This window comes from Megalops cyprinoides, chromosome 16, assembly GCF_013368585.1.
Source record: "Megalops cyprinoides isolate fMegCyp1 chromosome 16, fMegCyp1.pri, whole genome shotgun sequence".
Taxonomy (NCBI): Eukaryota; Metazoa; Chordata; class Actinopteri; order Elopiformes; family Megalopidae; genus Megalops; species Megalops cyprinoides.
The window spans coordinates 20,743,462-21,031,819 of NC_050598.1; the positions used below are offsets into that span (position 1 = coordinate 20,743,462).

Sequence of the window (288,358 nt, forward strand, 5' to 3'; positions counted from 1 at the left end):
GCTATTGAGTACAGTTCTCAGCCTGATTTTGTTGTGTTTTCGTATTGATTGTTGCTGTAACATACATTTTAAATCCATCTGACGCCTCGGTGATTACACTGTGTTTAATATTTTGTGAAACACAAGGGGCACTTCACCACTTCTCATGCTTTTTTAAATGCCACTCATTTTACCTTCCCAGCAGATTCTGTAACTGTATATATAAAATAGGAGGGTGCAATAAATTCTCCTCATGAAGTCTGAGCTGTTATTTGCTGATAGTGTAAAATGGCAGTATCAGAGATCATGTAAACGTGGGACACACCAGCTTTCCCTGTCAATATTGTTATTGGACGTTTTCAAATGAATATGGTGCCAGCGGAATCTTGCCCTATCATAAATTGGGGAGGCACGGCGTAATCACGTAGGCTGCTACTGCAGATTCTCCATGCTTGAAACCCAATACGGTCCGAGGGGTGGGGTCAGGGCTGACAGATCTGTCCTGAGCTGCTCTTCCCCTGACAGCCTGCTGGCTCCGCACACCCAGGCCGGTACCACTCTACGCAAAGAACGAACACGTCTTCATCGGCGTGAGAGGGAGAGCCTTTCCCTCATTAATCTGTGTCGGTTCAGGAGTCAGCAGACCCTGCCGCTGGCCGGTGCAGACCCCCTCTTTGAGGCCCTCTCGCTGGCTCTAGTAGTGGGATCTCCACTCCAGAAATCTGCACGAAATCCTGTGATCTGATGCCACATCCGTGCTCCATCCCTGATGCGTTTTGCTCTCTATCAGGGTCCAGGCAACAGCTTCAAATCCTGTACTTCAGATGGAATACTGCTGGCAGTACTTCCGACTGCTGATAACTCTGACAAACTAATGCTCTTTATGCATACCTGTACCATTCTGTAGCTTACAAAAGCACTGATTGAAATGACTACGGCCCTTTTTGTTTCAGAAAAAATGATACAGGCTGGCACCATCTATTTAGCTTTGCTTTCTTCAAAATAGACTGGAACGCTGGTATCTGGGTGTGTGATCAATTCTTCATATGACTACATATGTAAGTAAGATGTTAAGCACACCACTTGCTTGTTTTGCACAAAGCACGCAGTGTCACTATGCAGCTTTGTCCAGCAGTTTCCATGTGTTCATTTACCCCATGAACAATGGTGATATTATGTTAGCACACAAATGAATGTTAAAAGAAATATGACGATGATGATGATGATGATGATGAATACGCTTTAATGCCAAGACCATCAGTAAGACTGGTCTTGAGGCTTGGAATATTTTACTAGGCTCTTATCTAGAGTCCTGTGGCATGTGACATACCTCAATGAGTGCATGTTATAAAGAGTTTATTAGAAATATATTTTAAGCAAGCAGTGTGCATGTATTTAATTGGACATGTGGGATTTTCCATCCTGAAACCGCTGAATAAATTATTTGTATCAACATGTGTTTTAAAAAGTATTTTAATTTAAGGCTCTTGCAGATAAGTAATGAAAATGAGATCTTGATTAAATCGTTTTCCAGTATTTAAAGTGTCAAGATGGTTTGACAAATTGGTTTTACAATTTCATGTTCTTGCAGAAAAATACAGTTAATTCACAATGTGAATTTACAAGATGTATTATTGCTGTCTCATAAAAACATATCTTGGTCTCTTAATGATAGTGCTTTTCTGGAAAACTGCACAAATTTTTGGACCAATTCCATGATGCAACTTGGCTTGAGCGTAGAATCCTGATGTTGTTTTGCGGTTTGTTCAAAACAATGAACATAGATCACTATGTTGCATTTATGGCTGAACAAAAACTCCACGTGTTTTGAGTATGTAATCATATAAATGTAATTATGCATTTTTATACATTAAACAGCAAATCACATCCATGCAACATTGTTCAGGTGAGGGTTACATTTTCAAGAGCCATAATGCAACAGCTGTGTGTGTACAGCATACCCTGAGACAGTCCAGTTCCTTTTGCTGTAATACAGTGTGAGAGAAAAAACCCCATAAGTGGAAAGAGGAATCACACAGGCATTACATCACAAGCGGTTCCCATCAGTAGCTCTGTCTTATCCAGTCAGACACTGATAAAGCCTAATCTTAGTGACTCTGAGTGGAAGAGCTGTTATTCTGTGTGCGGGCGGCTGCTGTCGCTTCACCTGACCCATTTCCTGGGCTCTGTTTGGATTGAGTTTCTCTCTCAGCCCTCCAGATAAGTGTGGGGGGCTAATTGCCTCATTTTGTGACCAGGCTAAATGACTAATAGAGATGGGATAGCCTGTGGAGTCTGCACCATAACATTGGCAGCCGAGTCTGTGCAGCGCACACGCACGCACACACACACGCACACACACACTTGCACTCATGCTAATACCCACACACACGCACATACACACATCCATGCTGGTACACTTATGAAACCTAGAGATATTTTTCATAGTATCTTATCACATGAATACTCCTGGCTATCAGGCAGGTCTGTGTGGCTGACATACTGAGCCGTGCCTCACACCCCTTCCCCTCCCCCCTGCACTCCTCTCAGTGTCATTTTGGTGTGAGTTCAGACCTTCCAGTGACTACAACCTCCTGTCAACAGCCAAACAATACAAGGTCAGGACAGATAAGCCTGTCCCGTTAGCCAGCCGGGCTTGGCGGAGTGGTTGAAGAGGCTGTTATTTCAGGAAGCCCTGAATGACGGATGAAGTGAACTGCGTTTCTGGTTCAGTGGAACCCCCGGCTGCTGGATCTGGGGCTGGACTGCAGGGAAACTCGGGGTCCCACTGCAACCCCTGATTCACCTTGGTGAGGCCCGCCGGCGCTGGCGGCAGAGCTTCAGAAACACTGTCAGCCCGGCCCCTCTGTCAGCTGCGCTGAGGTGAAACATGGAAAGAGCATTAAGCCCTGTATTGATTCCAAGCTGCCCTGCCCAAGAGTCTGGCAAAAACTCCTAAGGCCTCAGTGGCCAGGAGTCAGGTGTGGGCCTGCGTCAGCGCAATGCTCCTCATGCGTCCAACTTGAACCCGCCTGTTCCAAGAGCTGTGTTACGAGAATTTTTATAAGTAACAAATTATTAAAATTGATTTTTGTTTCAATGCAAACACTCAGGGGCTCAGGGGGTGTATCTGACAGTGAACTCAATCACACACCCTCCCCCCCCCGTAAAAAAGAGCCTTTACAGTATTGGGTGAGACACTTTAATTCAACAGTAATTCCTCCAGACAAGCTCAGACTGCGGCAGATAATTGCTTCCTTTGCTTTTTCATGCAGTCCAAAATACCTACCCTATCACACTTTCTGCACAATCCCCTTGCCCAGTCAATGGAAAGCAAGGGGATACAGAGCCAAGATCGCCAAAACCCCACTCTGAGGGTAGTACAGTATGTCCTATGGCTACTGTATTTGGCCAGGTGGAACAAATAAAGCAGATTGCTCCAGCCTTAGCAGAACGCATGCACTCGCATTTAAAGACACTGGGTCCCCTTTTATAGGGTATATTTAGAGCACGCAAGTAGAACTGGCAAAGCTTTAATGTTTAATGGAATCCTGTCAAATTTCTGTTTCCACACAGCTCCCTTAACACTAGCACTATTGTTAGGCAACTGTGCTTGACTGTAATCTTCATTTACTTCAATCCAATATAAAAAAAAACAACATTGCAAAAAGCGGTGAGATCTGTACACAGTATCTCAAATTAGGACAGCAGATTTCATTCATTTCGGTTCAAGTGCGGCCCTCCAGTGAAACACAATTGTGGTTTCGCGGACTGGAATTCGTCCCTTTTCATTTCATTCATCAAGGTCCCGTTTGCTCAACTTGGACCCTTCCTGTCATCCATTTTCCCCTTCTTTGTACAGTCGTGCTGCAGTAAACATAATATGGGGTCTGATTTACTGTGGGCCCTGGTGCCCGCGTCAGACCGCAGTCCCATTCGCTCGCTGAGGCATCGGGTTCCCACTGCCAGCCAGTACAGGACATTGTTTTCCTTGGGCCTCTGCCATTCTAGGCATTTTCGAACCTTTCTAAGCAAACAGCACCACAGCTGCTAAATTCTCCACTCAATGGGAAAGCGCTTGGCATTCGACCTTCACCTTCGAAGTTCCTCCTCATAATATGGTGTACTTCCAATTCTCCCATGTTGACAAAAGTCTGGGAATGAAGAGGGGTCATTGTTTGGGATTGTTGAGTCTTCGTGCGACTTTACTCTCACTGAACTCTGCAGCTTTCTCAACCCCTGTGCTCCCCACCCCAACACCCCCGTAACCAACCGCCCCCCCACCCCCACCTTCATGGCTATTCTCTGTGAGACAAAAATCACTTTGTCAGGTCCGGTTAATTAAATTGCCTCGCTGAGATTTTGAACTTGTCCGTTTTTCATTGGCCAGCCACTGCATTCTTCAAAACATCGAGTTCTTTGAATTAAATCCGTGAAACTTTCGGGATGTTATGAAGGTCCCTCTTGTGTTTCAGCAGGCTGGCTTTTAGCCCCCCCCCATGAGAAAAAATAGAAACAGAAGGAAAAAAAATGGAGCCGCGACTAGCGAAGAAAAGAAAAAATGACAGATTCAGTCAAGCTTTGATAATTAATACCAATCTCAGCGCTGGACGCTCTCTCTAAGGTGAAAGATAGGAGCGGAATGGCACTGACAGCTCGGCTGGGCTGGGCCGCCATGACGTCTGATGCCCGAATGAGATGGAAGGCGGCCAACGCAGGGCCGAGTTCATTCAGCGTGGCCTCGGCCCGTTGAAGAATGAAAGCTGCAACATCTGAGCGCCACTCAACCACTAATGGCAGCTCGCATTTGAACGGCCTTGTCGGAATTAAACGGTTTGTCGGTTTCTGCCCATTTTCTCCACAGAGGCCTGGGATAAATGCTTGTAGGACATCCATATGTAAATATCTCAGAGCTATAGCTCTCCGCGAGCCCTGCATTACGGAAAGGGCAATGCAGATGGCTTGCATGTGCTGCCCTCAATCAAGGGCCCTGATCTCAGAGGTTAGCGTTAATTACAGATTATTGCTGAACCGTAAATGAAGCCGGGGCTGTGAGGCTGGCCGGGGACTTGGAGCAATTAGCAATGGCCCTGCTCAATGTTTACATTTGTCCGTGAGCCATGCCCAATTAGGAGCTTTGCTGTGAAACTTGATTTTGATTTGAGTTTTGTTTTTGGTTCTTTGAAGGTTAAAGGTGGTATAGGTGTGTGTGTGTGTTGAGGGGGAAAGGGTTGTTCTAGACCCCCTCTTGACTGTTCCTCTCATTCCTCCGACTACAGCTCTCCTTGAATATTAAAAGCCACCTTGTCTATCAAGTACAGGACACAAGGCCGCAAAAGCAGAAATCTGCTCCTGGCCGGCTGCACTGGCATTACAGCTAGAGAGACTGCAGGAGGCAGCGGGAGGAGGGAGCTCAAAAGTGCATCGCAGTGCAGTAGGAAGGCACAACTGGGCTGGACCGATATCAATCTACAATACTCCGCAGGACTACTCAAAATGAAAATGCTGCCTGCAGAAAAAATATAAAGAGAAAGAGAGAGAAAAGCTAGCAGCAGACCTGCCAGCAGGACTCTTTGTGTTAGCGTACATGATAGCTCCCGAGTAAATTGGATCATCAATCATCTGACATTACAGGAGAAAAAAAAAAACTCCTGCACTGCAAAGTCAGAGTTGGACCCACATATGGAACTATTTAAAGGCTAATCCTGATAGAAGTGTAGGGAGCGGAAGGGCACCACAAAGCGCCCCCCTCCAACCCCCAACACACATGCACACACAAACGTAGACACACACAGACGACCACTCGCATACCCCCAACTCCCTCACTGTAGAGCCCTCTGACGGCAACAGCATCCATCAGAGAGGGCAGGTAATTGTGGACTTCCTACATCAAGAAAGAGCATCCTGGTCTTTGCTGTTATTACTGCAATTAATCTATCCAGTATTGCTCCTGTTGTTCAGATAGGTGAAGGTCACAGCCAAACCAGCCATGTCCCATTCCCACATGCAAATGCCATGAGCAGCATTACTCCGGCTGGGACGTTTAGCCCTCTACATTCTTGTGCTTCGCAGACTACGAGAGAGGGAACTCTGCGATAAGGCCGCACTAACGCGTGGGACGTGCCTTCAGAACATCAAACAGGACAGACTGGCGACTTCAGAGCGGGGTCGAAGGTCAGCTCCATGAATTAAATTGCCTCAGGTTGCACACAGCCAGTGAAGTCTGGAGGGCTCCTGCGTGACTTCCCTAGGAATGTTTTGCTTGCACAGCCTCTTTACATACAGAAAATGAAAAGAACCGTGGCAACATCTGGCGCTATTTTTTCATGTATTTGTTCCGTACAACCAAAGCAGACAGAAATCCAAAAGTGTTCTTTTTTTTTTTACTCCTGCTCCCACCGCGCTCTTGGTGGCCTCTCCTGCCTCTCTGCCGCTTGAGGAGTCGGGGGGCAGAAATCGAGGCAAATGCGCCCCGGCCCCCTCGCTGGAGCCGTGACAGCGGGAGCCCCGGGGGGTGGGGGTGGCGGGGGGGGGGAAGCGGAGCTGAGCTGGGCTGGCTGGTGGTTGCGGGCCGTCCCTGGCCTCCCCTCCTTCTCCCCCCGGACCGCTGCGCTCTCTCTTTATGAGCTGAAACAATGTGCTTGCAATTAGCGGCTCTCTCCGGCGCTGGTGGTGTGAGCTCACTGCTCGGTGGGCGCATATGGCCCCGGGTCTGGCACGTCTCACGCAGGAAGCCCGGACTCGCCGCTCGCTCCGCTGACCGCGGCTCGCCCCGCCGGACGCTGCAGGGGTAACCCCCCCGCCCCCTCCGTCACCATAGTAGCTATGTCACTAAGGGGGCAAACAGGGGTGCCAGCCAACACTGCTAAAGGAGAGGGGGGGAAGTGATATTAGCAGCTTCCGATTTGTGTTTTGTTTGTTTAACGCTGTGGCTAAGCACCTGGGAACTGACTGGAATCCCGAGGGCAGGGCAGTGATTAGCAGCTTTCAGACTGATTTGAAAAAAAAAAGAAGAAAATCATTAGCTCTCACTGAACCATGAAACAAAATATCCCTAGCAAGTTACCCTGATAGACATAACCGTGTCAAGAATGTGTTTCCAGAGTGGTACAATTAGATGAGTGTTCCACCTTGAGCTAGAATAGTGAACACAGACATTTCAAATTAGCTGCCCTCTGCAGAACATGTTATCCCAGTTATACGAAACCACAAACCAGAATGACAACGTGCAACACACACAAACTGACAAAGAGAGGAAATAAATGTAGTGAGAAGAATCCTCCGTGCCCTCTCCTGAACCGATTTTTCCCTTCTTTTGTGGCAGAGCATTGAGATGGGCAGATAGATTGACGTAATTGGTGGAAAGTTTGGATTTCTCTTCATGTTAAAGCGTTCCATTAAAAGGAGCTCTCATGTCTAATGGCATACTAATGGCCCTTTTCCTCAGGCAGGTCTTTGGCTGCCCTGTGCTGTGTGCTACAGTGGGCTCCAGGGTGCCTCCACGGTGCCAAGTTTCCCAAGATACTGTCTGTTCAGTTCCCAGGGGTGGGGGGACCTTCTGTGAACTGGAGAATGGAGTTTATACCATAAAGACTACCCTCTCTTTTGATCTCTCTCACACAGATGCAAACACACACATACGCGGACACACACACACATACACACATATGTTCATGCAGACACAGCGCACATTCGTTCACACTCACATAAAAACAGATCTGACACTTCTTCTCTCTCTTTTCCTCTGTCTCTCACGGGCACACAAACGTCACACTTTCACTCACACACCTGCACATAATGAGATGTCCCATATTTGCTCTTTCTGTCTCTTTATTTCTCTCATTCATATATATACACACACATACACAGTCATTGCTCATGCCTGTGAGCCAGGCATGGATGCTGACCACCCCGACCTGGCGGAATAACCTCACAGCAGTGGGCCTGACCCACACGGTCCCTGGCCTCCTGAGACACATGTGGATCTCACCTCTCTTCCTCACCCTGATTCTCCACACTCTGCCGCAGGTGGAGAGTGCCGCATTCTTCATCCCCGCGGTGAGAAAGCAGACCCCCGGAACACCTGATTTATGAAAGCGTAGCGACGTGAGCGGGCCTGGAACAGTCAGGGAAGCACATGACTGCCAGCTTCGCCTCTCTCGCTGCTCCGTGGATCCAAATCCAGCCTCTTCGGCCCTCGCTTACAGTAACTCTTACAAAATTTGAAGTCTTGCGCTGGGAAAGGCGCCAGTGCGTTAACAAAGCTTGAAGGAAGGCTGTATGACCCCTCCGCTTGAGCCGGACACCCTGATGTAATACAAAGAGAGATGGGAAGAAATGAGAAGGTCAGCTCTTACGTCTCCATTCGGTCTTAACTGAAAATAACTTAACTGGATTATCCAGGCAGACAGCAGCTGATTCAGTCCAGCCAGTCTGTTAAACAGGTCTCTTGTCTTTGCGTTATTGGGAAGAGACAGGCCCATTGACGCTTCCTTCAGTGACACGTGTGCAGGCTTTCAAGCTTACTGCAAGTAAGGGAAGTTGGCCAGTAAGCCTCTGATCTCTTTAGAAAGCTTTTATTTTGATTTCCTCCTCTTTGATTGAATTGTACTTGGCGGCGCTCCTAATGACATTTAACTCAAGAACTTTTCTACATTTGTGTAAATAACATCTTCGGAAATGCTGTGTTGGCGTGGCCACACAATGATGGCTGACCCTGTAGCTGGCACACTTAAAGTGTGTTTTCTGGAATAAGTACTGACCTAATTCACTTGACAGATTACCAATAATATTTAATCAATGCTTCCCTGTATTTTTTAGACTGAACCTCCTCCGCAAAAAGGACAAACATAGTTCACCCTACTCTTGAGGATATTCCAAATAATTTAAGTTTTTAGTAAATGTGAATGTGTACATCAGAATTATGAATGAGTGCAATTCAAAACTGAATCCTGTGCCATATATACACTTTTGCCGTTTTGTTTGACTTCTCCTATTTCTGTGAAGTGGACAAACTATATCAATTTATTTGTCAACTAGACTGAGGTTTTACAAGTTAAATTGTTGGTTTAAATGACCTCTGTGGCCTTTTCAATATCATCGATGTACTAAATGAGAAAATCGAATAGAAATTATCTGAATTAAAATGCACATTGTCGCCGACAGAGGGCATTGCAACTGCGAAAAGGTAAGGCTCAGGGCGTTCGTAGAGGGAATTTCTGCATAATACTATGGAAAGTGTGGTGATATCTTAGCAACCTTATGTGAATACCAAGAATTCAGGCGTTTACCATAAAATACATACAATGCATGCAACCGTTTTTTCTTGCATATTCAAAACACATTTACACTTTAATGCATACATTAGTTGCAAAATTCTTGCATTCAATGTAATTATTCATCTTAATTATTTCAATGTGTGATTATATGAACATAGTTTATATCACTAATTAGCTACAGTATTAACGTATAGGTGCAGCCTTATGTAGAAGTTTCCGTATGATCATAGAAAGAAATGAAGACAGTGAATAGGGATTGCAAGTCATAGTCCCAATGGCATTTTTAGGCAACATGCAATGCCTGGAAAAACTGTGATCTCGTTATCTTTGGTGGGAAAGTGTAATTTGTGTGTGATGTGATCTGACTTGCAAGCCTGGAGACATAAAGAGCCTTGCATGAACTATACTATGTAAAAGTTAGTTATACACACGAGTAAAGGTTATGTTGTGCGACCTCGAAAGGCGTGGCACTCAGCTTATTGATGTAATATTGCCATTTATAAGCGACGAAAGTTGGTTTATTTGCCGTTGCACTGGTACATTGTTATAATTTAGTACAAACAGTGAGTATCTATAAAGTAATACCAACAAAAGGTTCTTAATCGGGTGATTTTACAAGATTTTATACGATTTCCCACACATCGCAGTGTTGATATTTGCTTGTTTCCATATGGAAACAGGAGACGTTTGGACAAAGAAAAATTCTCACCGCTCTTCTAAATCAGGAGTTCGGCACTACAGTGAAGCTGCCTGGCCGAACCCGTCAAGTATCGGTATGTGCTACAGACTTGTAGTATACAAACGTCAGATGTACAAAGCGTCATATAAACATGATGTTCCAGATATAGTAGGGGACGCTATCCGTCTTACTAAACCTGCTTCTCTCCCTTTCGTGTTGATTAACGCATATAAATTAAACATTTAGCTATGACACGCAATTGGGGTATAACTACGCCAAATTTTCAATTCTGCTGGAACAAATTTAGAACATGAAATGTGATTATTGCATCTTACACTAACAGTGTAATTCAAGTCTCCGCTTACGTTTAGCTGTTAACTCTCCCTCAACGATTATTTTGGAGACGCCAAGGCTCATCGTTCCAAATTGCCAGAAACAAGGGAGATGTAGGGGAGAATTTCTGCCCCCTGAAATTTAATGACATCAGCAGAGTAAGAACCAGTAGGAAACTGGAGCAGTGATTTTAGGGGTTGGAAGTAGGTATGTGAACTCCAGCCTACACACGCGCTCCGCTGAAGTTTTGAGTATGAGTTCTAGTTGCTCAAAATAGTTATCAATGAGAATGGAGCGTTGGGACGACTAATAGCAGGATTTCACCAAAGGACTGAAGGGGATACTTAATTTTGGAACCGTATTCTGTACCGTTATTGCATGATACATTTGAACTTCCTGCACAGGTTTCAGAATTAAAGAGAGCGGATAGAAGTTTGCGCATGAATGGGGGCAATGGATGCCTGGCGTTAGAGCTAATTTTAAAGCACCACGTTTACATCTCAAAATTATTTCGTTGCCTGTCACCGTCTCTGTCTCGGTTATTTTTTCTCCCGGATTCTCTGTCTCAATGGTGCTGAAACAGCAGAACACGACTGGGACCTTGAATGAACGCAACTTTTCGGCAGTCTTTTATAAAGTTACTCAAGTGCGCGAAACTTATTTTATCTGTTTATACGCTTAAACTGCACCCCGGTCAATTTTCGCCTGTGAGTCATCTAACGGACTTAACGGTACCATCAACTTTCTGCTGGATTTTTCTTTTTAAAAACTAGTTTCGACAGTGTTTCTGCTCTTGCAGTTACAAAGGCTGCCTGCAGCCACTGCGGATAGCATGCTGTCGACTGCGCGAGAGAGGTGGACTCCGAGCCACTGCTGGATCTTGGCTCTGATGTGCGGATTGCTCTGTTCCGTGGCCGTGAACGGATGCCCCCATAAATGCAGTTGCTCCGGATCTCATGTGGATTGCCAGGGTCAAGGCTTCAGGACCGTGCCAAAGGGAATCCCGAGGAACGCAGAGAGATTGTAAGTAGCATGTTCACGCTGGCTAAGCGTCTGTCAAAATAGGTGCGAATTTTGCAGCAATAAATGTTTTTCAATGGCGTCATAACAGACTCTGCGTCCGTTTCAAAGCACTAAAATTTGCTTTAACAGTGTTGTTGAATAATTACAGCAAGTTTTGGCAGGTTGTATCTCTTACGCAGTTTTTTTTAAATACCGTAATTTCAAAAACGGTTTGTGACCTGTGTAACACCAAGGCTATAATGCCCGGCACCTGTCCTAATCTCACGGTAGGTTTCCCAGGTGAACGGCACAGATCGGAAGCATGCGAGACAGGCAGAACTTAAATATTCGTTAAAGCGTTTATGAAACCCCACGAGTCTGTACTACTACATCATAAAATTGCATGCACGATATTCCTGAACATGCGAATTTGTACAACATTGTTTTGACATACACATTTGCCACAAGTGTCGGTTAAGACTAATTCTTTCAGAAAACGGCAGCTTCTTTCAGATGCAATGACTGCTTGAATTTAATGTAACTGAAACTTTGCTCTGCGTGACTGTGTGACAAGCCTCGATGTCAGGGAAGTTGCAGGATAATATTGCTATGTTTTCTATATATCAATATCTCTATATTATTACTCCTTTGTCCCATAAAGGAGCTCTAAGTAAAACCAGATTAATCTCTTCACTGAGGTTTGAGCTTGACCACATTCATTAATAATACAGAAAATGATCTAAAAGCTCTGCATGAATTCTTGATAATCACAGCTTTCCTTTACTACTTTGGGGAATTTTGTGCTTCAGTTTCAAGTAATGAACATGTAAAGAAGAGTTTGAAATTGACCTTGAATTAAAATATCACTGCAGAGAGCTAATTAGACATGTACTGTAGACTGAAGACATGATGGTGGGTTGTGTGTGTGTGTGTGTGTGTGGGGTTGGGGGGGGGTTGAAGTACCCCCACATGCCTGCACACCTCCAGAGCTTTGGAAGACCTTGAATTCTTCAGTGGATTAAGGGTTTTAATTTTAATTGCACCTTCTATTTCTTATAAACCTCTCGTCCTTCAAGAACAACAGTGGAGACAAAGACCATAATTGATAGCCTTTGCACTGTCTATGAGTTGAACGTGTTCGGATGTTCACAGTGCGTAAGGTAGATCACGGCACTGACGCCTGTAAGAACGTGCGGATCCGCTGTTGGAGGGACCTTCAGAAACTTGGCTCCGGCGTAACGGAGGAGCGAGAGGGATGTGGTATCAGCGCCTCTCTTTTGCGGTCCTGCTTTTCCTCTCACGAGAAGAAGTGGACCCTTGATTAATCATAACGTGGCATGTTTGTGTGTACCTTGGCGTTGTCAGAGTGAGAACCGCAGGTCCATTTAGAAGGGGGGGGGGGGGGGGGGGGGCTGCGGCCGAGCTCTGAATTCCCCTATCCTGACAGTCCTATCGGCCTCAGCCAAACTAGCTTATGAGTGAAAGGGCTGTGTGAATTGAGCCTTATATGGCCAGGGAAAGGCCCGTAGAGCGCACTGTTTCACCTGTGGAGATTCCGCTCCTTGACGGAGTTGGAGGTGGTCAAATCCAGCTTAACCAAACTACTGTAGGACACGAGGGGTTAAGTAATTGCAGACGCTCTGAAACAACAAATAAATGGTCATTTTCTTTGGAAACGATATGAGAGCGACCGTGTTCAATTTGGCTGGGCAGCCGGATGACTAGAGGGTCCCGTCGAATTTGGGGAAGGCGATCCCAGGGCATATTCGCCCAAAGTAAAATAAATAAGAACCAGTTTAGGACCCTTTAGGAAAAGTGTTTATATTTTTCCAATTCACTTTGTCTAATTTTCCCTCTGTGGCTTCAAGCGGGGCATGGCTAACAGGAGGCAGCCGTGAGACCCCTGCGTGTTTTACTAAACTTTCTCATGTAGTCCGGGAAAGGGGGAATGCATGTGGGGTAATAGGCAGGAAGAGGAGCTGGGAGGAGCTTGTCTGCTTTGCCCAAGGAGCGTTTACTCAAGGATTACTCAGCTCAGGAGCACTCGAGATCTAATTTGCATTCATTTCAGCTGCCGGTGCGTGAGGCTAAACAGCAGCAACCAAGAGGAACTGGGTCCAATTCTCAGGGCTGCAATTTACACCCTGCCAGTGGTCCCATTACACCCTGGGGTGTTGAATTAGCAGAGAGTGTTGAACCCCCTCAGCCCCACCTTTTTCTCTCTTGTTCACTCTCTCTCTCTAGCACAGATGTGCACGCACACATGCTCACACACATTGCAGTGTTTTATGACAGACTCTTTGCACAGCTGTCCTTAGACTTCATACTCAAAGAATGATGTTGGATGATGCTGCCTGCTAGTGCAATGCACCTCCTCTCCTGACTCTTGTCAAGACACTTTTAGAGGGAGAAAACAGCGCCCCCTGTCGGTGACTGATGTTTTACACTGCAGTGGGAAGCTATGTATAGATCACATACATACTTGCACACTCATGTCATCTTTTCACCTTGAAAGGTTTTGGTTGGAAAATGGTTCATTTTTATTGTGATTTCTATTCACAAAATTGATTCAAAGTTTTCCTCTAGTGGCTATAATATGACATAGCTGTGGGATTATGAGCGCATATGTTCCCGCTCACTGGTGGCTAAACATGGCCCGTGCCCAGGTTAACATTCAGACCAGGTGAGCGTCTCGGCATTCTTGCGCGCCAGGTAGCTGCTGGCCCTTGCTGACAGCATCCATTCAGTAGGCGCTGCTGAAAACCACTGGGAAATATCAGCCACCCACTGCCTCCTCAATAATCTTTCCTGGAAAATGTTTTGAGGTGCTTTACTCCAGCCAGGACATCAAAGGCCAGGCCTGGCAGCCTGGAAGTTTGCTTTCTGTTGAGAATTTGTGGGAAAGGAGTCCAAGTCACGAAGGTCCTTGAAGAGGTTATACCAAAAAAGTGGGGACACAGAAGTTAATAATGGTTCCAAGTGTGTGTCATGTTTTAACGCAAGGCTGGCTTTGATAGTCTGTGAGCATGGGGCCGTTTCAGGTTAAGTAGGATCGTTTCGTGTTGTTGAGATTTTGTCACCAAAGCAACACATCAAACGCTCTGATTCCTCCACCAGACCGTCCTTGCTGCTCTCAGTTCTTGTTGAAATCAGCCGGTCATGACACACTGTTTATCCTTGTCTAACAAATATGGACATGATCTCTGTTTTTTGCCTTTTGTTGCGGTGATGTAAGCAGCACAATAGCTCCAAACACTGCATAGTTACTAGCAACCCAGTAAACAATGAGTCCATGCCAGCAACCGGACCCCGCAAGTTTATCAGGATGCTGCCGCAATTGTGATGTCTAGATCCGTGATCATTTTCCCACTCACAGGCAGGATGCCGGGTGGGCTGTATGTCCGCACCGGTCATAAAAGAAAGGCTGTGTGCTTTTTGATCTCGCTGGGATACCGAGCCACTGCTCTGCGTATCGTGCGTGGCCCCGGAGTTTACGAGCTCATGGTGGCTTGAGACAGGAGCTTTTGGGGTCTGGCAGGCCCTCCTGCCTACCTCGCTCAACATTTCGACGGAAGCTTAGCGCGCGTCGGCACACCTCATCAGCTCTCTCTGTGCATGTTCTTGCTGTTCTCTTCCTCCTCTGGCTGTCTGTTGCTTCTGCCGCGTGCTCCCTCGTCCTCCGGACCCGGCTCATTGAAGATGATGACTCCCTGTGCGGCCTCCACGCCGTTCCGCCTTCACGCGGCCGGCACAGCATCGCCGCGTCTCCGTCCTCGTCGGAGGAGTGAGACAGACGCAGTCAGCTCACCGTTTTATCCGCTAAACCATCCTTGACGGCAAATCCTCTGAAAAGGGATTTCTGCTCAGGCAAAAAGAAATATGTGGTAATGAGGATGGCTTTTGAGCCATTATAAGGGGTAGTTTAGCTTTATGTCGCCTTAACTGTCTGTGTGAGCCCTTTTACCCTGTGTTGCAGCTGAAACATGTGTTCCACATGTTATTTAAGGGGTCCTACCAGACACAGGCAGTCTGGCTCCCGCTACAGTCTTTCGGAGGCAGTGTTTGAAAATAAACAAGCCTGAAAGTAAACAGACACAAAGAAAATATGAAATAATCCATTTTTGTCTGGTCTGTTTAGCTTGAAGTGGGTGTCTCTCAGCTGGGAACTCATCCAGACAGTACAGTAATGAAAATATTTGGAAAACAAAGCTCTGTCCTCTCTCTGTGCTCATAAACAGCGGGGCTCTGCTCCAGATTCACTGTCATCTCCGCTTCAAGTCTGTCCCTCGCCTCGGTCTGCCCGCCTGTCTCTGTCAGCATCCTCCAACCGGAGCTAAGATTGTGATAAATAAGCTGCATTATGTTTGGAGACAAAGAGAGCCCCTCCTCGAACGCCGCGCCGTCGCGGTGCGAGTCCCTCCGCGCTCGAGCGCCGCTCATCAGGGGAAAACAGCACGATTTGTGTTCGTTTGGATAAGGAACTTTGCTTAATGAGATTGCGAAAAACAGAACCCTTTCACAGAATGTTGGCTTGAGGGGCCCGTTTGAGCAACAGCCGCGTGCTGACACTGCAGAGTGAAAGCATTGAGAGTTCCGGACTCTCTGCCGGGGGGCTCTAGGATCCAATCCCAGATGGGGTGGTGTTGCTGTTGTCTCAAGCAAAGCACTTTACCTGAATCGCTCTGCATTTATACGCTTCTAGAATGTGTGCAAGTTGTGAATTGTGGCTATTGCTTAATAGACCACATTTCATGCTAAATTACAGTACCAAAAGTTTGGACACACCTACGCATAGAAAGTTTTCCACATTTTAGAATAAGAGTAAAGCTATCAAAACTATGAAATAACACAAAGGGATAAACAAATCAAAACTATCTTATATTTTAGATTCTTCAAAATGGTCAAAAAAATTTTTTTTAAATTAAATTTTTGGGGGGAAAGAAATTGCAACATAGGCATCAACTTCACTATTTATATTTGTCTAAGAAACAAATTTCAAGCATTTAAGCATAAGTCTTTAGATCAAAAGTCTTTGAATGCATGTTTCCTGTTATTTCAATCGGGTGTGTCCAAACATTTGACTGGTACTGTAAGTCAAGAGAGTTTCTCTGCAGTGGTGAGGCCGCTGATGTGCCACAGGCCGTCAGAGTGGCAGGGCCCCTGCACCAAGAAGCAACACAGCGTCACGGAGCACTTTACCCTCACTGGTGCATGTTGCACACATGCACACTTCACCGGCCTCGCCGGCGTGTGGGAGATGAAAGCGGCGCGGGCGATATTTTATTCCACAGGCGCGTGGTCTGGTAATAAACGCCGTCATTTGATCTCGATGGAGCGCAAATGAAGCAGGGTTCCTTGCAGGAAGTAACACGGCGAGTCGGGGAATAATGGGCGTGATATGCTGGGAAAAAGCAGTGATCCAGGCCAGCTTTTCCCCCCTCTAGATGCAGCCTATATCCAGATAAGAGTCTTGTGAAAACATTGCATCAGTCCTACACCACGGGCTAAGCCTTCTCGCCTGTGGCATGTGCGTTTAATCAGATATGCTCGTTATAAGGGACATCCTGTTTTACAGAAAGAGCAAAGAGGGGGATGGAGAGGAATTACCTGAAATATGTAAGCAGGAAATCAATAGTCAAATATCATAAAGAACAAATAGCCATCTGTTAGGCAAGGTTTAGCTGCTCTGAGAAACGTATAAGACAACATCACTCTTTCAGATGATATGGATAGATCCTAAATTAGTGGTCCAGTCTGAAGAAATATGATCACATCTCCCTTGCTATATTTGAGTCAAGACTGAATGGTTGTTGTCATTTATTCTTCTTAATAATAAAAAAAAATGGTATGGACGGAAACCATTTATTTCTTTTGTAAACGAAAGAGCCTCTTACATACTATAGGGTTTGGAACATAATAGGGCTTCATTCAAGAAGCTGGGCAGCAGGTGAACCGAATGAGTATGTTGAAATATTGCCTCAAGATTAAATCACTCAATGGACCGGATTTCTCAATGGGCAGAAAAAAACCCCTACCTTTCCTAAATAGTCCAAGCTTCAGAGGACAAACTCAATTAAGATTCCAAACACCATTCTGAGGCTTTGAAAAGGAAATGGAGCATACCTATCTGTTCCACAAGACCAGACGTTTTTTCTTTTTTCTTTTTTTTAGCTTGTAAAAAAAAAACCCCAGGAGATTAAAAACAAGAAAAGCATTGTAAAGGGAAGCATCAAGTGGAGGAAACTTTTCCTGAACACAATTCACTTTTTCATGATTTCACCTTGTCAGGGAGCTTTTGCGTCCTGAAGTTCTCCGAGTATATGTTTTAAATGTATGTCCTACAACCTTCATTAGAGCAAGCTAAGGAGAGAGTGCCTGTTTTTGGTGTGCTGTACCTGTGAAGTGCTGCTCTGAGAAATTTGGCCAGAGAGCCAGTGGGAGAGGTCTGTAGGTTTATTTGTTGGGCTAGTTGGTTTAGCAGTTTAAAGTGCTGTTTGCCTTGTGGGAATACAGGCTGCTATGTGAATGGAGACTTAGCCCGGGGAGGGGGGGTTTTGGGGGGGGGGGGGGGGGCATGTTGAGCTTTCATCACCTGCTGTTTGGATTGACATTTTATCCTTTGCATTGGTGAAAACTAAGGCTTCTGGGATAGGCTTCCCCACCCCACCCCTTGCATTGTCACAGCATGGCTTCCACAGTTTGTTATAATTCAGTTGTTTGGATAGCAGATCGTGCTGTGATCCCTGGAGTGCCACGTGTATGTTGTCATTTGGTGTATAAATACAGAAACTGTGCGGGAACCACAAAACGGCGGTTCACAGGTTACTGAAGTGGCCCAGGAAAAACAAAGAAACGTACAGATGGAGTAACCTATGATTGCATTTTCACCCTTTCCTCTTGCACTAATGTGTGCTAAGGTGTTAATGATTCTTCATGTTAACAAAAAATACAATAAAACTTTAAAAACCCTGTCAAAGGTTGCTACATATTGCATTTTTACTCCAGTTTAGCTCCAAGCAATGGCAAAGACCAGCACTGATGCTTGCCTAAGCCAGAAAAAATCACAGCACAAATCAAGAATGCTGGAGTGGTTACCTTATATGCTTGAACTATGGGCCCAGGAGAATTCTGAATTCTGTGGTACTCTTTCATGGAAGCATAATCACAGTTCCCATGTCCTTTACTGGCAGCACTAAACTAAATGGTATTGCCTCCTACAAGCCCTCTGTGCAAGAGACATCCTGATGGACCTGAGTTCAGGATTTTGGGAGAGCAGTTTGCTTCACGTGTACTCACTGTACACATGGTTTTTGAGGTTCACTGCAGAAAATTAGGCAGATGATGGACAAGAGTCTGTCAGGACTGAACTCCAAATAGATTAAGAGAGAGTTGCAGAGAAAGGCGGAGAAGGAGATCAGGAGAGATGGAGGCAGAATGGAGAATAGAGGGGAAGGATAGAGAGCAGCGGGGGGCGAGGGTGACAGAGTCAGAGTCTCAGTGCTTGTCCCCTCACAGTCCACAATATGGCTCCCATTATAGATTTTGATGTGCCTTCTGCAGTGTTGGGGAAGCCTTTTGAAATCCTATATGCCTTTAAATCAGATTTATAAATGTTTATGTACATTATGAGAAACACACACAGAGCCCCGCTGCTGTCAGGAGATCAAACTGTGTGTGTGTGTGTGTGTGTGTGTGTGTGTGTGTGTGTGTGTGTGTCGGGAGTGGAGAGTGAATGTGTGCATGAGTGTATATGTGCACACACATCCACTTGTTATGTAAGCAGGTGTGTGTCTGTGTGTGTGTGTGTGTGTGTGTGTGTGTGTGTGCATATGCGCATGTGTGCGTGTGAGAGCGTGTGTGTATTCTTAAAGCTCCCAAAATGGCAGCACATCAACAAATTGCATCTACAGCCGGAAGGTATCAGAACATATAAGATGCAGTGCAGCACTGCCCCCTCTCTGTATATATTCTGAGAGGCAGTTAAAACAGATACAATGACAATTGAAAAACAAGATAAGCTTTTGGCTCTGAAATAAAAACGTTCCCTTATTTTGCAAAACGAAAAAAAAAAAGTCTAATCAGATGCAATTGAAGTAGGCTCCCACAATCAGAAATGACTGCATAATTGCCCTTTCTCACGCTCCAGCTATGTCCTACATTTTACATGGCCTGTAGCTCCCTCCACAATGTGGAGTGAATTACACGCTGGTGCGGTGCAGCGGGTTCCGGTACCGCGGGCGAGGCGTGTGGATTTACATGGGTGGACACGCACGCAGGTGAAGCCGTGCCCTGTACCTGCAGCGCCAGAGTGTCAGGCGAAATGTGGGACCACTCAGACTGGGCTGGGAGGGCCAGCTCCGAAACAGCCGCCCCCAGCAGCACAGGTGGGGTGGAGGGCGAGGGCTGGGCTGAGCACCCCACACACACACACCCCCCACCCCACCCCAACACAAACTCGGGTAATTCTCCGCATCGTGCTTCTAATGCTGTCCGGCAGAGGCCCACTTCCAGCAGGGATGCAGACTCTGTTTGTGCTGTGGCCAGGGCAAGTTTTTATCAGTCCCGCTGCTTACAGTGCTGGACGGAGAACTGAGGGACAAAGATTGACTTCTGAGTGATGGATAAACCCTTTAACATATTCCTCTTTCCCTCTCTCCCCCTCTTTCTCCATCTCCCTCTCTCTCTACCTCATCCTCCTTTGCTCTCTTTCTTTCATCTCTTTTACAGGGACTTGGACAGGAATAACATCACTCGGATCACCAAAGTGGACTTCTCCGGCATCAAGAACCTACGAGTTCTGTAAGCACACTTGTCTGTCTGTCTCATTAGAACATCTGAATGCAGAACATGACCTGCCAGGGTACTGTCCCATCTCCTTCACTGTAACTGCTGTCATTGTAAACAGTGCGAAGCACTCAAGCAATGCTAACAATGAACTTTTTTTATTGACATTTGGTTGAAGGCGTTTTTGTTAGGAAAATCGAGTGCATTTTTGCCATTGTCCTGTGTGCAGGGAAGTGTGTAAGGCTCCTGGAAAACCCAGTGTTTACTTGTCCCCTTTTCACACGGCTTGAGCGGAAGGAGTGTAGGAAGTGTGTATGATGGTAATCATGACTTTCCTCGCACTGTTTACCTCCCGAATAAGGGGCTCTAAAAGGCTGCCTCCGTGATAAAAATAAACACTTTTAAAGCAAGTGCCCAAAGAGCTTAACTAGCGCCGTCCCTGCTGCACCGCCGTCAGCTGCCTGTTTAATGTGCTTTATGATTAACGCCAGTGAAACCTCCCTACCCAAAACCATCTGTCGGGTCCAGGCGAACTGGAGAGAAAGATCCCCTTGAGCAGACGGGCTTATCAGTGTGGGGGAGGCAGGTCAGGGGATCTCTCCGGAATCCCCCCCCCAACCTTACACTGTGGAATACCCCCCTTGGAGCGCAGCCCGCCTGCCATTAGCTATTTGATCAATCCCATTTGGTCTCCTCCCCCTGGGAGGGGCCATAATGCCGTCCCGATGGAGGCAGCCTAGCCCTGAGACGGTCTGCTGAGTTAAAAGCGAATGAAAGGCTTCTCAAAGCGGCGCCACGTTTGATACTTTCTCCGCCCGTCCTTTTTTCTTTTACATCCCTTGAAGGCATTTTTGGCACTGTTGGCCAGCACCTCATAAAAGAGGTGTGTATGTTTCCCATTTGGTTAATTGAGGGCCTAAAACCATTAGCTAAAGCTGCGCGCTTCATTGTTGTTATTATATTGCTGCATATACTCCCTCCATCTGGTGGATATTGAACATGATTAGTTTTAATGCAATAAATAAACTACCCCCAGGCTGAGCCTTCATTTGTTGGAATCGGACAGATTGTTATTTGCCCTCACATCCATATCAGATTGCAGGTATAGGATGTGGGCTTTACCAACAGAGTTTATTCTGGGATGAACTTTGTGGTCTTAGCCTGGTTGCAGCCCAAGCCAACTGAATATGTGGGCTCTTGGCTTCAGGCTGGGCTGGAACCCTGCAGTGTTCACAGAATGCCTCCAAAAGCCTGTCTCTGTGAAGCCAACAGTGTCATCTCCCCCTGACAAAATAATATGACAAAAAACAAGGATTAATGGCTGTAGAGCAGTCACATATATAAACATTTGCTTTAAAGGCAATTTATAACAGATTCCCTCTCTGCCAAGCTGGATTTCCACATGAGAAGGATGTCGGATATTTTTGTCGCATGTTTTTGTCCAGTTTTTTTTTCCCCTCTTTTTTTTCTTGGCTTCTCTTATCAAGCACTGCGTACATTTGGGCTGCTTCAGGTCCATGTGCTTTTCATATACATCTCTCTGCATTGGCCGTAACGTAAAAAGACAAAAATCCAAACAAAACACATCTATAGATATGTACTCCCTGCTTAATGCATCTGGAATACTTTAGGGGTCTTGAAAGAGGACATGGTGTGGGGAGTGGAGGGCAGGGCAGCAATCAGTGGCAGAGACCTCCCAGTGAGGTGCTGTACAAGGGCATGCAGTGCCATGCAGGGGTAAGGCAGGCATTCAACCTCCAGGCTGCATTCAAGCTTTAATGTTAGGTTAGTACTGCATTAACCTTCAGTAGCAGGCTGCTGAACATTATGTGTCTACCAGGATTAGTCCAGTATTCGCTAATGTCAGTTTTCAATCAGAAGAGGGGCTTTTTTTTTCCAGAGAGTTTCACAACGTTTCAACAGAGCAAGCTCTGATGTGGTTAGGCCTGAGATCACTCCTAGAGCACTGTGGGAAGGCAGAGTCCACCAGCCAATTGTACCTTTTCTGAGTTCTTGCTCATGCCGAGCACACAGTGTGCAGTTCTTGAAAGTTGTAAGCGGGTGCACCGAAAGTGAACCTGACACACCGCACACAGGAACTGGCTGCTGCAGAATGGTCAGAGTCTGGGCTAAGAAACCTTACAGTCGTGAGATCGGGGACTGCAGTGCCACCTCAAGCTGAATACTCAGCCTTCTGCGCAAGATCGCGCCGTGTGTTCTAGCTTTAGACTGTTACAGAAGTGTGTTGATGCTCAAATTGCTGTATTTGTCAGTTAACGAGTCCCCCCCCCTCCCCCTCCCCCTCCCCCTCCCCTCCCCACAGGCATCTGGAGGACAATCAGATCAGCGTAATTGAGAGGGGGGCGTTCCAGGATCTGAAACAGCTGGAGAGACTGTGAGTATCCCTGCATGAACTCCCGCTGGGCGGCCCCATCCCCGGCCCCACCCCTCTCCCCATCCCCGCTCCTCTACCCTCGACCCGCTCTTCCGTGCCGCCCGCGGGCGCCGGCACACCATCACAACTGTCCCGTGTCGCCCCGCCACCATCCCAGCCGGCCCTTTTTCGCTGTTTGTTTGTCCGTGCGCGCGCCTGTTTATGCTCCCCTGCTGGCGTTTGAAATGTTGCATGCGCCGTTCGAACTCCGCCTGCTCCCAGAGCGTAATTTTCCGCTGTTGTCTGCGAGGGAAACCGCGCGCTTGGCTCGCTCGGGAGGCCTGCGGAGGCAGTCTGAGAGAGAGAAGCCCACAGGGAGCAAAGGCACACATGACGCCCGGTGTCCCAGGGCATTTAAAAAGGCCTTACAAGGCCGAGACGGAGTCTCTCCTCCCAGGTGGAAGTGGCTGACATGGCAAAGAGAGGGGAGCCCTTAGGTTGTCAGGTGCTCTGCTCTGGGGTTTGTTTTCCTCCGGGGTGTGAATCTTGGCGCTCCATTGTGAAGCTGCCCAGATGAGCACACAGCGAACCAGGCGGAGCAGGAAGGCAGACTGACACCATGATTCCAAGTTCATGGGTAGTCTGGTCAGCAAGTGCCTGTGTGCGTATGTATGTGTGTGCGTGTGCCTGCGTCTTCATTTGTATGCATCTGCGTGTGTATTTGTGTGTATGTGTATGCAAGTGTGTGTGTGTGTGTGTGTGTGCACATTCTCAGTAGCCCTGCAAATAAACAAGGGACATTCCAGTCAGCCTGCCCCGTGGCCTGTCCTCTCCCAGAGTGACTTCCAGCCCGCTGGTCTCCACCCTGGCAGCGAAAGCACTTCCTGCCACGAGCACTTTCCCATCGCAGACGGGCGTTCACCTGGCTGCCTCTGCACCGAACCCTGCTCGTCACACGCTTCTGGAATTTCACAGCGTTCCATCCCGACCCCCCCCCACCTGCCTCGTCCCCCCCCCGTGAGCCCACCCTGTGTGAACCCTGGTGCTGTGTGTGCACTGACACACTGTCTCTGTTGGCTGGAGGCTGTGTGTGACTTTGAGAGGCAGCTCGCCGTTTGGACAGCAGTAGCATGTCTGTGCAAACATATAGCCCTGGCTTTACGACATCTCTTTTGGGATGTTAGCATAGGGATGCCACCCTAACAAGGAAACCAGGAGGGTGTTGGGCGGGTATTTTTTTTCTGGTCAAGTTCATGTTATTCTGTTTCTTCTTGGCCTTATCGCCATTTCCCATTTAAGGTGGGAGGATTTTAGCATGAGAGCACCCTTGGAATGCATGGGACAGAGGCTCTGAATGAGGGACCTCTGTGCATGGAGGTTAAGTGGTGAGAATCTCAGATAAAGCAGTTTCCATTTTCTTGGGTCATAGGTGTTTTTGGATCAAAGTCTGCATTCAAACACATTTACGAGCCCTTTATTGCCAGCGGGCAGCACACAGCCAGATAGGGATGGAGAAGGCCTCTTGAGAGGATGCACGCATGTGTGTGTGTGTGTGTGTGTGTGTGAGACAGTCTTTGAACCATCACAGTCCAGCTGTCTCTCAGTACCAGTGTGTTTGCTGTTCAGGTCAGGTCAGGAGTGGAAACCTCAGCTGTACGATGTTGTGACAGTCAATGATGTAACCTCTGTGTTTGGGGGCTAAGGATGTGTGTACAGGTAGAGTATATGGATTGGGAGGAGGGGGATCACATGGCACTCCAGACTCCTCCACATACCAAAGGTCTGCTCTCCTAACCCCTTGTCCCCACTGTGCCCTCATTCTTAGATTAAAACCACCCTCATGTGATAAGGCCCGTCTAAGGAAACCCTTCGCTGTCAGTTTTTGAAAGCTCATCAGGGTGATAATGGCTTTTAAAGACATTATGAGCAGATAACCTATGCCACGTTCCCGGGAAGCGTCTCAGTTCATGATAAACCACAGCATAGATGTGAACTCTCGACCCTGACACGGTGCCATTTGCCCGTTCCAGTTTCCCTGTGCCATGGCCAAAGCCACATAGTTGGCCTCTGCGATGTGAAGGGTTGATTTGGCTTCCTTTATCTTGTTTGTTTGTCTACTACCCAGCATCAATCTTTGTGTCCAGCACACACAGATGTACTGACTCACATTTGAAAGTTATTTTACATGCGTGAAGCTGTGTTAAAGTGAAGCAATGGTCATGGATCTCGCTCAATCCTCTCTCTCTCTCTCTCTCTCTCTCTCTCTCTCTCTCTCTCTCTCTCTCTCTCTCTCTCTCTCTGTTTTTCTGCTCCATAGCCGTCTGAACCGGAACAAGCTGCAGGTTCTCCCAGAGCTGCTGTTCCAGTCCACACCCAAGCTGGGCCGCCTGTAAGTACCGCTTCCCTTTGATATCTGACCCCCGGAGAACATCACAGCCAGCTTCCCACTGTTTTCATTTCCATCACTGTCCTGGGAGGAGTTTGCCCAAATATTTTGCTTCCCAAAACGGTTTACAGAGGATGCTCTCAGCACCATGAGATCTGGGATGTCCTTGTTTCTGTGGATGTGAGGTTTTTGTTTGGGTTTGCGGTCCCCACTGAGCGTTGGGTGACACAGACAGACGACGTGCCGCGGTGTATGAGGTGAAGGTGTGTTTTCCTTGGACATTGTGTAATTTTTATTCCCGAATATCGTTTTCCCCGAGCCCTTTGAATCACACGCCAGGTTGTACCATGCTTGTTCCTGCTTGCTGTTGGAGAAGACTGTTTTCTGAATTTATGGCCCACAGAGAAGGAAGCTTGTTCAGGTTAGCTGAGGGTGGAAGCATGGATTAGGTTTAGAAGTGTTGACTTAGCGGATCTCTCAGCAAGATTTAAAATACATGACACAGGGCAGTGTTGGGGTTTTAAACTAGTAACTTTGCATTTTTTTTGGTGAATGTTTCATGAAACAAAGGGAGTTTAACCGCCTGGCTTCAGAACAGCAGTTTCAAATTGTCTGTGTTCCCCTCAGTTTCTAACTCATGCATGGAAGAATTGATTTCCTCATCATTCATACTGAAGCGCATAATTTGCCCCGATGGCTGATTCATCTCCGTTGACAGGGATCGCAGTTCTGTTTACCTAAATGGGACTGCTTTCACATCAGCTGTGGGGAAGAGAGCTGACTTTCATCATCCAGTGTGCGCTATCGGTGGCTGTTCAGAAACACTTGTTGGAAATGACAGCTTCATTTCCTCTCCTCCTCATATGGTTCCATAAAAGCATTATTGGCAGTGCTTTTGTTATTTATCAGGTTATTAAGAATTTTACATCCAGTCAGATTCCAAAGAGGAAGAAACCCCCCATAAATCGTGCTGAATTCTTTGTCCGCTGACGTTCGCCTAATCTAAACTGGACGAGCTTTAATGAAGGTTCTCCAAAACCTTGCCGGGGAGTAAGGGTGGTTTATGGGTGGGTTCGTAACCTTGCCTTGTCACAGTTTGTTATGCGCTGTGATGTTAGTGCGATATGAGTGGCCTCGCCCTTAACCCTGATATAAAAAAAAAACCCAGGTCCAGCCAGCTGGAGTAACCATACGAACCGTGTCAGACACCAACAGGGTTGTTGAGTGTGTGGCTACCCTCGGCTGGCCAGAAACATGGGGAACATTCAGAAAGGGTCAGACAAAGGTAAAAAACAAACTGGGTTTTTTTAGCTGAGCAGATGAATGAGAAAGAAAAAAGAGAAGAAAGGAAAGGCAGGGGACATTGATGTGAGTGTGACAGAGCGTGAATGGATGACTCGCGCAGGCTTAGCTGTGGGATGTGACAGACTAGCACCCTCACTCACATACATAAGTGTGGACAGACAGTGGTTCTTGCAGGCGTGGGTCTTTGCTAAATGATGCCTATAATGTTGTTGCATGTGTGTGAGTTTTTGCTTGTGTGTGTCCGTGTGTGTGCTCAGTGGTCCTGCTGCTGTTCTGCTGGCAGCTCTGGTGGGACGGTGATGAGGCTGTGCTCTCTGAGCTGCTGGGCCGCTTGCTCGGGTGTTTGTGGTCGGAGCTCTCCCTGCAGCCCTGCTCTGCCTGGAAGGAATGTGGTTAGAGTTACAGGCTCTGGACTGCCGCTCTGCTGTAAATCGCCAGCCCTGTGTGGGCCAAGGAGTCTGCTTCTCTCCACACTCCCTATCAATAAAAGGATTTGGACATTCTCTCTCTCTTTCTCTCTCTCTCTCTCTCTCTCTCTCCCTTTCTCTCTCTCTCTCGTCCTCAACCCTTCCTCCTCACAATCTCCCAAGCCATGGGTAATGGAAAACAAATGAAGAATTAGAAGACAAGCATGAAAATGCCAGCTCCTATTTATTAATGGTTGCTGTGAGTGGGCCCCCATATTAACTCCAGGTCCCATTTGTCGTCCGGCCCCCATGCTCCAGAGTGTGCCTGAATGCGGCATATTTCAGTCAGCGATACCCATGGGACCAAGCCTCACCGGGCCATTAAAAGGAGCTCAGGTTGCATGTGATTGGTCCATAACAGGGGAGATGGGGGGCATAATGCACACTGTTGTCTTATCCCCCGAGTCAATTGTGAGCCTTCTCTTTAATCTGGCTGTAATTATCTTTACAGAGCAGTTAGCCTGTCGGAATGTAATGACCGGAGCGGTAATGACTGCACCTCATAGCTAGCGATTGATTCCGCCAGAAGTTGTCCGATGCTCATTCGGTGCAAACGCTGGAGGGGGGCCAGGATTCATTACGGCTGTTTGCTCCTCCGAAGGAAGCTATTGCAAGCCCCACTGTTGTTTTCTTTCCTGTCAGGAACAGCTCCTTTATTTTACTCTCTCCTGGCCCTGGCCGGCTTTGTTTTGTTCTTCATGGCACTTTTTATTTATGAGAAACAGATTCCCCCCCACCCATGCGCCTGTCGGGCCCCCATGTGTGTGCAGCCGTCTCTGCCTGTTAGAATCAGAACCAGGCGAAGATTCACCCGCCTTGCATTCTGGCCTGCAAGTCCAACCCCACTGAACCCCCCCCCCGCCTTTCCATCAGCCACCCTCAGCACGTAAACCTGCACAGCAGCATGTGATGCAGGCGCGTCACGCGTTCCGGCGAATCAGCGTTTCGCCGAGCAGCGAGTGGCCCGCGCGGCTGCATGCTCTCCCTGACCGCAGCTCTCCGCCTGCTCATGATCGCTGACTAATAAGTCAATATGTCCCCGGCGCACAAAACCATCGACCCCTGGCACAGAGCGCAGAGGACAGGCCTGTGATTGTTTTCAGAGAAATAAAAGCCTCGGCGGACGCGGCCAAGTCGCTTCCAAAATAGGGCTGCGTTCAGTGCACTTTCAAGGGCCAGACAGCTTTGTGATTTACTCCAAAGACATATTTAGATAAATACAAGCTACAAAGACTTCGGAGCTGGAAAAATAGCCAAAGGGAAGATGCAAAAAATAAGGCATGAACCCATCTTAAAAATCATGACTCTTTTTTTTTGTTCCTAGAATAGCAAACACACATACTTATATGCAGACGGTGCACTGAAAAGATTCCCTGTGAGGTGGGGGAGGAATTTTGGGACATGCTTTCCTGCTGACTAAGTTCACATAGCAATACCTAATATTCCTTATTACATGCCAACAGGAGATCTGTCAATTAGTGAGTCTCTCCCCTCCTGGGAGTGTGAGCTGGAGGGGGTAGTTACACTTGTCAAACACCGGGAAATTCGGGAAAGAAAGGCCATCGCCGCATTTTTCAGCCCGGCCAAACGGAACGCCTATCTGGGCTGTTGTTTGTGTGTGTCGGTATTGTTTTCTGCTGACAGGAGAGAACAGATAAATAAACACAATTTGCGCTCTCCAAAAGCTTGTCCGACGCGGCATCGCCTCACCTCAGCGTTTATCGACCCGAGGAGAGGACGGTTGGTGTATGCAGATGTTGCCTGGCGGCCACGATTACCGACTCTTAGATGCAGTAACACCTCTCCCTGTGCTTAGTAGCTGAAGGGGAAATGCGCTGGCAGAGGTTAGTGCAACCTTTATAGCGCACAGGATTTAGCATTTATATGTATGCCGTGTGTGCCGAAATAGCGCAATTCATGTGGTAGCAATTTTACCTTCCAAATAAAGGTAAAAAGAACACGCCATTGGAGTAGCTTTTAACCCTCTGCTTCAAGTGTGGTAAATATGTTTTCCATCTCCATATTTTGCAGTTAGCCATGGGCTATGGCTGTGCTGTGGTGCGGGTTGCAGACTGGTGTCATGGTTCCTCACTATTAGAGAAACCAGAATTTATTAGTATTTTTCATTTACATAATTTATACCTGTGTGTTTAGGTTAGTAAAACTAGTATGTGTTGCAAGTACACATATATTCTAACACTTTAGATTAGATACATTTCAACTACAAATAACTCACTGGGTTGTTAAAGCAAAGACAGCCATTTGGATTGCTTTTATTCTCAGTAGTTTTCATTCTGCTTCATATGACCACTTACTTAAGCTTTCAGTGATCCCTCAGTGTGGGCGGCCATCTCCGCTTCGTGTGTCAGAAGAGAGGCAAGGGAAAGCTGCCCTAGCAAGCGTGCGCTCCCTCTCGTATCAATCGATCTGTCTGCAGATCTCCCAGAATCCCCCTCTCCAGGAGTGGGGCGACGAGGCGGAGACCCTGATTTATTCAGCCGGCCGGAGGGCCGCTGGCGCAGCGCTGGAAGGCGGCGGGAGCTCTTTTGCGGTTATTTACAGGGGCGGCAGCGAGCGTAAATCTCCGTCGAAGTGTGGGGCCTGCCGAGACGCAGCTTCCTCGCACCGCATGCCGCCCGCTGCTGCCGCGCCAGAGCCGGCGGCCTGCATGGGAAACATTACCGCCGGCCCTGTCGCTCGCCTGAGTCACCGCCAGCCGTCTCGCTGGGGACACTTCCTGTCTGCAGACATGTGCGGGGAGCGAGAGAGCGCACCGCCGTCTCACGGATCACCAGCAGCCCCGGCGCTGGGGACGGTGATTTATTCTGTTTTGGCAAAGTCTGATTGTTACAAATTAACCCGACAATCGTTATCGCGGTCGTAATTGCATACCCAGATGTCTGTCTGTAATGCTCAGACACACACACACATGTGCACGCGCACACACACAAACACATCTAATAATGGGTTGTAACAGCGCCTTGGCTGGGCGGAGCCCCATAGTGGGGAGGCGGGATGTGAGAACCCGTGTAATTTTGGAGTGAGGAGTTCACAGAGAGAGGGAGCCGCGTTTTATTGTGTGTGGGTCAGCGAGGATGCGTTTTACTGTTTTCCTGGCTGGGAGTGCTGCGCTGTGCAGCCGATCATATCCTGCGGTCTGGGGCTGTCTGTGTGTGCAGGCAGTCCTCTTTTCACTAACACTCTCTCTCGCTCTCTCTCTCTCTCGCCCTCCCCCACTAACACACTCTCTCTCTCGCAATCCCCCTTTCACTAATACTCTCTCTCGTGCTCTCTTCCCTACTCTTTACTCTGTAGGTAGCCAGTTAGCTCATAACAGTCTCATTGCATTGCTATAACATTGTGAAAATGTTATTTTTTGGGCAGCATTGAGGTGAGAGTGGCATTCTTTACAGAGCTAGGGAGATCCTCTCTGTTTAAAGCCCCCCCCCCCCCACCCCACCCCAGGGTATTACACTGCATCACAGTACATTAAAGGTGCCATGTAAATGGAAATGGCTGCAAATGCCTACGATCCATTATCGGATTACTTCCACCACCGAGACAGCACAAGGGCCTCCTCTTGCTATGTGGTGGCATGGCAACGGGTCGCTTAATGAGAAAGGTGAAGTATAAAAACAAGCCTCGTACGCTAAAGGAGAGCCGCGAAAAAAGCCTGCCGCCCCGAATCGGGTGCGAATGATTGTAAGCCTCATAATGAGTTCCCAGCACTTCGGACTCATCCAGACAGAAGTCTGTGTTCCCCGGAGAGCACAGCGGGGTGCCGGCTGGACACTGCCCAAAGCGGTCAGAGCGGAGGCACCCGGGCGAGCGCACCCGGGCGAGCGAACTCCTCTGCCACAGTATCCCGGGTGAACGAGGAGGGCGGGAGGCCTAATGCGCTCTGCTGATTGAGGGCGCCTGTAATTTGGGAAACAGTTCAGGCCATTATGCGCAGGGGTGTTTATCACAGGTGGTTCCCATGGCGACCAGGGGAGATAATAATTGGATTCAAATGGGCTGAACTGCTTGCACATGTTCCAAAAGGGCAGGGCCCATTTCTCTCTCTCTCTCTCCCTCTCTCTCTATCTCTCACCCTCTCTCTCTTTCTCTCTCTCTCTCTCTCTCTCACTCTCTCTCTCTCTCTCTCCCTCTCTCTCTCTCTCTCTCCCTCTCTCTTGCTTTCTCTCTCTCTCTCACTCTGTTCTTTTCTGGTCAGTTAATTGCACAAGGTACCTGATTAGCGCTGAGGGAGGAAGCGGAGCCGTTTCGCTTTACTGTTTTTAATTGATGAGCAGGCCAGCAGGGACGTGGTGGGGGGTACCCCTCAGCCTGAGACGCAGACATCGTTTGGCCGCAGGGGGACGGAGGGTCTGGAGCTGAGGCACTCCAGCGCCCCAGACTGAGAGAGCAGAGAGCACCGCGTCAGCATGAGAATTGACACCAGAGATTAGGGCTGTCCGCAGGCATAAAAGAAGCCAAAAGCAACATTGCTCTTTATAGATCCTGAACATGCATGCTTGACTAGACTTAAACATGTTTTCCATAAATACAGCGTGCATTTAAGCCACTTGAAAACATATATATTTATACACGCATTTACTCGAGGCGTCCAGGCAGGGAGGGCAGGATGGAACATAATATTGAGGTGAAACACAAAACCAGCCCCCCCCGTTCTGTGAGGAGTGCGGCGGAGGCACTGAGGGGCAGTACGGGGATCGCGAATGTTAGCGCTTTGAGTCATGTACAGGGGCTGCCGTGTTGTTTGGATTTGGAATTCCTTCGCCGCGGTTACTGTATGCTGGCGGGTCTATGCCCGGTCCTGCAGGCTGCGACCTTACTGGAACCGGCGGCGGAACGGCCTCCGCTGTTTATTTGCGCAGAGCGTGAACCGAGCGGCGGGAGATCCGAGGAATGCGTTCCGCGGATGAAACGCGCATCCAGGAAGGGAGGGGGGGGTTTAGAAAATAAACAGAGCAACTTTAAACTTTGCCAGCGCTCCTCACCTCTGGGCTTCGCCCCCGCAGCCAGCGCCGATGCCCTTCACACCGGGCTGATAAAGAATTCTGACAAGCCAGCACATTTTGCGGAGCGGCGCTATGTTTACAGGAACATCTGAATGTGCGCTCTGCAAACGGCCTTCCTGGCAGCCCTGTCAGTTTGTCAGGCGCTCGGTATGCACGCGCCCGCGCCCAGACGGATTTCTCCCTCGCGCAGAAGCGTCGGCCGGCCGCTCCGTTCGCAGTCCGCAGGGCTTGTGACTCGCATTCCTGTGGTCGGGACCAGCTCCTGCTCCGGCATTGTTGCATCACCTTGTAAGGGCTCTCTGGCGGCTCCGGGCCAGATGCCACCGCACAGCGGGAAGCGAGGCCGCGCTCCGTTGCTCTGGGTGGTTAGTCACTGACCCGGGTGCCTCAGAGGGCACTGGTGGTCGCGCTCCCATTACAGCATGCTGGGGGGGGGGTTGGGGGGGGTCGCGCGGAGTGAGTGCTGCAGGGCTGGTTGGACTGTGCGCCATGGTCAGTTTACGAGACAGCGGCCTGCTGTTGCGGGCTCCCTCTGTGGACGCCGGGGATTCGCAGCACTTTCATTACCAAAACAATTGTCATTCTGCTAATTACAGAGCTTTTATGAGATCTGAAATAAGCAGCATGCTTCGTGCTCTCTGAACACTATTGGATGGGTGGGAAAGTCGTGGCGTGTAACATAAAACAGATTTCTGTGCTGTTTCTTTGTGTCTGCTTCTCCTTTTCATCACCCCGTGTGTCTTCAAAAGGGGAGTTCATTGATTCCAGCGTCCATTATTCATTACCAGTGATCGCAGAGTTGTTTGTCTATGAACCGGGTGGCTGTTTGGCTGAGCTCGGGTAATTGGCGAGTGGGTTATAATGTATCGAAAGGCAGCGCCGTCCTTTGACAGTGCGCGTGTTGAATATGCATGCCCCCATTTCTATAGAAACGGCCTTCATGAGAACTCTGATGCTTCTTGGAAATAACAAGCTCGGCGTTTGTACGTGGGTAATATTCTGGTGTATGCATGCTGTGCCTCAGAACCCCAGAGGCCTCTGGGGTGGAGAGATGTGTGTGTACGTGCATGTTGGCACATGTGCGGGGATGTGTGTGTGTTACACACACGCATGTGTATGACTCTGAGCACAGAGTGTCTGAGGGGAGGGGGGCGCATGCGTGTGGGTGGGCTCTCTGATCACGCCCACCCGCTGGGTCGATCCTGGCAGCGGTGAGCTTGGCGGTGGTAACGAACCTGGGCAGGCGCGGGCGCTGTCGGAAGCACAGTGCAACTCAGGACAGGCTGGCGACTCAGTAAATACCGAGCCTCCTCTTTGATAGAGCTCTCCCGGTCCAGCCACCCAGGGGGTCCCTCTGATCCAGACTTCATTACTCTCTGCGGAGAGATGGAAGCAGAAGCCACCACAGATACGGGGCTCCCTGTCCATGTCTTCCCTGAGTCTCATCCGGCATCAGAGCTCTTCAGAGTAGCAACGCAGTGATGTAGTGGCTAATGAACTGGGCCTGTAACCAAAAATCTGCAGGTTCAATGCCTGTGTGGGTGCTGTTATTGTACTCTTGGGCGAGGCGCGTAGCCTGAATTGCTTCTCTGTGAATCCAGCTGTACAAGTGGATGATATATAAAATATCACCCGGGAGAAGCAGGGCTGCCAAGCAATTAAATAGTGAATAAATAAGTAAATGAAATACTTTCTCTGTCCTTCCTCCAATGGGGGGGGCACACATTGTGTGCGATTTAGATTCATTGCCAAAAATGTCTGTGGTTCTGTGGGGTCTTGAATGGAGCCCTATTGCTTAATTCCGGCGTCTGACGTCAGACCCTGCTGCCAAAATATGTGAGAAATGTGAGGGGTGACAGAGCCGCACTCCGGAGAGGGGAGGCCGACGGAGCGAGTCCACGGTGTCCGCCGCTTTGATGAATCATCCATCCCAGACCCAGCAGGTTCCGTCCCCTCATGGTCTCTGAGGAAGCAAAGAGGAAAAACACAGGCATAGTTTAGCAGTGGGAAACTTAGCCAACAGAAGCTTAAAGCAACACACAGTCGCCCAGAAAAGAACGCTGTGGAAATAAGCAAAGCGAATAGGAATTATGCGCCTTTGACTCAATCGTGAGGTCATTCTCCGAGCCCTTTGTCATAAAGACCATCCCTGTTTTTAAGGCTAATAGAAAGTGGTTGTATTTCTCTCAATGACGGTTCTTCAAGGATTCATCCAAAAAAGAAGGCATCACAGGTCAGAGGGATAGCCATGACTCCCAAGTAGATCACATCATTCACATCAAAGCCAGCCTCACATCCAGTCTGGTATATGTCTTATTTAAGTCAAAATTCATATTGTGCAAAAGCGGTAATGAAAGAAACATTCCAAGCACTGCTAAGGCTGGAGAGTCAGTCTGCACCTTTAACACCCTGCTTTGGTTTTTAATAGATGGCATTTGGGCACAATCCTAAATGACTGGAGATTTTTTCCGTGTGTATTTGGTTGCAGTGGTGCATGAACTGTGAATGGGCTTACAGTGAGGTAAATTAATTGCTCCATTCAGTTTGCTGTGTACAGTTCCTGAGGGTCATGGTTTTTCACACGGGTTGAAGAAAACTGCGTGCAATGTTCTATGATTTAGAACAGCCCAAACAGTCAAGTGGAGAAAATGAACAAGAATGAGAGAAAGGGAGGACATAACAAGCACAAAAAAGGAAGCAGGCTCACGTGATACAGTATTTTTCAAAAGTGGGTCAGTGCTTTTTCCGAGGGTCCAGCTTCTGCTCCCAGCCTTTGAAGGATGTGCGCCTTCCAGGGAGTCCTGACGTCTGATTTTTATTGGGTGCTGGGCAACATTGAGTAGCTGTCGAGTAAGCTTCGTCTTGCATCTAGCCGTACACCCCCCCACACACACACACACACACACACACACACACACACACACACACACACACACACACACTCCCCCATTTACTGACAGGGTGTCTCTGACCCCGACATCATGCACGTCGGTCGACATCTTGCCGTAAATATTTATAAAGTGAAACAAATCTAGGGGGTAAATCTGTCTGTCTGTTTGTCTATTGCTGAAATCCCTGGGGCGTCAGGCAAAGCTGCTTTTGACATGTGTATTTTGCAAAAAGGCCTGTGCAGTTTCGGCAGGTTTAGGGAGCAGATTTCTCAATGGGCTGAACACATATTTAGCATTTTTGGAACTTTTACAGCTGTAGGAACTGGTCGATTATGAGGCACATACATAAAACATGAAATGTGAAATTTTTTTCAGGTGTTCAGTTTAGCAGCATTTACATTTTTTGACATGTTTACGTTGACATGTAATTTATGTCACATTTCATTTTCAGGATCATGTGACCACTATATACAATTTTTAAACAAATAAACATAATCTTATTCTTCCAAAATAGAAAAAAAAAAAGCCCAGATTGATGGAAGGTGATAATTTTGCTGTGTTGTGTGGGACCTGAGATAAAGGGCTTGTGAATGGAACTGGAACTTCTCAATGGAGCGGGCAATGTCTTGAACACAAAGCCCATATGGGCTTTAACTGCCTTATGGCGAGACGCGTCTGTGCCTCGGATTGGGTAATCACCGCTGACCTTCACCAGCAAATCGTTTCCCCATCATCTGGACCGGCTGACCTCTGCCGAAAACCAAACACGGCCGTCTAATTAAGCGTGTTACATTATTTGTGTTTAGGATTTTTTGTTTTTCTGCGTATCGATAATTGCAGGTGATTAAGTCCAGCCGTGAGCCATTTGGGCTTTATGGAGGCCAGGGCTCAGTCACGGCGCACGTTTATCGGAGTGCCGCCGAGTCTTTGCTGCTTCCTGTGGCCGAGCCTATTAACCCTTTGGGTCCAGAGCAGGCGGTCTAATTGGTGAGTGGCTAAAAATGAAAGCTTAATTACAGTGACCGGAAACCCGCCGATGCATGTGCGTCTGATTTGCTTCCAGGCAGTTCTGAGGCGGAGATTGATTGGCCCTCTCTTAGAAAGTGAAAACTGAGAGTAGGAACCTCAAAAGAGGAGTCGGAGCAGAGTAGCCAGCGACAAGCTTTACGACGTGTCGACGGAGCTGTGGAAAACAGCGGTTTGGGTTTTTCCCGAACCGCGGGCGGAAGGTCTAATCCTGGATTATTTAATCTAAAATATTTTTTACTTGCCTGCATTCTCAGGGGAGGAAACTGGAGGCCTTGCAATCCTGGCATAGCTATCTTCCCAAACCGAGACCGGGAGATCCTGTCCCGGCAGAACGCTAGTGTTCTCCGTTCGTCTTTGTGAGGGGAGGTCCCCGAACGGGCAGGGAGCAAACGGGAAGCGGGTGACAAAAACAGCGTCGGCGAAGGAGATGTGAAAGGGAGAGATCGGCATGCGCCGCGGTGACATCACAGCGTCTGCCGACACAAAAGGCGGGCGGGGGCCGGAGAGGCGTCCTGCTCTGTTGACTCAGAGCCTTTGAAACCACACTGGGCACATGCCAGGCTTAGTGGGGATAAACAAGTCAAATTATATGGTGTAATGCCTTGGATTCTGAACATAGCTGAGCAAAATGCTCTCTGATTCTAATTATGACATTCATTAACGCCGAGATTCCTGGAACAGGGAACGCTGAGCCTTGTGGGGCAGCGTGCGGCTTTCGGTCTCTGGGTCGGGCCCGGGGCTTGAGGCTTCCTCCAGACTCCTCGTGGTTACGGCCACCTCGCTGCAGCCCTCGTGTTGTGTCCAGTAGACGCCTGCATACTCTCCCTGTCGTTTGTAATGTAATGGAGAAGGAAACGGATATTACAGCCTACTATAATACGTGCCAAGACTGTCACTGCCAGTATCACTATAACTTCCCACTGTTTCCATAAAGGTCCACAGAGACTGTTTAACAGCCAAGTGTATGTTTAAAAAAAAAAAAAAAAGAAATATATTGTGCAAGATTAAATATTGCAGTTATGTATGGCTCTGGGAGGCACGTGAGCTGCATATATATTCTCCCTTACAGAGTGCCCTGAGCAACGTTTGGGACAGGAAGTCAACGACAGAGTGTCAAACAAAATGGTGTGTAATAAAAACTGAGCTTTTTCATTTTGAGTGTGAACATGCTAAATGCTTCGTACTTTTGGAGGTCAGAAGTGGAACATCTGCAGTCCGATATTCTGTCAGTTTGTACGCCAGAGTCTGTACTTGGGCTCAAAAACGTAATGCTGTTCTCAAGGCAGGAGTCTTTTTCTCTCAGCTCAGAAGGCCAAATCTTCATGTACAATCAAATTCAAATTAAGTCTGCTCCCTCAAGTGAGAGTTGCCCTTTAAAATGATTTTAAAGAATTTGATTTTTCATTAGAGACCAGGAACTTACATGCTCATACCTCTAAAGCAATGTTACCTTCATTCGTTGTGTGTATGCATGTGTTAGAACGTATGGGGAAAAGGGCAAAACACATTGCAGAGCAAACAACTCAATAAATCAGATGCTTTGTACTTAAAGGACAGGTTGTTTTAGTCGAAACTGTCCGCAGGTTCTGAAAAATCCAGCAGCCCCTCTAAGCCTTTCCATGGCTCCAGGCCACTCTCGCGGCGTTGCCATGGGGATCCGGAGAGAGCGTGCGGTGTCGCTTGTGGAAGCGGGGCTGTCATCCTACTTTACGACAGCGCATTCATTTCATAATTTGCTGTAGCATTCCGGAGGCCGAGGAATGCCTCGTAAATTTGTTTTCTCCTTTATTGTCGAGATTATTTGTTTGGTTTTTCGCGTTTGGCGTCCTTTTAGGGGGGGCGGTGGTGCTTTGAAAGAAATTTTTACGGCCGCCCCTCCCGTAACTGTTTTCTCTCCGAAGTGGAGAAGTCCCCCTGCCGGGGGTAGTAAAAGGGCAGTAAATGACGCACCAGGGTTGGAGGGACATGAATGGTGGGGAGCGGGGTATGTGACAAGTCTTGCTTCATCAGTGTTCTTGCTTTAAGTGTGGAATTCATGAATTAATCATCCACTCATTTACTGGATGGGTTGAGAGGAGAACATCTGCACTGTGCTTTTTATTTGCTTATTTTTTGTTAAACAGAACAAAAGATTTCCTGGGTGGGAATTTGTCGATCTTTTTGAGGCGCTTCATTGGTACATGCAGTGAAATAAAACTGTATGGTCACCAGGCTGCCGTGCAGCCCCCTGTGTGATTGTGGTGATTGTGGTGCACGCAGTTAGAGTGCCCAATAGACGGTTCTGTTTTTATGCGGAGACGGATCACGCTTGTGAACCGACATCACCAGCGGTCCTGTCAGCTCCAAGGCCATTTCTCACCGTAAAGTACCATTTAGCCATGCAGTTAGCACAAGTGGCTACAGCAATAAAATGCTCATCTATGGAAATTGTTTTGTATTTGATAATGGTCTTTGGCTTGCACACACACACTCTCAAGCACACACATACACGGACACACATTGTCACACACACGCTCGCACTCACGCACACACACACATGCTTGCACTCACATTAATCACTAGAAAAATGCCCTAGGTCTCGGTAATAAGCGACGCTGGACTTAAGTAGCACAGCCCTGCCTTTCAGTAAATGAGCCCGCTCAGTCCGGAAGGGCTTTTGAATGTGGAGATGAAAGGCGGTTCTGGGAGGCTGTATTAATGAAATCTGCTGAGTGAAAGCTGAGAAGGCTGGCAGGGCCTCGCCGGGCCTCACCTGGTTACACTCTGTCTTCTGGCCCAAGGTCACTGCGGTGCACACAGGGGCTCCAGATCCTCTTCCTCCCTGGCTCCACAGCCGTGCAGAAATAACCGCTAACACACACACACACACACACACACACACTCACAGATGCTAACGCACACACACTCTTAGAAGAAAACAGACACTCATATACTCACAGATATACTTCATTTATTCACACACACACACACACACACACACACACACACACACACACTCAGAGCCACATACACACTTCAATTTACTGACAGACACAGGGATACACACATTCACTCAAAGGCTGACACAAACACACGCGCACCCCATGTACACTTACACATACACACACACTCACACTCACAGAAGCACACACATGCAGACAGATACATAAATAGTGCCCTAATGAACAAAAGCGCACACACTTTGGCACACTCACATACAGATGCATACAGACACAACTTGACAGACATACGCATTCACTCAGACACACTCAACCACAAACACACAGACATTTACATATATACAGAGAGTGCATGCAAATATTTACACACAGACTCAGACATGCACACACATATGTATCCATCATTGCTGATAAATCACTTTCATTATACATTGTAGTTAAACAGCACTTACAATGGCACATTATAAAGCCACTCATTTAATGTAGTTATAAATAAATCCTATAATCTTAGAAGTGCAATTACCCAGTAAACCTAATTGCTTAAATCACAACTTGTAGTTTGTTGTAGTTACGGTTGTCATTCCCAAGCAGCATATGGCCTTTGCTTCTAAAAAGGTTTTATCACTTTTATTTATACATTTATTTGTACATGTTACTCTGAGCAAAAGAAAACACCCACAGAAAATTAGAGCTTTCAGCTGAAATTGACTTTAGCCTTTCGGTAACACGATTCTCTTTGTAGCTTGTGCTACAAGTCCTGAATTTCTATCTAAAGTGCCATGCCTTTAATTACTGGATATCCACCGGAAGAGGTTGGCAGTCAGTTGCCATGTCCTCGCAGTAACTCTCAGGTAATGTCATCTTTCTTGGCCGGCAACTCCTAACAGCAGACCAGTTTGAGTGTAATGAGAGAACTGCTTCTGATGTGAGAAGCAAAAGCAGAACCTTAAGCTGCCAAGAAAGACATTCATCTCTAATCTTGTTCTGCAGCACTTGTAGGACCAAAAGACCATCAGCTTTCAGAATCTAGCTCCACTAAATTAATTCCAGTGGACAAAAATCCTTGTTTTTTTTCCCAATGTCATGATGCTACTGTAACGTAGAGTGTACTTTGACGGCACATGGCAGATGGGCACACATATTGGAGAGGAACGTGGAGCCGTTGTGGTCTTGGTTGGAGGGTTGTTCACCACAGCTGAGAGGGTACATAGCGGCCTGTCCCTTCCCCCGGGGCTGTGGGCTGTTCCACTTCAAATGCTGGTGAGCTGAAGGCTCAAATGCCGGGGCCAGGGAAGCGGACGGGCGGTCGGACGAGCCCGAGAGGCTCCCCCACACAGAGGGCCGAGGACGGCAGGGCTGTCCAAAACACGCTCCGAAGAGGATTTCCTAGGAGGCCGTGGAGCAGCCAGGCGGAAAGCCTTGAGTACTGTTTTAGCTGCGAGGTCAAGCATGGGCTGCGAGGGATTTGATGTGAGGTGAAATAGGAGGCCCATCAACCTCTCGTGGCACTGACCCAGAGAGCCGTTTGTCTCTGTGGGTGAGAGGAACCGCATATGGGAGTCTTTATTGTGTCTCGTGTGTGTTCTCTGCAGAGGCTGCCGGAGTGTGTGTGGCTGTCCTCCTGTAGTGTAAGTTGTTCTTGTGTTTTTGTTTTTTTTTGCTCTGCATTAGAAGATTGTTTGCATTCCAGTAGGTGACTGTCGCTGGTGTGTATGGGAGCCCCTGTTCTGCGTAAATGCCCTGGTCATTTGACTCTTACATATCTGTGAAGGTGATAGTGTGTGTGCTCTGTCTGTGGCTGCAGCAGTCTGTTTCATTGGGATGATAAGTATGAATGAGACTGCAGTGGTATCTGTGATTGTGAGGAAACCTGTCATGGCTGAGGTTTCTTTTAACAGAACGGTGTGTTTGGCTGTGATGGTGCCGGTCACTGCGGTGCTGTATTTGCAACAGAGGTTATTGCTGCAACAGGGGCCATTGCTGCGGCAGGGGCAGTTACTCCAGCAGAGACTGTTACTGCGGCAGGTAGTGTTGCTATCACAGAGGCCATTACTGCAGCGGGAGCTGTTACTCCAGCAGAGACTGTTACTGCGGCAGGTAGTGTTGCTATCACAGAGGCCATTACTGCAGCGGGAGCTGTTACTCCAGCAGAGACTGTGACTACTGCAGCAGGCCGTGTCACTGCGACAGAGGCTGTTACTGTAGCAATCCAGGCGTCTCACAGAGGGATGGGGGAGCGTGGGATTGCTGCCTCACTTCCCCCATATCCCCACGGACACTCCGTCTCTGCCTCTTGGCTGCGGCAGACCCCATCCCCTTCCCAGCCAAACCCATCTCTGCTGACATTTGTTTCCAATCAAAACTGCAATACCCTTTTTTTCCAGTTCAGAAAACTGTAATAACAGCATTAACCTTCACTACGTTCGCCCTACAGTCTAGGCTCACTCGTAATTCCATACCTAATACCAGCTTTGGTAACCAATTTGGCTTTGCTCTAAGCTGCACTTATTATCCTAGAGGGCCGGTGTGCTCTTTCCCTCTGCTCTGTATCTCTGCTCTAGTTCTTCCATTAATATGACTGACATTAATATCTGTCCACCTGTGCTTAGGAGAGTGCAGTGGACCATGGAGGCGTCTCATTGTAAATGCTCTGTTTGTTCCCAATAGTGCTTCAATTATGTTTTCAGCTATTATTTGAGGGAATCTTTATCTGTAAAGCAAATTTAAGTCAGCTGTAGTTTTGTTATTACTAAACAGCTCAGCATATGCTTAAGATTTGTGTATTTTTTTCTTTGCAAGGCTCTTGAATAAGAAAAGCTGATATATTAATTAAAGTTAAACTTAAACCTAAGCGTAGCGTGTGGCTGGGACACTTGCGGTCAGGCACAGTCATTCAGATGAGTGTAAATTCAACCAGATGAAACGCAACACCCTCAATTAATTTCCTCCTGGAATAAAACTGTCAAAGAGGATTAATCTGACGTTCTATTTAACGGTCCTGGGCAGAAAATATGGTATTTACTCTGTGACTGTGCAGTATTTAAAATCAAAATATCTATTGGACTGTTTTGTTTTAATTCTTGCTGTTATTTATATCTGCTCACCTAAAGGAATATCAGGTTTGCCTGACTGCTGCTTTTGAGTGACCCTGAAAGCCCACATATATGTGTGTGTGTGTGTGTGTGTGTGTGTGTGTGTTTCTCCTCTGTTTTTGGAGAAATAACCGTAACTCATTTTTCTTGCTCGCTGCAAGCAGTAGGCCTCTTTAGCTGTCAGCGTGGTACATAATCACTGAGACCTCTGGGTAGGAAGACTTGGTCTTCGGTGCCCCCCCTCGCCGTTTCACAACCTCCCCTCACCGTGTGGGCTCCTGACTCCCTGACAGCTCGGCCGCCTGGAGCCACTGAAACGTGGAGCCTTGCGGCTTTGAGGAAAGACAAAGTCCTCTGTCTGGAAGCCCCAGACAAGGCTTGGGCTGTGGGCCACCACTCTCTCAGTGTGTTTACTCAACAAGAGGGCCATCTGTCCTCATTTGGCTGCATGCGTGTTTGTGTGTGTGTGTGTGTGCGCGCACTCATGTAAGTGCACAGTGTGTGTATCTGTCTGCATGTGTGTGTGTGTGTCAGTCCACCGTGTGTCTCTATGTGTGTGTGTTGCGTGGCTAGCCCACATGGAGAGTGTTAGTTAACTCTCAAACATCAAGGTCTTCGGGGCGGCTACAGCGGAGCGGCCCTGATTGCCAAATCTTCTCCTCATTCTGCTTTTATTTTCTCTCCCCGCTCTAATCACAGCTCTTCAGAGCACAAAATAGTCGGGTTTGTCCTGAACACGCAAGGCTGCGGTATCGCAGTGGACTCCCGAGCTCTGCCTCCACCGCTCGCATATATCCCTGCTCAGCCCCTGTATGCGCAACACGCCTGCGCATGCAAGCACGACCATCGAATGCGCATATACACGGATGCAAAAGCCACACGCGCTCTGCTTAAGTATACGGGGACGCCCACGGCTCTCTCCACCGCAGTACCTGCAAATCAGATGTTCCCTCAGCTACGCACCCTCACAGACACCTCGGACTGTGGTCATCTCTGCAACATGTGGCTCACAGACAGTCAGGCTGGAGCCCAGTGTAATCACATGATACGCTGCACAAAACAGGGCTGCAGGCGCAGGAAGATGGAAACCAGTATGATACATGATGAAACAGCATTGCTGTCTGATATGGGTCAGGAAGACACAATTTATTTGTTAAGCCTTATCCAGGGCGACTTGCATAGCTTACATACGGTGCTTTTGTATGGCTGCATGCAAGTCATTTCGCCGAGAATTCTAAAGCAGTGCCGCACCCAGGATTCAAGCTTGCAGCCTCCTGGGTATGAGTTCAGTTTTCCGACCACGGAACTGCTACTGATAGTGAAAAACAGACAATCTCTCATTGTGTGTAATTACTTTTATTGACCCAGAATCGAGCATTCCAAAACCTCTTTCTGCACTCCGCTGTAAAGTTTGGCTTGGCTTGTGTGGAGGTGAATTTGGTTGATTTCAGTCACATATTTAACAAGCCCCGTTTTTTCCATCTGGTGCCACATCTGATCTGCGCTCAGCTGGCTGCCATGGAAACCACGACAGGTTTTTCAAACCGCGGCGTGTACTGCCAGTGACTCACCAAGCTGGATTCCGCATCCGAGCCACTGTTTCTTTGCCATGCCCTCGCACCCGGGGCCACCTGTTACCCATAAGGCTGCGGTGATAGCACTGACCAGACTCAGCGATGGTCCACAATGTATTGGCAATCGCAGGTGCAGGGAACTACGAAAGCACCTCTGTCTCTCATTCCTCCGTTGTCCTCCGGACAGTGTGCCCCCTGAGGCTACGCAAACAGCCAGACTGTCTGTCAGCGAGAGGCACGCTCAAAGGAGGGTGAAGTCCCGGGATTCTCCCACCCGGGGACGTCTGCTGTTGGCGGAGCGCCCTTGCCTGGCCCAGCCCTGCTGGGAAAAGTCCCAAAACCGACACTAAACGCTTCCTGGTTTAGGGTTGAGTTTTTTCCCTCCGCGACCTGCGGAGCAGACTATGGCAGCCTGGCTCCTCTGAGCCCAGCCATAATAAAACCAAGCTGCGCGTCGTTGTGATTGAGTTATTGGGCTCTTGCTGGGGACTTTTATTTGACTCGGTTGAAGCCCCCACCCCACCCTACTCACCCTTAAGGACAGGGTCATGCTTAGACAGCCCTGGGGGCAATGAACGGGACAAGGAGGCAGATTTTTTGTCCCTACTTTCCCCTTACAGATAATCCAGTGTTACCTTGTTAAATGCAAATGTTTGTTTGTGTCAGTTTGATGACTGCCAAACTGGCCAAACTGTGCTTGTGAGGAGAACAGTAACACTTTGCGCGTAAATGTGAATCAGATTTAAGAATGAGTGCTAGCTGAAAGAAGGGGAGAGTGCCACACGGTCGTCAGGATGGCGGCAGCTGTGTCCGCACGGAAGGCTGAATGGAGGATGTCTCTGAGTGAGGTGAAGAGGGAAAACTGCTTCATTGCTGGACGAGTGGGCACTAAGTGCTTCCATTCTTGCCCTGTTTTTTTTTTTTTTCTCTCTCTCTCGTGTTTGTTTTTCAGCTCTGGCTGCACTGTTTGAGTTTTCTCACATTTAACGAGCAGGGAGGGGACGGCTTGCCGAGGAATGAGTAGATTTGTTTCACCTTGCTGCTTAACATCCAAAAACACATATTGTCCTTTCCTTTAAAACACCCGAGCTTCAATACCTTCCGTTTTAATCCGTTTTGATTTAAGGACAGGTCTGTCCATTGGCAGACGCACAGCCTCCATGGCGAATGGTTTTCCAAAGGCTGGAATTGTAAAAAAAAAAAAAAAAAGCCTTTCTCAGTGTTGTTTGCCAGCCCATCTGAACTCCCAAGGTTCATTAAGGTGGGCATGTCACAACAATGGCTGTCTGGAGCTCATAAATACTGATTGTGCTTTACATAGACCTGCCAGGTGTGTTTATTGTGGCACTAAGCCTCTGTGGTACAGGGCCTGCGGTGGGGACCCGAGCTGCCGGCTGTATCTCCTGTTATTTAAAATGGAAGAACCTGATCCGGCCTCACAAAGGCTCCTGAGAGCGGTCGGGTCACACAAATGCCACCTTCCCCTTTGAGGCGTCGGGGCCGGGGCGTCATCGCACAAAGCGGCCCGGCGGAGATATGATCCCTTCATTATCGCCGTCACAGAAGTACGGATTCTCCAGCTGTCACAACTGCGGCGAAAGAGAGGGGCTCGATGGCCTATTTGTTCCTCGTTACTCATCCAGCGCTGCCATTGCCTGTCAGAGGCCCCTTGAAAAGAAGCGAATCCTGTGAACTCCAATTACTCCAGAGTCTTCGGTTCTGTCATGGAGTTCTGAATGCGCTTAATGTAGGTTTTGTTGGAGAAGATGCAGTGCCACGAGGTCCATTAATGCTGAATCCTCACTTATGGGATGGAAAAAAAAGAGGAGAAGAGGGCTGAGAGGTATTGGGTGGACGGGAGAAGGCCTGACATTGCAGTTCCAGTGGAGCGTGGTGCATTCGATCAGAATGAGCATATTTCCCACATGGAGGGAATGGAAAAAGTGCTGCAGTAGTCATGACTGGGCAGAAAGAGGAGAAAACACCCAAGGTCTGGTAATGACTTTCGGAGGACGGGGGGACCTGGAGGCCACGGGCCACAGAGGGGATGGAAAAAGGAACGAAATGAACGAGCAGGAGGGAGAAAAGCTGGCGCGAACGAGGGGTGGAAATGAGCAGGGGCGAGAGAGAACCTCACCCTCCTCTTCCATAGGGCTGGTGGGGCGACACATGATGGGGGTTGGGGTGGGGGAGTTGGGGGTGGAGGTATGCAGAGGAAGAGCGAGGCGTCCCCTTGCGATCCAGGTATCCTCTGTGGCGGGCTTGTGTCCCGGCCCGCTGACCCCAGGCGCCCTGCAGGTGCGCCGGCTGTGCGGGGGCCGGAATGCGGCCCCCATGCTGAGAGATCCCCATCAGCCGCATTCCTCACGGCAGGACACAAAGGGCGGGTCTGTGAGGGAGGGCGGGGCTCACCTTGACTGACTGGACAATATTAAAGACAGTGGGGGAGTTAGGGGGGTGTAGGGGGGTGGACTTCCGTAGCACCAAGAGCGGAAACAGGTGTTGTCTTTTATAGGAGGGCTGGCACTTTGCGGTGGCCTTGAACTGCCCGCTCAGTAGTGGTATCTGACGAGACAGGTGTGGCCATCCCATCCGTAGGCTGTTTAGGGGCTCCTCTTACACGGTACTTTATCAGCGCGCACAAACAGTACCAGTGCTCCTGAAACAGCAGGTGACAAAGACACAGCAACACACAACAAATTTCCACTTTACAAGCAAATCAGTGTCCCGTTACTAGGATTGCATCAGCGTGCATTCAACTAACATGGTTGCATGATACAATGAATGAGAGTTGCTCCTTTCTGAATAAGTGAAAATGCTCAGATTTCACAGTCGTCTGAAGGGATTCATTGTGTTATTTATGATTTGTGTAATGGGATAGGCACCTGGGTGTGTGTTTGATCCTCACGGAGCTCGTACCCACCCCCCCTGCCTCCCACTGTCCTGTGTGTCCCCTGCACTGGGGTCTGGGTGTGAGGGCTGACCCACAGAGCGCAAAGCCAAGAAGATGAGCTATCTCTCCCTTTTCTCCATTCAATAGCTCCCCCGTCAAACATTAAAATTAGTGACTGCTATCTCCCCTGCCAAGATCACCTCCTCCCCAGTAACATGTGTAAATCCATTCCAATGTGTTCCCTCTGCAAAAATGATTGTTGGATATGCAGGAAATTTTAGGGAGACTTCTTTACTGGAATTCGGCATTTAATTAAAACCAAGTGACCACTGATAGGAACATTTTTGCCCCCCTCCCGTCATGAGTCAACTGGATTTTTTTGTTGTTCTCTAAAGGCCGCTCTTGTTTAGGCCAAGATCTCTTTGCTCTTCCTTAAATTAAAATTTCTGTTGACTCTACGGTGAACTGAAACATCTGCTCATTACATTAACAAGCAAACTCAGCTATTGAAGCAATAATTACACTTTTTTTTCCTTGTGAGTCGAAGCGCAGATAATGTTCTCATTGTGCAGTCATACAAAAAAAGCATATTTTATGTTTCAGTCTGTCACTCTGAATGAAATATCTCCCAGAATAATTGCTCGATAACACTTACCAGCCCACTTCTAATTCATTTCCTCTCATCTTTCTTTAAACAGCTAGGTGTGAGCGGCGCTCTCGTTAGATACAGCCTAGAGCAGAGTGATTACCTGCTGTGACACAAAAGCTCCACCCCTCACACAACAAAGGAGTTCAAAGGAATGTCAGTGATGTGTGCAATGCCAGGATTTGGGTCCCATTTCCTTCAAATCCCCGTTGTTACGGGGGAAGATAGAAGATAAATCTGGTTAAAGGAAAATAGGCTTGCCTTCATTAGTTTTATGAATAAATCATAACATGTTTATCAAACACATACATGATCACGCAGAGAACTGTAAATAATAAATGCTTTTCCCAGAGCCGCAAAACACAACATCTGAGACAAACGGCAGGCATAGAAGAAGGCTTTTTGGCTTTCTGGGAAAGCTGGTCTCCCTCTGAGATATGGAAATACCGCACCGTATGGTGGAAAAACAAAAATCAAATGCATTAGCTGGTGCACATCCACAAGCCCCCAGTCAAGGCACGTCACACTCATTTCCAAAGCTAAATCTAAACATTGACATCGATCTGGGGCTTATGCGCAATACCCAGGAATGTGTTGTTGTTCTTTTTCTCAGGGATGACATTTAAATATTAGCTTTGTGCAAAAACAAACGCGTCTTAGGAAAGCGGCCTCCCTGTGTTAACTGTGAAATGAAGGGCTGCTCAGCAAAGATACAAATATTTGGGCCATTTGGTTTATTTTCCTGTGAGAAAATAAACAGGCAGTTTTGTATTGCTGTGTTGCCGCGGTCTGAAGCAAAGCCTGGTGAGATATCACGACAAAAGGGCCAAAACTGTGGGGTGGTGGCGTTTGGACTGGGAGACAGCGCGCATTTGCCTTTTCTTTTTTGGAGCCCTTAAACGTTGAGCACTTAGTAATTGGGGAGCGTGTCAAGCCCCGGGTATGCGCGGATCTCAGACTTGCGCTGTTGTTTTTTTCTTCCTGCTCAGCCCTGTTAGGAGACCCCAGTGAATATACGGCGGCCGAAACAGATTTACACCCAACTGCGCCAAGTGATTTAGAGGCTGGTGTCCTCCCCATCGTGACACCACCGCTGGGCTTTGACAGCGCAGAACGTGGGGGACCTGGGGGGGGGGTTTCCTGGAAGAGCCCTGAGGAAAAAGTTCACGCACAAATTTGCGCAGAGCTGTCAGTAGATCAACTGCGTGAAATCTGCACACATAAAAGCAAGGTAGTTAAGTAGAATCCACTTCTCTCTTTTTTTTTTTTTTGAACCAGCTATGACTCAGAGTCGTTTGAAGAGCCTGAAGGCCCTGCTGATATGATGACTGTGCGTTCCTTGAAGCGCAGCGGCGTATCCCTGCCAGCCTGGCGATGCCAGCCGGCGCGGTGCAGAGAGGATCAGTAATAAGGGGAGCTCCTAGCGCCTCATGCTTCAGTTATGTGTAGAAATCCGTTTCTTACGCGCCACCTTACACAGCGGTAGCGTAAATGGATTCTGTCTGGTTAACACACAGACCGTACAAAGCTGTCTGGAATAGGGTCGTGTTTGTTTGCTTCTCCCATGGCCATTGCACATACGTGTCTGTTTCCCGTCATACAGACCTCTTCCATGCTAGGTGTAAATCCTCCGCACAAATATACCATAAAACGGAAAAGCTGAGTGCAAACAGTGATGAATCCAGCGGTTCTGGGAACAGTCCGCTGCTTGTAGGTCAGTCTCTCACCCAGGGTGCTAGTCAGCCCTGTGTGTTTGCTCTCTTTCCCTCTCTTATAAATCGTATGAGTCATCTCTGTCCTGCTCTGGCTCCTCGCTCAATCGCTGCAATCATCTCGAATTTGATATCCTCCAAGTCTCTAATTGTCTGCAGCACCTGCCTCTATATCCCACCATGAAAGCTGTAGCAGACCTGAGATCAATTTTACATTTTACACATGTGGGTTAGTAAACGCCCTCTACATATATTTCAGTTATATTTATGTACATCTATACCTTACATATTTATTCATACTCCTGACTAAATAGGAGAAAAAAATCATGATATGAAATGGACATATCCTTTGGACATGGGCTTTATTGGCATGATATAGATGTATTGTACTTATTTTATCCACCTTCAGAGGTCACTGCCCCTCAGAGTAGTTGGAGATATGTTGTGCAACCGAACATACCCAGGAGGGATCTCATTTTTCATATTTCTGCCAGAGGTGACAAAATTTGAGATGTTTGTTTTTCGATTTTGCAGAAGTTTTTCTTGCTTCTAAATATTTCTCACTCTTGGTTATCATACTCAGTTCTAACTGTCTCTTGGTTGCAATGTCAGCTCAGTCTGTGCCCCTAGTCTCTCTCCTACCATCTCTCTTCCTCTCTGTCTTTCTTCCTTTAACCACCTCTTTCACACCATCTCTTTCTCTCTCCACATCCATGTTTTCTCTGTTTCCCTCTCTCTTTCTCTCTCGTGTGTCGGCTTTAGTTTCATTACGGCCCCTTGGGTGTTCACTGTGTGTCTGTTCTCCAGTTTCCATGGTGCCTTGTCTGCAAGAGGCTTTCTGCATATAGATTGTTAATTACAGTAGGAACCTAGCAGAGGCAAATGTGATTAATGGAAATGCTATCCACGGTAAATTTCAAAATCATTACAATTAAACCCTAATTCGTTCAAGATTAGTCATAAATTCAGTCAGGCTCACGCAACCAGTGGAATACTAAAAGAAAATCAAGACTCTAACACTGGTCTCTCTCATGTTTCGTCTCCATTAAGAATCTTCTTTCAGGGTTAACATTAGATTTCTGTTGTAAAAATCTGGTTATTAGCAAATGATTTTCTGTTTCTGACAGTGTATTAGCAGGGTAGAACATGGAGGTAATTTTCACTGAAAGGCTAATACTTTATCATGCTATGAGATGATGTGGTTTGTTCCCGAAGTGCATTGCTTGTAAGTACAGTATATGTAAAAAACAAGAGCACACTCGCACAAAGATGACTAGGGTGTAGCTTTCCAAGAAAAAATAAAGTGTATAGCTTTCTCTGGAATATATCTGGAATATCAGATTGATGGGTGAAGAAATTGGCAGAAGAAAAGCTTTCTGCTTGTCTAAAAGGCTTCCTTGTTGTCAGCTTAGTGGTGATCAGTGAGGATTTTTGAAGTCAGCGCTAGAGTGGTTGAGCTCTGTTGATATGGTGGAAAACAGACCTCCCCGAAGAATAAGTACATTTACGTATTTCAGCAAAGTTGTTTCATGGGTTTATGTGCTGGAGACACAGCTTGCTCAGTATGTACAGTGCACTTTGCTTAAATCATAACTGTCTGCAGATCTCACTGTCCCTATGCATGAGAAGTTTCCCCAGGATAAAGTCCCCATGGGTACTGCTCAGCATTTATGCAGCGGGTCTTCCTCAGATACCACTCCTGTGAAGGCTCATCCTAGCCTCTTACAGATTGAAGCATCTCTCTGCTGTGCTGTATAGAGAACACTGTAGTGGTGAATAAAGAGGAGATAGCATTGTAGGAAACTCCACCAAGACAACACTAGACAAGGCCAGGATGTGCCATCCATAATGGCAGTGGCTATGGTGTCCTCCCCAGTCTTTTGCTATTTTGTCACAGTGCTTCACTGAGCACATGGGCTAACAGTGCCAGACATAAGAGTGGGACATCGCTGTATGTGAAGGGCCAGGAATGACTGCAGTTGATGGGTTATACATGGGAACAAGCCCAAACCCAAGGACCTGTCTAATATAGAACATTCCCATGATGTTTCTGTGGCAACATGATAGCAATGCAGTGAAAATGTTGGAGGGGGTATGTGAGAGTGGTTGGGTGGGTGTGAAGGAATGAGGGGGTGGAAGTACCCCTCTTCACTGTGGTACAGGGGTAATTGAGATCAGTGTGGGGGGGTGGAGAGCTCTGTAATTACCCCAGTTGTAAATCAGACCCTGAGTTAATGAGAGCGGCTGAAAGTGACACTTGACTGACGCGTGGTGAGGGTCAAGCGGGCGGTGTGAAAAGGGAACGGCAATGTTTGTCGAGCTTTTGGGTTCTTTAGGAGACACCTGGGTGACCCTTGACTCCTTAGCTTTGGCCCCCACATTGCTAAGCGTCACCGAGAGACCTGTCGTTATTGTGACCCTCTGGCATTTAACCAATGAGCTACACTTCTCAAGGGGGATGAAGGGGAGGAGTTGAGTAGTGTGTTTGTTGGTGGGGGGGCATTGCCAAGGGAGAGCTTTTGGTGTTGTGTCCTTTGCAGGATGGAAATTTCTTCTGTTAATCACAGCCTACATATTCTCAAAGGGAGACCCATGATAAGACAGATGGATTCTCTTGAGTCTAGATTTATGCTCAGCTGATTACTGCTGAGTCCCTGCAGAGCTTTGCTGGTAGTTCATGAGAACCTTCTAGATTCTTCCAAAGGAATCTGTTTTGTTGTAATTTTGTCTTTTCATAGCATGTAAGTCCTTTTGTCAGTGTGACAAATGAATTTAGAATATTCACATGGGTGCTGCCATATAAAACCACAATGCATCACACTCAGAAAGTATAGTCAGTTAGTCTGAGTTTATGTTCTTGCTAATTAAGCAGGTGATTGATGTCTATTTAGTATATCATCGTGGAGCTGAGGAACGAAACACCAAGCTCAATGAAAGAAAATAAACGATGAGGTAATGGATGTTAACCTTTGTGACCCAAGGTCTCATTTCGGGGAAGTTGGAGCGACTCATTTGCCTTTGGTCATACAAAAGTCAATGGCTTATATGCAGTTTTGTGAATCACGGCGGTGACTCTGAGAGGCCATTCGCTCTGTTCAAGTCAGACTGAATGTAGTGCCACAATGGAGACCCTAAACCCAAGCTGTTTCACAGAAGGAAGGAAGCAAGTCCATTGAATCGGCAGACATCACGGAGCCCCCACTCTGTCTTTAAACCTCAGCCCGGGGAAATTAAATGGCCGGTACTAATGCATGCCAATCCAAAGGTAAACTCAATAGTTTGTCTGCGCATATTGAATAGCTCACAATGCGGCCATTTTCTCATTATCCCCCTCGACTTTGTGTTGACTTAGCAGAGCTAATGAAGGACATTTATGCCCGGCCTTGCAGATGTCTGCTCGCTAAATAGAATGTGGGGGGCTAAAGGAATTAAGTCCCAAAGCTGAAAAGGGAGGCAGGAGCAAGCCCTACCAGTTTAGCGCTATAATAAGAGGTGCGATTTATGTTTAAGAGGCCACTCCATTCCCAAGGAAACGGAGCACTGGAACCTTCCCACAGCGACCGGCCGTTCTCGGTTCCCTCTTCTGGGAAAGCCTTCCTCTGTCTGCTTTTTCCCAGCGATGACTGTATTAATATGAGGTTTAGTTTGGCTCCCTTGCTGACATAGATGTATGCCGCTAAGCGTGTGACGGATGAACATACACTTGCGATTGGGTTTGACGGATGAAACGCACTGCGGCATCCGCGGCCTCCGACTCTCCATCACCGTCTTCTAGAGAGAGATGCCGGGAGACTATTAGAGTCAGAGAATGTTTGACATCGCAGCGACAAGCACAGAGGAAGGATTTGGGGGGGATTTTTCGGCGTGCTGCTGTCAAATTTGCAGAGTGGCAGGCGGCTTGACAACAGAATTCGACAGAACCAAAACGTCTTTCCGCCAACGAAGCAAGGTGACGCGCTCATTTCAGACAGACCTCTCTGAGGAATCCTCCCTGATTTTTTTCTCAGATAACCGGCTTTATTTATTCATTAATTTATTTTTTGGTGGCTCGGCTTGTTGTCAGGTGACCGTTGCCATGCGTAAGTTTTCCAGGTTTCCTGCTGCTGTTGCTGCTGCTACGGTGATCTGAAGTCTCCTTCTTTGGCACCTGCAGGCCTTTGGGGGGATCTCTGAGCTTCTCTTTCTGACAAGGCAACATGCTATTAATGACAGCTGGATTTACATAATTACTTTCCCAGATCCAGGAGACTGGAGGCTTTTTTTTCGCAATGCTTCCTTGCCAGGCTGAGGGGAATTGAGTGGCTCCCCCCGTCCACATCCGGCTGTCAGACACCTGACTGGCTGACCAATGGCGGGACCCCCACCTGGTGTCCGTTCCCTTCTCTGTCAGCAAGAGGAGACAGCTTCCTTTGTGGCCTGCTCTTAATTAGATTTTTAATGAGCTTAATCAGTTGTTCTTGGAAGTGTGTGCCTCCTCTCTTCAGCATCCCTCTCATTAAATCCACCATAATCACCCCAGCCCAGCTTCTACATGGCTAATTCTTTCTGAATCTTTTATCTCTTAATAAGGGGATAAGGCATGGAAATTGATTCATCTCCTTTCTCTGCTTGAAGTATTAAGAAGATTATTATTGTTATTATAATTACTTTGCTGCAGTACTTGCTTCTCTTTTTTTGTTATATAGTGGATGGGTTTTAATGGATGCAGACGCTCTTTATGCCCATGCTATTATTTCATGGTAATGAGATACATTCCATTTGTAATTACACAGAAGATCTTGGAGAATCTCATCACCGTTTTTCTTTTTACACAAAAAGGAGAAAACATGCCAACACATTTCATCTTTAGATTCGTTGAACTATAATAAGCAGTGCCTCAGCTAAATGAGGAAGGTATTTCAAGTATGTGATCTCAAAATTCCTAAATGTTGTGCGCGCCACAAAAATGGAGCAGCCTCCACGAACAAAAGCCGTGACCTATTTTGATACATAAACCATGGCTGCTCAATTATGTGGTGTTTATTTCATTCCTTGTAAACACATCAACTTTTTTGCCATTCTGGGATCAGACCGTTAGGGTATTTCCCACAGCATTGATTGAGCATATTTTAAGATGTGCAATTTCTCTGGATTTGATTCAATTAAAGGGACACTATCTACCGTTCTTGTTTGAGAGGTTTTGAGGCTGTCTTTTTTTTTTATGGTTTTGTATTTTATTCAGGGACTTTGGCCACCGTTGATGGCAGGCGCGGACGTTTTGATTGCAGGCAGGATCCGTTGGGTCCTTAACACCTCGTCTGTGAGCTCCCTGTTTTCCTCACATCTCGGCAGCTGGGGCATGTTCGCACCGCGGCTGAGGGGCTGACCTGCCCAAATCCGGCCAGAGCAGCAGCAGCAGCAGCAGCCCAAGTGCGGTCAAAATAAAGCGGGGGGCTGATTTGTTAGGTGTTACGGCGCGAGGAGGGACAGCAGTTTCCGCACCCCCTCCTCTCCCTTCCTGGTTCAGCAGATCGGCTGGTAACAACTCCTCTCATCTCTCCAAGGGCCACTCTATCGTGCCTGTGGGGACCTCGCTCTGAAAGATGAATATGTAGTTAGAAAATTTGAGCTCATGGTTCCTATTCTTTTTTTTCCTGGTGTGTGTGTGTGTGTGCGCATTTTGTCACTCCTCTGGGCTTAGCGCAGTTGATGAGGTTTCTCCTGGTATGCTGGTATTAGTCACTGCACCAGGTCCTTTGCAAAACATGCCAGATCCATGATGAAATATTTGTGTTGTGCGCTCTTTTTTTCTAATGCAGCAACACTCATGAGTGCATATCAACGAATGAGAAACATATGGCTCCTAAAACCTGCTCGAAAACAAATGTTCACTTGAAGCTGTCACTGGGTACCTACTTTTATTGGGTAATAATTTACAAAATAATGGGAGCTGGGTGCTAATATCTGGCATTTCTTACTAAAATAACTCTGCCACAGCACCTGAGGCAACAGCACAGGAATTTACCAAGGTGAGCGAGGGGACCACCCAGGGAATGTGACCCACCTGTGTGGCAGGGTTGTGCAACCCCGACACCCCCACCCCCCGTCAGGCCATCTGAAACAGTTTGGCTTCTGGACCTGTCCGCTAGTCCGGCTTGAGATGATCCAGAGTGCCCATTTTTCATCCCCCTTGGACAGCGAGCAGAGCTGTGTGGCCAGGCCTCAGTGCGGACCTGTGTGAAGGGGAGCCGGAGGGACGTGTCTGAGCAGATCGCCCACAGATGGAAACTTCTTTTGATTGCTCCCATCTCAGAGTGCCGTTGACCCCTGACCCCCAGGGTGAAAGGGCTCGGGTTCTCTTCCAGTCATGGTCCGCCCCATCCACCCATCCGCCCCGCCTCCCCCCCCACACACACCCCCCAGGCCCGGGGAGACAGGCCCGACTTGTCAGCGCGGATGGGTCAGGTCTTGGCGGGCGGGGTTAGAGAAACTCACAGCTGGCTCCGGCATGGCCTTTGATCTGTGGATAGGGTGTCAGAGACTGGGCGTTGGGGGTCCTCTGCTCTCCGGAAAGGCCGCTGTCAGGATCCCTTACTCGCTCCAGGAGGTCACACGCTTGCAGGGGCAGCTGGGAGCGGGTGCGGCAGCAGGAGGGTTGGAAACCAGGAGGGCGACGGTGTTGGCAGCCTTAGCGCCTGATTTACGAGAAACCCCGTTTAAACGTTGCCACCGAGTCTCCGTTTAACACACCGCCTTATCAAAGAGCGCTCCGAAATATCAGAATCTGACTCATATTTACAGCAATATTTGGAATGAGATACACATGGCCGTGTTTACTGGCAAGTCTGTAAAAAGAAGAAAGCAGGGGCATTGGCTGACTTTACGATTTTGGAATTGCCTTAATAGAGCGGTTGAGCCTGGCCAGTGAGCTGTCGACTAGGACGTCAGTCTACATAAAGTTTCACCAGAGGTTGTCAGATATTGCACTCCATTTCAATCTGATCCGTGACAGACAGGCATACAGCCAGGTCAAGGAAGAGGTTAATCTCCCCTTATGGACGAGAGTGTGGCCGTACATGATTGTCTCTGTGGACCTGCCTTTTTTTTCCCTGTCCGTCAACAAGTCAGAAAAGCGTGTTGAGGTAATGTTTTATTTGAGAATAACCACTAATAACTGCAGAAGACATCATTTCCCACAAAATGAGATGTCATTACGACGGTAGTTAATAGAAAATGTTCAAATGAATATCCATTAATTACAGATTATTGTTGAAATATCTGCGGTCCCTGCTGGGCCCCCTCACTCCCTGACACATGCGCTGTAATTAGGTGCTCAGCTGGCCTCACCTCACTCCAAATGCTCGTTGGATGATTTAACTCTTTGCCGAGGATTAACTTCTTGAATGATATCACCTGATAGGCTTGGTTAAGCTGGGGTGGAGAGGGGAAGGAGGGGGTAGAGGGGCGGGTGGCTCGCTGCCCCCTTAATGAAAACCTAGAACCACATCACCCACATAGTGAGTAACATGTGTTTGGGACCGCTGCCAAAAACAACAAGTTCCCAAATTGTGTGGTACCTCGGGACCATGAGCGGGGGGCATGGGAGTAACCTGAGGCCTCCATATGTTACAGTGGCGGAATTGTGACTCCCCCAGTACCCTTCCTCACTGCCCTGTGCTGGCCAGGGTCTGGTGGTCTGTTTATGTCAGGTCAGCTCGTGCTCTGATACTCAAAATATATTGAGGAAACATAAACTGTGAATGCTATATGTATACAATAAGTATACATGTAGCATTATTGTATACAATAAGTATGTGCATGCTAGTGTATATATGCATGTGTATATATATATATATATATACATAAATAGCACATCAGTGGTTTGAGTTTTTAAACATAAAGAATGCCTGTCCAACGTTATATTACTCTATCAATAGATATAATGATAATTATCTTTTTAACACACTGAATTTGCTAATTATTAGGTTATATTAGTCATAACATAAAAAAAATTTAAATGTGTAAATTTTAATAGGTCCAAATAATCTGGCTCTCTGGAGACTTGTATAAAGGCCCAAAATGACAATTCCTTCTTTGTCTTTTGCCTGTCATTATTTGTCATGTTCCAGAGTTTCACTTTTATTTTTACTTCTTAAACAACAGTCATGAATTTTAAAAATGTTTGGTTCTTTCTCCATGTGGATAATAAATGACAGCTGATTAAATGAACGCTGGAATTAAATGATGAAAATAGTGAGGTTCTGTGGGTCTAAAACCAATAAATGACCATCGATCAACCCTAAGGAAAGGCTGACTCTGACCTTACACATTCTGTCCTGTGTGAGCATGCATAATTTGTTAATATAAATTAACAAGTAGCTGAAAATGACGCTTTTGAGTCATTTAACGTTTTACCCAGTGGTCTTTTGCTGTCCGTGGCAGGAGATCAGATGCAGTTAAAACATGACTTGGACGGTAGCCTGCAGCCTCCCTGGATCTTCATGGATCTTTGCCACAGAACCCCCCCATCACTCACACACACACACACACACACACACACACACATAAGCACACCACCACCACCCTCTGCAATGCCATCACTGACCCATAGGGGTGCGCAGACCACAGGTTGGGAAGCGCTGCTCTCGAGTGGTCACTGGTGCAGTGGGGTCTGACACAGACCTTGCCCTCTCTCCGCAAACGTGCTACTGTGTGCGGCTCATCCCCCGATGCAAAGCCCGGGATCAGACCTCAGAGGGACCAGATCCCAGCCTCACGCTTAATTGAGAGGGTTTTGAGTTTTACTGGCCTGTCACTTCTCATTCTTCTTCCCCACCAATCCCCCCCTCCCCCCCCCACCCCACCAAACCCACCCCCTCCATCCCATCCCCGTTCCACTTCTGCAGGGGGGCCAGATTGAACCAAAGCATATATGGACACAGCTGTAATCCAGATGTTCCACAGCAGAGGAATCAGAGGGACGCTATCAGGCGTGTGTGTGTGTCGGTGTGTGTATATATGTGTGTGTGTGCGTGTGTGTGTGTGTGTGTGTGTGTGTTGGGGGGATCCACAGAAAATCTGACCCAGCCTCTCATTCTTTTACCCCTTTGTTAACAATGAAATTGAGTCACCAGGGGCCTAATCAAGAACAATGGCAAACACCTCCTGAAATGTACACACACAAACTCTTAGACACACACTCCCCCCAATAATTACAATCCAGCCCCAATTAGCATCTGTTCATGGTCTATTGTGGCAAAGGACATGCAGAGAAAACAGCCTCTTCCCTGATGTGTATCTGCTGACACACTGACTCCCGTCCCTCCTCCAGGAATCTTCCGGCCCTGGTCCTGATAATGCACGCTGATCATTTCAAAACGACTGGAACTAATACGGACCAGGGCCATCCGCAATCTGCCGAGCGCTGAGCGCTGAGGAGAGAGGCAGACAGAGTGGTATGCGCCCTGATGGATTTTCCTCCTTACTCTTCTTCAGGCAAAAAAGAAATATATATACACATACACACGCTCAAAATATTTTGAGTCTGGGAGGTATTGAAAAAGCAAAGCATTTATGCATTTTGATTGAGCAGGCGGTTCTCATTTCATGTGCTGTGCAGAACAGCTGTGGCCGCAGCGTATTGTAATACTTCAGAACCCCCCCCCCCCCCCCCTTTCCCTTTATTTTCTGTTTTCTGTTAACTTTATTATGATTAAGAACTGGTATCTGACACATGGAATTAACAAAGATAGCAGTTTTTGGCAATAGCAAGCATATGTTGAAATGCTGAAAAGGGTTCAGAGACGCGATGACGCAGCTCGGCGTTACCTTTGTTCAGAGGAGAGCTTTCGGAGGAGGCTTTGGTGTGCCGTATGGAGGAAAATCTCCAGTCCCGTTTCATTTCCCCCCCTTTCTTTGACTGGCCGACTGAGAGCGGATTGCTGAACCGTGTCGGTTGATCTGCCGTAGCGGCATCACGTCTACGCCATTTTGTGTTCGGTACTCGTGCTGTCAAAGCAATGAAAACAAACCCATTCTTTGACCACTTATTCAAATGTCTATCGGCAAACTAGCGTACCACACATGGCCTGAGGATGCAGAGATTTTTGGAAGAGCGTACTTTTTGCCAGTGCACAGAACTCTCCATAGAGAATGTTTTGAGAACATTTGGGAGAAGATTTTTATTAGCATTTTTAGTGAAAGGGGTGTTCTGTGAAGTGGCTTTATGGTGAGTTGTAGGCTTTGCGTTTTGCCCTCACACGCCCCATTTATCTGTCCTTTCAGATATGTTTGAAGGCTCTGATGGAGGAACCTCCATCACAGCAGTCCTCTGGTGGCATTAGGATCATGACCCCATGGGTAACGGACCGCCACAGAGGTGTGCGCCAAGCCTGGCTGGGGGTGGGTGGAGGGGGGGGGGGGGGTTCCGCTTACCTCTTCTGTTGGAGCATCAGGAAAATCCCCAGCGACGTATCCGTCATCATTTCATCTTACTTCATCCTGACCCTGAGGTTAACACCGCAGCGGAAAAGCGGAGGGAAAAGGGGGGGCTTTCTCACCAAAATATTGACACGTCACCACTCCCACCCCATCCCCATTGATGGTGATTGGGAACAGGTGCTGGCGCGCGGCTCGAGAAAAAGGTGGGCCCTCATTTCCAAGGCCGCGGCTCCTTCTATGCAGAGTGATGCGCTTGTGGAATTAATTTATGGCAGTGAGGTCTTACTGTTTTCACAGTGCCAGATAACATTTATCAAAGCATGGGAGACATCTTTCTCTCTCTTTCTTCTTTTCTTTTGGTCCTGTAAGATGTTCTGTTTCTTGTTTTTGACAAAACTGACCATAAACTTTATTCACTACATTATGGCAGCAGCTTGTCTGAGGTCGGATCCCACTGAAGATTTGATGTGTGAGGGTTCAGTCAAGGCCAGAATTTGCCTCCAAAAATGATATCTTCCCTCTATTGGTATTGGTTGTACTTTATTAACATATTAGATCAGCCATCAGCCTAAATACATATCATGCCTAGCTACATAACTCACAGTCAATTCACAACGCTTTCATAGTATTGTGTTACACTGTGACCTAACAATGTAGCTAACAACATGTGTACATAGACTGGGCCAGGTTTGATGATGTCTACATTCAGACATCGGGGAGATTGATCTTCCGTGCCAAAAAAATCCCTCTCCCAGGCAGGTGTGAGACTGTCCAAACAAACATGCCTGCCATGTCTGACTCTCCCTGACAGCCCAAAGTTTGTGAAGCAATTAACAAGAGCATGGATGTGAGGGCCCAACGTTTCTCCGGGAGGTAATTGCCAGCGGCCTTGATTGCAATGTCTTATTACTCAAGCTCTATGAACGGACTACCCCCTCAAGCTCCTGGACACCCCACCACCACCACCACCGCCACCACTACCAGCACCACCACCCCCGAGCGTCTGAATTTGAGATTAATTGCCATGCGGAGCTCTCCCAAACAAAGCCCAGCGCTGTGTAAACATCTTTAAATCAATGACGCGCTGTGTTGAATCAGACCCTGCAATTAAAAGCCCTTCACCTCCGCGCGTATTTCCTCCTCCGCCAGGCTGAAACGCGAGATTGCAGCTCAGAGCGGCGGGCGGGCCCTGATTTACCATCCTGTAGAAATTGCCTGTGTCCCTGCAGGTTTTACGGCCCACTCTGCGGGTGGGACGGAGGCATTGTTAGGAGATCTTCAAGCACCCTTTCCTTGAGCAGCAGGCGTCTGTTTTGCTGAGAGCTACGAATGTCGGTCCCTTTCATGGAAATCCTCACTGTTAGGCTGTCTCTCACCACCCCCCCCCCCAACTCCAACCTAACCTACTTCTGACTGGTTACCTGGAAGCCCCCCTCAAAAGGACTTGAGCGGGAAGATTAGAAACATTGGGTCATCTGGTGTTTTCCTGGCTTTTCTCTGGGGTTGTACAAAATCTTTCAAGAACCCCACCCCTCAGGGGCACCTAGTCTCTCAGTTTTCATGGGCCGATCATCATGAAGGGATGCTACGTTCCCTTCCCTGCTGTCAGAGGCACGTTTTCCGGAGCCCTCCGTCGTCACGGAATAATGAGGACAGGAGCGGAGGGAAGAAGTGGCAAGTTTCGCTGTGTGGGAAAATGAGACAGTGACTGAAGGGTCCCTCCCTCCCCACTGAAGGGTCCCCCCTAGTGCCCATGTCTACACAGCCCTGCTAGAGCTGGCAGGTAGAGAGCTAATGCGCACTAATGAGGTTTGCTTCTCGCTAATTTTCCTTGTTTGATGTATTTCCTGAGGTACTGTTTCCAAAAGTCTGGTTCGGTGAGCTGTTTAGTCAGGAGAGTAAGGCCGGTTTCTGCGGAAATAGGAAGGGAGTGCTGACATGACACACTATAGTGGGGAAAAGAAGCACTGAGTAAACAAGACAATGAGGTACGTGAAGCAAATTAAGAAAAATCTCTCTTCAGTTCTGTCTAAATGCAGGAAACTAGCGTTGATTCCCCGATCGGGGGAGCCATAGCTGTTTGTTTGATTGGAAATGGGATATACGATCAGTCATGTGAGCGGTGTGCATGTATTTCATTTTGTTGGGTTTGATTTATTGAAAAGAGCTCCCCTAAATGAACGTATTTACCTTTGGAGCTAAGACTAACGAGCAGGAACGCGGCCCAGTGATAGGCCGCTGACGTCAGCGCTAATTTAAACAGCATGGCGGCCGGGGATCGCAGCCACATGCATGAGTTGATTACAGTATCGGAGGCTTCAAATCCCCCCCATCCCAATGTCCAAAAGACCACTGCAGCATGAAACTCGGCCCCCACTCCCACATGCTGCTCACTTAGATACAGGGCTGCAGGCTGCCTAGCTGGGGGTCACCGAAAATTTGTTTACAGTAACTTGGTTAGAGGTGCAAAACAAAAGCGATGGTTCATCAAAGGCATACACTCAGCTGAAATCAAGTACTTGCCCAACAGTTTTTTTTCTCTTTGAAGAAAAAATAAAGCCCATTAAGGATAAAGCTGTGGAAATTTCCATTTGAGACAATTAGCAGTGCAAATGAGGCCCTTCGTTTGTTTGCTACTAAGTTTGCATAATTTATAGATCATTAATTCTGTGCTATGTGTTCCCAAATATGTGCCGAAAATTTGGCTTTGATGTGAATGTCTTGATAAGCCTTACCACTCGAAAACCGGGGGAGGAATCACGGTTAATTTCTTGACACGTTTTACAAATTTGTTTTTCTGGCCAATGCCTTCAGTCACCTCCAGAGTGATTACTTTCACAGCGCGCAGTCTTAGAATACATCAAATACATCAAAGCGATATGGAAGCAAGCATAATTAGGGGGAGCTAGTTTAAAAAGGCTATACTTAGAAAAGTCTTATGAATGCCTGCTGGCAAAAAGCAAAACAAAACCAAAAAAACCTGACCCCCTGTTCTTTGTATTTTATGGCCCCCAGAACACCTCACACAGGCAGTGAAACCTGCCTCTGAGTCCGCCTCTGCTGGGCCTCTCACACAGCCAGCGGTGGTGGGGAGTGATGTCTCCTGGAAACTTCCAGGGGACTTGTCACAACCCTCGCGCATTAGAAGGCATGGCATCTGAGGTTATCCTGAAGTTAAGTACGTCTGAAAGTATCCACCAGGGAAGTGGGGGGGAGGTCAATTATGAGCCAGCTTCACGTCAGGCAGCCCGGGCTATCCAAAGAGGGAGGAGGAACCACCATAACTCACTCGGTCCCCCTTAATCAGACCAATCAAGGGGCGTTTTATCAAACGCTTTCGTCAGATTAACAGGTTTAGCCATTCTGCTTGTTTTGCAAGCTGGGCTTTTAAAAGGAGAAATGTATTCCTTTAATGAGCCTTGACTGGGAGTGCGTCCCCCTGCTCCCGGCTGCTTACAGAGCACTTCTGCGGGATTGGCTGGCGTGTTTTCTTTCCTGTTCCCCTACCCCTGGAGCGTCTCGGGAGGGGGGCAGTGGAGCAGTGCCAGTCCCCCGGGCAGCCACTCCTTGGATGGGCGACGGGGGCTAGCGTCAGCGTCGGAGGGAGGTTGATGGAGAAAGAGGTGGTATAATCAGAGTTTATGGGGATTGCTCGTGAAGGGTTGATCCAGGGCCCGGCGTACGTCAAGCAGCAGGGCAGCGTGCCAAGGTATATACTCCCATGGAGCCGCCCGTGCACCCGGCTCGTGCGGTCAACTGCTTCCTGTTTGGTTTGCACCACTTTTGACACAGCGCAGTTCTCAGACGATTGGAGTGCAGCGGGTTTCCGCTCGCCAGCACGCAGAAGAGCCCAGTGGCGTTGGTGTGGACCCTCCCCTTCGGGCCACTGCAGCGCTAGGCTGCTTGCTTCGCTCGCGGCCAGACTCACGGACGTCTCCTGCCACTCAGCCGCCCCGTTCCTCTGCCTCCTCAAGGTGACAGAGCCAGGCATGATGGAAAAGGTGCCCTCACACTGAACACCCTCGGAGACTCTAGACCAGGATAACACGCAGCTCGGCAGGAAGGCTTTCCACTGATCCCGTTCCTTATCTCCTCGACACAGTTCTTTTTTCCCCCTTGAAGGATCCAGGACTGCTTCAATGGAAAGACTTCATAAGGAAGCAGATAACATGTTTGAACCTTTGGAAAGTGTTCCCACTTCGCACGTTTGGCAGAATTAGGGTGCTTACGTTTGAACAGTGGCTTTGGGAAATAGAATACAGGCTTGAGGAATGTCTAATAGCAAATGAAACAAAGTATAGCTGGAACCCACGCAGTGTCTTCTGAACATCTCAGTGCATGTATAGGCATTTTTCTCACTCTGCCTCGGTATCAAAATGGCACCACTGTATCCACTTATTGGCATTCTGAGGACAGAAGTCAACCGACGATACAAACAAGTAGCGTTTGAAGGCATTCAGTACTGAACGTTCTCTGCTTTTATTCCTTTTGTTCTCCGGCTGTTGTTTTTCGGCCCATCCCAGCTCGGGTGGCATTGAGGTCCCCAGGAATTGACTTTTGGTGGAGTGATCCCACTTCAGAGGCCTCTCCCCTTTGCCCCTGTCATGCAGCCATGCCCGAGCCCCCCCCTCAAAAAACCCCCCCACCCAATGCCACACGCATGCCCCTAGGGCCACAGCATATTCAAATGAGTTGTCTGGATAAATATTTTGGGAACGCCGGTGCAGACGCCATGGATTTCCTCCCGGAGCTCTCCCTGTGTGACGGAGCCAAGTGGCTACAGGGGATGACTCGCAGATGTGCACTGGCTTTTTCATGTGCCTCATCCCCCCCCCCCCCCCCCCCCCTAAATTCCCCTCTGCTGGACCCCCTCCCCCCCCTCCCCTCCATGCACACACACATATATCCCCCCCTCCGCTGCACTCCCCAACACACACACAAACGCGCACACACATACACTTACACACATCTCCTCCCTCTCGGATATTTACCCCTGGCCATTGTTGTGCCTCTTTAATTACATAATCGCCGAAAGAATTTCACAAATGATTTCTCCAGTATGCCTCCAGCCTGACTTGTTTCAGAGCCTGTGTATCTGCGGAAAACAATGCACATTATGGGAGAGGAAAGAGAATGAGTCGTTCACAGCTGCTGGAATACCTCAGTGTGCGATGGTGATGATGGTGACAGTGGTGATGATGATTCTTTCTAACGGCTGACCCATTGTCAGGGCACCCATAGTTCTCAGTTCCCAATGCGACCCACACTGCCACCGCAGGGCAGCGTAGTGACAGCGGCTTGGATGGTTGAGCTAAGACAGTGCCCCGGCCTCATCCAAGGCAGCCTTAATTGGCATCCGTCAGCTTAATTACCTGCTGCATCTTAATTAACCTGCCTGCTGGATTCTTCAGGCTTAATGACTCACAGCTGTTTCTGGGGCTCCGCTCACACACACACGCACACACACACACACACTCACTGAAGATTCTTTTCTCTCACATGGAAAAGTAAGCATATGGGAAAGAGCGTTCATTATATGAAGATATACACTGTCACCGGGAAGGCATAATTGACAACGTGCAATGTTTCTGAGAAACAAGACAGGACTTTAATTCAGATGCCGTAAAAGACGTCACCTTCGAAGGCATGGCAAATTGGCCTAGGGAGAGGATCTCTTTGCCACTGACACGTCAGGGGCTATTAGAGGAGGTGTTGTTAGATGCATGAGTCAGCCGGGTTGATAATGTAATTAAAAACAAACCGGACCAAAACTGGCCTCTTGTCTGGAGATGAGGAAACACAGAACCCCCTTTTTTCCCTGTGTGTTCACAGCGTTTTTGTACAATAATTTTATGGAAGACAGTTTGATGGGTTTGGCTGAAAGAGGAACGCAGCCATCCTGAGTGCTATACTCAGCTCCATGTGGGACTCCACTCGGTCTGTATTTTGGGCAAAATTACAAAGGATGATCCTGACGTTATGATTTATTCAGCATTATACCACTTCAGTTCAAAGTTTTGCCGTTTAAAAAAAGCAGGTTATAAAATAGCTTTTACAATAGGGCATGGCTTTCCCATCATCCTCCATGATTTTTAGTCATTTTACAAGCAGGTGCTTTATGCCTGTAAAATAGGGAGAGGTCATGCTCAGCAGTGCCAGTTTATAAAGATCGCAGAGGCATGAAATGGACAGGCAAGATGCAGGCCATCCACTGGGACTCTGACAGTGGCTATCAGGAGGGCCCTGGCCCACTAGTTCCCCGGGAGAATGTGGCCTGGGCTCAAAGGCCTGGCCACTTTCTGATGTGCTGTCTGTGCTTCTTGTGTTGCACAGCTGTTCTGCCTTTTATTGTGTAAGTTTTATTGTACCCTTGGGTTGTGGTGGTGTAAGGGGGGGCTTTTTGACTATGGGTTTTGCATGTAGCTGACGTTCTGAGCTCTGATTTACAGTAGCAGCCATGGATGGTATGGTTTACAGTCAAGTGCCCCGGGTGGCTTTGAATAATTGTTTCTGTTTGCATTGCTGCGCATGTATGCAAGTGTGTAAGTGTTTGTGTTTGTACAAACTTTTGGCCTCGTAGTTGTGTGACCAGTCCCACAATACAATATCTTTAGCACTGGGAGTCATTTTGGGTCATTGGTGATATGAAGGTTTATGGAATTCTGTCCACTCAAATGTGTATCCATTTCATAATTAAAGGAATTTGCCTCCAGAAAAGAGCTGTCAAAACTCTTATATGGGAGTCTGGGGAACTGAAAATGACTGGAGTGAATTGTTGTGTGCTGAAAGTGAAAGCAGAATGACTGAATAGTGCTGTATTATAGGAAACTGAAGGACCCCGGAAAGCTACTGACCCCAAGTCTGTCATGCGGGCCGTCTGGGAGACGGTCAGCTGATTGTAAGCGCATTATAGTCACCCTGAGGGTATCAGGGTTACACTTCTGTAGGCCTGCTTGTAAATCCAAACTGCCTTTTGTGTCATGCCTGCAGACTCCTGCTTAAACAGACAAGTAAAAACCACCCCTACAAACACAACTGCCACACAGCGCAACTCAATCCTGCTAACTGTCATGTAACGTGATATGTAGGGTAGAAATAAAATGTCAGCGTAATTTCAGTTGTAATTTTTCGGCTTGGTGGAAGACAAGAGGAATGAAAATTAATAGCAAATTACTGCTCTGGTGCGGCTAATGTTGTTTCCTGTCATAAATGGACATAATGGAATTCAAACCATACCCCCAGTGTCTTATTGGCAGTTTTCAAGAATATCATGTTTTGAGGGTCCTCTGTTGCATACACAGTGCGTGCAAGATGGCAAATCCTCCTACTTATTGTAATCACTTAACTTTCCACAAGCTTGGCAAGTACACTTATCATTGGAATGTCATTGGAGAGGGGAAAAAAAAGATGAAAAAAACTCAACAGCCCCAACATGTTACAAGGGAAGTAAAACTGAAGAACTGATAGTTCAGAAGCACAGATTAAAAAAAAAAAAAACATAAAAACCAGAGATGCAACAAAAGGGCCAACTGTAAACGTGCCATTCGTGGCCTTGTCCGTGACTTTCCGAGAAGGGTCGCAGAGGGCTCTGTTGTTGCCCACCCCATCAATGATGACATCATATTACGGGTCCTCTGGGAGGGAGGGAGAGACGGGGGTCGGGGGGGCGGTGAAGAGAGGGCCGAGATGAGCGGCTCCTTTGGGACAGGGCGGCTGATTGGAACCAGGCCGCTTCAAACAGAGATTTTCATCCCGCCTATCAAGGCCACCATGGAGCAGAGACAAGGGCTTTGCAGCCGACGCCTTTGGGAAGAATATGCGTGACACAAGGAGAGTGAGTGCTGCTGGAACTACCTGAGTGTTTGTCCCTTGGGTTGAAGTGCGTGAGGGTGTTTACATACTGGTGTTTGTGTGTGTGTGTGTGTGTGTGTGTGTGTGTGTGTGTGTGTGTTTTAAGGGACATGAATTAAAAAAAACCAAACTGCCTGGCCACCAAACTCAAACTCTACATGAGTTGTGCCTTGTTTTACCTGGGATATCCAGGGGATACAATAAACTTCCTATTGGTGGATGTATGGTACCTTGATGTGCAGGTGGGCAACTGACCAGGAATGTAGAGTGTGTTATATGTATTGAATTTCATAGGGTATGGTGGGCTGATTAGAAATACCACACACAAGCACAAAGGGGAAGCTCAGAAGTGAATAGTGGGGTATTGATCTATCTTGTCAATAATCCTACTCCCTCAACAACATTGTGTATAAACCAGGGAGTCTTGTCCCCTTCTTCGTCTTTTAGCTTTGTTTCCTCTGTGCCAAGCGGTGATTGTGATTCCTAAGCTTTGCTTAATTCGCATCCCTGAGCACTGCGCTTGCAGATGGAAAAGAATGCAACGGACTAATACCATCGAGCTTAATTAAACAAATGTGTTTTCACTGTACAGCCAAGGGCCCATCGAGGCTACACTTATAATGTCATGCAGCTTCCCATCCCAAGGCCCCACTGAGCACGCTCAGAAAGAAAGCGGCTTATTTGGTTGTTTAATTATCGAATGCTTAGCCATATTTTTGTGGTCCAGCACTCGGGGATGTCTCTCCACTTTATGTCTTCATCTGTCTCTCTCCTTTTCTCTCCTTCTCTGTCCCTTGCTATCTTTCTGTACTGTTAACATGATTAAGCGTTAAATATGTAATATAGTGTTTTTTTTTCTGTTGGATAGCAGTGAATTAGGGTCTTCTTTTAAGGAGTCATATAACATTCTCTCCCACTGAATATGTGAAAATGAAAACACCGTAAAGCATATGTTCTCTTTTATATCACCTGTCACGAAATCATATTCAGGGTGCAGTAGGATACACACACACACACACACACACACACACATTCATATATATAGAGCATGCTGACTGAATCAACGTCAATGTGAAATTGTCCAGAGACAGATGGAGAGCTGATATGAAACTGGACAGAACCTCCCTTAATCCACTCCGCTAGTTGCAGAGGGTTTTTTTCTCCTCTAAGTATGTAAAGGCTGTTCTGGTGCAGATAAATCAGGCAGCACACAGGCTGGATTTTTCTTCGTTTTCATCACAGAAATATTCTCTGGCGTGAGAGAGCCACTTTGACAAGTTGGTCTGAATCAAATTTAAAACAGTTCCTTGCATTTTAATTGCCACAGGTGTATGTCAGCTTCAGTTTGCAGGGCCTCGTCAATAGGGGCTCTTAGCGTGAATAAATTGATCCAAGATTCTCTGTTGCGAGTAATCAAGTTCTTAAGAAAAATCACGGGCCAGAATTAAAGCAGTGTTAAAACTTCTAAAGTTTAACACAACATGTTAGTAGTTGCCAAGGAAGTGACTGATTCCCTCATGCCTCAGTCTTGGAGCTGATGTCCTGCTGCTTCCTCTTTGTGGGTTCTCATGTCGCAGTGTTCAAATATAGGTTTTACCATGGAAGAAATTCAGAGTATCAGATTTTCGCATTTAGACATTTGTTGTTTTTAATTAAAATGGCACAAGTGAAGAGTGATTTTAGAGGCATTGTTTGACAGCAAAGACACTTCTGCCCCCTTTTTGAAGTGCTTTGTCATAAAATGGCGTGTTTCGCGGGCCCCGCGGTTCCTCGGATCGCATCAGAGAAGGCTTTTAAAATCACACTTTATAAAGATTGTGTGAGCGATTGCTGCCAAGCTGTTTGGACGTGTCTCTGTCCAGAGCGAATGAACATGCCTCATCACATGACGTCCAACAGCGCGAACTTGAAGCGCAGACGGCCGAGCCTTTTGAAGCTTTTGGCTCCGCCAGGCCTCTGCGGTGCCGTTGATCTCAGATGCAGCGGAGCAGTGTCAGGCGCTTGGCATTGCCGCGTGTCTTGGGCCACAATTAACAACATTAGCATGCGCGGGCGAGCCAAGGTGCATATCACAGTGGCCACACAGCTCTCAAAGACCCTCGGCTGGCAGACAGCTCAGGTGCTATCAGCTATAGTGTTCCGAGTTAAAGGGACCCCAGAGCCATATGTTAATTTGCTGAAATTAGACATAATGGCCCAGAGCGCTCCAGTTTACTGACAGACACAGGATAGTACATAATTGATGGAAGTCCAGCAGAGAAGAAAAAAAAAAAAACCTGGTGAAGGGGGAGCTTTGTCATGCAGGTCTTTGAACACTCTCCCACACCTGTGCCTGTGTGTATGTGTGTGTGTCTGTTTGTCCGCCCAAAGAGTACGGTGAGGCCAGCTCACCCTTTGAAGTGCACCTCAGGATTGGTCAAACACGGGTCGCCATGGGGATAGGTGACACCAAAACAAGGGGGACCAGTGTCTCCTGCTCACATTCTGACACAGTACAAAAACACCAACAGCTGGGTGCGATCCTGCGCTCCTCGAAAAGCAGGGAAGGGGCACGTTGCTAAATGTGTTTATATTAGTTACCCTGCACAGCTGCGCCGTATACAGCGGTTTCCTTGACTACCGGCGTCGACGGCACGGAGAACAGCGGGGAGGCGCAGAGTTTTGGCAGATTGAGATCCTCCAAATGAAAGCCGCAGTGGGAGCGGACAGGTTCGTGAGTCTGGCTAATTTGCTCAAAGGATCAGCCGATCGATGATTGGATTTCATTAGGGCTGTTCCAGACCTCAGCGTGCTGCAGATAAACCCAGATCCTGCTTTTCATTACGCCGATCCGCGCTGTCTGTAGCCGCAGAGGTGGACTCGGGTGCGAGACTCACTGCACGCGCCCCGCAGGGACGAGTTTGGAAAGCCGTGGCATCATCTTGTCCGTAGCAGTCAAAACTCCGGTGAGTTCTGAGGGAATCTTCCTAAGCCTGCACATCCTTCGTAAGCTCCAGCCCAGAAGCACCAAGAGGCTTAAGGGAGCAGGTACTGGCTCTAAGGAATGTGCTGGGCTCCTGCAAACCCAGGACATTATGCAAATGAGCCCACGGAGTCTAGACAAAGGGCACGATTGAGACGTGTGCAGGCCTGATTAACATTTCTGTACTAAGAGTCTGTGAACAGCGTAGTGGCACCCTGTTTTCAGCTATCTTACCTATGTCTGGATTCCTGGATACCTGCAGGCACTGCAGCCACTGCAGGTTAGAATCAAAGAGATTGTCAGACCAGACTCCCCCCTAAACTAAAACAGCTTTCTCTATCCCATTAAGTCTCTGGGCAGATAGAAGGCTTCCAGGGTTTGCAGTTTGAAAGCGCTATCTCTGGAAGAAGGGTGTATGTGTGTGTGTGTGTGTGTGTGTGTAGGAAGGGAGCTGGGGGCCAGTATCTGCATGTGATCTCCAGTGCCAACAGCAAACCACAATGGGGCTCTGCACCAAAATGGAATGCAAACACCTCTGTTCTTTCAACAGGGGGGGAAAAACAGAGCAGAAATTGTGTGTCAAAACTTGTGTCAAAAGACTATGATTCGAAAGATACGATCTGCGCTAGCAGATAACATGCTCATTCATCCATAAAGAGGGTGTTCTGATGCTACCTTTTTGCGTCACCTTAGTTAACTGTCCAGCCGCTTTTAATGTTTTAAGTGGGAGAGTAATGGCCCTGGCTTCATGTACGGCCGCCGTAATTTACAGATGTCATTCCCGCTAGGGACACTGTTCTGTGGAATGCTGCTATCCTTGCTGGAGCCATCAGTCATCTCTATGGCAGCTCGGGCTTATCGCGCTCCAGGTTTCTCCAGGCGTGAAACGTCCCTCCTGAAAGCAGACATGGAAAGAGCAGAGAGTTTGGGCCAGGCTCAAGTTTTCAACACCCTCAGTCATGTCTGGAGACAGATGGGAGCCTGCTCTGAGTCAGAGAGCTTGCAGGAGACTTTCTCCAACACCTTCTGCATTCACGACGGTGACTTTCGGACCCCCTCTCGTGACCCGAATGAGGGGTGATTGCGTGGCAGGTCATTTCCCAGAAATCGACAACCCCCTTTTCTCCATTAAAATGCGTGTGTGCTAGGTGCTCAGCAGGGGGGTGGGGGTGCTTTCTCCAGGCTTCTGGGGCTGGCGCCATTCCAAGAGAGACTCCTGCTTTTTTATTGCCATGCAGTCAGAGAGCCGCTGACCCGACCCCAGAGGAAGGTCACCAGAGGGGAGAGGTGCCCAGACTTTTCAGTTGTCATGGAAAGACCGTCTTTTGTGGAGAACCAGCCAGACAGTAAACCGCACGCTCAGAGCCAGGTCTGGGAACAGACCGCACCTGACCAGTCCACCAAGCAAAACCACCCCGCGGGTTATGGACATGGTGGCAACCGGGCGGAAAGCTCAGCGCATGACCTCATCGCTGGCAGCGCTTAAGTCAGGCAGTTCAAGGTGGAGGGCACACCATTTATTTATTTACAATTTCCAGTAAAACGTGTGTGCTATTTTAATTGGCGCATCGCATCACACGTCTCTGTCCAGGATGAATTATTCATGGTTTGGAGTGAAAATATTCAGAATCAGGGCTTGGGATCTGTCTGACAGCATCATGGAGACGGTTTGACGGGTCAGTTAGATTGATGGGGTGTAGACCAATGGACAGTGGGGGCCTGCGGAGGGTAAGAGGTTTCAGCCATGATGCCGAGACTTGGAAAGGATCTGTAGCGTGCCCTAACATCATCGCTCTTCATCTGAGGGCTGTGGATGTCTGCTGTTAAATTGCCCTCCTGCTCTATTTTTTTGGAGCCCTATCAAGGACACACACAGAGTTGTCACCCCGTAGAAGAATTGCCCCAATGTCAGGGGATATAGTCACCAAATCTGAGCAAAGGGCCAGAGGTCCAAAGGTCCAGGAAGCCATCAGGGAGCTGGCCTCAGGCGTTGGGGTGAGTAGGCTTGGGCCCAATCACTCATGCTTAAAGAGAAAGGAAGGCCCTGAGAAACATTGTACAGCTTAATAACTGCACACACACACACACACACACACACACGCACCCCCCACACACATACCCCACACACACATACACACACACACGCCAAAAAACAGGCACCTGACCGCACAAATCACAGTCACTGGAGACCCATTGACTCCAATCTCGCGCATAATGAGACGGGGCAGAATGGCTCAATTTTTTCAGCAGCCTGGAAACCCTAAGAAAATGAGCCAAGTGTTTCTCTTTCACAAGGTCCCATTATAACTGCTGGAGGACAGTTAGCTGAAAGACCCGCGGACCTCTTCAGTGGCTGCCTGCCTCACTGTCCCTGCTAGCGTGCTGGTATTTTAATCATGTCTTGCCATGCCTAATTTCTTTTTGAATATAATGCCCCCGCAAAAACCAGATGCAGCGGAGTAATTGGCAGGAGTATAAGTGCCGGGTCGCTATAATCAGAACATTGTCCACTCCAGGCAAGAACAGACAGCCTCTTATTACCCTCAGCTGCTTCTTCCATTATATGTGGTTCAAAATACAAATTTCTTTATCAGGATGTTTCAAGCGCTTGAAATGCCTTGCGAAAGGAAAAAAAAAGAGAGAAATGTCAAAACTTTTAACATCACCATGCACATTATCAGCAATATTGTCTTCTCAAGCGCAGCCAGAGGTTTCTTTTTGTTCAGGGAGTTTAATTACAAACATGCCCAGCAATCTGCGCCCCTGCAGAAGTCTGTCAAAGCACAGAGTAGTGTGGGTGGCAGGGATATGCAGCATGCAAAGAATACTAACAGCAGGCAGAGAAACAAAAGGTGGCTGTGGAAAAAAAACCTTCAATATGAGTTGCTTGCTTGCTTGTTGAGACACTGCATTTATGCCACAGATGCTAACAGGAGTAGCCGTTTTTCATCTATAACTGAATCGGCTCATTCACCTGTAGCTACCACCCAGGGGTGCAAAGAGCCAAGGCTTCGCCCTCAGTCCTCAGCCTGATCCACGGGCCTATAAGACAGTTACATCAGCTTCAGTTTTGAATGTGTGTAGACAACCAAATTAGCTTACGGTTTCGATTCAGTGAGCAGGGAAGGTCTCTTGGAAAGAGATGTGCTCCTTTGTTGGGAATTAGAGGAGATTACCGGCTGGCTTGGCTCAGCCGTCTTCTTAGCCTTGCTGGCGATAAATCATGTCTCTATCCTCTCCAATTGTGTAGATCATGTTGACCCAAGCATGTTGTACACTGTACTGCCAGGCATGTCCATACAGAATAACTTTAACGCCCTGCCACATATTTCCTCACATTTTCACAATGTCTTAAATTAGAGTTTTATTAGTCAATGCAGTGGTGACGGCTTCTTAGTTAAGGGCAGGTTCAGCATCTGCTCCCTCGTGGACCCCACCCGCTGTCTCCCCTCTTGGGTCCTTGGTTTTCCACCCCAACCTGGACGGAAAAGGGCATCGCCCGTGACCCTCTCCCAAAACTGTTTTTGTAACCCTCAGGGGGTTACTGAGTCTGAGCCCGTGGCTTCCACTCTATGTGTAGGTGTGGTTTGCCATCAGGCATGCTGTCCACTCAAAAAGCCAAAATGATCCAGATCTCTCCCATGCAGTGCTGGAGACGTCACATTACGCTGTTCGTGAGAGTCGTGCTGGCTTCTCCAACAAACAGCTATGAGCACTCGCCTACCTCCATTGTTAGGCCATGAAGGGTGTACAGGCGTCACATTGAAAAGTTCTAAAGTTTTGATTACCCAACAAGCCAAGGCCAGGGCTCTCTGCTGGCGGAGTCCAGCCTTTGAGCGTTTGCTATAAGGGAGTGGAAGTGTTCCCTCTGTTGTAAATTGTGAGGGCGGGGAGGCGCCCCGCTGCTGTAAATTCAGCTCCACTCCACGTTATCGCGCGCTCCTGATGGGATACAGAGCGACGCCCTTGGCAGAGGGCGCTCCGGCGCATGTGTTGTACAGCTCAGCTTCACCGCGATTTCAATAAAGATAACGGGAATTATGCAAACAGGCACTCTGTCTGCCTGTCTCCCTCTCTCTCTCTCTCTCTCTCTCCCTCCCCCTCTCTCTTTCTCTTTTTATCTGTCTCACTCTCTACATCTCTCTCTCTCGCTGACAGCATTGATTTATGGAGTTACCTCAAAACAAACTTTGGCCTGGACCAGGTTCAAATAAGAAAACAACTATTAACTTACAGCCATGAACACATTTGGTGGGTGACTGAAAAATAGCCAGAATGTTTCATTCTTTCTTTTTTCTTTCTTGAAGATTGGCATTGGCTTAATGAAACCCTTAGTGTTTCCTTAGTGAGTTCATCTGACCTGTGTTGACAGACATGCATTGTTCTCAGCTATGAGCTGATAAGGAGCCACAGTGATTCCCTGTATGGGATTGTCATTGTACTTTAGGCATATTTCTACTGTAGGGGAACCAACATTAGATGGCACAGCCACCTTGGTATTTAAGTTAAAAAGAAGAGTTCAGAACGATGCTACAGTACGTTGTGGGTTTTGCTCGTTACATCCACACACAGAGAATGGCTGGGGAGAGCAGTCCCTGATAACATAAAAGGTAAAAATAACAGCATGTTGACTACGCAGTGGTTTGGAGCAGATGCAGGCTGCAGTGAGCTGGGGGGTGGGGGAATATCACTATAACATGCTTGGGATATGCTTTGTGCATTCTGTGGTGCGACCCCCATCGTGCCTGGATGTGGGCAGGAGTGGAGGAGCGGAGCTGGGTCCGGGAGCGGTTTGCGGAATGACACACGGAATTAGGCAAGCCAGCGTCGGATGGAGACAGTTAGGAGTTTAGTGGCCACACGTCTCCGGGGGAGGGAGGCCAGAGGGCTGGGGCCTTGCGGGGGACACTGGGGGGGGGGGGGGGTACTCCCAAGCCCCCACATGCCCAAGTTACAGAAAGGCCGCATCTGCTTTAAGTGCAAACAGCTGATGAAGATGAGGAGGAAGAGTGGGGCACTCAGATGGCGAGATTGCTTTGACCTGCAGGTTTCGATGCTCCAGCAAGGAAGGTCTTGCCTGGATAATGGGAGCCGTGTTGGAAAAAGCCTATATGATAATGAATAGGACGATCAGGTCCTCAGCTTTAATGTGGGTCCTACAGTACATGGTGGAAACACATCTGGCGAGAATGATTAAAGAGTGCTCACGGCGCAGTTTCACGGGGTATGAGCATAGGCCTGGGGGGTGGGGGTGATGGGGGAAGGGCCCGGTGAAGGGGTCAGAGATACCCTCCGATCGTGATAAAGTCAGACGCTAAGTGCAGGCGGCTGACTGCCGTTCTGGGCCATTATCGGAGCAGCTCCTTCAAAGAGCGATCTTTAGTGGATTAGAAGTGTCAGAAGAATTTTTTTGCCGGCGAGATCTCGCCCCTCCAGTGGCTTCACAAGCAGGCTCACATCTTGCAGCGATCTGGTGTTCTCAAACCATGGCAAGGTGGCCCCCGGTTGCAGTTATCATGTTTGCCCTTGTATTTCTCCCGGAGATGAAAGCCCTGGCATGGAACCGGGTTCGTAACCCCAAAATATTGCCACTTTAGCGGCATCTATTGTTCCCCTAAGAGGGTTTTTATTCAGTGAGATTAGTAACACATGGCAAAACACCCATTTAAAACGACTACCGTGCTCCCGGGTTTATTACATGAGCCGTCACAGTTGCTACACAAACAGGCGAATGTGTCATTCCCGATGCTTACCTCACAGATTTAATAGGGATCTCATCTCTAATTGCCCATAAATGTGTCCGGGCAAGAAGGGGAAAACAAGAGTCATTCTGATATTACTGCTGCTCTAAAAACTCATATTTCTGGCGACGGGCAACGTTAACCATCTACATTTCGGACAAATCGGAGCATTACTGTCATCTTGTGGCTCAGGAAAAGAATGAGCCGTGTCCGGCCAACCTGCGAGAGGCCCTGTGGCGCAAAAAACCCCACCGCTGGAACGGTCTTACGTTTTCTTTTTTTTTTTTTCTCGGTTTCATTATCATTTTAAAGGTGCTTGAAAACGATGCCTCAGCCAAAGCTGACACGCTAAGCCAAGGTGCAGTTAAACATTTGGGGAGCTCAATTACCGTTGATTTCAGCAGTTGTTGTTGTTGTTGTTTTACTCCTTGGCAGCCCTTCAGAATCCCACACACGTTCATAGGAGCGGTCCCGCCCCCTCAGAAGCCAGGCAGTGAGGAGGGAGGGCACGGAGAAGAGCTGCCGTTCTTGTGTTTATTGTCGGTTTGTTTGTTTTTTAGCCGTATTAATGTGGCCTTCCGAACCCTAACCCCCGTTACTGTTCGTTGCCCGAATCATTAAAAAACAGACATGTTTGTGCGTATATTTAAAAGATGGGAACAGCCATAGAAAACGAGAAGAAAAAACCCACACCATAAAAATTAATAAAAAAAAGTAGGGGGAAAAGAGGCAAGGGTGGGGAGGGAGTGGGGGGGGGGGGGTTCAAATTTATAAGTATCAGCTGCTTCAGATTTCCTAAATTGTATGCCCAAACATAGGGGTGTTCAAAATTCAAAACAGACTCTCTTTGTGAGGAGGAGCGTTGGGTCCTTGAGGGAAAAGAAGAATATGGGGGTGGGGGGGGATCTCAAGGTTCAGAGTGTCTGTTTCAGATCTGCCGCAGTTGCGTTGCTGGAAAGTGTTCTTAACAAATTTTGTGATGCCGGGAGAGTACAAAGGATGGACCAACCGAGCAGCAAACGCATTGCTAAACTAAACTTCCTGATTTTTCCCCAGATTGCCTGATCTTGGTTCCAACTCTGAATCAGGGCAATGCTATGCTGACGAGAAAAAACAGCAGTTTGTCGTGTTGCAGTAACTAAGCCCTGTCTGATTTAACTGTTTCCCATTTATGGGGTCTGTTGCGGTCTCTAGTCCGTATGGAAATAGAAAGCCTTCATGTACAATTCACAGGGAGGTAATATGTTGAGTACAGATATAACCTCTACTCCTTTTTATTCAGAATGAAAAATGGGCCAACAGAATTGTATTTATTGAAAATCTGTTTACATAGTAGCATGTCTTTACTAGAGCTGTTGTTGAGCTAAAGGGGTTGCCATGTTAAAATTCCATTTTAAAGGGCACCTAAGGCATTTCACTGAAACATGATCAATACTTTTATCATTTAACATTTAGATGTAGCTACAGCTTGAAGTCATTTATCACCTGGGAAATGTATTTGTAAATGAATTAGATTTGTAAATGAAACCAGGGAAAACTAGATTGTTCTTAATCTTAATTTATAATGTTAAAATTGCATCAAACCAAAGCATTTTGGCTTTAATTTATTTACTGCAGTATGCTGAACAACCTTTACAGACAGTCTTGGTTCTAAAATATTCACGTTTAAAATGTGCTTTTATTACCTACTAAGAACATTGGCATGCTTAGTTACAGGCTGTTGGTCATAAATGCATTCGGCATTTGGTAGTGTTTAACAAATACAAGGTACCGACAGCAAACTGCATCTGACAGTGGTTCATAAGCCCAGAAACAAACAGTATTTTACCGCTCTTTTATTCTCTTTGCACCCAGGTAGGCTTGCTCTGTCTGGTAGTCAAATAGATCACCGGCATTTACGTTTACAGTTACGCTGTTTAAACTGGTAAACTTTTCAAAGATGCTCTGAGAGGTTAATGGTCATCTTTTCTATTATTTAAGCCCAAGTTCAACCTTTTGAAATTTCTTTTTAAAGATGGTGAGAGTGAGAGTTTGGTCATTCATAAATCCATCTCAAACTAAGCCTGATCACGTGCACCGGCTTAAGTATGCAAATAGAGCAGCGTGGAATGTTGGGAAATGGCAACCACATCCGCGCAGCAGGGCAGTGCTGCTTTATTGGGAAGTTATTTGTAGTGCTTGAAGTCTATTGATCTAGTGCTGTAATTAAAAATCTCAGCCCCGAAGTTAAGCAATGCCTGCTCGTCTGCCAGCCAGGGCTTAGAGAAGCTGAAAACGTGAATACTGTGCGTTAACAATGTGTTGAGTAGAATGATGTCCGCACAGAAAGCAGAAACAAACTGTCCAGCTATATGCTGCGTAGGTAAAGGCTAGAATAAGAGATTTCTCTGGGCAACATTTTTAGATTCATAAAGCTTAGGCAGCATTGAGTTCACAATGAGAACAGGTTTCTAAAATGACTGCAAGTGCCTTAACTGAGTTAAATACACTATGTGCATAAAAATGGGGAATTAATATTATCATCAACGCGCCCACAGTATGATTCATTCAAAAACGAATAAAGCCTTTATGGTGTCCTCGGTGGAGAATCTGAGTGTGTATTCAGAGTTACAGTTGCGTTTTGTCAAGTGGCGAGTGAGCATTTTTGAGAATGAGCTACAGTAGCGCGCTGGAAGAGACATCCCAAGCGTGTAAATGGTTTGGTGAAATGCTCTTGGCTGGGAGTGACATGAGCTCGCAGTCCTGCGGTTGAAGAAGCAGTGGGGGAGAGAGAGAAATGCTTTTTTTTTTTCTTCTACCACTATTTTTTTCTCTTTTTGTCAGAACACAGCAGCCCTCTTCAGTTCCTCTCTGTCTGTCATCTCTCTAACTGCAAACAGAACACCATTTTCCCCGAGTGGCACCCGGTGGCGGCCATGTTGTTTTCTGGGGAAGGGATAGCTGCGTGTGTGCCCTCCTCTCCCACACCCGGGGGGCCTGCGCGAGAGAGTGCGTGAGGAGTCGCGGCTCCGAGGGAGGTTTGTCTTGGCCGAAATTGGAATTAAATGAGGCGTTTTAATGACTTTGTTAGCAAAACTCAGCGAAGCCATCTGGCGCTGGCCGCCGGGGGCCCGGAGAAACGGCGGAGGCGCTTGATCTCCGTCCAGCGCCGGAGTGTCCTCGCTTAGCTCAGGCGCCTCGTTGGGTACGGAGCCCAGAGCTGGAGGGCGGCAGGACAGGACGAATCAAAGCTGTCAGGCCAGGGTGCCGCGCAGACACGGAACACAAAGCAGGCAGAGAGGCCTGCAAAGTGAACCTTTGACCTTGAAAGCGTCCCGCGACGACGGGGGCCCTCGCCAGAGAGAGGGAGGGGGGGATCTTGGCACTGCGGTGCGTGCCCACCCCCAACCTCGTCCGCGCAGATGTCAGCGTCAAAGAGTGCCACCGCAGAGAGCCAGGGGAGTTCCCAGAGCGAGGGCGGCAGCGGGAACACAAGGGCACCCTTAGCTTTGCGGTTGACTCGTTAATTCGGCGCAGGGCCCTCAGCAGAACGGAACCCCACTGGAAGGGGGGGGGAACGCGACCCTGGCGGAGCAGCAGGGAGCTCGTGGCTGCTGCCTTGATCACAGATAACCTTGACCTCTTTCATCTCCTGAATACGAGCATTCTCAGAGCAGGGGGAAGACTGAGATCCGTTCCATCTGCCAAACGTGTCCGCCCCTCTCTCTCACCAAGTGGCTCTGCATTCAGGAGGCCAGTCAAAGGCTCTCTATCTGCTGTGGGCAGACATTTTCACAGAATTTTCACTTTCTTGTTTTATTTTTTTTTCTTCTAGAAGCTGGGCTTGTGTTCCCTCCTTAAAGACCAGGATTAACACTCCCCTTCTCTCTCCCCATTATTTATACACATGACCCACCCACCGTAGCACGATTGCAAAAGAACAGACCAATTCCTTCAACACACCAATTCCCATAGCACTGTAATCAGTGCCCCTCGGTACTACTCTGTAAAACAGTCAGGCCCTTGAGGTATGATTAACTTAATTCCCATATTTGCTCGCTGTGAGAAAGCTTATATAAAACGTCACTCCCCCTCCGGCCAAACTAAAGCCCGCCCCCCATCTCACACACACACACACACACACACACACACACACACTCACACACACACACAGCTTGACCAGATGTCCTTCAGTAAAAATAATAACAGTAAATGAGTATTTGGTTGCTGTACATGCTTTATTTTCCCTTTCTCATTAACGTATCCGCAATGGGAAGGGTTTTGTTAACAATACTTGAGGTCCTTACCCCCCCCCCCCCCCCCCCCCGCACACATACCCGTGCCCCCCGGAAAGGCAGAATATGTTGCAGCTAATAGGGTCTCAGGAAGGTGGAAATGTGGCCTGAGGGCCACAGCCAGCGTGAACCTGGTGATTTATGAGCGTGCACGTAAAGCGCTCAGTATTAGCGAGCTACAGCTGAATTCAATTTAAGGCCAGGCGAGGGTGTTAACAAGGGTGGACGACCCATTTGGATCCCTCATGCCGTATCTTTGTGCAGGGCTGGGACTTTTCTCTCTTATCTTAATTAGGACAGGTGATGCAAGAGAGACGTTAGGTCATCCTCAGCCACGCCTCACTCAAGCGAGGCCTGTCGTCAATGTGGAGGTGGTGTCCACTGAGAAGGTTGTGGTGCGAAGCTTATCGATTCACTGCCTTGTGAGTGCGAGGCACTCCATCCGCTCCGCTCCCCCTTCCAGCAGGCTACAACCCCCCGGGGACCCACTCTCCGCCTCAGGAAAGGACGGCAGTGTTTATTTAAATACAGCTTCATCAGAGGGTCCATATAAATCAACCTGCTCGGGTGATGTCATAATCAGTGAGGTCATCTCCCCGCCACAGAGGTTGACTGCACTTCCATCTCTGGAACATTCCATTCAGGCTGTGTTTATGCAGGAGGGGGGCACCGATACATATGGCAGGAGATACCCCCTCCACTCACCCACCCACACAGAAATAAAGCTTTGAGCTGTGAAACGGGACCCTCATATATGAGCGGAGTTGGACTCCATCATGAGGGCCATTAACCCTCGGTCCCCCGCCCTCTCCGCCACCATCCCACCATTCAGTGCAAAAACCACACAGTCAGTTACTCTGTCCTCTGTCATCAAGAGGTGCTCTGTGTACCCCCATCTGTTCCAGACCCCTTTCACTTGTTTTTTTAAATCATTCCAATCTTAGAGCTCTGAAGGGGTTTGCACACATATTTATAAAGTGTGCTTCTTTGAGCAAGCCATTGGTTTATGGGCTTCGACTTGCCATTTATGAATGATTTATGAAGTGAAAGCCCTTGATCAGATATAAATAAACTATGAATGGCTACATATATCCTGTATGCGTGAAGAGTTCTCCTTTTCATTGACATTAGAACTTGAATGAATGACTTCCCTGGATCTCCTGGTAAGACGCTGTATTGTCTAGTTTACACAAAAATAATAATGGCACTGAATAAAGCTGTCCCAAAATGCGCATCATGCACTTTGAATTCACCTCTGTGGAGGCCTAGCAGATTCACTTGTGTCAGCAGGGAAATACCGTGCAAACATCTCTGATGCATGCTGAACATATTTCGGCTGTAATTGTGTTAAAGCCACAGTCTAACCGAGGATCTCAGGCTCTTAAGGCGAAAGAAATGAAATCGGGGAAGTTATTGTTGGAGCGGTCCGGGGCTGAAAAGAGATATCCCGGGCCTCCTGAGTGACGTTTGGAAAGCAGAAACAAGCAGGGCGGCCGATACTGTATCTGCGGAGCCCAGCAGTTGGAAAAAGTGAAGAAGAAGGAGGGGGGTGGGGGGGAGAGAATAGCACAGCGGAGGAGGAAATGTCGTGTTTGCGCGGAACGTGTTTGCTCAAAGGAGAGGATGTGAAATGGAGCGGCGGGGACTCGATGCGCGAGGCGATACGAGCTGGGATCGTCTAATCGGGGGGGGGGAGGGGGGCGCTAACAGAGCAGCAGAGCACTGTGCAGACAGGTTGGGGGGCCTCCGATGTGCCTGAGTGATGCAGATACAATCTGAAGGCAAATAGAAAGCGGCAGGGAGTAACTTGGCAGATAATGCCCTGTGACTAGGCGTGGATGCGATTAGATTACCTCACCTCACACACAATGGGACTGGCGGATTGAGCTCGGAGGAAGGAGTGGTGGGGGGTGGGGGGGGGCAGTGTTAAGGGATAGGGGCTGCTGATGGGTTTAATGACACCGGTTCTGCCTGAGTGCCGGGCTATGTGTGTGTGTGTCACTCCTCATCGCCAGGAAACAGTAGCCTGGACACCATGCGGGGCTTCTGTTCATCTAATTAGAGGCCGAGTCTAATATGTTCAATTTCATTCTGATTCTAGGAGCCTCTGTTAACATGCGGGCGCCAGGCAACCAGCTCAGTGTGTTATGCAAATGGACAAAGAGCTGCCCGTGGCTGAGAAATGCTGAATTATGCGTGCTCCCAGGACATCTTTTTTTATCTGTGTGTTTGGTGCATGGGGGTCGAGCGGTAAAAATAGTGATGAAAGGGGTGAATACACTGCTGAACAGCTGTGTATCTGTAACAGGGTGTGATAGCCATTCATACTGCATGCAGTTTCAGTTTCTGTGGCACTGTAGCATAGTGATCAGGACTAGGAGCAAGGCTGTCGGTTCGATTCCCCGCTGGGGCACTGCTAACAACCCATAATCGCCTCAGTAAATATCCAGCTGTATAAATAGATTACATGTAAAATTGTAACCTTTGTAATTGTAAATTGATGTGGATTAGAGCATCTGCTAAATACGAATAATGTAATGTAATGGAAGAATGTTTACCCCCTCAATGGAGCACCATGGTCTATGTGAATCATTTGCATAACTGTGGTCATCAGAGTTGAGTCTGCAGTCCAGGGGTGGCAGGGGTTAAGGACCCGAAAACGCTGAAAGGGAACATTGTGTGGCAGAAAGCAGGAACCCGAGAGTGAGGGCTCTTTGGGGAGTCGGTGTGGTGGTGCAGCACTCCCGCTGATATTTCATTTCCAGGGAGCTCGTAATGGACGGGCAGCGTGTCCACATTTATCACAGCATTGGCGAGAAAAACGGAGGGGGAGGTAACAGCCCCCCCCCCTCCCGTTTCTACCCGGCAGGGAGCCTGTTACCCAGGGTCACACAGTGTATGCCACTGGGCAGCCAAGAGTCGCACCGTTTACCCAGGGGCTGCCCAGTGGAGCACAGGGGTGAGGGGTGCTGCCGTTTCTGGGGGACCCACCCCTCCAGAGATGGCTGTCGCTTTGGTCCGGTGTCACTGCGTCTCCAGTGGTTTTATAAACCCAACTCTCATTCCCTCAAAGCTTGAGTAACCTCTCCTGGTATAGCTATATGTACAGTACCACACACACATTTGATTTCAAGGCCTTTTTGGTGGTTTTTTCTGCTCCAGTGAGCCATCTTAGTCAGCGCGGTGGCTGCTGTTACCAGAGGGCGTCATAATAGTCACTCTCTCCCAGGCTCTCGCTGTGTTAATGTGCTCACATCTAAACATGTGGGAAAATATTATGGCTCCCAGGGAAGTAGGCCTAAACTCTACCTCCTGTGTCCCTTTTTGCCCTTCCTAAAAAAGACCCAAGTTATTGATCGTGCGCCTGGAGGACGTTCAGAAGCCAGTGAGCGCCATCTTGTGGACGAGTGTGCACGCACAGCGGGCATCCTGGCTGGGTGTATTGATAAGTCTTCATCTCAGCGTGTAAGGAGCACCCTGACAGCATAGAAATTGCACTAGGACCACCCAGCTTCCCAGTGTTAGCAGAAACTCTATATAGTATGGACTTTTCTGAATGCCCACTGCAAACCTGAGAAACTCTAATCTCAGCTCAACTCATCCACTGCTTGAGAAGAAGGTAGCCCTGTACTCTGCAAAATGGGTAGCGGAAGAGCGCTAAATTAATTCACCCCTCAGGCTGATGGCTGAAACTCAAAGTATTTTGTATTTGTATAAGTCCCACAACACATGCAGTTTGCAGAGTGCAGTTGCTTTAAATGGTAGTTCCATTTTATGTTATACTGCCTAATTATTATGTGGTCTTTGTACTATAGTGCTTTAATGTCATTTGTCCATATTGCAGATAACACAGTCCCAGGGCAGTACATGTGAATGGTTATAGCTATTTTGGTCCCTGCATGAAGGGAGTTCATATGGGTGGGGGTAGTATGAATCGTGTCTGCGTTCGAGTGCTGTAGCTGCTTTCACACTGTTGATAACAGAGCTGATTGGGGACCCCAGAGGCTTGCCCCGCTTTTTCTTTCCCTGTTGTTTTTGTATTCCTCTTCTCTCTTTCCTCTTTTTCTGGATGTAATTAGGATACACACAGGTTGTGTTACATGTTAATTACTCGGGGTTTTAAGGCTTTGTTGACCTTCCTAGAATCACATGTGGAGTAATTACAGGGCGAGCAAAAATCTTTTGACAATAGAGCCCTGCTTCATATCCACTTCTCTATAGCAACCGTCCCCGTGGAAACTTCATGGTGGACGCCGTCTTCACCTCCAGCCTTGACCTTTCAAGAATTCCTTGACTTACTGCCCCATTGCTAATAGATGTAAAGCCCCCTGGGTGCCATGATCCGAACACAGACGCCTCGCGTTAAAACATCTCTCTTCTGCGTTCCCTTCACTCTCACGGTTCTGACCTTAAGGAGATGGGAGGGCTGGTGATTTGTGGTCTTTTGTGCTCCCCGACAGGAGTGGGGCGGAATTCAGTTCACGGCAGGCGGCGCATTGCTGATTTTCGGCGTAGTAACCGCGGCGACCGTTTTCCTGCCCTTGTTCCCGGTGTTTGTCCTGCATCTTCAGCCACAGCCTGATTAGGCCTTTGAGAGGCTTGTTTAATCAATGGGCAGAACAAAGGGGAAAATCGAAGGCTGGCTCAGATTGCGCTTCGCGGTGATACTCGTCCCGCGGAAGATGAAATGTGGATTCATCAGACATTTCTTTGTCTTTGATTTCTGGAGGGTGGAGGGGAGCCCGCGCTACCTTGGCGTCCTTGCGAAAATGGGAACGCCTCCGCCTCGGCCAAATCAATCAGGTTTTATCCGTTGTGGCATCCCTTTCGCGGTGTGTTACCCACGGAGAACTTCTTCAAACACCGTTTAGGGTCCACACAAAAATATAGAATTAGGGAGGAATGAAGTGCGAGCTTGTGAAAGTAGGCCAGGGAAGAGCTGTCTGCTGGGTGTCCTCGCGCTCCGGCGACTGTATCCACGGCCCCCCGATGTGCGGCAGCCTAATGGATTACAAGATGCAGGACGTCCTCCGACTTCCTATTCTGGCCAAATATTGTGCGAATATGTTCCCAGAATAGCCTATTACGGCTTCAATGCGGGCGCTTGTTAGACTTTATCAACTCATGTCCTGCAAAGCCGGACCCCCCCCCTCCCACGCGGTTTGTTCTTGGGCCTGCGGCCTACAAGACCCATATAAAAGCCGCTGATCCGGTGATAAGACGGTCTCAATGGAGCAGACGGATTGACTCGTGTCCCAGGGCACAGCGTGCATCTGCTTCAATTGAAGATCCCCAGGATGGCAGCGGGAGAGGGCCGGAGAAGGCAGCCGCTCTCCAAACAAAACCAAGCCCGGGTTGTTATTCAATTAGCCTGACATCGGCCATTCATTGGGGCTAACTGGATTATGCTCATTATAAAGAGATTAGGGGGAATTAGACGGCCGAGGAACAACCAAACAGCCCTCCTTTTCATCCTGGCTGAATCCTGAAGCATTCTGGCAAAATTGCACGTGAAATAATAATTCTGTATAAAAAAAGCGCTCGTTTACGCTGCTTCAGGGTTGTGTCTTGACAGTGAAGATGGCGGAGTCTCATGGACATGGTACATTGTGTGGGGGTGGGTCCGTTTTCGAAGAACCGTTTCGGGTTGGAACCAATTCGGGTTGGAACATGTGACGGTTGGCAGCAGTGAGTTCTGGTTTATCACCTTCTCTGTGACAGGGCTACTTATCAGGTGGCACAGTCACAGATTCGTTTTGTTCCAGAGCAGATGCACGGGCCGCCCTCCCCTTTTTCTCCTCTGTCTCAAAGAAAGCAGCCTTGTGCTGCACTTCAAAAGCCACATCCCTGCCTGTGATTTCTCCTCAGTTCGCTGTTAGTCACTGCAGGCTGAGGCAGTAGGAGGCAGGGTAGGAGGGGGTTTTGGGGCTGATGCGGTGAGGTCAGGGAACGCAGGGACTCAAAGGGACACCGTGACTATATGAAGGCACACCCGCCCGAAATGCACGCACATGCACAAGCAGGCACGCACGCATGCACTCACACACGCACGCTCCGTGGCCCCACATCAAGCCCCCCTTTCATGGTGGCAGGCCCCCAGTAGAGGCAGCTGTTCTTCCGGGGGGATCTCCCCAGCTGCGCCCGTCGCTTTGCAGTCAGATGGTCCGTCTCTGTGCTCCGCGTGCACCCGCCCGCCGCGACCGCACTGGGTGTGTGGGGCGGCCCGCGTTCCATCATTGGCATCCCCAGTACCCCGGTACGGGAAGCCGGGCCACCCAGCTCAGCGCTCGAGGGAAGGGGAGATCACGGAGACATCTGCGTTAAAGGCAGCCGAGGACATGCTGAAAACACAGCGTTTCAGGGTCTCTGCGTTCATCTGAGAACCAATATGGCATAAATGTGTTTTTAAAAAAATATTAAACTCTGCAGGTCCTGAGAGAATTTTATTCCTTCAGTGGGAAAGACAAATCAAGCCATGGCAGAGATTCTGACGTGCGGGAACGGAAGATAAAGGGGCAGACTGCAACTCGCTGAACCCCCCTGGTGGTCTGGGAAGTGAAGGCGACACTGTGTTGGAGGGAGCATCTGCCTGGTGCATTGTTGTGAAGAGGACATGGCGCATCTGGAGCTCAGTAAAAGAACAAAGGCGGAGCAGTGCTGGGGAAGGCCCCTGCAGCCTGCACGAGGGCCAGTAATCACCGGGAGCATTGTGCTCCTCTCCGCCTCCTTCACCTGCTCGCAGGATCCCCCACAATGCACCTCCCACGGCCAGGGCACCTGCACCTCTCACCTCCTCAGTTAATTGGACCTGTGACAGCGGGGCCCTCGTGTCGCCGTGGCAACCCTGACCCTACCACGAAATGGATTAAAACTTCTGCCTTTAGCCCCCGCCGCTAGCCGCAGCTCCTAATCTCTTCAATGTTATTTATTGGTGCTGAGGGCGGCCCAGATGCGGATAAAGAGGGAAGAGTAGAGTTAGCTGTTTCTCCCAGCATCCCCCACTCCCTCCCGCCCACTCACGCTGGCTCATCTGAAAAAGCCCCCCTTTAATCCCATTCTGATTAGCAGGTACACCATCTTTTAACATCTTCCCTTATCCCCCACTTATATTTCACAGTTAACAGTTGAGTACAGAGACGGCATTGCATCCACCCCTGTTAAACTTTTGGAGTGTCTCGAAGCCTGCTTTGGACCCGGGCCCCAAAGAGGGACAAGCGGACGTGCCATCGGCATGCGGTCTCGTCAGCTAACGTTTTAATGGGACTATAAATGTTCCTAAAAGCCTGCTGCATCGCTTAGTCTTCTGCAGAAGAAGAAGAAGGAAAAAAAAGAGAATTAAGGCGAATGGCAGAAGAGGAATAAAAGTGAATTAAGCAATAACAAATCACCCACCATGCCCAACCTCTCCAACTATTTGTCTTTTTTTTTCTGTAACTCATCTAAATTTGTTCGACGTTTTTTGGGACGGGAGCCAAAAAGGCTTTTATAACCATAAAGGGTATGGATCAGGATAAATCACATTAAGCTGTCCAATTTAATTAAAGTATCGACAAAACATAATAGATACTTACAAGGGGAAAAAACTATTTCCATTTATAATTTCCATACACTGGCGCTTTCTTGGGAGCAACGGAGGAATGTTAAGGCTTAAGCAGAGAGCTTTAAGCACCCAAGGGAGCATTTGAGCCCATTTACGATGATTTAGAAGCCGCCTCTTTCCTTTTTTTTCGACGGTAGAAAAAAATGCAGGACGGTGTAATGAAGCGAATGGCTGTCCCACTTTAGCCTGCGTCAGCTCTCAGGATGATCAATAGTGGAATATTTTTATTCATAAAGCAGTGAGTTAATTAAATCAAGGAGTCTTTGGGGTAGATGTAAGACACTAAGCAAGGGCAGAGAGTTGAGCGGCTGGAGCTGCATACAAAGCTGGTCCGCCGAGCTTTGATCGGCTGTGGATATGTAGCTTTCATGTCCCCCCCCCTAACGTCCCTCTCCCCGCTTTCTCATTTCGACTTTGATTCTCCGTGCCGGGTGGCCAAATAGCAGCAGACCGCACGGATCCCATTCGCTTTTATGCCTCCATGTGCGGTTGTGAGGTGGAGTGGAGGGGCGAGTGTCTGTCCTTGTCTTGTGTTCATACTTCAATGAGGGCATCCACATGCGCTACAAGTGCACTTAAACGTATACGTTCCCCTCGGCGGAACGTTCTGTTCCTTCTACCTTCGTCCCACCTGCCGTCTGGTAGAGGGAAATGCTTTGTGACTGATACGAATGGCAAAGCCCCATATTCCCCTCCGCTTAGGAAACCTGCAAAGAATCTTTGAGATGGAGAACCGTAATGTAACGGTGCCATGGACTGCTCATGAAGACAGCGCTTTGTACTCAAACCCAGAGCTGGTACCCTGCCCACCTTTCAGAAAATTAACTTTGGTCAAAACCCCTTGCTGTTTTAAAGATACTTTATACTTTTCCATGTAAAAGTTGGGGGGGGGGGGGGGGGTGAGTAGCTGGGGGTGAGCCGGGAATGACGGCGTGCAGTAATGTAAGGGGAAGGATTGGGCAGGCAGAGCGTTTCGACGCATTTCGCAGGCTTGCAGGACCCCGTGCTGAAACAGAGAGGCACCCAGCCACAGTCCGCCCTGTTGCGTAGGCTGGTCTCTCAGCTCGCCCTCCCAGCGAGTGCATGCCTCTTTATGTCCCAGTCTAATTAAGAGCTACTGTCGTCCTGAAAGCCAATTACAGTTTAAAGCTTTTGGAGGAGAGAAATCCATAGCATTTTAATTTAGCTCCATTTTTAAAAGTGGCTGTAAACCAATGCCTGAAACTCCCAACCGCTGCACGAGCATTTTTTCAGCGGCCACTCCGCCCCATGCGCACTACCCATCATTGTCATAACGGTGGTTGTAAAACGCTGAAATATGACTCTCACAATGGTCGATATTTATTTTACACCTTCAGATTGAGGTATTGAATTAAGGTTAAAATAAAATGATGGTAGGAAAATAGTTGACCTCCACGAATACTGAAAAAACAGTGAAGCAAACACCGATTTTAGAGTATTTTCCTGTATGACATCCCATTTTATTTCCTAAGAGTGTTGCGGATTCTTACTAGAAATTACCAATGTGCATCTTGTAACCTTGGACACCTTCAGTTGAGGAAATGACACCTGACCCCCGTCAGCTCTGTTACCCCAAGCTGAAATGATAGAGCGGGACATGGAAAAGAAAAAATGATCATAATATGCTTCACTAACCTGTGTCTTAAATCTCGGGCAGGCAAGGATGTCGAATTTATTACCTCCTCTTGTGTGGCAGACCCCGTTTCTGACTTAATCATTATAAAAAGGGGAGTTGATGAATGGAAAACCCAGAATGAATGAGTGAATAAACAAGGAAATTAATGAATGAACAAATGAGCAAATGAAGTGGTGTGAGAAAGGCTTTGCCCCCTCCCCACTCAAACCCCCACCGCCATTTCCACTATGGGTTCAGCTTGAAAAATAGATCCAGGATCTGGGTTACCTCTGCTAACGGGTAAAATGTAATGTGGGTTAAAAAAGCATCGACCTGAGTGGAACTGTCCGCGAGGTTGACTAGCTGATAGCTGGAGGTCACACGCCACCTGTCCCATGGTTCTTTGCGTCACTTGAACTGCCATGGAGCAGTGCAGGGCAGTGTCTGGTGGGTGGGGTGGGGGGTGCACTGGCACTAGGATCTCGAATTTGGCATGCGCATAAAGCGCAACCCCGTTGTGCCAAGAGCAGCCGGGGAAAAATAGAGACTGATAAATAAGTGAAGGAGGCACCGACATGGCAAGAGTGCTATCAACAGCTGGGCCACAGTGCTTCACTGCAATGTGTTCCTGATAAGGCAGGGGGAGGGAGACAGATGTCTGTTTTGACTTTACCGCAGTGGGAAATGCGAGAGCTGGAAAAGAGGGGCTAGAGAATGGGAGCTGTTCTGAACAGGTTCCAAAATCCGTGCCGACAGTATCGAGATGGTCTCTCTCCTTCTCTGGCATTCTCAGTCTGTCAGATTGAAACTTGTCCTGAGAAACCAAATTGTTGCAGAGAGTTCTCCTGTGCTTTTCCAGTCTTCTTTCTAGTGATCTGATCTGTGTAGCCTTTTGAGCCTTTGTGTATTTCAGCAAGACTGAATGAGGAAAAACTAGAAAAAAATATATATTGGCCGAGCGCAGACTACACACCCTGAGAGCCGGGAAAGCAGCCGATGACTCAAACTGTGTCATCAGTGGAAGTTCTGGATTCATTCATGTTACAGTTAGAAGTAACCGTAAGCAGTAAAGTTCCCCTGGTATGTGTCTCTCAGGGGCTGATACATTCAATAACAATGTGTGAAGGTATGTGTTTGTAAGCATGTATGTATGAACATATACAGTATACCCATGTGTTTTTTGTGTATGTTTATGCGCATGTCTGTGTGTGTGTGTGTGTGTTTTCATTATATGCCCAGAACAGTCCCCTCTGTGCAGCAGCGGTCCCCCATCCCCGTGTGTGTTCCTGGGCTTTTATCAGTAATATGTTTTGGTGCTGCCAGGTTGTCTGGACAAGGGAGGCTTTAATGGAATCAATAGGGAGAAGTCTGGGAGATTTATAGCAGCCATCCTGTGAGTCAGAGAAAGGAGGGCGAAAGGAAAATAAAATGAATGAAATTTGCAAGCAGATTGTCAGTGTGGGGAGACTGATGCCCTACACCCCCCCCCCCCCCACCCCCAATCTCAGGCTGCTTGCTATCTGAGTCCCCTCCTGGCTGGGTGTAGTGTGTGTGTGTGTGTGTGTCCGTGTCCGTGTCCGCCCGTCCTTCCTTCTAACAGACACACAAGTGGGACGGCGTTCTGACGGACAGATTAAGGAGGTCTAAGTCTCCTCACTCACTTGTATCTCTTGTTTCAAGGGTAACATTTGCTTCAGTAGAGATAACAGAGGACACTGTTGATGGACTATAAAAACTGGAAACATTTCCTACAACCTATAGTAGTGCATGTACTGCGTGCATTATTTTCCTATAGAACACATGTAATGCACCAGTCTTTTATAGTGTTATCAGTTCAGCCAATTGAAACTATATACAGAATACCTTCAGGTAGCTACCCTTTCCCTCTGTTCCAAACCTGTTCATTCTCTATGTAAGCCTATTTCTGGCTGTGAAAGTCCTCGGAGACATTATGGAACTGAATCCAAAGTCATTAAGCATTAAGTTTTGCTTTGGGTGTTTTATTGTCATTGTTGTTGAGAATCCTGCCTTGTTCGCTGAGTTAATTCATCTGTCACTTTGGTGCAGGGAAAGGATTTAATGTTGATGGACGTCGTACAGAGAGATTGTTTCTGCTAATGGCAGTTATTCAGCTCAGATGATTTGCGTTTTTGTCTGAACGATGAAAAAAAAAAAGCCTGACAAAGTAAACAAAACAATAAAATATTTATTAGCGCTGGAAGTCCTGTAAAGCATGGCATTTCTGCATAGCCCATGGAGGACATATGGAGCCTGGCTTCACCAGTCGTAAAAAATTAAACGCCACGCTAAGAAAAGAAACAAATAAATAAAGAAGCCTGTCTATTTTTTATCTGTTTTGCATTTGCGCCATCAAAGTGGCCGTGTGAGCCGCGAGAGGCGAGTCAAAGGGAAAACAAACCTGTGCCCAATGTGTCAGGGGCGGGAACATGTGGCACATTCTGTGGCTGGGCCGCATATGAGAACAGTGTATCGCTGAATTGAGTTTCTCAAACGTTCTCTCGCTTTGTACGTGGAACCCACGTTTCGAGATGGTTGTGGGTGGGGGGGGGGGGGGGGTGGGGGGGGCGTACAAAAGAGTGCGCTGTTCACACGGAGGCCAGGAGCGGCCAGGGCTGCAGTTTCATGGCCTTTCTCTGCCTTTCAAACATAAACGGCTTCGCCAAAAAAAAAAGTGAGGCTATTGAACACGTCAAAAGCAATAAGCGGCATAGGTGGGAAAGCAGATTTATTATTATAAAACATAACACGCTTATTAAGATTTTTTTTTTGCTCAAATACGACTTGATTCCCTCCCAAAGAAAGCACTCCGTATTTTTGCGTGATGAAAAAAAGGCGGTACCTAATAAATTTCTTTCTTTTTTTTTTCTTGTAATGCTGAAGGAGGAAATTGCTGGCAGTGCCTTGGTTAATGCATCATTATGGGCTTGCGTTGAGGCCCTGGCGTAATTCCACAGCGCGTTTGGACCTGTGCCTGATTGTTTATCACTGAAATTGGTTGTAGCAAGGTCACGGGGGCTAACCCGATCGGTGGTCCCGCTTCGTTACGTGTAACAGGCATGACTGGCAGACAGGCACCATGATTAGCCACACAGATACATAGCATATCTCATTTGTTTCCTCCCTTTCCCCGTAATTGCATTCGGGGGTTTTCAAATTATGTTTGCCAGTAAGGATATACAAACAAACAAGCTTAATAATGTTAAGCAAAACCATCGCGACATGTCAAAAATCATTTGGCTCATAATAGACTGGAAATAAAAAAAAAAGCTGGGAAAAATGGAGGTTTTTCCTTGTGTGCCGGTGTAGGTTCTTTTTTTCCAAGTCTCCTGTTCTCAAATTACTCAAACTAAATGTGATTGCTTTGGTTTTTTCAGGGGGCAATGAAATGTTCTTTGAGTTTGACTCTTGTTCCGGGAGATGTTTTACATTAGCATGCACCCAGAGCATACAAAGACAACTTGAGGAAGATATGACATTTATGGTCTGTATGACAATTTGGTTTAGCTTCAAAGGCTGGGCGTATCATTACTGTAGAAGAGAGAACTGGAACCAAAAAGGACCCACATGTTCTGAGAGGATTTGTCTCTGAAATCTGAAATGGCTTCAATCACCCCCCTCCCCAACTGCCCCCACCCCCTAATGATTACTGTCTTTATTCTGTAATCCTCAGGGACCTGAGCGAGAACCAGATCCAGGCGATACCTCGAAAGGCCTTCCGCGGGATCACCACTGTGAAGAACCTGTGAGTACCCCAGTCCCGTTCAGTACATGGCACCACCAGAGTCTGGGAGTCTCATCGAGAGGAGCTGTATAGTGGACCATCAGGCATTTTTTTTTGATTCTCTGTGTTTTCCTGTGCGTATCTGTAGCTGTTGCTTTTAAATGAGCACTTGAAAATAGTCTCAAGTTGTTTGACAATCACATTGTTATTTAAATTTTTTAATTGTTTATACTCTCTCCTAAAGGGGTGCCCCATTCAACATGTCTTTAGTCTTATCACATGAAGACATTTTAAGAGGTCTATACATATTCAAGTGACTAACCATGAATTGCAGAAACCAGGCATTGTTGAATCCCGTGGGGCGTGGCGTCAGGGCAGAGGGTTTGTTGAAATGAATGATGTGCTGTATGGTACCACTGTCTCTGAGATCATATCATGAAGCCAGAGGAGTAGTGATGCGGGGTTTGATCAGTGTCTTTGCCCCTGGTAGTGCTGGACAGTCATGGAAGCACTGACCCCAGATGCATGCAGTGTCTTCATGTCAGATTCCCTCAGAAGGGAGGGGAGCTGAGGATGTTTCATGCCGAGGAAAGCTGTACGGCAAGAGCAAAGATGCGTGCGGACTTGAGGATGGCCTAACCTCACCCACCAGAGAGTGGAAACACTGACTCTCCTCTTGCGTGTTGTTGGGCGAAGGTCTCAGGCTGAACTTCTGAGAAAGAGGAAGCGGTTCCCAGCCAAGGCTCTCCCCACTGCCCGAAACAATAAACGGCGCATTCCCAAACTCCAAAGCACATCCTCTTCCCAAACCGGGCAAGAGAGGGGCTTATCGATAATTCACCATAATTAATGGGTGACGTGTTTGTTAAGGTTGCGCTCAATGGCTCGAGAACTCCCTTTGTAGTTAACAATCACGAGCGGTATGTTGCGAGTAAATCATGTCTATTCCCAGGGCTGTGTTTGCATAGCCCTGGGTGGTTTCTTATCTGATGCCCCTCCAGTTTGCTCTCTCTCCCTGCAGACATGGTTCCGGGCTGCGCCAGCCCTCCCCTTTCCAGGAGGAGGGCTTGGAGCTGGAAGGTGGCGGGCGGTGTTTGAAGCAGACTTCGGTATGCATGACAGGACGGTGGAAGTCATGCGCATTATCTTTATGAGAGCGCAGCTGCGTGTGGTTTTTAGAAGCCGGAACCCTGGCCCTGTCAGCGTGAGCTACAGTATTCATAGACCCGGAGAGAAACGGAGGACAGACAAAGGAAGGGAGTCAGCTGAGGACCGTTATTCAAGGGAGAGCCGTTCCCTCCTGGCGTTGTTGATGATGTGTAATCAGCTAAGTGCACCTAGAAAAGAAACCCTACTTTCTATTCAGACAACATAAGGAAAAATGAGTCAGTATTTTAAATGAAGTGTTTCAAAGTGCGGAAGCCTAAGGTTTCTTTTGTTAAAGTCCAGAAACAGCGAGGCTGAAGCCCAGGAGTGCCCTAATTGTGTTTGAAAATAACTCCGCCACATTGTCTGTCGGCGTTAAAGCGATGATGTCATGTTGAAGCTCCATAACCCCCCAGAGTCCTGCTCAGTTAACAGAGTGCGCTGACCCCTGACCCCGGCCAAATGAATCCCCACATCCTCACTCATCTCCACAGGTCACTGCCTCTCTCAGACACCCCCCCCCACCCCGCCGCCCACCCCCTGTCTCTGAATCCAAACGAGCTGCTCAGCAGTCCTCTCAAGTCCTCAGGGTTCCAGATCAATGCCCCACTGATGGATAGAACATGAGTGCTCATCACCTGTGGGCAAGAGAAAAAGAGGCACACAAAGACCTCCTGTAACATGGAGTTTATTAGCCTCATCATTTTTGTAAGCATTGCTTGTAACATTTGCTTCTTGTTTAATTGTTAAAGTACATTAAAATTATGTTAAATTACATTATTGTCATTTAGCAGATGCTCTTATCCAGAGCAACGTACATACTGTAGGTTACAACTTTATCAGTTTATACAGTTGGATATTTACTGAGGCAACTGTGGATTAAGTACCTTGACCAAGGGTACAGTAGCGCCTAGCAGGGAGTCAAACCAGCAACCACTCGGTTACGAGCCCTGCTCCTTACCACTACACCACACTGTTGTCCCATTGGAGCTTTCTGTGCATGATATTGAAGGTGGAGATGCAGGTGGAGGAGGTGGAGGAGGAGGGAGAGATCCTCGGCCCATCCTCCCACACGTCTCCAGCTTCCTCGGGACTCCTCCGTCCCAGCAAGGTGACACGGGCTTTAATTGCAGGAGTGATCGTCCCTCCTTCTACACCAAGCCCCTGACAGGTCCCCGTCTGGGAGCTCATTGATTTTCTCATTTGCTTCCTTGTGCTTAATGCCCCCCTTTTGCGCCGTGCTGCTGTGCCTCGGCGCTGCTCCGAGACTCTCCTGCAGTCGATGTGTCAGAACCCCCCCCACCCCCTCCCTCCGCCCCCGCCAATCTGCCTCTGCCCCTGCTCTGAGGTAACTGAGCCCCTGTCCCTTGTGTCCACCATCACAGGCCGGCGGTGCCTATGAGCAAAGCCCGCTCACCCTTCCTGTATCACATGCAGCGCTCACATGCGGCACGCGTGTTCGTTCCGCCGTTTCTGCCTCTGATCTATTCATGGCTTTGCACCATCGATTTTACGAAGCATTCATTATGCAGCGCAGTAATTCAGCTGCCTTTATGGCTTTATTCAGATCACCGGATTGATCTTTCGCTGGGGTCTGGAAATCTGAATGACTTCCTCCCCCAGCTACCCCGTTTCAAATAACCAGCCCTAGCGTAAACCAGACAGGCACTGTCTTTTTGGCCCTAAAAAGAGGATCTCTGTCCACACCATTAGCTGTTTGCTCTTGGTGTCTGCTCGGCCCTTCCTGGCTGCCTCTGTGTTCTACGTCTCTATCAAGCTCTGGCAGAACATCTCCGAGCTGCAGCCTTAGAAGAAATCAGGCTTCTGGTCTAAAGATGCCTGGCTGTAGTATTCGGAGCAGCATCCCAGAGCACTTTTTCTGGGAGCTGCACAGTGCACGGAAATGATCGCTCCCTCACATCTAGTGTGCTGCCCCTGAATTATTTACCCTACGGTCAGTGAAACTGCTGTGTTGTCAAGTTGTGAGTGCCCAGATCCAGAGGCCTCGTGTGGTATATTGCCTGAGCAGGATGTCGGACTGGAACCGACCTGCTCTGCAGCTTTGCTTGAAAGTGTTCATGGGTATAACTCAAGCCTCCTTCCTCACGGCTTGTCTCTTTCTGTTCGTTGATCACCGTACCCCCCCCCCCCCCCCAACGCCCCCACCCACCACACTGTGTTCCTCGGGGGGCTCGTAAAAAGGTGTCTGCCTCACACCCCCCTTACCCAGAATGCCGTGCCAGCTGCAGCTTGTTTGAATTATGGGAAAGTGGAGAGAGGTGCAGCTACTCCGCGGTTTACGAGTACCTCAACCTGAATGCGCGTCGCTGCAGATGGCAGCGCTCGGCTTTTTATGTCTGTCGCTAATCCCTCTCCCCTGCTCAGTGAGCGGGCTGCATTATCAACCAGTGGCTCGCAGTGTGCCCCAGCTCCCAGCCTTTGAACCACAGTGCCCAGCCCCCCCCACCCCTTACACCTCCTGCCTGTGCCCTGGCTCTCATTTCCCTGCTGCTTGAGATGATTCAGGCCACCCACCAGCCCGGCTACACCTCGGAGTTCAAACCCACGACCGTTAGACGAGGCAGGGGCAGCGGCACTGACACGACTCCCAACGCTCCCGCCCAGCGTCACTAACTCTCCTCCCTCACAGGCCGCTTGCGTCCTCAACAAGCCCTTTCGGTTCTTGTCCACGGTCCTTGTGGCGAGCTCCGAGGGCGGCTGACAGTTGGGCTCCCTGCCGAACGTTGTGGAGACAGATCCTCTCCGTTTCACTTGTTGTCTGTCCTAATGATCGTCGCTCATTCGAGCCCCAAAGTAATTAGAAGCTCCTGTTTAACGTTGCGCGCTCAGTGACAGATTAATGGGGTGGGCTGTGTGCATTCGTGTGTGTGTGTGTGTGTGTGTGTGTCTGTGTAGGCCTAGGCCTGGTTAGTCTCCCCCGCTTCTTTAATATTTCTCCAGATGGGAGACTGGCAAAGCGGGAGCATCAAACTGCCAATCGCGCCCATGACTGGGATGATTAAAGGCCAATGTAATTAGATTGAAGGAAATTAAATTTGGGATTTTTCAGTCCCCCACCATCCCAACCCCCCCCCCCCCCCCCCCCATCCTTTGCCTTTGTCAACGGTAGGCTTCCAACACCCATGGGGGGGAGGCTGGTGTTAAAAGACGGTCCTCACAGCAAAATGCAGTCCCCACAGGAGATGATCGTCCAGCCGTGTGGAATATGTGGGTGATGTAAAGAATACAGGCAGCTGCTACCGTGGTCCCTCTTGGGAAACAACCAGACGATGGGGCTCCATCATGGAGACAGTAAGATGAAGCCACCTCACCCAAGCCCTGGCCAGTCCTCTCCCTGCCCAAATTAGAGTACCGGACAACAAGCTTTCCAAAGATACAGATACAGCCATTCCTCACCCTCTGCAGGGTTCCACACAGGAGGACTCACGGCAGGAAGTCATTCATGTTCACCCTTATTTGCTGCTGATTTCATGATCTGCATTACAATGCAATAGTACCGCACTATGTCATACCACAGCACAGTCATATGGAAGTGCATGGAAATAATTTATTGTGTAGAATTGTGCTGCAGCCTGTACTAATACTGGGATGCACTATATGAGGTACAACTTAGTATAAAATCTAAGGATGTTGATAAAAACAGCAAGAGATGATCAGACGTTTTTCTTTTTGTCCGTCTTTACCACATTACCCAGTCACTACTTCTGCATTAAGTTATATTTCAGTTTTTTTTTCTCTCTCCATAAATGTGCCATGTGACCCAACATTGATTACCATATTTTGAGTGACATCGTAACGGAGAATAAAAATCCGGGAATAGTCACTCCATTCTTAATGTACAGTGTACCAGGTGCTGACACTGTTACTGTTGTGAAGCGTTCTGCACTGACTGCATTAGGGTAACTCACATTCTCTCCCAGCGATGCCCTTGTCTGAGAGGAGAGGAATAAAGGAGAAAAGGAAACGGGGGGGGTGGAGGACAGGACAGGAGATGTGAGGAAGTAGAGGAAACACCAAGAAAGAGAAGGGATGGAGGAGGAAATGAGAAGAGGGCTGCAAGGAGAGATGGCAGGAAAGTTGAGGGAACGAGTGATGGAAAGAATGAGGGAAGAGGGGGGAGGGTCATCATGAGGGATGCTCTTCTTTGTCATTTTCCCGTATGTCACAGGCACACTGTGGCAGTAAGAGACAGAGTGCCGCACGGGCCCTTCTGCTGTGTAAACGAATTAGGAGACCGTTCAGATCGCCTGCTCTTTTTTTATTTTGTCTTCTATCCATCTCCTTCTTTTTGGGGAGATGGCGGTGGGAGGGAGGGGAGGGGGCTGGATACTTAGGCCAGGGAATTAAACTAAAAGGAAGGGGAGGAAAAGGAACAAGTGCTCTGAGTGTCTGGGAGGCCAGCGTCATGACCCAAGCTGATTTACGAACCCTCTCCTTTAATGAAATTGTTTCAGTGACAGAGCCGGTAAAAGCTTGTAATGGATTGGGTGCTCTAATGTAATGAAATTACTCCCTTTCTGCCTTTAAAAAAGAAAGAGAAAGAGAGGGGGGGGCAGATGGAGAAGGGGAGAGAAAATGCAATTAATATTTACAGAGAGCTGACAGCCAGGGTGGGCTGTGCACTATAGCCAGCCTCCTGTTCACTCTCCCTCTGTCCCTCTCTCTCTCTCTCTCTCTCTCTCTCTCTCTCTCTCTCTCTCTTTCTCTGTGTCTCATTCACTCTCTCTCCTTCTCCTCTCTCTCTCTCTCACTCTCCCTCTCTCTCTGTACCCATCTCTCTCTCTCTCTCCTTCTCTGTGTCTCTTTCTCTCTCCCTCTCTCTCGCGGCAACAGGGAGGACGAGTCTGCAGCCAGGCAGGCCGTCCCAGCCAGCGGGTCCATCTGCCTGGCTGCGATGAACAGAGGTGAAATCCTAGCATGTGCGCTGGTGTCTTCCTCGCCCCCCTCCTCCTCCTCCTCCTCCTCCCGCAGCCCCCCCCACCCCCCTCCCTGCAGCCCCCACCCCCCACCCCCCTCGCCTGCAGACCTGCCGCTGACTCCTGTCTCTCATCCGCAGGCAACTGGACAGCAACCACATCAGCTGCATCGAAGATGGAGCCTTCCGAGCCCTCCGCGATCTGGAGATACTGTGAGTCCACCCCTGCCCCGCTCCTCCTCCTCCTCCTCCGGGGGGCTTCTCCTCTCTCTCCCTCCTCTCCACTCTGTCCCCTCTCTCTCTCCCCCTCTCCCTCTCTTCCGTCTGGCTCTCCCTTGTTTGGTTTGTTGACTGTCGTGCGTGGTTTTTCCCCTGAAAGTCCCCTAAGGACGGAGCATGTCGCGGGCTGAAGGTGGGGTGCGCCGGCACCTGCACGCCGGCGCGGTGGCGGAGTCACTCTCCGGTCCCCGCCGCACGCGGAAGGAGGGACACTCGTCGCGTGTGCCTCTCCGTCTCACGTGCGCCGGGGCTCGCAGAGGGAGAACCAGTGGCTCGAAAAACCGTTCTGTCATTATATCATCCGTTTTAAATGTTTCCGTGGGGAGCCCGTGTGCATACGCCACAGGCTTTCATGCAATATGCTTGTTTTGTTCCTGGTTGTGCCTTTTGATATTATGGTTAACGCTTCAAAATGGGTTTGTATTTTGTAAATTCACTTTTTCTGTGAGCAGCTTGTTAAAAGTACCATAGTATGCATTTTAATATATTCTGCGACCGTTTTTTAGAAGTACATCTTGAAACCAATTGAAAAGCCTGTAAGAGATCACCAAAAGTATGCAATATGGCAGATACCATGGATAGTCTTCACAGACAACCTGTGTTAAGCCTTCTTGTGGTTAAGAAACAAACTGGCACAACAGCCTAAGCTTTGCATCCCCAACAGAGCAATAGGATAACCTTTGGGGAATGTTGTGGTGTTGTGCTTTAAGATTGTGGATGGTCAGGGGTTTGTTGGCTTGTTGTAGCACGGTGATGTGAGGAGCATGGTGCTCCAGCTGTTGCACTTGACACATGGCGTTAAAGGTTTGGGTGAAGACGGGTGTCTTGTGGTGGTGATTGTGGCCAAGGACAGCTGTATGGATCATTACAGAAATACAGGGAATCACAGATGCGGATCCACCCGGCAGGCCAGCAACAGAGTGATAAGTACCGTGGTTATTACCTCCCGATGAGCAGGTCTTGTTGAGGGCTGACTAAAAACCCATGGTCAGTTCCATTAGTCTGCGCTAAAAGATATCTGAGAAAAGCTGTGGAGTGCATCGCCAGTATAAATGAAGACTTGGCTTTTTAGCCATGTAATCGCTAAGGGAGATAGAATGGGCACTTGATGGGAAACAGCATGCCGTGTTACCTGATGGCCGTGGCTCCTTCATTTTGCTTAAGCAGCTTCACACTGTGGTGTTTAGAGGGGGGTTGACTGCCTGAGCAGACACATAGTGTGTTTGGAAAGGTGTAGGAGCGGAGCGATCACTCAATTAAAAAAAAACATATATATCCGGATTACGTGGAGTCAATTTTCATGAATAATACAAGCGCTCTTTAAATTAAACCACACCCATTAAAAACCACAGAGCTATTGAAAAGAACGCCAAAATGTATGTTTATTTAGTGGAGGGACAGCACTTCACGATAAATCCTGTCCTGCAAGTCAAAGTAAAGTAATTAGTATGGAGTATATTATCAAGTTTTCTTGAACCCACATTTTAACAGTTGTTGCCTTGCTTGTGGCACTTTTTGTCATATGTGTTGGAAAGTATGTTAGAAAAGTAACCAAAATAAGGACATTTCCCTAAATGTATTAGGGGTATCTTTGCTAGAATAATTACACACAGTTTAGAGGTTTTCTTTGATTGCTGAAGAATTCAAATATTGCTGAAAAATATGTCAGGTAATTATGGTTCTCTGCAATTAGAGGTTACTCTTTTTAAAATAAATGTAGTGAAATGCACTCATATGTAGCATGTGTTTACAGCTTCATTGTCTTTAAGACCTTTCTGTGTATCTTGCCTTGTTAAACGTTATGTCTTGTGAAAATTTATTAACAATTGTTGTTCGACTGTATTTTTCATGAGTCCAACAGTTTCTGAACTGTACAGTACATATTTTCATCTTGTGCTGCTTTGATACATTGCATATCCTTTAATTGATTTGGAGATTAAATAATTAATACATGAATATAAATAAATACACGAAAGTAATAGACATCTTAATTTTAAGTCAATAAATCCACATATTTCTTTTGATGACCTCTTTGAAAATTAAGAAAAATAATTTTGATAATAGAAAAAACATATAATTATTAGTATGTTTATAATTCTACTTAAAATAAGATCTTTAAGGCTAAGACATACCTATTTTACCTCTATTCTCTTCGCAATTAATATTTTTTATTCTTTTGTGCCCTTTAAAAATATTCTTGAATTACAACAAAACAAACCTTGTTCGGTCAGGTAAGAAACTTTTTTTTCTCATTACTCAGTATTCTTATAATGAGATAATATTTCTCACAAGATTTTTCAGTGGAGCCAGTTGTAAAACGCCAGTTGTAAAACGTGTCATCAGAATTATGGTGTTCACATAATGCTATGACAAGGTATCACTTAACACACGGAAACTAGGGAAACTAAATCCATCGAAAATTCAAGTGTAAGTGATCATTAAAGGACTATTGAAATGAATGGCATGCTGTTGAATCAACAGTAAAAACCCAATGCCGTGTGATGTATGCATTCGAAACCTCTTTGATCTTAAAAGAACAATAAATACAGAAAGCAGTATTTTTTAACAATATTCAAATTCACATCAAGTAAAACACCTCAGACACACAGAGCTGGTAATAAATGAGTCTTGATTGACAGGGGAAAGCAAACATTAAATTTGCCTCAGTAATGAGCGCACCTCGTTGACTCTACAGGACTGAACACAGTATCACGCCTGCCAAGATATACACAATAAATGATTGCTCCTTTCTTGTGATGAATTGTAATTTATATTTGAACATAACCGTACTAATGACTGAACTAATGACTTCAAAGCTATCTTGGACATCTTCCCACGCCTTGCATTTCAATGAGCTAGAAAATGTGCTATTTTTACATACTTTCATCCAATCCTACAAATGAAGTCTGTGAACATGCAAACTATGGAAAAACATTCTAAAGTGATTTTTTGTTGTCCAAGGTTGATGGAATGCATTATTTTATAACTTGAGTATATGTATAGTGTTGCTCAATACTTTGCTAGTTTCTTCTTAGAAGGTTGTTTAAATTCAAAGGTAACTCAGACCCTTGTCTCAGACTGTGAAGAGTCATTTTGGTTCTTTTGCAAAAGAGCTGATTTACATTGTGGTGTCATGGTAGTATTGTAGTAGTGTAGGAGTATCTTCTAATTGTAGTAGTAGAGTTCTTGGAAGTTTGAATCTGTAGGAAGTTGCCTGTAGGAGGTATTGGGGAGGGGATGGGAGAGCAGTTTTGACTATCTTTGTTGATGCAGACCTTTTGTAGACCTTTTTGTAGCACATTTTAGGTGTCTACAGTGAAGTTGTTTGCCTTGAAACGTATTCTTGCTTATTACACAGGTAACTAATTACTCTGCTATTTTGTCAGTTGCTGTCCTGCTTCACATTACAGCTGGCCATTGAAATGAGACTAATGCAGTATTGCACTCAGTGAAAATATACAAGTATACATCTTATAAGACTGTAATAATATACTTATTTATAAAAACAGGCAGAATATAGGTTGATAGTGCTAGAGAAGAAATTAATGACTTGTAAAAAAAAATGGCTTTTCCATGACTATTCATTCAGCACCATTATGTCTCTGTTTGGGATACAAACCCATGTACACACATCCTTCGCCTTTATCATACACTGACATTAAATCTGTTCACTCTGCAGGGCTCAAACCGCATTGAAGTAGGCAGGCTTTGTTTATAGAGCTTGTGCTGGAACTAAATCCCGGGTATTTATCTCTTTTCAAACTAAATATTTACATTGTTCTCAGAAATATTCAAGAAGTCTGAAGAAGGGCCTGAGAGCCTTCACATGAAACTTCTAAATATTTTCATGTGAATGTTAGTAATTTTCTGTAAAGAGGCTCAAGAATCCAGCCCTGGTGCTCTTTGAAAACCTCCTGCTTTAACCAAGCGTGGGGGCACAGCTTCCTACAAACTACCATCCGCTAAGCTGCACTCTTCGTAGCAGAGGGACCTCTGCATATTTCATGGCTGTTTTGTACAGAAAATTTTGGCCCTGGATCAAAACTCAAATCATGTGAGGTTTTTTTTTTTTTTTTTTTATGAGGAGAGAAGCGTAAAGACATTTCCACGCTACATCCTCAAGGTGACATTCGCAGACCATGCAGCGATAAGAGGAACCAAATGATCATATTATAATAATCCCCCCCTCTTCACCGAACACTGTCATTTGTCAATATGCATGCTGTACGTCTCAGCGGAAGGTCGAGGAAGGCTCCCAGCTTAAAAAGGAACAGCCCCACAGACAAGCCCTGTTGATAGCATGGCGTGGCTTTCCTTTCTGATTCTCTCGGCTGCTTTGATTTTCTGATGCCGTGTTTTCTTTTGACCAAAGACATTCTTTCCCTTTGAGGTTGCAGATGCATGTTCTTTACCGCGAGTAGAGTTTAACGATGTTTTGCTCATTCCTGCAGGAGAGTACCTCTCTCACACGAAGGATGGTGGCACGCCAAATAAACCAATCAGGGAAGTCCCAATTGGCAGCAGGATCCGCTAAGCTTTTCCTTATTGAAACCGCTCATAGAAAATTGTGGAGCCCGACTGTTAACTGCATGGAAGACATAGGGGACTCAGTGAACAGTTGTGAGAAAATTTGATAGAAAGAGGCACTCTGTATTGCTCAAATCTCAGGAGCTCCAGCACTTCCAAGGAGTATTCATACTTCTGTGGTCGTGGTTTAGGCCTAGCATTGTTAGAGGAGATGAGTGGTTGCATGAGAGAAATTTAAATCTATTGGAAAGGAAATTATTTTGTATGGAGTCGTTTTGAAAGTATGAAACTGCTATTCCATGTTTTGCTTTTGGTGGAGAGAAGCGCGTTTTACTGTTGGATTATGTTCAGTGAGTAGCTCCAATTCTATGAAAGATCCCCATCAAACCCCTTGTCACACTGCCCAACAGTCCAACAGTCCGGGAGGCTATTTCTGAACCTGAAAAGGCATTCCAAAAAGCTGATAATGGGGGCACTGGCAACCTTCCCTCGCCACAGCGCCTGTCCCAGAAACGTCTGATCCAGTAGCCTTACGCTACAGGTAGACTACACAGTGATGATTTTCGTGTCAGGACTGATGTTAGCATGGCGGGAATGAGTCGGCGGGCTCTCCGACTCGCTCCAAGCCAGAGAGAGAGCAGGCGAAGGCAGAGAGACTGACCGAGCCCTGGAAGCTGTTCTAATCAGATATTCCATGCATTTTTAATTTCCAACACCGGCCCGGTTCCCGTGGGATGAATCAATCTGACTTCCGCACGGGCCTGATTGAAAAGTTGCCTTTAGCCAATAGCTGAGACGGGAGCCGTACGTGCCAGCCGGCAGACAGGCACAGGGCTGACAGAAAGCGAGCAGGGGTGGGCTGAAGGAGAGAGAGAGAGAGGTGTGTGAACGGTTGAGGTGGGGGGGAGGGTTTTGATTAGCTTGAAAACAGCGCGTTAAAGCACAGGAAATTAGCTTGCCACCCGATGTAGCCCCTCCCGTTATCTCTGTCAGGGCTGCGTTAGAGCCCGCAGTGGCCGGAGGTGAAACGGAGTAAAAACAGCGAGAGGCCCGGCAGCCCGACCCCACGGACAATTAATCATTTGCTCCTGGGCGGCTGGAGAGAAAGGCGAGGCTTAGATTCAATCTGTCCTCATTTGAGCCGTAATGGCCTCATCAGTGCCCACCTCCCCCCCCCCCGATAGTCATAGTCACCCCCCCCCCTCCTCCTCCTCCCTGCCACTTGCCGGCCCGGACCCCATCAGACGCGCGTCCCTGGCTCTCGCTTGATTTTCCCATCACCCCTCTCCCTGGCCCCACGGAAGGATCGCACGGCGCCTTTCTCAAGCCGTGCAGCGTTTCGTTTTTCTAACGGATAAGCGCTCGGAGTGGATTTCCAAATGCCAAAAAGCTTGCGCTGTTTCTCTCCTCAGCGAGCCCCGCTCCTAGACCCAAACCACATGGTCCGGACCGTGGGCCGCAGATCATGTTATTTCTTTGTTTACCCTCGCTGGGTTTATTTGAATTAGTGGAATAACATCTGATTGCGGCTTTTGTGCTTTAGCTGAACTCCCGATGCTAAGCAAAACAAAGGCAAACATTTCCATTCCTTTTTGGACGGATTCCGTCACGCCGCAACAAGTGGTGGAGGAACTACGGCGATCATAACGAAATTGGTCCCCATCTGGAGGCACTTTGTTCATTTGTTTGCACTCGAAGGCCCCACTCACGGCTACTCTGTAAACGCAGTGATGCCCCAACACTTTAGCGCACCGTCTCTGTTGTGTCACTGCCACTGTGTGTGTTTTTTTAATACCATCATTCCATAGTGAAGTTTAGGGAAAGGACTCTAGAACAATGAAAGGGGTTTGGAAGTACACTAGTGACTTGTTGAACTCCTTTAAAAGCTCACAGCTTGCATGAAAGGAACCCCTCTGCTCACATACATGTATATGCACATGCACACATGTACACATATAAACACAAACACACATACAAACTGTTAAAAAGAGAGCAAAGAACAACTTTGTGTGAGGTTATGAAGATGAAATACTTAAGACTATAAGACCAGGGGAAGGAAAGGAACTTTTTAATCAGCTCTGCCCCCCCCTCCACCCACCCGCCAATTCGTCCATTGTGTGAAAAAGAAGGGGCAAGGGCGAAAAGCGTGGGAACCTTCACTCCTCGCCATCCAGATAACCACAAAACACACACAGCACTTCTTTTTTCCTGCTTCTTCACCAATTTCCTCTCTCTCCCAAATTAAAATCCAACGTTTGACATGTCCTCACCTAGGACACACACTCTTATGCTCGACCCTTGCGTCTGCGCGGTGCCGCGGTGTCCACGGCTGTCTGCCACGCTGCCGGTTTTCAAGATTCTGCCCAGACTCCCTCACACAGCCAGCAGCCCCCTCTCTTGCTCCCGCTCACACCCCACTCAAAAATGCCATTTCTCCCCCTTTCAGCACAAAGTACCCAGGGACACACTTCAGTGTCTTAATTAGCGTCTGGAGAGGCGCAGAGAGCACTCGAAGCCCGAAAAGGAGCTTTCACAACTGTGGGAAAGCTTTCTTGACAGAGCGGTGACCGGACCAGGGGTCCCACAGCCGCCTCACTCGTGGTGGAGAAAATCCATCTGCAGACAGACGTCTGCTACGTGGATAGTGACTGACGTGAACAATTATTAGAGTTATAATCCTGTTGACCGCGGAATCGATAAAGTCTCAGATGAAATCATAAAGCATCATTGTTCGACTTTACAATAGTTCTTTAGTAAAACCTCTTTATGGTATTACTCAAGATACAGTATCGATTCAGCTCCACTTAGCTATGGATGCTGTTATTGTGGATCTAAAGATGCCACCTTTTCTTACAGTGCTATGTATTACAGATGTCGTATTTATTTTATGTTGGTATAAGGCTCTTGTGCACTTTTTATTGCATAGGTGTAAGTGTCTACTGTAAATATCACAACACCACCATGTATGTTGTTTTTTAACATCACCACTTAAGAGTAAAGATGAAAGTAAAGGTTAGTTTGCTCTGAAAGTGGGAGAAATGAGAATGTGGGGCCTGTGACATTTGCCTAAAAAATGACACCTGTCATGTAGAGAAGCCTTAGAGTGCAGATTTTCCTGAAGAGCAGGTAACCATCAGCCTAAAAATACAGGCCTGGAGCCCTGCCCCGCCCCCCTTTCAGGACAGAGTGACAGCAATGTGCTATTCTAACACAAGAACGCACACGTGAGTCTCTGACCTGAGCTTAGGAGCAGCCCTCCGCTGCTGCCTGGCTGTTCCTGTTTGACGTCACTGCTGCTGCAGAGTGCACAGCTGCAAGGCCTGTATTCCTTCATGACCTTTACTGCTGTTTTTCACAAGGCAATAACCAAGGCAAAGGTAGGCAGTTCTGCTCCATGAGGAGCAGAGAGGAGCTGGCCGTCGCCACCTCTGGTGACAACAGCTTTGGTACTTTTGGTACCTTTTTTCCTGTGATATTGTGTATGAATTTGTTGCTTATTTCAAAATTCCTGTGAAAAAGTGTTCTGGCTCTTGAGGACCTCCGTCTCCGTGTTGGTCTTAGTGTAACAGCAGGCGTTACAAACTCCAGCGTGGGTCTGTTTCCTTTTTTATCAAAAGAATTGAGCATATCAGCCTTTTAGCACAGACAGTTCCTGTTTCTCAGCCTGGCCTAGGAGGAAGCATAATCAGATCCTTCATTCTTTGCCTTCTTAAGTTCACTTTTTCCCCTGCTCTCTATCGCTGTTTGGAAAGACTCAAACTCCCAAAGGGCAAAGGGGGATTGTAGATTAGCGGGCATTCCCCCCGTGGGTAGAGGTGCTATTTTCCCTGCGGTTGTTTCAGTGCCCAAAGTTTTGTCTGGGCGTTTTTGCCACTTTGTGTCACCGGGGGCCTTTTCTGTGTTCCCTCCCTTCCGTCCCCCCTTCCGTCCCTCTGCGAGCTCCTCCAGCATGGCAACCAATCAAAATGCAAGAGAGCGAAACCTCTGTCCCACAATGCCCTTGACAAAGGGATGGATTTGCGCTGTTGTGTGGCTTTGGTGAGCGCTGCCATGGGTGATTCCTCCACATGTATAATCTTCAAGAGAAAAACAATGATTTGCTGTGCCTTAGGATTGTTCCCTATGCATATTATACCCCCTTACTCACTGTTATACCCTTCGTTCTTCTTAAAGTGTTCCTCCCAAATTGTGAAAAAAAAAATGCCACAAGTATGCTAGGTTTCAGCGGCATTTTTTTTTTATTTATTATTTTTGATATGATTGGACGACAGTCATAAGTCTAGTCAGAAATACGGATGATACGCATGTCACGGGACGGTCCCCCTATAGAGACTCATTTATATTAAATATGAAGATGGTAAACAATCAGACGCGCTATGGCAGTCTGACAGCGTGACAACATGGCCTCCCCAGCGGAGCCTGCGCGCCCACCACCTTCATTAAAGATGCATGTGCTAAAACCGAAAAAAGGCACATGAGGAACCCGCTGTGGCACGGCTCCGTCTCTTTGCCTTTCACGAAAAGCGGCGCTCCGAAAAAGCAGGAGGCTAAGCTGCGGTGGCGTTCTCCCTCAACCAACAGGAACCATTAAAGCCCCAAATTGAGAAATAACAAGCGCTCATTGCCTTTCCAGAGAGGCATGTGGTGGGGTGGGGCTGGTGTGGAGGGGGGGGTGGTTGTGGCAGTTGGAGGGGGGTATTTGGGGGAAGAGGGATAGATTACAAGATTAAGTTTGCTAAGTAGCACTAATCAGAGCTGCTGCTGGTTGCAGAGGAAGGGAGATGGCTGCCGTCCGCAATTACGGCCGCACACGCCGCAGATAATATCGTTGTGTTAAAGCCAATTACACGCTCCCGTGGACACACCACCGCTTCGCATTACCCGCGCCGCGGTGCACCCGGGGATGAGGAACGGACAGTGTGCGGGGAACAGGCAGGCGGAAGTGCCGAGCCCTCCGAGCCCCCCCCCTCCTGGCCCCGACCACTTGGTGCCGCGGGAGTCATTTTCAGTTTGAGTTTACCTCTGTCACGCCAACCCCATCCCTGACTCTGCAGGTGGGGGCAATGGCTTTTGGAGTCATCAGTTCTGAATGAGCGATCGCCAAGCCGGCCCTGTTATATGGGACAGGGGCTGCTGCCTGACAGTCCAGGCTTCCTATTTTGTGTGTGCCTGATAATCCATAGCATCCTAATCTGTCAAGGCTGCTTTGACCTCGGGCAGCAGACCGAGTCTTCTTAGCCAAGTGAAGCTGCTCAATGTGGTGCAGCGAGAACGTAAGCATCGCCTGTCGTTCCTCCTTTCTGATGTGCCTCTCTCTGTCTCCCTTTTCTTTTCAGCACGCTCAACAACAACAACATCACCCTCATCCCGCTCTCCAGCTTCAACCACATGCCCAAGCTGCGGACTCTGTGAGTACCCTGCCGTACCCTGCCTCCCCCCCCCCGCCCATGCCATCCCCTCCCTCGGGAGTGGGTTAGATGGAGGGCTGTTCACATCTGACATCCTCACACATTGTGCGGTTCGCTCCCCCGGCAAGCCTTGCATGACAGTGGAGGATCATCACCCTTTATTACTGCGCTGAGGCCAGCCTGCGTCTCTCTGCCCTTGGGCTGTGACACACATTGTGGCCGGCTCTGTTTTTTCTCATAGGCTGCGTGTACACACATTAACACGCAAACATGCAAACATCCCTCATGCCCCGATCAATAAGCGGTAACCGTGGCAATGGCGTGCCAGTTTCGCCGGGGCCCCCCTGAACGAAGCGCCTGTGCATCAGATGCCGTCCCAGTCCAGCCCCACAAGATCTTCCTAGTGCATGCCTGTGTCACTGTAGTACATTTACACTGTCGGGAATACGACCACAATCAATATGAATAATTACACACCACTCGGCATCGCTTGAATGTTTCCTAACTGTGGCTGACCCCTAGTATTAACAGTAAAGTTCCAGTGGTTTCGATATTATTAGCGTGAGGTCTGCTGTTTCTTTCTCTCTTTTGGGGGAACCGTAAATAAAGTGACCACCCGTGCCTGCTGGCTCTGGGGGCACAGACGGCCCCGTCCCGCCCCACGATACCCAGCTCATGCCTCACCCAGCAAACACTTTGACCCCGGCATTTCCTGCCCCCCGACTCACCAGCCCCCCTTGGAGGGCTGAGGTTTTTTTTTCAAGTGTTCGGCAGCCCCCCTTCATTAGGGCGAGGGCTCCGTGCTTCTGGAGTCTGGAGGAGCCTTCATCCGTCAGTGTGGCAGACAGTCCTTCCCGGGACCCTCATGGGGGATTGAATTTGCTGACGCTCGGACGGCCGGCCTTCGACTCCCTGGACAGGATTGAATTATCCGAGACAAGACCCCCCCCCCCCCCCCCCACACACACACACACACACACACACACACATTACCCCTCCCCTCAGCTCCCAGTTCCTTTGTATTGAATTGTCTGGCTCTAATATCCATGAGATCTCTGTATTGAATTTGCTGCTCGTAAAAACAACTTATTAAATCAAATGTTTAGAGATGTCTGTAATCCATTTAGCAAGGGTGGGAGGGGGGAGCTTCAGGTCCTGATGAAATAGTTCTGCTTTCCCCTCCCCCGCAAACAGCCCCCTACCCACTCAACCCCCCTCTCTTCACTATCCTGTTGCAGCAACCATTCAATTAGACGGAATGATATCACCCCACACTGCCTACCATTCAATAAGTCAGCCAGATAAAAAGTGTGGAGAAGACTCCAGCTGCTAAAGGAGTAGTAATTTGCGGCCGCATGTTGGCCGGGGGAAGCGGCTGGACCGATGTACCCTATTCGCCTCAGTCTTTGAGGACGCGGCGCCCAGCATGCATCCCCAGCCGCCTTGCGCACCTTGAGCTGCGTCAATGTGGGTGGCTTCCATTCGCGCACCTTTCTCTGGCCGCCACTCTAATCCCACTCTGCTGTAATTAATCCGGAACAACGGGAAGCTATAAACTAGATTTATAATGGGGAAGGCTGCATTAAAACCACAGCCCCGCTGTTATCTTCAGCGAGCGATTTCTGGCCCTAACAGGATTTGCCAGAAATTTAATTTACGGACTTTGAAAAGGGTACAGTGCCTTTTTCATTTGCTGATGTGATTTTTTTTTTTTTCTCTTGTCTTTTTTTTTTTCTTAACCCCCACCCTTGTCAGTGAACCAGTCATGAGAGATAGTGATTTAGTTGGGCGTCCGTGGCGGGAAAGATGCCACATCCCTGAAGACCTTGAGAAAGTGAAAGTGTTGGCCGAAATAACACTCTTGGCTTTGGGTTTTATGCCTCCCTCTCGAAAGCTACAGGCACCGTGTTAATATTTCATATCAAAATTTACAGTGACTGAAGTTTTACACATCCGCTAATCAATACACAGAAATGTTATGGTGCTAAAGCTTTTAGAGGGTTAGATTTATTCGGGAGTATCCTCGCGTACTTGGCTTGGCCGTGAGGGAGAACTGTAAGCGCATGCGTAGCTGTGACATGACCGTGCACACCGGTGACCTGCATCTCTGGCTGCAGCTCTGCTGGTGCCCAGAAGGTGTAAAAACTCTGCCTCCAAACCTGCAGGCGTCTGCACTCCAACAACCTGCACTGCGACTGCCACCTGGCCTGGCTGTCGGACTGGCTGCGGCAGAGACGCGGCCTGGCCCCCTTCACTCAATGCATGGCCCCCGCCCACATGAGGGGCCTCAACGTGCCTGATGTCCAGAAGAAAGATTTTGTCTGCACAGGTACAGTAACCCAACGTGAAGTGCCTTTATTCCTACATGACGGAGACTGGACATTCTGCATTCATAGAGGGTCTTACTTCATACACTGGAATTTGTGTAATTACATTATTTGTATATGATGGCCGCCAAAATGGGATTGTGGTTAGACTTGCAGTATGCTTAACACATCACATCTTTACGCATATTCATGTATACACATCTGATCATGAACAGATATAGCTATTCCTCTTTGTGGGAAAGTGCCCCATTCAGCTGTGTACTTATTGTCAGTCCTGCACTTAGTCACAGTTTGATTTTAATTTACTCCCAGATGGAATTTCCTGAGTATGTTCACATTGAGTTGATTAACCCCCCCCCCTTCCCTAATTTAGCACCTGCTGAGGTGTTCTCTCTACAATACACTGTCCCGTTTCACAAAGAAAGCTTTTAAATTAACATAGACACCTTGGAGGCGGTTATTGCTCTGTACCGTGGACTGGAACAGTCCAAAGAAAAACTGTAAGCTTGAGAATTAAAATGTCATTGATTTGTATGGTCAGTGATATGCTGGGCTCATCACTCCCGTGACCTCTAATTCTTTGTGACACATACGCAAAGATTGCAAGGGAAACCTTGGCTCACTCGGCGGGGTCTCCTATAGATTCTCTGATTTAGAGACAAGGAGAGGCGTTCCATGATGCCAAGTTTAAATGAAATAAACAGATCAGAAGACAGTGTCGTACACACTGTATCGATGTTCTTTATTGACCCGTGCTTATCCTGGACTGGTGTGGCATTACCTTGAGAGAGGCTTCTGTATCCATGCGTGGGCGTGTGTCTGCGTCTCTGCTGCTCCTCTGCAGTCTCCTGTTTCTGTCTCGGGATTTTGCTGCCGTTCTTGCTCTTGTTCAAAACATCTGACCAACTGCCTGTGCAGTTATCATCAACAAAACCTCGAGACAAAAGTGGTTTGAATCTTTCTGGATTTATTTTTTTGTAGGGAGGGTTTGTTTAGAGAGGAGAACTTGTGTATTTGTTCCTCACATTTTTCTCCCCTTTTCTCTCATTCCCTCTCTCTACACTCTTGCTCTCTCACTCTCTCTGCCTCCTGTGCCCTCTCTCTCTCCCTCCTTCTCCCTCCCTCTTCTCTCTCTGCCTCCCTGTCCCCCTCTTTCTCCTTCCCTCCTTCTCTCTCTCTTTTCTCTCTCTCCCTCCTCTCTCCCTCTCTCCTCTGTCACAGGCCCTGCTCAGACAGAGCCTCGTACTTGTGTCCCACAGGCGTCCATTTGCCCGGCAACGTGCACCTGCAACAACAACATAGTGGACTGCCGGAGGAAAGGCCTAACCGAGATCCCAGCCAACTTACCGGAGGGCATCATGGAAATGTGAGTGCTCTGCCCTCTTAAAGACCTCACCACAAATTTCCACTTTCTCAGCAAATACTCTCAGCCTGCCAGAGACGTTTCACCGTTTGTCTGCGTTGTCTTGGCACTGCAGACGCCGGAGTGCCAGATATGTGAAATCGGCTGCTGAAAACACAGTGTCCCTCAGCACGCTGTGTCCTTGGATGGTTTCACATTTCCTCCAGTCATGTCGCAAACCTCATTAGTAGCCGAGATCGTGGCATCATTGCTCACAGCGCGAGCGCTTGGTCCCGGTGGCTGCAGGCTGCACTCGCTGCCCGGCCGCAGACAATTAAGCGCTCCCGCCCCACATTCACCAGGTGGGAGAAATCCATCCCGCCGCTGCTGTTAGCCACACGGTGGATTCACCCACACTCACACAGACCCACAGGTGCGCTGCTCACCTGGAGCTGCTGACATTGTCCCTGCCAGAGGAATCTCCACGGATTGAGGGCTGTGTTCTGCTCTGCCTTCTGTCCTTCGACCCTCCATGCCGAACGGCCCTGGATAAAAGCAGGGTTTCGTGCATACAGCAGACATTTTCCAAACCCAGCAGACTTGGCTGAGGTCATGAGGTTTACGTTTATTGCTTTGTGGCACACACTGATTGGATTTCCTGCCTCTTTTTTTTTCCTTTTGGACCATTTCCATATCTTCTCAGTCAGGCTATTTGATATGCATATTGATTCAAAGCATCCCTGTTTGTACTGTAAGACAGCCTGGTAATTGCTCTGATATGCGCTGTTTTTCCTTGTTGTCACAATTTCAATAGTGTATGACCTTTACAAAACACAAAAGCAATACTTTATGCTGGATTACTCCTACGCTCTTGTCAGCATCCAAAAACAAATTGAGTTGAATTAATGACAGATTGTCTGGACCTCAATGGGGACAATCCATTATTTGCTTTGCGGAGAAATATTTTTGCATTTGTTTGCCAGATTGGTATCATTGTTCCGTATAAATAGGCAGGCCAGAGTCTGCCTCTTTAATCAGCAATTTCTGAATGGAACTGCATGAAATAGGTGAAACCTCTCCTCCCAGCTCTCTCCGCTCATCCACTTCCTGTCCCACCTGATGACTCAGGGGTGAGGCGTGTTCACCCCCCCCCCCCCCCCCCCCCCCCCCATCCCTCCCATGTTACTCTCGGGTCCCCGGCCGTCCTGCGGGCTGGAGGATGGATCGTTGTGGGGCGAGGGGACAGGCCTGGGGTTGGGAGGAGGGAGGGAGGGACGTCACTGCTGTCCCATCGCTCACAGAGACTGATGGCCCTCCCCCTGTTTGCAGAGGCATGTGGCCTTACATCAGGGCGTGTCCCGGAATGAGATCTTGAACCATCTCTTGCACTGTCAGCTCCCGCTGGGTAGCAGTGGTCATTCTCTCACATGCTCACATACACATCACACACACACATATATGCGCACACACACCTGCACGTGCCCACACACATGCCACAGGCATACACACATGCCTATGCATATAACACACACAGATGTGAACACAGCCAGTGACCGCAGCCGCATACAACCCACACAAACAAGCTCACACTCATACAAGCACACACACATACAGACACACACACACACACAGGCACACATACATATATACACACATATACAAAAACAAACACACAGGAGTAGATACAGATACTAAAATGCACACAAATGAACGTACGAACATATCAGCACACGCACACATACACACACACTTTGGCTCAACCCTCGGGCTGAGAGATTGATCAGAGCTCATTTCCTGTGGCTCTGATCCGAAAAGCAACCCCAGGGAGGCCTGACAGGAGACCTGTCGCAGGCCCACCTCTGCAATGAGTAGCACAGAAATAAATCCCGATATCAGAACAGCTTCCCTGAAGAAATCTAGCTGGAGGTTACAAGGTGGCAGGAGGCTGGGGACAACGCAGTAAAAGTTGCGTCCCCCGAGTTCCACAGCCACTTGCATTGCAAGAAGCGTGAGGGGCAGGAGAGGCTTTAGGGAAGTAACCTGTGTCCTTTTCTCTACCTTTAGCCGACTGGAACAGAACCTGATCAAAGCCATCCCTGCTGGAGCCTTCTCCCCATACAAGAAGCTGAAGAGAATGTGAGTGGGGCGGGGGGATGCTGAGAAATGTTGAACCTGATGCCCCTTTTTTTTACAAATGATACAGTCAGACACACACACACACACACACACACACACACACCCTCACCCGCCCTCTGTCTCTCTCTCTCCCTCTCTTTCTCTCACACACAGACACACTGTCTCTTTTTTCATGCACACACATACACACACACACACACACATACACATACACATGTACACTCCCTCACTTTCTCCCTTTCTCCCTTTCTGTCCCACACACATACACACACACACAACCTCTCTCTCACTCTCCCTCTCTCTCCCTCTCTCTCTCTCTCTCTCACACACACACACACACACACACACACACACACGGACACGCTCACTCACCGGGGCTAGACTTCTGTACCCCCCTGTGACCAGCCTGCACCAGCAGCCACACGCTGAGCGGCCTTTAAATAATGCAGGGAGCAGCGATGGCCATCTTGGAGAATGAACATTCCCTGCACTCAGTGTACACATCTGTGAGCTTGTTTCTCAAGATTTCAGCTCTACAACACTCAGGCTGGTTTGTTTCAAAGGCATTTTAATAGTATCTTTGTTCCACTGAGGACCAAGAAATGAAGACATAAATGATGGCTAAAGTGATGGCACTGAAATTAAACCGTCTGCTTTCCTCACAAATCGCTGATCCATCAGGCTGAGTCTGTCTTTGGAAATGAACTATAATTTTTTTCTTGTTTTCTTCCAGAGACCTGAGTAAGAATCAAATTTCTGACATCGCCGCCGACGCCTTCAGCGGCCTCAGATCTCTCACGTCCCTGTGAGTTTCACTGTCATGCAAACACTTACACAGATGCGCACTCACGTACGCTCACATTCACGCACACACGCACATACACACAGACACACACTCATATACACACACATACTGTACATGACCACATACACACACATATACTTAAAAATGCACATAGGGGTCAGTGTTGTGTCAAACCACCAATGGGCAGATCTCAAATTACTCCTACTCCCTGAGAGACACACACACACACACATACGAAGTACTGGAGTGAACCTATAGTCCACAGTCAAATGAAAATATAGTCATATCTCCTGCTATGCTGGCAGTGGTGACCAGGATAATTAAAACTGGTGCTACGCAAAAACAAAAACTGACTTTAGAATGGCAGGACTAGGGCTGCAGGGGTAAGTAAATTAGGGGAGAACACAACAGCTAGACAGTGTACAAATATCCTAGTGTCACCGCCTGTGTTAGCTGACATCTGTGGCAGTGTGAACACAAGAGATTTCATATAAATCACCCTGAGATGTGACAGAGAGACAGCAGCCACAAAGGACCGCGCATATTAATCTACCCTCAGAAGAGGAACGCAAATTCATCTCTCTTTGTCCCCTTTCAATAAGAGCACACTGAAATAAACTGAAACAGACCGAAACATCTTAGTCATTCTCGCGGGGGAATCGATCAAAGATTTGCTCCACTGGAAATAAATTCATTTGTTCTCATATCATTTGCTGAATCTAAACAGGAGGGGAGCAATCTTGCAAATGTACACAAATGTACAGGTTTGACCTTATATCACAAATGTACAGGCATGACCTTATATGAAGGCACGTTCACATATGTGCAAGCACGTACTCACTCACGCATATGCATGTACGTGTGCATGCACACACATACGCATGCATTTTCACACACACGTACACATGCATACACACAGACACACACACACACACACACACACACACATACACACATACACATAACTGATGCAATTCATCAGTGTCTATTCAGGCTCGGCCCTCTAAGTAAATGGATGGAATGCAGTCTGGGTAAATGATCCACAGGTTCAACTGTGTGTGACAAGGTCTGCTCGGCTTTAAGTTATGATGTCCAGGCCAACACTGAGGGTATGGGATAGGGGCAGTGGCAGGGGCCAATTCAGGGTTAGACCCAGCCAGGGGTAGATGCAGGGGTGGCCTGAATCCAGATGGTGCTCATGATGTCTTATATGATCATCACTCCCACAGGGTCCTGTACGGGAACAAGATTGCTGAGATCCCCAAGGGGCTGTTTGATGGCCTGGTCTCCCTGCAGCTGCTGTAAGTGCCCCCGTTCCGGTGCTGTGGGGTCTGGGTGGGGTAATCAGTGAGTAAACTGGGTGAAGGAGCAGCAGAAGTCCAAGCTGACACATTACCTCAGGAAAATAAATGAGCTGTTGTGACGATGTCGAGGAAGTGTTGCAGGATGCACACTGGACATTTGATTCCATAGAAAGCATCCTAGGGGGGTTGTGTGGCCAGACATTGTGCTTGTATGGCTGATATAACTCCTATTTTGTTGGCCAGCATCTGTCTGTACCTCCGTGTGCAGTGTGGCATTATTGTGGTCGTCTCCTGTAGCATAAATTGTTGGCAGCAGAGCAATGGTTAAGTTTCCCCCCGTTCCTCCTCGTAAAAGGAAGTGAAGCGCAACTGGAGACGAGAGCATCGCAGCTGAAGCTCTTTAAAGAGCCCGAAACGGGCCATTTGGGCCGTGTGTTGCAGAGAGTGAAACATCGGTTTTATTCTCACTTCCACTGGGGAGCACACGCAACATCATTAGCATTTAAATTGGACCTGATTACAAAGCATATCTCTCACACCTAGTTATATTGATGTAGACATGGAAACATTGCTCAAACATAATGGCTGTATTTAATGGTCTAATTTGAAGAGATTTGCTCTTTTTAATGGCACTGTTTGCGCTTTAGTCCTTTAATGATTTTGTAAGATGGAGAAATTCGGATCCCTTACGCCTCTGGTGGCTAACGCATCGATAGATTGTTAGAGGAGTTAAAATAGGTGCACATCAGCAGGTTATTATCAAGGTTAAAAATGGTGGCCTACCTAGAACGGCTCGGCGTTCCCTGTGTTTGTCTTGTCATCTGCTTAAATAACTGGAATTGCTTGTGTTTCTGTAATTAGAATAATCCCTACACACGCAGTCTCTCTAATAGGCCAGAGTAAATGCACTTCCAGCCCAAGCCCCCTTCCAAACACATGACAGAAAAGCTCTATTGTTTTTTTCTGCTTTTTTTTTTTGTTTGTTTTTTGCAATCTCCAAACCTAATTAGTTCTCCCTGTGAGCAGCCTAACGATGCATGGGGTTTACTCTGCGACAAACCCTTATTAGCATGGCTTTCAATAATTAAGAGAGCAGCACAGCACTGGTTAATCGTTAGGCTGGCTAAAGAGGAGGGACGTTTGAGACGGGAGAGGTGAAAGAGCAGCAAGCTGACAGGAATAACACTGTTGCCTCTGTCTCAGATGACACTCGCTGTTGTTAATGCCCAGGAGAGATAAATAATTACAGAAATTTATCATGCTTTGTAATTCCATCCCTAAGTCTATACGCTGTGTCACACTGTCTTGTGTGTTTTATTTGGGTACCTTCTCTTTTGTGAGCTGTTTTTGTGCACTCTCTGTCACATTGTGTTGTGTCTTTTGCCTGTGTACCATCTGTCACACCATTGTGTGAGCTGTTTGTGTGCTTTCTGGTGCACTGTTGTGGGAGTGGCGTGTTTGTGTATATGTTTTTTCCCTTTTTTGAGACTTGCTTTCGTCGCCCAGGCTGCTGAACGCCAACAAAATCAACTGCCTGAGAGTGAACACCTTCCAGGACCTGCAGAATCTCAACCTGCTATCGCTGTACGACAACAAGCTGCAGACCATCAGCAAGGGTCTCTTCGCCCCCCTGCGCTCCATCAAAACCCTGTGAGCACCGCCCCGCCCTGTCGATCCCCGGGGTCCACTCACAGAGGGGACTATGCCCCAGACACCACACCCACCTCCTCCTGTCTGACCATCAAAGGGACAGATTCTGCACAGTCTCATGTTTCTGTCAAGATTTTGTGTCGTACACTGCAAAGTGTCATAGAACCTTATGGGAAGAGTACTGGCGCTCACACAGTAGGAAATCAGTGCAGTGTCTTTGTTAGTTAACATTGCACTGTAGCAGTAGCCCGACTCAGCCCCGCAGTCCAGACAGAAGCCTCTCTCTGTTTCTCTTTCAGTCATTTCTGCTCAGTTCCTCCATCCAGCTACTTACCAGCTGCACGTGTCACATGGTCATAGGAGGCTGCCTGAAAAAATAAAACAGGACTGTGGTGTGGCTCCCTTTTTATTGCAAGCTGAAGGCAACTTTAGGAGCGCGGGTTTAGGATGTAGGATTGCAGGTGTGACTTTCTTCCCCTCTTTCCCGCTGCCGTCCACAGACACCTGGCCCAGAACCCCTTCATGTGCGACTGCCACCTGAAGTGGCTGGCCGACTACCTGTTCGACAACCCCATCGAGACCAGCGGAGCCCGCTGCAGTCACCCCCGCCGCCTGGCCAACAAGCGCATCAGCCAGGTCAAGGGAAAGAAGTTCCGCTGCACAGGTACAGAGCTCCACCCCCGAGCCTTACCAATAGCCCCAAAACACACACACACACTCTCACACACAAACACACATACACACACATACACACACACACACACACACACACACACACACACACACACACACACACGTTGAACAACTCCTCCCCTCCAGAACAGTAACCCAGTGTGACCATGGCAATGCAACGCAGATGTCACCTATCTTCACAAGGTCCAGCCCGATATCCTGGGGCCACATGGAGAATGTGACCTAATGCATTGTGACATAGAAATGGCCTCACATCTCCGTACCTCTCTCTGCCACAGCAGTACCTCCATTACCATAAGTCACTGCTTTATGTCTGGGGTTTCCAGCTCAGAGGGAGCCCAGGGATGTCCCTGACGAACCCTGTGTTTAGCCCTGTTTTTTTTTTTTGGTTTTTAAATTTTCTTTTCCTGTAAGCCGTATCATTGGAGAAAGAGATGTAAGTCACCCTTTGGCTCAGGTCTCGGGGTGATCACAGCTTTGGCTGAGCTGAGGGGAGTGTGGTGGGTTAGTGGCAGTCGAGGCCTCTGGAAAGTAGGCGGCCTGCTCTCAAGTGGCAAGCCTCTCAGGTGAAGACGGGGAAAGGGATGCGATGATCGAAAACAGACGCCCAACACCCCCCCCCCCTTTTCCTCTCCCTCCTGCAACCCATCCCGCCCCTGCGCCAGGGGTGTTGGGAGATTTAGGCAGCTCTGCTCCGGAGCACTGGTCCACTGCCACTGCTTGCTTTGATATTAACCTTGGGTTTCCTAATTGCAGCCTGGGCCTATTCAGTATAGAAACACAATAACAAGCACAGCGGGGGCGGCGCTGGAGAGCGTGTCATTCGTACAGGAGCCTGGCGCAGTGTGTGTGTGTGTGTGTGTGTGTGTGTGTGTGTGTGTGTGTGTGTTCAGAACCTGGGGGCTGGTTCGCCGCTCTTTCTCCTCCCAATGTGTCATTCATTTTTGTTTTTTTTTTTAGGACTGTTTCTCTGTCTGAACTTGTTATCGGGGGTGGCTGCGTAGGGATCAGGGGTGCATTTGTTTCGGGGTTTGGTGGGGGGTTTTGGGGGGGGGGGGGTTCGCAGGGCCTCTGGTGTGCATGGGGGAGGGGGTTTCCTGCAGGCGCGCCCCCCCAGGCCACAGCCCTCGGCCCCGCCCGGCTTCCTGGCTGCTCTGTGTTTTGGCTGCTCCTCTCGCCCTCACTCTTCCTCACTCCGCCTCTGGTGCAGCTGTCTCTTGTGCTTGATCTAACCATGTGCCGCCGCCTACACTCGCCTCACATGGTTCCGTCAAGCACCAGTGACCGCTGGACACTCGCACGCAGCATGGCATTCTGGGATAGCTCTGGGGGTCTTCTCTCCAGTGGTAAGAGAAAATCAAAAGGTGACTGCAAAGAAAAAAAAAAATCAAACAAACACGCACTCAGTATAACAAAAGGATGCTTTTTTCCCCCCTCAATGTGAAGATTCTCACTTTTTTCTGCTTTCGGTGTTACCCTGCTGTCTGGCATCAGAGAAATATTCCTGCAGTAAAGTTGCTCGTGGCAGGTGGGCCAAGCAGCTTGGCTGTTTGCGGGCACGCCAGAGAGGCTCCTAGATCAGTGAAACAGTGTTGGTAAACATGGCCAGCACTGCTAAAGTGTGAAAGGGATGTTATGTGAACCAGACTGATCAAAATCTGCCAGCGCTCCTTGCTATGAAGCAACAGCCTATGGTTTTCTGTCAAAACATATCCTTGCTTTGGTCCTTGGAGAACTGACTTTGGTTTCAACAGCTCGTTTTCTTTATGGTAGAGATGAAAGCGGTGTATAAAACTTAACTGCCTTTAGTATGACTTTCCTGTGATCTTTTTTCCACCGGTCCGCACAAAGAAATATATGCCGCTCTTGTGTTTGTGAGGATGTCTGTGTAAGTGTGTGTGTGTGTGTGTATGTGTGTGTGTGTTTGTGTCTGTGTATGCGTGTGTTTGATTGTGTGTGTGTGTGTGTGTGTGTGTGTCTGTGTGTGTGTGTGTGTGTCTGTGTGTGCGTGTGTTTGATTGTGTGTGTGTGTGTCTGTGTGTGTGTGTGTTCATGTGCACACGTGTGCACCCAGGTTAGTGAGTGTTCGGCGGAAGGGTCGGTTCTGGTCACCTGGTGGTCAGCCCCTCTGCTGTCCTGTCTGTCCCCTCAGGCACAGAGGACTACCGCAGCCGTCTGAGCGGGGAATGCTTCCAGGACCTGGTGTGCCCAGAACGCTGCCGCTGCGAGGGGACGGTGGTGGACTGCTCCAACCTCAAACTCACCCGCATCCCGCCGCACCTGCCCGAGCACACCACTGACCTGTAAGAGCCTCCCTCACGCATTATAATACCACACAACCACATATCCCAGATGACTGCAGCACATCTTCATGCACCTGTATAAACTGTGAACTCAGAACACGGAACTGAGATTCTGTGCTTTTTAGGAAATATCAAAACGTTATGTCTCTTTAGCAAACTAGCCACTCGACTATATTATCTACATAAATCCCTAAATCTTGATTCAGCTAACTGAGGTGCATCTGCACTGCTGTGAAGAAGAAGTGTAACACAGAATGTAAAATCATGTTATTAAAGCTAGAATGAGAACCAACCTTCTAAATGTGTTAGAATGGTTTTCAAATAGAAGCCTGATAACTTACAACAGTGAAGTACAGAAAGTAACATTCCCCCAAGAGACAGTACATGGACATTTAGTTACGGTTACCAAGTGAAGTTCCATGGTAAAAATCTTTACCAGTGCTGTGATCAGATTTGTTTGGGTTCACCTCAGTCTTAATCTGTGCATTCCCCAAGTAAGAACCCCTGCATTCTGAGGCCCCCACTTCCACCCCCACCCCATCACCTGACTGCCAGCGCTGTGCTCAAGGCAGACAAATCTCCAGCTGAGCGATCGCAAACTAATGGCTCCGGCTTCTCCCGGGCTATTAGGCCCTCCACTCCCGCCATCTCCCAGGGCGACGGTAGTTGGGGAAACTTAATGCTGCCCTTCTCTGCTCAGCAGAGGACACGTCAGCCTCCCCACCCCCCCACTTCCCCCCAGCCCCCGGCCCATCACCCATTGGCATCACTCATACGGAGTGTCTCCCCTGGTGTTGGTCCCTGTCAGCAGCCGGCGCTAGGCTAATGTCACTTATTTATAGAGCTTTCTTTCCCAGGAATGCTGTGAACGAGCACTTTGCGTCCGGTTAGCTTTCCCGAGGCGCGCCGCGTCGGGGGAAATTAGGAAAGGTCAAAACTGAGGAGACCCGTTTCGGCTCTCTCATCATTTCAGGGGCGTCTGCTTTTGTCACCTGAGGATTTTTTCAGTCTCAGAGCCCCATTCCGTAAAGCTGCTTTATTTGAAATGATCGCATCCATCCATGTGCGGCAGGTCAGAAACAAGCTGGGATTGGAGTACGGATAACAGTCCCACAGTTCAGCCAGTGAAGGGGGGGGGGGGGGCAGTGACAACACATATTCAGCTATATTTTTCATTAACAAAAGCCACATTTTATTAAGCTTGAACATTAAATCACTTCACAGGGAATGTTATTTTGGTCAATATCCCCCAATGTTTGCCGTCTACTTTTAAGGAAAGAATTAAGCTTCCTGTTTTCAATGTGCCGTGGCTGTCATTGAAGGACTATTAACCTTTATGCCACTCCTCTGTCTCTCTCTCTTTCTCTCTCTCTCTCTCTCTCTCTCACCCCAATAGGCGCCTGAATGACAACGAAATCTCCGTCTTGGAGGCCGCAGGGACTTTTAAGAAGCTCCCAAACCTGCGAAAGATGTATGTTCATATCACATTTCCCTCCATTTCCATTTGAAAGCAGAGGTGCTGAATTGTTCAGCAGGAGCAGGATATCTAGCCAGGAGGTTTATGTCAACAGCTTCATATGCAATAAGCAGTGCCGGCTGGGGGAGAGCGAGCAGGCGAATATTCCATCCGAATGGGACAGAGCACAGCATGATTTAGAGACAGGCAACATTTGTGGCCAGCTATGAGGTTGGAAATGCTAGTCTAGCGCAAAACAAGCGTAGTGATTTATCAAGCATGAAATTGCTCACCATCTAGCAGCATCAAAAAAAGTTATAAATCGGTCACATCTGAACTTCCCCTCACATTTTACAAAAAAGGACAGATTACAATAAAGTTGTACATCATGGTGATGTTGCATTAGACATTGCTTCCTTCCAGGGAAAAAAAAAAACGCACTAGGAAGGCACACATTAACAGTATAGGTGGAGGTGAAGCTGACAGTTTTATCCAAATGGTGGAGATATACTGTATTTTCACACCTAATCCATTCCACCCTTTTTAAACAGAAGGCTTCCTATTAGTATGTCATGTTGTTAAAAGACTTTATTTGGAGTAGTTGAAGAGTTCCCCATATGTGCGAGATATTTCAGATAATTTTAGGATTTTAAGATTCCTCCTCTTTATGATGATAATGGTGATTATTATTGCTGCTGTTGTTGTAGTTGTTACTGTTTATTCTGTTTATAACAATTACTGATATAAGAATTATCCAGATATAATGTTCAAAAACACTGGGACAAACTAATTTTTACACTAATGCTGTTTAATCACCCCATTTGTAAGAATCAAGCAGCCAGCTTGTAAGAAGTATTTTGGAGTTGCTCACAGTATGTAATACCATACTGAGTTGAGTCCAATGGTGCAAAATAAGTCTCTTATCTGGCTTTAAAAAGTAAAAGAAAAAGTTTTCCCAAATGTACTTGTTTTTGACGAATTTGTTTTGCAAGGTTCCCTGTGGGGAGTAAGTTTAAAATAAGATATACTGTGGTAAGGAGAGAAGAGGTAAACTGACCTTGTCAAACCACAGTGGATTGGACCGTACAGTAATTGAGAGCATGATTGGACAGCTGCATATTTGTGTGTTTGGGTGGTTCTGGGGGTGGTGTTCAGAATGAGGAAGACCGTTCAAACGGGATCGTGGGTTGTTCTCTAAAACGAGCATCAAATCTTGAATTGGATGCACCATGCAGTCAAACTGCATATCATGCCAGACTTGGTCCAGACCTTTCCAGCGCTGCTGTCTTCTGAAAACAGCCCAACCATAGGTGCCTTTTGATGGTCACTCTGTGTCCTTTCTCCACAGTAACCTGAGCAACAACAAGCTGCGGGACATCCGAGAGGGGGCGTTCGAAGGGGCAGGCTCAGTCCTGGAACTGCTGCTGACTGGAAACAAGCTGCAGTCCCTACAAGGCCGCATGTTCAAGGGTCTGACCGGCCTCAAGACACTGTGAGTGGAATGAGCTGTTGTAGGACACCGTGCATACGGAGTGCACCTGCAGGGCTTGGATCGGCTGGCTTTTGTGTGCCTTTAGCCTCCTTTTTGTACTTCTCATAAAAAGAAACCTGTACCATATTACTGACACATAAATACGTATACATACACATTCATTTAGCTATATAAACACATTCATACAGTAACATACACACTCACTCTTTCTTTCTCACACAAAGAAACTGCACACTTGCACAGAAATACATATATTTCTTGGAAGCACAAGCATTGTGAGAAACTCTGCAACACCAGAAGGTGCTGTTTATCAGATCCAGGTGCATCATTAGCCACACAAACTGAGTCCAAGGTTCTAAACAACAAATTATAAGGAATTACACTCATTATAAGAAAAGAACAAAAAAAGAAGGCTGTAGCCTCAAAGAGTAATGAACACTTTTGGACAGCCTGATTTTCCTCTAATTAACAGATTTGGAAAGAGGGAAATGCGTAAAATCAAATGAATAGAATCATGGTTCCCCAGTATTGAATTTAGAGGCTTTTAGATCCCAGGAGTATGCTTCTAAATTGAGTTTGCCTGTCTCAGATCCCCAGTTGTCAGAGTTTAATGCTGAATTTGCTGCTTTCACGTTTTCGTCACAGCGAGCTCTGGTTTGCATTTACCAGTTTTCGCAGCGGGTTTGAATCTCTTGATTGTTTTGGCCAGGGCGCCTCGCCATAGTAACCCCCCAACCTCCCCCCATAGCCCCCCGCCACCACTTCCCACCCCCTCTTCCTCTCTCCGCCTGTGTCACAGTGAAGGCGGAGGTGCCTGTATATCGGGCCGATGTGGGAAGATGCAGTCAAAACAGGACAGTCCCTAGAGTCGGCCCCCGCTGCACCCCCTTGGTTACACCATCCCAACCGCTGATGAGTGCTGGCAGTGCACTTTTTCCCTGCTCCCGCACTCCACAGGCCCCCAGGCTGGCCCACAACGCACCCGCTCCAAAACAAACTCCCCGTCCCAGCCAGAACACTTCTAATGACACTAACACTGCACACAAAGAAGCACAGCCTGGCTCCGGTTCCTCCCCGTATGTTGAAATCGGCCCAGTCCATACAGTCTGCCTGGGGACGCGACGTAGAAAATGAAATAAATAGAGCTTTATATAAAACAAATAGAGCAGGAGTCAACCTTAGCCCCACTGGGCGCTCGCAGGGCCCGGCGGGCAAGTAACCCAAGCCCCCCCCCCCCCATTGCTCCACCGCTGCTGGAAGAACTCTCTGCTCTGCAGTCCCCAGTCTCACCCCGCTGTCTGTTTCTCTCATTGCTCTCCCTTTCACACCTCTCCGTGTCTAAGGAGAGAGATGAACACCAGACTCTTGTCCTGCCCTGTCCAAATTACACACTGAAAATGTCTTTGCCCGAGCTACACACGGCGCAGTGATGACTCATGTGGAATAGCGTCTGCAGAGAAGTGAAAGTTTGTCCGACAAATAACAAGTAACTGACTCCTGTTTGCTTACATGGTGTGCTTTCTAACAGCTTTTGGGTATTTTTTTGTTTCTGTGTGTGTGTGTGTGTGTGTGTGTGTGTGTGTGTGTGTGTGTGTGTGTGTGTGTGTGTGTGCGCGCGCTGCAGGATGCTGAGGAGTAACCAGATCAGCTGCGTGGACAACACCACGTTCACAGGGCTGAGCTCTGTGCGCCTGCTGTCCCTTTACGACAACCGAATCTCCACGATCGCACCTGGGGCCTTCACCACACTGCACTCCCTCTCCACCATGTGAGTCTTTGCCTGTGCATCCATCACCCCGCCACTCAACCATCCTCCCATGTTCCCTGTTCCTCCAACACCCCCAAATTCACCACCCTACCAACCGTCATATTCACAATTCCACTAACACCCCCATATTCACCACTTCACCAAACCCCCCATTCACCAAGTCCATCATTTCCCTATTCACCACACCACCAACAACTCAACCTACTTCTTCATTTGCTCCATCCAGGCAATCAGTGCTTCAGCTTTATGATTAACTCGTTCACGACTTCCGCATCCACTTGTTTACGCTAACACATTAGAATACAAAACGATTAAGCAAATGCTTAAGAAAGCATTTAATTTATACACATTGTTGATGTTTAGTCCAAAAGAAGGTGAACTATATTAATAAATGTGCTATCAAGGAAAAGGTGAATGAAGGAAGAGGTGCCAGAGAAAACTCCACACGAGGTTATAAAATGTGCTGCTGTTATCTTGCGTTCATGCCCATTTCAAAAGTGCACGTTGTAAAGTTGTGTGGTCTTTCAGTCTGGCATGCTTAGTCTCTGTTTTAATAACACATTTACGAACATTTATTCAAGCTGGAAGTATAAATGCTGTTCTATTCATATTTTAATGCTTTATTAAACATTTATAACTACACCATATTCTAAAGTGTTACTTCAGATGGTTTGACGTCCATCTCTTGTATGATTTTAAAACCAAAGTCATCTTTATTACCAGGGTTGGGAGGGTATTGTATTCCATATATGTATTCCACTACAGATTACAGAATACTTGCCCTAAAATGTAATTTGTAACGTATTCTGTTACATTACTCAAGGTAAGTAATGTAATCTAAATACTTTGGATTACTTTCTGAACACTGTGTTTTTAATTTTTAACAGTTTTTTAAAGAGTGTTCATCCAACTAAGGTTCTGAACGGTTATTTTTAGAATGTTCACTTAGCATTGTTGTGACTAACATTTGGCATCCCCATGTTAAGTCTATGGGCATATCATCGCAGTTTCCTCAGAATTGTAAATGTTAATTCAAAAACTGTACATTGCATGAAAACATGAGTTAGAAAAAGCACAAGCCACCCTAAATACATTGTGAGTGAGAAAGGAGTAGCTTAACAATTTAATGTATAATATGCGTAGTGTAAAATTGTTGGAGTAATCGCAGTTTTGAACATGTGAAATTTCACTTGTTTTGTCACTGTATTTAGTCCTTCACTATTTAGCTTTAATACTATACCTACTAGCCTACTAGCTAGCTGAATAGCTAATCCAGTGCAGCCAAAGATAGCTAGCTACCAGTCAATATTAGCTTAAATAGTGAAAAAAAGAACTTACTTCAAGATGCTTCTTCAGGTTAGAGGTCGACTTTTTTGATAGCAGTTTGGTTGCTGGCAAACACAGCTTGCATTGTACTGTTGTACTGCATTGTACATGACATCCATGCGTTACGCTGGTTGCTTCTCACTCTCCATTCTGTCTTGTGAGTCAGGCAGGCTGCGCGCTTTTTTCTTCCTTTTTTTCATGAGGGGCATATGGGAGATACACCCCGGAGTTGCCTATCATTGGATAGATTTTCAAACTGAATAAACATTAAATGAAAAAAAAGTAAATTAAATTAATTGAAAAAAATTCAATGCAATCCCTTAAGTAATCTAAATATTTTTAAAATGTAACTGTAATTTGACCATCAATTTAAATGGTAACTGTAACGGAATACAGTTACTCATATTTTGTATTTTAAATACTTAACGCCGTTAAATGTATTCCGTTACTCCTCAACCCTGCTTATTACTTATTAGCTGCGAATTTGAATTGTGGGAATATATACGTGTGAGAAAGGATGAATGCACCTGCTCTGAGTGGTGTGTGTCACCATTGCTGCTAAAGCAGCCTTTAAACTGGCCAGGCCCAATCAGAGACAGCCTGGCTCGACCTGCAGAGCGCTCAGCGTGTCCCAGACACACCCTGTTCCCCAGGGCTGAAGCTCACAGGCTCCTCCATTGTGCAGCGTGCGGTGTGGTCGCGGAAGCAGCTGCAGAGGCCGCGTGTGCACGGTGTGCGGGACCACATCACTCTGGGAGGAGCAGCCCGTCACTCTCTCCGTCCTCTCCCTCTCTGTCTCGCTCCCCCTTTCTCGCTCTCTCTCTCTCTCTCTGCCCCTGCAGAAGATGCGGCCTTGCGGCCCCCGCCAGCTCTTTAATTACCCTGCGGCTGACAGAGCCGGATCTGCTCCAGCGGCGGGCTGGCTAAAAATACCGCACAGGACTCTGGGATCAGGGAGCAGCTGCGCTGGGGCAGAAGCGAGCGCAGCCGCCGGGCTGGGCAAACTCGCTCCCTCCGCCTAAATTAGAGCCGCCGACGAGTGTTTCCGGCGGGCGGAAAGCCGCCAGGCTCGGGGAGCAGCCAGGACGGGGGATATTTTGCAGATGAAGATTTGCGATTATCACAAAAAAAAAAAATGTGTCGTTATTTTTTTTCCTGTCTGAAAATTTTGCGCTTATTATTACATTTATCCAGGAAATTCTTGGTACTCGCGAGGCTTTCTGTATTGTTTACCGTGTCTGCCTGCCTTGAAGGAATAAAGAGTGGAGACTTTTTTAATGAATAATTATATGGACACATTGTTTATGGAAAAATATGCAGGGATAATTAAAAGCAAACACATTCGGTGGGAGAGGTTTAATAGGTGGCGGTCTCTTTGAGCTGTCAGGCTGCATTGCAAGTGCATTTTAAGGTCAGTGTAGTTAATTAATCCACTCTGTAGGGTGTAATATAACAGGGAAAAGTAATCTACTAAACAGCTTTAGTGCTCTGTTCCCCAGTCCCCTAAACACTGCCTGTAGTTTTATCAATCTCCCATTACCAGCGGCCTGCTATATGCAGTGACTTAGCCGTCCTGTGTCCCTCTGATGCATTCCTTATGCCCGGGCAGTTTTTTGAGTCCGTCTGTATGCGGTGCACCTGTTTACTTTTTCAGCTCTTTTTTCAGAAGTGCTTCAGCTAAAGTGCTCTGTGCAAACTTGAGTCCAGTCTCAGAGCCCAAGCATCAGCATGCTGTGTTTGATCAGGGCAAGTGAAAGGTTGATATAAGAGACTTTGGGGTTGTCTCACCTTCCACTATGAGATGGTTTCATTTTTTAAAGCGTAAGCAAGTTTTAATGCTGCAGTATTTGTGCTTTGAAGCACAAATGCTGTGGTCTATACCATCATGGCACGCAGCCCAGTTCCTTTGATTCTTTGAATCAGTATTGATATATAAGGATATATAATGTAATTATGCAGTAATACATTTCATATAAGTTATACAGTTTTAATGTTGTCTAATAAAGTATTGTAGTATTAAATTACATATGACTGACAATTCTGTTAATGTTAAACTATAATTTTTAATAAGTAGTTCTGTTGTATTAAAGCTCTTATTTCATAGATTTTTCTAGATCTAATACTGACAGGTAATAGAACCCAAACATGTCTCGCATTGACGTTTCACTAATATTGGTCGGGAGTACTGACAGACATTTAGGCTATGAAACCAAGGTGTCTCTGCCTGCTTGTGCTGAATTTAGTTAGGAAGTGATTCTCACCGCTCTTCTGAGCTCTGACTCTGTCTCTGAAGCCCTCTATAGCTGTCGTTAGCAGCCCTGTGGCTCGAGGGTCAGTCATGTGGTCATCTGTGGATGGCTTTGTGTGTGGTCCCCGTCTCCAGGCGACACGCTTTTCCTTCTATATGTGGAATTAGTAACGCGCAACGGCAGCCAAATACTGGCCTGAAAAAGCAGCAGTTGAGTGACTAGATTACAGCGCAGTGACAGCCCTCTCTTTCCTTCCCTCTCCTCTCAGCAACCTCCTGTCCAACCCTTACACATGTGACTGTCACCTGGCCTGGCTGGGCCTGTGGCTGAAGAAGACCCGCGTGGTGAGCGGGAACCCACGCTGCCAGAAGCCGGCCTTCCTCAAGGAGATTCCCATCCAGGACGTGGCCATGCCCGACTTCACCTGTGACGGTACGGCTGTCCCTCCCCGGCAACCTCCCATTCCAGGACCCCCCGAATTATAACACTGAGCTGTGGACCATAGGTTCACGGGTACAAACCCAAACTTTTGCAAAAGTACCACCTTAGTGACTTGTGCAACACGCCATCATCACAACACCCCTTGCAGATTCATTTGAAATCATACTGGGCAAAACGAGCTGTGGGATCAGCTGATTACATTACTTTACATTATTGCCATTTAGCAGATGTACTAATCCAGAGTGATATACATACAGTAGATTTTTTTAATCCATTTGCTATCCATTTCGATGGATATTTACTTTGCAATTGGGCAACTGGGGGTTAAGTACCTTGCCCAAGGGTACAACAGCAGTGCCCTAGCAGGGAATCAAACCAGCAACCTTTTGGTTACCTCTGCGTTACACTGCTGATTCTACCCACCACTTCAGACCTGGCCTCCTCCTCCTGTCTCCTCAGCCACATCCTCAGCCATGGTCCCCACACCTCCCTGCCTCTCTGTCATGGTGCCTTTGACACAGGATATGGGCCAAATGAGAGGGCTTGAGGAAGGCACCAGGAGCTCCAGGAAACACTGGGACAAGCAGCTAGGGCATTATCTCACTCCTGTCTCGGTTTTATGGGAAGGCGGCCGTTTCCTCCATAGGCGCTGGAGGAACTGGAGGCTCATGACTGCGCCGTAAATTTTTACTACGTAAAGGAAATGCGGTTTGGCTTCTGTCTGGCCGGTCCCTCGCTCTCAGCCAGGCCATGAGCGAGATGCGGGAGAGGGATACGTCTAATGTAGCACAGCTTTCGCTCAGCTGAAGGACTTTTGGGGATATCTCAGAAGGGAAAAAAACATGCTCTAAAATAGACAGCAGGAGTATTTTCAGAGTCTGTAGCAGTCCGAATGAGAACCATTGGTCTCCGTTACAAAGCGGCAAGGAATACTCTGTGCTGTGTCCGATCCGGTCGATTTGGTTCGCTGTCAAGTGGTACGAGAGCCGCAAGGTTGGGCCATTTTCCTCCTCTTCCATCAAGGCCCAAAACGCTGTAGCAACAAGGATATAGCTCCCTCCCTATTTTTGGTCATCTGAAATTGCACGTAAGTTGTAGGGGGAAAAAAAACCTCATTTGATTTACAGGAAGGCATTTGCAGGAGTTCCGAGCTTTAAGTGCTCCAATCAGCTTTGTAAAAAAACAGTCACTGGCAGCTGCCCCCACCCACCTCCCCTGGGCCTGTCCACAGCAGGGCCCTGCCGATCCAGACACATCGCCTGTTATTGTTGGACCGGGCCCTAGACTTCATTACATCCCATTAATGTCTTAATTCACTGTTTCTTTTTAATCTCCGAAGCAATTCAAATCTTTGCAGATATCATCTCTCCGGCTTTAGATGAAAGCCCGTCATGAAGGAGGCAGTGTGCACTGCTCAAGGGGAAATGGAGAAACTTTCTTGCCAAGAACAATATTTTGTACATGATCTTTAACTTCTGTTTGTTGGATTTTTTATTGTGATTATAGTTTTTTTTTTTCGGTCATAATTGCGAAATTCCTCTGGCAGCTGGGAGGTATTGGCTGCAGACATCTGATCCTCTGGTGGCGGCCATTTAGATTCATTAATGCAGTGATCTTTCAAAGGCGCAGAGTAAGTTTTCGAGGCGCTTGCCAGGGATACAGCTACTGATTATTCTGCTGGTCTGTCACACCTGCTGTACGGGTTCTCTCTTTTTCTGGTGCGCCCTGCAGGAACTGAGGAGAACAGCTGCCTGCCGGTCCCACGCTGCCCGGAGTCCTGCACGTGCTCGGATACCGTGGTGCGCTGCAGCAACCGGGGTCTGCGTTCGCTGCCCAAGGGCATACCCAAGGACACCACGGAGCTGTGAGTGCCCGCCTCCGTCCCCTCAGCGCCCTGTCCGCCGTGCCCGTCCCCAGCCGGCCACACCGCTGCTGGTTCTCTGCCTGGCTGAACGATCAGAAACCCTGTGGGGTGGCCTACCTGTCTGAGTTAAACGCGTGCAATGGCTGGACAGCCTGAGCTACATGGAAAACAAATAACTCAACGATGTGTTCACCCGCAAAACAAGTAAAGGTCACAGCTCCATCTCCTCATTGAGACTACTGCAAAAAGAAAACTGAAATGAATTAAAATTACGTAAGTACTTGGGGGGTACCTGTCTCAGGTGGCCTTTTACCTCACAGGACCCCTTTGATGCAGCTCTGGGTCTCTCCCTGAGCACCGCAGAGCTGTCTGCCATGTGGCCAGAGGACACAGAGAGGGCACACGGAGCTAGCCAAGCAGCAGCAGCAGCAGCACATGGCAGCATTAGCTCAAAACAAGAGCCGCTGACATCTGGCGTAGCGAGAGACAGAGAGAGAGACAGAGGCGGAGAAGGATAAGGAGTGAGGGACAGAGACAGAGAGAGAACAGAGTATTTAAAAATAAAATCAGAAGCACAAAAACATTGCAGTATATTATCCTTAGCTAAACCACTTATAGTATGATTTATTGGCATCAATATTAGTACATGGATGTCTAAATTAAAATTCTAAATATGTACAGTACTTCTATTTTCGTTGCTGTGTTTTGGGGCCATTTGAATATTTTCATGTCGCTTTGTCTGTACTGGTGATTATAGCTGCAACCCCATGATTGTTGTCTGCTCTTTAACTAATTGTGACCTCAACAGCCTGTTTTTAATTAACATGTGGTTCAGCTAAATGAAAGGCTGCAGTGTTTCTCCCAGCAACCCGCGGTGTGTGAGATATCCCATTGGGGACAGTGCACTGCAGGATGATGGGAAACAGGAAGTGTGCGTGCATGTGTGGTCTCTGTGTCTATGTCTATGTCTGTGTCTATGTCTGTGTGTGTGTCTCTGTGTGTGTGTGTGTGTGTGTGTGTGTGTGTGTGTGTGTGTGTGTGTGTGTGTGTGTGTATGTGTGTGTGTGAGAGAGAGAGAGAGAGAGAGAGAGAGATACAGAGAGAGTTAAAGACCTGTGGGTGTTTTGTTTCAGGTACCTGGAAGGGAACCTCCTGACATCTGTGCCAAAGGAACTGTCCAGTCTGAAACAGCTCTCGCTGGTGTATGTACTGTGCATATATCTCTTAGTTTAGAACTGAGAAGTCAGCATCATTGTGTTTTGTTTTTTCTACGTGTTTACACCTTGTCAAGACATAACTGACTGTGTATTAAGTATTCGTAAATACAGATTTCTTTTTGGTTAACTGTCTCTGTCCTGTACCCAGCCAGTGGTGTAAACATTCATCTCAAGGCAAGCAGTTGTCCCGAAAGACAGTGACTGTCCAGTGTAGTTTTGTCAAAGTGAGCCTGAACAAATGCCACCGAGTGATAAGTTGTGTCTCTCTGATCACACAGAGACCTCAGCAACAACAGCATCAGCTCACTGGCCCCTATGACCTTCAGCAACATGACTCAGCTTTCCACTCTGTAAGTTACCATGACAACAAGACAGGTCACATCCAGCAGCGCAAATAAAATTGACATATTAATAGAATTGATTTCTCTGCTCGAGGTTCATCACCGTTAAAACCGCTGTTATACCCGCTCTGCATACACTTCCAAGTTTTCTTAAAATATGATCGTCTCCTTTTCTTTTTTTTTTTCTTTCTTCTTTCCCTGGTAGCATCCTGAGCTACAACCAGATCCGCTGCATCCCGGTGCACGCCTTCGACGGACTCAAGTCCCTGCGCCTGCTGTAAGCTCCCCGCTCCCTCTGTCCGGCACACCTCTGTGATGAATGGGCCCTCTGCCTGCCCGCCTCCACGCCATCCATCTTCCCAGTCTGCGCAAAGCCTCCAAAACAACTTCAGATAAATAAAACATAAAAAACTCGGGCAGAACACGTTCTCTGGGCCTTAAAGATAGAGCTGAGAACAGTCCTTATTAACGTGAATCGGAGCTGACTGCTGGAACATAACCACACGCCTGGGGTTGGGCTTGAAATGCACTTTTGGCCTGTGTGGACCCCACTTGTTCCGACACAGAGAGAGAAATCATCTGTAACTTCTTGTGTAAAGATTCTCACCTGGCTAAAATCTCCCCAGCATGCTTAGGAGCTCTGTTTAGCAGCACTTCACAGCAATGGTTGTTATAGGAGTTAAGCGCCTCTAAGAAATCTGTCCTCTTTACCCCTGGCTCACAGTAGGCATGGGCAGTTTCTAGTGAGCCATCATTGTCACTTGTTCATTACCCATAATCCCTTGGGAAGCCTGCAGCAGGCGTTCTGAAGCTCCTGGCTCAGTCTGAGTGTTGTTGGTCCCTGAGTCGACTGTTGACACTGAAACCCCTGTTGCTGGGTGGCTGAGCCTGGGGGTTGAGTGACAGAGGAGCCAGTTTACAGTGCTGGCACTTAGCTTTTTTTTATTTTGGGGGGGATGTTGGTGGGAGAGTTGAGTTTGAATGAATACTGAAATAACTCAAGTGGAGACAGTGTGTCCATTGCGTTCACATGGACTAGCTTCACAGGGTGCGTGATGTTAAAGGTTGGTCTGGTGATCTCTGCCTTTGTGCTCAGGCAACAATGAGAACACTTGATATCTTTCATTGGTTACAAGCTCAAGCCTGGTTTTATTCTTTCTCTCTCTGTCTTTTTTCCCTCCCCCAGAACTCTCCACGGAAACGACCTTTCAACCATACCAGAGGGAGCCTTCAGCCATTTGACATCTCTGTCTCATTTGTGAGTGTGAAAGAAGGCAGCAGGGGCAAGGATTCCCCATTAATAACAGGCTTTAAACTTCACACAGAGACTAATATGATGTACAGAGGTTTAAGGTTCTCTTCTTTCTATTTTATGAAACCTGAAGTGAGGTCGTCTGAAAGTACCAAAGAGCCTTGTTGTACTCTGTACAGAGGGAGTGGGCCCCACAGGAAATCTTTACACGTTTTATTACAGCAAAAAGGCATTCATCACGTGGGCTTATTGATTTTTTTCCCTTTCTGTCACTGGTTATAAGCACAGCGACAGTGGCTGGGGTGTTCTGCACTGAGGGGACAGTCACAAAGCCCCTTCTCACTTTAATTTCTCTGAAAGAGAAATAAAGATCCTCTGTCTCTCTCAGAGAGAGATGCTGGAAAGTTTAAATGGTTTATAGCATGGCTGGAAGAAAAGCCTTTGGGTTGCTGGGAACTGTGTGTGTGTCAGTGTGAGTGTTTGTGTGTGTGTGTGTGTGTGTGTGTGTGTGTGTGTGTGTGTGTTGCATATGGACATGACTGTGTAGGTCTGTGGGTACATATACATATGAGTGTGTGAATGTATGTCTGTGTCTGTGCATATAGTATGAGCATGGACATGTGCATGTGTGTGTGTATGCATGTGTATGTGTGTATTTGTGTGCGTATGTGTGTGTACATGTGAGTGTGTAGGTGCGTGTATGTGTGCATAAATGTGTGTGTTAACTCCCCCGTCCTGTGATGTAGGGCTCTGGGTGCTAACCCTCTCTACTGTAACTGTGACCTGCGCTGGCTCTCCCTGTGGGTGAAGGCTGGATTCAAGGAGCCAGGCATCGCCCGCTGCACAGGCCCCCCCGACATGGCCGACCGCTTGCTGCTCACAACCCCCCTCAACCGCTTCCAGTGCAAGGGTAAGCATCACAGACTGCCTGCCTCCCTCCTCCGTTCTCTTCCTTCCTAGCTGTTGCTCTCCCTTTCTGTCTCTCTCATTCTCTCTGCCTCTCAGTCTCTCTCTCCCTTCCCCTCTCTCTGCCTCTCTTCATAAAGGAGGAGAGGGCCAGCTGCCAGATATTTCAGCCCTCTGCAACCACAGATGCCAATTAACACTGATCTAGGATTTATCCTAGATTAAAGCAGATTAAGGTTTTTTAAATGTGGATAAGTAGTGTCTTAAAATAGGTAGTGGGAGTGAGAGTGAGGGGAAAGGCCTGTATGAACCACAGTCTCTCTTGGTCTCTCTGTTTCTCTCTCTCTCACACACACACACATTCTCTCTTTCTCTCTCTCTCTGTCTGTCTCTCTCTCCCTCTCTCTCTCTCTCTCTCTCTCTCTCTCTCTCTCTCTCTCCACACTCGAGTTATGCGGACTTTTCTCTTTCTCTGTCACACCCACATACACACACACACACACACTCTCCCTCCCTTTTTCCTCTCACTCTCACTCTCTTCCATCTCTCTCTGATTCCTCTCCCTCTGCATTTCTCCCAGGTCCTGTGGACTTGAGTTTAATGTCCAAGTGTGCTCCCTGCCTGGCCAACCCCTGTCAGAATAATGGCACCTGTGTCAGTGATGTGAGTGGAACCTACCAGTGCACCTGTCCGTTTGGCTACAAGGTGAGACCAGCTGTGGTGTACGGAGGCCTCTCCTTCTTCTATTCAGTAGCTCAATCTTGTGTCATTAGAAATATGTACAAGGTCCAATAAATGCAATATGAATATCAGTATAAAAGTATTCCAGGGTGGGCTGACAGAGACTGCTCAGGTCCAGCACATGAATTTTATCAACTCGATTTATTGTCCTGTCTAGGGTAATTAGATGTATTAGTGGTTTCTGTTCTGTGTTGTGATGTCATAGGCGTGTGTGTTCTAACACATTGCTCTACTGAACAGTAAACGAGGAGGAAATTAGATCAGTTAATTCCTGAGAAATGAGCATGTGAGCCAGTGAGTCAGTACGAATAATGACTACAGTACAGTGATCAGGGAAAGACATTGAAATTCAGTGCAGGGCCGCTAATGTTGCCCCAGACATCAGCATTTTCAGATGCCTCCCCTCCTGTTTACTAAGAGGGTGTGTGTGGCGCGCCAAGCCGCCCTTCCTCGACCTCTGCCCTGGCCTCTCCAGTCCGATTGTCAGCCTTTTGTTTAGTTATGGGATTCCTGTCAGCGCCCCACTCCAGAGAAACAGATAAGAGCTTAACCTTTAGCCTGCCAGGGAGACAGAACCGTAGGCCTCTCTTTTTAATTAAAATCCCCACTCCCGAGAACCGCCTCTCTGTGCCCTGCCCTCACTCTAAGTAAGATACCTGGCATGGTGTGTGTGTAGGTGCGCTTCCCTGTGTTCCATTGTGTGTGTGTGTGTGTGCGCGTGTGTGTGTGTGTGTGTGTGTTTAAGTGCGTGTGAGTGCTTTTGTGTGTGCATCTGTGAGCATGTGAGTCTAAGCGTATATACATGTACATGTGTTTGTGGTTGTGCAGGTTAGTGTAAGTCAGTGTGAATGTGTGTGTGCGCATGTACACGTGACTGTGTAGGTGTGTGTGTACATGTATATGTGAGTGTGCAGATGTGTGACTTTGTCTGTGCATACAGTATGTGTGTGGGCATGTGCATGTGTGTGTTTGTGTGCATATGTCTGTGTGTGTGTGTTAACTCCCCTGTTTCCTCTGTGTAGGTTTATGTTTTCTTTTGTGTGTGCATATGGGTGTTTGTGTGTGTATGTGTGTGTGTGTGTGTGTGTGTGTGTACACCACACTGAGGGATCTCTGGAGCCTCTCTGTGCTCCTGTGATGCTTCCTGTTGGGAGAGGTGGCCAGCCGGCCTTGTGAAAGCTGCTCTCAGCCTCCGCTGGGCTCGGATTAATTAAAATGTGTGAGAAGAATCAAATGGAAGGCTGGAGCATGAAAACAAGCAGTCGAGTGGCAGCTTTGATCAGAGGAAGTCTACGTGACAGCGGCAAGAGCCTTTGTGTAAATGAAAAACGGGCCACAGAGCAACAGCCCCTGCGTGTGAAAGGCAATACGGGTACATGAGAGAACTTCTAATAAAAGTTATTTAGCTGTTATTTGAGCAGCCAGGATGCTGGAACAGAAAACAAAGGAGGGCATCAAGAGTTCACATGGGAGAATGCATTTTCACTGCGGCTGACTGCCTTCTGTGGCACTCAAGTGTACAAGGCCTATCGCTCTCTCCCCCCCGCCATTTCTGCTACTGTGTGACCCTGAAAGCGAGCCATCCAGATGGTTCCGTGCCTGTAACGCCGGGTGACACAGCTGTCTCTCCCACTCAGGGGCGGAACTGCGAGATCGCCATCAACGCCTGCATCAGCTTCCCCTGTGCCAACGGCGGGACCTGTCACCTGCTGCCCGGGCAGGAAGACCAGTTCAGGTACCCGTTTTTCTGATTCGGCAGATGGGCAGAGGGTGACGAGGTCACGAAATCGCTCAGCTGTGAAGTCCGCCCGTACGTCCTCCGCGCCACCCAATAAAGTTGAACACATCATCGTGCCTTTTTGTGGTGAAATGCCACTGGGTGTATCCGTGCAAATTTTAAGAATGATAACTTAATCAAACTGAAGAATAATTGTGTTGTAAAACTTTGTAAACTTGTCTGGCCAACCATTGAAACCTGGTCATGTAGCGCTTCTAATATTGTTGACTCTGATATTGTTGTGTTGTACTCTACCTTACTTGTAAGTTCCTTTGGATAAAAGTGTCTGCAAAATGAATAAATGTAAATGTAAATGTAAACTTTGGTGTTCGACAAAATACACACTGTTTGTGAACTGACAGTGAGAACAAGGTTGAGCCCCATTGGCTGGGGGGTTTCAGCATTAATGCACCCTCCTCCCGAATCCCTGGCACTGGGCCACCCACGGCATCATCCTGCCGCCAGTGTGGCACGGGCGTGGGCGCCGGGCACAGCCGAGTGGCCCAACGGGGGCGGGTGAGATAAGTGTTACTGGTCTCCCCTGCCGCTCGTCCGAGAAAGAGGCGGGCTTTTATCAAACGCCTCTCTCCCTTTGAAGCCCTGGCCACCGCTTCCACAACGGCTGTGGAACGGCCGTCTGGTTCCTTTAAGCGCTTGCACAGAGCCTCGGGGGGGGGGGGAAGGGAGCGAGGGGGCTGAAAACACGGGGGCCTCCTTCGGGTGTCGACCCCAGAAAGAATGACGTCCAATCAGCTCTGGCTTGCAGCGAGGCTGTCATTCAAGTTGCTTTTTTTTCCCTATTGATCTTTTCTCGGCGTACCATATTACTAAAACAGATAAAGGTTTTTCAATAAGACACATGCTGCTCAGTAATGAGACGCAGTTAGATCATGGTGTTTAAAGGCCAAACCATGAAACATGAAAGAGAAGCTGATGATTGTCTGGCTCCAATTGGTATAAAAAACTGACAGTGCCATTTGGTGAAACTCCCATTGACTAAGTGGTAACAAGAATCACCTTCTGCCCAGCCTTGTGTGCCTGTCCTCTTCAGCGGTGTCTACACTATAGTGGTGTTTACACATCGTATTGTATTCTCTCTCCTCCAGCTGTGCATGCCCGCCCGGGTTCGAGGGTCCGCGCTGCGAGGTGAACCCGGACGACTGTGAGGACAACGACTGCGAGAACAACTCCACCTGCGTGGACGGCATCAACAACTACACCTGCCTCTGCCCCCCCAACTACACAGGTCAGTAAAGGCCACTTCAGCCAGGACCCATCCCCTCTACAGACCCACAACCACACCCACACGTTAGGACCTCACGACATACATTCAAACTACAACCGGAAAACACACCATTATCACATCCATATAAAGCAACCTCCCTTGTGGTCTCCACAACAGTCTGAGGTATTGTAATGCAGTAGTCTTTGTGTCCAGTGCGATGTGGTTGGAATCTTTTGGAACTTCATTTTGATAGCCTGTCAGCTTTTCTAGAATTTGGGGGACATCTACTCGGTCATCCAGCCTGCCCTTTCTTCTCTCCAGTACAGTGTGCTCCACCCAACAGCCACACCCACTCTTCAGGTCTAATAAAGCTTTCCCTCTGCTGAAGAGGGCTGCCAGACAGGCCATGCCCAAGGAGCTAAAACGTGACAGTCCTATTGCAGCATCACGCCCCTGTTCTGTGTTAACAAAACAAAGATGGAGGGGTGGTTGTGGAATCATGTTTCAGCCAGAAAGTCCCTCTGCGCCACGAGCAGGAATAACTAGCTGAAAAGTGAGTTTGACAGGAGGGCTGACTCGGCACTTTTCCTAAAGCGGCGTTTTCCCACCGCGAGGCTGCCAAGCGGCAGAGTCGTTCTCGCTTGCTGCATGGCCCAGGATGGGCACCTCCTCAGCAGGGCAGGCGAGAGGACGCAGAAACAGCTGGCAGATCCAGACCCTGTCATTACCGCTGCACGCCTAATTGTAGGCCGCGCCGCTGAGCATCCCAGCCTCCCTGGAACCGGACAGGAGCGGAGAGCGCGCCGCGAGGCCTGGCGCGGCGAAGGGCCACCAGCCCGCCACACACAGCTGCCCCCGCGCGGGCACGTGGGCCTGGGGGACGGCCACGCCGCACAAAGCAGCCCTGTGAACTGGAGCCCGCAGCCCGGCTCCAGGGGAAGTCCGCAGGCCAACCCGGCAATTAGGGTTCCTTTAAACTAACTGTTTTTATTCGCCCGCCCCCCTCGCCCCAAAGCTGTGTTTGCGCTGGGTTTAAAAAAAGAATGGGCCTGAGCGCCACAGGACGAGCGTAGAGGGAGGAGACACAAAGAGAGAGAGCTAGGAAGAGTGAGTGAAACATTGAGAGAGGGAGAGAAAGAGTGTACGAGAGAGGCAGGGAGAGAGAGAGAGGCGGAGCAGGAGAGAGACAGCGTGAGAGAGAGGATGGCTTGATGACAGCGTAGTCATAGGGACGGAGCTTCGCCTGCCTCATGTGACCTCTTGGCATAGGCTCTGGGAACAGGCTGAAGGAAGAGGACAGGGCATGTTACTGTCCTACAGCAGCATGGGCACCGGGAGCCGTGGACAGCCACCAAGGTCTCTGAGCTCCTCAGCTAATAGCTTGCGCTCACCAGCCTCTCCGCATCCATCCAGCGTACTCTATATACCCCTGTCTCTGATCCCCGGCTGATCGCTGCACTCAGAATGGCATCTGTCTGACAAGGCACGGCTCTTCTGCTGGAGCTAGAGTGGCAGTAGATGTGGTCCACTCTGCCTGGGGCCTGCACTCAGGCATCACTTGAGTGGCTATGAAAGGTCAGACGCGAGACAGGCTGGGCTCTCTGGTCATCAGCGGTTTGAGGAGATGACATTTCCAAAGCTTTTCTCTCTCCTCACTTCCCAAACTGCCAAATGTAACATGCCGGGAAAAGGTCAGTCTGCCTATATCCCTCCTTTGTGTTTACGCAAAGACCTTGATGTGATGTCCAGAATGATACCATGTAATAATAATACAGGATAAATCGTTTACAATCTATATTGCTTACATTTTGTGCTGAAAAATGTATTCTAATCTTCCATCTCATCCTACCTGTGTTTATTTGGCTAATAGCTCTGCCAGTCATGAACATTTAGCTGCAGCCTTGGTCGGGTTAAGGAAACGATTAGTTTGAAAGGGTAAGATACCTACAGGAAATACCAAAAAAACACGATTAAACCGGATTAATTTTCCAGAATGGCTTGGCCGAGTTTACCTAGGTGAGTCAAAGTGAATGACTCTGGCAGCAGATGGAAGCCTTTCAGAGGCTGTCCGCTGCAGTGCTCCGTATGCGCTCTGCTGGCCCATAATGCCGTGTGCCTGGAGGAGCCGTGCAGGAGACTCTGTTGCTAGTCTGGAACTGAGCCTGTGAGAGTCTGGCTCAGGCCCAGCAACATGGTCCCAGATCTACGCTAACAGGTGGACAGTTTATTAAACATGGGCAGGCTATGATTGAGTGGACTCCCTTGGGCCCCACAGAACATTGTATTATATGTAGATTTAATACTGTAAATGCGTGTATGCCAAGTTTAGGAGGCTGGTATTCAAAATGTGAAAATTAGTTCCATAGGACCTTCAAGCAGTATAAGCACAACATGGCTGAACTGTGAATAGAGGGAAAGCCTCACTGGTATTGGGAGTTATGATGAATGTTTCCTGTGCCTAACCAAAGGATCTCAAAAGGAAAACCTCTCCCATTTTACTGCATGTCTGGAAATATGCCTGATGTTTTTATCATGCAATTATTGCAACCTCCTTTCCATAAATACATAAAGTTATGACACCAGCATTATTCACATAATATCTCCTTTTGCAAATATGGCCTATTGACTTCACCATATAAGTGGAGTCCGTTTCACTTTGGCACTGCTGCAGCTTTGAGAAGTGTAGACTTTTTTGAATGATCTTAAATAATGGTGTTTAATTCATAAGTATCAGTGTCCCAATTAGGCTACAAATTTAACAATGATTCAGCAGTTTTATTGTAATTTTCTTTTTCTAATGTGTCTGCAGTGCATACAAGTTTCCTACTCTCCATTTTGTCATAGCTACTGCTCTCATACCACTTTTATACTGTTAAAAATATAGTCCCACTGTTTTCTTTAAGCTCATGTTGGACAAATTACAAGCGACTGCGGTCACATTGCTATAACTTCATGGGTGTAGCTGACCAGTGCATACTGCACTGTCTCAGCCTAATTCCCCTTCAGTAATGCCATACAGACTTACGTATATCGTATATATATTACATTCCTGTATTCCTGGGCCTCGGTGATATGGCTGTCACTTTACATTTGGGCATGTATCATCACATATATAATTACACTAAGGTGAAACTAACTTAGTATTTCAGTGAGCGCTGCAAGAAGACTTTGTCCCAAAAAACAACACAAAAAGACATAAAGAGTGTGTGGAGGTGTCTCAGTACTCCGTTGGCGAGTTCGGCCAGGAGGTGTGGTTGAAAGGTAGACTGGGACATGCCGCTCATGTCTCTAGCGTTTGAACGTCTTTGTGTTTCTGCAGGGGACCTGTGTGAGGAGGTGATTGATAACTGCGCACAGGGCTTTGACCCCTGTCAGCACGACGCAAAGTGCATCCCCCTCACCAAAGGGTACAGGTGAGTCCCGGCTCTGCCAGGAGGGGAGCTCACCTGGGCTCCTCAGGGATCATGACCCAAAGGGATTAACGCATCAGGGTCTCCCAAGAAAGCCAGCTCAAACGACTATGAGTCTCACTCTTTTTTAAACGGTTCTTTAAAAACCAAAACCAAGGGCCTATTTATGAAAGGTTAAAAATGGGATAGGAAATACACAGTTTTACAACAGTTATTTGTGTGATAAACTGTATAAGCAGAACTTAAAATAAAGTGTGAGTGTTATATGGACTTTGTAGGTAGGTTAAGATGGACCTTTTTTGAATGTGATTTGTGTTTCACAGGTGTGAGTGCTTGCCAGGCTATGTGGGCCAGCGCTGCGAGCAGGACTACAATGACTGCCTGGAGAACAAGTGCCAGCATGGGGCACAGTGCGTGGACGCCATCAATGGCTACACCTGTGTCTGCAAGGAGGGCTTCAGGTGAGCCAGCACCTACCTGCACTGCTAGCCCACACTTGGCAATGACAGCAACATCCTTGATCGGGACGCAACCCCCAGCCATGGACAGAGATTCAAAGAGAGCCACCCAGGTCCGGGGAAATCACAGATGAGGCAGAGAATGCCAACTTAGTGTCTGCTGAGTCATCGGCAAAAGATTCTCAGAGCACCCACCTTCAGTGCTCAGTGGGTCCACGTGCCAGACCACAGCAGCCAGCATTCACCGCCTGTAAACAAGCAGAGGACTGAAAAGACACGCTCCTGCTCTGTTTGTTTTGTCATTTTGTTAAGTGTACGTGATCTGAATGGCTCCCACTCCTCCCCCATTGCCTCCAAATGCTGGGTGTTCACCGGGACACAAAGAACGTGGCGCTTTATTGTTAAGTGTGTAAAGAGAAAAGACGCGTGGTGCGAGCGGCAGAGTGTGTCCGCGGTATTGAGTGAGGGGGAGGTCCCTGCAGATACATGAGCACAGGCCATTGGGAAAGTGGAGGAGGGGTGCACTGGAGCGTCTCAATGCCGAAAGGCATCCATTCCTTCAGTAAGCTTTTCTTTTTCTCTAAAGGGATATTATCGGATCGAATGTTAATCAAAACTGTATGAAAAGGGAGAGAACTCCATAAAACTCAGTGGCTGCTCCAAAAACTGCAAATTAAGTAGAAATAAACTGCTATTGTATCACACACATTCTGCAAATGTTCAGTGAGTGAAATAAAGTTTAAAATAGTTCATTCCGATGAAGGGCTGCAGTATTCTCAGTGTTTAATTGTCTTGTTTGTTGTATTTTAACAGAGTTTAGGTCATATGCTTCTCAGGTGTAATCTCTCTGTGAAGCAGGTAATTGAATGTCTTCCCATGATGCTCAGTGGTACCTTAATTAATCCAGCTGCTTTGGTGTCTGTGTTCCAGCGGTCTTTTCTGTGAGAGTCCCCCTCCCATGATCCTCCTTCAGACCAGCCCATGTGACCAGTCGGACTGCCAGAATGGGGCGCAGTGCCTGGTGGTGGCAGGGGAGCCCGTGTGCCGCTGTCTGCCAGGGTTTTTCGGGAACAAGTGCCACAAGATCGTGACCGTCCACTTCCTGGGAAAGGAGGCGTACATTGAGCTCCCGGGAGCCAAGATCCGTCCCTCTGCCCACATCTCCCTCCAGGTACCAGCCGACGCTCACTGTATCAGGCATATATGCTGGAGTCATGTCCTTGTAGCCCATAGGCTACACAGGCGCCTCATACACTTCAATGTCATGTCAACAGTCCAGAGTTTGAATTTGTGACCTCCTATCCCAGACACAAAAACTGTGACCCATGGTGACCCCTGGTTCCCCATGGAGACAGTCTGCATGTCAACACTGGGGCCACATTAGGTCTTTACTGGTTCCCCCCTTCCTGACCAGAGGGGTGGAGAGAGGCAGGGCACCACATGAACTTTGACCCCTACTGAAAGAGTTGGGCCATCTGTCCAGAACAAATATGAATGGTAGTGAAGGAAGGCACAATGATGGCGTTTAAGCTGAGCGCTTGGTTCTCTTGTGAAGTTTCCCCACACTTTGAGCTCATGGAGTCAGCAGACCAGGTATATTGCCATTCTAAGCATACAGTTCCAGAAAGCTTAGATTTGCTGATCGCACCATTTATCAATCCTTAAAGGACCTGGTTGATGAAGTAAGAAGAGAAGTACAATTCTGGCTCGTAGGGAACAGAGGGCGATATCTGTCAAGGGTGAAGAGCTGAGGACATGAATGAGAAAACAGCCGGCACACTTTGGCAGGAACTGAGCTATTATGCGAGCTGTAAGCTGACCCCACTCTGGCATTATTTTAAAACCAGAGTGTATTTTTCCCCTTTGTGAGGGGGGTAGCGATATTTCCTGGAAGAAATGAGCAAGTTTTTCTTCTCTCCCTGGGGGGGGCCGTGTTGCTCCTGTCACCAGCGCTGTGTCGTCAGAGCCACCACAGGCACCGTGACATTATTAGAATGTCACCTTTTGTCCACCAGCGTGAATAATACGTCTCCGGAGGATATATATTATGGTAATAGAACGTCACTGTGGCCGTTATCGGTGCAGTCAGTAGAAATGAGTCATGAGTGGATTGCATCTTGGCCACAAATGAGCTGATCTCCTCATTTACACGGAGAGAGCACGGTAATGTTAATTAAAAAAAGGGGGGGGGATTAATAACAGCATGGTCATTCTCTCCCTCCACGCAGAGGTGATGCATTGACTTTGAATACTACATGGAGGCAAACCAAAGCACTGGCAGCGATGGGCACCACTTGAGTGCATCATGTGTGTAGTGCATGCACTGTGTAGCATAGCAGTCAAAATGTGAATTTCAATTATGTTCTAATAGTTTGATCTCCAACTCCCCGTGCTTTGCTGATAGCTGAAAAAGGGTCTCCCACCCACCTTTTAAAATATTCTGACTCTCATTTTTCCGCTGTAAGGCCACATGTTGCATGCACGTTAAACCAGGCATATCAAAGCCAGCGCTCAACTCTACTGGGTATCATTTGGAGCCGAAAACAGCCTCTAACACTTCGTAAATCCCCCCTCATTCAATGCTGCGGCTCTCACAGCGTGTCTGGACAGCCGACCAACAGCCCGTTAACTGGTGACCTGTCTCGTAGGACTGACCCGCCGCCAAGCGTTAAGCAGTTCACACCACAGCCCCTTGTGTCACTCGCTTCCACCTGTTAGAGGGATTACATCTACTGAACGTGAACTACAACCACCTTCTCCCAGCACTGCTGCAGCAATCACATAGATGCATAAAACGTTGATGGGACGTTTTGCATTAGCCATATACAGTTGCCACAGGTATTGCATTCTCAATCCTCTCTGGTCCTCATGGTTGCTATTCCCCCTCCCTCCAACAGGTGGCAACGGACAAGGACAATGGCATTCTGCTGTACAAAGATGACAACGATCCCCTGGCGCTGGAGCTGTACCAGGGCCACATTCGCCTCATCTACGACATTGCCAACTACCCTCCGACGACTGTCTACAGGTCAGGATACGCACACCAAAGGCACAGCCTCACGCAGTGTCTGAATCTTTTTAATATAACTAGCAACATGCAGAGTCAAAGACAAAGCTTCTTCCTACAGTATAGCATAGTGGCAGTGTAGCACAGTGGTAAGGAGCAGAGCAGGGCTTGGGCAAGAAACTTAACCTAGAATTGCCACAGTAAATATCCAGCTGTATAAATGGATAACATGGTAAAAACTGTAATCTAAGTAAGTCACTCTGGATAAGAGCATCTGCTAAATGACAATAATGTAATGTAATGTACACTTCTCCAAACTAACCTAAGGCTATCACAGGATACGGGCACATGCACATACACCTTACTCACCCTATTTTATTGGAAAATAACAATCAAAACAATCACTGTTTCTGACCATTAATGTGCAAAAACAAACCTTTTGTTTATTTCCAGTAGAGCACGGTACAAAGTGATGTTTGGTTAATTACTCATTCTGAAAGGCTGCCCCCCCCCCCCTCCCGGTAAGGAGCACAGGGAAAAAAATGTGAGATTTCAAGTCAAGGTGACCACAGACCCTGCCTCCACCAGATCTGTTCCCATCGATCCAGCCATCCGTCACTATGCTATCCTCTGTGCAAAGGTTACTTTTAATCATTGGCATAGACAAAAAGGAATTGATCGCTCTGTCAAGGAGGTCCAGTGTGCTGCAGTGCAGCCACACGCTACGAGAAATAATTTTTCGCACTGAACATTTTTCTCATTATAGCATTTTATATCTTGAAATGAGAGCATATAACTTTCTTTTCTCGTTCTGGGTCGTTGTTAACCCTCTGGTTCATACATTTCCCTCACAGTGGCATGGTGCTGTGTGGCTTTGGCATGGCTGAGCCCATTGTCTGCTTTTCACAGCAGAGATGCCTGGTGACAAGGCAGGGTGATCAGCTCGCATCCCAAGGAAATTAGCCTTGTCTGGTTGGATTACCCAGACCCAGGCTTCGGCAGCGTGTGGTGCGGCCTAGCACGAGCGCGTTCCTGAGGTCAGTGTGTCATGGTTAGAGCTAACAGTGCGGAACAGGAGCACGCGAGGCCCTGTTCTCTACCGGCGTTCTCTACCTCAGAGCCTGGGGCTCAGCCTGAAACAGGTAGCCCACCTCGCTCTGCATTGCACGGACAGGCAGTTTGGGAAGCCCCTCAGCTCTCATGTTTTTTTTTTTTTTTCGCTGAGGAAGGCTGACTTTCAAAAGGATCTCTGGCTGCGGTCTGGCATTCCTGCGCAGGGTCCTGCCTCACTGGCCCTCGGCGGGAGCAGCGGGACTTCAAATGCGTGCGAGTCGTAAACCCGCCACAGAGCCGGGCCGCGAGGAAGGGGATGTTTCCACTCCCGCAGCCACGCTCGCTGTGAGCCGGGGCCGTCTTCCCCCCACAGTTCGAGCTGCACAGTAGGTGCGAGGAGAAAAGGCTATCCAGTTTCCCCAAAACATCTGGAGGGCGGCTGCAGGGGAGAGGAGAAAGTGCTGAGCCTCCAGGAGAGAGAGAGAGAGAGAGAGAGGAGAGATGGGGGAGAGACAGAATAAGACAGAGAAACAGACAGGGAGACAGAGCGAGAGAAAGCGTTCAACCTGGAGAGGAAGAGGAGGGAGCAGAGACAGCCTAGGCACTAGTAGAGGAGAGGGAGATGTGGGTAGTGGAGAGGAGAAGGGAGAGACAGGTCACTCTCTGGCAGTGTGGATGAAGGAGGAAGAGGGGAGGGAGTGTAGGTGAGGAGTGTGGGGGTAGTTAGGTGGGGAGAGAGTTCCAGATCTTTACCAGTTGTGACACATCATCAACATAAGCTGTATGCCTGTCTCCCTCATGCCCTGTTAATGCAGTGCCCTTTTCTAAATGCCACACTAATCTCTTTATTAGTTTAAGGAGCAATGTTGGCTATTAAGTCAGGGGGAGGTGAAAGCATCTCAGGAAATTAAATAAGAATGTTAGAATTACACCCACTGTTCTAAAAGTTCACCAAGCAGGGCCACACCCAGCTCCGCCCCTCTGAAAGAAATTAATGTTGATCTTAATTTAAGGCAATGGAATGCAGTGGGCAGGAGGGGAAACGGCTAGACCTGGATTTCCATTTTGTAGCTTTTGTACCCCGGGGCAGGGCTTTCTGCAAAGGCCCAGAGTTAGTGGCAGATTTCCCTGCACTGAAAGAGCGGGACGGAGGCAGAACGCGAGGGTTTTGTGGGCCTTCGCAGTGAGGATGGACGAACGCACCGGTGATGGAAACAATGCGTGACTCCCGCCAGCCGCCACCCAGCTGAGGCCGGACTCAGATTAAATCAGCACAGGAAAGATCAGCGCTTTTAAAGCAGGCACACGCACACACATATGTGGGCAGCCTCTCAATATTGCTGTAACATTGTGATAACGTTCTTTCCAAAAGAATGTGGCGTGTGTTAGCTAAGGAAATAAGTTCAGCAAACTAGGACAGGAAGGCTCCGTTTGCTGCCTCGGCAGAGCAAGGTGGCTCCTTTCAAGGGCACGGTTAAGAGAGCCTTGCTCTGTTTGCGTTTCCTTCCATCTCATCCACTGCAGTAATACCTTACAGTGGAGCCCGGCGCTGCACACCCTCCCACACATACGCACACAGTCCCCATACACTAAACAAGCTTGTAGTTCACCACTGAGCTTCCAAGGGAACATAATTGAGGTTACAGCTGCAATTTATAACTGTGATGGTTGTCTGTGCAACATCAATTTAAACTGGTCTGGTGAGGCTACATGGCAACCAAATGATAGTGCTGGGTAATTGAATTTAGAAATGTAAATACATCTACAGGGTAGCTGGTGTAGATAACTCTCTGAGATAAAGGTACCGGTAATTGTTCCTAAGTTTGTGTATGTGTCATTTATAATGTGGTTTGGTGGGGAAAAACAGAGTATTTTATTCACAGCTGACAGGAAATTGACTTCCCCTGGTGTGAGGGGACACGAGGTTGCTGAAATCTTCGACGGCTTTCTGTTTATTTTTATTGAATTCCATAATGGGCTGCTTTAAGCTAATACACAGGCCAGCCTCACATCAAAGACATTCGTCCCCCTCAAAAAATACCATGGCCTCTGGAAAATTTCAGCTTGTCAAAATACAGACAAAGCCCAATATTGGCAAAAGCTGCAGGTCTGGAATAAGTGCCTTGTGACAGACTGATAATCTGCTGCCTCTCAGTGGTGAAGGAGCTGCATTGCATGAAATTGTCAACCATGAGATTTACCCTTGTTCAGTTTATGGCTGCCCCAGAGAGAGCATTAGCACCTTGTCTGTGTTTTCATCCTGAAAGAACTCAACTCCACCTACTTTTCCCATAATTCCCCTGACCCTCACTCCTCCAACCACTTTCTGCTAAACCCCTGAACCCCTCATCCTTTTTACCAAAAGCCCAGACTCTGTTTCCCCTTGGCTTTCAGGTTGCATGTAATGAAAGACAGCTGTCAAACCAGAGACATTGGATGAAAATGTCATTAAACTGTAATAAAGCCGGACTTTCATGGAGGTATTTATGTATGAGTGGAAGAGAGGGAGACTGAAAGGGAGGTCCTTGCAAGCAGACGGTTGTATTGGTTGCAAAAGCCTTTCTTGAAATAGGAATTGAATTACAGGCCCGTAATGCAAACCACACAAGCATCTGTGTTGCATCTTTGTTCAGCCAAGACCTTTATAAACAGAGGCCAAGGGTTGAACCATTTATCAATAGACAGGGACAACCCGAGTTTCTATATGGCGGAATATTCAGACACTATTTAGATTGCCTTTACTCTTTGTGAAAAGTCTGCAGTCACGACAGTAGTTTGTCTGTTTATGGCCTCCGCCTGTTTGTTTGCTCCATATTTGCTTGTTTTCTGTGCCTCCCTGTTGCTCCCGCAACAGTGGAGAGCAGCAGTAGTGCCACAGTGCCACCTACTGGAAAAATGAATGAAGTGGATTTCCCCCCCAGTACTGTTGGGCTGTCCCAAAACTCACACTCAGAGGGGTTGGCTGTCATGTTCAGAATGCTGCAAGGGAAACGATACTTGTCCAGGTGCTACAGTTTAGATCCAACACCCAGCCAGCCAATGGGAAGGGCAGGCTGCAAGCTGATGGCAAGCTGTGTTTGGACAGGACCACTGTCCGATAGAGTGGAGGGAAGGGAAGTGGGGAGAGACTGAGAGGTTTTCTTCACCTCAGGGCAAGAGAAGCGGAAGAGCTTGTTTTGGGCCGAGGAGAAAAGGGACTGAGCCACTCTCGGTCTCTCTCTTTTTCTCTCTCTCTCTCTCTCTCTGCATGGGCTCTGCCAAACCACTGTCTCTGGCGTCTGCGGCTGCCTGTCTTGCCTCCAGGAATAACGCCGCTGCTCAGGGCGCTGAGCTCCGCAGCCTGGTGCGACCTGTCCCTACAGCGCCCTGCTCTCCAGGGTTCAGGGGAGGGGGGTGATGGGGTCATGGCCAGGGCTCTTCTCTTGTCAGACTGGCCTGGGAGCCATCCTGTGACATCAGGGGAAAGAGGAAATAGGCAGTTCTGCAGGCAGCCTTGTGTGGGAACTGGATCAGGGCCGCGGTGTAGCAGCGCTCGCTGCGTGGTGGTCCCGGGCCAAAGTCATCAGGCTCGGCGGCCTGAGCCCCCCGTCACATTTCCCTGAGTTTGCTTTCCGAGGCGTTGCGGTCACAGCGCGCCTCCAGTGCCCAGTGGGGTTTCGGTATGAGTACGCGAAATGGAATAGCCCTCGCGAGCCCTCGCGGCTGTGCTCAGGGGCTTCACCCGGCACAAACGAGAACGGGCCCAGACCAGTCAAAGCTCAAGGATGTCGTGTGCGGCTTTCGCTTTTCAACGAAGCCCTGCTGGCTGTGAAAACAAGCACTCAGGAGGCGTTTGCGAAGTCCCCAGGCCCATGTCTTCCCTCAAAGCCAGAGCCAGGCTCTCCTTATGCGTCAGCACTGATGGCTTATGCAGACTCCCAGAATACACCTGGCCCAGTCATGTTAGGTTTGTTGCGGGCAGAGAGGCATATTGAAATGACTTGATCTTTCCATTCCTTTCACCACCAGTGGTTGTGCTGTCAGTAATGCATGAGTGTGGCGTTTTGGGATTCCTTGCATGTGTTTTGCTAATGGAAATGTATAAGCCAGGTTCTTAAACACGTGTACATGAGTATGCTAAGCATAAAGCAAGACTTGAACAATGAAAGCAACAAATCAGAGAGTCAGAGAGATATACCTACAGAGTGAGTGAATCTCTCCCTCCTTTATTCCCTCCCTCCTCCCTCTGCAGTGTGGAGTCTGTGAACGATGGCCTCTTCCATACAGTGGAGCTCCTCATCCAGAATCATACCCTAAGCTTGGTGGTGGACAAAGGCGCCCCAAAGAGCCTGGGCAAGCTGCCACGACAGCCCTCTGTGGACCACAACACACAGCTCTACATAGGAGGTGAGCAGCAGGCCTTCTCACCCCAAAACACACACACACACACATGCATACACATTTGTCGAACTTCATTCTTTCTGGTTTATACTTTACTTAGTGTACAATGTTGACATTTGTCAGTTTTACTAAACTGTTAGCTAACCAAATCATGTGTTCCATTTCAAGGATCTTTAATACAGCAAATCATCTAATAGCTCATATCCCCCACACATTCTACAGTACCTTACCAGAGTGAGCGGCAGACACGACTTTTACTGTGAACACAAGCCCATAGTTCGAGTGGCTCACCTCTCCTCCTCTGCTGTGTGTGTGTGCGTGTGTGTGTCTGTGTGTATCAGGAGTGCCCTCTGTCGTGGGGGCTTCGGGACTGCGCCAGGGATCAGAGCGCGGCTCGCAGGCGTTCAACGGCTGCATCCACAACGTGAGGATCAATGGGGAGCTGCAGGACCTGGGCGCGGCCCCCCGCGGGGCGGAGGGCGTGCTGCCCGGCTGCCACTCCTGCAGTGTGTGCGCGCAGGGGGCCTGCCGCCAGCGGGGCGACATGGGGGTGACCTGTGAGTGCCCGTCCAGCCAGAGCGGCCCGCTCTGTGACCCGAAGGTCCCGCCGAGCCCCTGCCAGGCCAACAGGTACAGCACGCTAACAGCTAAACCTACATAGTCACATAGACTACTCACACTCTCACATCTGTACACAGCAACAGCTACAGATACACACTCACACTTATATCGATACATACCAACACTTATATACTTATTCTCACATACTTACCTCTATACACACCAGCAGTACTTTCCTTTAACACATGCACAGGTAGTCCACACCTACACACACTTATACTATGAGCACACCCTAGCAATTAAACACCCTTACACTAACATTAAGAGCAGGCTAGTCGCGCATTGGCAACAAGCACACGGACATTAAAACAAACACTTGCACTCATAGTACTCTAATATTTACGTAGAATTTAAACATTGATTTTTGTAGGCAAATTACAGATGTGTGTGTGGTTAGATTTACATATCACCTGAGCCTCTCTCTCTCTTTCTTTCCAGGTGTGTGAATGGTGTGTGTGTGCCAAAAGGCTCGTCATATAGCTGCCAATGTGCAAGTGGTTTCTCTGGACAGTACTGTGACAAGCGGGAGGAGCCTCCAGCCTGCAGGGGGCACCACTGTGGACACGGGGAATGCTGGGTGACCGAGAGCGGTGTACCCACCTGCCAGTGCCAGCCTGGTTACACCGGCCCCAACTGCGACACAGGTGAGTCTTCTTCTCCTAAAGCCAGAGTTTAAGAGGACTGAGCGATTGGGCTCACTCCTGGTACTATAAGCTTAATCAGAGGTTGTAGATTTATATAGCAGATGCTTGAAACTCAACCCTCATCTCCTTTTGAGAACCAAGCCTGCACTTTCTATGCAGGTCCTGCTTCCAAGTAACAGTTACACAGTCATTTCACATAACAGATATTGATGTTTTGTAGAGGTCTTCAAAAATCAATGTAATGCTCCAGTTGTGAATGAATTTGCTCGATGCATAATGGATGTGCTTACTGAAACAACCTGGAGGGTTCCCATACTGACTGACTGCCTGCCACCCCTCACCCCCCCTCACCCTCCACAGAGCTGGGCTGCCAGGGGGAGATGGTACGAGAGCTGCTGAAACGACACCAGGGCCAAAAAACCTGCACCTCCACCAGCAAGATCCCGCGGGTAGAGTGCTCCCGGGCCTGCGACGGGGGCCTGTGCTGCGCCCCCGTCAAAAGTCGGAGGCGGAAAGTGGTCTTCAAGTGCACCGACGGGTCCTCGTTCTCCGAGGAACTGGAGACGCCCATGGAGTGTGGCTGCACAAAGTGCCCATTGTAATGTGCGCCGAGCAGAACGAAAAGGGACCTGTCGAGGGCGAAGAGAGATATATTGTAAAATAAAACAAATAGAACTTATTTTTATTATGGGATTTTTTAAAAAAAAGAGACTTGTTTTTTTAATATGTTGGCTAGATGTGCCATACGAGGAATTGTTTTGTACCGTAAACAAATAAACCAACAAAACAGATTAACATTTCTGAAATTATAAAAAAATTTATATATGTGTATAAATCTATATAAATGTATAACCTGATCTAAGGATTCCTTTGTTTTGTGTATTGCATGTCTTTGTAAGTAAGTGTTGCAAGTGAAGAGCTGGGACACTTTGATTGAAGAGAACACTGTGCCCCTTTCAGTCACACAGCAAGAAATGGAGAGCTTCGAGCGCTCAACACAGGAAGAGGAAGCCAGTCTTTTTCTCATCTTCAGTTTTGGAAGCTACAGAAAAGAACTGTTACCACTTTTCAGACAAGCTTGATAACAGACTTCAATGTCACTCACCAAGTTCTTGGGTTCAAACTCTCTCGTCCAGTGGGCCGAGAGACTGTGATTTTGACCTTTTGTGTTATATGTTCGATTTTTTTATACCCATCAGAGAAGAGCCAAGAGTGGTTGTCTGGATTGTGTCCGTATCTGCAGTTTCCTCTGCAAACCAGTGAATTCCTGCAACTCCTTCAAGACTCTGTGTTTCTCGCATGATCGCATGGAAACAGTCAAAGGCATAATGTGAACTTTAAACTGTAAACTTTCGTTAACACTGATGACACAGACAAATATACCTGTCCTGACGCCTGTTGCGTTTGGTCCAGATGCTTTTCCTGATGCTACAGGGTCAGTAAAATGAGTTTTTTGGTCCTTTCTCCTGATAGTAAAGACTGCATTGTCACCAGAGAGATCAGTGTTGAATCCTAGCATACCTGCCCCTCACTACTCAAATTATTAAACAAACATCTACAAAACCTATAACTACTGTATTGTTTACTCAACACATATTTTCTGACCTATTTTCTACAGAAAAGGTTAGCTACAAAAGGTTCTTCCCAGTTAGAACAATGATGAAAAATTCTCACTTCTACCATAAATGTGCCATTTGTGCAGGTCCCGTATTCACACACTACAGACACTTGATTGATTTAATGTTTCTGTGGGATCCAGGAACCAGTGTACAATGTGTATGAGCTTGTCAAGGCTTTTGAGGTGCATTATATTTGAACCTACAGCATAATAATGTCTATTATGGTGGCACTAATACAAGTCGCATCTTCTAGACATAGATATTTTCTGGTAAAATATGAACTTGTGAGAGATTAATACGTATGTTGAATGTTGAATTAAACACCAATGAAACAATGCTCTTTGTCTATGCTGCTGTATTGATGCCTCAGAATTACACAAGCAAGCAAAACTGCCAGGAGAACTTGTGATGTTCATTTTCTTTACCACAAACACAAACTATATGTATATATTTTCTTAAAATACTGTATACTGAAAAAATGGTACGAGACAGCTGTACTAAGTGCTTTCAATGGGTATGTATTACATATATTTTAAAATAGAGCTGGAAGCAGCAATGATAGTGATGCTAGTTTTGACGACTATACCTTGTCACCTATCAATAAGAAAGTTGCTAACCATGCAAAGGCCTGAGAGTTTTTGAAGAGTACCAGGTTTCTTCAGAAATGGTGCAAAGGTGTGGAAGTTAAGCTGTTTTTGTAAAAATGTGGGGTCAAGATATGAAAAATTTATAATTAATTAGCAACGACAGAAAGCAAAGAATAAAATGTTGTGTTTTAAGTTGTAACTTTTAAAGGAACCCAATTAATGAAAGTCAATACATCAGGCAGTCAAAGAAAAGCTGTTATTTAAGCTCTATACATTCTTGTCATTTGGTCATTTGGACAAAATCACTAGTCTCTGATAAGATACCCAGTGGACTACAATGGCGCATGAAAAATTGGAATTTTTTCATGGAAACCTGGAATTTTAAAATATTGGTGTTTCGCATTCAGATCTCGCACGTTAATGACGAAGCACGTAGCAGATAAACACCTTGAGGGAGAAAAGGATGTGCAATTTATCTAATGCCTACATGCACGTTGTCATAGTAAAACAATGGTGGTGCTTTCCACAGATGAAAAACGCTACCTTCTTTATTCGTACTGTGAACCTGGGCATTTTGTAGTCTATTTCGTCAAAGATTCTTAAAGATCTATGATCTTTAGAGAAGAAGGAAGTACGACGAATGCGAACCGGAAAGCCATCATTGTTTATCTCCAATTATCACCGAGGCATTCAAAATGTACGGTGAGTCAAACTGTGTTATGAGAATTTACGTGTGATTTTTAGGAAGTTTACTGCACCCTGGCAATGTAAGACACGCAGCGCCAGGAGTTCACTTGGTGACATGCAGTTGTAAGTTGGCAAAATACTGATATCAACACTCTGACCCGTAGACATTTTTGCAAATGTGCATGTGTGGGAAATGCATGATTTGCATTTGTTTGTTGATTTGTTTGAAAGCTGAAACAGTTCTTATTGATGCGAAAACAGTTTTGTATATGTGGATGTGTTTATTATTGATTTGTTGGTGCGAGCAACTTTGCGTAGGCCTACATGGACTTTTTATAGACACGGTTTCGCTGCCCAATATAAATCTGAACTCATTTTAATTAAAAGAATAACCGGGACAGCTGTCATTATCCGCGCCGCTACATACTTACGCAAATAAGATATTATCCCTTATACTAGTCTTGCGTGGATAGTACTCTATATTACAAATGATTTGTTATGAGCACTAAGCAAGTTGATGTAAATATGCATGTAAACCTCCTTAGAGTTCTGTATTGTGCTTAATTTAACGTAATTTAGTCTTCACTCCTTGGGTGTTGTAACATTTTGTTGGTAGCATTGTTGACCACTAGATGGCGAAATTCGTCTAGCTGTTGTCGTTCACATTTCTGAAACGTTCAGTAGGGTTTGTTTGGTATTGATGATTGTCAAGCTTTCGTACCGGTAATTGGATATCTTAAGTGTTATGTAACTCACAAAATCTCTCGTGATATGGAATAATTAAGTTCTGCATGATCCAGGACAGAGAGGCTAAGTCTTTCTTCCAGGGGTGCTCATTGTGTAACATTACGCTAGTTTTAGCTGGATGCATTTAGCAGGATGCCCCAATTTAGTTGTGTGGGGTTTTTTTTTTAAGTAAATGAATCGTCTTGAAAGGCTGAGTCACTTCACTGAGGGAGTCTCGTTTTAAAGAAGATCAAAACAAATGGGTATCCCTGGCAAATGTCAAACAATTATGTAGTTTTTTTTTTTTTTTAACTCTACAGCTTCTATATAAAACTACAAAGAGAAAGGTCAGAGCAAAGTAATAACACTCTTTCCATTTCAGATAAAATGCAAAAAAGGATTTAAAGAATTACAGATAAGGGATGTAAGGAAATATCCTTGGCTTAGAGGGAATTATACCGGGGCTATGGAGATGGATGTTATAAGTACAAGAGACTTCCGCCTGTTAATTAAAACAGCTGAGCTGTTCGTGGATATCTTTTCTCAGATAACATTTCCACGTGACGAAGAGATCCCATCGGGATCAAATCCTACGTGAAGTTTTCTGGCAATTACTGCCTGTGCGTGACGTACAGTGACATGCCCCAGCACTATGATTTTCCACATAATGACAACTCCCTTTCCGGGGGCAAAAAGCCAGTGCAATATTGCCTTTACATGCTCACTTACTGATCAAAAACAATACTTGTCATTCCTAAGCATTAACTGCACTTGAAAATTGCAGTAAGGCATTGATTTCACCTTGTAAATTGGAATTGCGTGCCAGTTATTGGGCAGCAATGTGGCATAATAGGCGAAAATACACCACAGGCCCAAGGAATGTATCTTACACAGAAAAAAAGACATATCAAAGACACACATTTGTTTATTCATTCAGTACATTGTTTTTATAAGCTGGGGTCGTCTTCAGTGTTGTTGTTTTTGTCCTGACAGATGACCTGTTCAGGTGTGATCTATTGAAATGGTTCTCTTTGTATGTGGCTGGTCTGACTCAGCAGAAAACATTGGCCTAAACCCTGTGTTAATGTTGTCCACCCTGAAACCAGTTCACACCCATATGTAAATGCACCAAGCGCTATCTAGTTCTGGTCAGTACTCATGTGTATGGACAGTATGCGGTCACCGCTCACATGTCCAGATGCTGCACATGAGTATGTACCATGCTTCCCAACATATGAAAATGTCTAAAAGTTCCACCAAAACCTGAGCTGTCAGGAGTCCAACATGGCAGTTTCCCAAATACACATTGTCTGACATGTCTTTGGGACATCATAGCCTTATATCTCATAGTAGCAGAAAAGGGTTGCCATGGAAATATATCAAATTACACATATCAAATTACACATGGTACGGCTTTATCCATTGTCTGGAAAATGAGGAGCAATGGAGACCTCGGAATTCCTGTGGTCTTTTGTGTTAAAGGTTTCCTCAGGTTAAGTGGCACTCTGATTGGGGCCAGTTTTATGCAAACTGGAAATAAGGAACCATTTATGGGTAAAGATGAGGGTCAAGGCAAGGGACAATAACAGGGCGCTGACAGTTAATTCTTGCCAGTAGACATGACCTTCAGACCATAACAGATCTTCCCGGATCATTCTCACTACCAAGCTTGATTGCTAACATATTAAACCAATTGGTTAGACGTAAAGAAAGGACAACGATGAGAGGCACATATCAAGACGTGTTTTGTAAGATGCTGGAAGTAAGCCTGAAACACACTTCTAAAGTTCAGAGCAGATATGTCCGAGGCATAACTGAGAGAGATGGAGGACTTCAGGAGATAGAGTTCCTGTGAATCCTTTGACGAGACAGCTTTCTTTGCTTGAACCCACAGAGCCTGGTACATAGGTGAATGAAAAGATATCTGCAAGTTCTTTCTCAGCAATCAGGCTTCTACCTCCTGCATGAATGTTAGCAGTGAGAGGCGAATAGGAGTTTGTTCCTAAGACAGCACTGTAGATAAATACACAGACCCTTTTGGTGATCTGTAAAAAATAGCATTTTAAAATGTAAGTTGGTTTTGTTTCCTGTGAACCATAAACTCTGTTCAGATTTAGACCAGATAGGACCAAAGGGCCAAACCAGATGGTGGCGAGCACCTTTCTTGTTGGTGCCTTTGCTTTCACCCTACAGTGGGGTCTAGCATTTAGAGAGAGATGCCCATTCAGTGAACCCACCACTCCTTATTAGACAACCTACAACCTACGTCACTCTATATAAGAGCATCTGCTGGATGTAAATACCATGTTAAATTTGCTCACATCATGTACTTTGCTCTGGATAAGAGCGTCTGCTAAGTGAAAAAATGTTATGTAAATGTAAAATGTGAAAACACTGACATTTCCCTCTTTCATTCACACCTCTCTAGACTTCCTGAATACTGAACCCACGAACAGACATCTAGGCCGGAAATTGATTTAATAAGTGAAATAAAAAAAAAAACTTTAGACTGAAGAAGTTTATTTCCAATATAGTCCCCACACATCCTCTCAGAATTTCCTCGAATGTTAATGAGGAGATATTCCTGTTGCAGCCATTGCGTGCTTTCCACTCCCATTGTAAACAGATTATGAAACATCTCCTGGGCGGAGGCTGTTGTGTTTGTTTGTTAGGCTGTGAGCGTGTGATGTGGATCCCATCATGCATTCAGCATTACAAAGCCAGATCCCTCACCCCCGGATGACCCCTGGAGGCAGATTGGCAGCAGTCCAGATAGGTGTGCGTGCAGGAAGCTATCGTTTTCATACATCACGGTGAACTCACGCCACCAGAACCAACCAGGTGTGTGTGTGTGTGTTTTTTTTTCTCCCTGGAAACCCTGGGAAACTGACACCCACCCATAGTCATCCACCCGTAACCCTAAGCTGGTACGGACATCAATGTGGAGCTGAATTTTAAGACGAATCTGGGGAGTGACACATCTTAATAAATCAATCCTACCCTATATGTGCTTTTGAGTTGGACCGACATGTCTGCATGTCCAAGTGTTCCTCTGTCACCGGGGCGACAGCCGCGCTCGTTCCGTTCGACTGCGCCCCTTCCTGTGCGGGGGAGGAAGCTGTCACCCAGGTGACGGCTCACCCGTCCCTCCCCGCTGGGCCTGTGCGTATTCTGAGCAGCTGGACACAGTGGGAGAGACGACTGTGCACGGAGTGAGCGCTGTCACTCCCCCCAGTACAGCACCCCCTGCTGTCAGCAGGGAGAACGCGGTTCTTGGAGCAGGGTTCCAGCTTCTGATCAGAGATGTGAAGAAATTCTGTAATTCTGTAATATGCAAATATGGAAATAAATTAGATTCGGTTAGATGCCTTTAAATGGACAATTTAATACCCCTTTAGGTATGCATCAGTAGATCTCAATACATTAATCTGCTACCAGGCTACTTTATTTGACATAGGTTTTGCTGAAACATGACTCCACTCTGCACAAGCGGGCTTTTCTACGTTGAGATGGCACAGAGACTGTGATAAATCTGTTAAAAAAAAACCTGGGAGGTGCTGTTTGTTTATTAATATCAATGGTGTCATGCAAGTCTTGATGTAGTGAAGACTGTGCTTGACCATACTATGCTCTGCACATCTCCAGTGTGTAAATGTCTACATCACTCCATCAGACAATTTTAAACTAGTCAAAGTAGCTATTTCCTCTGCCGCTTGCAAGTTATTGTCAGCCCACTGAATACACTGGCGATAATCTTAGGACAGTCAAACCACTGTGCATTCTGTTTTATGCCTTCCCCCTTTCATGCAACCTTGTTTTTAAAATCAGTCTCACCATGACGACTATGACTGGACAGAAGCAAGACGAATGCAATCCTCTGATGTACTCATCCACATCCAATGCTATCAGCTAAGGCTATTTTTCACATTAAAAGTGTACCAAGTCGGCACTCATTGGAAGATAGCTACCACTCCACTGATATTGACTTTGCAACTCACAGGGACCTGATGAATCACAGGGTTTCTGAGAACAGTGAAACAAGGAAACTCTGGCTGTTCTACCCACCCCAGTCCCTGGCAGAATGAAGCCAGTTTGTTCTGTTACTGTCCCAGTTGTTGTTGGAAAAAGACACAACCAGTTTCAAACCCACAATACCTATTCAAAGCAAATGCCTTGCTGGCTGAGGTACTCACAACGTCCCTGTTTGTTTTTTTTTTGTTGTTTTTTTCAAGCATTGCTGACATTCAATAAGTCAAAATCCCACCCACAATTGTAAGCAATTGCTGTATGCTAATGCAAAAAGAGGCATATGTATCAGTGACACTATCCCACCAGATTTGGTTAATCTAATTCCAATTTAATCCTGTTTATTTATGTCCCATTAGCCTTCAGATACATGTGAAGTGCTGAGGCGTTGTTTTCAATGCAACAAGTGAAATGTATTCTGTGAGAACAGTGAGGATTATCTGAATGAACAAACCATTGACTGGATATATACTTTACGGTTTTGGCACTGTTCTACCTCATAAAAGTGTATGATATTTTGCACAGAACAATCCCTGCATAGCCATGGATACAAGACCCATAAATCTGGATAAGGACAAAACCAGAGAGGTGACTCATCTATCTTTGGATGCATTTTTGAAAACTGAGCTTCACAGACACGCTTATCAGCAGTATGTTTGGCACCGAAAAGGTGAAGCTCATGTTGAGAACAACGTCATCCCTCTGTGAAATATGGAGGTGGTTCCATTTTCATTTGGGGCTGTATGAAACCTTCTGGCACTGGTGCCCTCATTAGACATGAGGGAAAGATGGATGCAAATATGTACTGAGACATTTTTTCTAAGAACCTGGCTCCCTCGGCTAAGAAGCGCAAGCTGTTTCATGGACATTTCAGCATGATAATGAGCCAAAGCTCAGATCCAAGTCTGCACTGAAGTGAACACAAAACCAATGTTCTAAACAGGCCAGTGCAATCTGTGACCTCCTCACTTCTGCATAATTTTTAGTGCAAACTCAGGAAAGGGCTGCACAAGCCAAAAACAAGAAATCTATAGAATCAGGAACTGGGAAACAGCAGCTAGAATGAATGGCCAAAAATCCCTTCAGCGAAGTGCCTGGACTCATACAGTGTGCTTGTCTTCTTGTGTCTGTGGTGTTGTTGACAAACTATTTTCCCCGTGGGGTTTAGTAGAAGTTTACTGTATTAGAAGTTTGTTCTATTATACTCAGCGGCACTTTCAGCTGCAGTGTTTTAAATATTCAGAAAAGAGTTTGTGCATTAATTCTGAAACTTTGTCGATGAATGCTTTTGAAATGCCCAGCAGGCGTGTGCATGTGTGTGTCTGTGTATATGTGTGTGTGTGTCTGTGTGTATCCATCTATCCGTGTGTGTGTGTGTCTGTGTGTGTCTTTGTGTATCCGTCTATCCGTGTGTGTGTGTCTGTGTCTGTGTGTATCCATCTAGCCGTGTGTGTGTGTGTGTGTGTGTGTGTGTGTGTGTGTGTGTGTGTGTGTCGGTGTGTATCCGTGTCTGTGTGTGTCTGTGTGTATCCGTCTATCCATGTGTGTGTGTGTGTGTGTGTGTGTGTGTGTGTGTGTGTGTGTGTGTGTGTGCGTGTGTGTGTCTGTGTCTGTGTGCATCCGTCTATCCGTGTGTGTCTGTGTGTGTATTCATGTGTTCGTGTATTTGTGTGTGTATCCGTCTATCCGTGTGTGTGTGTGTGTCTGTGTCTGTGTGTGTGTGTGTATTCGTGTGTGTGTTTATGTATTCATGTGTTCGTGTATTCGTGTGTATCCGTCTGTCCGTGTGTGTGTGTGTGTGTGTGTGTGTGTGTATCCGTGTGTGTGTGTGTGTGTGTCTGTGTGTGTGTGTGTGTGTGTCTCTGTGTGTGTCTCTCTGTGTGTGTGTGTGTGTGTGTGTGTGTTTATGTGTTCATGTGTTCGTGTATTTGTGTGTGTATCCGTCTGTCCGTGTGTGTATGTGTGTGTGTGTGTGTGTGTATTCGTGTGTGTGTGTGTGTGTTTATGTATTCATGTGTTTGTGTATTCGTGTGTGTATCCGTCTGTCCGTGTGTGTGTATTCGTGTGTGTGTGTGTGTGTGTGTGTGTGTGTGTGTGTCTCTGTGTGTGTGTGTGTATTCGTGTGTGTGTGTGTGTGTGTGTGTGTGTATTCGAGTGTGTGTGTGTGTGTATTCCTGTGTGTGTGTGTGTGTGTGTGTGTGTCTGTGTGTGTGTGTGTGTGTGTGTGTATTCGTGTGTGTGTGTGTGTGTGTATTCGTGTGTGTGTGTATGTGTGTGTGTGTGTGTGTGTGTGTCTCTGTGTGTGTCTGTGTGTGTGTGTGTGTGTGTGTGTGTGTGTGTGTGTTTATGTATTCATGTGTTCGTGTATTCGTGTGTGTATCCGTCTGTCCGTGTGTGTGTGTGTGTGTGTGTATTCGAGTGTGTGTGTGTGTGTGTGTGTATTCCTGTGTGTGTGTGTGTATTCCTGTGTGTGTGTGTGTGTATTCCTGTGCGTGTGTGTATTCGAATGTGTGTGTATGTATTCCTGTGTGTGAGTGTGTGTATTCGAATGTGTGTGTGTGTGTATTCCTGTGTGTGTGTGTGTGTTATTTCTGTGAAGCCAGGGAATCACACCTCCATCAGATGCCATCTGTTCCTCCCAGTCAGGCTGCCCCAGTAGTGATCCTCTCCAGCCCTGAAGATGACAGATTCAGAGAACCATGTAATGACAGTGTTCAGCAAACAAAGGTAGATTGCTTCGCTTGCATAACCATCATTTATCAAACGTATAGCAGCAACCCTTTTCACTTGGTCATAAAGTAAAAAAATAGCAATGGGCTGTTTCATTGCATTTTGTCAGAGTGCTAACATTTTTCTGGAAACCAACAGGGAGCAGTTATATACTATGAATTATCTTAATTCTTGTTTTCTGTAAAGGTAGGGGTTATGAAAGAGGAGAACTTTGAAGTAGGGGATAAAGGCTTACAGAATGGAAGGTCGAAAGGTGAGCATGAAGGCAAAGTTGGCGCTCTTTGGTCTTATTGTTGCAGGTCAGAGTCCCACGGTCAAGTGGGTACATGGAATGCCAGGGCGTCTATCAAGCAGAGAGGCATAGCTTTGTGCAAAAAGCACTTGTACTGCAGTCTGAAGTGTTCGCAGATGGCCCGATTATTGATAATTACTGTAAAGGGGCACTCTGGAAAAATGTCCTTTGAAATGCGTTCAGTGTTTTTATGTGTATAGTTTTTTTTTAATTAGGCAATTCACTTGTATTTCTGAAGGGTTTAAAGAAGTAAGGTCGTTTAACAGATCTGGATTTTAAAGTATCAGTAAATGTGGCAGAGGTAATGTTGGTCAACTATAGTTTGACTTTTGAAAGTCTAGAATAATATGTCTGCAGTAGACTGAAAGAGTCTGAAAGAGACAAGTTAACTCAGTGACCATTACTAAGGTCACCATTAGTAATAGGGACACCATAAATATGTATTAATATTAAAGAATTAATGGGAGATATTTGGCTCTGGAGCTTGCCATTAATTCCAGCCAGCACCTGATCCTGGCTGTCCTTAAAGCATACTGTGCACAATATGTAATTAATCAGATTTTGAGCATATTTCTGTTTTAAGAATGAATGAAATTTCATATTCAAAGCAAAAGTGTTTCAATAGCATAGTACAAAATATCAAAACTACAGTATTGTTATGCTTGTAGATTTAATGCCGTGTAACAAACAAGTTTTTTATGAACCACTGAATAATTACATTTGCACATGTAATTGTGTACATAATACATATACATTCCCTTTGAATGAATGGCTGCTACTTGGATATGCTGGTATATTTTATTGGATGATACATAGATTTGTAGGAAAAAACAAAATAAATTTTCAGTGAGGCTGTTACCTTTGCAAGCTATATTGCCATCATTTCCATTATACTCAAGGCCAGGTTAGCCCACATCAGCTATACATTCATCCCCACATGCATTCCAACAGAGCCTCACACGGCGTGACCTTGGGAAGAGTCTGTAGGAGACGAGCAGCGGAGACCCGCACCCTGTGGAGTGAACGTCATTAATCTTCATAACGGGCAGACATCAGGTGGCCAGTCACAGCTGTGGTCAGGGGCCTTCCTCTGTGGCCACACCTGTCTGCCCAGCGTACATGACCAGCCCCTTCTGGGTGATACACACACCTCAGTGTGTACGACACAGGCCAGTGTATGGGACCAGCCTGAATGTCAGTCACAGATCAGTGTGTAAGACAAAGCCAACCCAGTTTATGTAACCAGTCGATTATGAATGTTACTCACATCTCAGAGTGAAAGGCACAGCCAGCCTGGTTTATATAACCAGTCGGTTCTGGTATTGCACACCTTTAGTGTGTGAGACACCAGACACCAGACGGTTTGTCGCATCACACAGTGCAGTCTAGTGTGCTAGACGCAGTGACCTCAGTGTGTTAGACACAGCCAGCTCAGAGATTAGGCAGAACCACCGATATGTCAACCTGGAGAAGGTGGGGTGTATGATGATTTACACAACACTGACAGAGCTGTCATAACTGCTGCTAATTTATTATTGTTGGCAATAGCTCTCAGAGGCAAACAGAGTGGTTTTTTTCCTTTCTGTTACAGTGAAGCAGGTGTAATCTGTGACTGACATGGTGCTGAAAAGCTGCCCTTGTTTGCATGTGTGCTACCTGCAAACACCAGCTGCCAAAAGCTTTTACCTGAACCTAACCATCAGTAATAGATGTCGGTTAATGACATGACCATCTAATTGTCAGATCAAGGAAATGTTGCCAGATCAAGGAAATGTTTTCCAACCCATCTTGCTGAACATGCTTTGGGTTACAGTGGTCGTGCCCCATAGCAAAAACCATTAAAAAAGTGAATCATCAAATCCAGCACGCTTGCCTTACATAGCGAGCACATCGCAGCTGCTGCCTGCTACTCATTCTGCGGTGTTAACTGTAATGAAACAATCCATTAAGCCCACCAATGTCATTCCAGCATATCCAAACTGAGGCATCATGGTTGCCAGTGATTTTACAGCCCCCTGCCCCCCTCCTCGCCGCCATCTTCATTCGCGCTGGCACGTGAGCGGTGTTTCCCCCGGTGGACCGCTGTCCTTATCGCCCATCTAAAGCACCGTCTTTATGCGCTTTATAATCCCTGCACCGTGTCGAATAATCTCAGCTGCCAAGAGGCAGGCGCTGCGGCCCTCAGATAAGGGTCTGTGAGATTAACTCCAAGGGGGGCCGAGGATGTGGCATCTCCGCCGCAGATGCCAGCGGGCCTGTGAGCCGAGAGCCCAGACGCTCAGATTTCAATACCCGTCTTTGTACAGGTGAGCGGCTTCAGGGGAGAGGTCCAAGAGGAAATGTGGGAAAGTTTAAAGGGTGTATCACAGTGTGCCAAGGCTACAGTAAGCAGGGGACGTGGGTAGGCGCGCTCATGTGAAGCTCAACCGACGTTGTTCTCCCATTATTTTTCTCTCTAGCTCTTAACGTAGCAGACAACGCTGTGCTAAGCAAGGTATGAAAGTTGCATGAGTCTGTAAATAATGAGATAATGAGATGTGCGTGAGATTTTTTTGTGAGATATGTAAAGATGAAACAGCCAAATGGTGGCTGGTGAGATTTCACAGCAAATGTGTACGGCTGTGTGCATGGGGAGACTAATATGTTCCATTCTATTTCTCTTTTATGGGACTGCTACTACAGAAAAAAAAAAAAAGATGTGAAGGGTCCTGAGGACAGTATGTGGGGCCCTTGATGGTTACAGCGCCCACTCAAGGACGGGGCGCCCTTTCTGCCTCCCCGATTTCGATGCACACACCTCCCCTTGCAGGTCATTGGCCCCCCGTCTCTGTCTGTCTGATTTATCCGCTAATCCCCTGGGACGAGCGCCTGCCTTCCGGCCAGCTGCTTGCAGAGATGAAGAAGGCAGCTATTAAACCTCCATTAAAAGAGATCATTTACCATGTGAATTGCGAAGGTGCAGCCAGGGTGAACGAGACCCCCGGGGGGGAAGAGGAGGGACCGGAGCGCCTCTCTCCACCCCCCGTCCACCCCCCCCCCCAACCCCGCCGTTTTCATCCGCGTACAGCAGCGTGCCTTGTTCGCCTGGCCCTGGCTCTGTTTTCTTTTTTTCCGCTTTTGCAGAGAAACAAACCTGTTCTATTTTCACTCTACCTTGGTGCTCTTTGAAGGGCATTTGCGTTTGGAAGCTGTTCAAGCCCCACTGAAATCACGGCTGTGTGAACATGTGCACGTTGAGAACTCGGTAACTGGAACAGGACAGGCTGTCCACAAAAATGATATGAAGCGGGGATTGGGTCACTGGGGGGAGGGGGAAATGTGCAAAAACATATTTCAAATGAGATGTGATAAATTTGCCAGTGCTGTGGGCCTGATTTCTGGAAGACTTGACTAAACTTAACTTCTTCACTAAACTAATAATTAAGCAAGGAGTAGGCATGTAATTAATAAATAAGTGATTGATTTAGGTCAAAGTAGCAGGGCAAAAGCCTCTGGACATGACTGGCTCACACTTAAAGAGTGGTTGGCTTTCGATCAGAACAGAAGCAGAACTCTCTTTAATGAGCAGTTGTGTAGGTGTCATTCGGGCTAATTGCAGCCGAGACTGATTTCGCCCCGTGCCAACTTAATTTCACAGCGCCAACTGCAACCACAAACACGATCAAACATATTATCGCAGGGGGTCATTCAATCAAATGAGTATCGCGGGGCCACTGCTGTCTGTCTGCGTACTCACCTTGATCTGCTTACAGGTGCCAAAAGGCGAAAAGGATTGGCACGTAGGAGAGAGGCATGTTAAGTCAAGCCTGACATTTTACCATATTCCATGCCGATGCCAGTCCAGGATGGGGTGAAGGTACAGCCATGTTCATATGGTGGAGAGGCTGACACACAAACCTGTCCTTGGCTCACGTCGTCCTTTCCGTGGTGTTCCAAACACACACTGCTGCGGGAAATCGGGCTAAATAGATGGCCCTGAACTTCAGACACACACTGCGCTGTTCCGAGTCAAATCACCTTCAGTAAATGGCTGTTGAGAGCCACTTTGTGTTGCGCCTGAATGTGCATTAGTTTTAAGAGTGAAAGATGCGTTTGGCTCAGAGTACTCTGAGCATCTGGATTATTGCAAGCATTAGTAGCAAATGCCTGTGCTAAATGTGGACTGGTTAATTTTTTTTTTTCAGTGAGAGCAACCAGTTCATTCCATCCAAAGAGATTTTAGGGTATTTGCCCTGGGTATGTGGAGCTATAGCATATGACTACTTTATGACTTTCATTCACATTACAGGTTTCCCATAGTCCTTTGACTGAGATCTCATATGGTTTTCATAGCATTTCTTCACATTCAGGAAAATGAAATGCTAAATGGTGGAATTTTTTGTTGTTATGAATGAATATGTCACAAACAGAAAACACAGTCAGAATGTGTGGCCAAGCAGTATGCCTTATCTGTTTTTTTTTTTTTATTTCTTTCAATGGGATTTTGCCGGAGGACCATAAAATTTTCAACCTTTCAACCTGACATGAGATTTTTAATACTGTCTGCTTAACTCCCTCTCAATAGTGTTCCTGTACTTGTTCAAGAAATCTATTCACTGCTACTGCTGTTACAGTTTCTATTCATTGTTGATCTTAATCGGGGATTATATGGTTACATTGGTTTTTTCCATTCTAACGCTTGTCATTTCCTCTGCTAGCCTATGATTATTAGATACCAAAGTAGTAATCTGAATTGAGGCTAGAAGTGAAAAACAAAGGTGTGGACCCAAACCCTGTCGTGCCTCTTCCTTATTCCAGGAAACCTGTAAACATTTCAACACTGAGAATGGTCTGGCAAGTGAGCTTGCTGTAATAGACCTTACACTGAGACGGGTTCTCTGCATGCCTGTAATGCCTGTCTGAGTGCTTATGGAACACATACACCACAGCAGTTTCCCACCTCTACAACTGAGGATCTCAACACCAGTGGTTATACTATGCTTTTATTTATGGAGAGCTCACGGGACAGCACGCGTCACCGATCAGATTTGAGCTGAGTAAACGCGGCCGTCCCCGTCAGAGGCAGGTGCTGTAGGTGCCGTGTCATCTTGCCGTGCCCGGGGAGCTTCATTACCGTCACGCCAGTTTGATGAGTCATCACGCGGCCCTCCTGCCCTCGCTTGAACGGGGTGCTCAGAGAGCGTCGCGTGCCTTAAATGCCTCCACTCCTCCTCCCAGGGGGGTGCCGTCTCAGCTCAGGGAGACCAGGTGGGTTTCCTTCCATTCATGAAGGAGACTAACACCTCCAAGCCAAGCGTAACCCCTCATTACCACCCACAGGGGACAGCGCAGGAGCAGCGAACGCGGGAGTTTCCGAAGTCTTTCGGCTGACATTCGGCTGCTCTTCTCGGATCTCTACCTTATATGTAAATTACAGTGATTTCACCTACGTAGATTGCACTGTTTTCTTAATGTCTTCCTTCCAAGAAGTCCATAAAAATAGCTATGCCCAAAATGCGAGGCAGGTACTAATTAAGTATAGTTTTCCCCTGTTTTGTAGAAAGACCCCGCAGGCAAAGATGCTTAATGAGTACAAAACAACTTGTGTGGGGGGGAAAAGCTTGAAATGGAAAAATAAAATTGCCTTGCCAACAAAGGTTTCATTTTTGAGGCGGGGGAGGAGGAAGGGCAATTACATGAAGATAAAACCTGATACATAAATACACAAACAGATGCAAATGTGCTGTAAATAAGAGACTGTGTCTTTGTGCCGTGTTGGCAGCATTACAATTTTAACACATTTTTATTTGTGCAAAAATACTGCTTGCACACTCATCTATATACTACAGACAGAGATATAAACAGAAATTTTGAACCTGTGGACCAAGGACCATACTACCTCTGAATGTTCTGCTCTTAAGGAAAGCTGCAATAAGGTGTGGTAACTGCAGATTATTAAAACAGACATGTAGCGACATGACTGAGGATGAATACCTCAAACGGCATTCTTCATCTAGACTAGTTACTTAAGACATTACTTTGCAAAATGTTCAGGCACCTCATTCCAACCCAGCTGCCCTTGCTTGCATAGTAGCACATGCTGTTAGGCAAGAGAATGAGAAGACTTCAGTTTATGTCACACATTTTTAAAGTAGTGATTAAAGTACTGGAAAGCTGAGCCTTGGGTCAGAAATGCATTATAGTATGGATCACCCCATTTATTTGCCAAACATCTTGTAGACTGTAGAAATCGTTGCATTATATTACATCCATTTAACAGACACTCTTCTCCAGAGCGACTTCCAGCACAATAGAAGAAGGGTATCCATTTGAGTTAAATGAGCAACAATGTCAGAGCAGGCTAACAACACTCCCAGACCAGTGAGTGTGAGCCCTGCCCTAACTTATGCAACCTGACTAGACAAGGGAACCCAAGCATGCCACCATACATCAGTCACTATGAAAGATTTTAGTCTTCAAACAGTTAATTCTCAATATAGATACCTTTATGGAGCCATGAGCTAGTCTCAGTGTATGCTGACAAGCAAAAATCCACATTACGGAACAAACTTTCTTTTTTTCTTTATGCATATATGAAATTGAGTAAAATGAGTAGTGGCAGTACAATTTCAATCTTAGTCTGAAGTACTTGGTAAAATACAAAAAAAACACCAATGTGGATTCAGACTTTTCTATCTTGATGTTGTCAGAGCAGCTTGCCATTCTACTGTACTGCTGAAATATGGCATCATGTGGTGGTGCTGTTAGTAAGAAGCAGTTTGAATAGCAGTTTGAATGCAAACAGCATTCAAGAGGTGTAATTGACAGAACAAGTAAAGCAAGTAAAAATTAGTCTGACATTTTTTTGGGGGAAAAATGTGCGTTACATTCCTTCCAGTTTTAATGTAAGTCAAAAGCTAATTTGATTGTTTTATCATTTTTTGATTTTGCTAAATTAAATATCACAACATTTTGTCTCTGACCTCTGGCTGTATGCATTTAATTATACCTGTGGCGTTTGTGTTTAAGTCGATGTGAGTACTGGTCTCCCTCGTCCATTGCCAGTCTGCCATAGGCATAGCCTAGAGAGCCTAAAGGGTGAGTGCATGCATCGCCATTCAGTGTCACCTCACATGCACTTCATTTGTCTTTTGAACACAAAGTTGTGCTTTCAGAACTGTGTAACACTGATAAGAGGCCGAGCCCGAAATGGAGTAAAGGCGCCAGGTTGGAGGTGGAGAGCTGTGCACCATCTAGGAACACCCAGGATTCCCGGAGTGCTCGCCCACGCCTGTGTGCACAACCTCAGCTTTACCCATCACGCCTTTGTAAGTGTACAAAGGGGAATAAAGGTTGTACTCCTCGCAAGCAGCGAGTGCAGAGAAGAGGCAGAATCCTTGGGAGTGAGCTGCTGGCCCGTGTGTATATTCGGCACCTCCAGGCTGGTACAGGGAGGCGCCGTCGCTGCTAGCCCAGAGCTGGAGTAAAGGGCGATGCACAGCAGTCTCTCACAGCCCCCGGGCCATGCCATCTGGCCAGGCCGCTGAAACCCACTCCTGTGCATTTATCAGCCGAGCATACTGAGCACAAAGCACCTAATAAACTCCATACCAGAGGATAATTAGCAAGGCGAGAACTCTAAACGAGACCAGATTAATGTCAAAGAAGGACCATTTGTTCTACTTACAAAACAGGAACTGCCTGGTAGTCAGGAATTTGTCCAAAACCGAGACAAGAATGTTAACCACAAAGCGAGAAAGAGTGTTAGAGAATGCACTACCCCTTATAAATGTGGACGCGGGGTTTATGTGGGCAATTGATTTTAGCACGTTTTTGTGTGTGTGCATGTGCGCGTGTGTGTTTGTGTGTCCGTGTGTGTGTATGTGTGTGTGTGCACGTGTTTGTTCGATTGCCTGTGTGCTTATTTGGTTTAGTCACTCTTTATTTTTATAAAGTGAGATTTATCACTCAATAAGACAGGATAAGGCAACCAAAGAGATTATGTTTGTATTTAAAGTGGGTTTTTATGTTATTTTTATTCGATTACTGTTGGTTTTTTTGGCATCTGTTCCTGGGTGCTCTTTGCAATGATCGCCATCTGTCAAATTATGCTACAAACCAGTGACTCTTGTGGGATTTTCAGCAGGGTCATAGTGCACTTGCAGCCACTACTTCAGTGGCTTCAGCCACTTTAGCCCAGCATTGATTTCCAAAAACTGTATCTTTTCCCTCTCAATCTGCCTGTCAGCAGAGGTATTTCTTTAGGAAATCAAATACTGTATTTTTTGAGCTGTTAATGCATTAATGATTTTATCCAGTTTGTTCCTGTGAGGTTGACTAATGCTGGACAAGGCCCTCATGATGCTTCCTCCTCATAAATGACAGAGCAGAGGGCATTCATTTAGGCTTAGAGAAGGTGTTCAGATGATATGCCTTCCGAGCGCAATAACTACTTCTTGCCCCTGTAGTTCAGAAATAATTATAGTCTGTTTGGGACCTGAACTGCAGAACATTTTGCAACAAGAAGGAAATCAAAGGGAAAGGTGAGTGAATAATGGAATGTTTTAAGGGGGAAGGGTATCATTATCCGGAGGTGAGCAGGTTGTGGGACAAGAGAGCTTTGGAGTAGTAGGCACTGTGCATGTGGATGAGATTGCGTGATGACTATACGTGCTGTGGAGAGCTCCAGGGAACACGTGTCTCCGTCACATCGCAGCCAGAGTGGCGGACGAGTGGAGAGGTAAGAGGTATGATGCACTGACAGCTCTGCTGGATGCGGCAACACTTCATTCTCGAATCGATTTACGTAACTCTCACACCGATCCTCAGATTCGTCCCATAATGCCTCTGTGCTGCAGACAACGAGTTACTCGGTGCAGCCAGGCACCAATACACTTTTCACCGAACCTGCATATTTTCACATCAGTCTTTGCTACAACACTAGATATATTAGAAAGAATTAGAAGTTGAGTTTGCTTGTAGCATGTTGCAGTAGAGGTCTGTAATCGATCAGCGCCAGTCCTTAAATGCTTACTTTCCCTCTGATTCAGTCTTAATAATTTAGCGGACTGGTCTGGCAAGCAGCATCACTTCTTTCACCAGGTCCTTAATTAATGGAGCTATCCAGGTGGTGCGAAGAACTGCTGTTTACTTAATTAAAAAGTGGTTTGCTTCCAGCATACTGGGGTCGTGTTTGGTCTCTTTTAAGGGATAGTTTTTAAATTAATTTGTAACAATTTATAATTTCTGAAAAAGCCAAATGCTACCACAGTAGAATATTTTGTTACCAGAAAAGTGGTCATACCCCCTTATCGCATGGATATATCTTTCAATGGAAATGCTAGGCAATGTTTATTTATGTTACCTTGGTTTACCACCCAGGCCAAATTGGCAGTTTAGTACTTTTTTTGTAAACAGACCCCTATGGCGCAGAAAAAGTGGGTCATGATATAATTTGATACAGAGCACCATCACTGCAGAATAGCTAAATTGAAGCTAAAACAAAATGTCTTTTCAGATGTATTAAGATATTTTTTCTCAACGCCTGTAGATCATGTTTCAGTATGTTGCAGGACACTTTTTGTGGTCTCAGTCAATCCAAACGTGCCTTTTGTCATTGCCATATGCCAGTTTCTTGACATAATTTGGACCATATTTATTTCCAGAAAAATCTGGCTTCGTTTGACGCAGGACCACATCTCAAGTTCTTAAAAGCCCATAAGCAAGAACGGGCTAATCATTTCGTCTTTTCATGAGAGGCATCTTGTATTTTCACATGCAGAGCAGGAATGTGAGTTTTGATCTACTCCGGTGCCCCGAAGATTCCCCCAAGCTCGGAGACACGATTTGCCTCAGCGCGGGGAGCTTAGGGAGGAATGTGCCAGTCTCCATGTTGTGTGGTGTACTTCTGCAAATGTCATGCATACCTGAGGGAGGCCAACGTGGAGTGCTAACGAGGTAGTGCGAGTTCCATACCGCGGAGGGGGGTCTCTGTGACCTTCTGCCTCAGTCCCTGCCATAGCAACATTTTCCCATCACCGCCTGATTCAGCACCAGTCTTAAGCAAACAGCTGCCTTTTCTGTGCTTCACGAGTACTTCTGATAACTCAGGAGCACTGAGCAAACAATCACCCCCACCGTCCCAACCTCTTCCCACCTGTAATGACACTGTAGACCTTGTGCCTGGTCTCTCAGCCTCTATGGCCTCACGTTCTGACATTTTATTAGCCTCTAAACGTCGAGGCTTCCCCTTTTCCACAGAGAGCGTGTTTCCACACGAAGAAAACTCTGATGTCCACTTCCACTTCTGGAAAAATGACTCTGGTCATGGAAGAATGACATTTTTGAAACAGCGACAACTAGTGACCAAAGTGAGAATTTCTGTTCCTGCTGTAATTTTGCCACTGTTGCTCAATGCACACTGTTTGATGGCAACCTTTGGGGGACTATATGTTAATTCCTCATCAGCGTAAAGTGTGATCACATGATCTCACTCTGTATATCTTTATCCAGAGCAAGAAAACACTTTGGTCTGTGCACAGTCCAACATATTTCAGCACGTGTCTAACTTTGAATCAGAAATTGCATTGTTGTTAATTAGTTAGACAACACTATCAGCTGACTGGGCCCACAGCTAAATTTAAAATGCTGAAATTCATAGCTAAGGACAACAAGAAATGTGTTATAATAACCTCAGACTTGTAACAGTGCTCAGCAATGCTATCTTCCTGATCTGTGGTCTTGTGATCATCTACCAAAGCATGTGGTCCAACTACCTCTGACTGTAGTGAACTACTTTCATTTTCTCTTGAGAACTGGAAATAAGACAAGTCACTATGCAGATGGCCTCTGTCATACGCTTGCCAGTCAAACATGTAATCGCAAAAGCTTAAGTGTCATTTATTATTCTTTGTGTTCCTTGTTTCAAGAGGCAAATGTGACATCCTATCACCTTCAGGCTACAGACTGACAGTACACTGTTCTCTGTCAAAGCCTTTTGTGCTGAAGTACCAAGACAGAGTCGCTGAGTAATTATTTAGTAAACAAGTTGATGACAGTGTCCTTACTGGTATGCGGTCTTGCATAACTAGGTTTAAGGAGGCCAGAATAATTCATCCTTGAAAAACCAACCTATTATGACACCATATTATATTGACAATGACAACATGTGACAGAATTTTTTTAGCAAGTTTCAAGTTTGTTATGTTGTGGAAGTAAATTAGTAAAAAATGTTAATGCTTGCTAAAATTCATTGTTCAATGTAGAAGACAAAATACATTGCAGTTTGTGGAATCTGGACCTAAGTCGCCTTTGTTAATTCAGATTCTGTACAGTACATTCTGTCCAGTCAATTGATGTCATGCTGCATTAACAGCTGGCATGTAAAGGCAAGAGTGAGAGGCAGTCGACCTCTGATGCTGCCAGAATGGATCCAGGGTCAGGTATATCAGTGGATATTCAATAAAAATCTATGATGTCAGAATCAGCCTCATCTTCATCATAGTATGAATCCATTCAAAATAAAAGGAACAAAGCCTGCTTGTACTAAGGAAAGGCGATGGGGTGTTTATTGATACTGCGTCTGCTGCAGCAGAGATGGGGCTCATGAGAGGACACGTCAACCTGGAGCTTCTGTCACCACCGCTGCCTCGCTGTCCTCCCCTGCCTTCAGAGCTGGTGGAGGTTCCCTCATACCCCCCACTCCAAGCCCTGGAGGGAGAGTGATTACTGTCCCACTGAGGACAGATTAGAACAAACCAACACGCAGTGTGTAGGGGGAGCGCGGGCAGAGAGAGTTCATCAGATCTACCCCAGTGGAAGATAGTCTAGCCCAAACGTAGGGTTTGCTTTACCAATGCCATTCCATTTTGACTAAAAATACAGCTTTGCTTGGTAGCTTACTTTTGCAAGGCAGTTTGTTTATTTCACTTAAATGGGTCTCATTGGGTGTCATAAATTTTACATTGTTTAACAGCTGCTGTGTAAAGGCCAGGTTACTTAAGGTAAATAGAAGGGCAAGATAATTATGAGTTTGTGAAAGGTCTTTTTTATGGAGAGAATACAGGTTCTCAGGACAGAGGCTTCAAAGTGTAATTTGACTGCCGTGTAAACAGCAGTAGCTGTATAAATCCCATGCTGGACTGATTTCCACTAAGTACACCAAATTACGGGGATTATAGGCAAAGTTTAAAACCATGGCTCCTGGTTTCCTTTGTAGCCTCAGTTTTATAGCTTTGGTTTATTTTATCCCAAAAAAAAAACTTGGAAGGAACAGCTCAGTTGTGCAACCAGATAGTAAACACGCTTTTGGTCTGAGAAATCTAGCTGTGCTTGTGCCCTTTCTCTTTTCAGCATGTATGTGGGGGGGAATGAGTGTGACTCACTACTGAGAAACAATGTCGGTGTGGAGAATTATTTTCTTATTAGGTGGTTCCAGTTGAAGGGCAGGGAAAAATACAGCTAGCCTTTTCACAATGTGGCAAATTGTTTGGCCCATTTCCAGAGACTCCTCCACCTGTCCCTTTGTCAGATGAGAATGGAAAATTTTCCACTGTGTGCCCGAGTTCCTTCGAACAATGCGACTGTCCAGTGTTGTAATAAGATCTTTATAAAGTCAAGCAGCGGCGTAGACTGTCCATCAGTACAGCTGCTCCGGACACAACAATATTGGCTTCTACGTGTTTCTTTTATTGATTTCTGCTCCCAAATAACGTGCCTTTGTTGACATTGGTTGCAAAAGGTTAAACGTTCTGTTGTTGATTTTTTGGGTGTGGCTAATGTTTTGCAATGTGTCTATTGACAGAACGGATTGAAAGCGATAGCTAATAGATATAGAGCAACACCCTGCATTTTTCTGGCGTGTTTTTATGATCAGTATAGAAAATAGGTTAGTGGAAAATGTAATCTTCTGTACATTGTCTGATTTACCTGGAAAGTAAATGTGATTCATATGTGTCACAGGTTCTACAGCACAAACCTCCTAAGAGGTCACCGTGTGGCAAAACAGGTGACTGTGTAGGTATAACCTCCAATCATTATTTAGAAAGGTTTATATGTGCACAGTCAAAAGAATGATTTTTATTATTGTTTTTGTTTATGTTGTATTGTTTCAAAGACCATGAAAATATTCCAACCCCTCTGGCACCAAAGCCCAATCCAGCTGAAGTTCAATGCGGATTTACATAAGATGTGCTTCTGTTTATGGCGCTTTGAAGTTGTATGCTTCAGGGTTTCCGTTTAAACTATGACGCACATTCACTGTAAGACTCTCCAAAATAAGATTCTGCAAGTGTTTCTGCATCATTTATTGCCCAGAATTATTATGAGGTGGCTATAAAGCAGGATATTAATGTTCACCCTATTTTTGTAACCCAGGCTAAATTATTCTTCCAGTTCCGAATATATCACAGAAATGGAAAATGCATATTCCAGTATAAGTTTGTCATTTGCAGGGTTTGATTACAGTTACCTAACTGTTCCAGTGCTCTGCTGGCAGTGGCCTGGTGTTTCCTTCATCCCAGATACAAAACCTCTGCACATTCCTCGTAATCCTGATCCCTCTGCTGAGAAGATTACAGCAAGTTAAGGTAATTGACTTAACCTGTGTGAATACCTGCAGGTCCCTGCATGAGTACCTTTCCGGTTCACTTATCAAAGGCCAGGACCATTCATCACAGTGAATCAGCAAATCCCATTGTGGCACACCACAGAAAGACCCTGTGGGAAGATTTCCTTCTGCCGCCTTATCGTGAAGAATTCCAAGATCACTGACATTCAGATATTTATTGCGGTCGGGTCTGTGACGCAGGCATGAGAAATTCATTTGCATCCTATGAGGTCTGAAAGTTATGCATCATGCGAAGATTTGCATAAGGAGTGAGATACCCCGCCATTCTGAACACGTCACTCTCCTTCTGAAGAAGGGCCAAGAAAATGCGCCCTTTGTTTGATATTCCTTTGTTCTGTTTTTCTTTTAAAACAAAATGATTTCATGTAGGAGGGGAACAATGAGTCTAGCAAACATGACGATCTCACAATTGATGTTCTTCACCACGGCTTCAAGCTATATATTTGTCTCATGAGTCATAACGTAAGATAAAAATGACAATGGGGTGTTTCATACATCAGTGAAATACCACTGTCACTGCTCCCGTGCCATTTCTGTCATAGAGGAAGCGGTTCTGTAGTTTGTGATTCATTTAATGGCAGAACATACACTGGAAACAAGGGCCAGGTGCTTGGCATTAAAATGTGAAAACGCGCTTGCGGCTCCTTCAGCAGACGTGTACCATGCGAGACCACTGCATGCCACTGTTGGTGCAGCCACACCAGTGGGCATCTGCTTACCCCCGTGCCTGCCATTCCAATTAGGGCCCCTATGCTTGCTGATAATGTGGGCACAAAGCAGCCATTATGGCCAATGAAAAACTACCCTACCCACTGGGTGCAAGCTTGTATTAGACCCTGTGTCTCATTCACAAATAGTTTCCGCAGCAGGTCAATAGCAGTTGCTTAGATGCTGGGTTTGTTGCACATCGCCAGCAGATTTTGTAGCCAAGCTTGTCCTTTACCCAAAAAGGGAAGGTGGCACTTTTTTCCCGTGCCGGCAAAAACCTGCTTTTTACATAATCCTGGTTTGTTTTATTAGTGGTGATATCCTGGTTTGTCTTTTTTTCTCTGAGGGCTACTGTAATGGCAGTGCATATCTACTTACCTTTGTTTGTTTTTTCTGTTCCATATGTTGAGCGTTTAGAGGGCCCTCCTTTGTGAAGCTGAACCTTTTGAACCTGCTTGAACCTTTCTTGTTCTCACAAAGCCACTATGTGCATACAGTTAGCACAGTTACAGTGACCAACAATGACTACAAATTAATCTTAGCTTAGCGTATATTTCCATGGGGATAGCAGTTCCAGGTCAGGCAATATGGGGCAGTTATCAGACTAGCAGGAGGATTCAGGTGACTTAGTTCAAGAGGCCATCTGATAGTCTTTCTAATGAATAAGGTGCCTTAATGCGGTTGCCTTAAGGTATGAATGTATGGAGAAGGGGAAACTATTTAAAAATGCAATGCGTTCATTAATATTCCATGGCAATCATCTAAATCAGGTGTAACTTGGAACTGTTGCGTATTTATGTCTAAACGTGCACGTTCTGGACACTACATCTATGGAGCGTGAGACCGCTTTGCGATATCCCTTACGTGTCTCTTTAATTCTTTATGACTTTAGTCACATTACTGTTCTTCTGACGTATGCTGGCTTTAAAGGAAATAGCACAATGACAGTAACGTGCGCACTCAAATGCTCACCTTACCATCATGTTACACGAAAACATAAACAGTCGTTCTTCAGTTCGTGAGATTAAATTCATTTAGAAATAAAAGTTTTTGATATGCCATCAAATACAGCACATATGCCTGAATAACTTAATGACAGCACACTGTAGCATTTTGCACTGCACACTCGTGTACACAACATGAAACACACTCCGCAAAACACGTTGAGCAATCCATGCGCACACTTCACTTTCTGGGATTATTGGCATTGTTTGGATTAGTGTGCAGTTCAACAGTTTTCCTCTGGTATGCATGGCTTATCATTAGGATCTCCCCATGGGGTGATTCCTAACCACTTAGGCCCAACCCTGTTGCTCACAGTCACTGTTTCCACAAGCAAGACGCCTCAAATGTCTCTGTTCAATTCAAGTTCATTTAACCTAGTGCTTTACCCTAATTACATTGGTAATTGGTAAAAGTGTATGTTTAGGGTAATTCCATAAGCAACATTATAGTAATTGCTGCATGCGGGTCCAGAGTCAGGCAGTGACCACAGGAAAAAGGAAGGCTTTAGGTTTCAAGGGGCCTCATCAGCTTATCATAGGTGTCACGCTGTGGTATTAGCTGTCCAAACTGGAAAGGAAAGGAGGATTGTGCTGGGGTGGATGTTTGGGACAGACACACCACAGCCTCTTAAAGCCTTTGTCCTCTTTCTCATGGCTTCACTCAAGCGCAACAACAGAAATGTAGCAAATATTGTGATGTCTTGTAAAGCGAAAGGCCTTTATCTGCAAAGCTACTAAAAACAATATAGCAGTTGTTCCTTCTACCTTTCTTTGGAGGGAGGGAGGAAGCTCGAAAAGGTCAAACCAAAAACCACAGATCATAGCTGATCAATGTGAGCGTGTGCAAGCAGCCTGCTGATGTAACCAATTCATCAGGCTTTTAAACTAGGACAGAAGAGTGTATCACGTGCACCTGACAGCATCAAGAGTTGTTTACACAGCTGGCTATTTTGAAAGAAAGGAGGAGTTTATTGAATGTGCACAGGAAATTCTCCATCTGTCCTCCTTTTATTGAAGAATAACAAAAAACCAACTTTTTAACCCCAAAGACACGCCTCTACGCAAACATGGGTCCCGTCGAGCGCAGAACGCCTTGCTCGGGCCAGCGGGCGTGAAACCGCCAGCTGGAGGGACTCGGGCGGAGATAATGGCGGGAAACGGACGCCCTCACGGGATTAATCAGGTTATTTAAACGCTGTTTATTTACACTGTAAGGGGATGATGTTCTGGGCCTCCTCTCTGACAGCTGAGACCTGCAGGGGTTTATTTTCCCACGAGTCGCACTAATCCCATGACACATGCGATGTGGATTACTGTCGGCTGCGCTCCAGAAAAAAAAAAACCCTTGCTCCCGTTCTTCCCGCGCTGGCTCTTGCCCCCCCCCCCCCCCAACCCCCCCATTCCCCCGATCAGCTCTGTACGTTCGTTCATCCTTTTGCTTCGGCGGTTTCCCTTTCTGATGAGCGCGGAGCTTTTTGTTTAAACAGAAGATTTCCACTCTGGATGGGTTTATCACACCAGTGGATTACATCACTCCCACACTGTTCAAATAAATCTAGCTGGGCACAAATAATTACATATTAATCATCTTCAGGAAGCGGGAGAGGGAAATGTCTCCTCTGAACAGCATTTGCCATTTTCTTTAGAAGTACATTAACACTTTTAAAAGTTCTCCATCATGGATTAGAGAAATAAAATACCTTTCTTTGCTTACATTGTTTCTATTTAGCAGACACAGACTGACTGGGGTTCTAGCATAGATCAGCATTTAGCATGACATATGGAATGTTTACAAGGATGACAAGCCTCATTTTCAAATTTTGTTTTTACCATCTAAACGCCAGGTATGGGTAAGGAATATCACAAAAAAGAGCAGCATGGCCTTACTGAAAAATCCCTCTTTACATACCAGACACCCACTCTGTTTTTCCACAAGAACATTTAGTCAGCATTCACCTCTGCCTGCAGCTACTGCCAGCCCCGACAAGAGGAAAGAAATCGGGTAATATCACAGACATGGAGAGGTGGTCATTATGGAAATATATGGCCTGTGCATGACATTCCTTTCCTAATCACAGCCAACCTGGGATCTGATGAAAGCCATTTACTGTGAACCCCCCCCAGAGTCAATGGCCCGGCTAGATATGGCATTCACACAGTCTTACTGAATATTTCTATTGTACTGCACCAAATTACTAAGGAGAATGTTTAAGAGCATTTTAAAGAGTTGAGTTATCTCTTATCATAAAAAACAATTATGTATATAAAACAACACTGGTAGATAGTGGTTAAGTGTATAATAGGAATGTCACTGTAAAATACAGCTTTGCATTGAGGTTGGGTTTTAAAATTCTGCCTTACTTCAATAATGTCACATTCACTGTTGTACTTATTCAAGAGCGTTTAATTCAACCATTTGAACTGGGGTTTTTTGTATGTCTTACGTTCTCTTATTTCATATATGCATTAAAAGCAGATATTCTAAGTGTTCTTCAGAATTTCCAGAGGTACTCTTCAACGAGGCATCTTACATAACAGTAACAACAGACCGCTTTTGAATAGCATGAAAAAAATACCTTAAAATAGAACAAATCCACAACTGAAATGTGCCACTGACGTCCAGAACAGCTAAAGCCCGGATTATGCAACATCATCTGTGGTAAGTGTCCTTATCACACTTTAACCCACTCACCAAAAGCCACAGATATTAATGCGGTGCAAATTAATTATATAAATACACTGAGGCATAAGGAAACTTGGCAGGCCGTGCATAGTCTCTCGTCTGGTGTAACATGCTTTACATATCACAGATAAACACTGGGTTCTTGGTATGTGCTAATGCTCCTTCTGTTTATGTGTAAAAGTAGACATTGGAACATTTGGTTTAAAGCAATCTAAATATTACTAGCTAAAACTGGAGTGCAGGCCTCTGCCACCCTTAGCTGTAGAAACCCTAAAATTGAAACATTTCTTTTCTCTCCCAAAAGCAATCGTTTTCCCACCTTTAAGAACATTGTACTGATGAGAACAGGCTATTCAGCCCTCATTACAGCTCCTCATTATCTAAAATAATGACAGTACATTTTATTAATGGCACTTATGAATGAAAAATGATTAAAACAGGAACAATAAATGTAGGCGCAGTAAATAGAAAATTTGATTTGGAATCGTATTCAACGCAGCCAAAGGCAATTAAAATAATAAAATGAAAACATAAAAATGAATGAATGAATGAACAAAAATACTGTTTAACAAAAATAAAAATTTCTGCACAGCTAGAGTGAAACAGTGTGTCCTGGTTTGTTCTGCAAGATTCTCAAGCCTCTGTCTCTATTACCATGCCTAGTAAAATATTCTTTTTGTGTGAAGAAACACTTTAAAATATCAGTATGAAATTTGCTTAAATGACCTCACTTCCATTTATTTTTCATTTTGGGTGACATACTATCTATGGCCAACCTCATTAATCCCTTTTATCATTTCAAATATGTCAATCAAATCATCCCTGACCCTCCTTTTATTTAACTATAGATATTAACCACTTAACCACGTTATTTTTCTCTTCTTCTCTTTGTTTAAGACCTTGGACCTTCCTTGTTGCCCTTCTCTGTCCCTTGTCAAATGCTTCTGCATATTTTAGGTAACACACTGACCAAAGCTGAAGTGCAGCCAAACTAAGGCATTGCACATTTTTACCACTGCCTCCTTAATACTTTTGTTGTGCTTCTGGTTTCATGCTGTAGAATACTGTTGTAACAAAGTATGTATGCTGCATGTTGACAATAGTTCTTTTGAAATTCTTCTGTACTCAATTACAGTTTCATGGTCTGTGTATAGTCTATACTACTTACTGTGTATACTCTCTTCTGCCTGAAATTGAAAGCTTCAGTATTTCAATACGTCTGTTTTGTTTTTTTTTTCCATCCAAGTTTTTTGGTCCTGCTGTTCAGACGGAGTGGCAGACACATACACAGAACAGGTGATAAAGGTAATTAAAGGTAAGAGAATAATTTCTGCACCTTTGCAGTTGTCAGTCAGCAGTGAAGTCTCCATTGTGAGGTTGTTGATACTTAGCAAAGATATGTCATGTTAGATCATGTCCTCTGTACACATTTTATTTGTGTACAGCCAAAGGGCTCCACAATAATTATGTTCTACCATACTAAAAACCCTCCAGACAATTATTTCAAAGATGAAGGGTGAACTTTTTGTAACAATTATAAGTGAGAAGGGTGTTATCCAGTCCTGACACATTATAAAATCAGCCTTTTGAGGAAAGGAAAAAAATAAATAATAATAATGGCTTTCTCCTTCAGGCTGATTTATTTTCTTAAATCCCTTGTTACTATGGAAGTGGGTGCTTTGCCCATATGGAGAAACAAAACAAAACAAACAGCTTCCAGACAGAGGGAGAAGTATAAAGTGCCATGTGTATAAATGTCTTCTGGGTAAAGTCAAGCCTATGAATATTGTGGATCTTAAATGACTTCTGCTATGCTCCCTTCTCTGTGCTCTGCCATAGTCTAGTTTTCCTCTGTGCATGTGTAAAATTGATTGACACTTTGTTTGAAACCCAGGTTTAAATGATACCTCTCGCGGATCTGTGAAATAAACAAGCCTCAACACATTGGTTTGCGACTGCAGTGTAATTTCACGATGAAGACAAAAGCCCACAGGACTTTTCTGTTTGTTTTTCCTCTTTTTTGTGAAAAGTCAATAAGACCAATTGGCTCCCTCACCCCAGTGCTGCCCTGGGATTCTAAGACAAGAGGCTGGGCAGAACAAGGGAGACAAAGATCAATTGCTCTGTTCTTCAGAGGCAAAAATATAGCTCGCCATCCAAGCAGGTGCTGGAAAACAAGTGAACACAAGAGTATCTGACGCTCATCAGCACAAGCCCAGGAGCCGCTGACTCACCTGAGCCGAAACTATTACTGGCAGTTAACTCCCAGGACCTGCCTGCCATAACATCCTGTACAGGCACGTCCATTATCTAAGCCACTGGGCAATCCCGTTAGCCCTTTGAAGTGAGGGATTTTAGCTTGATTGACTGACATGACCCTAAGTGATACAAACACCCCTTGGTTTCATTTTGGAGCTGAGGACCGAGGAGCAGTTTTGATTCACCTTGAAAAGCCCAAATACTGTCTAAGATGATACAGACTTATATCATCCCTCACCTTTTGATGTATAAATAAATTTCAGCAAATGAGAGCTCTGTAGAAATCAAACTGTTCAGACTATGGTTTCCTTTGGCTTACAGTGTTATTCATTCCATAATAAATGGTTTAGATAATACGAGTGGTGGCAGCAGAATCATGAAAACAGACCTAAGGCTAGCGGGACCAGCTGAATTGGATGAAGATTCAAGAGCTCTAAAAGCTTAAACAGGATAATTTTAAGCTTAGAACATCTTTACCTGGAAAACATGAGCTATTGTTTTGATTACTTCTGATTCTGATTAATGTTTATTTATTCATGTAGAACTGGGCATTTTTAAAAGTTGTAAAATTCCATCTGCGCACATATTGTAAAGTTGTAACAGTAATTTATGACATCTCGGCTTTTGATTTTCAGTTATTTTATGGTTTTACATGGGCTTTTTGGGGGGTTAACACATACGTAAAGCTTATCAATCCATTTGAGGGGTTCAGAAAAAAATACATTCAAATAATTAAAAAATAAGTTAAATTTATCATCTGCTCTTCATCATCTCCTAATGAATTGATTAATTCTTTGTATAGGAGGTTAACTCGGATGGTGTACCAGATGAAAATGAGATTGCTTACTTTTTTATTGGCAGCTTTGGTAACAGTGTAACATGAAGCTTAGTTTTAATGTCAGTTGTTAGTATGGTGCTTAGATGTCCCCAGTCATAAAATACAGGCTTGTATCTGATGCACAGATAGACATGTAACACCTTCTTCTGTAATTTTGAGATTGTTGTCACAGCAAGGTGGACCTAGGATTTGGTCTTCCAGCTGCGGAGAATGTGTCCCTGTGCATTCAACATAATGGATGTGGCGTAGAGTACTCTGTGGTCAGTGAGTTGTGAGCCGGATGGACTGCAGATCTGATTAATTAGCACCTTCACTGGAAGGGAGTGATGTTGATAAGATCCCCCCTCCCCAGTAGTCTCACTGCTCCCCAGGCCTGGAAGACTGTGTTGACTTTGTGTGCGAGTTGCCATCCATATTTAGCTGTCCAGCTAATTGCAGCCCTGGAAGCCTATGTCAACCGATCTGTTTAGGTTTTTCCCTGCATAAATATCTCCAGCTAGAGTGCAGGTGGTATTTTGTCAGTTGGTGCAGCTTGGCTCGACACTGAGTAATGACACAGTCCCTTGGGTTATAAATCCAAGTGAGGACAAATCAGACTCAGCCTGACACGGAGGTAAATGTTCCCTGAACCTGTGTCGGTGGTCTGTGGACCCTGGATGTTTAGTCTGTCATTGCCAACTGTCATATCGGCACAGAGACTGAACACAGGTAAGCTGCAAGCTCCCTGGCAGCGGTCAAGTCTATCATCCATTAAAACATCTGTGGTTGTTTTTATCCCCAATTTCAAAAATTCATACATCATTTTAGTTATGGTGACAGTTTTCATCCTCGTTGCACATTACATATAATGGGAAATGAAGTAATGCAGACAGAAGATGGGGTTCTGTTGGACACCAGAGTGATGTGCCATCTCAACTGGGAGAATATGGCTATCATACAGAATAGCGGGACTGTTCTCTAATTACCAGACAGGATGATCTATGGTTCCCCTGGCCCTGGCCAATTAAAAGGGGGCCACAGTGTCTTTATGTGAGTGCCAGTGTCAACAGCAGCACAGCACGGTGCCGATTTTTGGTGATCTCAGAGGGCATAATTTCCTCGGCAAGTTTAAACTTTCCTCAGTACATAGCCCATCCTCCTGGGTCTTCTCTTCTGACATGGCCAACTCACGCTCCACAAGAGAATCATCTCTCACCTCTCTGTACCACAACTACATCACACTAATACACACACACTGCATTATAGCCATCCCATAATGTCTCTGCCTGCCTTGGTCACAAAAACAGGCACCAGGCAACTACTTAGCATCCAGTGACTAAATATGAGCCAGGAGTGGAACACCAGTCTTCCAGGGCCACAGGGTTTAATTCTGTTCTACTTCATGTGCCAATTGTGAAAGGCTTAATCCTTATTAATCAACTAAAACTTTAGTCAACAACTAATTATTGCAATGTGAACTAAGAATTGAATACATGTACCCTTCAAAATGTAAGTTCCAAACAACAATAGACTTTAGAATGTCCACATTTACAGAAATGCAAACCTTTATAACTAACTTTGTAACTAACTAATAGGAAATAATTAATCGATACATTTTTGATCAATTGACAGCTCTTGTATATACATGAATATGTTAAATAAATACAGACATGTTAAATATCATTGTCTCAAAGCAAAGTTGGTCCAGAGTTGATTTGTGTCTTTCAACATCAAAAACCAGCTCTCTGAGAAAACAGATTTCTTCCAATTACTTTGCACTTGGAGCTTCCTACAGTAGGCTACAGTGACGTCAACCAAAGCTGGGAAGGGCATTTGGCTCTAGGCCAGCTATGCTTTGAAAGCATCCTCATCAATCTTCAACATAGTTCCATACATATTATACAACATATCAATTTATGACACACAGTGTCACTTTACGGTCCCATCACTGTCAGTTTTGAGTGGAGGAAGCACCCTCTTATGCAACTTAGAAGCTGTTTCTAATAGACTACAATACATTGATAAATACGAGCTGAAGTGAACCATCATTACCTTCTCGTACAGGTATTTTTGTATTGCTTACAGAACAAATACTTGGTGAGCTCGGCTGGTGAGGACAGGTTTTCTTAAAAAAGGTAAATTACCATTTAATATGCATACTTATCACTATCAGTTTACCTGGAGAATCTGATGGGCTGCAGACAGAAATCACATGGCTGTGGTATGAATGATGACAGGTCTGGCTGAAGATACGACTTGGGGAACTGTATATTCTGATGATGTGCTTTCTGTTCCATGAATGAGCTAAACTTGAGTGAGGGGGGAAGAATGTTCTTCTCATGGCTATCCATTACAGGTCCACTGCATACACAAACACTTGACATTGTGGTTTTCAGGTAAACAAAAGGACCACTTGTTCCCAGCCCATCCTAATTATTTAATTGCCCTTTGCAATTCAAATGTGTTCATTCAAAATGACAAAACAGAAGATGAATGTGTGGATATTAATGTCAGTTTTGCCCCTCTCGTTAAAATAAACAGCCCCATTGAAACAGCTTATTCTCCTCTATGTATAAGGAGACAGCTTTTGTAGGCTCAACTGAAGAACAAAGGAAAGTTCAGAAATGTTTTCTTTATTCTCTGTAATCCTTTTGTCTTGTGTTTTAAATATATGATTTTTTCTCCTCTACATTGTTCTTCAGTGCGCAAAACAGACATTTGTTCCTATCAATTGTACCATGTCTCACGCTCCTCACACTACTCCAAGAAAAAGTAGGAAATTCTTTGAATATCCTTTCATTCCACATATGTTATTTTTTATTAAACATTGTCAGAAACTTTGATCAGTGGCATTGTGAAAAGATGCCATTTGGAAAGGTACAGTAGGCCTTTATTGCCTCTGTCGTCATAGCAATTAGAACCCCATGAATTAAAAATGGATAACAAAAGAAAATGATGATTAAACGCAAGGGAGGAGATTACTGTGATTTTAGCACAATGGTGACCATGCGGTGACGGTGTAGGCTGGGGTGCTCTTTGTGAATGGTAAGCTAATTTCAGCGGTATGTGGGATATAAAGGAAAGCAAACTGACATTTCAAGGTGTTGCCATGAAACCTTCTCATTAACCCATAGGCAACATCCTTAGGGCTAATGTCTCATTGCTCTCATATTTTTGCAGGTAAATATTAGAGGTGTAATTGTGTCCACAAATTTCCAAGGTATTATTTTTGAGGGAGAAAGTGAACATAGCAACACAAATGGCAGATCACAGACAAGGTCAAACTGATTTTATGAAGGATCTGAGCAGCTGTTGCACAATGTACAACAATCAGGGGACAGGGAGAACACATTTCTTCTAATAAATCTCCATTTCAAAGTATAATCTTCTGCAGTCATCTAATTAGATCAAGATGTGTGTGTGCACTCCCAAGTTTACTAGGAATGAACAAGGAGAACATTTCTTGATTTCTGGAAACATCTTCAAAGCTCTGAATTTCTGGGAACAGGCATTGCATTCCTGGACAGACACTGACATTTTATTGATTTAATGACAGTCGTGTAGAAGCTGAGTACAAGGCATCCACAGGGATGGCCAATCTGAATGTTAGATATGGACACTGTATTGTCATTGATTTGAAAATCTTGCTTATCCAAATGGAATGTCAGACTTCTAGCAGATATCTAATATGTTGATTATTTATTTGTGTTGCCTTTTAGTAAATCCGTAACATTTTTCTGATCTGGAAATAATGTGTACTTTACTGTTTTGTTGAGATAATACTGCACCTCATATATTTTTCCCCAAAAACCCGTGTGCACACACCCCTGTTTGCTGGAAGTGAACAACGAGATAATTTCTTGACTTTTCTGGAAAGCTCTGAAATTCTGGGAATGGCAAGGAGAGATACATAATGAAATTGTACTGATTTACTAAGTTTGCTTTGTTTTGATAGCCCGCATAGTATATACTCTTCCAAAAACTTTCAACTATTTTATGTACCAAAAAAGATGATTGTTTCAAGTTATCTCAATAACCTTCACTCTAAGCTCATTCGTAGTGCACGCGGATCAAATATCTCAATTAGGTAATGTTGACTCGTGCGACCTCAAGAGACTGAAGCGTCTGCCAAATATACGTGACATTTCCCCAATTCGCGTTTTTCTAAGAGAAACAGCTATGAATCGTTCCCCTGTGAATAAACCTAGAGCCCAATCAAATGCAATTATCTCTGTTTTCACCAGCCAGGCGTCTTTTTTGTTCTTCTCCTTCTTTCTTTCTTCCTTTCTGTATTCCACTTGCCTTATAGATGTGACTGATTCGTCGGCCTGCCGTGCATATTAATGAGGACAGGAGTGGGCTGTTTTTAAAAGCGGGTGCTCAAAAGCGTACAATCAGATGGCAAAAAGGAACGCCGCGCAGCGCAAGTGACATTTCGTCAGAGCGCGTCTAGTCCGCGGAGTTCGCGAGCACTTTACAGAGCGCAAGGCTTCTATATTGATTAAAAGAAGAGGAGAAATTATCGTCGGCGACAACAATTTCTAAAAAGTATCAGTGTGAACAGGAGTGAAATATTTACGTAACCAACATTCGGCACAGAATATAGCCTGACAAAGCCAAAAAAAATTGAGGAGGTTGTCTTCCAGACAAGATGAATCGCTGCACAGCTGCGTTAATTTTGCTGGTTATTGCTATATATTTTCTCAACGTAGAAGGTAAATATTTCCCAATTTTCTTTTTTAATGTTATCTATGTAGCTTACAAATCTTATCTTGCTGTCACTTAGCCATGCTACTCATTTTTTTGCAATAAACCAATCCTTTGAATACAAATGCTTTCTGAGAAGTGGAGACGTATGTATTCACAGTAATGATATTCGTTGACATATTACATATCGAGGGATATAACCTGCATTTATCATAACGACTGAGCAAGCTGATTTGATTTTGTTGACGTCCCAATTAAGTTTTTTCTATTTTGATGAGCTTGTTCTATGGCTAATTGGTCGTCGCAATTAATCATTCTAAGATATTGTTATGGTAGGCTAAATAGAAAAGTTCTGTTTGTATTTTGAAACAATTAATCCGATAACTGACCGATCATTGTTTAAAAGCAAATGGTGCAGCTACGACACTAACATGTGTACATACTGCCAAATGCTGCCTAGCACGTCCACAAAATGATCCTTCATCGTCAGATAAATCAAGCCTTTTCTAAATTATACATGTTCAAACGGTTTGAACCTTAACGTATTTTTACAATGCGCTCTGCCTTTCTCATTGGAATGACTTCTAATAACATTTTGAACAAGTGTTTCACAATGTTAAAAAGAACTAATCCAAAATTCACAATTTCTAACAGGATTAAACTGATTTTGCAGCACATCTGATTAAATCGTATGTGCCAAGACACCTGTTCGAAGTGATATGGCATTAGTGTGGTATTTACGGTTTGCATTTACAAGTCACTGGCCGGCTGCAACATTTGAAGTATTGTGTCCTGCCGCAACTCCACCATTTCCCTTCCGAATTCTTAGGATACGAAAGCAGCATGACATTAAATACTAAATACAATAAATACTAAGCGTCTAGACTTGCAAAGAGGTCACTGACAGGTTGTTAGTATGTTTCTGATTTGCTGTGTTACGACATCAATGACAGCGAGCAAGCTAGATGACAAGCATACGCACCGCGCGTATCCCGGACTTAGAACTGAAACTTTGAATGACCCAAAAACTGTACGACGTAGGCTACATGGGTAATTTATTTTTCCCATAACCATCGAGTTTTTATGTGTTTTCCTTGCTCTTTGGCTAACCTGATTAGTTGGCGTTGGCTTCTTTCTTCCAAGGTTTGTAAGAGACGGTGCTCAGCTTTGGGGAGCGGAGAAGATTGATGAAGTAAAGGATGTAGGTCATGCGCTCCCTCAGACAGGAAAATAAACAGCTGTTCACCACCGACTGTGGACTATGAGAGGAAAAAACTCGAGAGTTTTAGGTCAAGATCAAGAATATTTTTAACTTTGAGTGGGATAAACTTTGTGTCAGCATTTTAAGTTCGTTCAGCCAGAGGAGGGGTCAGCTTTGTAGTGGTGTGCATGTTTAACGAGATTTAGCTCTCGGTTTCGTGGACAGCTTAATGCGGATTTCTACACAGCTGCTGAATTGGGCATGATAGTTCTGTAAAATCAAGTCTCCTTAAAGAAAACACTCTCTTTAAAGACAACACCGAGATGGATTGTATCACTTCATGATCACAAAAAACTATTGTGTCAGACATCTCTAGCTGGAATCATTACTGGCATGCCCTATAAAAATTTGGAATTTGATTTCATGGCAGACTGTTAGATGCAAAAGCAGTTTCAGCGAAATGGTGATGATAACGGCTCTAGCTAATTACCTTGCTGTTCGCCTTGGTAGCCTGGCTATATTACTGTGTCTAAATATGAACCTTTGTCTTGCAGCTTACAAGTGCAGGTGCACACGCAAGGGACCAAAGATCCGGTACAAGGATGTGCAGAAACTGGAGATAAAACCTAAACACCCCTTCTGCCAGGAGAAGATGATCTTGTAAGCCTTACAGGTTTTCTTTTGTCGTTTCATCTCCTTTCTCTCTGTTCCTCTCAGCCATCCATGTATACTTCAGATCCCATCCTGAAACTGAAGGGGCTCCTTACTCCACCCATTTGTCTTATTATTTTTGTGTCACTCAATCTGAATTCAAAATCAAACAGGGGGATGTTATACAGTAACATGGGCCATCTGTACTGTAGCTTTTGAACAAGGAAATCAAGTGCTACTTAAACAGGTCAGTTGTTCCAGTGAATTCAAATTAGGCTGCAGAGCCTAGAGGCTTTAAAACCATGCGTGCATCAGCACCACTGATTATGCCTCATAGTGGGTGCCAGTTTTGTTTTAGCTCTTTTGAAACAGTAGATCTCAGAAGCCTAGTTTGAAGTATGCGATAAAGTCAACTGTTACATACATCTCAACATTTTTTTTGAGATTTGTTTGAGATAGAGTGCCAAGGGAAATAAATAAGAGCCGCCTGCCAGTTCCACAGTAGTGTTTATGTGTGTTGGGCCACTCCAAGTCAAACGAATCTATGCTTAGCTTTGTGTTCTGAAGCCAGCTGCGATAAAAAACGAATGCCTGACCTTCCCACAAGCCTTCAGGTCTTTCTCAAATGGACTCTCAATTGAAGCTTGATAACTGACAGCTGAACAAACCTGAAGGATGACTAGGAGAGGGCAGAGTTCAAGAAGTGAGTCTGGCATAAGGTTTATGACAAGTGGCCTCAGCACTTTGAATGTTTTGTCATGCGAGGAGGCTGTGTCCAGTCCTCTCTATCCGGCTGACTTTTGCAGATTACACATGCTGGTTCAGGCAGCTTCTGTAGGATTGTCCAGCGATGTCAGGACTTTTACACCTGGCTCTGCGGAGATGAACCTCATGCCCTGTAGTAGGTTCCAGTTATCCTGCTGGTGCTGTCTTCACTTTTTTTTTTTTTTGGTGCTCATTTTTGCCCCATTTGCCCATTTGATCTCTCGTTCTCAAAGCCCCCCTTGTCCACTCGAGCAGTTGCACAGATGGCTATTGTTGTCAGGCTGAGAGGCCTTGTGGCTGATAAGGGCCCCACACTCCAGATGAGAGCACATGTCTGCCTGCTTCTAAGCAGTTGCACACAGTCCTGCTCCATTGTGGTCTTCTATCAAGAGCCCATTGTCGTTTCCTCATATAACCGAGTCTTCCTGTTCAAACACACTGAAAGATCCATCACCTGAAATTTAGGGTTTTACTGCATCAGACAGTGAAGTACAGATAGCGGTTAAAGTATGGGTTTTGAAGATTTCCAAAAGGGATTGCATTAGCTTTGTTACCTACCTCATGTTTAACAGGTACTCTGTGTCCATCTGCTGTTCACCTGAAGTAGTGCAGGAAAGCAACTTTAGGAATCGCACAGGAAAATCATTAGCAGTAATCCATTGCTCAGCACTTGGAACTCATATCATTGTGCTGAACAGTTTAGTTGCATTTTCTAAACAAAGCTTGTTTGTTGTATGATATTTTTCTTAATTTACTAGGAAATTCAGAATTATTGTCAATGAAAAAAAATACGTTTGTTCTTTGAAAAGTGAATGACTTTGATATTACTGACAGTGATATTAAAAACAGTGAAAGATGATTTGGTGCAAAATGATTCTCTATCAGACTCTACACATTCAGTAGCAGATAGCTGTTAGGATGGCCCATCATTGTTCTCATACCTTTTCCTGCCAGATTTTGACCCGACTCTGAATCCTTGGGTTAGTCCACTGATTGTTGGGTTAGACGCTAGGATTAATTATGTGCTAAACAATTAGCAAGGCTATTTGCATAACAAGGTGGGCACTGGTGCTAGTGAAAACAAGCTCCCAGCAGGTTCCGGAAAGCATGGCCCCACTCTTCCCATTTGCTGGCATGGGTTTAGATCCCATACCAGATTAACATTCAGGGGCTACCTCTCCTGCTGCGACTCCTCCCCTTGCTTTCTCCAGTTCTAAGGAAGTGTTGGGACTGGATGGGAGCTTCCCTTGGCTGTACAGGTGAATAATTAGAGGGGACACGCGATAGCAGGATGTGAATTTGAGCAACCCTAATGAAAGGCTCTGGGCAAGCGCGCAGCTCTTTTTGTGGCTGTACTAACTACTGCTGTTGCTCATACAGGCAGTGAATTCGGGCACAGAAAAAGACAGCCCCTGTGTTCTCCCTCTCCTTTCTTATATGTATATATTTACTCTGACTCACCGTGATTTTTCTTCTGCACCAGGAAACTATCTACTGTACTGTACCCTCTGCTCAACAGGAAAAGAGATGATAAAGGAGGTTATGGCAATTATGGTTTCATAGCCTTAGTGGTTTCCTGAAGTAATTATCACTGTTACTCTTTTTGAAAATGACTGATTTCTGGTGATTTGATTAATACATGTTTCCTTTATAATCCTACACATTCAGCGCTTTTGTGAAGACATCTGCCATTGTAACATGCCAGACAAGTCATTTGGCTTGGCTCTTCAATGCTTTTGGACTGAAACACTGCAGACCTGAGGCATAATACCAGCTCAGGCCAGACCCACTTTACTTTTCCAAAGCTTGTTTGTTGAAAATGGTGGAGTCTAAGGTAGCAGCTGATTACAGGTGGTGAGCACATACAGGGAGATATATCACTTACATTTACATAAATGTCTTACATAAATGTCTTTTTTTCTGTTTTTGTTCAGTGTTACCATGGAGAATGTGTCTCGCTTCAAAGGGCAGGAGTACTGCCTGCACCCTAAACTGCAGAGTACCAAGAACCTGGTAAAATGGTTCAGGATCTGGAAGGACAAGCACAGGTGAGCCACTTCAGATGCCGGTGTAGTGCCTCGAATGAACCCTAGGATGTTCATTTCAATGAAAACACTTCTGCAAGATAAAAGGCACACGCATGGACTGTTTTCACATATTGTATTGCGCTTCAGGGCTATACCAAACTGTCAATTCACAAATGGCCATGTTTTATGGAAGTGCCCCACCTGCTGTCCGTTCACGTTACAGCACAGCTGAGCAGAACGATGATGATGAAACCAGTCACGGTGCTGGGCACCCCCATGCCATGCTTTATTCCTGTGCAGAAGAAGCGTGGAGATTAATACTAACGTTCTCCTGAATTCCCCTTTCCTCTCTTTCTTCTCCTGTAGGGTATATGAGGCCTAAGACCCAAGTGGATGCAAAAGAGTGGGGAAAAAAAACATCCAGACAGATCAGACTGTTTTTCGAAAGCACAAGACATATCCCAAAACACTTATGGCTTCCTCAGATATAAAGTAGGGTAAGATTTACCAAGGACATACAATTTATAATCCACTGGTGCCATTTTTAAAAGAATGAAGTCAAGTAAGGCATGATAGTATTACTGACTTAAGTATTTCTCAGTCGTAATTACAGTTCATAGTAGCATGTCCTGTATGTATATATTAAAGACTATTTACCAATTTCAGCATTAACCTGCAATGCTGTGGGAAAGGTCCTTGATAATTCTGGTCCATAGTGTGTTTGGATAGAAAACATTGAGCCCCTAAACCTATATATATATATATATATACATATGTTCCAGGACTATGTCAGTGTCTTGGAGCATGCGCTGGGATCCAGTGGTTTTTACTGTTGTATCCCCTGGGATTTACACTGTTGTCTTAGTGTGCTTTCCAGAAATGTAGAACAAATATAGTATATGTGTGTAGTGAAACAGATAAAGGGGTTGTCTTTTTAAAATTCTTTTTTTCTCTGTTTTTGGCAGTTTTATAATATATGTATTTATTTTTACTGTAAGGCACAGCATCATAGTCCCTATCTTATTATTTTCATTTGCAAACATGCATTACAAAGGATTATAAAAATAACTTGGAAGGCATGTCTGTTAAGATTACACTATTATTCTAAGAAACTGTTCTTTCAACTGAAACATGATTTCGTCCTGGTCATCTTGGTGAAGGGTAACATGCATGGGGCTGGAGCGATGCTCCAGAAGACTGTCCTATGTGCCTCATCGGCTTGGGATGTGGAGAAATGCAGCCAGGAACATACCTGTGATTTACATTTACATTCACATTTATTTACATGCTTCCATGGTTATCCACTGAGAGTTTTAATTTAAAATGTATCAGACCTGTAAGTGTAATGGAAGATTCCCCAATTGCCTGTCAGATAAGCACTTAACATCTACGACTGATAACCTTATTCAATAGTGCTCCACTCCTGCCCTTTCGGTTATACATGCTCACTGTTTGAATGGCACTGGTGTTGATTAAAGTGGTTCCATTGTACATATACATAAACAAAAAGGGAACAGATTACTTTATCACTCACAGTATCATATTGCATACGTACAGCCATTGATTAACAAGCTGGTCATCATTCTGATATTCTGTGATGAAAAGTGTTTTGTGATGGACTGCACAGCTAATTTGTGAATGTCCAATACGACCCAAGGCGATTTCAAATGATGGTTACTTGTGTCCACCCATTCAATGAGATTATTTCATTAAGGGGTATAATTATTTTATAAACTGTTATTTTTTATTAATCTTTGATATGATGCCATTTGCATTTCCACCAAACTGAATGTTATGTCTAATACTCTATTCTTTGCTAAAACTGTGCATTCTACTTGTTTTATATACTATATATAAATATATATATAAATAAGCAGCTTGTAAATACACCAGTAGCCTATGTTACAGAAAATCAAATTCATTTATGATATCTTAGTGTAATGTATTGTATTACTGAGTTATCGTTTTGCTATTTAAATGTTCAATAACAGAAATATTCGCGTTTCTGCGTTGGGGCTCACCCACCCAACACATCTTTCCAAGAAATTCCAAGGAGTGTACGTAATGACCAAGCAATAAAATGGTTTGAAACGGAGCCCCATGTTGTTTTATTTCAGTGTTCATTATTTTTCATTGTTTGGTTTCAGAGTGTTTTCTTTTAAACAAATTTATCGAAACAAGTACTGCTTCAGTAATTATAAACATGAATGCTATAACAATATGGAGAGCCCGGAATTGCCATGTGCTGACACGTCACTAGGTGTCGTTCTTTTACAACAATGGTGTTCACGTAGACCTACTATAATACACCGGGTTATTCGAATTAAAGCTTATTCTATGGATCGTCTGAGAAATAGACCATGAGCTGGTTTAGATCAGCAGCTCTATTGATATTTGGAGAGCCCATGCAGCATTGATCCAAAAAAAAAAAAGAAAATCAAACCCCACTACTACTGCATTACGTATGCATTATCTAATAAATCATATCTTATGTCCTATTTGTGTGAAAAGGTTTTAGCTTCAATGCACGTTCACTCATATTCAATTAAATGTGATCATTATTATTTCAAATCACAGCCCTGTAACAATGTAGCTACACATTCTACTCGAAGAAAATGGCAGATAAGTCACACGTCCTTATTTAAAATTGATACGATAGCTTGTGGTTTTGAATCATGCTCGTAACGCTATACTATAATGAAATGGGATGGCCGGAATTTTTAATATTAGGGTTCAGATGAGTTCGAGGCTGTCGGAGGAGGTGACTGCATTTCTAACATGTCTGTACGGTCCTTTGTGTGACGATATAATTACACAAAACAATAAACATATGCGTCACTGCCTCATCTGAACTTCAAGTGAGGAAGTGTAAGAATTTATCCGCGATTGACAGGGTTTGTAATATTAGCCTTCACTGTCAATGAAGATACAGCTGCTCGCACTCAGAGTGAAATTAGCGACCAGGTATCGAGACGGTAGATTAAGCATTGCACCACCACTTTCGTCCATTTCCCTTGCTACCTGCTTTGAAGACATGCAAAAAGACGTCGTCGCCATTTCCGATATTTTACAGTTTCCCTACTGCTTAGGGGCAGGTAAAACGCACTTGCGCATGCGTATTGAAGATGCCCAATATCTGAGTTGCCCGATGATCCATTTTGGCTGTGTGTCTGAGATGTTTAGCAGGTTCATCTTGTACTGCTGCAATTCATATTTTTTTTCTGACCAATGTTTTGTTCTCTGCAACTGTCTTTGAATTTATTTCATATCACCAACACTGAGACAGCTTTCTCATTATTATGTAGTTTATATATGGCTTGTTGGCAAGAGAGATTCATATGTGTGGTTCTGTTGATTTTTTAAAAATGTTTTTTGTAGCTTGAAATACATTAATACTTGAAATACTTGAAATTTCTAGCTTACTAGCCAAATAGCTTACTATAATGCATGTTACATAAGAAACATACACAAGCATGTGTATATGTAGAGGACAGTACACATCATCGGCGCACTTGCTAGATACTTATTTGTAGACCACTTATGTCAATCCCGTAGGTATATTTATTGACATTACTATCTTTGATTTTTAGTAATATTCTGTGTTTGGCTTAGCAATGAATTGTGAAAATGTGCAGCCAAGAAAACGAGTTTAGCCAGTAGGTGGCATTCACAGTCTTTCACTGAACTATGTGTAGCTCCTACGTTGAGATTTTAAATACAGTTCCTCCTCCCTCCCGTAACTGTATGTCAACTGTAATATGTGGTGAATAAATTTACATAATGTGGGCTGGTTAAAAGCTATTTGAATCTAAATTGCGCATGTCACAAATGATGATGATTGTCGTGTCTACATACTAGATGTTCTTCACAAAGGTCTGCGTTGTGCTATCAAATATTCATTCGTTTGATAAGGAATGGATGCTGCCAGAGTCTAGCCTTCATCCCATACAACACCCAAAAGTCACGTGATTCCGAAAGATTGCTTATCGTCTGGTTGCTAGAAGATATCATTTATACGGCGCCATTGGCGTCAAAAGCTAAGATGCACAGGAACCGCAAAATTTAGTAGGTTTTTGAAAATATTTTTTATTAGCAATACATGATAATATTCCTCATTGTGAAGAATAAACACACGTTGCTGCCAAGGACAGTGACGGTATGGTCAAGATCATTTGCCTAAGTAATACATGGTGATACATAAAACCATTACTCTCATTGTGTTTGTTGTAACCATGAGCCCCGGCGGCCCTGAGCGACTTTATGTCACTATTGTGAAACGTCACACAGTTGCCCAGTATCATATCATTATACATATATATATTTTTTTTATCTTACTAGCAATTCATGGCATAATAATGCATAGCCTAACCATTGTCAAAGCATAACTTTAACTGTTTAGATTTCTGAAACAGAAAGAAGCAAACTTACACAAAAAGGATTTATTTTTAAAACCCACAAACAAAACAGGAACCAGCCTAAGCATAGCCTACAGCCAAACCAACTCAATCGCGTGCCACTGCACCCTCACACCTGTATTTAATAAGCTTGATTAGCCAGGTGAGGTTTGTTAATCAATGACTGGCTTACACAGACAATTACAAACCAACCTGTAACAATGAAACAATTAACTGGTTAGATGTTTGTAACAAAAAATGAGCTCAGTTATTGACAAATTATCAATCTGAAAGATAAAAATCCTCAAGACACTTGGCAAGTTAATTTAACAAACAACTAACGATTAAACGATGAACAGTTCTGGGGGACAGGTGAAGGTTCTTCGATATAACGACAAAGATATGTTCCTAACGTGATATGTACTTGAAAATGCAATGCCACTGCTGATTAAAAAAGCGTGTATACATACACAACGCCAAAACGTTTACAGTATAATATATAATGTGTGTATATATAGGCTACATATATATGTATGTACATACATATACCCGAAAAAAACATTTAAATGTACATATATATGTATACAGTATTCCGATGTGTCTTATTTTACTCAAACCAACAGATGACGAGGCGCAACGAATGTTCTGGAAAAAGTGAGTGCATGCAGAGGGTGTTATCGGCCATTCCGTTGCTCCTCATTACCTTGCTATTCTGGTGGCCTTATTGGGTGGTGACGGCGATCCTTGCGTGAGGAAGTCTACCGACTGCTGCTACAGTGCGCATGTGCAGAGAGAGGCGGGGACAGAATTTGGCAGCTCTTTCTCCTCCTAGTGGGTGTGAGACCTTTTTGCGACGAGCTGTAAACGGCATCTCGAATTGGACTAACAAGGAACCGATGCAGTTCGCTCGATTATGTCCTCAGTAGATTGTTTACACCATCATTGTTCTTTATTTTAAGAAAATACGTTGTCGAATATTGCTAAATTGTGAAAAAGCAATACTTTTATGTTGCTTGTTCACGATTCCTCTTGGATTTGACCTGGTAGGTGCACTGGCTCTTTTGATTCGCTACATTTAGCTAACGTTACCCATCTTGATGCTTTAACGTTATTCCCGTTTAATTTGAAATTGCATGCGAGTATTACTTTTTATAATTGTTAGCAATCGATTTCTCTACAATCTTACGACCCTAGTTAAATGTCTAGTTACATCGAACTCTGTCAATTGACCTGCAGGTAATTGTTTTAGACACTAACTGCTTATTATTGTTCGTTGAGCTAACGAATCGTTAACGTTAGCCAACTAGTCTAGTAATTTGCCGTTTTAATTTCGGTTTCGTACAGCCAAGCTATGGAATCATAACGTAAACGAAACTTGCAGCTAACCATGTGAATTTCATTTGTAATCCCGCGGGGCCGGTTATCTCTTTCATTTCATCACAAGGATTGAAGTTTGTAGTTATCTAGATGGCGAGCTATCTTGTAGCTAATGTGCTTGTTACGTATGTATTACCTAGCCATCTAGCAAGGTAGCTGAGAGCGAGTCATTTAGCTTGTGAGCTAGCAACGCTGGCAAAGGATGTCAAGAGGTCGTTAGCTAGCTAAATTGTTAACGAAACAGTTATTGTAACGTACCTAGAAATGTACCATTGAATGCTCACTAAACAATATAGCTAGTCAGCGAGCGTACAAAATTTACATAAGACACGTACGTAAGGATACAAATATGAATCAGAAGACGAGAAGATGTTAGCTAGATATGCAGCTGCTTGTTAGCCATGTTTGATTAGCTAGTTAACGTTAGATAGCATCCTAGCATTCTAGGTACACTTGATATCGAAGCTGATAGTTTATGGAGGAAGGCAAAAGCACTGCATTACGGAAGTGTAAATTTAAGTAGCTGGCCGCCTAGTTGTTTTTCGTTTGGCAATTAACGTTACGTGTGGCATGTCTTGTCATATGTGGGGGCGCACTATCCGATTGATGGAAGCAAATTGGTGGCTGTACGCTGATGAATGCGGTACAGTGGTTAGCGAGCAACACATGAAGGCTGCTTTCTAGCAGACAGATACGCCAGATGATTGTGTAATAGACATTTTTGTGTGGAGAGGACTGGGCGAAGGTTTGCTCAGATCAAAAAAGCAGCCATATGTAGCACTGAGGTTTGAAAATCCCTTCAAAGAAGTGCTCACAAATATATTAAGTAGGCTAGTTATTTTCATTTTTTTGTCGTGTCGAAATCTGGTCAGATAATAGCCATAACGCTACAGGATGTGAAGTTGTCTCCGAAAAGGCAATAGTTGCTCCATTTTTGCAGACAGGATATTAATATCCCGTGGCATAACTGGGGCATATAAATGAATATGTTTCGGGGGTATTCTGTTTGTTCAGCGTTCATATGTAGTATTACAATCTAGTGGGCAACTTTACATTCTTCGATATCGGTTCTCGATACGTCATGCCACGTTTTTTAATTGTTGTTAGTAAACACTATATTATGTATCGGTGTTTTATTGTCGTGATCGTTGTAATTTGTGCCCAGTGAACCAGTTTACAATGGAAACAGGGCGCTTCAATGTCCCATGACCCACGTGTCTTAAGTGGGTAACACTCTGTTATGTAAACGTGAAAACAGTTCGATTTGGTTACAGCCGGGAATGAAAACATGTTGTAGCAAAGTTCGATTTGCCATGCATTTTAAAAAGTCCTTGTTTGCAAAACAGTTTTGCTTCGACAGCGATGATACAAGAGGGTGTGTGTGTGTGTTCTGTGTGTTGTACCAGGCTACCACTTGAGGGTACAAGGGTTTTAGGCTTTAGAACATACTCTCGGTATAGTCTTGTGGAATCTGCCTTTTTAATTGTGTAAAGAAATTCCTTATCTGCTTTACAAGATAGGATCAAACGGTTTATGCCATGTTTGTCACATAGACCTAACTAGTAGTTAATAATTGGTGATTGCACATTCTAAAGAGGTTTGAATCACTTCTCTAATGGTATGGCAGACAAAAGCAGGCATTTCAGATTTTTAAGAAGCATCCAGGCAGTGGCTTTGAAAGACAGTTGCCAAGAGCAAAACTGCCACATTGTTTTTGCAGCCTTAATGCTTCATACACCAAGTATCTATGTTTCTGTGGCCAGCCACTGTGTTTTTGTTTTAAGAACACATATCCCATGCTCTTTTCTTGCACCAGTATATCTTGTCTTGTATAAAGTTGAAACACAGCCCCTATCAGGAGATATACATTACAGTATGTGCTGCATGTGCCTGGGTAAGTGCAATGTTGCTACATTACACTGGGTGGGAATGTAGTTTGGTGGTGCTTAATTTTAGGAAAAAAAATAGTTAAATTCTGTGCAAACGTAAAACATATAAATAAATACATATGTATGTATGTATATAAAAATATATTGGCATGACATTTGAGCAGTGACCTGTTTTTTCATTTCCATCTTATTGAAGTAGTGTCCACAGTCTGAACAGTAACACCTTGTTGTTGAGGAAATGACAGGAAAATGGGACAGGTAGTGGATCTGCAGAGGAGAGTGGTCTTCACACAGTTGTTAGGGAGCATATAGTCACTATCCTAGTGAATTGTGTTCGGGCTGTAAAGCTATTTGGCTTTTGATGGTATCTGAGGACACTGCAGCAAGAAATTGTAAATCTCAACCAAGACCCTGCATTCTTTGCTCATTGCTGTCCCAGTTAAAGAGAGTTAAAGGGTTGCAGTGGCCACTTGGACTGTATGTTTTTTCATCTGTTGAACTGGAGCCAGTCTATGATGAGCTGGTGCTAATGTTGGCTGCCCGTATGTGGGACAGTTGTTTTTCCATTGCACTACCTGCGTACAGAGCTGTAGCTCATCCTTGAAATACAATTGGAAACATATTTCATCCAGCGACAATTCCTGTGTGGGTCAAGTGCTGTTCGCTGTGCTGTTTCTTGGTTTTTGTCATTCACCCATATTGATGAACACTTTATTTTTTCCTGGAGGAACCTTCTGAGGAGGCTCTCTGTCACTCCCTGCTGCAGTGAGGTTGAGTGACAAGTATGTTTTCAGCTTCGCGGGTACAGGTAACATTTCTCCCAATGAGCCATTAAATCTTGCAAGTCACGTGTGGCGGTTGTCTTAAGAACGAACGACTAGAAAAACACCAGAGAAGTGTTTTACACATAAGTCAGAGAACAAAGGGTTGGACTTCCAAACAAGGGCCCAAAGGAGCATGCAGGTCAGAAGAACGTGTTCCTATAAATAGACCGAAGAATCCGAAAAGGTCGAGGGTTACATTAATACAGATGGCGGAGCAATGAAGGTCACTTTTCCCATTTCTTCTCTTAAGAATATTAAGCATTCCGTTAATGCCAGGGTTGCTCATTAAACATAACTAAATGTCTAAGATCACAATGCAGCAGGAGGGACCTAGAGACTAATGGATGTTTGGCTGGTAACAAATGTATGTGCCAGAGAATGGCGGCAGAATAGGCGAACCACGTGAGGTGAGCTCAGAGTTGTGAATTGCAGTCGTTTTCTTCTTCACGTATTTGCACTGAATTGGATACTTATGTAGATTTGTTTATATTATGTTCTAATGATGCATATATCATCTTATGCCTTAAAACGTCTACAGTAAGTTAGACCTATATACCTATATGGTAATTGTTAGATTAAATTTTTTTGGTATGGGAAAAGTTAACATAGAGTTAACAGTAATTGCAGGCTTGGAGGAGATGGAGCTAGTTTCAACCATTATATCTGTTACGAGGTGAATTTGGCGACATGGCTGAAACTGGCTTGATAAGTTAGGATCAAATTCTGGTTAATTTTTATCATTATTTGTCATAACTTAAAACATCTGTTTTGTTTAAAGGAAAGACAAGTGTAGTGGACATTTTAGGGAAAATATGATCCTGAGTCTGTAGCTCACGCTGGATTTGTAACATCTTGCTCATTATTTCACCATGGCACTGCAGTAAAATGAAGCCAAGAGTGTGGGTGAAAAAGCACAAGCACGCGTGTGTCTGCGAACAGTGAAAGGCTGGCATTCTCAGGTTTCCCTGGCTCTTCTCTAACACTGCCCTGCGGTGGACCTTGAGCAGAATGCTCCTGGTTGTGTACATCGGGCCAGGCTTGTGTTGTGTGGCGGGCATTTGGCTGGACGCTCAGGTTCCCATTAGCCCGTTCCGAGATGGCAGCCAGTCACCAAGCACAAGAGGACCAGGCCTCCTGTGAGCAGCAAATACACCCCCACACGGCCTTTGCCTTTTTACTTGAACTGTGTAAGGATAGCTTCCTGCCTTCATTTGCCTCCTTCAGAAGTTTCAGGGTAGAACGTCATCTCAAAGTAAATACGCTGTCGGAGGTGTATCCAAGTTTGAAAGTCCCCTCATCTGCTCCTCTCAAGATATTTTTGGGAAGGGGGAGATATGGGAAAATAGGAAGTTAAAATCTAAAAGAGCAAACATGTATGAATAACAGTTATTACTTATTATTCCAACTTTAAATATGAAATATTTAGAGAATTTTTTTGGGGGGGAGGAGATTGAAAGTCCTGTTTTTGTTTTAGTTGTGGATTTTTTCCAGTGAAGTTTCAGTTTTTAATGGTTAGAATGTCACGAAATGGAATATAGGAAGTCCCAAAGCCCTCAGCCCCCCACAGGGTGCGATTGTTGAGAAACGCTGTTGTTTTTAATCCCCGCCGGCCAAGCAAAACCAAACATGGCGGACCCCCGAAGAGCCAAGGACAGAACGTCCGAAAGACAAGACAAACCAACGCCTTCACAGCAGCGTGAAACTAGCCTGCTCACAGATTCCCAAAACAGAACTGCCGGCGCTCGGATAACCTGATGTCCCGCGCAGCATCCCGGATGTATATCCCCTCTCAATGCCTAAAGCATATGGTTTGAGAAGATGTCCTGCCCTTTAAACATGCTGAATGTGTGCTGTTCAGATTACCGCTCGCGCCAGCTGTCCTCCAGGAGATTTCCCCCTCCGCCCGCTGGCTTTGGACCATGCCCCCTTCTCCGAATGCCGGATTTGCACACCATTTCTCTCATGTAATTGGCTCCCAATTCACAAAGTGTACCAAAAGTATCACAGCTACGTTTATATGGAATTACGTGTTAGTATTTGGTTAGACTTGGGGAAGTACCTCAGACAGGCTTTTCAGAAAGTATTTTTGTCGTCTGGTGTTACGGCTGACTGTGACCGCATGGGCCGTGCAGGATCCTTTAATACACCGTAAGTGAGAGATGCAGCAGGAGCAGGGTGAGTTTTCCCTTTATGATCAGAAGAGTTTGTGAGAATGGGGGCGGAGCCCTTTTGCTGCAGGCTCAGTTTCCCTCCGTAAACAAGAGCTCTGGGTGAGAGGTCATAGGAAATACAGCAGCGCAGCAAGTCCTCTGGGTAGCGATAAAGCGCGGCTACCTGTCATCCTCCTCTGCAGCTCCACTTGTACGCTGTGCTGGCTTACTTTGTCTTCATTCTGGATTGGATGTGTCAAAACCAAGAGTTTTCAAAGGGGCACAAGACACACCAGATATACTTTGTCTAGCACAGTCTAAAATGTTCAAATTGTTAAAGGCCATGTAAGTGCATAAGATGTCATCTGTCTTCACACTCTGTCGTGCTGACTAGTACTTCCCATTTTCAGTTTCATATACAGTGAAACTGCATGTCACTGCCAAGGTAGCTGAACTGCAGTTTCCATTTGGAGGGCAAATTAATTCGGGGGAAAGTGTTCCTTGGGTCAAGGATCATTGTACTGTAAATAGAGTTCAGGACAATAAGGCAAAATCTTACCTCAGGGGGTTTGAGCAGCCTTGTGGAAATTTCCATTTGCTGCAGAGTTGATGAAAAAATTCTGAATCGGTAATCTGTATGCCAAGTCTTACAGAGATATTGGCTTTTGAAATTTGCCAAGACGTGGTGTTCTTGCTTTGTAATTTGTATTTGCTTTACCTGTTTTTTGGGGGTTTTTTTTTTTTTTGGTACTTTGTGTTTGACCACTAAGGGTGCTTTCACACTAGTGCTTTTGGTACAGACCCGAGTCCGCTTGAGCCATTAGTTCGGTTCCTTTTGTTGATGTGAAAGCTGTTTTCCGAACTCGTGTGCGCATCAAGGGACCGCACCCGAGTCCTCCAGACAACGGGGGTCTGGGGTACGGTTCACCTCAACTCCAGTGTGGTTCGCATTTGGTGTGAAAGCTGTCCTATCTAAAACCAGTCGTAAACACTATGTGGCAATTCACGCTCGTCGCATCTAAAACTATTAGGGAAATAAGTGCAGATAGCCACACCATTCGCTCACCTTGAGGGTATGCGTGTATGCTCTGCAAGCAAAGCTGCAAATTCATTTCGCATTGCCGCCTGTCTCCTCACAAACCTCCTTATCCGAGCAGCTCGCAACACTCTCAGACAGCGGGACGCATTTATGGCATAGTGAAAATGCCAAACACGGTTATATTGGTGCTGACACCATATTAACAAAAAGATGAATAAGAAAACAAATATAGTGCGGCTTTCCATTTTGCCTCCCTTTTTGTATCGTTGCCTAGCGACATTGGTAAATAAAAGCTGCATGTTCGTTACGTGCTGATGACGTAAACGGACGAGGGTTTGCAGCCAAAAAATGTAGTGTGAAAGGAGACCAGCGGTGGAATAATCGCACCCGAGTTCGGACCAGCAAAATGGACCAAGGTTGAAAACAGCTTTAATGACTGCGCTCATCAGCGGTCAACAGAAAATGGGCCAGGTCTGAACAAACTGTGAAGATGGTATTTGTTCATTTCTGCAAAATGGCAGCCCTCAGTGTTAAACATGTCATCTCTGTGTTGTTTACCATGTTTGAAGAAGCAGAACTAACAGATCAGTTAGGTATAAAAAAGTCAATTTATGTTAACAGCTGAGTCAAACTAATGTTGTGCTTGAATGTGACGCCTTTAAAAACCACCCTAAACTCATTTGCTTCAGTAGCAGGTCTGCCATTATTGCTCTCCAGCTCCCTCACAATTATTCCACTTGGATTTGAAATGGACGGTCATGTTGCAGTGAAACTTGTACGGAGTGTGATGGACGAACATTGTGATGGAAGCCGCTCTGGATAAGAGCGCCTGCCAAATGCGTGTATGGTAATGTAATGTCATGAACGGGCACGTTTTGCTGCGTTTTGGCCTTTTGGCAAGTGGCAGCCATTCACTGAGACTGTGATGCAAAGATGATGGAATGTGTTTGTTCACGAAGACCTGCTTTTTAGGTCAGGTGCCACCAGACAATTTCCAACCTCATATTTACAAGGAGAGAAGAAATCTCTGTGATTCTTTTTTCCTCCCCAGACAAGGCCTGGGAAATGTGTGCTTAAATGCAATCATTCGGCAGACTTTCTGAATCTTTTTCTTTGCCCTGGGAGGAACCCTCCAGGCAGTCTTACTTTTTATGTGGATCGGAGCATATTTTCATTTCTGTCTGTGCCAAATGCAGACTAACTCGCTGTGCAGAAACAGGAAGGTTGAGCGAACAGCTGGGTCATTCCATGGCAACCGAACTAGAACGGTTGCCAGACCGTCTCTCGTTTTTGCTAGAAAAATTCACCTGAAGGAGCTTTGGCCTGCTGAGATCAGAACTGCTAGTCCTTTATGTTTTTCAAGAAATATTCTCTTCAAGCTGTGACCTGGCAGAGGTCTGCTTGAAGTGAAAAATGACCCAGCAGAGTTACGAAACCCTGTGAAGAATCCCCCAGGTCCTCTCGTTGTGTTGGGTTTCGAGCATTCCATTATTGCCGGTGACATAGATACAGGAGAAAGAAATTCCAATAGGGGTGTCTACGTGACCTGGAACCATCGCATTTCTTCCAGCAAGGGGTCAGAGGTGATGAGTTCATATGAGACATTGCTAACCTGCCCTTTGCACATGCTGCTGTTTCTACTGGTGTTTGTCATTCAGGACATGTTTTTCAGATACAAACTGGTTGTAAAGATATATTTTTTTATGTTAATTTTGACAATATATCAAAGCAAATAATTAATGCTTCTCAAATCCTTTGTATTAGAAAACTGTACCTTCTCTACAGGACTAATTTGCTAGCCACACAGCTAGTAAGCTAAGGGTTCATAGCCAAGTCCCTATAGTGAAGAGGTTTGTGAAGTCTGGTAAACACACTAACAGCGATGCTGCAGAGTTGGTCAGTGTCTTTAAAACATAATTCATTCTCCTCAGTCATATTTAAAATCATTTGTAAGTCATTAGGCCACAGTGGTTATCTCTTCAAGCTCAAAACAATTGCTCTGCTCATGCCCAAGATCAAAGAAGTAGTGAACCACTCTCAGTTCCATTTACCCAGTACTGAAAGGAACACGTAGACCCCTTCTGCCCTTCTTAGTTAAATAACACTATCTTCTCTAGGCTGTCCCCCACAGAGTTTGGGTTATTAATTAGTAAATGCCATGGGGCGAAGCTCAATTACTGTGTCAAGGGTAGTACTCGGTGCTCTCTCTGTCACTCGGCCTGTCTTTGCTAACTGCATAATTTGTCAATGTCACACTGTCATAGTGGCTGGGCCTCCACCAGCAACTGGGTTTAATCATATTTTTTTCAGACTCATGGGTTGAAAACAAGAGCATGCATTTGATGAGCAGGATTTATGTATCATGACAAGAGCATGTTTATGTATCAATACAAACAAACAAAACAATGTTGATTTCATTAACTAGGGGTCAAATGAATCTGCATAGAGACCTTGTCTTGGAGAAAAGTATGTATCTACCATATGATACAATGGTCAGCTGTGATCATTTTTCATGATTGAACCCTTGGTTTTGGCTCGGCAGCGTAACGTTGCTGTATTTTGCTGTAATGCCACAACTGTCTTCTGTCTATGCAGCCATTTTATGAAGAGGGAACTTTGTAGAGGTTGACTGGTCTAGCTTCCCATTGTCCTTGCCAGCTTTTTTAGCACATGAGTGTAACTCCAGAATCACTGTGGACGTTTTTAGCCAAATGTATTCACTTTCTTTGGTCGGCTGTCAGCTTTCTGTTCTTGGCCGTGCATCACTAAGACCTAATGAGAGGCCATGTCAGTTTATACCTGTGGTGCCTTTTGATGCAGTCACCTGACAGATACCGTTGAAGGTCTGCATGTTGTTCTGCTGCAACAAAAAGATTCACTGGGGAGTATCAAACAGTGTTAAAATGGAAGACTAAAAATGTAGACCCAGTGCTAATAGTTTTGCGTCCCTCACTTATAAACATCTGAAGCTGCACAATTCTGTGCCATTTTTCTTGCCATTTTTTTAGCCACCATTACAGTTCCATCCACTGCCATCTGGTCACTTTTAAAATGTCCAAATCAAAGTGGAGGGGGGGGGGGTACCTGCAGCATGGAAAGATCAGTCAACATTGTAGAACAAGGGGAATATTTGATAAAATTACCTGTTCAAGGCACTAATTACATACATCAGTAGAGTGGTGAGTGGTTATAAATGCCAGGCATCAAAAAGCTTCAGGGCCTAGGGATAAAATGGCATGTTAGTTTGTGAAAGAGTGCCTGTTTAATTGTGGAGGTAGGAAGAGAAAAACGGAAGGCTGCAAGTTTGGGATTGCTGTTGAAGGACCTCGACAAGCAGGATGCCTCAGTCCCACAGGGCCCGCGTGCCGGCGAGTTTGTGTGACAGCCAAAAAATCGGGTATGTTGCTCCGCAGAAGTCCGCCGTCCCCACCTTCTTCTGCTTCTCCTCTAACAAAGGAGGACATTGTGGCTCGAAAGGGCAAGGCACGTGACGTGTGGGATTAATACAATGACAAGCCCACAATTTATTTTCCTGTGCCACAAGATATTTACAGTCAAGGTTCCTGGTGTAGTCCTCTCAGAGACACGTAGAGAACATTTTGTCCCGGCAACCCACAGGCTGCGCTTCCCTATTTAATATTATTTTGATTTTGAGCAGCGCTGTAGGGAAGAAAGAGGGGTCCCAGAGGGCCCAGAGATGTCCAAGGGCCACTCTTTGATTTGTTTTTGTATGGAAATTTGCTTTGATGCTGTGCTGCAAGAGAAGGAGCTGGCAGAGAATGGCTGGCCATGAAACGTTGTGACCAGTAGAATACAGCCAAGCTCTGTAATCACATCGCCGGAACAGGACAAGGACATTGGAAATTACAGGTGACGGCAGATACAAGTCTTTATTAACTTTAACCGGGCTAATTATGTGATTTGTATAAACAAAATACCTTGTAAAGAAAATGTTGCTCTGCCTTCCAACATGGAACATTCCGGGACATAGTGCCCAGCTGGAGGCCTGTTCTTCAATGGAACAGTCTTTCTTGTGCTTGATGTTGATCAGTTGCTGGGGGAACAGCGCTGGTGGAAAGAGCTCTACAGATAATGGTGTTTTTAAGATGACTTATTCTCCCTTGTAAAGGAACTTGCTGCAATTGGGGAAAGAATTCGTTTCTCCGGTACAGTAGACTTGAAGATGAATCCGCTTGACACCATTAGACCATTATGATTCACTCTCCCCGAATTGCTGCTGATGGATAAAAGCCTGTGCGGTTTCTGTCCCATCAGGGGGTGGCAAGGGCCCTTTCTAATGCTAAACACGGCAGCTGTCACACACAGATACCTTTTGGATTAAAATTCCTCCAGCAGTGTTGTCTGCATAGTCTGCGTGTGATGTTATGTGTGGAATGCTGGTTAGAGTGGAACTGATGGTGTTTTTTTTTTTTTTTTTGAATCTTGGGGTCAAGGGTCATGTGCAAAACAATGCAGGTGCATTTGTTTTTCGTGTTTTCTTTGTTCGTCTAGTTTTTATTGCCGGTTCTGGCCAGTTAGCATTTCTTTGCCGGTTAAACTTAAATGTGAGGTAATTATAAGTTGGCTCATATTGCAGCAGGAAGGATTCGAGACGCCTTTCCCTCCTCTTTCCCTGCAGTTTAACTACTGAAGTCCTGAAGAGGATTTGCGGTCTGTCAATGAGGAACTACAGGCTCATCTTTTGCCACAACCTGAAGCAGCCATAGATGACCATTGGATTCACTGAGAGTGAGTGGAGCAGGAGATAAGGTGAACTTCTGGGTGTTTACGTGCTCAAAGGTAAGACTTTTTGAATGGTTTTTGTGAATTTTTAATAAATATAAAAGAGGGAAGTTACATTTATAAAAATAAAGAACATATGTAATGAAAATGTTTAAAAATGGAATCTCATACACTCATGTGTATTCCATGTGAGGCCATTAGTGCCTTTTTGTAGTAAAGCAATGAAGCAACAGATAATCCAGGCAGACATGTTTAGTGTGATGTATGCAGGGCCAGCCTTATTTGGCTCGGCCGCCGACCCCACAGCGTGTGTTGGTGGAGGGGGGATACGTGTCTGGGTCAGGGCAGCGCTGCGGAAGAGTGTCTGTCACACAGCCGTCAGGCCGCCAAGGGCTGTCACCGCCCAGGCACCTGCTCCCATTAGCCCTGTCAGTGTGCTTGTACTGATCTTTGTCAGAGACTTGCACATGACTCTCGCTGGGCTTGCATAACCGCCCGCTGCATGGTGTGGGACGCGGGGGTGGGGGCCTGATAAGAGCTGGAGATGACAGACTGGGAGGGGTCGGCTCTGTATTCCGCCCGGCTGGCTCTTTTTCCCCTCGTGTTTCTAACAGCACGGCCTTCCTCTCCTGTTGCAGTGACAGGGGCCGGGGCTGAGGTGTGTGTGTGTGTGGGGGGGGGGGGTGTTCTGTCAGAGGGACAGTGCAGGGGTGAGGGCGAATCTCAGTGTGTCCCTTGTCCCGCCCACAGACCGAAGCAAGCAGCCCGGCTGTGGAAGCGATGAGGAAGAGCCTCTCTCCTTCCCTCAGCGACTCCCTCAGCACGGCGAGGGTTTTCGGGATCCCCCTGGAGGAGGTGCAGCAGAGCGGGCAGCCCGGGCAAGGGGTCCCCCTGCTGGTCAAGCACATCGTGGAGTACATCGAGGAGCACGGTGAGGCCTTAGCTCGGCTCAACGGGTTTTTACCACGAATGGGGTTGTGAGAGCAAAGAGAGAAGGCACCTCTCACCAGGAAGGGAATGCACACGTTCTTTGACTGTCATTGCGGTCTCTTGTGGCATAGTGGTCAGGGTTGGGTTTCGTAATGCTTCACTGCTGCACTGATTCTGTGTGCATTTCTTTGTTTGTGCTGGGAGAACCACTGAAAGTCTGAAATTCTTTTTCAAGTTTCATGTCGCCACAGCTTGACCTGGGAAGCCCCCAGGTAACTCATACTTGAAATAAATGTTTGTCAGTCATTGTTGCAAGTGGGACTTTGGTGAGTAACAATTACCTTCCCTTAACCTTCCCCCCTACTCCACATAAAGTGAGACTTTGGTGAGTAACAATTACCTTCCCCCCCCCTACTTCACATAAACCCAGAGGAACCAAACTGAACAGTACAGTGTTAATTTTTTAAAACGTCGTAGTCTACGGTTTGTGAAAGCTGCACGCATAAGTTGTATCTGGGGTTAACACAGCACCCCTCATAACAAAATGTACAATGCGTTTATCTTGGGTTGCTGTAGAACTGTCATACCAAAAATGTTTACGAAGATCAAGTGATAAGCTGAACTTGCAACGCCCTGTGATCAAATAGATGGGCTTCCTTTGTAATGTAAGTTTGTGCCAACTTACTTTTTTATAGCTATGTTAGTATGTAAGGATAAGAAGCCAGAGAAACAAGGTTTAAGGGTTATATTTTCGGGTATGTGGGTCGTTCAGATGCAGAAACGAAGCAGGCTCGTTTGCATGTAGGCCGCAGTCGTCTGAGCTACTCTTGACATTATTTCGGCCATATTTTCCTCTCAGTAGAATGAAATGATTAAAGTTTCCTACCAAGCTCTTTGTTTGTTGTGTTTAGCTGGACTTAACTCTGGATGACTTTTCAGTCACAATAATTAGTGTGTGAAATTAGGTAGAATTAGACGCATTACACAACAAGATTCGCTTTTTCCTCCTTTCACGCCACCGCAGTATTAATGATTGCGCAGTCTAGCGTACTAAAGTACCCCAAAAGCTAATCAGCCAGTGAAAATACTTTAATCTGTCTGTTTGCACTCAAACTGGCTGCCATGACTGTGATTCAGTAAGAGTGCTCTCAGCCGAAGCCAGTCAGCTGGAGCCGGAATGGAGGTTGGCACGGAAGGGGCGCATACCAGTGCAGTCTGCCATGCAGTCCTTGTTTCCCAGCACCGGCTCTCTCTAAGCGCAGTTCGGTGCCATCTCCCATCATGCATTGCGCTGGAAATGAGGGGAATTAAAAAAGTTCTCATGTGGCGTGAGTTTAAACATAACAGAGGGAGATGGGGTCTTTCCACTCCCTGGACGAGGGGAGAGCGTCAACAGTGGGTAATTAATTAAACAGACAGCCACAAGGTTATCTGCTCGCTACATCGGAGCTTTGGGGGAAGCCACAGAACAACAGTTTTGAATGGGATTCTGTTCACAGAGCAGTGAGTTTTTGATGTCAGTTTCCCCTTCTGCCCGAGTTCAGACCTGAGATTAAACAAACATAAACGTGAGATAAAGTGCACCCATTAGTAATGCATTAATCTTTGCTAAAATAATCAGCCATTTATTAAAAAAACTTTGTTGTTTTTTTTTAAAACAAGCTAACACAGATGAATATGCAGTCCTCTGGCCATGATAATCAGTCGCTACAAGATACTTGTCGCACTGGACATTTAAGTGATGCAAACATTATGAAACAAATGTCATATAAATGGCATGGTCAATGAATGTCCCAGAGTGTACATTTACAGCCCAGGAAGTGGTATCTCCTCTCTTATCTCGGGAAGTCTAGACCTGGAGGGCCTGTTCTTTGGGGCCTTGATGAGTGGTGTCTCTTCTCCATTCTCTCTGAGGGTCTGGACCTCTAGGGCCTGTTCTTCGGGGCTTTGCTGAGTGGTGTCTCCTCTCCTTTCTCCCAGGGGGTCTGGACCTGGAGGGCCTGTTCTTGGTGAACGGGAACGCGGAGCGCGTGGAGTGGCTGCGGCAGCGTTACGACAGCGGCGAGGAGGTGGACCTGGAGAAGGAGGCCGACCTGGCCTCGGCCGTCAGCCTGCTGCGCCTCTTCCTGCAGGAGCTCCCGGAGCCCGTCATCCCCGCCAGCATGCAGGCGCACATCCTGCAGCTGTACCAAGGTGTCCGCCCCCGTCCTCCTCCTCCTGCCTGTCCCATTACATTACATCACATTATGTTACTGGCATTTAGCAGATGCTCTTATAGCACACAGTGGCTGGTATGAGAGAGTCGGGTACGTTTCTCAAGAAAGGATGGAAATAGTGCTTTTAAGTCCATTGTGAGAAGTGCACACCTGTGTACCTCTGGACATGGTCATGAAAACAATGTTGTTCACGTCCAAACCACATCAGATACATTACAGTACATTAATTTATTGTCATTTAGCAGACACTTTCATCCATGGTGACTTAGTGACAGTTGTACATGTTACCCATTTATACAGCTGGATATTTATTGAGGCAATTATGGGTTAAGTGCCTTGCCCAAGGGCACAACAGCAGTGTCCCATTGGGGAATCGAACCCTCAATCGCTTTTCGGTTAGGAGTCCTGCTCCTTACCACTGTGCTACACCGCCGTCCCCTCTTCTCTTTATGCTCTGTCCTTCACCCTTTGAAACCCAATTCATTAAAGCTCCTCTTCGGTATGATCTTTAGTTTAACTCTTTATTTTGTTTATTTTCTTACCCCGACACCCCAAAAAATCTCCAGACTACAGCAGCGAAGAGGAGCTGGCCAGAAATATGAAGTACTTCCTGCAGCAGCTGCCTCAGGTCAACTACAGCCTGCTGCGCTTCCTGTGCCGCTTCCTGTCCAGTGTGGCGTCGCTTCAGGAGGAGAGCTGGAGCACGGGAGCCCTCGCCGCCGTCTTCGGCCCGGACGTCTTCCAGTAAGACTCGCCTCGAGGTTTATCCGAAACGCAGCTGCGCAACTGTAATCCTGGAATGTAACTGTGCTCCAGTAACTGTGACGAGATTCGCAAAAAATGTGTGTGTCAGTGTTGGAAAGTACAGTAGAGACCTTCCATGAGTGAGGGATGGAGGATCTCCACTCTACATGGCCATCCTCAATCTGTAACAATTGGTAGCCAGCTGGCTAAATATTGTAAGAGTTAAAACTTTATAAAGTGTGATAAATTAGAAGCTGTTATACTGAAGGGAAGCTGTTGATGAGTTTTACATTGACGTTGATTGTCTGGGGTAGTTGAGTGCTGTCTAGAGTCAAGGGAGTTGACCTGGTAATCGAGGGATGAGAGTTTTGAAATGGCTGCTCCATATGTTCCGTATTCTTAAAGCCAGTAACCGTCTGAAAAGAATCTACAGTCTCCCCGGCGGTATAATGATTTAGCACACAATCTCACCTACAACATACCCTCCATCTTCTCTATGGCAGCCTGGACACTGACGTGGAGGACCTCAAGGAGCAGGAGTCGGTGAGCCGCATCCTGGCTGAGCTGCTGGAGAACCAGGAGGAGTTCTTCGATTCGGATGACGATGACGTCTCCACGACCAATGACTACAGCTCCATCAATGAGCAAGTAAGGCCCCTGTCCTCCTCATCTCCCTCTGACTCACACTCACACGCTCCTGGCCGTCAGCTAGGCTGCATCCTGATTTAGCTTTTCCAGCTTCCAGTTTGTCTCTGGATGAGTATCAGTGGGCAGTTGCTGAGAGACGGGGCACATCTATGTTATTTACAGCCTTTGAGGATCACATATAGAGAGGAGTGGTTTTTTTTATCAAATGTGTGTCTTCACTGGGTTACAAATAACAGTAACCCATATGAATGGAAAGCATACATCTGTCCTGACTGATCTTTGAAACAGAAATATTCTTTTGACCTGTGGATGTCCTAGTGAGATGATACATGTTGAACAAGAGTAAGTCCAATTTCCCCATTTGTAACCTGTCTGGAATCCACAGATGCTTTCAGTCTTTGGTCAATTGTAGAGATGAGTCATTTTAAAGGTCTGGAATCTTTCAGAGTGCGGAAAACGGCCACAGAAATGAAGTAGAGGAGGACAAGCAGCATTATTTATTCAAGTGCACAAAAAAATGTCATAGTTTTGTGGCTCAGTCACAAAAGGTGCTCCCTCCAAGTACACAGTGAGCCCTACAGCCCAGACGTTGCCAGCTCAAGTCTGGGCATGTCATTAGCTGACTGCGCCCAGAGCAGCCAGCAGCCAGAGTCCGGAACAGCAGGACACAATTGTCTTTATTCTGCTTAGGGTCTGGTGGCCTTAAATTGGCCAGGGCCCTGTTAGCACCTCCTAGCGTCTCACCAGCCCACAGTAGTTTACTGGCTGTGACAGGCAGTGAAAGGTACACAGCTCCTCCTGTTGGCCCTGGCTCTCCTGTAGTATACCGTGGGTCTGAGTGTTAAAAATAGTGTATTGGAAGAGTGCATAGGCATTACACCGTGCTCAAGCTGGGCAAGGCCAGTCCCTGGGGGGAGGATAAAAGGCATAGTTTTTGTTTGAAGTCAAAGCGATAATTATTCTCAGAATTAGATGATGTGGAGCTGTGAGTCTATCAGGTGTTCTAAAAAAGCACCGAGATGTTTTTAATGTTGACATTGTCTTGTAATTGGGTGTCTTGCACCTGGTGCCACCAAGAGGCACGCCTGTGTCAGGCATTCACCCTCCCAGTGTGAAGTGGCGGGCTGTGAATGGTGTGTTTGTTTATGACAGCGGACGCTCGGTGCCATCCCCTTTGAGAGGTGACGACGGCTCGACACCCTGCCTGTTTGTGCATTCTACAGAGTCATAGGCTGGATTGGAAAGATTAAAATCTCGTTCGAATTCCCATCCCCCTGCCTTTAAGTTTGCATTAGTTATCAGTCTGGGGAGCCACAGGAGAGGAGCGGGCCTATCCTAAATCTCAGCCTAATCCTCTGTTGAAAACTGCTTGAATTCCAGGGCTGGGCAGTCTCTTACACAGGAAGGAGATGAGAAGCTATAAATTTTCTCCCCAGTGATTTTTTTTTCTTTCCTGTATCGTGCCTAAAAATCTTAAGGAGAGGTTCAAGAATGGCTGTCTGTATGAAATAATAAGTAACCGCTGACTTACATAACAGCATGATGTAACTTTGGAACAGACACCTGCATCAGTCCCTGGAGACCTCTCCTTTTCATCACAGTATTTTAGAATTATGTCACTCCTCAAGCCGGACAAATGGAAAGCATGCAGCCAAAATCAGTGCATAATTGGCCTGAACTTTGGCAGGGATTAGAGTGTGTTGCTGGAACTCCAGTCTACAGTTTGATGGCGCTGTGATTATGCGCAGGGTTGGTGGCATTCAGGACAAATCTTGATATCATTTAGAGGCCGTTTCATTTGAATGTCACTATGAATAACAACATGGTCCTGCTACATAGCGCTGATTCTCCATTTCCCTTGTGCTGCAGTGGTGGAATATTGAGTCTAGGTACATAAAAGCGGAACAGTAAACCTCAAATTAAAGCCAGGATTACATTTCTGTATCCTCTTATTGTGTGTATCATTCCATCTCTGCTCCTTTTCCTGGCAGTTAAACCCACAGGTTCTCAGCTTCACTGTGTTTGGAACGAATCAAAGCAGGGGAAAGTATAAACGGTTCCCAAATCCCCCCACCCCATATGGGGCTCCACCCATATCGGTGTGTGCTAATTTCAGCAGACTCCCACTAGTCTAAAGCTTCTCTCTGAATCAGACAGTCTTAACCATAGATGTATTAAATTACATTAGACCTTTGTTTTAGGAGCCAGGGTGGTATTGACTGAAAGCTTATGCACTCTGACCAGTACAGCAAGCAGACAACACAGCTGCATACCCATTAGACAGAAGGCAGAAGCCCAAATGGGTCCGCAGCATTTGCAGTGAGGCACGTGCTGCTTTCAGTGTGCCAGACTCAGCACAGTAGATGTGCGTGACCAGGAACCCATGCTGCCTCTGTGAATGCGGTCTTTTCATCTTTGCACGCTGGCTAAATTAAACCTATGGTCCTATTGTACTGCTGTACCGTCAACGTCACAGCAACCTCATGAAAATGTTTTGGGTCAGCTAGCAGTGGACCTCCCCATAACATCCCATAACAGGGCTGTTACTGGGGTAAACGACAACCCCTCTAGCTAATTCCTCCTCCTCTGAGGAATGAGACACTGGAGTTTAGTGCATTTGATTTCGGAGAACTATGCACTGGGGCAGCCAGAGCTAGGTGAAGGGGTGTGGGGTGCCAGTTACCCCAGATGGAGGCAGGCCAGACACTTGGAGGAGCACATACCACCTCATTAGGGTCTGTAATTAATATCATCTTAAATCATTCATTTGTCCCACTCAGCTTTTGCTATTCCAGTAGGGGTGAACCTTTTTATGTCGGGAACACCCCTGTCTCACTGCCCCCACATGCTCAGTATTCTTGGGAAGGTCTGCTGGATCCTCACTGCTGCTCAGGTTTTTTATCTTTTTGATTTAATGATTTCTTTATATTTGATACTGTCTTGAATTGTTCAAATAACTGTGTCAAACCATTGTTGACAGCAAGGAAATGTTATCCTAATAGGGTGTCAGTGCATTTTACAGGTAGGAGTCATACACTCCCTCCACTGAACCTTTGGGCAGTTCTTGTATACCCCTTATACACTGGACTGCTTGAACCAGGATGGCCCTCACAGTTCCGGCCTCAGGTTGTTTTCCATTGCCATTTAAGGGAAGTGGCACCTTCAGGCTGTTGAGTCAGTAGGTCAGCTGAAGCTGTGTGAAGGTTGCTTCATGTCTGATTTAAAGGACAAGGGGAGTGAGATAATGCTCGATGATTAGAAGTGGGATTTCCCTCCATTTCCTTTTTTCCAATTTCATTTACAGTAACTTGATCCTGCAGGCTGGATATATGCAGTTAGCAGGAGAGAGAGCATTGTGGTTCAGCTGTTAAAACTCTGAACGCTGACAAGGAAGTCTGACAACTCGCACACAGTGGTTAATTGTTAATGCCCCCCTCACCCCCGTGTGTCGCACTCCTCCAGGATTCTTCAGTAACTGCAGTTGTTGAGTGTCCACCCCCCCCCCCTCGACTCGGGCACCAGACAGCGCCCATGCCCTCTCGTTCCTCACATTCTTGCCTCTGCCTACTCGCCGCATCACGGGTGAACCTGACCGCACCACGCACACAATTTTTGAAACGATGTCATCTGTGAACGCAGCTGAAACTCTGTGGTCTCAGAACAGGAACCTGTTTTTCCATTTCTGTTTTGGCGGAAAATGTAGTCTTGAGTTGTATTAGAGTTGTCTGACTGGCGAGTGCTTGGCCTGACACGCAGATGTGCCTTAAGTCAAAATGGGTGGCTTCTCATTTGGGCTTGTTTCTACTAGACGATTTCATGTCTGCAGCATCTCTCCCAAGTTTATTCCAATTGTGTTTTATAAGGGTGGAGTGCTGTAACACAAGAATGTAGTTCATATCCAGTTTATTTTTTTCTGTCTGAGCAACGGAGATTGTGTTACATAATCAAGCATTTCTCTTAAGCATCGTTTTTCTGTTTGCGGCCTAACCGAGAAGGCCGGCATCTGGTCATCAGTAATTGGTGCGTTGTCACATGTTTCATAGCGGCGTGTAGTTTCACAGTTGACCTAAAAATGCAGAAGACAGTGCACATGTGCTACACACCCCCCTGCTGACACGTACTTCTCTTTCACCTCCAGGCTGTGTGTCTGAACTTGTGAGAGAACTCTTATGTAATCGGCAGAACTGCCTTGGACGGGAGTCTTCGGTGCATTCATTCACCTATCTAAATCAGATTACCATTAAATCACACCACATTAGCATTGGTCAGCAGATGTTATTTTGAGAAGCATTTGGGCAAGAGAGAATGTTTCGAGTAAACGGCGCCCACAGATTTTATTTCTGTATTTTTTGTGTTGAGTGTTCTGTGTTCTTTTGTATCTGCAGTGACCATTCTGGGCTGTAGGCTCGTTACTGTATGTGCTGTTGAACATCAGTTCAAACCCATTCATGTGAAGCCTTAGTTGCGCTAGTTATTTGCCTCACTGCCTATAGGATGAGTTCATTCTTGCTAAAGGTGTGAAATTTGAAGAATGTGTAAGAGTGAGGGTTTTGTACCATCCACACAAAAAATAAGGATCATTAGCAAACTGTGAGTAATCATTTTGGTTCCCAGAATAAATAACCTACAGAGAACATGTAGTTTTGATGTCCCGCTGTCACTGGAAGGGCAGACTACGCCACTGAAGTGGTGCTGTACCCAGCAAATGCCACCATTATCACACTGCACAAGAGCCATATCGGTCTGCATACATGATGAGGTTGGAGCTCCTTAATCCAATGAGGTGCAAAGAGAGCGGTTGCCATGGAGACTAGCAGCCATGATTCCGCAGCAGAAACAGCGGCCGTTATGGGTAGAGGCTTCCAGATGTTGGAGGGAAAATGCCATATTAAGTGTACATAGAACACCTGTTTTACATAGCAGATACAGAGCACTTTGAATTGAGAATCTTTTGTTCTCAATCTATTGTACTTACAAAACAAGAAGTGTGTGTCGGGAGCTTCAAGAAATGGGTTTCCATGGGCGGCAGCTGCACACAAGCCCAACATCACTGCGCAATGCCAAGTGACAGCTGGAGTGGTGCAAAGCATGCCACCACTGGAAACGCCAGTGGAAACACCTTTTCTGGAGTAACGAATCACGCTTCACTATCTGGCAGTCTGATGGACGAATCTGGGTTTGGCAGATGCCAGGAGAGCGCTACCTACCGGAATGTACAATGCCTACTGTAAAGTTGCTGCATACAAAGACATTTTAGACAATTGTATGCTTCCAACTTAGTGGCGACAGTTTTGGGAAGGCCCTTTCCTGTTGCAAAATGACTGTGCCCCTGTGCACAAAGCAAAGTCCATAAAGACATGGTTTGACGAGTTTGGTGTGTAGAACTCCAGTGGCCTGCACAGAGCCCTGACCTTAACCCCATTGAACGCCTTTGGGATGAATTAGAACGCCGATTGTGAGCCAGGCCTTCTCGTCCAACATCAGTGCCTGACCTCACAAATGCTCTTTTGGCTGAATGGGCACAAATTCCCACAGACACACTCCAAAATCTTGTGGAAAGCCTTCCCAGAAGAGCGGAGGCTGTTATAGCTGCAAAGGGGGGGCAACTCCATATTAATGCCTATGGTTTTGGAATGGGATGTCCAATAAGCTCATATAGGTGTGATGGTCAGGTGTCCACATACTTTTGGCCATATAGTGTATGTTTCATATCCACGTGTGTTGGCTCAAGAGAATGGTAAGTCTATAACAGTATATCTTGAGTGTAACGTGCATATCTCTTTCAGTTAGGTGCGGAGCACAGATTCAACTATACACAGCAGTAGGGATCTCACACTGGGGCTGACCTAGTTCTATGCTCTCCCATGGTTTTGAGTTGTCCCCGTGTCTCAGTATTTTTGTCCATTTTGCATAATGCTGAGCGCTCGCACTCGCATAGCATGGTGCAGTTGCGCAGTACGTGCTTATAACTCATTTACTATGCAGGTGTGGCCAGGAGATCATGTTGCAAAAGTTTATGTGATAAACGCAGAAGCTTGCTTTGATAAACAAAGTAGCTTTTGGATAGTCAGTGCATTCTCTGAAACAACAATCCACTGTTTAACATCATGACACGAGCACTGAAGCTGTTCATCTGTCTGTGTGCTCTTAATCCTTGTGGAAAACATGCCCCTGATTGATAGTAAGGCTTTTGTGTGGCCCTGCCAGGTGGTTGTTAAATGCACCTCACCTTTGCCAGCTGGCAGGGCGGCTTAGGAATGCTACCTCTTGTACCAGCTCTGAGGTGGAGTCACATGCTGGCGTGTTGATGCTGGTCATACTAATGACCCAATGGAAGCACTCCTTTTTCGTTCAGCTTAGATCCCACCTGACAGGGGGGGAGAGTAGTCTGGGTACACTGAAAAATTGGGATGTAATTTGCTTTCTTTGATTCTCTCTCTGAGATGGCAGCTGAATGATTGCTGGAGCGCCTTCTAAAATGTCTGCCCCCTCCTCCCCTCCAGATCACTGAGCTGCTGGATGACGAAAAGCTGGAGGCATGCGAGGAGCTGCCCCAGGACCGAGAAGACAGCCCAGTGGATGGCTCCCCATCGGACGCCCCCAAAATCACCCAGGTCACCCCCTCCTCCAGGTGAGATGGACTTCCCACCCACGCTTTCATCACGTCCCCTCCCCACACACCTTTTTAACTGCCCCATGGACATCTGGCCCCAGAGCAGCTGGGCGTCGGGTTTCAGATCTGTGAAATCAGTATCCACATAAGCACTGAAACGGCGTGTCTACGGACACGCTCACACTCTGTAACAACATTCCTCCATATGTATGTCACATTCCAAACACACTGCTCATGTCAGCACTGTCATGGTCTTCATCAGTCTGAGCTGTGCTGGGCCTGTTGCATAATGTGGAGTCAGTAAGCTCCTGACAGAGCTGGTTTTCAGTTAAATGTTGCGCGAGTCTTAGAGTTAAAATATACCTGTGACGTTTCCCGAACGTTGGAGGTAAATGACTAGCCGGCGGCCCTGGTGCTACTGAGGCCTTTCTCAGCGCCCTGGTTCCTGTGATCCTGTGGATCCCTGTAGTGCTAAAAGGATGAGAGCTGTCTTTGAACTGAGCAGGGATGAGAGCAGAGGTCCAGACCTGAGAGAGTCACACATGAACCTCTCTTTGTGTTCTCCTGTGCCGACTCCAGCAGAGCCCTGGCTCCTAAATGCCAGGTTCCCACTTTAAAGCCATGTCTGTGAGAAGAATGTGGCCTCTACCTTTTGCATGATTGATTTTATAACCGTGCTCCACATTTTGAACATGCCGTTGAAGGTGTCTGTCAAGGGCAAACAGAATAGTATTTATTAGTGTTGGTGTCCTGTGGCTCTGTTTAAGCTTGGCAACAGATTGAGATGTCTTCAAAACATGCAAAACAAGCATGCAAGAAAGCTGGACTGGATGTGAAGCGTAAACATTTCAGACCAGCCAATAATTCCTTCAGCCAGTATCTTGTCACCTGTAGTGGTTGTCCATGCCATTGGTGGCCAGTCCCTCTTAATTGCTGATTGCACAGTTTGGTTTTGGTTCTACCTTATGATTGAGATGAGAAAAAAAAATACAACAAGCTTTGGCTGTAGTCCTACTCCAGGTCTCGTATCACAGAGGGCCATGATGGCCGTCCTTTGGCCCACTTACTCCGTATTTTAAGGTGATTAAATGCATTAATCCTTAATCCACAGAAACAGACAAACATGTGCACCGAGGCAGGACAAGAAGAACCCCTTCTTCATTCCAAGGGCATTTTTTTACTTCCAATTTGTGGCTTTTGCTATCATTGAACACTCTTGTCCTCATTCTCTATGTATTTTGGACAGCGCAATACATCGGGTATTATGGGTAAATCTTAGTGTTGGCGTCAGCAGACTTGCTTGAGGCATTTAATGGATGCAAATGCTACAGTTGTCTCCACATACACTTTATATCCTCAGTAGTGTTGACACGGTCATCCACACACACATATCAGCCTCCTCTTGGCCAACAGATTCCCCCCTTAGTCCCCAAAAATCACCAATCACTCCCCTAAGGAGATAGGATTCTTTAATATTGGGACCCTGCGATTTTTAGGCTCTCACCAGATGGGAGATTTCAGCAGTGGCCAGACATCAGAGGATGTGCAGCGGTTTGACATTCTCTTTAACCCAGAAGCTGTTTTAAGCAGCAGCAGCAGCAGTATTAGGGCCCAGGCGGACTCACGCGGCCTGCGGAAACTGCCTTAATTGATCCTGATGGACAGAGCGGGGGAGAAACAAGCCCATTAGGGAGCTAAAAAGCAGCCGTGGGGGCTGGGCACTACACCCACTGGATGGCTAGCTTTGGTTTTTGTTTGAAGCAGAAGTGTGCCATCTGCATGCTCAGGAGGAGAAACTGAGAATGGGCTCGTTGGCTAAGTGACGCCGCAATGTCGCCGTCTCTCTGAAGTAGCTGCCCCAGACACATGCCTGAGGGGCTTCACGCATGAAAATGTGTGATTTGTATGTTCCTCCTTAGCATTATTATGCAACTCAAAGCACTTGTCATTAAAATTCGCCAATAAGCGTAAGTACTGTTCTACCTTATGAATAGCTTATTTTGTTTCCATTTGCATGTTTTACTTGTGTAGCTTTTTGTGTTTTTCATCTTGAGAAAATTGGTAATTTTTTTTAGTCTTTCATGTGATTTTGCTTGGTTTTCTGAGCTCTAACTAGTGTAATGTTGTTTCTAAATAGTCTGTACACCAGCCCATAGCTACTGGGCTGACAAAGATGCATGAAACAGAGCTCCTTTAGGAGTTTTGTGTTATCATTAAAGCACAAATCAGCAGACTATTTATATCAGAGCTTACCTCCCAATTCCATGTGGCACAGCGAGTAGGGTGGAAATCTCCAGAGTTGGGGACAGAAGAATGGAGCTTTTGACTGTACACAGTACATCTCATTAAAATTCAACTTAAAGGATAGTGTCTGTCCACGCAACTTTTATTTAGATATAAACCACTGCTTTAAGCACAATGTTGATATTCACTCGTAACCTCAAAATATAGGTTATCTAGCCTACCGTAATCTTGGAGAGACAATTGGCTATAGAATATTGTTGACTTGTTTGTGTCAAGAGGCTGGGAGCTATTGAAGCCATCCCTGTTTGCTTCAACAGAGTCAGACACCGACTGCGTGTCTTAAAGCTAAATTTACCCCGGATACATATCCATTTCGCCCCGACATGGAAAGTATTTTTCATGGGGCACTGACATAAATGGCAGTGGCGAGGAATGTCATTCTTGAGACACTGCTGGCAGAGGTCACAGCAACAGAATGTGTGAACAGCTGTTTGCACGCAGGGACCGTCTGGGGGTTGGGGGGGTGTGGGGGGGCACCCACCCCAATCCCATCCCCCATCAATGTCTACACCACAACAGCCACTAGGCTTTACCCACAACAAGTCACGGGGGAGCCAAGGAAAACGAGCGTGGTCTTGTTCCAAGGCTGAGGAGCTGAAGACATTATATATGAAGGTGGCTGGACCACAGCTTGACACGGACACCAACCTCCCATCTTATCTTTGTCAACAGGCAAGGAAAAGCCATCTTTCATGCAAGGGGTTATGCGACATGTGATACTTTAAGCTGGCATATGTGGCTGTGCGGTTAACACCTCACTCCTTGAGCACTGGTGCTCCTTTGAAGCAACCTTAAAAGTTGAAACTCTGTTTTGTTGAGGTTGCATGCTTGCCCCCGCTGTTGTACCTCTCTGCTTAATTTAGAATCGCAGATGAATCATCTCAGCTAGTCTTTCCCAGCATCATGCTTTGTCCCTCCTTTTGGGTCGCTAGTCAGTTATGTCGGGGTTAGAGAACACAGGCACAAGCAGGAATATGACGTTCCAGTAAATACAGATAAGGTTGCATGGACCTCAGAGTGTTGCTCTGTGGTGCTTACCCAATGTCTGCAAGACAGAATTCTACCTTAGAAATAATATTCCGCAACAGGCCTGACATATCTGTCTTGTCTCTGTCTTTTTCATTTTCTCTTCTGTAGAATGAATGTGTGCTACCCATGAACAGTGGTCTGGTGTGTTACAGTGGTACAGATATACGGATGAGTGGGTCACAGCAAATATCTGAGGGATCTGTAATGCTTACAGTAAGCCAGTGTTTTTTTTTCCAGCTGGTCTAAACAGTGAACAGTTCTGGGAACACTCTTAAGCTTTCTGGACTTCCCACTCGCGGCTCTGACAAGACCTTGACATAAGGAGGAGTGTGAGGGTGTAATAGTTCAGTGTTCCTCATTGGGGTGACGGACAAAATGGGGAAAGCTTAAAATGGACTGTCCGAGCTAACACCGCTCCGGCCCACCATCCCCCTGGGCCCGATTGTGTCAGGGCTATAAATGAAGCCTGTCCCAGCAGCGAGGTGTCCCACTGCCAAGTGGATCTTGGAATACTGCACAGGTTATATAAAAGACAAAGTTGGCAGGATGACGAGTGTCAGGGTGCATGTGTTTGTGAGGGTGTTGGGGGCGGGGGGGGCATGGTGAATGGGGGTGGGAGGGGTAGCTAATGAGGAGGTCTGTGATTGGCTGGCCAGCCAGACTGCACCATTGCATCAGTCAGCCCTGTATTTGAGCAGGGGTCCGGATTCTTTACTGCAGCACTTTTCAGCTGAGAGTGCCGAGCCCTGCACCAAGGCAGCCAGCAGGTCCAGGACACCGCAACATGTACCCCGGCGGTCTGTGCGCACTCCTCGACTTACTGATACAGACTTTATCGCCGCAAAGCGCTCAGTCCGGATAACCAGACGCCCAGGAAAAAGGAACGGGCAGAGCCAAACCACAGATAAATGAAAATGGCTTGTGAGATTCTGCTTCACAGGTAAAGTGAAGGGGGGAGGGGTTAAGGGAAGGAGGTAAGGTGTCTCAGTAGTGAGGCGTATGTTGTAGGTTTCAGGCATGTGGCACACCAGAGTATTAACTGAATTACTGGTTTTCGTGTGACTGTTAATCTGTTAGACTTCTCAATTTGTGACGGTCTGTGGGGGTGATGTATTGTATACCTCCTTCTCTTCTCTGTTGAGGCACTGCCTGGGGACTTTAACCCGACAGCTCTCAACGGAGGAGACTGCAGCGTGACATTGTGGCTAATAAGTCAGCTCTGCCCCAGCTCTCACGGGACAATATGACGCATTTCAAAGGATGTCAGATGAGCCTTTCTGCGCTGCTGGGGGTATACGGGGGGGGGGTGTTGGGCATGTGCGGCTTTCGTGAAGGTTCCAGCTGAAACGCAGAATGTACAGCCCCGTGCTGAGAAGCAGCGAGCAGCAGAGAGGCAGTGCTGAGCACCGCAGCCCTGCTGAATCACAGCCGGTGCCCGGCTCCCGCCTGAACGCCGCGTCTCCGCACATCCCAGGCACCGGTCTGTGTACGTGCGTGTGCGCACACGTCAGCCAAGCTGAGCCAGACCCCTGTACAGCCTCCCGGCCATCAACGGCATCTGATCCTTTGATGAGCCAGAAGATCCCACTGAGTGGTCATTTGGCTCTAACAGCAGATAATTCGATCTTCCTCTCTTATGCCTGTCATGGCTGTATTTCCCATCTTAGTACAAGTAATATGTATCGGCTTCTCGCCCTTCATCTGTCTGTGATTTAAATGGAGCATGTTTGTAATCTGTCATAGCAACAGATGATGACTAGGGTGAGAAAGCTCTCCTATTAACTGTAAGGGGGAGAATGTGAGAGGTAAATCACTGCTGGGGCAGGACGGGTAGGAGAGGAGTGCGGAGGTGAACTTCCCTGAAGACCACTCAGATGGCACTGCTGTTTATTAGTCTATAGATAGACACAAAGTTCAAAAACCTGCGTGAGTCAGGCAGACTCCAGGAATCTGTGTGTAATTAATGACACAGCCAGCAAAATCATACCATTACCAAAATTGTATGTGTGTACAGATTATGTAAACACCTTCAGATTTTGTAGAAGCTAAGAAAGGTGAGCTTTAGTCATTGGCTCTATGCTTGCTGTTGGAGTGTAGTGAGCGTGACAGGTTTTGCTTTCCCAGATGCGGGGGCAGAGGTGCAGTAATCACCTCTCTGCCATCCGGTTTAAGTCTTGCTAAATAACTTGGTTTGAGTGGAAGAGTTACCATAATTAATATTGCAGCACAAAACTCTTGCTTATGGCTGGGTGTTTACCACATGAATTCAACAGTACTGCCATTGTTCATTACTTGGACAGAAGCACATTTCTTTCGTAAGACTGGTCTAGTTCAGACAATCCCATGCCTCTTCCAAGACAGGGGAGCTGTGCTTGAGGTACTTGGGGCTTTTCTGTATGTTTGCTCGAATTTGGACCAGGACACCCCTCAGCCTTTGTGGGAGATCCTCTGCTTTCCTTTGTCCAAGGGTTCAATACTGGCAGTATTTTGAATTTGCCTACCTTCTCTCCAAGGGGCGGGTCAGAATTAGAAGCTGTTGCCCTGCATTTATGCAACAGGTGCCGGTCTGCCCTGACCTGCTTCTCTCCTCCCGTCAGGCACCGGGCAGCTCTCAAGGACAGTGTGGCAATGGCAGACACTGCTCATCTTTCCCCCCCACAGAGGGGGAACAGGGAGCCATGCAAGCCTTAATAATTAAAAGGCATTGATTGTATTTCTGCCCCTGCTCAGAGGTGTGATTGTTACATTTAACCTGTCAGGACTACCACCAGCCAGCATCACACCGGAGAGATTCGGGTCCATTTCTTTTCATTAGGGCAGAGGATGGTCTAGTAAACTGAGGCTTCTAAGTGAAACACAAGAGATGACAGACGTTGTGATTGATGAAGAGAACGCAGGAAATCGCCTGTCAGATGCTTGTACATGAAAAGAATAGCGCCGAGCACAGCCTGTCCCATAAACAGATTCACTTAATAGTTTTGAGATGGTGAATTTGCATAGGCATTCCTCTGGAACCCACCCAGCCCACATCAGATGTTTAGGTCGCTCCTCCTCTTTCATGCTGCTGTTGCCACCCGCCGGGGGGGGTCCTCGCATCTGACACCGGCAGCGAAGTCGCACAGGCCGTTATGTAAGCTGACATTTCTGGCGTGCCTGGGTTTGTTTATGAGCAGGGGAGGACTGCTGAATCAACCCTGACTTCCTGTCAGCTGTCACAGTGCTGACCAGTGTAGCATCTTGTTTGACATTTAGCCAGGATCATAGGGAACCCTGTTTTGTATGCGGCTGTTTTTATGTCGCAAGGAGGTAAGGAATAAACAGGCTTCTCCTGCTGCTTTTGTGGTGCCACCGAGCAGAGAAGTGCATGCTGGGAGCAGCTGGGAAAGGTGAGTAGCACTGAGCAGAAGGTGTCCTGCGATGGCATTCCCTGTGGTCTGCAGCGTCCAGCCCTGGCACTATCAAGTAACTCGTCTGGATTAAAGCCCGGGTCAGCCAAGGCCGAGACCCGGGGGCCGTCCTGCCCTCCACCGCCCCGCGGTACTTTCCCACCCTGGGGGGGGAAGCGAACGCCATGGACCTCTCAGCTGGCGTCATGTGTCTAACGGTGCCTCTCTCCTTCCTCTCTTCCAGTTCGCACATCTCATCCATCAGCATCCTGCCAGGATCTGCAGAGTAAGTAAAGCCGCCTCTGTTAGCTGAAAGCAGATGACACATTCTCACAGAGGGCAGGGTCTGAGCTGCTCCTGGCTCGTCAGGAGCATGCCCAGTAGCACTACAGGGGAAATGCCTGATGGGAACACTGGGTCAATATATGCCTGCTGCTACTATAGATTTTCTCTTTACATTTTTTTTTTCATACGTTGATAGAAGATCAATTTTAAAGAAAGCACTGGTTAGTGTCAGAAGGTGACTCACATTGAGCAGAATCTTTTTGTTGATGTCCTAAATATGGCCATCCTATTATCACTAGCTAGACAACTCCCTAAAAAACACAAAAATGCATACATATGCAAAAGTATTCTAACGCAGGTGCCTTAACAATAATGACACTTACGAGTAGTAAACAATGTAATCTGTGGTCGTCGTTAAAACACAAAGGTCGAAGCTCCTTTCAAAACCGCTTTGGCGCCTCCATCAAACGGCCGCTTTTATTATGCGTGTGCCCTGGGGGCAAACACAGCTACATGTGACACAGGTCTTAAAAGCCTCAGAAAGCAGGTCGGTGCTTTTGTTTGGTTTAATGTATTGGAGGCAAATTCTAAGAGCAGAAACAAATGAGATTATGGTCCAGGGCCAAGGCAAGGTCTGTCTGATGTGCCATCGAGTGAGAGGCAGCTGCCCTGGCCAGACGACCGAGGGGATAGAGGAGCCGTGACCTGAGCCGCACAGCGAGGGACACCAGATTATTGGCAGCAGATGACTTTTCAGGCAGTATCTATCTGACACTCTTTGGCTGAATTGAGTCTCGACTGACTTAGTGTCACTGTGAGCTGATTGCTCTTCACCTTCAGGCTTGGTCAGCAGATCTCTCATATGTTGTGACTGCAGTAGCAGTAAGAACAGCAAACAGTGCCCACAGCACGGATACTCAGAACGCCCCCGCCCCCCTCCTGACGTGGGTAATGATGCTCTGCACTGTAACCTTGCGGAGCTCAGCGCAGCGAGCTGGGCACATGTTCCCAGCAGCTGCCGGAGGCCTGGGAAATGTGGGAGGCGGCAGTGCGTTCAGCAAGCAGGAGACCTGCCAGGCAGAGCTGTACGGCTCCGCACCCCCACCCACACCGCTGCATGGCCATTGCCCTTAGATGGCCCTGCATTCACCCCCCATCACTGGACCTGAATCACACAGAGCCGGGGGGTGGTGTGGAGGAGCAGTAAGCAAGCAGGCCTCAGGGCTCTGTGCTGTGGGTTCTGGGTTCTGGTCCCTTAGCTACTTGTTACTGCTCGGTGTAGCACAGATGCCTGGATTGCTCCAGTTAAACCCAGCTGTGTGCGTTAAGTGGGTCATGGAAGTGTACAGTGTGTTCAGAAGCAGGTATATAGAGATGGAAACAAGGCAACCCCACTGTGTTAAAGCCATCTGACATCTGCTGATGCCGCTAACAAGCACTGCGGTTTGTGTGTCCACAGTATCATCGAGAGGGCCATCCGATCTGCAGTGGAGCAGCACTTCTTAGATCTACAGAGCTCCATCGACCAGGAGATCAGCAGCTATGAAGGCCAGGGGTGAGAGCAACGCACACAGATGCTTATCAAACCGCTGCTTTTGCTGCTTACATGGAAGAGAGAGAGTTTAGTCAGAACTACCTTATCGAAATGCAGTGCTAATAGATTTCCTGTATCCTGTCTGTGTGTGTGTGTGTGTGTGTGTGTGTGTGTGTGTGTGTCCTGGTTGGATCCTCAGAGAGGACCCTGCTGAAGAGGCAGTGACCACTGAAACAGGCGAACATGGCAATTTGACCAGCTCCCAAAGCGAGGATGCCCACAGCAGCGCCCTCCAGCCTGTCACAGAGATGGACCAGTGTTCAGGGCCCACGGAAGGGGAGCAGCAGGTTGGTGTCCCTCCACAGAGCCAGCTTGCAGAGCAGAATGTGGGCAGGACAAACAGCCCTGTTGACTAGGCATGTCTGGAGAATGCTGACAATATTGAGCGCTGTTACATATTGGCCGGAGACTCTCCATTACAAGGACCAGGCTTGTTATCAGCAGGGCCCTGTCATTTTAACGCACAACAAAGATCATCATTCACTGGGGCCCGCTCAGTCCTGGGAGATGGGGGGGGAAAACAAGGGGATGGCTTGTCAGATAACAGACCCTGTTCTGTTCTTGGGAGGTACAAACAGTCCTGGCTTTAGTGATCAGCATGCTAGAGAAGACACTGTGGATAAATCCCATTCCCATGCGCTGTTGAGAGAGAGAGAGAGATGCCATCCAGACAGCCGTTTACAGCGCATGCCGTGGGACCGTGAGCCACCAGCTGTTTCCATGCGCTGTGGGGATGGAGTGCGAGCCCCTCAGGAGAGAGAAATGGGCCATCGGCAGGCCTTGTGCTACCCGTGCTGGGGACTGGATACAGATCTGGCAAAACAGCACCCCCCCCACCAGTGCTTTAACGGGCCCTTAAAATGGGTCATGCTCTTTTAATAGCCGGCCTACGAATGACAGCAACACCTGCAAACCGCAGACGGGCCCCCTTATTACCACGGATCCAGCCAGTCAGAACCGGCGGCCGACTTTTCAGAGTACATCCTTCAAAACAGCGCAAACCGTAAACATGCCAAAAAGCTCGTCTCATCACCATATACGGCGCTTAAGGGTTCAATACATATATTTCATAGTTGATGTTGTCTCTTCTAAAAATATTGATCTTACTTATGCGTTGGCTTTATTGAAGCGTGGAAATGCCAGAGTACATGGTTCATGTAGCTCTAAAGAGAACATGAATAATACTCATGCATTGAAGTTGCCCCTAAAAGGATATTTATTGAGCAGAACAGATACAACCTAGGGGAGGTCCATCAATTATATAGTGATACTGAATACAGTACAGTATAATACATGTTTAAGCAATGACAATATGTAAATTCAGTTTACTATTAATTTATAATTGATATGTTTACAGTTATTATTTTGCCCTTTATTTTCATTTGCAGTTGAAATATAACAGTTAACAGCTTGCAGTTCAGTCATCCATGACAGGGTAGAAAAAAGTCAGCTGCACTTCTCCTGACAGAGCCCAGGATGCTGAAAACACTGTCTGCTGGTTTTTCTGGATTTGCCTTGCACCTGTGGCTAATTTGGATGTGTCTGTGTTGCCACTGCTCTGTTCACATGGCTCCTAAGGCTAAATCACCAGGGAAATGATGTTTCCAAATGTATATTTGCAAGTAAGGAAAAGGTGGTTTTGCCTTCACAGCTGTGTCAAATGTCTTCCTATCTCCAGGATGTCCAAGGTTCCCCGTCCCACTGCGCCACCCTAGAGGAACCTTCTAGAATGGAGCTTGACACGGAAGCTCTGGTAGATGCTGAAAATAACATCAACACAGCAAGGTTGGGTTCTTAAAATGTTTCAAAATGGCAGATTACCATATTTACTTTTGAACAGTATACCTCTGTGTGAAAAACGGCTGGATTTTGGTCAAACAGCTAATTACATGCTAATCCCCTAAATCTAAACCTGGCACAATTAACAGTAGTTTCACACCTTAAGAGGCGGAAAAAGGGAGAAACAATACATGCACTGTTCACATGGAATTTATTTCCGATAAGCAGGTGGTGTAAAGTTGGATTACATCTTGCCCTGTGTCCTTATGTGGAACCGCTTAGTGTTGCCTGTTCGTACATTTGTGAGGCTGTAACAATTTCTCCTGAAGTCACTGGAAGAGCTCCATGGCACATACCCCTGTTAATGTTGCTAACTCTCGATCTGTACCGCTATCTTCTGCGGTGTCTGGGCTTGTCAGCGATGCAGTTTATTTAGTCACAGTTCATCACAGTTCGTTACGTTCTGCATATCGCTGTGCAAATACCCTCTTTGTACACTGCAGAAGCCACCAGCCTGTTTACCCAGAGATATGCGTTGGTAATGGTCTCATGTTCCAGAAGCATAGCCAGTGATTGTTTTAGTCGGCAATAATGTGCCACGGCCAACAGGCCTTGTGATATCCATGAAGATGTATGCTACAAACGTTACCAGTAAGGTTCTGCGTGCAGCTGCGCACCCCAGCCGGTCTGATGTGGTCTGTTTCGTCTTTGCAGACAGGAAAGCTGCCAGGTGTGTGAGAAGATGGATAGAACAGATCTTATCACCTGTGTAAGTTAAAACATTTCTCCTCGTTCCCCTGTCATTGGGGTAACCGTTGCGCTCAGGCGGAGTGTGTGCGGGGTGTTTTACCGTCTCTCCCCGTCCTCATTCTTCTCAGAGGACCAGCGAGGGAGCGTGTGACCTGAACGCCAACTCGGAGTCCAGGGACTGTCCCAACCCACCGGCCAGCGCCCCTCGCCTGGACCTGCGCCACATCTTTCCCGACGGGGAGTGGGAAGGTAACCCTCCTGCGATCCTCTCTGTGCTACGGAGTGTGCATGCATGCATGTTTGCACGTGTTCAAGCGGAGAGTGCAGGCCAGGATTCCATTCCGCACGTAAAAGGAAGTATGCAAATAACTGCAGACCCAGTCTGAGGATGAACATGCAAATTTTCATTTGGTAACCATAAACCCAACGCAAGTAGTCTAATACACACTCAGCTGAATCAACTACTGTAAATCAGCTCAGCGGGAGGGTAGCAGCCCTGGCGGACATCTGTGTTGGCTCCTGGCCACACTGTCCTGTGCGTGAGTGTGTCTGGCGACTCAGTTCAGCTCTGACATTGGCATCAGCAGTAGTATTGGTAAACTGGACTTTGCAGGAAGTGAGTGTGCATGTGTGGACTGGACATTACTCTGACATTTGAAGTGAGTGCGAATGTGTGAAGACTGAACATTGCTCAGCTCGAATGTGCAGAGGCCGTGCGTGTGTGTGTGTGTGTGTGTGTGTGTGCGCGTGTGTGTGCGCGTGTGTGTGCGCGTGTGTGTGCGCGTGTGTGTGCGCGTGTGCGTGCGCGTGTGCGTGCGCGTGTGCGTGTGTATGTGTGTGTGCGTGCGTGCGTGCGTGCGTGCGTGTGTGTGTGTGTGCGTGTGTGTGCGCGTGTGTGCGCGCGTGTGTGTGTGTGTGTGTGTGTGTGTGTGTGTGTGTGTGTGTGCGTGCGTGTGTGCGTGCGTGTGTGTGTGCGTGTGCGTGCGCGTGCGTGCGTGCGTTTGGACTGGACATTGCTGTGTGCTCACCACAGTCTTCTCTGCCATCTCTCCCCCCCTCCCCCCTCCCTCACTTGGCCAGCGCCACGCCCCAACACTTTCCCCCACATAGACTTCTCATGTATGCATCTTCAGAGAGAAGGGCAGGGTAAGTATACACTGATGCTCCACACTCTAGCTACTTACCCTCAGCCCTGTGAAAACGGGGGGCTTCTGAAAAAAAGTGTCTGTTCCAAGTGCCCCCCCCCCCCCACCCCACCTCTTTCCCTGCCAAACTAATCCAGTGTAGCTGAACCCCAAGGGCACTCCATTAAGGCAGGCTGACTCTCATGGTTTTAATGACGGCATCAGCGACAACAGCGAGATTCTGTTAATTAACAGCGAGCGTCTAGAGGCTGACAGAGATGGAAGCACTGCAGTGGCGTGCCAGTGGTAGGCCCCGGAGGGAGCACGCACACAGAGTGTGGCCCCTCTCCCACAGCCTAGATGAAGTTGCCCTTCTCAGCCCTGCCCCTGGCCTCCCAGCTGCCTTGAACCAGCAGTATCAGGGGCCAGGGGCCAGGGCTTTGCCCCCTCTCTTGCTCTCTTTCTCTCTCTCTCTCTCCCCTTCAGTCAGTGTCCACCTTTTTAACCACTCTTTCCAGGCCACAGCAGGACTCTCATCACTTTAATCACTGGCTTGTATTACTGCCTCCAGCATCCCCCAGTCCCCTGCTTTGCTCAGTGCATCTAGGCAGTGTTAATAAGCTGATGGTTAGTAATACCGTCGAAGTGATTATTTGAACAGTATGCGAGCATGCCTGTTTCTCAGGCTTTGCTTTGGACGTCAGGGAAAAGGGCTGGGTGTCAGCTGCTGTCGGCAGTAATAGTGTGTCTCGTCCCTCTTCGTCCCTCTCTGTCCTTGTCTTCACCCACTGAAATGCACATGCCGGGTGTGCATTTCGCCATCTGTAAATGGACGATATCAGATGAGCGCTGCGCAGCTCTAATCTTCCCAGTGACACCTGCCCAGCTGTCTCTCTGGCACTTTACCTGAGTGGCTGTGCCGCTGGAGGTGTCCGCCGCGCTTTACCGACGGCCTCCCACGTGTCCCCAAAGCCGAGGCCCACACAGTCACACACAGCTCCTTACTGTGGTTTCATAGAGCGAGCGGCACACAGACAGAGACCTCTCTCTCTGTCCACAGCCTCTTTCCGCAGGCGTGCCAGTGAGCGAATCTCCCCTCCAACGCAGGGCCCGGCGGCTGCTGTCCCGCACTCTGTCGCAAACATCTCCGCTTTTCATTCCGCCCGAGCTTTTGATTACATAATTGGATCAATTATGATGCTAAATTAAGATGGAGGGGCCGTGTGCTTACTCAGACACTCAGCGTTTTTTAAGCACACGCTCACCGGCAACAACACAGTATAACCGCTGATCCAATTATGGAATTAAGAGCGCGGATGGATCCAAAACAGAAACACCTGTGGCACAGCAGGATCAGAGCTGACCCCCACCTGGATTTAACCCGTGATTACTCATGGATGCTTCTGCGTCTTCCTCATGGTCCAATAGGCATCGCAGCACAAGGGCCACAACACAGTGCTCACAGTGTGAAGCCTATTGCAATGCTCGCTTCTGCTGTTGAAAATGTGCATGTAGTATCTGCTGCCAGGATGGGGATTAGAAAGGGTGTTTTTGTGATGAGCTCAGTAGACAGTTCTTGTCCAGAAAATAAAATCCACATGTTGTATTGACTTTAAATATGACATATAACCGTATATGGCATGTCAGTGTGTACATTCTATTTTGAGGATATCCAGGGGTCACTCAAACAATACTAACAAAAAATTGGAAGACTGGGATGCTTAGCTGTATCAGTAAATTGCCACTGCTCTACTAATAATGGGCAAGTTGGGCCTTACTAAGCACTGAATCCAGTTAAGTAGTAGAGCACAACATTTAATTGCTGGGTGTACCACACAGTTGCAGTTTGATCAAACCCTGAAGCCCAGATGAAATGAATCGTATCAATAAGAGTGCCTGCTTCAGACAGTGTCCTGCTCAGAGAGGTGCACCTGTGCTTAGTGCTTTGTAAAGATCCACTTGCCGGCTTCTTATGTAGTGCGGACCTCTCTGTTTTCTGTCTAACTCTGAAGGCATTCAGTATGTAGTATTCTTTCTCCGCCCTCACTCACAACTCACTGGACCCCAAACACCCCCTCCCCTCCATCCGTCTTCAACCCTGTGGAGTTACATGGCTTCCTATTGTGGACTCTTACTCTCCTGTGTTGTTTTTTGTTTGATTGTGTGTGTGTGTGTTTTTTTTTTTTGTTTTGGGAGGGGCAGGGGGGTTGGGTGGGTGTGTGTGTGTGTGTGTGTGTGTGTGTGTATATGGGGGGGTTGTGTGCACTGTCCGGCTCCTACCGTGTCTCTAAGCAACCCAGCGCTGTGGTAACACCTTCCTCCAGAGTTGAGCTGGAGCTGGGGGTGGCTCGATGAGGGCTGACTCACCTGCACAGACCCTGTGGTGTAACCCAGCGCTGTTTGTCTGTCTGTGCCCCCTCCAGACCCTGTGCCCGCCTTCAAGTCGTGGCAGGAGGAGAGTGAGTCGGGCGAGGCGCAGCTCTCGCCCCTGGCGGGGCGCATGGTACCCCTGCCCCTGGAGGAGGACACCCATCCGCTGCTCGCGCGCCGCTTCTTGGACTTTGGACACAGCCAGCGCTTCCTCCAGCAGGACCCCGACGTTACTTCCCCCACCAAAGCGCTGTCCTGTGGGAGGTAGGAGACCCCCCCCCCCCAGGTCCTCCAGAGTCTCCACACGCACACCCACCTTCTCTGACGCTTCAGTCAGGGCCTCTGCAGCCCGCCTGGGCGGCTTTATCACTTTATCGCATTTGCATGCTGATGAATAAACATGAGACATTGACCGTGGGTAAACAGCGCTGTGTCGAGAGTGGGAGGTGCTGCTGCGGTTTAGACGGCACAGGGCCTCTGATGTTGCCTCTGATGTTTCCTCCGCCTCTGTCCCTCCCCTGGTGTAGGCCTCGCCGTGCCTCCTTCAGTTCCAAAGAGAGTGTGAAGGGGGACAACGTCACCCACCAGCTCACCAAGAAACTCCAGAACCTCAAGAAGAAGATCAAGCAGTTTGAGGAGCAGTTTGAGAAGGAGAAGAACTACAAGGTGGGCAGTGCTTGTCTCTGAAGTTGTTAATGTATGCGGGTTTTTCTGTAAGAGAAGTGTATAAAGCGGATGTGATGTGAACCCGATCTCACAGTAATCCCATTCCTTCACAGCCGTCTCACGGAGACAAGGCAGCTAACCCAAAGGTCTTGAAGTGGATGACAGATCTCACTAAAATCCGGAAGCAGGTCAAAGGTAAGCCTGATCTCTTGTTCTCTCTCTCTTGGGAGGGAGGGAGAAAAGGGTCTTCCAGTGGGGGAGGGAGGAGGTGGTGTTTGGGCTAGGGGGAGCGGGCCTTGTGTGTGCGATTTTCTGTGTTGCGGGCAGCTAGGCACGGCCGTATCCCCCCCAGTCCTGTCTGAGAGCTGAGCCCTGGGCCTGGGGTGTTATCACTGCATGCTTAGAGTCGCCATCGGCCTCACACGGGCCGAGCCCCGCGGAAGAGCCCCTTCACTGTGTCAGCCACCCATCTTCCTTGTCCATTCCATCTGACTCCCCGAGAGGAGGTGCCGCGCCGAATAAGTTTCTCTCTTTCTTTAAAAATCCGGACGTCCCCGTCGGCAGGAAGACAGCATCTGTATCCCAAAGGGTCCCTGAGGCACCTGGCAGTGCTTCAGTCATACAGACGCCACTCCTCTTCCTCCTCCGCCCCGAACACACCCCACTTAACACTCGCACGCCCCCTCACTGCCTCTAGACAGGCGCCCCACTTCAGTAAGTACGCTGACCGGCAGTAAGTAGATACAACACTTGACTTGTTGAGTTTTACCTGTGTTAAGCAGCGTCCGACCAGAGTCAATGGTCACGCAGAATCACATGACAGATGGGGGGGGGCCATGTCCGCATGCCTGTCTCCTGTAGTGGTGAACTGTGGTGAACGTGGGGGGATGTTGTTATTGGGGGGAGGTCGTCTTTGTGCTAAGTTGTCCCTAAGTGCTGGGCTTTGGACTAGCCACATCAAGGCGTCCATCTTTCCCAAGCAGTTGTCTGGAGTTCCAAAGGTCACAGAGGGATGCTGACCTGTGTTTTACGGAGCTCCACATATGCTACAAGCAGGGATTGTATCCAATCCATGTACTGCGCTGCCTTCGGACCTGCTGCAGTCGTAGCTGCGGGGCTTGTGCGATGCCTTCATTCTCGCTGGCACACTGGGGTCGGGGCAGTCGAGCAGCTGCATGCACGGTTCTGCACGTCTGTCGTCCCCGTGACCGGTGTCTGGGCCCCTCAGAAGTGCTTAATGCCTTGTGTCTCTCCTCTGGTGTTCCCCCCCAGCAGATAGCAAACAGAAGGGCGAGGGTGAGCTGACACCGCAGACCCGGCCCAGGAGCAACACCCTGCCCAAAAGCTTCGGCTCCACACTGGAGCAGAGCTCGCAGGAGGGGAGCTCGGAGGGCGAGGCGCGGGGCCGCCGGCCCACCCGCGAGGAGACCCTGGAGCTGATCCAGCGCCGCATGAAGGGCAAGAGGGAGGAGGACGGCTGGCCCGAGGACATCCGGGTGAGCGGGGCATCCCAGCGTCTCTAAGCGTTCCACAGCCCATTCACACAGCAGAGACTTAAACCGTTCCCTCCTCTGCTCCATAAGGCTCTTTATTCTGGAGTTTTTTATTGCTTGTTTGCTTTTTTATGTACTGTACTTGGCTGTACACACAGAGGTCATTTATCGACTGTAGTAAGTCCGGTAGAGTGCCTGAGGTGCAAGGTAACCACAGCGCTGGAGCCATTAGCCTTTTGATTAGGAGCCCACTTTGCTAAGCCCCACAGCACAACAGCAGCGCCCTTCACTCTGCTCACCACCCCTGTTCTCCCCACAGAAAATGAGCAAGGAGCAGCTGGCCTGTGAGAAGACAGTGCTGCAGAAGAACCTTCTGCACTATGAAGGCCTGCACGGACGCCCCGTAAGTCACACACATACACACATACACACTCACACGCACACACACATACACATATATCCAAGGCCCAGTGTCCTGACACACAGAACCACACACACACACACCCAGGGTCTTGTGTCCCTCCACACACACACACACACACACAAAAAGGCCCAGCATTACACCAAGGAGTGGAGAGTGAGACTTAATCAACCCCAGAATGGGTGGAGCCACAGCGTGCTGTCAATCAGTGAGAACCAATCAATGACTGCGATGGCCAAAGCAAAACCACAGCAAAAGATCCTCACTGGCTGCTCGCGCTGTTATCAGGGTGTAGTATCACAGAGGAGGGCGTGGCTGTAACAGAAGTGTGTTGTGTCTCTGCAGGTGACCCGCGAGGAGCGTCTGGTCGTGAAGCCCCTGTACGACCGATACCGCCTGGTCAAACAGATGCTCACCCGCGTCAGCATCACACCCATCATCGTACGTCACAAACCTGGTTCACTGTTACTGTGGCGGCCACAATGGCTTTGCATGCAGTTTGTGTTTGAACGTGCCGCTGGCAAAAGAATTAGTTTTAAAATTATTAAAAATTCAGCCCTATTGAAAATCAATGATACATGCCTGCTGGTATGAATATGCAGAGATGAGTGATGAGGTTTAGCACCAAGGCGTTTCTCCTGCCGGCTTGTATTGTAATGATTAGATTGACTGTAGTAAATGCAGAGGCTGGTGTTTGCAGTGGTGTGAGCACGAGCAGGGGGTGGTGGTGCCAAAGGGCTTCCTCTGTGTCCCACCAGGCCTCTCCCTCCAGCAAGAGGAGGAGCCAGACCCTGCAGCCCATCATCGAGGGAGAGACCGCCCACTTCTGCGACGAGATCAAGGAGGAGGAAGAGGAGGAGGAGGAGGAGGAGGAGGAGGAGGGGGCGCTGAGCGAGGGCTCCGAGGTCATCGTGGCGCCGGACCCCGCCGCCCAGCCGGACGGCCCGCTCCACCGAAAGATGGAGGACGGCTCCGGGAAGCTGGCCCTGGACCTGCGTCTGTCCAGCTCCAACGCGTCATCCATGTGAGCGCCGTGTCCGCATGCACCCCACACCCACAGCCCTGCGCAGAGGCAGGCTTTTCAGCCACACCCACAGCCCTGCGCAGAGGCAGGCTTTTCAGCCACACCCACAGCCCTGTGCAGAGGCAGGCTTTTCAGCCACACCCACAGCCCTGCGCAGAGGCAGGCTTTTCAGCCACACCCACAGCCCTGCGCAGAGGCAGGCTTTTCAGCCACGCCCACAGCCCTGCGCAGAGGCAGGCTTTTCAGCCTCAGCCACAGCCCTGCACAGAGGCAGGCTTTTCAGCCACACCCACAGCCCTGCGCAGAGGCAGGCTTTTCAGCCTCAGCCACAGCCCTGCACAGAGGCAGGCTTTTCAGCCACGCCCACAGCCCTGCGCAGAGGCAGGCTTTTCAGCCTCAGCCACACCCACAGCCCTGCGCAGAGGCAGGCTTTTCAGCCACGCCCACAGCCCTGCGCAGAGGCAGGCTTTTCAGCCTCAGCCACACCCACAGCCCTGCGCAGAGGCAGGCTTTTCAGCCACGCCCACAGCCCTGCACAGAGGCAGGCTTTTCAGCCACGCCCACAGCCCTGCGCAGAGGCAGGCTTTTCAGCCTCAGCCACGCCCACAGCCCTGCGCAGAGGCAGGCTTTTCAGCCTCAGCCACAGCCCTGCACAGAGGCAGGCTTTTCAGCCTCAGCCACACCCACAGCCCTGTGCAGAGGCAGGCTTTTCAGCCTCAGCCACACCCACAGCCCTGCGCAGAGGCAGGCTTTTCAGCCACACCCACAGCCCTGCGCAGAGGCAGGCTTTTCAGCCACACCCACAGCCCTGCGCAGAGGCAGGCTTTTCAGCCACGCCCACAGCCCTGCGCAGAGGCAGGCTTTTCAGCCTCAGCCACGCCCACAGCCCTGCGCAGAGGCAGGCTTTTCAGCCACGCCCACAGCCCTGCGCAGAGGCAGGCTTTTCAGCCACACCCACAGCCCTGCGCAGAGGCAGGCTTTTCAGCCACACCCACAGCCCTGCGCAGAGGAAGGCTTTTCAGCCACACCCACAGCCCTGCGCAGAGGCAGGCTTTTCAGCCACGCCCACAGCCCTGCGCAGAGGCAGGCTTTTCAGCCACACCCACAGCCCTGCGCAGAGGCAGGCTTTTCAGCCACGCTCCCGCTCACTGCGCCCGCCTTGGCCAGCCCTTATCTCTCATTACATTACATTACATTACATTCATTTAGCAGAAGCTCTTATCCAGAGCCACTTCCAGCACAATAGAACATAAGTGTATCCATTCAATTTAAATGAGCAACAGTGTCAGACCAGACTAACAACATTCCCAGACCAGTGAGTGTGAGCACAATACAATTGAAGCCCTACCTCAAGTTAACTTGTGCTAACCTGACTAGGCAAGAGAAGCCAAGTAATACTACCACACATCCGTCACAGAATCCAAAACACAATGCAATACTACACCATAAAATAAACAGCATGCACTAGAAGCAGCAGGTGTTAGGGGGCGGGGATTGAGGTGGATCCCAGATGCAGTCTGAAGAGGCCAGTCTCTCGCATGCTGCCCAGCTCGGTCACACAGGCTCCCCACGCATCGCTGAGCGCGTCAGCCAGAGAGCCCGATCGGCTCACGGGCCCCTCATACCACCGGCTATTTCCAGCACCCACCTGGGAGAGGCCGGATATTTATTAGTGTCACTGGCCTCGAAGTCCCAAGCTGGATAAAGGGGGTAATCTCTTTAGAAAGTAAATGACTGCATGATCCAGCACAACTACGCGCGCTAATCCACAGCCGGTTGAAGTGCCGTACATAGCAGCCCCCTCAACATAAACACAACAGCAACAGAGTGGGCCACGTCAATTCCATAGCGGCGTACCAGCACTCTTATATATAAATGTACATGATATCACCAGCACTATTATATATAAATGTACATGATATCACCAGCACTCTTATATATAAATGTACATGATATCACCAGCACTCTTATATATAAATGTACATGATATCACCAGCACTATTATATATAAATGTACATGATATCACCAGCACTATTATATATAAATGTACATGATATCACCAGCACTCTTATATATAAATGTACATGATATCACCAGCACTCTTATATATAAATGTACATGATATCACCAGCACTATTATATATAAATGTACATGATATCACCAGCACTATTATATATAAATGTACATGATATCACCAGCACTCTTATATATAAATGTACATGATATCACCAGCACTCTTATATATAAATGTACATGATATCACCAGCACTATTATATATAAATGTACATGATATCACCAGCACTCTTATATATAAATGTACATGATATCACCAGCACTATTATATATAAATGTACATGATATCACCAGCACTATTATATATAAATGTACATGATATCACCAGCACTCTTATATATAAATGTACATGATATCACCAGCACTATTATATATAAATGTACATGATATCACCAGCACTCTTATATATAAATGTACATGATATCACCAGCACTCTTATATATAAATGTACATGATATCACCAGCACTATTATATATAAATGTACATGATATCACCAGCACTCTTATATATAAATGTACATGATATCACCAGCACTCTTATATATAAATGTACATGATATCACCAGCACTCTTATATATAAATGTACATGATATCACCAGCACTCTTATATATAAATGTACATGATATCACCAGCACTCTTATATATAAATGTACATGATATCACCAGCACTATTATATATAAATGTACATGATATCACCAGCACTATTATATATAAATGTACATGATATCACCAGCACTCTTATATATAAATGTACATGATATCACCAGCACTATTATATATAAATGTACATGATATCACCAGCACTCTTATATATAAATGTACATGATATCACCAGCACTATTATATATAAATGTACATGATATCACCAGCACTATTATATATAAATGTACATGATATCACCAGCACTCTTATATATAAATGTACATGATATCACCAGCACTCTTATATATAAATGTACATGATATCACCAGCACTATTATATATAAATGTACATGATATCAGTGTGTGGCTGGGGGGGGTCCAGCCGTTACTCAGTATTGCAGGTACATAACACTGATAACCATATTCCACCACAATCTCCGCCCCCTAACCCCTGCTACTTGTATTACTTGCTGTTTATTTTACATGTAGTATCGCAGTATGTTAGGGATTCTGTGATTTAGTGACCGCGACATGATAGTGTGTACTAATCAGGTTAGCACAAGTTAACTTGTGGTAGGGTTTGAAGAGTGTTGTGCTCACACTCACAGGTCTGGGAGTTGTGTTAGTCTGGTCTGACACTTGCTCATTCAACTTCAGTGATTATACTTGTGTTCTCTTCTGCTGGAATTTGGTCTGGATGAGAGTGTCTGCTAAATGAATGTTATGTAATATAATTCAAAACCAGTGTAATTGTTACCACTCATCAGACAGTATTAAACCCAGGAAATATTGAGGTTTTTTCCCTACTGAAAACTTCACAGCAAATATTGCTTCCCTGCCTTCCAAGCTGTAGCTGAAGTATTTATGACAAAAGATTTAATGTTTATTCCCTGTTGTTGGCATTGTTGGCAAACATAGCAATGTTAATTTTTTTCCATTGAGTAAATTTCTTGAACATTTTTCAGTTTCATTTAGTCTTTTACGCGTCTGCTGTCCCTCTTATTTGTTAGGGTGTGTCCATGCCACAGAAATCAAATCCAGACCTGTAACCCATGTAATGTATCCGTAATGTAATGGTAGTGTGTCGATGGCTCATTATGTCAGTATCTCATTATTGTCTGTAAATCCTGAAAGAGTTTTATGAAACGGGATCTGTGTTTCTGGCTGAAGGACTCGGCACTTCTTGGTGCAGAGCCTGCTGCTTCCAGTCCTGTGCAGAGTTTAGCATCTGCTGACTGCTAACATGTATGATTCCCCTCCGTGTCCTGCAGGCCAGAACTTCTGGAGCAGCTGTGGAAGGCCAGGGCAGAAAAGAAGAAACTGAGGAAGACTATCCGGGAGTTTGAGGATGAGTTCTACCAGCAGAACGGCAGGTTAGTGTTCCACACACACGTAAACACGCGCGCACACACACGCACGCACATTACACGCACATTACACACACACAGATGCACACACGCACACACCTGTACACTTGAGCCCTCCTTACCCCTCCTTCGCTTTCCCATGAGTGCAGCTGCAGTTCAGGTTTTCCAGGTAAAACCTCATAGGGCTGGTGACAGCAACCAGACTTGCTTTGTAATGAAGCCAGGTCTGTTGAGGTTAACGGTTGCCAGCGTGTACCAGTAGTGTTAGTGAAGCCGCTTTTACTGCAGTACAGCGACCCCTGCTGGCTGTCCCGTGAAGTGTGCCTTGAGAGGAGCGGAGAAAAGGAGCCGTGCATTAGTCACATGACCTCACACGTGCCTGCCCCCCCTCCCCCCTACAGGAACGTACAGAAGGAGGACCGCACCCCCATGATGGACGAGTACAAAGAGTACAAACGGATCAAAGCCAAACTGCGCCTGCTGGAGGTGCTCATCAGTAAGCAGGACTCCTCCAAGTCCATCTAGAAGCCCTGCCGCTGGCTGCCAGGAGCTCGGCACCGGTGAGGTCAGGGGTCGCCGCGTCTGAGCGTGTGTGTGCCAGCCCGCCTCGCGCACACACTCTGAGAACCGCCTCGCCCCACCCACAATGCACCTGAACTCCCGCCCCTCCCCCCCCGGGCCTCACTGCTGTGCCAAGCCGCGCTCTTACCGAAAGACCGGGTGGGGAGCAGCGTCTCTACCCCACCAGTGACTCCATGCGCACCTCTTTACTTCGTTTTGCATTAGTACGGATGGAAGACTTTTTTTTTTTTTTTTCCATCAATTTTCAAGTTCAGATGTTTTTTTGTTGTTGTTTTTCCATTTTCATTTCATGTTCACTTAGTTTCTCATACTGAGAAATGGTTTCCGGGTGGAGAGGGCACACACACAGACCGGTCTGCTTATGCTGCCTGTCGCGTGTGTTTGGACGGAACAAAACGAATACTTCCACGGACGCAAGGCAACTCACCTCCAGCCACTCCTGGATCCATTTTACTGCCTTCATTTTAATCCTCCGATGCACCGAGTGGATATTTTTAAACATGCATGCATGTGTGTATGTATATATTATATTATACATTTGCAGACACATGCATAAATATACATACATGCATATCTGTATGCGCAAACACATGTATGTTACTGTCTGTCATTTTTGTAGGACTAACAGTGGATTTTTGGGTCAAAGATGTAACTGACCGTACAAATACGTGTTGTAGTTTTTCTTTTCAAGCTATATTTACTTGCCACCATGACGACTGACAAAGTTGAACCAAATGATTTTTAACTGGGTATTCCTTTCTTTCTCTGTTGTTTTTTAATGGCATTTGGATGTGTGCAGGGCAGCGGGCAGTGTGGGTTGTTGTACTCGAGCCATGAAAGCTCTGGGCAGAGAACATTTTCGTTCGGTGGGGGAGAGACCGCTCCTCTCTGCCCTTTGAAACTCACGTGAGCTTTCTCTCACTGCCGCGGGCATCACGGCACCCAGGCCAGTAACCGTGCGCTATGAACTGGTCGTCCTGCACCATCGGTACTCTAATATCCTGTTCCATCTGTCAGACTGTCAGATTACTTACTACATATGCAGCTGTTACTGTATCATCAAGTCATCAGGATCGACTCGTGTACATATATCATTTTTTTAAATCATTTTTTTATACTCATGAACTTGCAGATCGGGGGTTTTCGGTACGGTTAAAACAAACATGTCCGAGTAGAGTTTGGGCCGTAACTGCTGTTGAGTAGATATTCTGCGGTGGGCGCTGGGAGTGTAGGTGTGGTGGAGTGTGGAGAGGTCTGCAGTACAGTGTAGACCGGCAGGGTGAGCAGATCACACAGCCTGGCATCTTTATAGGAAGCGGTGAAACATACCAGCGTGCCAGTCACTAGTGCACCCTGGTGATCAGCACCGCTTTCTCCTGTAGATTCCTACTGCCAGCAGTATTGACAGCCCTAGGACAAGGCTACGCCCCCCTCCTAGCTCCACCGCTCCGGGGAACTGTTGACATGTGACCGGGTCTGCAAGACAGCAAGTATTAAGCCCTCAGTGTTGCGTTTCTTGAAAGGCAGGGTGATCTGGAGGGCACGGGAGGGGCGGCGCCCACAAAATGGCCGCCCGCCCCGGCCCGTACGCAGGTCACGACGGTGCTCTGTCTTAATCCCCAATTAGTTGCTCTTAAACGGGACTGCCGGCCTCACGAGGGCCGGTGCGTCAGCTGTGCTCGGGCGTTGCCTGCTAGCGCAGCGCAAGGGCGGTTTCCCTAACCGGGCGCCGCTTACTGCGCTGGAATAGCGCTCTTTCGGGTGGGGCCAAGGGCAGCCGGGGGCGACGCGCGGCGTTCTCACATACGTTTCGCTGCGGTGCTGTGTCTGCATTCCTTCAGTGTATCCGAGGCGCAGGGAGAACACACTACGTTTGCCAGCAGCCGTTTTCCTGGCATTTCTGTCAGCCGGGCCCGGTGCCCCCTCTTTGCACCAGCCCGTCCCGGATTGATCCGCCTGCAGCCTGCTGTTGCGGCTGCTGCTAAACATCTGTCCCTCGAGGCTGTGCCTGTGCTGGGTGGGGTCGCTCTGTCCTCTGAGCTGCATTCCTCCCCAGCCCGGCCGGTGCGGCCCCCGGAACAGCCTGGCTGACCAGCTCGGAGAGGCACGCAGCTGTCCGTCTCTCTGTCTGCTGCTTGTGTCTGTCACCACAAAAGCAGCTGTGCGCGCGCGCGCGTGTGTGTGTGCATGTGTGTGCATGTGTGTGCATGTGTGTGCATGTGTGTGCATGTGTGCGCGTGTGTGTGTGTGTGTGTGTGAGTGTGTGTGTGTGTGTGTGTGCATGTGTGCGCGTGTGTGTGCGCGTGTGTGTGCGCGTGTGTGTGTGTGTGTGAGTGTGTGTGTGTGTGTGTGTGCAGGCTGACCACAAAGCGCCAACCATTCCACTCAGATTCGCTGGTCTGCTTCTTTTTTTTTCCCCCACCACTCCAGTCTCTCTCCTGACTTCTCTTAAGGCTCACCATCAACCACGCACAATACGGGGAACACTTCTTTAAAGACGTCTGTCTTTTCGTGTTGTCGGATCAGCGCTGTGGGTGAGACCGCTGTGCCCTCCGCCTGCCCGCGCTCAGCAGCCCCTTCCTTATCCGTGCACCCTGGCCCGCGACTACGCAGCTCTACGGCGCCCCCTGCAGCCAGGCAGCCGCAGCTCAGAGACAAGCTGCCACAGGTTCCCGTATCAGCACCTTGTTTATCACTGTGCACTCTGTACTTTATTCGGCAAGGCCAGAGCTGAGCGCCCCGCCGCCTTTTACAAGGTGGGCTGTTTCGTTTTAGCTAACGTGTTTTTGGTACTGTTAATGACACATTGCGGTTGACCTTTGATACGTGCTGTAGAGGCTAACGTAGAAGAAAGGATATTTATAGTGTTAGCAAAGGCTAATGGTTCTGAGTTAATCAGTATGCCTGTCTGCAGCATTTTGGGGGAGGGGGAGGGTTGTCCAAAGGCACTCGGGGGGGGGGGGGGGGGGGGGGGTTGTCTTTCATTTTGAAGGACAGACAGGCTTGAGAAGGACACTGCAGTTTGGCTGTGCTGTCCTTCACTGATATTTAAAGGGAGAGTCACCTGGAAAAGAAAGATTACACAGATGTTACTTTGAATTTAAGATGGTTTTCAGGGGTGTGGGGGGAATATGTTTATTTGCACAGCATTCTGAGAATGCAGTCCTTGTTTTTCTTCTTTTTTTGTCTAGTGTTTCAGCACTACTAATATCTGAAGGAAGTCAGAATCGTTAAGCTACTACTTAGGTTTGGCCCCCAACTTTCACTTTGTGTGCTATGTTTAATTAAAGGACGTGTTCTTTTTTTATTACCGTTATTTTGTAATCTCATTTTTTGTAATCTCTCGCTTTCCGCAGATCCTCCTGTACAGTGTAGTACCTCTTATTGGCTAAGCATTTGCTTTGTTTTGTATGGTAGACTCCGTGTAGTGGGCTTGCATGGCAACGATTTGTATTGTTTCTATTTTTGTGCCATGAAGATGAAGCAATAAATTTAGCATCGAGGCCTGTATCAATGGAATGAGCGGCCTTCTCAGCCCAGTATGTGCATTTCTCAGTAAATGGCTTGTGGACTTTGAGTCTCCTTTGATGGAGGGAATTCTGCTAGTTTTTACCTGGCAGTCAACTTGTATATCCCAACCACGTGACTCTGTTCTCTGTTTGCTAAACTAGTGTTTTTACCACTTTTGCCTGCATAATATCGCTTAGCTTTGGGGGAGGGGGGCATTGCATGACCAAATGACATGGGGTAACAGTTTCTGCAAATCAGACATTTCAGTACTCTAAAATATCATCAGTATTGTTGGTCCCCCTATTTAAAAATACTTAATCACAATTTATCAAATTCTCAAATACATGTCAAATTCCCCAGTTTTTTTTTCTAGTTTATTGTTCGTTATGCCTGCAATAAGTGGTAAAAATGACATTGAGCATATGGGCTTATAGGATGTATATCTCCCTTGTTCATATTTCCATGCCATCCCACGCATGTTTCAGTTTCTTGAGCTGAAAGGGTGAGTGGCAGATCGCATGAGAAGGCTTGCCACTGTCCTGGAGGCTCTATACGTGGAAATGTTTTACATCTATATATGTATCTATAAATGTTTGTGTGAATGCTTGTTCTTTTTCCATTTACCAATGTTGATAAAGTACAATCAGTAATAATGAAGTACATCAAATGCAGACAATAAAAGATTGTAATTTACACATGTGGTTGTTGTCTTGGTATCTTTGAGGTTGCAGGTAGGAGAACAGTTAAACAAGCAGCATTTCTGAATGACTAACGCAATACCTACAATAAATAAGGCCAGCTTATTATAGCAGTGAGTGTGTGGTTACAGCTGTTTAAAAGGTGTGTGTTTGTGTGCCAGGCATGCATGTGAGACTGCCTGCTATGCAGTTGTTGGGATACTTTTATTCCCATTAAGCAAAGGGTTTAGTATTAGAGGCTGTAAAAACATCAGCTCACAATAAAGTTATACAGCACACATCTAAAAATACACTTCATATTGGGTGGGAGATCAGCTGTGAAGCCGCTCCATGTGTAGCTCCCAACTGGGGTAAAGGGCAGTAACTCAGTAACCACGATCAGAATCTCAGCGTCCCAGCAGAACAGGATGTTTACTTTGTATTGCTCAATGCTGCTCAGATTAACTGATCACAGTTCCCCGCTGATGGTCTGATGGCATGCACCAGAGTTGACATGATCCCAGTCATTCATTGACACCCCTCAAGCATAGAATTTTTTATCAAAATGGGTAATGCTTTAGTTTAAAGGGTGTTTCTGCTGCCCCCCTGTGGTGACTCTCGGTATTTCAATAAATTCCCCATACTCAACAGGGGCTGCAGATAAGGAGTCCTTCCCCTTTGACATCCATTTGCACACACTGAACAGAAAGACCAGCAGGAAATTTCACATATGTTCGCAGTATCTTATCTTCTGACACTCGGCCCCTGGGTATTACAATTTGCCACTGCATCACAAATGCATCAAAATGTTCTGACATCGGATCACGCGCAAACAAGCACATATGTTGTGCGCTCGGAGAAGTTATATACGGATCATTTCTGGGTCACGTTCTCTTCTGAAATCTATCCTGGCAGTGTGAAGAGTGTCAACGTATTTAGCAGCAGTGCTAAAACAAGGCAATACACACTGCTGTAAGTGACCCACTGGTCCTTTTAGGTGAGGATATGGCACGCTAGAACACAAACACTGAGCGTGGCACTGAGTGCATGGCTCATAGCCATTGCTGTGAACAGGCCAGAAAGCTTGCGCATGTCTGGCTCTGAGTCCACTGCTGTTTACAGGGAGCTAAGAATTTGCCAGAGCAAAAGCAGAATTCACTGTGCACTAGGCTTTAACACCTTTTAATCCACTGGAAGGTGCTTTACAGAGTGACAACAGCACACAGCATTGTAAGTTTCTATATATTTATTCAATTACATACCAAAGATAGAAAAATCATACTGACAGAAGCAGTCCTCTCACCTCTTCACCTGTTGGGTCACAAGGTCCTTGTTGCATCATTGTTCTAATATTCTGTTCAGAATAGGAAGGTTGTCCATTATTTATTAAAGGCCACAATACCCTGCAATGCCTCCCTGCTTGTAAATAAAGGGCCGATGAGAGTAAAAAGAGGAAAGGTCTTCAGAAAGGGTTGAGGTTTTCTCAGCAAAGAAACACTGAGCGAGTTTTCAGGTATGAAAACGTCCGGGACTCCAGGTCCACATTCCACCACTGCAGCCCAGGACAGAGGCGAGAGGCTGGAGGAGGAGCATCAGGGCAGTGAGAAGCCTTGAAAATTCCTGCTATGACTATCCACTGAGATGCAGCCTGGGGGCCATTTAAAAAAGGCGTCTTCATGACTCCAGGCTTTGCCTAACATCATATGTTTGTTTCCACAGACTCGCACTGTAACAGAACAGCAGTTAAGTGGAAGAAGGTGGATTACATGAGGTTTGATCTCCAGCTGGAAGTTCAATAAACCTTTGATTTATGAATGCAGAGTACATGGAACAAATGTCCATCAGCAGCTTTTGTTTTGGTGCAATGTTACTTACAATGCATACGGATTCTGTATTGATGCTGATGGCTTCTGCGTTTTTAGAATCAACAGTCTTTTTCCAGAGAGTAAGTTAAATTTTTAGCACGTGGAACTGTGAAGCAATGATCAGAAAATTAGAACGGACAAAACTTGGGTCAAGAAAGCGCTCATTTCGAAATGTCACTGGCCATGGAGCGTAAAAGAGCAACGGCAAACTAAAAGCGTGCAGCAACACTGCATCTGTGCATTGCTGGGTTAACAAGGTCAAACTAAAACACTCAGACTGAACTTGTGCAACTCAAATATCCTGCCACTGTTATGTAAACTCAAATAACTTAAGCTTATCATTAACTTAAAGCCATCCTCACGATAAAGTCACCCCCGGTTTCGTAACATAAACCAAATTATCACCTAATGGCTGCCCAAAAGGAAGATCAACGCCTTTTTTAAAAAACCTAGAGACGGCACCTGCACCGTGAATGGGAACCATTCCTTTGGAAGCACGCATCAACCCTTCTCTTCACAAACCCTGGGTGAGCACCACAGGATTTTAATGAGGTACATTACTGTCAAATCAGAATAAACTGCCAGCGACATATTGGAAACTTTAAATTAAGCATGGTGTGGAGAAGCATGATTTGGAAAAGTGCTGCATGGAGGCGGTAGTTCTGTTCCCTCCTTCAGAGATGATGGCTGAGTAAACATGTCTTGGAAAGCTCGTCCTTGTGACCTTGAGTCGAGTATGAAACAGTGCGGATACACCGGACTGCAATGTGCAGTCAGGGTCACCATGGTGTAACACCAGGCGTGATCTCCTGACCGAGCAAATTCAATCCTTTGTAAGTACATGAGTATTAGGAGGGCTCCCGAGTTCCTCTGGATCCCTTTGCATGATGGTCTGGGTTGGTCCTCCGACGATGCTGTGGCTGCCTCAACAGACAGGCCAGAAAGCCTGGGTGCCACAGCCGTGGTTCTGCTCCGCTGTTCTTTCACTTCAGGAGTTGAAATACAGAGGACAGACGATTCAGTGCGTTTCAGATCAGTAGTGTGGCGGTAGAGAGAGACAGCCCTCCAGCTGGGCTGATCTCCGTTGGCACAGTTTGACTCCAGATCCTGCAGGCTGCAGTCTTGTTTCCAGGTCCATCAAGCCTTGTGTGCTTAGCTTAAGTTAATTTTTTTAAAACTACTACAGCGTACTGGTCCGCTCCAGTTTATCCATGTTCTTTGTTCAGTTATGAAGTGCTCAGGGAAGCACAGCACCATAACACCGCTGCTGCGTAATGACATCAGTACTGAGGAGAGAAAGGGCCCCCCTGACTCTCCGCCCTGTCTTTTGGCAGTGACTGTTGAGTTCTGTACCAGGCAGCTTTGTTATCAGGCTGAGGTCAGCCTGGCCCAGGCGATCCACCCTTCCATTCTGTTTCTGTTGGCTGACCGTTGCATCAGCTCTGGCCCGTGCTGAATCAGGCCCCCTTCACGGGTGTCTTCCACAGTGCCCGTGTGGTGCTGTAAGCTGACGCCCAGTTAGACATCTGTGCTTCCTTCGTAGTCTCTATTCTGGGGTGGCCTTGGGTCCCTGCTGCCTGGGGCGTGTAGTCATAACGGCTTGTCAATGACTGATACTCCTTGGTGGGGGGGACACAAAACAGCAGTTAGCCCTAGCAAGAGCAGAAGTAGGAACAGCTCTAAGAAGAGAGTAAGATCCAGGAGGAGTCCCCTCCCCTTACCCGCATAGCTCCGCCCATTGCTCATGTTGGTGGGAATAAGGCTCCACTTGTCTGTGGAGGGGTCATAGTACTCCACCGACGAGAGGTTGCAGGAGCCGTCGTCCCCACCAATCACGTACAGCAGCCCGTTAATCGCACACACACCTGCGCACACACGAGGTCAGAGGTCAGGCGCACAATCTCCAAGGGGGCAACAAGTGCAGGAGAATCAGACACACAAAGCACAGAACTCTGATTCTTCAGCCAGCACTCAGACAGCAGGGTTTGGTATTGGCAATACAGAAAGAGACTAACAGCAGACTGCTGTTGCTGTCCTAAATGGACTAAGCTCACCTATGGAGTGTACTGAGTGGGACATCGGAAGACCCAAAGAGCATGGCAGCAGAGAACAATCCTTTGTTTAATAACGATGTGAGCGTGTCATTACTACTAAAGTGAAGCATATGCCTCAGAATCATAGTCGAGGAGTGTCACTATGGGTCAGAGTGAGTGTGTGTCTCACCTGCGTTCCTCCGGCACATGTTCATGTCAGACACCTGCCTCCAGGTGTTAGTCGGGGGGTCATACACCTCCACGCTCTTCCTGACCAGGGGGCCGTCATGCCCCCCTGCTGCATACAGCTGCCCACTCAGCACGCCAACGCCTGTAGATACACGCACACACACATACCTATAATGATCACACACTGATCAGCACACCTGTGGGCGTACACACACACTCACGATTCAGCCCTCTCACCATATGCATATAATTGATCTAGTCACACATTAGAGACACACACATTGTCCAAGTCACTCTCTCAACATACCAGACTAAGAAACAACATACATCTCGAAAAATGTGCTTGCAGTACCACCACAACCCACCAGGTGGGGACAACATGAAATTATGGTTTCCTCTGTAGGTTAATGAAAGACGGAGTGTGTCTCTGAGCAAGGAGGAGGATATCCCACCTGCTCCACTGCGTCTGGTGCTCATGTCGGCCACGTAGCCCCACTGGTTACTGACTGGGTTGTACTCCTCCACTGTGCTGAGGCACTGCCGGGACGCCCCGTCATATCCACCCACTGCGTACAGCTTCCCTGCACAACACACACACCACACACTGAGAAATACACAACACATGCAGTCAAATACACCAATACAACAAGAAACATACTACACACACACACACACACACACACACACAAAATGCACAAGGAGGCTGACATCGTGGTTGCAGTCCACACCACTCCCTTCACCTCTGTCAGCAACAATGACCCCTGATCAGTGCTCAGCAGGTCACACACAGCGATCTGAATAATAGCTAGTGACGTGGGTGGTGTTATTGTCTACGAGTCACCTGAAAAATCACTCAAACTTATCCAAGTCATACTTATTAAATGACATGTGATTAAAACAGAACTGACCATTAGTGGGAAGAGACAGGTCAGAGGAAGGGAGCCGCTGTCCTTACCGTCCACCACCCCGACCCCCACACTGCTGCGCCGTGTGTTCATGGGGGCCACAAAGACCCATTCATTGGTCTTGTAGTTGTAGGCCTCCACCGAGGACAGGCCTGGGAGGAGAGGGAAAGACACAGTGACTCTATGCATGGTGCACTCCCTATTACCCAGCGCTGCCCCCGCAGTGCCCCCACCCTGCCCCCCGCGCTGCCCCGGGTGCCGGAGCCATCTGATACAGGCCTGCATCACAGAGCCTACTGTCTCCTCCAAACAATCGCTGCATTCATCCCCAGCGCCCCACACAGAGGATCCCTGCCCCACTGACCCCCGGACGGCCTGCCTCTAACACAGCCCAAGCAAGTGGCACATGCAGCTCTTTCACTGTGCGGGAATGCTTTTCAAAGGCGCTGCCTAAGCTTGTGTTCTGCGTGGGGAAGCCATGCCCGGGGCCAGGCAGGGCAAAGCAGGGCAGGGCAGGGCAGGGCAGGGCGGGGCTTACCTGTGCTGCCGTCGAACCCGCCCACCGCGTACAGGAAGTCTCCCAGCACGGCCGCCCCCAGGGTGCTGCGCCGCTCCTGCATGCTGGGGATGGAGCTCCACTGGTCCCGCACCCCGTCGTACACGTCCACCGTCCGCACCCGCAGGGAGCCGTTAAACCCGCCCACGGCGTAGACCCGCCCCGCCATGTACACCACGCCTGACAGAGAGAGAGACAGAGACAGAGAGAGTGAGAGACAGAGAGAGAAACAGAGAGTGAGAGAGTGAGAGACAGAGAGAGAGAGAGAGAGAGAGAGAGAGAGAGAATGAAAGAGAGAGTGAGAGACAGAGAGAGAGAGAGAGAGAGAATGAAAGAGAGAGAGAGTGAGACAGAGAGTGAGAGAGTGAGAGAGAGAAAGTGAGACAGAGAGAGAGAGATAGTGAGAGAGAGACAGAGAGAGAGAGAGGGACACAGAGAGAGAGAGAGAAAGAGAGGAGAGAAATACAGGGGGGGGGGGGGGGAGTGTAGCAGAGTCTGGGATCAGTGATGCCTGAGGGTGCAAAGGAAGAACAGCACACAGGAATGGGGGGGGGGGGGGGGGGGGGTCACCTGCGCGGCAGCGTCGCGAGGGCAGGTCAGCCACCTGGTACCAGCGGTCCTCCTGGAAGTCATAGCACTCCACACTGCGGATGGCCTTAGGAGCCTGTCCTCCCACCACAATCATCACCTGAGAGAGAGAGCGAGAGATAGAGAGAGAGAGAGAGAGAGAGACAGAGAGAAAGGAAGAAAGGGAGAGGCAATGCTTTATTACTCCAACATCTCAGTTAAATCTGTAAGAAATTAATCTTCTTCCTGTTGTCTGCAACTATATGCAAAGTCTATATGCAAAGTCAAAGCGTACATTTTTAACTTCTTCTTAAAAGAAGTTAAAAATGTACGCTTGTGTTTCCGCGTGTGTGTGTGTGTGTGTGTACGTGTCCACACTGTCTTACCTTGGGCAGGCTGACGGGTGTGCGTGGGCGCGTCCTGTCTGTCTTTATGAGGTGCCGCTGGTCCGCAGGCAGCAGGTGGTACTTCATGGCCTCGATGAGAAAGTCCTTGCAGGTGTTGTTGTTCTTGATCAGCGCCTCCTCTTCCACTATCTGGCCAATCACATCGCGGCATATAGGATCACCAGGGTCCCATTCAAAGTAGAGATTTTCATTTCAAATCGACACAGCTGAGGACAGTGAGCTGCATTTTCCTCCTCTTAGAGAACACAATGAAGCATTTCATTTCACTGTAGTGGAGCGGGCAAGGCAGTTTGAGCCCCACTGAGAGTATAAGAGCACCATAAGAGAGAGCCAAAAAGCTGAACGGACTGAACCGTGAAATGAATGTAATGTAATGTATAATCAGACCTGAACCAGGTAATCCCTGGAAAGCAGGGGCAGCCGGACGTGCTCCATCAGCTTTGGCATGTGCTCCAGACGCGCTTCTTTATCGTGCTTTATCCACGAAATCATGGCCTCAAACACCTGACAAAGAATGAGGTGAATATAGAGACTGACACACACTGGCGTCACTTCTACAGCTCACATAATGGAGGCATTTCACAGTCTTCTCTAAGAAGAAACAACAGGAGCATTCGGACGGTTTGACCGATGTACTGTTACTAGCGCATGCTAGAACTTGGCAGCAGCCATGGGAAAATAAACAAGGCCATGAATAAATGAGGCCTTCAGAATACAGTGCTACATTCTAACAGGGCTTTCTCCACCAGTGCCCCAAGAGTCCATACACCTCTACATCACCCTTTCAGCACGTAAAAGTGTCCAGCTAGCTGACCGACACATCCAAAGGCCCTGTCCATATGAGGTAGGATTTTTCCATGTTGGTTGTACAGAAGAGCATGCTGGGAAAGCACTGGAGTCGGTGAGGCATGAGGCCCATAAAGAGAAAGAGATAGAGGGAGGGAGGGACAGCAAAAGAGAGGGAGGGATAACAACAGAGAGTGAGGGATAGAGAAGGAGAGGGAGGGATAGTGAGAGAGAGGGAGGCACAGTGACAGACTGGGAGAAATAGCAACAGAGAGGGAGGGATATCGAAAGAGAGGGAGAGATAGCAAGAGAGAGGGAGAGAGGGAAGGAGGGATAGAGAGAGAAAGGGAAGGATAGAGAGAGAGGGAAGGATATAGATTAGCTCTGGTAGTACTCTCAGTCTGTCTGTGTCAGCGCAGTCTGGGGCACGCCACAGCACATCCACAGCACCGCGCCCGCCTACCTTCTCCTCGGTGGACACCGTGAGCTTGTCGCTGGAGATGAGGCTGCACACCTGCTGCAGGGACAGGCCCATGAACTCCTCCCCCAGCATCACCTCTGAGAAGTGCTGTTCTGTTCAACACACACGCGCACACACACAAACACACAATCAGAGGACTTTCTGACTCCCGATTGGCCTGACCCCGCTCCTGAGTGCGGCCCCCTAAAGCGCGGCCTTCCCGGTGGCTGACCTGCGTAGGCGTGGGCTTGGCTGAGCAGCTGCGTGCAGGTGTGCAGGTCGGCGAAGGCGCGGATGCCCAGGCAGTTGGTCGGGTGGAGCTGCGTCTGCAGGAAGTCGCAGCACGCCTGGCGCACGTCCATCAGCTGCAGGAGACTGGCAGCCGGCAGCAGCACCTGCCCCACAGGGGAGACACAGGATGGGGGCAGGCAGAGGCTCAGAGCCGGGGAGAGGGGTCACAGTGTCCTCTGCTAATATTCACAGCGCTGCTCTCCAGCCCGCATTCGGTTCTGCTCCACCTCACCGAGAGGCACCCTGAATGGCTGGTTATACTGCTGTACCAGACACCCAAATCTACGTTCATCATTAAGAGACTCAGACATTGGTACGGCAAAAAAAAAAAAACACTGAAATCATGCAAATCAGGGGAAAAATGGAATGAAACAAACTTTTAACATTCGACCAAGGTAGCCATGGGGAAGGGATAAAGACCTGCACTGAACTCAGGTGAAAAAACAGAAAGCATGGAACCATTTGTGGAAATGTGCACATCTCTAAAACTCCAGTGTTTGCACATGCCTCACATAAATAAACAGGACAACTGGAGAAGACAAAGACTTTGTTTTTTGCTTTATCACATTAATTGCTGTGAGAGACATACAGAATAGGGGAAAGGTAAACAGTACATCAGATAACCATTTTCAAAACGCAAATGTCTAATGGATGTACTTAACAACACATGCTCAGGCTACACACATCAAACAATCTATTGTGACTACTACAGTGGAACGCTAATGTCACAACTGCCAACATAAGTAGCTAGAATTAATTCGACTTTGAGTGCTGATGCATAAACACTGGCTACAAAAAGTAATCACTTCAAAGTAATCGAGTAGAAAACACTCATAAAACAGTGCAAAGATGGGACTGCAGTAATGACGAGCAATAGAATTATCATTTTGTCTTTTTCATATTTAAATCTGAGATTGGTTCACATGGTTCGCATGTTGATTTACTTTAGTTTCGCATTCCTATTATACCAATTAAAGGGAGGAAGCTTAATAATTTAAGAGTTCTAAAAATACATTTTTTAAAACCAGCTTTCCAAACACCTGTGAATTTTATTACCGTTTTTCATGACATTGTATTTAATGAAGAGGACATGCCAAGTGTGGATCCAGCAGACGCACAAGCTTTAATGAAAAATCTTCTTTGAATGTCCTGTCATAATATAGCACCTTATTCCTACTTGATAACATTTTTAAGAGATACTATCAACCATTAATAACCAACCAGTACCACTTCGTTATCACTTAATTCAGCTAACAGCTGCTAACAACTTAAGATTCAAAAATGATTCTCAGTTCTTGACAGGAGAATAGAAGGGACATACTTCTGAAAATTTCTGCTTGCTCATGAACATTACCTCAGAGTGGGTGCTTCACAGTTCCACTCATCTTTAGATTATATGCATGAATTAATCTAATGATGTCCATCCACTATCAGTCCATTCGGGTGACATAAAAATAAACAAATTTGTACAATGTTGCACTAAAGTGAAGCCTGTGAACAAGCAGCCAGTACCATGTGAAGACAAGAGTCCTAAGCCAGCGAACAATCTCAGAAGCCAACTGAAGTAATGTAACCGCAAGAGTCTGTATTTTGAGAAAATAAACATCCTACAAAGGACAAGCTCCACCTACACCTGTATGTGGCCAGTGAGTAAGGCAATAATTTGTTTTCAGCAGACCATGCTGTGGTCCACTGCAATTAACACACAAGACAAACTGAGCCAAGACAAACAGGCCCTGTGCTTATCTGCAGGGGGCCACCTTACAAAACACTCCGCCTGGACAAAAGGCCGGAAACGCCTAAACATTAACCCAGATAAGAGCGTCCAGCCGACAGAAACATACAGCAGGATATGAGTGGATTTTGGAAGCAACTCTTTGGCTCTCCCCCTCTCCAGAGCTCTACATAAACTCTGGTTCTCTCACCTGGTTGCTCCCTCTCTCTGTATTTCTCCTGGTTGGATGAAGCGCCTGTGCGCAGCTCTAATGGAGCTGTGGGGGGGGGCAGTTCCGTATCATTTAGGCCTGTGTGAGCCCTGCATGTGCTATTGTGCGCTGCAACAGCCTCCGCTTGCTCATGGCTGTCCGCCTACATGGCTGGTTGGGAAATCTAGGTCACTTTGCAAGCTTGCTGCCCGAAGGGGCTTTGGACCTTTTTTTGCACATTGCCCCTAGATGTGCACACTCTGAGTGGGCTACACGACAGGTTCCAGCTGCGGCCCCTGCCTCAAGAACGCCCACAAAGAAATCACACTTGCATTCATTCTCTCCCTCTGTATCACAATCTGACACAGATTCATACTTTCTCCCTCTGTATCACACTGCAACACATTCATACTCTCTCCCTCTGTATCACACTCCAGCACATTCATACTCTCTCTCTCTCTCTCTGTATCACACTGCAACACATTCATACTCTCTTCCTCTGTATCACACTCCAACACAGATTCATACTCTCTCCCTCTGTATCACAATCCAGCAGAGTCACACTCTCTGCTCTCTGCCTCTCTTTCCCACTCAGACACAGAACACAAACAGGGAGAGGATTTCCCTTCGCTAGGCGCACATTTCCTGTGCTAATAATGAGAGGAAACACGCTGCCCGCTACAATGCTGGCTAAATCAGCCCGGAAAGAGAGAGTACACAGTCTGCACCGTTAAGGAGGAGGGAATGGGGAGGGAAGAAGGGGATTTACACACTTTGGCACTGTAGTAATTCTCATCTATTCAATGACTAAAACTTATGTCACCTACCCCTCTGAAGAAATACCGCAAAGAGAGAACAGGGAGATGACGCAGAAGTAGTTCAGGGAAACACACATCAGCACTGAAGGCCAGAAACCCGCTCTGCTCAGCCTTGCTATACGGCTGATCACATTCATGGGGAAATGAAGGAAACCTCACAGCAGGCAGTGTGGGAAGATAGATAGATCAGGTTATATCTGAAAGTCACACTCAGGCCCAGGACGGAGACTAGTCTCCCTGTTCTGTAGCATTCCCTCACCTGTACGTTGTCCTCCGTCACCTCGATCTCGGCTGTGTAGATGTAGTCCACCAGCTTCCGTAGCGTCTGGCCATCCACGTCTCTGATCTCTACGCGCTGGGCTTTGCTCTCACTCATGTCCCCTGTCCAAAGCACAGAGCCGCTGTCTGAACATGCACCACATGCTCACATTGTGTCGTCACAGCTTACACATCCTTGGCATTTTTTTGTCCTTCTGTCCTCCTTTTATGCAATACTTTTTTGACAGCAGGGGGCTTGGGAGATATTATAACCAACTGACCGGCCAGTAGTGAGTTCATATAAAGGCACATTTTTACACATGGAGGCAAAATATACAGAGCTGCTGGGGTCTAGAGTGAACCTTGGTGTTAGTAACATCAGAGCTCTTCAGTGGGTGGGTCCCTGAGGACTTTTGAAGAAAGTGACACCCCGGGATGTGATGTGACATGGGTCACATTCTAGTGAGTGACAGTATCACATCAGCTGGATACTTGAACCAGACAGCTGCATTTTAAGTGCCAACCCACAATGTACTGAGCTAGTGTGAGGGGAAGGGAAAGCACTTAGGTCAATGCTTAGGGATGTCCATTATTTCCTAGATACAGTAATGTTACTTAAACACCAAGGCTTCAAAGCAGCTGAGATTGGCAGGGAATAAGATCAAACTGGTGGTGACTTTTCCTTCATGGTACTGAGATCAGCAACCTTAGATTCAGTGGAATTCTTTTCACGCTTGCAGATGTTGGTCATCATTTTGATTTCATTATGAACTGTATAAGTGCCTGAATATCAATCAAGTTGTTTGCTACAGAGGAACAGTGGTGAAAAATGTCATTATTTTAAGCTTTACAACTTATATCAGCACTTATACCATATCCAGCAAGCCTAGAACCCACATCTCCTCTACTACTTGACAACCAGAGTTTTTCATTGGAGTGAAAAATGTTGCCTTTTCCATCCATAGCTCTCTGATCAACAGACGACACCAAGAATCATGTAGATCGTGCTGTCAGCCGATCTACATAAATCTTTGTGCATGTCAAAGATTTCCTTGTTTATTAATTGACTGAAACACATAGCAACTAAAACAAAATCAAAACAGGGGGGCCTAAAAAATCCTTAACATGTGCAAACACTCTGCTCTAAATAAAGCCTTGCCTTTTACTCCATTTCCATACGACAAAATCTTCAAGATGCACAATGCACACATTTACATGTATAAGGCATAACTGTGTACCAACACACGTGAAAGCTATTGTAAAGCATAGGCAATTTGTACAATTTGGGCTGCAAAAAAAACAGCGCTCTGCGTGAAATGCCAAGCTGGTCCTTTCTTTACCCAAAAATCCCAGCACTTGCCCTTTGTGGGAGGACAGAGGATATCTGGCACAAACGAGGGTGCGGTCCAGTGAAAAGTGATATTTTCATGCCAGCTTTGCACTGGGGCCACAAAGCCCTCAACACCCACCTCTTAGCGCAAAAGCACAAGACATTTTAGTGCAAAAATGGTAGCATCCAGCAGTTTGTGAAATTAATTATGTTATTGTGCTAGGCAGTGAACACATGTACTTTCAATGATCATGCATATTGTACTCTAACAGACTGAGGCAATGAACGTCATCAGTTGGTGTGATCAAATAACGAATATTAGTGAGGTATGTAAAAACATACCAGGGAACATTAACCTGAATGAGAATGCATCAGCATCGTCAAAATGTGAGATACTGTTCAATATCCTTTTCTATGTGATGCATGTATTTTACTCACTGTTTGTTCTGTAAAATCGGCAACTGAGACAGTACTGGCCAAAATCCACTCTCCTCAACCCACTGTCTTATTACATCCGTCCCGACAGGTTGCAGCTAACATCTGTCGTCCAACCATGGTAGATTTTGAGGTCGGTACACAAAGTCTCTGGGCTCTCCCTGTAATGGTTAAATTCACATCTGTTGTTTTCCCTGGTTGTGTGTCTCTCTCTTCCTCTGTCTCTCTGTCTCCCCTCCAGTGAACTTTTAACCATGTACCCATGTGCTCAATCTACAGAATGATAGTTTATTTAAATCTGTACCATACATGCCTAATGTTGCATATGGAAAACACTATTAATGATATTGCAGTTGCAGGTAATCACAACCTTAAGTATTTTTTTCTTTCTCCAAAATAACTAGCTATCACAGTGGGGGTTCTCTTATACAGACATCTCCTGCAGCATTGTTTAGGTTAATCCCCCTTAAGATCATGTCATACCATCATGTCATACCATCTTTAATACATCGTATTTGTCATATAATGGGTTAGGATTAGCTTAAAGAGATTGCTGTTTGGAAAGGGACATATAGGTAGCTAGCTGGCTGGCTGACTGGTTGGCTAGCTAACTAGTGGTCAAATGTTGTTCTGATAACTTCTGACGTGACTGAGCTTTTATTCCCATATGAAATAAATACTCTGTATGAATTTGCATTGCCATGGTAACTACTGTACCATTGCCTTGAAATTTAAGCCATGGTTGTATAAGTTAACCACAAAAATTACCATTCATTTAGCTAAAGATAGCTTCTTGGCTAGTGAGGTACATACTTAGAAAGTGACACTGAGGTACTGGTCAGCAACTTCCCATTGACAGACCACAGTTCTTGGACTGTGGATTGAGAAACACTGCTTTACAAGGCTTTTTCAGGATACTCTGACTATCAAGTATACAAGAACACAAGCAGTGGTCATATCCCCAAAACGTTTTGCACCCTCGTTCACTTAGAGTTTGGTCATTACATTAAGTTTGTGTTGTGTAATCAGGGCCCATAGTATTTTTGTACAGAATTTTTGGAGTCTACGTGAGCTGAAACTTTAACATGGAAATATGGGGTTTGTAATTCTCTGGTCAAAAGTGCAGAACTGTTCAGAACTGCTCATTAGACTCAAATCATACTGGACGTAATTCACAACATTTTTATCAAACACAGAAACAATGACTTACAACACCAACAGCTACACAGCAAAGACTGTAGCAGAGTTTGGATGAATGCATATTGTATTCAACTCCATTGCAGCACATATCTTTCAAAACTCTTCACAGACACTTCAGTGGTTTACACTGGAGCAGGAAATTCAATTCTGAAGCATCTCAAGGGCACATCTCAAGTATGCAATCATACCTGTAAACATGGCACAGAAGTAGGGGCTGCAAGAGGCCAACACCACCTTGTGAGCAGGAACCTCAACATCCTCCGCCACCAGCAGCACATCACAAAGCATCTTCTTACTGCAAGACACCCTGTAGTTAGATGGAAACCATCCATGGCACAAAACTACATCCACTAACTATAATTTTCAAGGACATTTTGCTCTGGAGGCACTCAAATCAGAGCCCTAACTTTCATAACTGGGTTGTTAAAGATTTCCATTGAGTCTTCTTCACTGTCCTTGTAAAAACATCACAGCAACCCCTTTTAAGAGGATGTCCTTAACAGATGTTCTGGCTCCATCAGTTTATGATCCGTTCAGTTTGCACTCGACAATGATACATAACGCAAGATCTTCCCATCAAGGATAAACATGTCTAGGGTCTTCTCCCCTAGGCTGGACTGCATTTCAACTTACTATCGTATTGAGTTGGGCCAAATTAATATCGTACAAGTTCATTTGCCACCAGCCTGCTTCAGGTATAACTGACGTAGAGTGTGGAGGTCAGTGGCAACAATGCAATTTCCAAGCGAGACTGAGGCCTACCTCCTCAGGTCATTCATTAGACGGAACGCATTCTTCATGTGGGTTTGGTTAAAAGTGGGCATCCCAGAATCCCTCTCATCACTCTCTCCTGGATCCAAAGGTGGCTGGGGGCTGGACTTTCTGCTCCTGGGCAGACAGATGGAACCAGAGGGCACTGAGAAAATTTTGCAGTTTTTTTGTAATCAATACTTCACCAATATGCAAACATGGTTATACATAACTGCTGAATTTCCTGCCAGCTCCTTTTATTACCTGCAAATAATACAATAATAGTTTCTAAAACACAAAAATAAGGTAAGGCTGAGGTCCTAACAATAGTTACTTGAAAAATATCAATATCATCTTGACCATAATCAAAATAGGTGTTTTAATAGATCACGGAAAAGCAAGACATGGCCAGCCTGTTTTTGCTGTGTTTACTGTGAAGAGAAAAATAACATAAACAGTTTATTATATTACAAACAGAAACAGCCTGTATGTTTATTATATTAGAAACGGTCAATTATTTCCAGGTTTTTTCATGTGGTAATCCAGGTGCAATCCTACTGAAATCATACAATGCAAATCAAGTACATTCTCCCTTGCATGTAAACATACTTTTAGCCTTAAGTTCAAATTTGTATAAATAATATAACATCAAAAGCTTTCACTGCTTAGCAAAAGAACTCAAAGAGAAAAACAACATGTTGTTCAATACGTGAGAGTGGCTACTGTTGGCACATACCAAAAAAAAAACATAATATAGTTGCAATGGTAAGAAACTGATGTGCAAATACATTTAAATATACAGAGGTACCTGAAAATTGAATTAGGAATTGAGAACTATGGTTGTATGTAGGCTTCCTATTTAAGCATGTTACCATTCAAATGGCAAAGAGCCATATGACCTTATGCCCTTGTCATGCTGAATGTATGAAGCCAAATCACCTCCTCCCAGGCTGCTGCTGAAGATTGAAAGTCGCTGTTGGGAGTGGTGTTTAGCAGCCAGTAGGGGACACTCCTCCCTCTGTACCAAGTAAATATAGTCTCCATGTGCAGTGCTGGTAGGTAGCACTTTATAATGTGAGATTATATTGAGGTCCTGGCTCACCCCATGGCACTTAATGAAATGATATGGGTTGTTAATTTGAGAAATTCCCAACCGGGCTTTCTCGGTTCTTAGCTGACCTGACAAACAACGGTTAAACACAATAAATAAACAAATCATATATATAAGCTTCTAGGCAAAGATTTAATACAGAGCATATGCTAAGATTTCACCCAGCAGCCAAAGTTTATTCTGCATTAATTCGCTTATTAAATGAAGCAACATTACTCACTGCACTTCAATGTTGTCATGTGTCAATAGTACCAAAACTGAACTTCAACACCCTTAAAACCAATCCTCCATTACAAACCCCGACCTGTCCGTGATATTGGTAAAATGAAAAAAAATGAATGAAATCTTTGTAAACCAGAATTAGGACATCTCAGTGGATACGCACCACAACACACCACCTGGCCTGGTAAATTTACTCCATACTGCCATATGTCACGTCAATTTCGAAAAAATATTATACATACAGCATAATTTTATTTGGCCAGGCATTTTTCCCAGGAAAGAAGACAGGGAATTGATTTGTACTAGTTTCGTAATCTTGTTATTTGTAAATGTAGTTTTCGTGATCTTGACATTCATTACCCTTACAGCTACTGTCCCTACCGTATAGTGCTCCTCACCGTGCACTTAACCTGTCAATGCCCAATTACTTAATTTGCCAGCTAGTTAGTTGGACAATCAATACAACAACAAGCTTGCTAACGTTGCTAGATAGGGCTAGACATCTAGCTAGAACTGTTTAATTCAGGTGGATGCAAAAATCTGACTCAGGTGTTGTGCTAAGGAACTGAACTGGCACCCGTCTTGTTGCTCAGTGCGTGTGGTGGAAGTGTCTCGTTCGAAATTTCAATGTCACAGCTTGCTAATTAACGCTAGTCTAACGTTAGCTATCCAGCAGACCGAGCAGCAAATCAAACACAACCTGGCCAACAGGCATTTACTAGTTGGAAGAATGATTTGGTAATCGTATGTCAATTCGCATCCTAAATCTTTTGCTGTAATTTCAATTTTCAAAATCCTGATGCTCAAAATATTCTTATTTATATAGCAAACGTTAGCCAGGGAGCTAGGTTAGCAACTAATTTAGCAAAATTAAATATCTTTATCGATGTCGCGAAGAAGCCAGTAAATAAAGTTGGGAAATGAATATAGCTAGCCACAGCTTTATCATAGCTAGCCACCAAGCACAACCTACTTTGTGTTATGGAGCTCAACCAACGTAGAAAGAAACACAACACTTAAATAGCAAACTAGTTAGCGAGCTGAACGTGCCGAATTCCATCCTCACGATCACTGGCATGTGGATATTAAGGTCACTTATGTTGCTAGTTAATACATAAACACAACTGAGTAGCTGTTTGTAGAATGCATCGCGTGTAGTAATCTAGTTGGCTAGCTAGCTAACGATAGCTCGCTAACACTGTTTGCTAGCTAAGCGATGTGCTAGGCTGTACATCATACTGTTTAAAGGTAACTTTAGCTAAATCTGTGGGTCCATAGACAATCAGAGGACTGTCAGGTAACCATACCTTGCTGTTGTTGAAGTGTAGCGAGTTGATGCAAATGTAAAGGCAATGAGAACGGGTATAGCCACCGTCCCGCTAGCTAGCACTTACCCTGCATATTCCATGGTTCCGTCTCTACTGCATGAGTTCCACCTCTGGCCGCGGGCCCGTGTTTCCCTGCACAATCTTCTGCTCTTCTCACGCGTCCATTAAGTGATTGGCTGTGAATCGAGCTAGTCTGCCAGGTAGGTAACACCAAATGTCACACTCCTCACGGACCTGCCTATTTTACAATTAAAAACGTTTTCGCCCCGAAGCTTTAGTCTATGCAAACACAGCGCAACTGCCCAGATTCTGGTTTGTGGGAAAGGAAGCTGCCTTTCCCAGCACTCCTTGCCTCAAACCCACCCTTTTCCTTCGCCACCATTGTTGCCCCGTTGCTTGGTTACGATGGACCGGAGTGTTACCAACTGAACATCAGTTCTGAACATGGCGTTTTGTTGACTATGTATGTATTGTTAAAATCATACAATATCTACTATGACTATTTATAAATTATAGCAGTTTTCTTCAAAGCAACTAATCCCAAACCCCCTCTCTTATGGTATATGCTTTAGTACAGCCTGCGCAGTTACATACCCAGAATGTGAGCTAGCTAGCTACCTGCCTAAATAACGCCATTGGGTTGCTTAATGTGCAAAGCCCAGCCAGCTCCAATGTGTACTTGTATTTGATGTGAAAGTTACACAATGTACTTCATAATACTGGATTCTTGCATTTGTGAGGACGCCACTTATTTTTACTTGCTAAAGCCTTTTTAATTTATTTGAAAATGTAATATTTCTACTTAGATAGCAACCGCGTTTTGAAGTCTTAAAAGTCTGAAAATACATTCAAAAGCTCTTATTCTGTCAATTATATCTGTACCTGTCTAGGAGTTGTAAATTCAAATAATGATTACATGGTTTTTGTATAGCAAGTGTAGATAATACAACAAGGACGGTTTTCGTGTAAAATGTTTATTGATATTCACAATACAAGAAGCCACAAACCAAGATTCAGCTGACAAAACCTTTATAAAAAGAATGACAGCTCTGTTGTGAAGACCAACATCACAAAACTACTGCAGATTTTCTGCACCCTTTGAATAGGATGTTGTGTCCCAGTTCCTCTCTGGCCCACTAGAAGACATCTTTTCCACCGCGACAGTTGTCATTTGCTCCTGACCCGAGCTGACGCAGGAGGACTGGATACAGTCAGGTCCCTCAGACCCTGTCGAGAAAACAAAGATCTTAGGTAAACATCTGTACGAACTCTATCATTTTCACACACGATTGCAACACTTTCTAGTGAAAACTGGCACATTCAATAGTGTCACCAGCTGTGTTTGTAATCAAGACTGTTTCACAGCATATAATTTTAGAAACAAATCCGGTGTCATGCAAGACTCCAGTATCACCATCTCAACAATTCGGGAGCATAGTATTTCCATAAACAATGCATTTACCGCCCCCTTGTGGAGCTAACTGGGAGGGAAACTTAACCAGACGAAATTCTATTATTCCGTCTCCCTTTAGCTTTTCATCTAAAAGAACATATAAATATGTGTTGTATCCCCTGGGACGGCTTTTTTACAGTTGCCTACGTTAGTTATTTTTTACCAAATGAAATGAAAGGCTGCCCATATTCAGTATTTCACACACTTTCAAATGCTGTTATTTTCTAGATTTAGTCCAAGTGATTCTTCCTATTGAGCGTTAGCGAACCACGTCGTATGGGGCTGAACTGATGGTTCCCTATCGACAGTACCTCAGAAAAAAGTGCCCGAAATCCAACACGTTCGCTTCGAACGCATTTAAGTGTCAACAGCAGACAGGCAGTGTCCAGTCTATTTCAATTACACCACTGTGTATTCCACGGTCATTGCGGCTTTCGTTTTGTTCGTAAATCGTACATTCCGCGTTGTAAAACCTTGGATAAGCCTACAGACTGCCACAACAGGCAGCGCGTTCGCACATACCGATTTTGCGGCAGATCGGAGCGCTCATGGTTCTTCCGCCATTTCCGGACCCGAATGATGCAATCGCCAGCGCTGCCTCATGCTCACGCCTGCTGCTCGTGACCGTTTCTGACTGACATTGCAAACATGATGTACGGCTTACTGCGGATAATGGCGGATCGGGATATAGCTGGGATATGTTTTGTCGACCATTTTGAAATGCGGCATGTAACTGAACTCTGTATGCGTCTTTTAAATAAAAGCTACTGCAAATTTGAACAGGAATTAATATCCATCATCAGGCTAAAGTGGATTACTAAAAACCACAAGTGGATTACTAAAAACCGAAATGAATACCTGGCAACTGTACTTAAGCTTTATTTTTAATGCACACAAAAAAACAACGTTGACGGTATGGCAAGGTCGTGTTGGCCTCGAAGTAAATTCGATTTGTCCAATACGATTTCTCCCGTTTCCCCATCTTCGATTGTAAAATGCAACTTTAAAAGTTAAAGCAGTTCAAAAATAAGACCTCCACCATTCACCTAACTTCGAGCACCAACCACTGACATGCAGACTGGAAACTCGCTAGGACATCTGAAAATATTGATAACCTAACCTCACACAGTTATGTAAACACATTAAAACGAGTTTTGTAAAACTGTGCAAAATAGCATCAATCCAAACATGCGCACATTTTGCTCGAGAATATACCCTGCTTCATGGCCATTTCGTCCTGATAATTTAACGGTCTCCGATAACCCTTGGACGGGACGTGAACACAATGAGGTGAAAGACCTCCAAAGAGGTAATTACAAAGCCGCTGCTTCAAGTTTTAAATGTCCAATCCCGGATTGAATTTACACCCACACCAGTGCTGTTCTCATGGACTTTGCGCACAATGTGCAGTATGTGTTCTTGAGTTAATACTTACACATCCTATAACACATAAAATGCACTTTTATGTGAAACAAAGACACAGCTTAACCAACAGATTTGTGCTAGTGACAAGCAAAAAAATCACTACAGCAGAGCTTGCTGCTTCTGTAAAAGAAAAATTGTTCCACTTCAATTTAATTGCAAATGTTCACTTAAAATATGTGCACCTCCAAAACACCAATATCCATTATGTAAAGAAAGCATTACACACACACACTTGGAAGCAAATTTATATTATATACAAATCTTGAGTGCACACATAATGCAAGAAAAAGGTCTTACGTCCATTTCTGATGGATGTTTTTTTTTTTTTTTTACCATTTTTTCTTGAGTGAATGGAAAACATCTTTCCTGCTCACCTTGTGCATGATGATGCTATGGCACCCATTGTCTTCTTTGACTGTGGTCAATCAGGGTTTATGTCTTGTCAGCAGATGCTCCATCAGACAGGTCTTAAAAGTAAGAATTTGTTAAAATCCATCTGCTTTGTGAATTCTGGGGAGGGAAAGAGAGAGGGACAGCTTTAAAAAACGTCAGACATGTCTCACTCATGCCACTGCTTACATAGCAACTGTCCATCTATTGTAATGCCTGGTCTTCTCTAACCTAAAACTAGTCCCACCAGAATGCCTTTTTGGAAGAAGTCCAAATCTGTATATTGCCATTTACACGTCCATGCTGGGTAATTTAGCTGCAATTACTGCCACAAGTCAGTCATCTTTGCACACTAGGTGAAGACGAGGCAATATATAGAATCAGTTGATTTGTGATGGGAGGAACGCAAAATGCAAGATGAACCCCTGTCCAGCTTGATGTGCACAGCTGTTTTTTTCTGAAGCAAACTGAACCAATTGTCTCAGTTCAATCCACATAGACCTCCTGCTCCTCAGTCCATGAAAAACAAGCTAAAATGTGTATATGCAAAACTGAATTCAATTTTAAAGCAGAGGCTACATGTATAAAATGGGCAGCACTACTCCAAGCTTCATACTCTAAATGTAATGCCAAGTATAAAACACCCAAAAGCAAAACACCATTTTGATGAGGGAAGGGGGAGAAAGTGAAAGTGTAGGATAAATAACTGAAGTCACAAACCTTGCTTATAAACGCTGTTCTCCTTGTATTTGGTGGCATTAAAATCTGGAGCTAAATCATCAAGTAAACAGGAACTCTAAGCCCCACACTCCGGTATGACCTTCTTAAAACTGAAAACTGTCTGGAATATGGGTTATAAAACATTTCTGAAAATCAATCACATCTAGGCTCAGAGAATAAAGGTTCACACATTTAACTGATGACTTCAACTGCTGAGCTACGATCACTCACATTAGTGTCTTCAAGTTGATTTACAGAGTGAAAGGTTATGCAATTTAAATCTATTTTATGAAAAAAATTAACTTACCTATTTATAGAAATTAGTCAACGTATTAAAAACTCAGTTGCATGCATTTATTACATCAACTTGGAAAATAGTCACTAAACTACGCAGCATTACCCTTCTAACAGGATTTGTATCAAGTTGGTGATACTTTAATGTAAGTTCTTGTGTATAAAGTTTTGCTACAAACCTGAGGCGCATATCCTATGGATTTTCAGCTGGGTTTCTACAGCTCTGGAGTACCCCTGGAGATTCCCATGATGCACAGGACACAGCTAAGGTATAGATCCAGCTTTTTGTACACTAAAAGTACTGGAACAGAGCTCTAACATTTATTTAGTAAGTCAAAAACAGTACATATGCTTCCTTTGATACTGTAGAGATAGAATATACCCTTTTCACGTTTGATACAAATCCGATGAGTAGAGCCGAAATATTTACACAACTACTCACAAAACGTACATACTTCCTCTGGGTTGAACGGATTATTCAAATCCCATACGAATAAATGAAATAATGTTAAACACAGAACAAGAGCCAAAAGACCAAGACAGGTGCATGAAGCACAAACCCTGATACCAGGTGTGCTCTGCATGTTATCTTTTATTCTAAAGAGTAGAATGCATAAACACTTTACACTGAAAAGACTTGTTTATTAACTCAAAGCACCCCATAAGGCTCATTTCCTCAAATAAAAATAACTTCTATAGAGTAAAAAGTTTTATTTAAATGGAAATACATACAGTTTACCGGTATTTGAAATAAACAATATTAAGAGGTTAATCTGTGTACCAGGAATACAATGAGACATGTGTATAATGATCAGTTTTCTTAATGGTGCTGGAGTCCTTTGTTTTTAATGATTTTACTGGAAAAATAGAAAAACTTGAAGAGCTCAGATTAAAAATCTGTCTTCTGAACCCTGGATAGCTGAGAAACATTTCACTGTAACAACTATAACAATGTTCATAGTAACGTTAACTACTTAACTATTTAACATTCACACTATTTGGGAGTCAACCACAGGTCAAGCACTATAACGGATTTGTTTAATTTCTCTGGTTTAGTAACAACGGCAGTGAACCTAAAATACTTTGAGAAGTGTGACCTAGTCCTTATATATGCTGCGTCATAATTTTTCCATTTTGACCAAATACAACTACAGGCATCAATCATTTCAGTAAATACTTTGGTATTGTGCTGGGGTAAGTAGTAATACGATTACTTTCCAATAGATAGCTCCAGTTATCACAAAACTAGTTGCTACCTAATTAAAGGCAGAACTAAGGACTAAATCAAGTTCACTGCAATTGACTACTTGGCTACTGAAAGAAACATGGGGTCCCAGGAAACACACTTGATAAACTTAGATACAGATATTTAAAAGAAAAAGCAATTAAGTTACAAAATACATTAACTGAACCAAAAATTAGCAGACCTACACTAACAAGCAAATATCTAATCTTAACTGAATTCCGTAAAGACAATACGTTAGGGAAGAATACAGTAAACTGCAACATGTAAAGTCCCCCACCCTTCAAAATTAAAACAAAATAAGAATCCAGATGAGTAGTCCTAAACCTTGTTGAGAATGCGGCCTAGTTTATTTGGAAATGACGAACGGCGACATCTGCCCTCCTAGAGCTCTGTAGTTGAGGATTGCTATATGGAGGTGGCCACTGTATGGTCAGGCTTGTTGGTAAGGAATTCCCTACCTGTATGGACCAGCCTGGGTTTGTAGGGGGGGTCTCCTGTCTGAACCACGTGTTGGGGTTCACAGTGTTCCAGTCATTCCCGTGCCGAAATAGGACGGCTCCGGTATTCTAAACTCTAAGCGGGAAATCAGTGTGGTCGGAGGTTTGCATTTGGCTAGGGGATGGAGCTGCTCTCTGTGTGGGACTGATCGGGGTCCTTAATATGAGCCTCCATAACCCCCCCTGCCGTAACCACCACCGCCTCGGGAGTAAGGCGCGCTGCTTCTGCCCGAGTAATTACCTTTCATTGGACCATAGCCAGAGGACTGCTGGCCATACCCGCTTCCAAAGTCATTGTAGCCGTTCCCTCCGCCGTAGCCGCCCATTTGGTCACCATAGCCTCCTCCGTAACCACCGCCATAGCCACCGCCGTAGCCTCCACCGTAGCCGCCATCATTGCCACCATAGCCGCCGCCATAGCTGTTATAACCACCTCCTCTTCCCCCACCGTAGCCATTTTGAGACCTTCCCATTCCTCGGCCGCCTCTCCCCCTGCCACCTCGGCCTCCTGCAGACTGCATCTCCTGCTTGGTGAGCGCTTTCTTCACCTCCACTTTGTGTCCGTTAATGGTGTGAAATTTCAGCACCACCGCTTTGTCGGCCGAATCGTTGTCTTCAAAGTACACAAAGCCGAATCCACGCTTCTTGCCGGTCTGCTTGTCGCTAATGACTTCGGCCTTCTCGATCGCACCAAACTGGGAGAAATATTCGTTGAGGTGCTCGTTCTCTACATCTTCTTTCAGCCCCCCAATGAAGATTTTCTTCACCTTGGCAAGTGCCTCTGGTTTTCCCGCATCTTCCCTGGCCACTGCTCTCTTCAGCTCCACGTTATTGCCGTCCAAAACATGTGGCCTGGCAGCCATTGCCGCATCAGCCTCCTCCGCAGTCGAGTAGGTCACAAAGCCGAAACAACGAGACCGCTTGAGCTGCTGGTTTTGAACGACAACGCAATCAGTCAACTCACCATACTGCTCAAAATGTTTACGGAGACCTTCATCGGTGGTCTGCACATTCAACCCACCGACAAAAAGCTTGCAGAGCTGATTTTCCATTTCAATTTTCTGACTTGTTGCCTTACTCGGTTTCTAACTACCTCGATCACGCAAGCACCCGCTTATAATGCAGCTCGAAATGGCGGCGGAAAATAAATACCAAAGGATAAGAAATGGCGGTTGGGAGGCGTGTCTGTAACTTTTAGACGCCCAGTGGTGTCGTTTTAACAAATCATTGGTTTAAACTTGCTTTCACAAGCTATTCGTGCGGATATCCATGACAACTACGGCTAAACTCCAGTGCCGCCAGAGTGGGACAAGGCAGTTCAACAATATTTGGTTTGTGATCTGATACTGACATTTGGGGTATAAGTACATACGTCTGTTCACAATGGTGCGGACATCTCGATACCAATATTTTAAGAACATTACCTATTAACGGGCAGTCGTCACCAAAATCTAGTTTGCAAATGCTTGCTTAGAGAATTGAAAATTTCTAAATCTTACTGCAGTTGGAAGAGCAAGGGGGAAATATAGGTCAAGTTATATCATGCAAAATGGGTATATCACTTAGTTACTTTACAACTTACATTGTTTTTAAAAATGACATTTTGCATCAACAGCTACTTAAAATGCTTATACTGCACTATTCTTTGACCCATTTAGAGCAACTGCACATACCATCAGTCTGTTATTTGTAATGATTAATCCAGAACCATTGTATATATTATACAACTGTAAACATCATAGTATATATTATATACACTGTATATATCTATCTGTAAATGTCCATAACTACTGACCTCATAATGTACATATCACATTGTACATATCCATCTGTACAAAAATGTCCATAGCAGTGATATATTGTACATACATATAACTAATATATCCTCTGCACTTGCTGCTTACTGCACTTCTGGTTAGATGCTAACTGCATTTCATTGCCTTGTACTTGTTACATGTGTAATGACAAAAAAGTTGAATCTAATCTAAAACACACAAGGGCAGGTTGGAGATTAAATAAACCCTTTAAAAGAGCCTTTGCTTCTCGAAGTTGCATTATGTGCCTAAATATGAGGTAGAGGGACTGCATGCTACAGAACCTATAGAATTACCTTTCTAGTGCATTTTGCTAATTTTTATGCAATGTGTCCTGTCATCCCCATTGCCTTTTGTCCATGGTCATGTGTGGCTTTGGTTGCATTGCATGACAGTAACAAACGATGACTTATTAGCTTGGTTGTCATGTCTGGCTATTTAAAAATATAGTCTACATATGAATGATTTTCTGTTTCAAGCAGCCCTGTTTGATATGCAATTGAACCTTCTCTGTGAACATGTGCTTAGAATAAAAGAAAATCATGAGAATACAGATCTTCAATGACAGGTACAGTATTACTAGTGACAAGCCGAGAAACGGCTGTCATTGTTTTACTTCGATCAGGTGCAGGCCACTGCATTAAGCAGAATATGATCAGTTTGTTCCCACTCTAGAAAAATGGCACCATAAACAGCTGGTATAAAACAGCTGATAAAATGAGACATGAGGAGCATTACTGTGCAGCTGAAGATTGATTCTTCAGAATAAAGCATCCACTTAAGTGTACATGAGAGAGTTTAACTTGCATTACTCAGACCTTAAAGTGTTCAGCTCAATCACACCTTCAGCACATACACAGCTGGTCTCCAGGACCAGGAAACCGATCTAGATGTCAGTGATTGTGTCTAGACTGCAGATGTGAACTTTAAAACTCAATGAAGGAATCAAGAACGGCAATGTTGTCAAACATTAAAAAGTTTATTACAAGCAAAATAAGTGTGGTCAAGATTCAATTAAAATTCAGGACTAAAACATTCCACAGAACTGCATTGATTCGCACAGTATGAACAGCAACGGTCTTGGAAGAAAAAAATAGTATCAATGAAACGTCACATTTAAATTATAAAAAGGAAACAGACAGTTCTGAAATATCATTCCTCTTTCACAATAACTTAACCGCTTTCACAAACTAACATACGCTGAACTGCCTTTAACACTTCAATACCCCTGAGTTTCGTGTAGCTAGCTAAAGCAACAGAGGACTGAATAGTTAGCATGGGAGTAGTGAATATTGTTTTGCTCATTTCTGTGCAGCCGTTATTTAAAAATACAAAACATCGCTAAAATATTTAAACTGAAATACATCTCCATGACATTACGGAAAGTTAAACTACACACATGTCCAATGAACAGGCGCCGTTTCCTCATTGGCGGAGAGGAGGGTTAGAGAAAGTGGTGGGGGTTGCAATGTTGAATTGCTAACTGTAGCAATAGTCCACGCGTATGAGCACCCCCTGGCCCCTAAAAAGATTTCTGATCAGTTCTACAATTCTACAAGGTCCCTAAAGTCCAAAATAAGGTATGTGGACATTTCAATCAATTGGGTGCACCGTTTTAATAGCCTCCATAGCCACCCCTTCCGTAGCCACCGCTTCCTCCACGGGAGTATGGTGCGCCGCTTCTGCCGGAGTAATTTCCTCCTTTCATTGCTCCATAGCCAGATGACTGTTGGCCGTAGTCATCTCCAAAGTCATTGTAGCCATTACCATAGCCACCCCCCATCTGGTCTCCGTATCCCCCTCCATAACCACCTTGGCTTCCGTAGCCGCCACCGTATCCGCCGCCATACCCTCCATCACCGCCGCCATAGCCGCCTCCATAGCTATTGTAACCACCTCTTCCGCCACCGTAGCCATTTTGAGACCTTCCCATTCCTCGGCCGCCTCTCCCCCTGCCACCTCGGCCACCTGCAGACTGCATTTCTTGCTTAGTGAGGGCTTTCTTTACCTCTACCTTGTGTCCATTGATCGTGTGAAATTTCAGCACCACCGCTTTGTCTGCCGAGTCGTTATCATCAAAGTACACAAAGCCGAATCCACGCTTCTTGCCGGTCTGCTTGTCGCTAATGACTTCGGCCTTCTCGATCGCGCCAAACTGGGAGAAATACTCACGGAGGTGCTCGTCCTCCACATCATCTTTTAAACCACCGACGAATATTTTCTTCACCTTGGCGAGGGCCTCTGGCTTCCCGGCATCTTCCCGCGCCACGGCTCTTTTCACTTCCACGTTGTTGCCGTCTACAACATGTGGCCTGGCGGCCATTGCTGCATCGGCCTCCTCCGCAGTCGAGTAGGTCACAAAGCCGAAGCAGCGGGACCGCTGTAGCTGTTGATTCTGAACCACCACGCAGTCGGTGAGCTGGCCGTACTGCTCAAAATGCGAACGAAGGCCATCGTTTGTGGTCTGTACGTTCAGTCCACCGACAAACAGCTTGCAGAGTTGGTTGGTCATGTTTTTTGATGGAGTAATCTTTTCCCTCTAATTCGAGATGCCGTCTCTTCCTTCCTTTTTGAAAGAATTGAGGGCGTTTTTCTCGTACGTCATGAAATGCGTATTCCATGCTGATTGGTTCAGTTCAGTCCCACCCGTTATTCATGCGCTCCTTTTAAAATGATAGAAAACTCATTCTGTTGCTTTGTTCAGCGCCAGATTTTTGAGATGATGGAGCTTTATTGTAGGAACTAAACGGTAGAGGGTTAGGATTTGGGGTGTGTAATTGTCTTAGATCTTATGGAAGACAACAGCTTTTAAAAGACGTGTAAAGAATCGGATCCTGGGACGTTCTAATACGTATGCGTGCGTTTCCAACGAGGAGCAAGGCATCACCAAAATCCGGCCCCCGAAGTCCATCCCTTTAGATTAGAATCACCAGCGCCTTGTAACTAGAAAGTGTCTGGCGACGCACTGGCTTCATAGATTTTTTTTATTATTGCAGTTCAAATCTGAATTCATCTACCAATCCTTAGTGCATATCGGAAGAGTAGAATATTCGTGCTACAGCCTCTAAATTCTTGAAATTCTACCATCTGCTCGAAACTGAGATATCTGCAGAAACGTATTCTTTAACATGTTATCTTTAATGTTGCAAAGTTTAAAATGGTCAAGATGATGTGACATGTTAAGGCCCTTATTAAATAGGGCAACAAAACCTCCCCCAGGAGTCGGCATGGGGAAGGGTCATGTGATATTATTAAGGTCAGTTTAAATCAAGTTTAATACTTGGCTACATTGCATGTAGCTAGTGAAGTGCCTTAAAGCTTCACTTTCACAAAACAGTAGTTTTAAGAGTCTCTTCTTCTTTTGGTCCTGACTAAATTTTACATTCTGAATGTATAGAAAAATGTATGCTTTTGGAGTCTCACTTGCCTGACTGGTAGGCTACCTGAATCAGCCAACCAGTCTCACTGAGCTGACCATCCCCTTGTCCTCCCTTTCCCCTGGCTCAATTCACAAGCCACATCTGCTCCCCTAACTGACCATTAACCCATCCAGCCAGCTCTCACTGATCAGATTCATCCTTACTTTGCTCTTCCCAGTCTCTCTTGCCATTACTTTACCAGTGATGTTTCTGATATTCTGTCATTACTGTGTGTCTGTATGTGCCTTACTAAATCAAAAACTGTCCAGATTTTTCTTACACCCCTTCAGACTTTTTTCCCTTACCCCATGGATCTAAAATATTCTCCCATTGCACTGAACCTAATTGGACTGGCTGGTGCTGGAGAGACAGATAGACTCTCCCTTTGACCATTTGTCCCTTTAAAGTTAGGAAGTATTTCCCTTGACACTGTCACCTCAGGCCCAGGATATTTTAGCTGCTTTGCGAGTAACTCTTATAAAGCACCCTATACAACAGAATTGAATTGGTTTTTGGACTAAATTTAGTTTAATAAGAACTATTATAGCCTTTGTGGCCCTCCATCCAATGCAAGCTCCCTAGAGAGACTATCACCTAAACTTTGAGAACCACCATTTTAGAGAATCAGTGAAAGACATGTTTGCGCTCCGCAAACGATGTTACGCCAGATGAGAATATAAAGTGCATAATACAAAGGGGAAGAAATCACATGCACTGGCAATCGATGCTATGACAGTTACTATCCTGGCTACACGAGTTTGATTTATTTCTCCAGTAGTTTTGACCCACAGGATTTGAATTCGATAACAAATAGTTACGGCAGGCAGATTCTAATGAATGCAAACATATAGTAATATATGTGTATAGTTTTTGAAAACTTTTCACACAAAGACGCTTACAACTAAAGGAGACCTGCCAGTGTAAGTGAGCTATCAGGTATTCAATGCTTTTGTGGCTGTGAAAATGAATGTGACTAGAAAGCAGAAAGATCCACTGCAGTTGCACTTCACAAGCATTGAACCTGTACATTCTGCCATTTGTACCTGAAATTCAAATAAAAACAATCAATGAGCAGTAAATTCCTTATACAGCTTTATACCAATATACTTAATGAACAAGAACAACATTTGCAAATAATACTGCAAAGCCTCTATAATGACCTTTTGTTGTTTACTTTGCCTTTGCAGCACCATGTAGAAAAGCAAGAAAGTCAGTTATGACAGATTTTAGACATCTTCATACAAAGATTAGTTTGTGCCCCTTGGGCTAGCTTGTTGCATTAAAAATTCATTTTCATGGGAAACTAAAATAAAGAAATTCAAGAGTCCCTAGTGTTAATACTGAATCAAACACAACAGGCTAATTTTGGGAAAGATGTTTATCTTATGATGACGATCTTAAACATGACATTTCCGTTGACAATGGTCAGGGATATACTGTTTAGGGACATCCTCAGTATTCATCTACAGCACAGTTAGAAGTTGTCACACTTTATCTTATGGGTAGCAAAGATGACGTTAACTAGTAATCATTTGTAATTTGCCATTTCACTATTCTGGCTCAAAACAAATGACATGCAAAAGGCCAGATGTCATGAATTCAATGCCAACCCTTTGATTTTGTACATATACTTCTTGGAACACCTGTATTTTTGCCGATATTACAGCTACAGACTTGTCAATATTTAGTTTTTAATTACACAAACATTCTGCACAGAATTCAAGATGTTATTGCATTTCAACACAAAATGTTAAATTCTATCATAACATTTTCACCAACATCATAGTTTTATGAATACGAGATATATTCATCAGCAATGACCAGAATCAGCAATGCTTTTAATCAAATTTATTTTAACCATGTTCTGCCAACACGTGTTCACTGGAACTTCCGTTTTGAATTGGGACTTCACACTCCAGGGTAGCAGTATTCATCACCCTTGAAGCTGGGGTGGCCATCTCCAGCTTAATTGTTCCAATTTGTTTTAGGTTCAGAGAGTTAAAACAACCAGATATTAACAGGCATTTCTAATTTAAGATGAAATTATCTTACAAAAGTCACTTAATTCACCAACAAACAAGAATGCAATGTTCCAATAACTCTAGACTCAGGTTACATTACTTAATGTTCTGTATAAACAGTCCTAAGGGTAAGATGTGCAACTTCTGATCATCCATCCAGTCAAACAGCACTTCATTAATGAACTGGCATTTTGTTTTTATTTAAAACAAAACATACAACTGCTGTAGCCTGCAATAGGTTTTTCCAAAGTTAAAAAAAATGGATATGCTAAGGGACAGAAATGTTGATATATTAAGGGGTTGAAATAACATTAAATAACTGATCAGGATTCAGTTTTACCAGAAAGTCTATGTATGTGTACATATAACTGCATTGTCATTCAAAGGCATGCAATCACCGCTGTTTAAAGACTATATCCTATATTTTGAAGTCTGCTTATATAACACTTGTTTGTGTTTAATACCAACTGTCTCAGTTATTGACATTACAATGAGATTAAGTGGAAAAATTAGTTCAATGAAATTCTCATAGGAGACATGCCGGTTTGAATTCATCTTTTTTTCCCCAAATACCCTTTTCCCAACAATGACGACCGTTCCCAGACTGCTGTTCAGAGTTCCATTACAGGAGAGGTTGGAACCTATACATGCAGATCCCTGAAAGAAAAAAAAATAGCCAATGAAATCAAGCTTATTCAAGGCAATGTTTAACAGCACCACCTTCTAATGGATAAACAGTCAAATAATTGCCCCCTCCTAAAAATGTGGTAATTAAAACATGGCATCTTAATCTGGGTGCTAAAAAAAACCTCATAACATTGATGTCAGTACAATTTCTTAAACTGAATAGCAAATGCTGCTTAAAAATGAGTTTTACCAACCTGTATGGCTGTTGGGAGGTCCTCCTCTCTGGACCATTATAGCCAGTGGAAACCCACAGTGATAGGGAGGGAGGCCAGTACAGGCAACTGTGGCTCCCTGGAGATGGGGGGAAAAAAAAGTTTGGAGATACTTTGTTGCAGGGGAGGGGTATGCATCCTTGTTAGTCTGGCACAAGACAACTCATTTTGCCAGATCACAAATAAATGCTTTTTACACTGGAAGTGGGATTTTGCAAGCATTTACAGCAAAGTACAGTACATCCATATTTAGGACCAGTTAACAGGGACCTATTTAAAGTCCTTTTGAATATAAATGTAAAACTGATTTCATGGTGAGTACAAAAATCTAAGAATGCACTGAACTTGAGTTAACATACATTGATACTTATCAACCACAAATCAAAATCCAGATACAGAAATGCTTGTAACTAATGTGTAGGTGGAGACAGATTGATTTACATACCTAGTTTTGCAGGATGTGCTCCTAATGAGATATTTCAGTCCTATCACAACCTCGACCCCAGGTACTGAACAGGGTCCCTGTATACAAACTGCTACACCTATTTTGAGGTACCAGGATTACAGTAAGATCACCTAAATGTAGGAATCAGAAATAAACGTGAGCCCCCAGTAATCCAAGCAGTTGTCTAGAACAAAAAAAGCCAGGTTCCATTTTTCACACAGAACTAAATCCAATGTTAGTTCAAAAAATATCCATTCATGGTGTGTATACCAGTAACTGAACATGCCAAGGGCTGGCAGTCCAAACAGATTTTCCAGAACAAATTTAAGAATGAAATAGTAATCTCAAAGCAAACACGGGAAGCCTGCTCTGTAGCAATTTTGGGGTGTTTGCAGATGTCCCAAATGGAGGGATTCCATTTGCCACCAATGAACTAGGGATATGTACTCAAATTGACGTTTCCACATTCCACAGCTCAGATCTAAAACCACACTCAAACCTCCCCATCCCCCTACAACTGTATAAAACTCCAGTTCTGTGTAAATCATGACTCGCTGCAGCGATTAGCGTTCACTTTCAGGTAAGTCTCAGCGACCCGAGAAGCTCCATGAAAACATGGGAAAAACTTTTTCATAAGCGAACACCGATCAAACTGACTACCTCGTGGATTGACAAATATTTTGTTCCAAATACAATAATCTTAAATTTACATGATAAATGCATACGCATACATATATACACTGCTCCGGAGCAGTAAATAGCTCATAAAATTATGTCCAACATATTAAACATTAAACACCCCTGGTGTAAATCAGAATTCAAACTAGCTCAATATGGAATTTTCTGTTCAAAAAGTTACCATATGGAAACAATTTTGCATGCCTGGAAGTAAGTTATACCTGTGGGACATGTGACTTGTAAACAGTCATAAAGTAACATAACCTGAATTCTGCTTTGACTTTTTTTTTTTATTTAAAAAGGAACATACAATTGCATATCAATGTTTAACAATGCTAGGATGGTGTAACTGCACAATGACAATGTACATGGGAAGCATGTTGCTTGAAAACGTAGTAATAAACTTTTAGCCGCTACTAGAGAGGGGACAACTTTCCGACGCAGAAACCCTGGCCAAAAGTTATGATCGCCCTCCTATTCCATGCCTTTTCTGAATTTACATGCATCGACTGCAGTGAACAATATTACAATGAAGTTGCAAACTTGTTACAAACTTTACTTTCCCCATAAACAGATCGTATAGCTGAACCTGCCCGTCATAACAAAATCCAAAACTACTTCATGCTTCACACCCCCTTACATTGTTGCACTGCATTTCAAAGCTGCGCGAGGGGAACATGAAATTCAGATTAAACTGCGTAAATACAGATAAAAGCAAATAAATCAGTTACACAAACAAAACTAAAACAGTCGACATAAGACCTCTGCTACTCAAACGTCTGTGTACATTACAAAAAAAAATTTAAAAGAAAAAGGCTGGTCTCACACTGGGAACAGCGTCACGACAAAGAAATGAGCAGCTAGCTCATCATTCTTGCAATCGGACATGTCCTATGGTAAGAGCTGGTCGTGCGAGTCAGGTTTTCTGGGTGTGGGTCTTCCTACCTGTTAGGATCACTTGAGGTCTTCGTTTTGGATTAGGTTTCAGTGTCCGCTATTCTGCCAGGTGTCTCAGCAGTAGCTAATAACTTGACTGTTTTGAGTTCTGTTTGATGTCCAAAGAAATGGCTATAACTGGCGGATGAGAGACTAAACGGCCGCCCGGCGCAGTCTCTCAGACAGCCGGCTTAGTAGGACCCTCCGTAGCCTCCCCTGCTGTAGCCTCCTCCGCCCCCTCGGGAGTAAGGGCCACTGCTTCGACTCGAGTAGCTGCTGCCTCCTTTCATGGGCCCATAGCCAGATGACTGTTGGCCGTATCCGCTGCCAAAGTCATTGTAGCCATTTCCGCCACCGTAGCCATCGCCGTACCCTGCTCCATAGCTGCCGCTTCCTCCATAACCTCCACCGTAGCCTCCGCCACTCCCGTAGCCGCCACCGTATCCGCCATCATTACCCCCGTAGCCGCCATAGCCGCCTCCATAGCTATTGTAACCACCTCTTCCCCCGCCGTAGCCATTTTGAGACCTTCCCATTCCTCGGCCGCCTCTCCCCCTGCCACCTCGGCCACCTGCAGACTGCATTTCTTGCTTAGTGAGGGCTTTCTTTACCTCTACCTTGTGTCCATTGATCGTGTGAAATTTCAGCACCACCGCTTTGTCTGCCGAGTCGTTATCATCAAAGTACACAAAGCCGAATCCACGCTTCTTGCCGGTCTGCTTGTCGCTAATGACTTCGGCCTTCTCGATCGCGCCAAACTGGGAGAAATACTCACGGAGGTGCTCGTCCTCCACATCATCTTTTAAGCCACCGATGAATATTTTCTTCACCTTGGCGAGGGCCTCTGGCTTCCCGGCATCTTCCCGCGCCACGGCTCTTTTCACTTCCACGTTGTTGCCGTCTACAACATGTGGCCTGGCGGCCATTGCTGCATCGGCCTCCTCCGCAGTCGAGTAGGTCACAAAGCCGAAGCAGCGGGACCGCTGTAGCTGTTGATTCTGAACCACCACGCAGTCGGTGAGCTGGCCGTACTGCTCAAAATGCGAACGAAGGCCATCGTTCGTGGTCTGTACGTTCAGTCCACCGACAAACAGCTTGCAAAGTTGGTTGGTCATGGTTTCTTTCTCGTACACCTTGTCCCGAAATTTCGAAACGCTCTCTCTCCTTTCGTTTTCCTCCTTTTTGAAAGAATTGAGGGCGTTTTTCTCGTACGTCATGAAATGCGTTCTTCACACCGATTGGTTAAGCGCGGTCCCACCGATTGCGCGCTGAAAAATGGAGGCAAGTTTCTACAGCCTGGCTTTGTTATGACTCTTTCAGACGTGATTCTCTTTTGATTAAGGAAACAAGCAACAAACAAAACCTGAGATTGGTACGACGAGTGTAGCCGGCGTAAAGCACTGGCATACTTTTTAAGCTCCCATTTCGAAAGCAATAGAAATATTTTCATAATTATTAACATCTTAGGTAACTTCCAGAAAGACTACCTAGAAAGTTAAGTAGCTAATAATAAATTATGCCTTATTGAAGGCAGAAGGGGGAAATATTTTATATTCCAGAGAACAGGGACCACAGAGGGCTGCACACTGCCATTAGCATGATGGTAAGGAACAGGCTCGTAACCGATAGGTTGCTGGTTTGATTCCCTGCTAGGGTACTGCTGTTACGTTCTTGAGCAAGCTACTTAACCCACAGTTGTTTCAGTAAATGTATAAATACCTGTATGAATAGGTAATTTGTGAAATTATAAATTATGTAAGTCACTCCGAATAAGACTGTCTGCTAAATGACTAATGTGATATATTTGTATTTTTGTTTTTTAAAGACTGTTTTTAAGTTTGCTACAATTCCAAAAAAAAATGAAAGAGACCAACATTTATCTAGCATTGCTACGGTAAAAATGTTGAAGGTATATTGATCTGCAGTGTTCCAAATCTGGTGATAATAACTTAAATTTTGACTGATTAACTTCATACATTGAAGGTGACAGGACTACAAATACACTATACAATCTAGGAGAGTCGTATTGCTTCATGTGGTCTGGCAATTATGTTTACATTCTTCTAGATTACTTAAGTACATGCTACAAAGAAAACATGTTGTATTGCTTTCCTGTATCCACTCTACACTCCTAAATCCCTCCTAATCCCTACAACATTTTTGAAACTGTTAAAAGGAGGTATCTGGACAGTAGTGTCTCACATGTTTTAGGTCAAATCGATTTAGTAAAATCTGTGATCTCGACAGTCGACTGTGATAACTGATAACTGGCAAGAACAGCAAATCGTAAAGGCTACATGGAATCATCAGAGTTTAAGATTTCTTTCACGTTGGAACCACTTCACGTGTGAACAATTCTTACACATTTTGGAGCTTATTGCCTAAACTGTTTCGACCTTTTTCTTTACTTTAGTGGTCACCATGACATGTAGAGTGAGGCCTTTCATATGCACTGTCTCTACAGTCCTCAGCACTAGGTGGGGAATTCATTACAAGCCATCTGTTGTTGGATGATTTGCTAAAGGCTTGCAGTTGACACATTCATGGGAAGACCCTCAACTGTAAAGTGGTCACTAAAGAAGTCTGGTTTCAGTTACTCTGAAACCAGTATTTATCATGCATATGTATATTTTATTTTATTCATCTGGAATAAATCCAGATAGCCGAATAATAATATCTGGAACCATCTAAACTGGTAAAATAACTACTGAACTACAGACAATGCATAATTTTGAGTGCAGTTTAGCGATAGTGTTAAGTTTGTTCAAAAGTATAAATATACAAGAATAGGTAAAAAGAGGATAGGGACAGAAAACAAAAATGACCTTGAGCGCATGGCCAAATTGTCCTGTAGGTGCCTGAAATTAATTTAATGCAATAGTTATTCATGAATTTAAATGGAAACAATCTGAACACTCAGTCATGCTGATTTCCTTTCTGGTTTTCTTTGAGACTTTAAATGTTAACTCTTAACAGAAGCCACTGGGGAAAAGAATACAAACATATTAGTTTAGAGACATGCTTTTGCATGCATTTAACTGCACAATGCCTTTTCTTTTTACAAGCCCAAACACTGTTCCAACTACAGGTTTCTTTCCTAGAGAAATTCCCATCGGCATCTGTCAAAAGATATCAATATTTCATTTTATCCATGACATTTATCCATAGTCACTTAAAAGAAAGAGCAGACCATGTATCTAATAAATTCTATCTGCAGAACACTACATGTTGTATTTTGGTAATAATGCATTAATATAAGTTAATATAAGTTATGGTTGATAGAAAAGAAAAATGTATTACTTGCTGTTTATTTCATGTGTAGCGTTGAAATATGTTTTGGATTCTGTGATCTAGTAACCGATGTATGATAGTATACTATAATTGTTTCTTGTTGCCGCCTTTACCCTGACACTCATTGCGCTGTTTGAAGGTGTATAGTATTAGTTGCCATATACGCTGTAGTTGTAAAAATCTGAGTACTGTGTCCTCAAACAGACCTTTCTCTCAGCTGAGAACCGTCTCATTGTGGAACTGTACACATCCTGTCCCCATATTGTTGCTATACTTACTGTATGCACTTTTGTACATCACTTTGGATAAAAGCATCTGCTAAATAAATAAATGTAAATGTAAATACTTGGCTTTCATTGTCCAGTCAGGTTGCACAAGTTAACTTGTGCTAGGGCTTGAATAGTGTTATGCTCACACTTACTGGTCTGAGAGTGTTGTTAGCCTGGTCTTACACTGTTTGTTTCTCATTCAAATTGAATGGATACACTTAGAGTGTCTGCTCAATTAATTTAATTTAATGTAATGAAAAACAGTGCATGGTTTGGAACTCCAGAGTGAACGTTTCCATAAGCAGAGTGCATCAGCAAATAGGGCAATCAATTAATTTAAATCATGAATCAGCTGCTGTTGTGCTTAATGGCATTATTTAATTATTTAAGTAATGTTGTCCTTGATTGATTGATTTGATAGTATTTTTGCATTGAATTTGATTTTAGGTCAAACTATTGATAAAAAGATAATACAATTACCAATTGTTAGTTGTTGTTAGAAGTAAGGTACCAATCTGATGCAATTCTGAGGATAAGAAAGGAGTGTTTTTTTCCACAAGAATCAAATTAGAGACATTAATTAGACGTTGCTGTTTTCAAGGTGTGAGTCATGCCATTGTTTCTAGTCTTGCATAAAGACATACCAGTGTTCATTTCACATCAACTTTACTGATTTAGGCTTATAATACAGTAAAGTTGTACAAACGGAAAAGGAAGACATCTGAGTGGAAATAAAAAAAAACAATGATATCATTTTTATGTGTTAGCCTTGATATCTTTAATATTTATTTCCTATATCTGTATCTACAAGTTGATGTCTCTTTTCTAGCCTTTCTTAGATAAAGGTTTTCCTTATGGTGTAAGAAGCCTTGATAAGTGATTTTCTCTGTCACTAAGTTTTCATTTTCTAAGATGGACATTTCTGGCAACATTAAGGATGCAGTGGCAAACTGGTCTCAAATCAAGAGTGTGAGACTCTGAGATGGGCAGTATTTCCACAACAAGAGAAGCAGCGTTAACTGGCTGCATGTTACACAATGGTGAACAGCTGGTCTCGGTTACGCCCAGGTCTCCAGCTCTAAATTCAAGGTGATTAAATATTTGTGTTTAAATGGAAAAGCCCCCACTCACAGATGTGTGAAAACAAACCCCTGCCAAGTGCAAATGAGTGAGGTATTCCCTGAAATTCTAGGCCACATTGCCATCCTGAATACATTGAGTGAAATCTCTTCCCTTGCCTTTCATAAATTCTTATTTTTTACTTACTGTTTTGGCTTTCTAATACTCAGATGTAATTGACAATTCAGTTCAATAAACTGTAATATTCAACATCAAAAATAATATCTCAGTCTCAAACAGATGCTTCTGAAACTGAATCTATAAATAATGAATTCATTTAAAATTAGTGTTTAAATGATCATCTATGGATAATCACAATGTGTACTTTCACATCTGTTAACATACATCAATAGTACAACTGCTGTTATTGCATTGCTGTGGACATTCAAGCCATGAATTGACTTATGGCTCAATCTGCATCACTCTTGGTGGTAAAAAAATGACATGAGTATTTGTGGCAGCAGTGTAGTATAGTGGTTAACGAGCAGGACTTGTAACCAAAAAGTTGCCAGTTTGATTCCCTGCTGGGACACTGCTGCTGTACCCTTGGTCAAGGTACTTAACCCACAACTACCTCAGTAAATATCCAGCTGTATAAATGGATAATGTTGTAAAAAAAATGTAACTGATGTAAGTTGCTCTGGATAAAAGCATCTGCTAAATACCAATAATGGAATGTGTATTGAAACAAGTTTCAACAATGTATCAATTTAAATCATCAACAAGACATAAGTAGTTGTGGTGTAGGTCAAATATGCCACACTGGTGTAAGTAGGCCACTGCTTCCCTCTAGTGGAACAATATTTTTATTTAGAGGGGGTATAGTTGTTGATGTTAGAATTGTGGTACTAAATCACCACACATTGTGGTCTAGGTGAGCCTTGTAAAAAACCCTGTTGGCAACTAAATTAAATGAGAAAACCATTAATTAATTGTTAACCCAGGCAGGGATTTATGAATTTGCAATCAGCAGTGTCACAGTTTGGGTTTCTTTTGAGGTCAGCTGTCAGCCATCTGTTGCAAGGGGACAATAACCTACGGAAAATGAGTTGGTTTGAAAAACACTTCCATCGACCAAAGCAATCACAATAATAGCCATGCAACAAATTTCAGGGCTTGTGAAATGTTTTTTCTTATCAAAAACATTCTATAGTATATTCTAGCAG

At 46.2% G+C, this 288,358-nt stretch overlaps 7 protein-coding genes and 1 long non-coding RNA gene across 13 annotated transcripts; 3 read left to right on the forward strand and 5 right to left on the reverse strand.

The window, feature by feature from the left end:
• Positions 1-10,479: 10,479 nt before the first annotated feature.
• On the forward strand, positions 10,480-153,904 carry slit3 (slit homolog 3 (Drosophila)). The gene is made up of 36 exons (XM_036548026.1): positions 10,480-11,292; positions 19,999-20,070; positions 22,379-22,450; positions 24,747-24,818; positions 92,562-92,633; positions 98,836-98,907; positions 108,837-108,908; positions 111,074-111,237; positions 112,457-112,601; positions 114,642-114,713; positions 115,447-115,518; positions 116,748-116,819; positions 118,329-118,472; positions 118,973-119,136; positions 121,318-121,468; positions 122,865-122,939; positions 124,273-124,416; positions 126,041-126,184; positions 130,028-130,191; positions 131,932-132,064; positions 133,198-133,266; positions 133,560-133,631; positions 133,828-133,899; positions 134,809-134,880; positions 135,621-135,784; positions 136,361-136,485; positions 138,159-138,256; positions 139,405-139,544; positions 142,843-142,936; positions 143,257-143,394; positions 144,322-144,562; positions 146,289-146,419; positions 151,683-151,837; positions 152,173-152,461; positions 152,891-153,096; positions 153,457-153,904. The coding sequence occupies exons 1-36, from the start codon at positions 11,102-11,104 to the stop codon at positions 153,696-153,698; spliced, it is 4,575 nt and encodes a 1,524-aa protein (XP_036403919.1). The 5' UTR covers positions 10,480-11,101; the 3' UTR covers positions 153,699-153,904.
• Positions 153,905-189,244: 35,340 nt separating this feature from the next.
• cxcl14 (chemokine (C-X-C motif) ligand 14) lies at positions 189,245-196,280 on the forward strand. The gene is made up of 4 exons (XM_036547538.1): positions 189,245-189,555; positions 191,303-191,408; positions 194,099-194,212; positions 194,558-196,280. The coding sequence occupies exons 1-4, from the start codon at positions 189,492-189,494 to the stop codon at positions 194,571-194,573; spliced, it is 300 nt and encodes a 99-aa protein (XP_036403431.1). The 5' UTR covers positions 189,245-189,491; the 3' UTR covers positions 194,574-196,280.
• Positions 196,281-199,457: 3,177 nt separating this feature from the next.
• On the forward strand, positions 199,458-246,841 carry fam13b (family with sequence similarity 13 member B). 6 transcript variants are annotated; one of them, XM_036547529.1, is made up of 24 exons: positions 199,458-199,628; positions 210,504-210,664; positions 211,358-211,538; positions 213,518-213,730; positions 214,320-214,497; positions 215,001-215,145; positions 221,649-221,776; positions 228,722-228,763; positions 230,222-230,317; positions 230,496-230,643; positions 232,035-232,141; positions 232,850-232,904; positions 233,014-233,134; positions 233,966-234,031; positions 236,433-236,643; positions 236,907-237,045; positions 237,159-237,240; positions 237,610-237,759; positions 238,318-238,541; positions 238,858-238,941; positions 239,305-239,400; positions 239,718-239,983; positions 243,976-244,077; positions 244,473-246,841. In XM_036547529.1, the coding sequence occupies exons 3-24, from the start codon at positions 211,388-211,390 to the stop codon at positions 244,594-244,596; spliced, it is 2,928 nt and encodes a 975-aa protein (XP_036403422.1). In that variant the 5' UTR covers positions 199,458-199,628; positions 210,504-210,664; positions 211,358-211,387; the 3' UTR covers positions 244,597-246,841. The 6 variants fall into 6 exon arrangements, with proteins under 6 accessions (XP_036403422.1, XP_036403425.1, XP_036403427.1 ...); XM_036547532.1 differs by having other exon boundaries at positions 238,321-238,541; XM_036547530.1 differs by lacking the exon at positions 199,458-199,628 and adding an exon at positions 209,598-209,734.
• A 3,303-nt stretch (positions 246,842-250,144) lies between these two features.
• Positions 250,145-266,654, reverse strand: klhl3 (kelch-like family member 3). The gene is made up of 15 exons (XM_036549072.1): positions 266,343-266,654; positions 263,628-263,753; positions 263,054-263,160; positions 259,902-260,023; positions 256,841-257,003; positions 256,612-256,721; positions 255,750-255,866; positions 255,342-255,491; positions 254,959-255,076; positions 254,371-254,568; positions 253,883-253,984; positions 253,380-253,508; positions 252,929-253,069; positions 252,427-252,570; positions 250,145-252,324 (listed from the first exon to the last, which is right to left on the reverse strand). Exons 1-15 carry the CDS (start codon positions 266,354-266,356, stop codon positions 252,296-252,298), a joined length of 1,770 nt encoding a protein of 589 aa, XP_036404965.1. The 5' UTR covers positions 266,357-266,654; the 3' UTR covers positions 250,145-252,295.
• Positions 266,655-267,232: 578 nt separating this feature from the next.
• LOC118791635 (heterogeneous nuclear ribonucleoprotein A0-like) lies at positions 267,233-273,420 on the reverse strand. The gene is made up of 3 exons (XM_036549073.1): positions 272,543-273,420; positions 269,529-269,664; positions 267,233-267,503 (listed from the first exon to the last, which is right to left on the reverse strand). Exons 1-2 carry the CDS (start codon positions 273,351-273,353, stop codon positions 269,612-269,614), a joined length of 864 nt encoding a protein of 287 aa, XP_036404966.1. The 5' UTR covers positions 273,354-273,420; the 3' UTR covers positions 267,233-267,503; positions 269,529-269,611.
• A 1,703-nt stretch (positions 273,421-275,123) lies between these two features.
• On the reverse strand, positions 275,124-276,690 carry LOC118790884 (heterogeneous nuclear ribonucleoprotein A0-like). The gene has a single exon (XM_036548008.1). The coding sequence runs from the start codon at positions 276,625-276,627 to the stop codon at positions 275,731-275,733; it is 897 nt and encodes a 298-aa protein (XP_036403901.1). The 5' UTR covers positions 276,628-276,690; the 3' UTR covers positions 275,124-275,730.
• Positions 276,691-279,736: 3,046 nt separating this feature from the next.
• Positions 279,737-281,308, reverse strand: LOC118790824. The gene is made up of 2 exons (XR_005005528.1): positions 280,437-281,308; positions 279,737-280,212 (listed from the first exon to the last, which is right to left on the reverse strand). It is a non-coding gene; the product is annotated as an uncharacterized LOC118790824 (long non-coding RNA).
• Positions 281,309-281,852: 544 nt separating this feature from the next.
• LOC118790822 (heterogeneous nuclear ribonucleoprotein A0-like) lies at positions 281,853-283,700 on the reverse strand. The gene has a single exon (XM_036547898.1). It carries the CDS (start codon positions 283,626-283,628, stop codon positions 282,705-282,707), a length of 924 nt encoding a protein of 307 aa, XP_036403791.1. The 5' UTR covers positions 283,629-283,700; the 3' UTR covers positions 281,853-282,704.
• Between the last annotated feature and the right edge of the window lie 4,658 nt (positions 283,701-288,358).

Excerpts from the sequence above, each read along its gene's own strand:
- fam13b (XM_036547529.1), top strand. The coding sequence starts at position 211,388 with ATGAGGAAGAGCCTCTCTCCTTCCCTCAGCGACTCCCTCAGCACGGCG. Across the intron at positions 215,146-221,648 it reads ACAGCTCCATCAATGAGCAA|ATCACTGAGCTGCTGGATGA; the intron begins GTAAGGCCCCTG and ends CCTCCCCTCCAG. Across the intron at positions 230,644-232,034 it reads CCACGGAAGGGGAGCAGCAG|GATGTCCAAGGTTCCCCGTC; the intron begins GTTGGTGTCCCT and ends TCCTATCTCCAG.
- slit3 (XM_036548026.1), top strand. The coding sequence starts at position 11,102 with ATGCTGTCGACTGCGCGAGAGAGGTGGACTCCGAGCCACTGCTGGATC. Across the intron at positions 20,071-22,378 it reads ATCAAGAACCTACGAGTTCT|GCATCTGGAGGACAATCAGA; the intron begins GTAAGCACACTT and ends CCCTCCCCACAG. Across the intron at positions 112,602-114,641 it reads CCGGAGGGCATCATGGAAAT|CCGACTGGAACAGAACCTGA; the intron begins GTGAGTGCTCTG and ends CTCTACCTTTAG.
- klhl3 (XM_036549072.1), bottom strand. Across the intron at positions 255,077-255,341 it reads CACCCGTCAGCCTGCCCAAG|GTGATGATTGTGGTGGGAGG; the intron begins GTAAGACAGTGT and ends TCTCTCTCTCAG. Across the intron at positions 254,569-254,958 it reads CTCGCGACGCTGCCGCGCAG|GCGTGGTGTACATGGCGGGG; the intron begins GTGACCCCCCCC and ends TCTCTCTGTCAG.
- LOC118791635 (XM_036549073.1), bottom strand. The coding sequence starts at position 273,353 with ATGGAAAATCAGCTCTGCAAGCTTTTTGTCGGTGGGTTGAATGTGCAG. Across the intron at positions 269,665-272,542 it reads TGGCTATGGTCCAATGAAAG|AATTCACAAAGCAGATGGAT; the intron begins GTAATTACTCGG and ends TTCCCTCCCCAG.
- LOC118790884 (XM_036548008.1), bottom strand. The coding sequence starts at position 276,627 with ATGACCAACCAACTCTGCAAGCTGTTTGTCGGTGGACTGAACGTACAG.
- cxcl14 (XM_036547538.1), top strand. The coding sequence starts at position 189,492 with ATGAATCGCTGCACAGCTGCGTTAATTTTGCTGGTTATTGCTATATAT. Across the intron at positions 189,556-191,302 it reads ATATTTTCTCAACGTAGAAG|CTTACAAGTGCAGGTGCACA; the intron begins GTAAATATTTCC and ends TTTGTCTTGCAG. Across the intron at positions 191,409-194,098 it reads TGCCAGGAGAAGATGATCTT|TGTTACCATGGAGAATGTGT; the intron begins GTAAGCCTTACA and ends GTTTTTGTTCAG.
- LOC118790822 (XM_036547898.1), bottom strand. The coding sequence starts at position 283,628 with ATGACCAACCAACTTTGCAAGCTGTTTGTCGGTGGACTGAACGTACAG.